At 46.1% G+C, this 224,943-nt stretch overlaps 3 protein-coding genes across 3 annotated transcripts; 2 read left to right on the forward strand and 1 right to left on the reverse strand.

Annotated features, from left to right (window-relative positions):
- Positions 1–2,699: 2,699 nt before the first annotated feature.
- Positions 2,700–59,396, forward strand: TESC (tescalcin). Its single transcript, XM_041728528.1, has 10 exons — positions 2,700–2,799; positions 10,325–10,428; positions 10,543–10,723; positions 34,721–34,790; positions 46,072–46,152; positions 51,348–51,487; positions 53,448–53,509; positions 53,612–53,719; positions 57,101–57,148; positions 59,140–59,396. The coding sequence occupies exons 1-10, from the start codon at positions 2,700–2,702 to the stop codon at positions 59,215–59,217; spliced, it is 972 nt and encodes a 323-aa protein (XP_041584462.1). The 3' UTR covers positions 59,218–59,396.
- Positions 59,397–64,879: 5,483 nt separating this feature from the next.
- FBXW8 (F-box and WD repeat domain containing 8) lies at positions 64,880–185,690 on the reverse strand. Its single transcript, XM_041728897.1, has 11 exons — positions 185,350–185,690; positions 168,214–168,318; positions 150,650–150,814; positions 147,906–147,994; positions 134,908–135,065; positions 108,926–109,122; positions 105,735–105,941; positions 85,641–85,768; positions 69,732–69,905; positions 67,324–67,434; positions 64,880–66,792 (listed from the first exon to the last, which is right to left on the reverse strand). Exons 1-11 carry the CDS (start codon positions 185,629–185,631, stop codon positions 66,660–66,662), a joined length of 1,749 nt encoding a protein of 582 aa, XP_041584831.1. The 5' UTR covers positions 185,632–185,690; the 3' UTR covers positions 64,880–66,659.
- Positions 185,691–205,505: 19,815 nt separating this feature from the next.
- HRK (harakiri, BCL2 interacting protein) lies at positions 205,506–222,310 on the forward strand. The gene is made up of 2 exons (XM_041729140.1): positions 205,506–205,909; positions 220,665–222,310. Exon 1 carries the CDS (start codon positions 205,578–205,580, stop codon positions 205,851–205,853), a length of 276 nt encoding a protein of 91 aa, XP_041585074.1. The 5' UTR covers positions 205,506–205,577; the 3' UTR covers positions 205,854–205,909; positions 220,665–222,310.
- Positions 222,311–224,943: the final 2,633 nt, after the last annotated feature.

Genomic DNA, 224,943 nt, shown 5'->3' on the forward strand with positions numbered 1-224,943 from the left:
TACTTGCCCAAGGTCACACTGACATTCTCCCCAGATCCCTAGTGCTCCCTTTATCAGGACTGTCCCTACAGTACAAGCCCCACGTGTTCCCTGAGTGGAAAGATGGGAGGCCACCTGTGAGCCATCCTGGGTGCTCTGGTCACACAGCCCTCACAGCTGATGTGCCACTGGCGTCTCTGGGATATGGGGTTAATGAGCCACATCTCTCAACACAGCTGCCAAGCGGCTGGTCCAAGGTCATACTACCAGAACTTGCCAAGAAAATACTAGCACATGTGCGCCCATGTGCCTGTGATACCCCTGTGGCAGAGGAATCCCACCACCATGGAGACATGATTTGTGATTCTCCACCCTAGTGGCATCTTATCCAAAACAACAACACCGGGACTCCCTCCCACCCGCATTTCTAGGTCCGTGCACCTGGGATGGAGCCTGCCCACATTTGCTTTAAGAGTTCCCCAGTGGGTGGGGTGGGGAGTCTAATTTGCAGCTAGCACGGAGACAGGGGTTCTCAAACTCACTTGTGTACTGGAATCATCTGGGGGATTAAAATACTGCACAGCTACACCCAGCCTGTTTTAATTGGGGTCTGCCTTTTGGACTGGGCATTGGGATCTTTAAATGCTCCCCCAGGTGATTCAAAAGTGTGGCCAAATTTGAGAAAGTTGCTCTGGTTCATTCCATACCTGGACTCTTAGCCCTGCCCCTGCCCCCAAAAGACAGGATTGCCCCGCCCTTCCCAAGTCCTCCCAAAAGAGATTTTAGTCTTTTAGTCTTTTTGCTGCTTATATCTAGATAAGCGCCTCCAGAAAATTCTGTTCTTGACTTCTCATGTCAAGAAGCCAATCTAAAGCAGTAGGCCTTTTGGCTGCAACTTCCTGAATAGGAAATAAATGCTCAGCTTGAGTGGCATGAAAGCACGCCTGATTCTGTGATGCTTTGTGGACAGAGACAGAGGGAAGGGGGCCTTTGCTGTAACCCAACCCCCAGGCCTTACCACTCAATGCTGGGGGGCCCTGGTTCCTCAGCCGCCAAGTACACACTACAGGATCTGAGCCCAGCAAGTCCCTCTGGGTGTTTCAGGGCAGTCCCAGGGCTGTCTCCTTTGTGCCCTCTGACTGGCCCGGCTGAGGTCCCCTGGGAGGAACGCCTCCTTCTGGAAGTCCCTGCTCCTGGGACCCTTCCCAACATGCACAAGGGCCCTGCAATGCTGGGTTCAGCCCCATCTGCACCTGCCTCCTTCTCTTCAGAAACCCACAGGCCCTCTCTTCACCCTGGGACATTGGGTGTCTGTTTGGGCTTGGGGGCCCAGATTTCACAAAATCCAGGAGGCATGGCCTCTGTGGCAACCAATCCTCCCTCCCTTCCTCAATGGGACTCAGATCTGCCCCAGGGGATGGGCACCAACGTGTCCTCCTTATCACAGGGGGAGAGTGCAGCTTCCCTCTGTAGACGCTCCCAAATGCACATGCATCAGCTGGCACAGGGAGACTGCCCTCCACCCAACCCCCACCAAGACGCAGCCAGGACCAGCAACTAATTGGCCCTGAGCTAGCCCAGTGGCCTGCCCATCGCTGAGCACTCTCCATGCACCAGCACGGGGTGAACACTTTGCTTAAAGTCTCGTGTACCCATTTCACAGATGAGAACCAAGGATTCCAGGGGCAAGTCATCACCTAAGGCCAAAGACAGGACTTGAAGCCACATCTCCAACTCCATCCCCAACCGCTGCAACAGAGGCTCCCAGGTTTGAGAGTACATAAAAATCAGCCAGTAGGTCCCAGGAGCTTGCATCTCTATGCAAGAATACAGGAGACCCTGACATATATGGCCCAAGGACCAGCCCTCCCCTGACCCTGCTCTGAGTCTCAGGGCCTCTTCTAGGCCCAGCCAGGATCGTCTTTGTGGCCATCCATGGCTTTGACCTCTCTGAGCTTCCTTCCAGGTGAAAATGAGAGAGTTGAGCTAGCCAGTTTCAGGGAGCTCCTCAGTTCTGCCTTGAGCCCTCTAACTTGGCTCCTATCCAAGGTGACCTGGGAGGGCGAGGGGCCTCTCTTTCAGGGTTTCTCCCAGCAGACCCCTCTGCCAGGTCAAAACTCTGAACCCTGCCTGGGATTTGCTCCTGCCTCCACACACAGGCCCTGGGAAGCCCCCAGAGCATCTGTCCTCCCCTGGAGTCTCTGGCACAGGGGAAGTCCACCCTGCGTAAAGGGCCTCCTGCCTGGCCTTCATACTCACTCATATCCTTCTTTTTCATGAAGCAGGAAAGCCTGATCTGTTCGCATCTCTGCTCTCTGCAGCCTGCCCCAGGAGAGGTTTAAGAGACAGCCCAGAGTGGACATACGGGAAGGGTGCCCGGTCAGCAGGAGCCCGCCCTGAGCTGCGCTGAGTCAGCACAGGAGCGGCGAGGCTCTGGACCCACCTCCTACCCGCGCCCCCCAGCCTGCCTGTGCCCTCCGCCGCCAGCTGCCCAAATGGTAGGTGCCTGCCGCGTCCTCTCCCAAGTAAGCCCCAAATTATTGACTGCGCCAACTCTGAACCCCAACGTGTATTTATCATCCTGCCTTCCAGGCACTCAGCTGGGGTCTTGCTTGAACACGCAGCTGTCCCGGAGGGGAGGGAGGGAAGGAGGGAGGGAAGGAGGGAGGAGAAGGCTGTATGTGCTCCCCACCCCCACCCCCTGGCTGGGGGGCACTAAGATGAAGCAGGTGGCAGGATCCTCCCCGGTGGTACTGCCCTGCCAGTCAGTTCGTGGGCCCCGAGATGACTGGCTCAGTATCCAGTCCCTGCCACCTTCCGGTGCGCTGAAGGTGGGGACCTTCTTGAACCAGGCAGCCAAGGGGACAGTTAGTAATAGTGGAGAACATGCCAGAAGCTAGTTTTCCTCGTGGTCTGGTGGTACAGGGCTTCTTCATGTGTGGACCTCAGATGATCTGCCTCAGAAACAAGTGGGGCCCTTGTTAATGCAAATTCCTCGGCTGGACCCTTTATACGAGGAGCCCTGAGGCACAAAACCATGTAACAACCACCCGTGTGGCAACCAACAGCTTGGCTTCCCCGAGCCCCAGTGCCTTGTGCTTTATAATGGGGAAGGAGGGGAATGAAGAATGCACATCCTGCGGTGTTGTCTGAGGATTCAGGGAGGTAATATGATACAGAAAGTACTTAGCACTTGGTAAAGGGTATCCCTGGGTCATTACTCAGCAGCAGAGGGAAATTATGGCAGACTGATTCAGCAATTGGAAGAAATAGATTTTCCATTCTTTCCCTTTTTTGCCAGCTCTGTAACTTTCAGTGGAGACACCTGCAAGAGGTGTCTCTGGTTCAGAGGCCAGGGAATCGGACCCACCAGGGCTCTGTCGCTTCCAAACCATGTGAACTTGAGCATGTGATTTGATCCCTATGAGCCTCAGTTTCCACATCTACAAAATGGGAATGCCAGATTGCCAAATCCCCTATCGTTTGGCCGTGGTGGCTAAACGAGACGTTTTAAGGAAAACCACACAGGTACTCGAATGTCCCTCAACGGATGAATGAATAAATAAAACATGGTATGTCCATACAATGTTATAGTGTCTGGCGATTAAAAGGAATGCAGCACTGACTCATGCTACAACACAGATGAACCTTGAAGCCTGCTAAGTGGGGATCCCTGGGTGGCTCAGCGGTTTGGCGCCTGCCTTTGGCCCAGGGCATGATCCTGGAGTCCCTGGATCGAGTCCCGGGATCGAGTCCCACGTCGGGCTCCCGGCATGGGGCCTGTTTCTCCCTCCTCCTGTGTCTCTGCCTCTCTCTCTCTCTCTCTGCCTATCATAAATAAATAAATAAATCTTAAAAAAAAAAAAAAAAGCCTGCTAAGTGAAAGAAGCCAGACACAAAAGGTCACATATTAGAGACTCCCACTTATATGGAATGTCCAGAAAAGACAAATCCATAGAGACAGGAAAGTGATTAGTGATTACCAGGGGCCGGAGGATAGGTGATTGAGGGGTGATAGGTAGAGGGTGTGAGGTTTCTTTTGGGGATGATGCAAATGTTCTAAAATTGATTATAGCAGTGGTTGCACAACTCTGTGAAGATGGGGAAAGCCACTGAATCGTGTGCTCAAGATGGGGAGTTGCCTGGTATGTGAATTATTTCTCAATATAGCCATTATGGAAAATAAAAGACCATCTACCTCAGGAACACCTGGAATTCTCATTTCAGAGGCATTCCTGGGCCTCCTGAGCCTGAACCTGTGGAGGGGGCCCAGGAATCTGAATTTAAGTAAGACTGCCTGGTGATTTGCATGCACACAGAATTTATTTATTTATTTATTTATTTAAAGATTTATTTATTTATTCATGAGAAACACACAGAGCGATGCAGAGACATTGGCAGAGGGAAAAGCAGGCTCCCCACTGGGAATCTGATGCAGGAGTCGATCCTGGATTCCATCCTGGATCCTGGGATCACGCCCTGAACTGAAGGCAGCCGCTCAACTGCTGAGCCACCCAGGTGTTCCGCATACAGAATTTAAAGAACCATCAATCCCGGTAAGACAGTCCGGTGGACGCTGGTTTCCGTGGCACTGGGGCCTTGCAGGTGCAAACCCACTCTCCATCAATTTCCTAATGCTGCTCTAAGAAACCCCAAACCTGATGGCTGGAAACAACACAAATGTATCATCTCACACTTCTGGAGGTCAGAAGTCTGAAATTATGGAACCTCTGGTGGCTCAGCCATTTAGCACCACCTTTGGCCCAGGGCATGACGATCCTGCAGACCTGGGATCGAGTCCCGCATTGGGCTCCCTGCATGGAGCCTGCTTCTCCCTCTGCCTGTATCTCTGTCTCTCACTGTGTCTCTCATGAATAAATATATAAAATCTTAAAAAAAAAAAAAAAGTCTGAAACGGGTCTCCCTGGGCTAAAATCAAGGTGTCATCCGGGCTGTGTTCCTTTCTGCAGGCTGTAGGGAAGAACCTGTTTTCTTGCATTTTACAGCTTCCAGAGCTACCTGCACCCCTCGGCTGGTGGACATGGACCGTTCCTCCAACGCAAACGCAAAGCTAGCAGTGCCCAGTGGAGTCTTTCTCACATCCAATCGCTCTTGGCTCTGATCGCCCTGCCTTCCTCTTTCACATACAAAGACCCTTGTGAGTACGTGGGGCCCCGCAGTCGTAGGTAGTTCAGGGTAATCTCCCCATCTCAAGGTCAGCAGTGTGTCACAGGTTCCAGGGATCAGACATCATTATTCTGGCTTTCCTATAGTCCTGCTGTTTGAGGGTGTACGACACCTCTCCCCACATCGCAGACACTGAGTAAATAAAGGCAGTGCCCCTTGGAGACCCCTGGGGGGGCTATGTTTGTGTCTGAGAAGCCCTCCCCGCAGACCCTCCCGCACACTGGTTTTCCATGTGTCCTCCCGCAGCCCCCAGCTCCCTGCAGAGCCTGCCCCGCTGCTCCATGTGGAACCATGGCAAAGTTAAAATAGATTTTGGGCCCCTGCCACCTCTCTCTGTTTCTCTGGTGAGCTTGTTTCTCGGACAACAATGCAGAGTTTGAAGCCCATCCAGGGACAAGCTTCCATCTGCCCCCTGCAAATTCCAGTAATAGGTCACTATTTATAATTATATAAATAAGAGAAAAACATGCTCAAGCTGCCCTCCCCGAAGAGCCCCCATCTCCATTTTTAGGCAGCTAGCCCTCCCACTCGCCCGTGGAGCTGCGTCCCTCTGCGGTCTGGGTGGCAGCCTCCAGCCGCCGGTTAGGATGGCTGGAGATGCTAGTGCAGCCCAGGAGGGCGGGGGCACCTCACTGGGAGCTGAGGGATCCGGGGAACTTGGCCACCCATAAAATGATTAAATAAGTGGACGGAGATTGGAGTGCAAGTTCCATTTGTTGGTCTCACCAGGTATGGTGGGGGAGGGGAGTGACAGAGAGAAGGGGGTCAGCCTGGCCATAAAGTCCCAGATCTTGTCCCCTAACAAAGGGAGCGGACAGTTGTGGAGGGCATACTCTCTGCCAGCCGTTTCACCCTTGCTGAATCCACTCTAGCAAAAGATGGGGCTGTGGACCCCTCCAAAGCTGACAACATCAAGGTCCAGAGGGCAAAGCAAGCAACCCACGGGGCACACAGCCAGTTATGGCAGAGCCTTTGCACGAGATGCAATGCAGAGTTGAGTGTATCTGCTATAATACTGCCACCCCAGGTTTGCCTAAAAGATCAGGGTGCCTCAGGCAAGAAAAGATTATTGAAAAGACAACCAAGAGGACAGCTCTAATTCAAAAGGCAGATTGGAGATGATTCCTCTCTGATCCCATTCACGAGACCAACATTAGGAAGCTTTAAAGAGCTTAAGAGAAAAACTGCCCAAGTCGGGCAGAAACAGAGAGAGGTGGCAGGGGCCCAAAAACAGGGGCCCCAAAACTACCCAACCTCACACTTGGGTGTGAGTCACCTGCAGGGTTTCCATCCCTGGATAGATTTTATGGGAGCATCACTAATCCTGACTTGTTTGAGGCGGTTTAGGTGTGGTCTTCCCTAAGTCAGAGGCTAAGCAAGGTGGCATTTGCATTCCCTGTACATTTCTTAGAGTCAGGAGCCTGAGATGAAGGATAAAGAGGCTTGTTGCTCCCAGAACATTGCTGAACCTTGGGAGGACCCGGAAGTGATTAGAGGGTTAGGGAGTCAGAGACAGATGTATCATAGTAACTGCTATTTATCCAACTTCATATCTGTACTGTGATTCTGGTTTACGACATGTTCTGAATACCTTGGTCTTCCCATCAATTCAATGGGCATGTGTTGGGTGCCTCTCTTCCAGACCCTATAAGTGTGCAGTGATGGTCTGTTTATATCTCTTTTCTTCTTGGAGTCTGGGATCCTTGAGGTCAAGGACTGGCTCCTTTACTGTATTATTTAAATTCCTGGCACTCAACAGTGAGCAAATGGGGGCGCCTGGCTGGCTTAGTCAGAAGAGCGTGCAACTCTTGATCTCAGGGTTATGGGTTCAAGGCCCATGTTGGGGGTAGAGATCACTAAATAAATAAACTTTAAAAGAATTGTGAGTGCATGAACATAAGAATAATAAGTCTACTATGTAGTGGTGTGCTATGGTTGGCTCTGACTAGCTTGCAAGATTGAACTGTCAGACATTCAGGAACTTTGCAAACCCCTTTTCAGTTGGTTAGTAGCTTGAATTTGACACGATGGGAATATTTACACCCCAATGCTACAAAGCCGGGCTTCCTCTGCTTTACCTACACACCATCAGACAGTCCTTACCTGTCAGGCACCGTTTTAAGCACTTTACAAATATCACATTTAATCCTCACAGGAAGACGCCAGTTTTATAGCCATTTTACAGATGGGGAAACTGAGGCCCAGGTAGATGAAGTCACTTGCCCACCTATGGTTTGGGAGGCTTGCCTAAAAGGAATGCCGGAGAGCTGCAGGAAGACCATCCTTGAAGTCTCTGGGTGCCACTGCCCTTCGCGGACTCAGGTACAAGCCATTCTAATGTCGGCCACCAGTTTTAATCAGCTCCTCTGAGAGAAGAGAGGCAGTTGCCTGGTGACTAAAGTGTTTTCCAGCCGTCGGAAGGTCACGCTGTGTGATGGGAACCTAAAGATCCCCCCGCGGGGTGCCCCTGTTGTAGGGCTCCAGACAGCAGATGCAATCAGCCCAGCCAGAACCCACGCCAAGCTCCAGACCTCCTTCCTGCTCTGACGCCCGACAGAGCCATTGCTAGGATTGAATTAAAGCCATGACGTCCTGGAACAGGCAGCGGCAGGCATTGTGTGGGGAGAGCCCTTGCTGCGTATGTGCAGCACGGCCAGAGCAGGGGGGCAAAGTCCAGGGCCCCCGAACCTCATGGATACAGCCATCCACCCAGCATGTACCTATGGCCTGTCCATTTGGGTCCACAGTTGGGGCTAGTAATGGTCTCCCTGAAGCTCTCAGTTTAGGGATAATAGTCTTTTCAGGAACCATTCTGGCTTGAACATTCCAGGTCTTTCTGGGCCTAAGTCAGCCCTTCTCTGACCCCTCTGCATTGTCACTTCTGGTGTTTCTGTCTGCCCATTTCTCCTTAGGAGCAGAAGTATGTCTGATTATTCCTGGTTGGGGCTCTAGGCCCCAGCCAGGTCCCTGCATACAGCAGGATCTCAATAAATGTGTAGTGAATGAATGAAGTAATGAACCCACGGATTGTGTCTTGTCCTCTCCACCTTCTGCTGCCACACAGGGCTCCTGATGATTTCTCCAAAACTTGCCGTCAGGAATAAATTCCTCTTGGTCATTACACCCCAGTCTCCCCTTCTTCCAGCTCCCTGCTGGCTGGGGAAGGTGGCTTGTTTGACAGCAGACCCAGGAAGGTGGAGGGAAGCCCTGAGCAGGCCTCTCAGAGGAGGTGATATTTACCCAGAGATCTGAAGAGGAAGCCCCCAGCCATAGGAAGAGGGAGGCCAGGGGAGTTCCAGGCACAAGGGACAGGTGCCAGTGCTCATCTAGGAGCTGACAGTGGGCTTGAGATAAAGGTGTCAGGGTAGACAGGTTACAGAGTGAGGGCAGGGTCCCTTCACCCCACACACTGGGGGCCTCTTTGTGATCCCCAAGCGGCAGAGCAGAGTCCGGTGGCTCCCCCACCGCCCTCCACTGCCCCAGAGCATGGTCCCAGGGCTTTCATCCCCACCCACCTGCACTGTTTCTAGCTCTGGGAGCAGCTATGCCAAGGGGGAGGAGGTGCCATCCTGAAAATGCTGTTTATTATCCCTTCAGCAGAAAGCCCCATCATTTAATCCTTGGATAATTGAATATAATAAAATTCCAGGAACTGGTATTTTACACGAGAATAAAATTGTGTCCAGCAGTGGTGGGTAATTCCCAAGGCACCAGAACCTCCTTCGTGACCCTGAGGCCAATCTGGGTTTCTAGATTCCTTCTGCCTTGAAATGCAAGGTTTGGGTACAGTTAACTCAGACCAGCTGATGCCCCACAGCCAGCACTTCCCCAGCTTGGCTACATCAGCACTGCCCAAGAGTGCTTTTGAGATGCAGATTTCAGGGACACCTGGGGGGCTCAGTGGGTGAGTGGCTGCCTTTGGCTCAGGTCATGATTCCAGGGTCCCAGATGGAGTCCCACATCAGGCTCCCCGCAGGGAGCCTTCTTCTCCCTCTGCCTAAGTCTCTTCTTCTCTCTGTCTCTCATGAATAAATAAATAAAATCTTAAAAAAAAAAAAAAAAAAGCAGACTCCAGGTGGCTCCAGCTCTTTGAAAGAATGGGCAGCTGGACTTTTAACCAGGATGGGTGTCCATTCTACAACTCTGGGGGGCTTCAGGATTCCCCTGGAGGGCTGCGACCCTCAGTTTGGGCCTGTAGTCTATAGGTATGGGCAACCGGTTCTCAGCACCCTTTCCCCAGTGCCCTGTGAAACTAATGTAGGTGGGCCCACCCAGGTCTTTGTGAGCACCAAGTGACCCATGCCCCCACCCTGGCAATGTCACGGAGCCTGGCACCCAGGACGTACACTGAATACATGCTGAACGTTGATAGCCTCATCACCAGGCACCGTGGAGCACGGTAGTCTGGCCTTGAGAACCAGAGAATGTTGACTTTGAATTTCTGCCCTGGCTGTGTGACCTTTCTGAGAATCAGTTCCTCCCTTGTGAAGTGGACGTGATTCCACAGCAACTGCTTTGTGCCATGTCCTGTGGCAGGCCCTTCTGATGGACATCTCACTATTACTGTCCCCTTGTTGAGTAGAAGGAATCACCGTCACACAGGTGGCAGGACTGGCCCTGGTCATCCAGCCTGACCACAGAATCCAATTCCTTAAGCCAATTTAAGGCAAAACTCGCAGGCGTGTTGGAGGCCACCTGTATTACGTTCCCCGGATAGGATAGTTTGAGACCCAGCCTCCTGGGACCTGCCTGAGCCAGAATGGGGGTGTTGGGTGGGAGTGGGGGCGGGGTGGGGCAGGGCCAGGAAGCTGCCTGCTCCTCAAGTTTGAAAGCTCCCCCACCCCAAGCTCCGGGGCTGTGCCACTGGGATGGGCCGCTCTGCTCCGGCCCGTGGTGTGTCCACTTCATCAAGGTGCTGGGGAGGGGCCTGGGGCTTTCCGGGATAAGACCAGCAAAGCCCCTTGTGCGCATTCCGGGTGGATCCCTATTATTACATTACTTTTATTGCTGTTCACCAGAGAGCTAATTAATGTTGGCTGCGTTTCTTCACCGGCCCAGGCGAGTTCCCCTCCTGAGGTCTGGGAAGCTGCGTGATGGAGCCGGCTGCAGGTGGCCGCGGAAGCTCGCCGGGATTTGATTGCGCCCACCTCCGCCCCAGCTGTGCGGACACCTGCCTCCTTCCAGAGCCGGGAGCGGGGCGCGGGCGAGCAGGGCGGCGGCCCTGGGGGCGGGGGCGGGGGCGCCCGCGCGGTGGGCCCCGAGGTCCGGCCCCGCGCAGCGCTGCCCGCCGCGGGGCAGGGCGCTCCCGGATCCCCGCAGTGCGCGAAGCCGGCGCGCGCTAGGACCGCGGGGCGCCGCCCTTGGCCGCTATAAGAGGCCGCGCTCGCGCCCCACGCGGAACCCGCGGCTCGGCCGTCCCCGCGTCCCGACCCGCGCCCGCCCGAGGCGGCCCCCCCTGCGCAGCCGCCGCCAGCCCGGGGCCCCGCCGCCGCGGGCACCATGGGCGCGGCCCACTCCGCGTCCGAGGAGGTTCGGGAGCTCGTGGGCAAGACCGGCTGTGAGTACCGCGCGGGGACCCCCGGCCCCGGCCCCGCCCCGCCCGCCCCGCGCCGTGTCACCTTGGCCGGCAGCCGGCCCCGTCCGCGCCTCAGTCTCCCTCTCCTGCAAATGGGTCCCCGCCGGCCCCTTGGCGGGCTGCGGCGATGCTGAGTAAGTGCGGCGGCCGCGCGCCCCCGGGGCTGTCGGGGACCGGCGGGGCTGGGGACTGCGGCCCGGAGGGAGCCCCCCCCCCCGGCAGGCGGCCGGCGTCCGCGGGGGGGCGCGCCCCGCACCGGGCTGGAGCCGCCGCCGCTCTGCGGCCGCAAAGTTTCCAAGTCGGCGGGACCCGGGCGGCCGCCGGTGCTGGGTGAGCCGGTCCGCGCCCGCCGGGCAGCTGCGGCGTCGGTGCAGGCGGTGGCCGAGCCCCGCGACCTTGGCGGGCCCGCCCCGACCCCCGGCCCCCGGCCCCCCGGCCCCCCGCCCCCGCCGCCCCCCACCGCGGGGGTGCGGGGCCGCGGGCTGCACCTGGGCCCGCGCTGCGGGGGGCGGTGAGGGGGCGGGGCGGGCCCGGGGGGACTGGGCGGCCGCAGGGGAGCCCCGCCCGCACGGCGTCGGGCGGTGTGACCTTGGGCCAGTCACTGCATCTCGGTGTTTCCGTCTCCAGAACGGAGGTTCTGCAAGTACGACTGGATGCGCCCGCAGTGCGAGCTGCAGACGGTGCTCCCAGGGAGGAGCTCAGCGCAGCCCACCGGGTCCACGACTGATCCCCGGGGTGGGGGTGGGGGTGGGGGACCGGGACCCAGCCGCGCGTGACCCCCGCCGACCCCGACTCTAAACGCCTCTGCCCGGGGGAATCGGTGAAAATGACAGAAAGCCCCTCATAACGGGTCCGGGTGGGCGGCTGGTCCCTGGGCATCACATGGGGCCGTGTCCCATCTTCTCGTGGACGGGCACAGAGCTATGCGGGACTGGAGGAAAAAGTGTGCAGTGCATACGGTGTGTAGGGCATATGAACGGGACACTCTTTAAAGATGCTGAGCTTATAGTTGTGATTTGTTTGGCATCAGGAACTCTGAAACGATCCACAAGGAAGTAAGAATAGCAAATACTTGCAGATTCGGTGCAAGGGACGGAGAGGGGGTGAGCTCTTCACAGTAAATTTGTTATATTTTCATCTTGAATCCTGTGTAAATGTTCTGCTTCAGAAAGTCTTAAGTGCACTTCAGCCCCACGGCTAACGTGAGAGAGGCGGGATTCCCCTCTTTCTTTCCTGGGTTTCCCCCCTGGTTTTGTCACCAAGTGACCTCTTGGTGCCTTGTATTTGGACTGGTGGAAGTTGGGGTTCCTTGTAGCTGGGACATCTGCCAGCATGGTGGCAGCCCCCACGCAGGCACTTGGGGGGAATTCCATCTGGTGGGGAGTGTGACAGGTGATGGGACCGCAGAGCATGCTGGAAGTCATGTCTCTTTCCTGGGTCCAGTCTTGTGTGGGCAAGACAGATCTGAGTGCTCCCCCTGTAGCCTTCCTACAAGTGGCTGATGCGGCTTCCCTTCTAGTTGCCTGGGATTCCAGTTTCATACTCCAAAGGGTGAAGGGAGATGGGGGAGAAAGAGGTTGTGAGGTCAGTCTAGAAGGGAGAAGGAACGCCTTCAGTTCTTTGAACTTTAGGTGGAAAGGTCCCCCTAGTCCTCGGAAAGGGGCTGGCACAGTCTAGGCATTTTAACTCGTTCAGCAAGAATCCATTGATCAAGGACTTGGGGACTTAGAGGTGATCCAGAGAGGCTGATGTTCCTGAGGGGGAGACACACAGTGGCATGAGAGTCAGGGGAAGGGTAGGGAAATGTTTCCTTAAGGGAAATGTTTCCTTAGGGGAGACCAGGAGGGCTTCTCTGAGGAGGCCAAAATGGAGCAGAAACTCAAATAAAAAGGAACCGTTTACACAAAGATCAGCAAGAAAGTACAGTTTGGGACAGAGGGAATGGCACATGGAAAGGTCCTATGGCAGGAAGACATTGAGGACAAATGAGAATTGTATGAGATGAGGATGCAGCCATAGTCAGGGGGAAGCCGGATTTAAAGGATCTTGCTAGGTATGTGGCTTTGGGCAGGTGTTTAGTAGCATTGGCTACATTTTTAAACCCGTTTGTATGTCCCCATCACTCCAAACCACGGCTAAGAGTTCAGGCTTGATCCCACTTCTTCCCAGCTGCATGACACTCTGAGTGTCCGCGTCCCCATCTGGATCCTCGGGTGGTTCCGTGGATTCAGTGAGATGATGTATATGTGAAGTGCTTAGCTTGGCATGGGAGTGTCCACTCCCAGGGCCCTGCTCCTACAAGAATCCTTGGGAAGTATTCAGCCCAAGGCCTAGTCAGCCAGGGAACAGGCTGTGCCCACAAGGTTGCTGAGCGGCCCCTGCCTCTTCCAGGACCAGGATGGTCCCTAAATTGAAGAGTCCAGTCTGGTCCCTTTCTGAGGACTCCCTCTGGAAATGGTGAGCAGGGTGAGCACAGGATGGTGATGATGGACATCATTCTTTGAGCACCAGGCTCCGTGCTGAATGCTTTGCCTGCACTCTGGTGGAATCTTCATGATAATCCTCCGTGGAAGATGGCAATATGGCCATTGTACAGATAGGGAAACTGAGGCTCAGAGAGGTAAAGCAACTTGCTTGCAGCCCCACAGATAATAAGTAGAGGAGTAGGGGATCAGAGGATCCCCAAGTCCGTCCCCTGCCAACACCGTGCTTTCTCTGTGTTGGGTTGCCTCTCAGATTTCTAGGAACGCAGAAGAGCTAGAAACAGTCTGCTCGTCTATTTTTCTCACTTCTGGGCCTTTGTACAAGCCATTCCCTCTGCCTGGAGCACTCTTCACTTTACTGTGCATAATTTGGTGTTTACGTAAGGGGATACTTCTGTAAGCACCGGCCAGGTTAAGATCACAAACATTTTCTCTTAACCCTGTCTCCTTATGAAGCCCACGCTCTTCGTCATGCAGGGCTCTGCTTGGCTGTTGCTGCCTTCCAGAAGCCACCCTGGCTACTCCCCCATCCAACCTTTTGAGGGTTAATGTGCATTCTTGAGACTCCCAAAGCCCCTGCATTCCCTCCCGTTTATAGCACACACCACACCACTTTAGAACTGTCAGCTTTGTCACCTGCCACCCCCTCGAAACTTGGAGCTTCCCGAGAGCTGGGAGGTGTCTTGTTCACCTTTATATGTGTGCATCCTACTCAGAACAGAAGAGGTTCATGTTGAAGAGTGGAGACCCCAGGGACTATATAACCCGATGAGTATTGCCTGGGGACATGTGTCCAAGAGAACTGTGAATGCCACCCCACCAGCTGGCGTTGGCCATGCCAGCCCTCCTGGCACCATGAGATGCATCCTGTGGGCTTCAGCGCTGAGCCAGCCCCACCAAAAATAGGCCTGAGCACCAGCTTGCCCACGCAGGGCATCTTTCGAGTTGCACACCCACCTCCCCTTGCCTGTGAGTCTCATTGATTTTTTTTTTTTTTTTTAATGTTTTAAGTCTTCCCAAACATCTTTTCTGAGCCAAGAAAGCTGACTACCTAGATTGTTAAAATTCCCATTAAGCAGCCGGCCTGGCGGGCTGGCCTTTCTGATGCTCCTTCCACAGCAGGAGTGGAGTCGAGCCCGGTGTGTGTCCCGAGGTGTGAAGTGGGCCCCCGCCAGGAAGAAAGGCCCCCTTGGGACTCCCTCTCCAAAATCTGCTCCCTGTCACCACCTTGAGCTGGCCTGGACGTGGCCATTTCCTGCCTCCCCCATCCATGCCTGCTCCTGGGGCTGGAAAGGAAATAATAAGTGGAGGATTCTGGGAAAGGTGGAGGGTCTATTTTTTTTCCTTCAGGCTTCAGAACAGCTCCACAGGCATATCTATATAGATGCCAAGAAGCTGCCAGAAGGAAGAAGCAAAAAAACAATGTCCCAGATCTGGAGTTCAGACCTCTTAACGGTGACAGCGAGTGTTTACCAGGTGCCTGTCATCTGCCAAACGCAGAGCTGAGCCGAGCAGTTTATCCATAGCTGCTCGTGCAAGGCCCCCAGGAACACCACGGGTTCCCATTTCTCAGATGAGGATGTGGAAGCTCCGGAGAGCATGCCACTTTGCCCGAGGCCACAGGCTGCTGAGAAGTAAGAGCTGGGATTCCGCTTCTGGTGTGATCCCCAGACCCCCCTCACTGGGGAGGGAACCAGAGGCCTGTGTGGCCCATGCCAGCTGGTGGGGGTGGCCCCATGTTTTCCCCTGGACTTCCGCCTATAAAGTCCTCAGGTGGCCCCAGACCACAGCCTCAGCCTACTCACCATGTGCCGTATTCCGTCTGGGTACCGGGGTGGACCAGATACCTCCCCAGCCCCCCTGGAGCTCTGGGGCTCAGGGGGGTGGTGGCGGTGCAGGTGCTCAGTTGTGTCTGTGTGGCTCTGGGGAGCGAATCCCCAGGGCTCATCAGGTTCTCAAAACAGTGAAGATGTATTCCATTGTGTGTAAATAATACTTTAACAAAAAAAAATCATACTTTAACAAGAAAATGATTAAAAACAAGTTTTCAAGGAAAAAAATGAAAAACTGCATCTCCTGGGCAGGGAGGAACAAACATGCCTGGGAGGCCTGGGGAGGGTCGGTGCCCCCAGGCTGAGCTCTCCGGGTAAGCTGGAGAGAAATGATCTGCTGGGTGGCCACAGTGGCCCCAGCCCTTTGGGATATCCAGATTTCCTCCCTGCCCCCACTCACCTCCCTGGGTGCTCAAAGTGTGGAAACGTGCAGGCTGCTTTGGGAAGTTTTTTTTTTTTTTTTAAGATTTTATTTATTTATTCATGAGAGACAAAGAGACAAGGCAGAGGGAGAAGCAGGCTCCATGCAGGGAGCCCAAGGTGGGACTTGATCCCGGGACTCCAGGATCATGCCCCGGGCTGAAGGCAGGTGCTAAACCGCTGAGCCACCCAGGGATCCCCCTTTGGGAAGCTTTTATAAGGGCCGAGTGGCAAGTGAACTTCATTGCTGGGCACCCAGAAGCTTCCCTGCTCTGGCCCATGCTGATATTTTGTCCTCTGACCAGGCCGGGTCATCTCACCATCATAGTGTACTGCTGCCAATTTACAGATGAGGCCCAGATGTGTGAAGGGGCTGCTCGAGGACACTGGGATGCTGAGTGTGGAGACCAAATTCAAAACTGCCTCTCCCATGTGACGTAAACCCCACATAAGGTAGACTGAGCCAAAGGGTCTAGATATCTGGGAGAGGCAAAACTGTGTTACCCCACGACCTCATTAATAGGGCCCCCCACACTTGTTTACTGAGTTGGAAGAGGGAGAATTGGACCTCGAAGCAGATAGGCTTGGTATCGTGTTCTGGAAAGTTCTGGAATTGTGGGCTGCCCCCAGGGAGCCAAGCCCAGTGGTGGCCATGAGAGGGAAATTAGGGGTTCCAGGAGGAAGAGCAGGAATGTGCAGCCTTCTCTGTTTCCCGGGGTCTTCCTGGGTGGCTCATGTCTGTTTTGGAGGAAGAATTCGTGCTTTCTCTGCGTGAAAGTCCTTGGTAGTCCGCTCCAAGACTCCGCAAATGAGTAGTAATCAGATCCCTTACGCATCTTTCTCATCCTACCCCCACCCCGGCAGGATATTTTTTTGTGAGTTAATGGTCCCCAGAACGCAGCACAGAATGTAATCAATGTTCAGACGCACCGTAGGCCCCAGTCATACAGACAGAAAACCTCGAGTGTCGATAAGATGCTTTTCCTCCCGCGGAGCATTTCAAGTGTTTGCTATCTGAAGCCAAGGGAGCAAGGTGGTTTTTGGCTCAGAAGCGTCCACTGCTTTGGGAACATAAGGCAGGGCCCCCTGGTGCCCATGCTGGTGGCAGCAGGCAAGGTGATTGGGGCAGGGAGGGGGAGGCGGTGCCCGGGCCTGCAAGCCATCCTGTCTCTGTTCCAACTTTATTATTAATTCATAAAGCCGGAAGGTCGAATGGGTGATTTCCACTGGTCCTTAAATACAAGGACAAAAAGGGCCTTTGTTGTCCTAGTGGTGTGACCTTTGTGGATGGGCAGGCTGTCAGAGGTGGGTCTTCTGCTCTCAGCGCGGCTCCCTAGGAGGTGAGCAGACCCGTTCAGGTCTCGGGGATCCAGTGCCTCTGGGCGGGGTGGGCAGGTGGCCAGCAGGAGGCCTCACTACCCGTGTGGCCGAGTCATGGACCACGCGTGATGGAGGGAGAAGGTGGCTAGGCTGGATGACCTCGCTGTGCGCCGAGCCTAGCAGGGATTCCCTTCCTCCTGAGCGCTCCCTCCAGGGTCCCCGGGGTCAACCCGGAGTGAGCACCCAGCACTCAGCAGGCCTCACCCACCTGGTGTTCCCAGGGGCTCTCTTCTCTGGTCCTCGCTTGCATTCCCCAGGACCGCAGCCGGGGTCCCACATGGGCACACACTGCCCCCACCCCCCAGCCCTGCTGCATGGCCTCTACCAGCAGATAATGAAGACCTGAATCGTGGCACTGCCTTTTACTGTCCGGGCAGTAACTTTGCACCCCTCCGTTTTCTCATCTGTCAAATGGGAATGTGTCACAGCCCTATTGTGAAGAGTAAAGCTCTTGACACATCACACGTGTTCAATTGTTGTTAGCAAGTACTGATACTTTCAATTAGAAACCTTACAGAAGCTGGCTTTCTCCCTTTTAAAGGCATTCTGGGGATCCCTGGGTGGCGCAGCGGTTTGGCGCCTGCCTTTGGCTCAGGGCGCGATCCTGGAGACCCGGGATCGAATCCCACATCGGGCTTCCGGTGCATGAAGCCTGCTTCTCCCTCTGCCTATGTCTCTGCCTCTCTCTCTTTCTCTCTCTGTGACTATCGTAAATAAATAAAAATTAAAAAAAAAAATAAAGGCATTCTGTAACTTCACTAATTCTTTCCTTTTTATTTTTTTTTTAAGATTTTATTTATTTATTCAGGGGGGAGAGAGAGAGAGAGAGAGAGAGAAAGAGAGAGAGAGAGAGAGATGCAGAGACATAGGCAGAGGAAGAGGCAGGCTCCATGCAGGGAGCCTGACGTGGGATTTGATTCCGGGTCTCCAGGATCATGCCCTGGGCTGAAGGCAGGAGCTAAACCACTGAGTCACCCAGGGATCCCGTTTTGTTTTGTTTTGTTTTTTGACACGCTGCCACCTTTGACATGCCTGACATTAATCTTTATCTTTCCCTTGTGCTGATGATCAGGTTCCTTAACATGCTTTAATTTGTGACACTCTCATATTTTTTCTACATTTTTTAAAACCTATGCATTGGGGGATCCCTGGGTGGCACAGCGGTTTAGCGCCTGCCTTTGGCCCAGGGCATGATCCTGGAGACCCGGGATCGAATCCCATGTCAGGCTCCCGGTGCATGGAGCCTGCTTCTCCCTCTGCCTGTGTCTCTGCCTCTCTCTCTCTCTCTGTGTGACTATCAGAAATAAATAAAAATTTTAAAAAAAACCTATGCATTTGTTTTATTACTGTTTTATGCAGACCCTATTAAATCTTGTAAAAGTTTTTCTGTATAGATTTCATTTTCTTACATGATACACCTTTCCATAGATTTTTCAGTGAATCTCCACAAGTTGTCAGCTTTGTCTGAAAATGTCTAGATTTTTGCCAACATACTCAGTCGATCATTCGGCTGAGTATAAAATCCTGCATATCTTCTCTCAGCACTTTGGTTTTGGTCTCTTGCTGCTGTTGAGAAGTCAGCTTTTTTGTCTGATTGATATTTGTTTGGTAGAGCTCTGCTTTTGTATCTCTTCTAGATTTCTGGGATTTTTTTTTTTTTTTACTGCACTGTGTCTAGGTATAGATTTGTTTTATTTATTATTAATGCTGTTTTATTCTAAAGAAGGCTACATCTTACATTATAAATGTATTCTCCACCCCCCCCACCATCTTTATTTTTTACAGTAATTCCTATTAGAAATAGATGGGGCCATGTCATTTGGTCCTGAATGCCTCTTTACTACCTCTGTTTCATATTTTCTATTGTTTTATTGTTCTTTGATTTTCGGAGTTATTTCCATAGGTCTGTCTTCCAATTCACTAATTCTTTTTTTTTAATTTTTTTAATTTTTATTTATTTATGATAGTCACAGAGAGAGAGAGAGAGAGAGAGAGAGGCAGAGACATAGGCAGAGGGAGAAGCAGGCTCCATTCACCGGGAGCCCGATGTGGGATTCGATCCCGGTTCTCCAGGATCGCGCCCTGGGCCAAAGGCAGGCACCAAACCGCTGCGCCACCCAGGGATCCCCAATTCACTAATTCTTTATTTAGCTATTATAATCTTGCTGCCCTTTAGGTTTTTAAATTTCAGTGACTTTTATTTTTTTAAAGATTTATTTATTTTAGAAAGAGCAAGTGAGTGTGGGGAGGGACAGAAGGAGAGGCAGAGAGAGAGAGAGAGAGAGAGTCTTTTTTTTTTAAATTTTTATTTATTTATGATAGTCACAGAGAGAGAGAGAGGCAGAGACACAGGCAGAGGGAGAAGCAGGCTCCATGCACTGGGAGCCCGATGTGGGACTCGATCCCGGGTCTCCAGGATCACGCCCTGGGCCAAAGGCAGGCGCCAAACCGCTGCACCACCCAGGGATCCCGAGAGAGAGTCTTATGCAGACTCCACACTGAGTGCAGAGCCTGACATGGTGTTCGATATCCTGACCTGAACCAAAACCAAGAGTTGGAGACTTAACCAACTGTACCACCCAGGTGCCCTCACCCCCCTGGTAACTTTGAAAAAACACTTTATAAGTTCTATGTGGTTTTTGGATTCACTGCTTTTGTCATATACTATTGTCCTTTCATTATTTGTAATAATTTAACCCTTACTGTATAGTCTCTTCTGTTTCACTCTCTCTATTTTAAAATTAAAAAAAAAAAACTTCAAAAAAATTAAAAAAAAATTTTAAATTCTACCCCCAACATGAAGCTCAAACTCATGACCCCAAGATCAGGAGTCAGATGCTCTACTGACTCAGCCAGCCAAGTGCCCTCCAATTTTTTTATTTAAACAAAATTTATTTAAATAGAGTTGACCTACACTGTTAGTTTCCGATATGCAACATAGTGATTTGCCAATTTGGTATATTACTCAATGCTCATCAGGATAAGTGTTGTCACCATTTTTCACCATCCAGGGTTACTACAGTATTGTCTCTATTCCCCATGCTGTACCTTTCATCTCTGTGACTTTTCTGTAACTGGAAGCTTGTCCCTCTTAGTCCCCTTCACTCATTTCAGCCATCCCTCCTCACACACCTCCTCGCTAGTAACCACCAGTTCTTGGTATTTAAGAGTCTATTTGTTTTATAGATACCATGTATAAGTGAAATCATATGCTATTTATCTGATTACTTTCTCTGGCTTATTTCACTTAGCATAATACCCTCTAGGGTATTGTCACAAATGTGTTGTCACAAATGGCAAGATTTCATTCTTTTTATTGGCTGAGTAATATTGCAGTGTGTGTGTGTGTCTGTGTGTGTGCACATCTTTATCTTTTCATCTATCAGTGGACACTGATATGGTTGCTACCATATCTTGGCCAAGGTATATAATACTACAATGAACATAGAGGTGTGTGTATCTTCAAATTAGTGTTTTCATTTTCTTTGGGTAAAGCAACCAGTAGTGGAATTACTAGATCATGTGGTATCACTCTTTAAAAAAAGTTTTGAGGAACCTCTGTACTGTTTTCCTTGGTGGCTGCACCAGTTTACATTCTCACCAGCAGTACACCAGGGTTCCCTTTTCTCCAAGTCCTCGCCAACACTTGTTGTTTGCCTTTTTGATATTAGCCATTCTGACTGGTGTGAAGTGATATTGTGGTTTTGATTTGGGCTTCCCTGATGATTAGTGATGTTGACCATCTTTTTGTGTGTCTGTCAGCCATCTGTTTTCTTTGAGGAAAAAATGTCTGTTCAGGTACTCTGCCCATTTTTTAATAGGCTTATTTGGAGTTTTTTGGTGGTGTAGGAATTATATATTTTGGATATTAACCCCTTATTGGATATATCTTTTGCAAATACCTTCTCCCATTCAGTAGGTTGACTTTTTGTTCTGTTGATGGTTTCCTTTGCTGTGTGGAAACTTTTTTATTTTTGTGTAGTCCCATTTGTTTATTTTTGCTTTTCTTTCTTTAGCCTGAGAAGACATCCATAAATATGTTGCTAAGCTTGATGTTCAAGAGATGACTGCCTACCTTTTCTTTTAGGAGTTTTTTTTTTAATTTATTATTTATGATGGTCACAGAGAGAGAGAGAGAGAGAGAGAGAGAGAGGCAGAGACACAGGCAGAGGGAGAGGCAGGCTCCATGCACCGGGAGCCCGATGTGGGACTCGATCCCGGGTCTCCAGGATCGCGCCCTGGGCCAAAGGCAAGCGCTAAACCGCTGCGCCACCCAGGGATCCCTCTTTTAGGAGTTTTATGGTTCCAGGTCTCACATTTAGGTCTTTATTTCAAGTTTATTTTTATGTACGGTGTAAGAAAGTGGTCCCGTTTTCTCTTTTTGCATGTAGCTGAGTGTTCCCAACACTTATTAAAAAGACTGTTCCCCATTTTGTATTCTTGCCTCCTTTGTCATAGATAAATTGACCATGAACATGGATTTATTTCTGGGCTCTCTATCCTGTTGCATTGACCTATGTGGTTTTGTGCCAGTATTATACTGTTTTGATTATTATAGCTTTGTAATATATTTTGACATTTGAGACTCTGATACCTCCAGCTTTGTTCATCTTACTCAAGATTGCTTTGACTATTCAGGGTCTTCTGTGGCTCCATACAAATTTTAGGCTGATTTGTTCTGGTTCTGTGAAAAATGCTATTTCCATTTTTATAGGCAGTGCATTGGATCTGTAGGTTGTTTTGGGTAGTATGAACATTTTAACAATAGTTTTCCAATCCATGAGTATGGTATATCTTTCCATTCGTGTCATCTTCAGTTTCTTTCATCAATGTCTTATAGTTTTCAGAGTACAGGTCTTTCACCTTGGTTAAATTTATTCTTTTTGGTGCAATTGTAAATGGGATTGTTTTATTAATTTCTTTATCTGCTGCTTCATTATTAGTGTATAGAAAGGCAACAGATTTCTGAATATATTATATTCTATAACTTTACTGAATTAAATTATTCTAATAGCTTTTTGGTGGACTATTTAGGGTTTTCTATATATAGTGTCATGTCATCTGCAAATAGTGATAACTTTATTTCTTCCTTACCAATTTGGATGCCTTTTATTTCTAGTCTGATTGCTGCAGCTAGGACTTCCAGTACTACATTGAATAAAAGCGATGAGAGAGGATAACCTTGTGGTGTTCTTAGAGGAAAAACTCTTCAGCATTGAATATGTTGTTAGCTATAGGTTTTTCATATATGGACTTTATTATATTCAGGTATATTCCCTCTAAATCTACTTTGTTGAGTGTTTTAATCATGAATGGATATTGTATGTTGTTAGATGCTTTTTCTGCATCTATCGATATTGTCATATGGTTTTTTATCTTTTCTCTTGTTAGTGTGATGTATCACTTTGATTACTTCACGAATATTGAAACAGCCTTGCATCCCTGGAATAAATCCAGTCAATCAGGATGGTGTTAACAAATTCAAAGCAAAGCAGGTATCATTCCTTTTGTTAATTGTGTCTGCTGATACATCCATTATGGTAGTTCATTTGCTAGTATGGTTTGAGTTTTGATTATGAGCTCACATTTGACAAAGCTATCTCCTCTGGTTTTCACATCTTTCTAGAACTATCTTCAACTCCAGATTTATGCCGAGGCCAAACCAAGTGGAGAAAGGCTTACCTAAAGTACCTCTCCCATGAGAGTCCCTGGGTTATAGAAGTACCTCACACAGTACTTTGCAGTTATTATGCTAAGTCCCTTAGAGCTGTCACTGGTCTAGAAGCACTTTTTATATTAATTAATCAATTTGGCTTTTCTGTACCATGGACGTTTGGGTTTTTCACCTGTGCATGGCATAGGCTTGCTGTTTTGATTCATCATAGAGGCTTACCCCTTTCTTCTGTGCCCAGCCACCTCCTTAGCAGAGTCCAGTTCCTTGTTGATTCTTGAGACAGTAGGGAATATTTTTTCTAGCCTATCTTATATGGGGAAGCAGCCTTTTCCGATTCAGCTTTTTTTTTTTTTTCCAAGTAGGCTCCATACCCAGTATGAAGCCCAACACGGGCCTTGAACTCACGACTGTGAGATGGAGAGTCGGACACAACAACTGACTAAGCCACCCAGGCGCCCCTCTGCTTCAGCTTTTGATAGGAGTCTCACTTCTGGCTTACATAGAACCAAGGCCACACCTGTCACTCAGCAGGCTGGAAGCTTCCCACCCTTAGCTGTTAGAGCCTTTGCTAAGTCTGGGTCACCTCAGCAGTGTCTGGCACTCCCAGGTCTGCAGCTTATATCAGCAAATGACCTAACCTCTCTGAGACTCGGGTTTATCTGTAAGGGAATGTGATGAGCACCCTCCAAGGCAGGCCCTGAGATGTGGACAAAATAAGATGATGTGTGCCAAGCCTTGGGCTTAGCTCCTGCCTCTGAGGAAATGCATCCACGTGGCCGGTGGTACTGCTGCTATAAGGCAAATGGCAAAGAACAGAGCAGGGCTGTGGGAAGGGGAGCATAGATGAGCAAAGCACAGACTGTGTGATTTTGAGGGTGCTGCCTACCCACTCTGACAGTGTTCCAAGTTGTCTCATTGCTCATGAGAGGAGGATGTTTTCTAAAGTCGAGTCACTTTGTTCTGCCTCAGCTTCTGCTCCAGTCTTGAGAACTGGAGGATTCATTGCATGTGGAAAAAAACCTGCAGAGATCCTCATGAGCCCCTTGCTACCTGACCGTTTAAAAAATTATTTATTTATTCACGAGAGAGACATAGGCAGAGGGAGAAGCTCCCACAGGGAGCTTGATGAGGGACTCAATCCCAGGACCCTGGGATCACACCCTGAGCCAAAGGCAGATGCTCAACCCAGGCATCCCCATAGTTGACCTTAAAATAAACACCATCCTCATAGTGGCAGGGCCTGGGTGGCTTCTACCAGGAATTTCCTGGCTCTTGCACCTACCGGTGGGGCTAAAGTGTACATGTAAAGGGTTGGAAGGTGCTGGATAAAAAGCATCACTTAACCTTCTTGTTGCTGCTTCTGCTTTGGAGACTAGAATTGCCTTTGATAGTTTCCTTCTCAAGGCCAAGTGTACCCAAGTGTATCTTTGGTTTATTTAAAAATCCTAGCAGCGAGGCGTGGTCTGTGAGGTGTTCACACAGCACGTGGCGCAGGTGCAGGAGGGAAGAAGGGCATCTGTACCACGGAGCATCTTCAGTGATGGGCCAAGGGTGGCACCTGAGGGCCGGTCCCTTCCAGGCCACGGAAGCCAGCCCTCCGTGCTCCCTCCGTGCTCCCTCCGTGCTCCCTCCGTGCTCCCTCCGTGCTCCCTCCGTGCTCCCTCCGTGCTCCCTCCGTGCTCCCTCCCCGCCCCCAGGCCCAGGATTAGTCACTGCTTTGGCTGTAGCTCCGGGCAGCATGCAAGTTGCCTCTTCCCTCCAAAGCCGCCCTGAGCCAGAGCTGGTGGAAGAGAGATGAGTGGGTAGGTACCACAAGCTTATTACTTTAGGGTCATCATGGCAGCTCTTGTGGCAACCCTGGTGCCTCAGCTTCTCCTGCCCAGTGCAAAATGTACGTGATTTTTTTTTTTTATTATTTAATTAGGGAAAAATTCACGTGGCCTATAATTGACCATCTTCACCATTCCCCCCCCCCTTTTTTTTAAGATTTTTTTTAAATTCACTTCACAGAGAACACAGCAAAGGGAGTGGCAGGTAGAGGGAGAGGGAGAAGCAGACTCCCCACTGAGCAGGGAGCCCAACACGGGGCTGGATCCCAGGACCCTGAGATCATGACCTGAGCCGAAGGCAGCTGCTTAACTGACTGAGCCACGCAGGCGCCCCATCTTCACCATTTTCGAGCGTACGGTTCGTTGGCATTAAGTGCATCCACAGTGTTGTGCAGCCCTCACTGGGATCGAGTTCCAGGACATCAACACCCCAGAAAGCAACTTCATGCCCGTCAGCCACTCCTGAACACCCCCTGCCCCGCCAGCTGCTGGCAACTGCAAACCTACTTTCCATCCCTCTGGATGGACTCACATGGTGTAAATGGCAGCACACAGCAGTGGCCTTGCACGTCTGGCTTCTTCCACGTGGCATCACGTTTTCAGGGCCATCCATGTTGTAGCAGGTGTCCATGCGGCCTCCCTGCCTGTGGCAGAGTAACATTCTGTTGTGTAGAGCCACCCTATGTTGTTTATCTGCCCACCGGTTGGTGGACACTTGGGTGTTCCTACCTTTTGGCCATCGTGCATTGTGTGTATGCGATTTTGATTGTTTCCCAGGGTGGGAACAGCCTCACGAAGGTGGTGCTATTATTATCTCCGTGATATGGAGGAGGCGGTGGCAGCAGCAGCCTCACCGAGACAGTTAAGTAGGACGTGAAGCTGGGGACTGAGCCAGCAGCTCTTGGCAGCCAGTGTGTGCCCACCTTTCTGTCTGACCCGGCTCCCCTCTGTATGCTGCGAGTTTGGCTGGGGTCCTGGCCCCGTGCTTGGCTGGGGTCCTGGCCAGCCTGTCAGGACATGGCAAGCAGGAGGGCTTTGGGGGCCCCGGGAGCCACTGAGGTGAGACCTTCCCAGGGATGCCGCTTGGTGTCCTGGGGCAGGGTGGCTCCTGGGGAGCCCCTGGAGAGAGCAGGAGCAGACTTTCAGCAGCCCTTGCTCCTTGCAACTGCATTGGAGCACAACCCCTCCCACCCGGACTGCCCCCCCCCCCCGCCTCCCCCAGCCTCTCAGTCAGTTCCTGCATCCTGGTCCCTTGCACCTACCACTCTGTTCTGTCACCAGGCACATGGGATCTTGCTGTCCTTTGCCTTAGCATCCCACACAAACTCAACTCCAGGTGAAGGCTAAATGCTTTAGCTCAGTGCCTGTGACCGCCGGCCCCCTGCCCCCTGGCTCCCCTGTCCTTCGTCTGCCTTCCTCCTGCGGTGAAGAACCCGAGGCTTCCCGAGCTCTTCCACTCTGCCCCTGCCAGCCCTGCCCGCCCCGGCCTCGCCCTCAGCCTGCAGGATCCCGTAGGGCACTGCCTCCCTCCCGCCCCATCCCTGTGGACTAGCAGCCCCACTCCAACTCTGGTGCCCCTTGGCAAGCTGACGCCACGTTTATTATCCTGGATCCCAGCGGGACGATGCTTGTTTCCAGTAGATGAGGGCTCTGCCTTTTGTGTCGCCCCCCCTCAGCCCCCAGCATCTAGCAGGTGCCAAGCAAAGTGGAGGTGCTCAGTAAATGTCTGTTAATGAGTGATGAGGCCTCTGTCAGAGGGTGGAGTGTGGGGGAGTCGTCCCCTGAGAGCCAGCATGGATTCAGGAGGGGGCAGGTGATATGTTTTGCATCCTTTGCCACCAGACTTGGGCCCCTGGAAATAAAGACTCCAGTAGTCCTGACTACCCCATAATGGATGTGGTGAAGTCTGATGTTGCATTTCTTCTGGAGTCAGATGAGGGAGGCTGGGCCTCGTGGGGGGATTTCATGCCCCTTTCTCTGCTCTCCTGTCTCCTGCCTTCTCCTTGGGGGTTGTCTCTGACCTGCTGGTGTGTGTGACCCTCCTCCTGCCTGGTGACCCCTTAGCACAGCGAGACTATAAGATGGCCCCACCGCCGACCCATGAGACCAGGACCAGGCAGAGACCCCGTACCCATGACATCACTCCTCATCCTTCCTATCCCAAACCCTGGTAACCCCTTCATCTATTTTCTGTGGCGAGATTTGCCTATTCTGGACATTTCCTACACATGGAATCCTATAATGCCGTGACCCTCACCTGGCTCATTTCTTTAGCATTATGTGGGATCCCTGGGTGGCGCAGTGGTTTGGCACCTGCCTTTGGCCCAGGGCACGATCCTGGAGACCCGGGATCAAATCCCACATCGGGCTCCCCGTGCATGGAGCCTGCTTCTCCCTCTGCCTGTGTCTCTGCCTCTCTCTCTCTCTGTGACTATCATAAATAAATTAAAAAAAAAGATTGTCTTTAGCATTATGTGTTCGAGGCTCATCCACCTTGGAGCATGCATCTGCGCCTCATTCTGTTTATGACCGAATCCTATTCCACTGGATGGACAGACCACATTTTGTTTATCCGTTCATCCGTTGGACATTTGGGTTGTTCCCTTTGGGCCCTTGTGAACAGTACTGCTGTGAACATTTGTGTACAGGTTTTTGTGTGGACATATGTTTTCATTTCTGTTGGGTAGGTAACCGAGAGTAGGATTTCTGGGCTGTATGGTGAATCTAGGCTGCATTTATTGAGAAACCACACAACTGTGTCCCCCAGTGGCTATACCCTATTACACTCCCATCAGCAGTGTACGAGGGTTCTGGTTTCTCCACATCGCCGCCAGCACTTCTTAATGTTCTATTTTTCATTTTGGCCATCAAAGTTAAATTTTAAGATTATACAAGTGATCCCTGTTAATTACAGAAAATTTAAGGGACAGATAACCAAAAATAAGAGACAAAGAGGAGAATATCCTATAATTCCACCACCTGGATGAAGCGTACTATTTTGTTTGGTAGCTTTCCCTACTTTCTCCTGTACGTGGCATTATGAGCTGTGTGTGTGTGTGTGTGTGTGTGTGTGTGTGTGTGTGTGTATGAGATCTTGTGGCCTATGATTTTCCCCTGTAGTGATATCCCATGAATTTTTTTTTAATATTTATTTATTCATGAGACACAGAGAGAGAGGCAGAGACACAGGCAGAGGGAGAAGCAGGCTCCATGCAGGGAGCCCAATGTGGGACTTGATCTCAGGACTCCAGGATCATGCCCTGGGCTGAACAGGCACTCAACCACTGAGCCACCCCGGCGTCCCTGTTTTTCTATGCTCCAAATATTTTGTTTTATACATATATATTTTTAAAGTAAACCCAGTGTGGAGCCTAATGCTGGGCTCAAACTCACGACCCTGAGATCAACACCTGAGCTGAGATCGGGAGTCAGATCCTTAACCAACCAAGCCACCCAGGTGCCCCTCTCAATATTTAAAAAAAAATACTTTTTAAGGTTGTGTAGTCTTGTCTTTTAGAAGCACCAGGATTTATTTCAACCAGTTTCCTATGGCTCATTGTTTCCCCAGGTGTTTACTGTTTTTAAAACAGGCAATGATGATTACTCTGGTCTGTTTATCTCTGTACACTTGTCTGAGTTTCTCAGCATTTGGTCCTAGGGGATCAAGTTGCTGGTTGTAAGCACATATACCAGCTCTGTCCAGTTCATATATAATGCTAGGTATAATGGAATTTTTTAAGAAGCTATAAATGAATATAATTCTACACTTTCTAGTGGCCATATTTGAAAAAAGAAACAGATTAAGTTAATTTTACTTAACCTGTTATGTCTAAAATATTTAAGTGTATGACCAATATCAAAATTATTGAGACAGTTTACATTCTTTTTTATTCTAAGTCTTTGGAAGCTCCTGTGTATTTTACACCTCCCTGGACTCACCACCTTGCAAGAGCTTAGCAGCCACATGTGGCTGGTGACTTGCAGGTATATACTTTCTTGTTTAAGGCTTTTGATACGAAGTGACAGGTCACCCCTCTACACACACACACACACACACACACACACACACACACACACACAGATTGGGCCAGTTAAACTCCCACTGGCCCCAGAAGGGTATGAAATCAACCCTCAGGTTGAAATCTAAAACCAAAGATAACGAGGTCAACATGCCGTGTACCCAAGTGGCTCTGTCTTTTGTCTCCATGGCAACTGTGACCTCATAGGGACCCAGAGAAAGTGCTGAGCAAGGAACAGGGACACTAGAAGAGCTTTCATCCTGGGAATCCCCGAGGGGGCCCTTGCACAGGTGTAGCAGGTGCCCACAGGACAGACCCTCTGGGGGGACCCCCGGACCTGAGGATGTGTGAGGTCTTTGAAAGTCAGTTCATGAGGCCTCAGACGTTCTTCCTCCAGTTACTGAAGCTGAGGAGCTGTACCTAAGTTGAGCCCCGAGCTCTTGGCTCCAGGGATTTGGATACTAAAGACCAGGGACCAGAGGTGGGAGGTTTCTTTCCTAATCCCTCAGCTCTCAATCAGGCACAACAGGAAGGGGGGTGTTCTCATGCGTGCGTGCATGCACTTTGGATGCAATTAGCTGGAAACTTCATTAGAGAAACGTAGTTGGTGATGACTTCTGGTTAATACACCTCCTCTTATCTGTGTGATCTCGGGCAAGTCTCAGTGTTCCCATCTCTATAATGGGGATAAAACCCATAGTGACCCAGTAGGATTGATGAAAAGGTTATGTAAGCCAAGGCTTACAGGAGTACGGCTGAGCACAGTGTCCTGGACACAGTAAATGCTCAAGTCACCTGTTGTAGTTCTCATGATTATGAAGTGCAATTCATTTTTTAAATGGCTCTATAGAGCTTTAACTCACGTACCATACATTTCACCCATTTAAAGTGTACTCAGTAGTTTTTAATATAATCACAGAGTTGTGTAACCATCACCACAATCTAACTTTGGAACATTTTCATCCCTTGCCTCCCCAAAAGGAGCTCAGTACCTATTAGCATGGCTCCTCATTCTTCCCCAGCCTCAGGCAAGCACTAGTCTGCTTTGGATTTGCCTATCTGAGCATCTTCTATAAATGGAATCATGTGATGTGTGGCCTTAGTGACTGGCCTCTTTGACTTAGACTCACTTTTAAGGTAACTCATCTGTAATAGAAGTTGTTTAGGAGCGCATGTTTGGCTATAATTTCTGATAGTTATTTTCCATCAGATCAGTATATTCATTTTTTAAATCTGCAGTTGAGAGATGCCTGGGTGGCTCGGTTTGTTAAGCAGCTGCCTTCGGCTCAGGTCATGATGGGGTCCTGGGATGAAGCCCCACGTTGGGCTCCCTGCTGAGGGAGCTTCTTTCTCTCCCTCTGCCTGCTGCTTCCCTTGTTCATGCGCTCTTGCTTTCTCTCTCTCTGTCAAATGGATAAATCTTTAAAAAATATTAATCTGTGATTGAGATCTGGGAGCTGCCTTTGATCACACAAAAAGAGGCAGCGTGGGGCGTAAGTAAACAAATGAACAAACAAAACTGCACACGTTCTGCCAGACAAATTTTTTAAGATTTTATTTATTTATTCATGAGAGACGGGGGGGGGGGGGTGGCGTGCAGAGACACAAGCAGAGGGAGAAGCAGCTCCATCCAGGGAGCCTGATGTGGGACTCGATCCTGGGACTCCAGGATCATGCCCTGAGCAAAAGGAAGGCGCTAAACTGCTGAGCCACCCAAGGATCCCCTCTGCCAGACAAATTGAACCTAAATCCTGGGTCTGCCTTTCAAGTTCAGCGACTTTCAGCAAGTTAACCTATCCCTTCAGATCCTCAGTTTGTTCTTCTGTAAAATGGGAGAGTCTCTCCATTCTAGGATCACGAAAAGGATTAAATAGGAACATGGGCACGCAGAACATGGTACTCTGCCGACAGATGACTCATCAATAGGGTTTTCGAGATCCCTGGGCTGTCTCATTTGGGACCATATTGTGTGCTTAAAATATTTATTATGTGACTAATAAATATGCATTGTGTGTTAGAGAAAATTGGAAAATATAGATGAATCAAAGCAAAACAAACTCTTTAATCCTGCTACCATGAGAGACAATTGCTATTATTTGGGGAAAATAAGTCCAGATTTTCTTTCATTACTTACATGCATTTGTACACATCTACACATTTTCCCCAGCATGAGGTCATGCTGTTTTTATAGCAAGCTGTGGTGGTTTTGTTTTAAATAGGCTCCACACCCAACGTGGGGCTTGAACTTACAACCCCAAGATTAAGAGTCATGTGCTCTGTCAACTAAGCCAGCCAGGGGCTCCTGTAGCAAGCCATTTTTAAACAACATTATAGGTGGAATGTGTATGCATGTCAGATACATAACTATTCATTTTTCAAAAGCAGCAGGCTTTTTTTAATTGGCTGAGCATACCATAAAATATTTGACCAACCTGCTTTTTGGTGAGCACTTAGGTTGCATCTAGTTTTTAAGCTGGTAAGAATATGAAGGTGGGACACCTGACAAGCTTAGTTGGTAGAGTGTGCAACTCTTGATCTCGGGGTTGTAAGTTTAAGCCCCACATCGGGCATAGAGATTACTTAAAGATAAAATCTAAAAGACTATAGGGATCCCTGGGTGGCGCAGCGGTTTGGCGCCTGCCTTTGGCCCAGGGCGCGATCCTGGAGACCCGGGTTCGAATCCCACATCGGGCTCCCGGTGCATGGAGCCTGCTTCTCCCTCTGCCTGTGTCTCTGCCTCTCTCTCTCTCTCTCTCTGTGTGACTATCATAAATAAATAAAAAAAAATAAAATAAAAAACTATAAAGGTGAACATGTTTATATATTCATGTTTTGTTCTCATTGGATTTATTTTTTTATTTTTTATTTTTATTTTTTTATTTTTTTGGATTTACTTTTTTAGAACAAATTTTTGCCAAGTAGAATTTTTTTTAAAGATTTTATTCATTTATTCATGAGAGACAGAGAGAGAGAGAGAGAGAGAGAGGCAGAGACATACGCAGAGGGAGAAGCAGGCTCCATGCAGGGAGCCTGATGTGGGACTCGATCCCCAAACTCCAGGATCATGCCCTGAGCTCAGATGCTCAACTGCTGAGCCACCCAGGTGCCCCTCTTGCCAAGTAGAATTACTGACTTTTTCATGTAAACCTTTTATTGTGATACCATGTACTGAAAAGTACATCATCTACGAGAATATAGTTCATAAACTTGCTTAGAACATGTGTCTATAACCTGCACTAGGATTAGAAATAGAATATTCCTAGTACCCAGAGGCCACCCTCATGCCCCATTCAAATTGCTACTCTCCTCTCAGCGGCAACCACTATTCTGACTTCCTTTTTTAAACATTAAGAGAGGGGCACCTGGGTGGCTCAGTCAGTTAAGCATCCGACTCTTGATTTTGGCTCAGGTCATGATCTCAGGGTCGTGAGATGGAGCCCCACGTCATACTCCCACTGGACAGTGGAGCCTGCTTAAGATTCTCTCTCTCCTCCTTCCTCTGCTCACCTCTTAAAAAAAAAAAAAACTACGATAATATCATTATTATCAGAGAAGTTTTAGGGGAAAATTCAGGGGAAATTATAGTTTTCTCATATATCCACCCCCACACACATGCATGGCCTCTGCCGTTATCAATACCCTCCCCCGAGTGCTATGTTAGATATAGTTGATGAACCTACATGACATGTCATTATTGCCCAAAGTCCATAGTGTACCTTCGGGTTCAATCTTGGTGTTGTGCATTCTGTGGTTTGGGCCTATGTATAGTGATGTGCCTCCATCACGATGGGGCCCTACAGAATCGTTTCACTGCTCTAAGCCCTCCTGCTCTACTTATTCAGCCCTCACCTCCACAACCTCTGACAGAGAGATGCAGAAACTGACCCTTGGAAAGGTTAGATAACCGCTAGGGGTGATGACTACTTTTCATGTCTTTGTAGTTTTGCCTTTTCCAGAATGTCAGAGAACTGGAATTGTCCAGAATGTAGCCTTTCTATCCTGACTTCTAACACTGTAGATGACTTTTGCCTGTTCTTGAACTTTATTTGAATGGAATCTTAAAGTATGTGCTCTTTCATGTCTGACTTCTTTTGCTTGTTTTTATGGTTCTTTGTTTTTTAAGACTTTTAATTTAAGATAATCTCCACCCAGTGTGGAACTCAAACTCAGAACCCCGAGATCAAGAGTTGCACACTCCACAAGCTAAGGCAGCCAGATGCCCATTTTTGTGTTTTTAAAGCTCACCCGAGTTTACAACACATACTGTTGGTTCACATTCAGTGTTGTGTACTATTCCATTGCTTGACTAGACCACACTGGAACACTCTTTTTCTGTCCTGCCATTGCTTGGCATTCGGATAGCTTCCAGTTTAGGGGCTGTTGAAACTGTACTGCCATGAACCTCCTTCTGCACATTTTCTCATAAGCACGAGCATGCATTTCTGTTGGATATGTACCCAAGAGTGGAATTGCTAGGTCATTGAGTCCACAAATGTCTTTGCTGATATACATGTGATATAAATGGCTGTATCCTCCTCCAGAAAAGTAGTCATCACCCCTAGTGGTTATCCAACCTTTCCAAAGGTCAGTTTCTGCATTTATAATGGGGATACAGACCTGTCCCGGGTGTCATAGGGAAGAGATGAGCCTGTGTGTGGAGCCGTGCATCTGGCACTCCAAGCCCTCTGGACCAGTTGGCAGTCATGAGTATTTTCTCACCAATAATGGCTTTGAGGGAGGCTGGAGAATCTGAGCTGCAGATTCTTGAAGAGATGTGACCTGGCCCTGAGACCAAAAAAAAAAAAGGTGGTGGTGGGAGGTGCTGGGTGGCTCAGTTGGTAGGGCATGTGACTCTTGACTTTGGGGTTATAAGTTGGAGTCCCAGGTTGGGGATAGAGATGACTTTTAAACATTCTGAAAAAAAAAAAAAAAAACAATAGGAAATGAGATGATCAGTTGGTTCCAGAAATTAGCTGCCTCTGCAACAGGAGGAGAAAAGATGTTTAATGCATGGGAACTGCTGGGAGGAGGCAGGCGGGGAGCTGGCTTGGTAGCCCAGAGCCTGTTTGGCAAGTTCTGCCTAAACTATATGTAGTACCCAGGGACCAGGTGTGAAGACCTTGCACACCAGGATATATGGTCAGACAGGAGATCCTGAGTAGCGGTTGAGGGCAGGCTTGGGAGATGGATCCAAGCTCCGCCAATTACTGGTTGTGTTGTTGAAAGTGGTCTGACCTGCATTTTTCAAGTTATGAGACAGAAGAGTATCTACTCCCCTACAGGGTTGTATTGAGGATGAAGTGAGAAGACATAGGTCAGTGTTTCATACTGTGCATTTCATAAACTAAACCCTGGTGTGGTGAGAACCATTATGAATATGGGAACTCACAAGGACCAGTTTCCTCTGTGGAAAAAACCTGGCCCACCGGCCCTGAAATGGTAATTAAGAAAAACTCTCATACCAAAACTATTTTTTAGTTTTATTTATTTTATTTTATTTTTTTATTTTATATTTTTATTTATTTTATTTTATTTTATTTTTTAATTTTTTTATTTATTTATGATAGTCACAGAGAGAGAGAGAGAGGCAGAGACACAGGCGGAGGGAGAAGCAGGCTCCATGCACCGGGAGCCCGACGTGGGATTCGATCCCGGGTCTCCAGGATCGCGCCCTGGGCCAAAGGCAGGCGCCAAACCGCTGCGCCACCCAGGGATCCCTTATTTTATATTTTTAATTTTTAGTTTCTAAAACTATTGGGGAGATCTACATATATCATCCATAGCACGATGATCAAAAAATCCCATTTCTTTTCCTTCCAGTCTCCTTGCTGTACCAGATTCTCCTTCTGTGTCTCACCACGTGTCTCCCAAAAATCCCTTCCAGCCTGAACCACTTTTCCCTCCCATACTCCTCTGTTTCGCAATATGTGACTAGGCATATGAAGTCCCTTGCTCAGCTAGGAGAACACCTGTCTTCAGAAGTGGGAGGGGAGGAAGTCGGGCTGGGGAAGGGGAAGATGACCTGGCTCATGTCTATGCCATCCTGGGAGCTGCCGTTAGTAGTACAAGTTGTATTGTCAAGGGGACAGACTTAATAACCCCAGAGGTGCATCGTCAGGAAGGATGGGAAACGCTTGTTGGAGTCTTCATCCAGTGGTGCTCAGGTGGGGGATGCAGGAGAATGATGGAATGGGAGGGTGGGGATGAGGAGGGGAAGGTCACCAGCCTCCTGCTGGTAGCTCCTGAGTTGGTTCAGTGGTCACTAATGTCTTCTGTCTCTCTCTCCCCATTCCCTCCTCTCCTCTCTCCTCCTTCCCATCTCCTCCCTCCCCTGCTTCTCAGTCTCGTCAGACCAGATCGAGCAGCTCCACCGGAGGTTTAAGCAGCTGAGTGGAGACCAGCCCACCATTCGGTAAGGTCTGCAGTTGGGTTTGGCCGTTGGGCAGGCCAATGGAGGATTTCTCTTGCCATCTCTCTCTCTCTTTCCCTGAATGCAGGAGGACTCTGGAAGAGTCCCTGGGTCGCCCCACTTCTGCAGCAAACCTATAGTTGTTGTAATTCTTTCAGTCCCTTCTAGACAAGATGTTTTAGAGCCAATCTAGAGCCACACCTGTTTCTCTTGGGATCAGGAATGTCTAACTGGAGTGAAGACAGTGGGCTAGTCAGCTACGCCTACCCTACCCCGACTTCCTCAAATGCTTTGGGCCTCCGTGCTTGAATCCCAGGTAGACATTGAGCGTGTGTTGAATGTCTCTTGACTCTGCTTCCTCACGGTAGGTAGTTCCGGCCTCAGGCAAGATGGCAGGCAGCAGACTCTGATCCCTGTCAAGGGAACTGGCCACCCTACATTGCATTTTTAATGTTAATCTTTTAGAAGCTATGGAGGTTACTTTTTTAATGAAGAGGAATGCCTTCAACTGTCCTCCTTATCCTAGGAGAGCGTGTTTAGTCATAGACGTGGGTTGAGTCCTACAGAACAAGGCTAGTGAGAGGTCCTCGTTAGCATGCTTGGTCGTCACAGAGTTGGCCAGGAAGCTTCGACAGTTGAACCGTGGCAAGCGAGAGTTTCCAACGCACGGTGAACAGCGCACTACCACAAGCTTTCTAACAGATGTAGTTTCCTAAAATAAATATTCAAGGTCTGAAGGTTACAATCTTCGAACTTCAAAATAAACATTCAAATAATCCAGGAAAACTTCCTTTGTCTTAATAAACAGGCTTATATTTCACCCAAGTGTTATGGAAACACACAGATAAAATATCCACTTCCCTTGTCTGTCTAAACAAAAGCATGTTGGTAATCCCATGCACTGTTCTCTCAGAGCTTCCATTCCCAGAGCTCAGCTTCTGGTGGTCCCATGGTTCCTGTGGCTTCCTGTCTCAATGTGATTGTATCCAAGGCAGGATTTGAGCCAGGTAGGGCTGGGATCTTTAATTCTGTCTGAGACACCTGCTAAGCCCAGGAAAGGAGAGGGAATGAGCCCAGCAGAAAGTCACCTGGCTGCTCATTGGCCCTGACAGTGTTACAGGTCTGAGTCTGAGCCCATCACCAGGGCCGGGGCTGGGGGTGCAGCTGGGTCATCAGCCAGGATCAGGGATGGAGGGTGGAGTGGTTTCCCAAGGGTGGGTGCAGGGGGCGATCCCCTCAGCCGGGCACCTGGGAGGCTAAGGCCAGGTACCCGTGCACCTGGATATTAGAACATGGACGTTTGAAGGCCCCCCTCCACCTCCCCCGTTTACGGGCACGTGCTCTATGCCAGGTGCTTGGTACCTGAGCTGATGGACGCAGTTCACAGCACGTGACGTGTGAAGGAGAGGCCCCCTTTCTCAGAGTAATTTCCCAGCAAGCTGTGCTCCCCAGCCCTGGAACAGGCTTCTGTGCTTAGGGGTCCATGGGTCTCGACTCTTGATAGGTTTTCAGTTCAACTTCAGCATGTGTTTAATTTTCAGACTTGGGGAAAACAGAGGCAAACACCCTGGCATGGGAAGCAAATTACCCCAGAATCCTCTTGTGTCGGGGTCTGTGTGAGTTGGCGTTAGTTGCTTTGTGTCTCTGAACCTGTCTCCATATCCACCAAGTGAGCCTGGTCCTGCAGGGTTTGATCTGGACACTGACAGTGAGCAGATATGTGCAGGATGATTCCGCTCTGAGCTGGATTTGTGGGCACTTGGCTGTGATGCCCAGGGGCCCCTCCCAGCTTGGGATCCTAGCATCCGAGCCCTGTGTTGCCCAGGGGCTCCTCCTGGGCCTTCGCAAGGACAGACTGAACCACTGTGCTCTACACACATTCTTTCCCAGCTGGAGTGTGCAGATCACTCGGGCACCTTCCTCAGGTGGGCTTGGCTTGGGCAGGTGTGTGGGGCCTGAGACTCTGTGTTTCTAACCAGCACCTGCACCACACATCCCTGGGGCATACCAGGTGCTCCTGCATCCATCCCCCACCAACCAGCCTGAGGGCCACCCAGCTCTCCTGCCCCACCAACCAGGCCTCAGGTGCCCATCTGGGCAGCCTTTCCATCCTCCTCCACCCCCCTCAAGCCTGTGGCCTCCCCGCTCTGTCTCACATCCCTCTGACTAAATCCAACACGCCTGTTAGGTTTTAGCAGAAGCAGGGTTTCTTCCAGGAAGTCTGCCTTGATGACGCTGTCAGCACCGTGCCAGGCTCCCAGGGCCCCTTACATCCCCCCCGCAGCCATAGGAGGTAGCTTCAGCATCTGGCTCTGCCTCCTGGTGCAATGGCCAGTGGGAATGTGTGTGTGATCCCCTGGGAACCATGTTACCACACAGGTTTTGACTCATAGGTCAAGAGAGGGGCCCCAGACTCTGCATTTCCAACAAGCATGGAGGGTCACGGACAGGTTGGCCTCCCCAGCACAGAGGACAATGCCCAGTCATTCCTCTGGGTCGGGTGAGTGGAGGCTGCACCCCCGCAGGCACTCCGGGACCCACGTTGCAGGCTCCTGCCTCCCACCTGTAGGCTAGGTCAGGTCAGGGGAACACGAGCTTGAGCTCTGCCCACCCATCCTGGCCTGTCTGCGTCTCCTGCACACCCACCCCCAGGACCTTCATACGCCTCATGCCTTTCCCACCTGCCCTCATGCAAGTCCTGCGTGTGTTTGCCTGGACTCAGCAGCCCCAGCTCGCAGGCCCCAAGGCGTCCCTGTGCCCTTGAGGTCACGTCTGTACTCTGTCTCTCTCTCTCTTTTTTTTTTTTTTTAAAGATTTTATTTGTTCATGAGAGATACTCAAAGAGAGGCAGAGACCTAGGCAGAGGGAGAAGCAGGCTCTTCCAAGGGATCCTCATGTGGGACTCAATCCCAGGACCCGGGATCACACCTTGAGCTGAAGGCAGAGGCTCAATGGCTGAGCCACCCAGGCATCCCCATGTCCATACTCTAGCTGGGGTCCACCAAGGGCTTCGAATGCTGGTTTTTCCTCTGCTGAGAGCTACTTGTGGACATCACCTCCTCCAAGATAACACTCTCCCCTGCACTTCCATGGTCTTCTCCTGGGGGACCCATCCCACCATTTACAGAATCGCAGCTGTGCCCCTAACAGACTGCTGGCCCCAATAAGGGCCAGGAACTGGGTCTTTTTCCCTGATCCTAGTGCATCCAGGGCTGGAAATATACTAGATGCTCTGGGAGTGCCACTACTGGATAGTTGAATGAATAGGAAAAAGCAAAGTAATGAGGAGGAAGGGAGTATAAGGACCGCCAAAGTTCTTTATGAGCCACGATGCATGGAATACGTCCGTGCTGTATCCCCCCTTGGGTATGCGTATCCCTGGGGAAGAATTTATCTGAGGCCGGGCTCATAGGAACTATTCATGGATGCAAGCTGTTATTAATTGAGCATGTTTTGTGTGCTGTGTAGCTGGAGCACGTAACTTCAATCTTATAAAACCCCACAGGGGTTGCCTGAGTGGCTCAGCAGTTGGATATCTGCCCTTGGCTCAGGTCGTGATCCTGGGGTCCTGGGATTGAGTCCCCTATCTGGCTCCCTGCAGGGAGCCTGCTTTTCCCTCTGCCTGTGTCTCTGCCTCTCTCTGTGTGTCTCTCATGAATAAATAAATCTTAAAAAAAACCAAACCCTACAGGAAGTAGTGGTAGGAACAGCTGTACTCCATTTTATAGATGGGAAAGTTGGCCTCAGAGAGGTCAGGTGCCTGTTCCCAAGTCACACAGCTCATAAGTGGAGAAGCTGGGATTTGAGCCCTGCTGAAATCCCTCTGCAAGGAACCTGTGGGCATTGCCTTCATTTGGGCAGTGGCCTCTAGGGACCTCAGTCTTCCTGTTCTGCCACCTGAAGATCCTCCAGCCTTATCATCCCAGGGTGGGCGTGTATAATCTCCATCATCGAAGCCCTGTTCCAGTGTCTCGCAGTCTCTACTGGGAGGTAAGTGTCAGCTGCATAGAGACAGGAGGTGAGCACTGGGTGTTATGCTATATGTTGGCAAATTGAACTTCAATAAAAAAAAAAAAAAGGAGGTGATAGACCACAGCATTTTATGCAAATAGGCCTGCCTGCAGGGTCCCCTCGCAGAACCCCAGCTGTTCCTGCCCATTCTCCCAGGGCAGAAGGGATGAACAGCTCTGGGCTGTGATTGGGTCCTCAGCACCTTCCCCACATTGCCAAGGGTTTCCTATGGGACCCTAGGCTGGGCCTTCCACCTCTCTGATACCTGGGTACATCCAGGAAGCTGTGGGCTGTGCTGGAGCTTCATTCGTTAATGTTGACCTTTGAACGTTGTGAAAGGCATTGCCCAGCGTCCCCAGGATGAGGCCCCCATCGCTGTCTGGGAGGGGTATGGGAGGTGACACTCTGCCCTGCCTTCTCAGAGAATGAGGTGCTCCAGAGCTTCTTAGAGTCCAGTGGAATGGGGGTTGAGCCATGATGCCTCAAGTGCAAAGAGCCCCTTAAAAGTGATCATTTAAACCTGCAGGCTTTAAACATAGACTAGTAAGTTTTGTAAATTGCATTAGAAAGTTAATGAAGAATTGAGTTTCTGAATTTGGCTTTGACAAATTGCATATAGTTAAAAAAGAAAATTCCCACAACGTAAAAACTGCCAGAAGGGATTTTTTTTTTTTTTGCCAGAAGGGATTTAATTTTAATCCATTTCCTACCCGTGTTTGGTGAGTCCCTTCTCCTGAAAATTCTCTAAGGATGTCCAGGGATGGCCTCCCCCTGAGGCCTCAGAGCTGTTGTATCAGAGCCCCACTCCATGTGTGCTCCGAACAAGGGCCAGCAACCATTTTTTTTTTTAAAATAAATGAGATAGAATTTTATTTATTTTTTCAAAGATTTTATTTATTTATTAGAGAGCACAAGTTAGGGGGAGGGGGAGAAGGAGAGGGAGAAACAGACTCTCCACTGAGCCGGAGCCTGACTCTGGGCTTGATCCCAGGACCCTGGGATCATGACCTGAGCCAAAGGCAGCAGCTCAAGAGTCTCAGAACCCACTGAGCCACCCAGGTGCCCCTGTTTTGTTTTTTTTTTTTTTAAATCGTAATGCTGCATTCTTTTTGTTTAAGGGCTCCTTAAATTATATGTTTCAGGACCCCAAAACCTTAGTCCACTCTGACCACAAAGCACAGAGCTCAGAGTCTTCTTGGAGAAATGCTTGAAGAGAAAACAATCATCTAACACACTGATTGAGTCCCTATGCTGTGCAGACTTGTCTCCAGTCCTCAAGAGCTTCTGTTCTAGCCGGGAAGCCCCCTCCCTAAGTAAACCCATGAATAGATATGAATTTTAGATCATGAGGGAAATACAGTAATTGCTTCTGGCACTTTTTCTTTCTTTAGTGGGGCCACTTCACCGGTGAACGTCTTAAACAGCATACTTTACTTCTTGAGAGCGCTGCGACGGGCTCAGCACCCCCAGAAATAGACACTGTGGAATACTTCAGACAGAGTGATGCAGGCCAGCGGGAGGTCTGATTAGATAGAGCCACATTACAAAAATATTTTTAGATCCATCAGACCGCTGAATGTGGAGTGAGTAAATGGAACCACGGACATACAAGGCAAAGAGAAAGGGAGCCGTGTTCACTGCTGGGCGCCACCAAAGTGTAGAGCAGCGTTCATTTGTTTTTTTTTAATGATTTTTATTTATCATTTGAGAGAGAGCACGAGTGGGGAGCGGCAGGGACAGAGGGGGAGGGAGAAGCAGGCTGCCCGCTGAGCAGGGAGTCTGATGGAGGGCTGGATACCAGGACCCCTGGATCATGACCTGAGCTGAAGGCAGACGCTTCACCTATTGAGCCACCCAGGTGCCCCGAGCATAGTTTTTATAGAGACTCTTTCCTGGGAAGGTTTAACACCGGCTCAGCTCTTATGCAAAAGCACAAGGATGGGACAGACGGCCTGGTGCATTTAGGGAATTCCTAGTGTTTCTAGGAATGTGCATTAACCTTCACACAAGTTCCCTGGGGATCATGTTAAAAATGAGGGTTCTGATTGCACATGAGCAGCAGCTCTGTGTTTCTCACAAACTCCAAATGATGCTGATCCTGCTGGTCTACGCTTTGGGTAGTTTGAGTGTTGTTGGGGAGACTCCGGGTGAGTGAGTCCCCGTGGGGGTCAGTTTCCCCAGTGTATACTATCTCGTGGCCCCCATGCGAGAGATGTCAACTGCCAAACTGTGTGCAGTGGAGGGGTGGGGGCGCCAGGAGCATCGGGCAGGCAGGCCCCAGAGTAAAGACCCCTCTCAGATGGGCCAGTGTGAGAGGGAAGGCCTGGGGTTCCAGTCTGGGAACTTTGGGGGCCTTGCTGTGTCCTCGGCTCCCAGGGGTGCTCTGCCCTGGTGGAGGCTGAGGCCAACCCCAAGCCTGCAGAGAGCTTTGCCGTTGAGCTGGCCCTCCGAGCTGCCGGAAACCAGCCCACACCACGAGCCTTGCGGAAGAGCCCCTCCTTGGTGGTTTCTCAGTCTTTCCTTCCCTTGCGGGGGCTGGGTGCTTGTCTTGCCTTCTTTTCTGGGTCCCGGATGGGGCCTCTAGGGGCTGGGGTGGGGGACAGATCCCCAACCAAAATTTCAGTTGTTCTTTCTCTTTGAGGTAAAAACATACAACCCAGAGGAAGTATATGGGGTGGTTAGGGCTGAATTCAAAACTCCCCTCCTAGCTGTGGGACCGTGGCTTCATCACTTCGCCTCCCCGGGTCTCCATCTCTCTCCTGTAAAATGGGGATTATGGGTGTGTGGGGGCTGATGAGCTGATTAAACACAGCAGTGTTTGCAGAGCCCTTAGCACAGCCTGGCATAGGGAAAGCCCTCGGGATGCTGTTGGCGGGGAGACGGGATCTTTAACGCCCTGGGCTCAACCCCTGGGAGGAGGTATGCAAGTGGTGTGCCCCTGGGGCCTCTGTGGGGGACCCCTCCCTGCTGGTCACTGCGGCAGCATCACCAGACCTGGAGCTCAGGCCCCGGAGCCCTGGGCTCACAGGGAGGACAGCCCTTTCCCACGCTGTGGCCTGCGCCCGGACACCTGCTGCCGAGCCGGTCCTACCAGCCCAGTGGGCACCTGGGGGCGGGTGGGGAGGAAGGAGGACAGGCCCGAAACTGGCATTTACGGGGCATTAAACTGCGGTCAGCCTCTCCCAGGCTCTGGGCTCCTGGCCTGCAGTCGACTTGTTGAAAAGAGGAAGTTGGCAAATATCCGGGAGTGTCTGCAAGGGCCCGACAGCCAGACCTGAGTCTTCTAGCGTTGTTTCCAGGGGATCCTGCGTGCCGCCAGTCCGTCGGTATCCTCCTCAGCAGTCTGAAATTTCTTTACTTCTCTGCCTCAGTCTCCCCATCTTTAACATGGGGATAAGCGTCTGCCTTATAGGAGAATGATGTAAAGCTCTTAGAGCAATACCTGTCACCTTGGAGGACACAGAAGGTTAGCTGCTATTATTATGGTCCTAATTTTATTCATTTATTTTTTAAAACATTTATTTCAGGGAATGAGAGTCTGCATGCACAGGTGTGCACTGGAGCAGGGGAAGGGGCAGAGGGAGAGAGGGAGAAAGAATCCTCCAGCAGACTCTCTGCTGAGTGTGGAGCCCCGATGAGGGGCTCGATCCCGGGACCCTGAGATTGTGACCTGAGCCGAACCCAAGAGTCGGCCACCTAACCGACTGAGCCACCCAGGCACGCCTCTTATCCTAATGTTAAAATGAAGAGCTCACTGTATGTCAGGCAGCCTGCTAAGCACCATATGTGTATTTATCAGACTTATTCATTAACCCAATGACGCTACCCAGACATTCCCGTGATCCCCAATTTACAGATGATAAACCTGAGGCTCTGAGACGTGGAGAGGCTTACCCAAGATCATGTGCCTGGTCAGGAGCAGATCCTGAGCCAGATCCTGGTGTGTTGGATTTCACTGCCCCTTTGCTGTGGGTGGTGCTGGGTCTGCACCCAATTCACAGATGAGGAAACTGAGGCATGGAACATCTGTCAGGTGCCTGTGAGAGAGAGCCAGGGTTTGAGTTTGGGTCTTGCAGGTGCTGTGCAGAGGAGCAGGGGGGGCAGCTGGGCTTCAAGGACACCAGCACAGACCCACCAGAGGCCAGGGCCAGGCTGCTGTGCCCCCAGCCTGGTTCCTAGCATCTGCCTCATCTTTTCCCGTCAGGAGGGGAGCCCGGGCCTCGCTCAGCCCCTGAGAACCTGCAGCTTCCCCACTGTTGACCTCTGGTCCCTTCTGGGGAATTAACCAGACCCACTTTCACTTCCCAGGTGTGTCTGCAACCATGATGCTGCCAGCAGCTCTGGGGGGCAGCTCCTCTGAATGCCCGTTCCCAGGCAGGAAGTTGATGCTCTGCAGGATTCCAACGGGGAAGTCCCCGGAGCATCTGAGCGGCCTGGACCCCTCGGTGGGGGGACCCAGCCTGGCCCTAGCTGGGTGCTCAGGACAGAACAGACCAGGGGTCGAGCGCTGCCCATACTCCCATCCCTTTCACTCAGCTGTTTGCATATGGCTTACAGAGCACTGACACTGCCCCTGGCCGTGCAAGCCATTGAGGACGTGGTGCTCTAGAAATGACTGCCCCTTCTGCATGTGCTCTGGTGCGCGGGTGCTGCTGTCTGCGGCATCTGCATGCCCACTTTACAGATAGCAAACTGAGGCCGAGGCAGGATTGGTAGAAGTTCTGACCCCTTGGCCAATGAAAGCCAGAGGGGGCCTGGGGTCTCAGCCACAGAGCTGCTGGTTGCCTCTTTTCTCCTCCCAGAATTCTCTCTCAAGCTCCCCGTGGCTCCTTTGGCCTGACTTCTCCTGGCTGAGGGGAGTATGATGTGGGGAAAAGTGTCGGCTCACAGAGAGGGGAACTTTTACGGACTGAACATACCCATGACCCCACATCCAGTCAAAGGCAGAACATTCTCAGCCCCAAAGCCACCTCATGTTCCTGGTTACCCTCCTCGAAGGCAGTTGACCTTTCATCCTGACTTTGGGCTGCATGGGATAGTGCTGGTACCTTTTGTTCTTTATATAAATGGGATCATAGTGCAGTGGTTCTTTGCTTTTTGGTTTTAAAACACATTTTAGGGAACATTTTTTAAATGCCTTATTGAGATATAATGCACATATCATACAGTCGACCCACTTAATGTAGGCAGTCGGGGTGCCTGGGCGGCTCAGTCAGGTAAGCACCTGCCTTCAGCTCAGGTCATGATCTCAGGGTCCTGGGATCAAGCCCCACTTTGGGCTCCTTGCTCAGCGGGGAGCCTGCTTCTCCCTCTGCCTCTGCCCCGCCCCACTGCTTGTGCTCTTTCTCAAATCTTTAAAAAATTTTATTGGAGTTCAACTTGCCAACATTTAGCATAACACCCAGTGCTCATCCCATCAAGTGCCCCCCTCAGTGCCCATCACCCAGTCACCCCCACCCCCCTGCCCACCTCCCTTTCCACTACCCTGTGTTCATTTCCTAGAGTTAGGAGTCTCTCATGTTTTGTCACCCTCACTGATATTTTCACTCATTTTCTCGCCTTTCCTTTTATTCCCTTTCACTATTTTTTATATTCCCTAAATGAATGAGACCATATAATGTTTGTCCTTCTCCGATTGGCTTATTTCACTCAGCATAATACCCTCCAAGTCCATCCACATCGAAGCAAATGGTGGGTATTTGTCATTTCTAATGGCTGAGGAATATTCCATTGTATACATAGACCACAGCTTCTCTATCCATTCATCTCTCGATGGACACCGAGGCTCCTTCCACAGTTTGGCTATTGTGGACATTGCTGCTAGAAACATCAACAAGAAAAGTATACAGTTAATTTGAGGACATTTTCGTCACCATCCCCTTTTCCCCCCGCAAGAAAACCCTGTGCTGATTAGCCATCAACTCCGTTATCACCTTGCCCCCAGCAACCAACCAACAGCCTGTTTTCTGTCTCTGGATATGCCTATTCTGGTCATTGTGGAAAAACAGATCCTATATGTGGCCATGTCGTCTGGCCTCTCAGCACCGTGACTGTCCTCGTCTATATGGTAGCATGTATCAGTACTGTGTTCCTTTTTCTGGCTGAGTAGTGTTCCATCACCCCGGGCAACTATTCTGAGTGTGCTGCCGCCTTTAGGCCTGGGATTTTAGGAATCTAGAGTGTGGCACCAACAGACACTGGCTCTTGAGTTTGGGCGGGCACCCTGCGAGCCAGGCCTGCCAGCGCCACCCGTCACACCTGTGCCCAGTGATTCGCTTCTGCCCCCAAGCCGGCATCTTTTTTTTTTTTTTAAAACAGCTTTACTGACCTGTGGTTCACCTACCATACAACTTGCCCATTAAATTGCACAATTCTGCAGGGTTTTTAGTATACTGAAAGGTGTGCATCCAGCCGCACGGCCAATTTCTGAATCTTTTGATTGTCCTGTTCAGAAACCTGGTACCCTTAGCTGTCACACCTGTCATTCCCCTCCCCCGGCCCCTGGCTGCCCCTGGTCTCCCTTCTATCTCTCCGAATCCACCTGTTCGAGACATTTCATGTGAGTGAAATCATACACAGTGTAGGTTAGTGCCTGGCTTCTTTCTCTCAGCATGTGTAATGTTTTCAAGGCTTGGCTATGTTGGCGCAGGGACCCCTACTTCCTTCCTTCCTTTGTGGCCCAATAATACTCCATCGTCTGGATGGACCACAAGTTATTGATGTGCTTCTCAGGTGACAGACACTTGAGAGGTTTCCACTTTGTGGCTGTTACGAGTAATGCTGCCTTGCCATTCACGGACAAGTTCTTACATGGATGTGTTTGTAGGAGCAGAAGTGCTGGGTCACGTGTTTATTCCCCATTCACCTGTCAAGGACTTGCCAGACTGTCTTCTAGCCTCCCGGCAAGAATTCTGCTACCCCAATTCCAGATTGACCAAAGCAGGGTCTCCTCACTGGGCCTGTGATGGACCTCAGGTGGTCCCTGACCCCTCAGAACAGGTTGCAAATCTTGTGTGTCTGCATTTTTCTGGGTGTGAATTCCAGGACACAGAGCATCTCAAAGCCTTCAAATCCTCCCCGCTCCTACAGGGCAAAGGTTCGAGCAGGTGGCAGATCAGTGCAGCGTATTCCAGTCTTGTCTCTGGACTCTTCTCACAGGATCTGCTCAGGATTGATAAAGACAGCCTGATGAGTGGTGAACTTGCCATCTGACATTGGATGTTTTCCCTGTCTCTCTCTCTTTCCGGTGTTTCTCCTCCTAACTGCGACTCAGCAAGGAGAACTTCAATAACGTCCCTGACCTGGAGCTCAACCCAATCCGATCCAAAATCGTCCGTGCCTTCTTCGACAACAGGTGGGCCCTCATCCCTGAACCAGCCTAATGGCAGGTGACTTTGGCCTCAAGGGGGCATTTTACCCCTGTACCTACGTACAGTGCTCGTGTGCTCAGAGTCGCCCCTTAAACCAATGCAGAGAAGAGGGGGCTGTGTAGGAGTCAGAGGCACAGCTTGGGGGCAGACAGCTCAAGCTCTGGAGTCCTAGCTGGTTGACTTTGGGCAGCTCACCCAATCTTGCTGGGCCTGTGTGTTAGTTAGCTGTGGCTGCATAACAGATAATCCCAATTCTTTTTTTTTTTTATTAATTTATTTATGATAGTCACACAGAGAGAGAGAGAGAGAAGCAGAGACACAGGCAGAGGGAGAAGCAGGCTCCATGCACCGGGAGCCTGACGTGGGATTCGATCCCAGGTCTCCAGGATCGTGCCCTGGGCCAAAGGCAGGCGCCAAACCGCTGCGCCACCCAGGGATCCCCGATAATCCCAATTCTTAGCAGTTTAAAACAAATACTTATTTTTTTTAATGTTTTATTTATTAGAGAGAGAGTGAGCAAGCAAGAGCGTGCAGGCAGGGGTAGTGGCAGAGGCAGATGGGGAAGCAGGCTCCACACTGAGCAGGGAGCCTGATGTGGGATTTGATTCTAGGACCGCAGGATCATGACCTGAGCTGAAGGCACATGCTTTGTTGACTGAGCCACCCAGGTGCCCCCAAAACACATACTATTTCACTGTTTGTGTCCATTGTCAGGGACCCAGGTGTGGACTAGCTGGCTTCTCAGGTCCAGTGATAGCTGTGACCTCAGTCATCTGAAGGCCCGACTGGGGCAGGCTCTGTTTCCAAGCTCACACACGTGGCTGGCAGCAGGCAGCACCGCAGGGACCCCTCCCCAGGGCTGCTCACTCACGGCAGCTCTTGGCCTCCTGCAGAGCGACATCCACATGAGGGAGGAGGCTAGGTTGAGCCCCTGAGATGGAAGACCCCATTATATGCAAACTAATCTTGTCGGGGGCATCCATTGTTTTTGCTGTGCTCTCTTCATCAGAAGTGAGCTGCTAGGTCAGCTCATGTGAAGAGAGGGGACAACACTCCTGAGTGCCAGGAGGTGGGAATCACTGGGAGCCACCTTGGAGGCTACCTCAGTTTCTGTACCTGTACAATGGAGGTCACAGTAGCATCTGCCTCATGGGGTTGCTGAGGGTCCACTGAAATGATGTTGTCTATCTTTCTGCTCATTGCCATGAATTACAGAGAAACTGAAGCACAGGGTGGTGATGCAGTGTCCTAGGGCTGAGGTTCCAGCCAGAGCTCATGGCCTCAAATGTCCAGTGTCGTTGGAGTTGACTTGCATGACTGCATGAGACTCAGTATGTTTGAGTCTCTATCAAGAGTTGGGTTGCACACGCCCTCCCTAGGCAGTCGGGGCCTGTGGGCAAACACACCAGAGCCCCAGGCCTGACCCCTGTGTCTATAGAGGCGGCTGAGAAACTGGGAGAACCGGCAGAAAGAGGAAGGAAGGGAATAGGTGTGTTGTGGCCAGAAGATGGGTGGTGACTTCTTGGACAGGTTTCAAGTTTGTGAACCTCAGCCACTCTGCTCTGGTTCTGCCAGGGCCATGCAGCCCTAAGCAAGATGCTGAGTCTCCCTGAGCCTCCCCTGTTCCTGGGTATGGGTTGGTGTCCTCAGATGCCTTGGAAGTTGCAGAGTCTTGGCTGAGGGGCAAGGCCTGAGAGAGTGACCAAGAGTTAATGAGACAAAGCAGAGAGAGGTGTTTGGGGAGGAAAGAACTGCATGTGCAAAAGCCCTGTGGCATCAGAAAGTATGGTGACTGTGTGTGGCAGAAAGGAGGTCTGGCCAGAGCACAGAGAGACCGTGCAGGATGGGAGGTGTGGGGAGGGCAGAGCTGCATGCTGCAGCCCTTTCACCAGCAAGAGGTGTCTTGGGAGCAGCAGTGGGGAGGCACTGATGGGTTTAAGGTGGGGTACGGATCACAGCCCCTGGCTGCTGGTGGGCTGTAGGGGACGGAGGCCCAGGAGCAGGTGTATCACGGTCCCCCAGCTGGAGGCCAGGGTGCTGAGTGAAGGTGAGAGCAGCGAGCAGCTTTGTGGCACTGGGGAGGGAAGAACAGAGGACAGAGGGGAAGGTTAGATCTGGGGTTGGAGGTGAGCAGAGGACTCGTCACAGACGGTTGTCACATTTGCCAGAGGGACGCCACATAGTCCGTGCTGGAGATGGGGTTGGAATCTCCTTTCTTAAAAGTTTTTATTGATTTATTAGAGAGAGACAGATAGATGAGAGCACAAGTAGGCAGAGGGAGCCCAGTGTGGGACTCGATCCCAGGACCCTGAGATCATGACCTGAGCCAAAAGCAGATGCTTCACTGAGCCTCCATGAGCCATGGAATCTCCTTTTTAATCCCAGTTCTGCCCGAAGTATCTGGGAAGGAGGCCTTGGTGGACAGCGAGGCAGAGCAGGAGGTGGGGGTGCTGGCAGGTGGTGGGAGGGGGGGCCAGGCCGGGAGAGGCACCCCTTGACATGGAGTTGACCTGCGTGGTGGGGGTCTAGTGTGGAAGGTCTCACAGGGTGCCCAGAGCCTGGTGGTGCCGTATGAGATGGGTGTGTGCGTGAGGATGTGGGCACACGCCTCCCTGTGTGTCCGTGAGGCTTGTTTCCGAAAGGCTCCATGCAGACTTGGCCACTTGGGAGGCCGGCCAGGCCGCAGGGACCCAGACTTCTATGGGGTGGAGCTGGAGGGACCAGGGTTCCCATGACATGAGGTGACCTAGGGAGGGGCAAGGGTGCCTCTCCAGCAAACCGTGCTTCCTGGGGCCTGCGGGACCGGCTGGGACCAGGGCCTAGCAGGCTGGTCCTCTGGACACACTGCGAGGGCAGCAGGGAGGACTGGGAGTGTGTCCAGACTGGAGAGAAGGCACTCCTGGCATACGTGAGAATATTCTGGGTCCTGATTGGGGCGTGGGTGTCCTAGGTGCATACTGTTCAAATGCAAAATCTGTGTGTTAAACCGTATGCAGTTATTCTTTAAAACAAACCTGACTCCACATACACAGCTTGGCTTTCGTCTGTCACCTGGGGGAACCAGAACGGCTCCAGGACCTGTGTTTCCAGCACAGACATTCAGGTGTCTGCTGGGCTGCCGTCCGTGAGCGGTGGCCTCTGCCGAGGGGATGGGGCCTGGACCTGGGACTGGGGCTGAAGCCTCTGTCTGGCAAGGGGACAGGAAGGCAGGGCCCAAGCATTTGCCACTGGACTTTGGGGTGGTCAGTCGGGGGCAGGAAAGACTCCCTGCTTCCCTCGGGGGTCCGAAGTCAGGACAGCTGTGGTGCTGTCTGTGGGACGGAAGGGGAAAGGGATGTCAGGCAGTCAGGGAATGTGGAGTGTCCAGAGGTGGACATGGAAACAAACCTGTGGGGGCCCCTGAGAAGCTGAGAGTGGCAGGAGGGGGTGTGCAGGGCTGGGTCAAGGTGGATGGTGAGACCAACACGCACGCCCTGGGTCCTGGGGGAGCAGGCCGAGGGATTGAGGCTTACCCTGAAATTTGAAGCTTCAAGGGCTTTAAGCAGGAGCAATAGGGTCGAGTGCATTTTGCAGAGCTCACATGGCTGTGCATAGAGCATGGGTGGGAGGGTCCTGCTGGGGATGGTGGAGGCTGGGTCAGGCCCTGGTGGGTGACGGGCAAGCAGCCTGGAAGTCTCTGAGGAGGGCAAGGTTAAGGATGGGCTCCCCAGGCCTGGGCCCAGAACAGCCTGGGGCCTGCAGCTGAGAGCCTGTACACCCTCACCCATCCCTTGCTTTTTGTCCTGGAAGTTCCGAGGGGGGTGAGGGAGGACTTTGAAGTGGGGGCCAGAGACAGGATTTTCTTCTTAAGGAAGACCAGAGCCAGCCTTGCTTTCCTGAGACCCTTCAAGAACAGGACTGTGAGCAGAGAAGCTGTCTTGGGGGGCGGTGTGGACGCGGCCCTTACCCACCTCCAAGGGCTCTGTTGTTTACAGGGTCACCAGACAGTTAAGGATGAAACTACTGCTCTAAACCGGGCACTTGGGGTGCCTGGGAGGCTCGGTCAGCGAAGCATCTGCCTTCGGGTCTGGTCACAATCTCAGGGTCCTGGGATCGAGCTCCAAGTTGGGCTCCCTGCTCAGTGGGGAGCCTGCTTCTTCCTCTTCCTCCTGTTCCCCCTGCTTGTGCTCGTTCACTCCCTCACTCTCTGTCATATAAATAAAATCTTAAAAAAAACCACCAACAACAAAACCCAAACACGGGCATCTTTGTAAGAAGAATGGAAGCCGCCCACGTGCTGAGCACCGTGCGGCCACAAGGTGGACCCCGTGGAGCCCCGGCTGGGACGCGGGCCCTTCCCTGCCCCTCCACGGCCAAGGGGACGACCTCGAGCCCGCCTTGACTTACTAAAAAAAATCTGGTTATTAGTAAACTTTGCACTTCGGTAGTGAACCGCTTACTCAGCCCGACCACGCCGGCCGCTACTAGTTTCAGGCAGCTGCTGAGGAGCGGTCGCAGCCTGTCCCTGCCGGAGGCCACAGAGTAGATCTTTTTGGCTTTGTTGGGCCTGCAAGGGCTGTCACCACCGCTCCTCTCGGCCCTGGTGGCGACAAAACAGCCCCGTTAGGAAATGAATGGGCGTGGCTGTGTGCCAATACGACTTTATCGATAGGCAAGGAACTCCGAATTTCATGGGATTCTTATTATTACTTTGGGTTTTTTACTCCCGCAAATGTTTTTTTCAACCATTTAAAAACCTAAAGCCCTTCCTTGGCTCATGGAGTGTACAGAAGTAGGCGGCAGGTGGGGCTGGCTCGTGGACTGCAGTTTGCCAGCCTCGGATCCGACGGGTGGGGTCAGCAGAAGTAGCCTGGGGAGTTGCGGAATTGCTCGCTGCCTCGGTTTCCCCTCTCTGGAGAGCCCACCCCTGTGCACTGCAGCCCCCCAGCCCTCCCCGCTGCGTGGCTGTGGTCTTGCCCCGGGCCTCCAGGGCTGTGAGCTGTGGGGGGCAGTGCGGGCCTTGGGCTAAGCCTCTGGGGACCCCCAGCGCCCCGCGAGCAGGCCACTGGGCAGCGGAAGCCAAGGCCGAGTTGGCCGCAGGGAACCGTGGGCCCAGGAAGGCCGCGCTCTGCGGCGTCGGTGGTGAGAGGACGGGCTGCAGGGCTCAGGCGCCGCCCCGTTTGCCCCCCTGCTCCCCCAGGAACCTGCGCAAGGGGTCCAGCGGCCTGGCCGACGAGATCAACTTCGAGGATTTCCTGACCATCATGTCCTACTTCCGGCCCATCGACACCACCATGGACGAGGAGCAGGTGCAGCTGTGCCGGAAGGAGAAGCTGCGATGTGCGTGCGTCTCTGCAGGTCCCTCCGCACCCCTGCAGCCGGCGGGTGGGCCTGTGTGGAGGGGGAGGGGGGCCGCCGAGCGGCATCTCTGGGAGGCCGGTCCCAGGGCTCAGCGCCCGCCGCCAGGGCCCCAGGATCCCCCCCGCGGGTGGTGCTCTTGGGCCGCTGGCTTCTCAGCCAAGGTGAAAAGGGGGGGCCTCTGGTTGGGACGGGCTGGGCTGCAGCAGGGCCCCTCCACTAAGTGGCCGCATGGCCTTGGTCCTTGGTCCTTGGACGGGGCTCTGTGAATATACACTGGTTCGGAGCTCGGTGAGGTTGCACGGGCACCCGGGGAGGTCCTGGGACGTTTGCCCCCCCCCCACGTGCCCCCCAGCGCCAAGTTGGCCAGATGGGCCTCTGATGGGCCTGGTCTGGAGGACACCCCCCCCGCCCCCAGGCCCTGGGCTCCAGAGCCACTTGTTCGTGATCTGGGCTGGCCAGCTGCACGGGGGCCCAGGGTGGCCTGTGTCACATGTCCCTTCCCCGTGTGGACTTTCCCATGACTCCTGACATCCTGCTGCCTCCGCCCGAGGAGGCTCAGCCTCGTTAGCAGGAACAAGTAAACACGGGGACCGGGCTGGATTTAGCTCTGGAATGTGCACGTGAGGCCTGGTGGGAACTGGCCGGGCCCTTCCTTCCTCCCTTGGTGCTCCAGGCCAGCGGGGAGCCGGGTGTCAGTGTCCCACCTGCTCCAAGGGCCGGGTCGGAGGTCATGGGGGCCCCTGGTGCCCCGTCCCTTCACAGGGCAGCCGTGGGTGAACACGCTAACTTCTCTGAGCTTCCGCAGTGCAGCCTGTGAAATGGGTTCAGGGCAGGCTCACCTCACAGGGGTCACGTGCGGATGAGAAGCGAAGACGTTTGCCGCACGTTGCCCGGCCTGGGGTGTCTGGTCTGTGCTGGATCGACGCCAGCACAGGGGACTTAGCTTGAGGCTGAGCTGGGGGGCGGGGGCTGCCTCCCCTTCAGCTCCTGGCCTCCCTTGGGCTGCTGGATGCTGAGTGATGTCAGTCCAGGAACAAAGTGAATGACACAAAGTGGAATAACCAGAGGGGAGGAGGTGCTGGGTCCCTTGTGCCCTCGGGGGGCCGGCTCAGACCAGCCAGGGGCCTGAATACAGGGGGCCCATGACCTGCCGATAAGGGTCTTTGAGGAGTGATGCTTTCTTTTTTTTTTTTTTTTTTTTTTTAAGATTTTATTTATTCACGAGAGACAGAGAGAGGGAGGCAGAGACACAGGCAGAGGGAGAAGCAGGCTCCATGCAGGGAGCCTGACGTGGGACTCGATCCTGGGTTCCCAGGGTCAGGGCCTGGACTGAAGGCAGCGCTAAACCGTTGAGTCACTCAGGGATTCCCTGGGGTTTTTTTGTGTGTGTGTGTGAAGATTTTATTTTATTTTTTATTTTTATTTTGTTTGAAGATTTTATTTTTAAGTAATCTCTGCAGAATGTGGGGCTCAAAGTTACAACCCCAGGTCAAGAGTTGCACGCTTGTCCTGCTGAGCCAGCCGGGCACCCCAAGGAATACTTTGAAATAACGTTGATTTGTCTTCACATCAACGCGAGTGTCACGTCTGTGCTCGCGGCGTGTGGGGACCGCGGGTCCCGATCCGCCAGCTTTGTGGCTCACTGAGCCTGTGCCACGCCCTGAAGCACACGCTGTTGCTGTTACTCCCGTTGTACAGATGGGAGAGCCGAGGCTCAGAGAAGTTAGGTCACTTGCCCAGGGTCACCCACCAGGAGGGAGGCAGTTTGGCCCCGTGGCCTTGGCCCTTGACCCCTGCGGTTGCCCCGGGAGGGGGGGTCATTACGGGTGTCTTTGGCTCGTTTTGAGGAGGCCTTCGGAGCAGGACGGCTGGGGAAGCGGGGGCACGCGGGCTCCCCTCCAGCTCGCCTGACGGAGCCCCCTCTCTCCGCCGCCCCCAGTTCTGTTCCACATGTATGACTCCGACAGCGACGGCCGCATCACCCTGGAAGAATATCGAAATGTAAAGTATGCTCCCGCCCGCCCGCCGGCCAGGGCTCCTGGCGCCTCCCGCCCCGCGGCCCCGACGGAGGCCCCAGGTCACCCTGTCTGCCTCGCCCGGCAGGTGGTGGAGGAGCTGCTCTCGGGAAACCCGCACATCGAGAAGGAGTCGGCCCGCTCCATCGCCGACGGGGCCATGATGGAGGCGGCCAGCGTGTGTGTGGGGCAGATGGTGAGCCGGGACCCCGCGGGGGGACCCCGATCCCGGCCGCCACCTGCCACGGCTCGCCCGGCTGGCAGTCTGTTCCTGGAGGGCCTGGGGGGGCCCGCGCTGCCCCTCTTACCCTGCTCCTTTCCCGCCCCAGGGAGCCCCCCGCGGCGTCCCCTGCCCACGGCCTGCAGCCACCAGCTTGCCACGCTGCTGTCAATTTACCACGAGGGGCTGGGGACGCGGTCCCGGGGCTCCCTCCCGGCCGCTTAGTCCGGGCCCCAGTGTGGAGCTGGGAGCGGGGACCCATGTAGATGAGCAAGAGGAGGGGGCTGGCGCCTGCAGAGGGGAGCCCCTGCCGGCCCCGGGAGGGAGGCGCGGGCCAGAGGCAGGTGGCCGTGGAGGGCACCAAGTTGCTGCCTCGGGCCCTAGCAGAGCTGCAGCAGGGAGAGACAGGCCCGAGAGCTGGACCCCCCTGGAGGCCTGTGGGGGTCGTGCTGGTGGAGAAACGCCTGGGTCATTTCTCAGGCCGGTGCTGGGCAGGCCGGTGATGAGCTCGGGCCGGTTAGAGCAGGGCTTCTCCACCTGGCACTGGTGACACGCGGGGCGGGACAGCTGTCAGTGGCGGGGACCATCCTGGGCATCGTAGGGCATTCGGCAGCGTTTCTGGCCTCCTCCCAGTTATGAGGGAGGGAGTCTCCAGACATGGCCAGATGTCCCTGATGGGACAGGACTTGTCCCCAGCAGAGCGGTCGCTGCGCGGTGACCGAGTGAGCAGTGGCCCCCAGCGTGCGTGTACTGGATCGTGGGGATGGGATGCACCTGCAGACACGCCCCTGGCCCTGAGGGTGGCTGCACGGCATGTGCAGACATCACCCTCGTACATCCCATGCGTCGTCTCCTGTTACTGGTGGGGAAACCGAGTATGGGGACACAGAGAACTTTCTGGAATTTGGAGGCAGCGATCTTTACTCTGCCTGGTGGCCTCAGTCTTGTAGGGCTGGGTCTAGCCTGGCTAGCCCCTGACGCGGTGGCTTTGAGCCCCGGGCACCTCGATGACAGGCACCTGAGGGTGTTGGTAGGTCCCACCTGGGCCATCACCTCTTCACACCTGTGTATTTAAAGTGGCCGCAGCTCCCACTTCCTCTGGGGCTTTGGGTTCACCACGGCCTGAGTGGGGCGGTGTCCTCCTGCTGGAACCCACTGTTCGTGCCCAAGCCTGCCATTGAGGGTCCTGGCTGGCCTGGGCCTGCTCGCGGGTAGGGGCGCGGGCCGGGGTCATGCCGTTAGCCTGGATTTTACCCGTCTGCCTCCTGGCCCCAGGGGGAGGCTTCTGGCCGCAGTGAGAGCACCCCACTCAGCAAATTAGCTGTGGCAGGAAGGGCTGGTGACCTCAGCGGGGAGCGCAGGGCTCCCCTGCCATCGTGTCGAGCCAGATTCCCATTTGATTTAATTACACTCCCCTTCTTTAAATTGTTCCCGTCCCACTCCAGTTTCAATTGGTGACAGTTTTCTTAATTTGCTGTAGTAAAATTGTTGGCAGCTGGCAGCTGCTGATCTGCATAAAAACCACACAACCTCAGAAGCGGAGGTATTCTAGAGCCGACGCCTGCATCCCGGGTGTGCGGGGTGTGCGGCCCGAGCGTCCTTCTTTCCTTATGGGTCCTCTGTGTGCTCGTGAAATATTTTCTCAGGCAAGCGCCGGCCAGATAAACAGATCACACACACGCACGCACACACGCACACACACTCGCACGCGGGGCGAGGGCCGCATTGCTCAATACCATCTGGCCTCCCAGGACGCTTAGCATTTGTGCGGCGCTGCCCCGCGGCCTGCAACGGACCCGCCCAGCCGGTTATTGAGCGCAGCGGCGCCCCCACTGCCGAGGCTTTCTCGGGAGGTCCTGTGGCCTGAGGCCGGGGGTGCGGTCAGGGAGGGGCCCCTGGGCGAGACGGGCAGCGAGCCCCAGGACAGGCCCTGGGCGTTTGAGAACTGGTTGCACTTATGAGGTTTACAGGTTTACAGAGATGAGTTTCTATGTTAGGAACAAGCGTTAAGACATCAGGGAGGGTGAAGACTCCGGGGGGACGCGTGGAGCCGCCTGGCTGTCCCCCTGGCCAGGTGGCCTGCCCTCGGCACCTCGGCGGCCTGTCCCTAACATGACGAAGTCGCGGAGTGCCTGCCGGTTTCCTAAAGACCCGGGGCGACAACGGCCAGGAGGTTGAGGAAGGGAGAGGGTCTGTGCTCCCCTTCCCGGCATCCACTCCTTCTCCTAAAGGGAATCGAGTTTGGGGGGGTAGTTTCCGACATATGCCAACATCTATACTTGTGTCTTTTATTTATTTATTTAATTTTATTTCTTTAAAGATTTTATTTATTTGAGACAGACACAGGCAGAGGGAGAAGCAGGCTCCATGCAGGGAGCCTGACGTGGGACTCGATCCTGGGTCTCCAGGATCACAACCTGGGCCGAAGGTGGTGCTAAACCACTGAGCCACCTTTTATTTTTGATTCACACAAAATGGCTGGACTGCTCTTCCCCTTCTCCGTACTGACCCCCTTCACATCCTGGGGGCTGGTGGTGGCAGTCCGGGTAGCAGTGAAGGAGACTGACACACGTTGATGGTTGTGCTGCCCCCCCCCCCACCCCGTATCTTGGGGCCTCCTCCATACCCGCATGTAGAGATCGACCCCTTCCTAATGGCTGCTTAGGAATAGCACAGATGACCAGGATCTACTTAGAGCCAGTCCTCTGTTGATGCTCACGGACTTCGGCCCGGCTGTCACTGTCACCAGGGCTGCTGCAGGCAGGGCCGAGGTCTGGGGAGACTTGGCTGTGCCAGAGCCCGAGAGAGTGCCAGAAGGGGCAGGAGCCGCACCCCTGATCCCTGAGCTCCGTGTGTGCCCAGGGCCGGGAAGGCACAGAGGGGGACTGGCACTGCCTGTGACTGGCTGGGGGAGGTGGACGTTATCACAGTGACTCACTGGGTGTGACGGGTGGGCCGGGAGGCCAGCCCTTCCCCGTCCCTGTCGTCCGCCCCCCCCAGTCCCAGGGGTATGTGAGCTCCCGAAGGGTCAGTGCAGGGAAATGGCAGGAGGTGTGTGGTGGTGGTGGAGGGGAAGGGGAGCCCGTGCCTCTACACCCCCTTCCTCTATTCCTCTACAGCCTCATCCACCAGGTCCCCATGGGGGGCTCAGGTGGGGCCCTGGTTAGCCTGCACCCTCCTTCTCTCCTGCCGTCCAGCCAACCGAGGAGACGTTGGGAGTTCAGGGTGACTGGCCTGGAGGTGGCAGTCCAGAGGGACCCCCTCTTCTCATGACTACAGGGGCCCAACCATCGTTGTCCTGCGGGGGTGGGGGCCTCCTGGCGGCAGCCACTCACTCTGCATGTGCTCTGTCCCCAGGAGCCTGACCAGGTGTATGAGGGGATCACCTTCGACGACTTCCTGAAGGTGGGTGTCTAGGAGGGGAGTGGGGCTGGAGGGGGTGCCCGCTGGTCAGGAGGAGACCCGCATCTCTGGGGAAAGGGGTCCTGCCCGGGCGTGGTCTTTAAAATGCAGGTTTTACTTACTTTGGGAGAGTAGGGTTCACCCGTGGCTAGAGCAGTTGAAGCACGAGGAAAGGGCTCGACAGCTCTGTCTCTCCCCCCCACAAGTCCCTGGTGCCCTGGTCAGAAGCACTGCCAGTGACCGTTGGAAGCAGATTCTGGAGTGTTCTTTGCCTCTCTGAGCATCAGCTTTTCCCAGAAGCACACAGTGGAGCCAACTGTGTGGGGATCTGCCCATGGCTTTCCTGTGCATTCTTGCAGCCCCCATGGGTGGACGCCAGCCCTCTGCCGTCACAAATGTGCGCTGAGGTTGGGAACTAGGATCCCGCACTGCTCTGATAGGGACGCACCCAGCCGAGGGAGATGAGCTCACTCTGCCCGCTGCCTGGCGCCCACTACTCTGTCCGTGGGACTCTGGGCTTGTCCTAGAATTAGAGGAAGGACAGGAAGTCAGGGGAACAGGACCCACAGGCTCTGGCCCAGCGCACTGTGCCAGCCTGAGGGAGCAGAGCGGCCTGGAGCCAGAGCTGGGCCAGGACCCGGGTGCTCACGGCCCCGTGGAGCCCAGGAGCAGCTCAGACGGGGCCCCCTCCCTGGCCCGTCAGCGGCAAGCTCTGCAGGAGAGGAGGCAGGCGGCACCAGCTTCTGGGCCGAGGTGTGCAGCCGCCTCGCCCGCACACACCAGGGCCAGGCAGGTAAAGGAGCCTAAGAGACCTGGCCTCTTCCCCAGGAGGCTCCCCCGAGCCCCCACCCCTGTGCCTCAAGTGCTCCCCAACCTGTCCACGTGCCAGGGAGGGCCTTTCCTGACCAGCGGGCCCCTCCCCGTCCCTCCCGAGCCTTTCCCCGGGACCCTGTTGCCACCTGGTGTTTAGCAGAAAGCACCTGGGTGCCAGGCAGCTTCCCTGGGAACAGGGGTTGGAGCTGCTCCCCAGGAACCGGGTCTGATTTCTCTGCACCCACACCAGACCCCAGCACACTCAGAACAGGTGCAGGAGACCAGGAAGCCGCTGGGGAACTGTGGGTGTGGGACAGTGGCAAGAAATGCACCAAGGGCTCCCTGCAGCTTGGGGACCTGTGGGGCTGTCCCTGGAGATGCTGCAGGTGATGGCTTGGGAGTGTGAGTTCTCACACAGGCGTGGAGGCAGCAGTCACACCAGTGCGTCCAGCCATTTCTCCATCAGTGGCCCTGTTGGGCCCCCAGGGGCCAAGGAGCTGGCAAGCGCAGCCCTAGGAGTGGGGGGGCCTTTGTAGTGTGGCAGACGGGGTCGGGTGGCCTGGGTGTCCCCTGAGGCCCTGGCCACGATGGACTCTAATGGCAGAACCAGTACCAGGTATGTGGCAGTGGACATCTGGGCATAGAAATTATTCTTCCCGGGCATAAGCTTGTCTACACCGGACAGGGGTGACCTCCTGTCCCCCGCGGGGAGGCTATAGAGACCAAACTGTTGTGACCTTTTAATCAGTGAAGCTGGCTTAATAAAATCTTGCAGTTGCACAGCGCTGCACAGCGTATGGAACGTCTCTGTGGATGATTCCATTTGAGCCTCCAGCACTGCGTGACTTCCGTGGGCAGTGCAGGTGGTGGTCTCGGCACTGTGCTGATGGAGAGGAGGTGGAACGGGGTTAAGGAATTTGCATGAAAACCATGGAGTGTGGTGGGTGGGATTGAAATGGCTCCGGGCTCCGAGCTTGGATTCGGTGCTTAATGATAACTTGCTGTGACAGTATCAGAAAAGGTCCAAATGTCAGATCCCAGTGAACCCGCAGAAAGGCCTCGCTTAGCTCACAGTCTTGGCACCACCTGTGCTGGCGGCGGGGAGGGCGGCCGGGGACACGGGCAAGGACCCGGGCTGGCGGCGGCGGGGGCACGGCGTCATGCTGCTCTGTCCCTTCCAGATCTGGCAGGGGATAGACATCGAGACCAAGATGCATGTCCGCTTCCTTAACATGGAGACCATCGCCCTCTGCCACTGACCCGGCCGCCCCGAAGCCGCCCTGCGCCGCGCAGCGTCCCGCCGGGCCCGCGCCGTGGCTGTCCTGCTGCGGCTCCTGTAAATAGCCCCACGCCGCCGCTGTCTGGTCTGCCCTGGGGTGAGGTACGTGGGACTTTGCTGTTTTTATCTCTAATAAAAAAGAAACGGTTTGGTAATGAACACGGCTCCTGTGTGCTCCGCACGTCCGCCCGGTGGCCCAAGGCTGAACGAGAGCCAGCAGCAGCTCGTTTTCAAAGGCTGATTCTGAGGTTTCTCCCCCCCCCCCCCGGGTCTTCTGGTTTAATTTGGGTGAAGCCGTTTGCTCTTTTTGCCGCACGAGTGCTGGGCAGTAACGGGAGCCCAGCAGCTCCTTGCTCCGTGGTGGCCGGGACCCCGGCGGTGGGGCTTCCTCGGCGGCGTGACGGAGCGTGTGGGCAGGGGGATGATGAGGGGGACCCACCGTGATGCACCCGAGCCCACCAAGGGTCCCCAGGGTGCTGGACTCGAGGCCTGGGAGCTGGGAGCGGGGTGGGCCCTGCCCTTCTGGGCCCAGCGTGTGTGGCCTCCCAAGTGGCGGTGGCGGGGACTGCCCCAGGTGAGTGGCTCCCTGGAGCTCCAGAGTCCCCTTCCGACTCAGGGATATGTGATCTATGCGGGGGGCCGGGAAACGAAGGTGGTCTCTCCAGTTGGTGTCTGTGGCCGGGGGCTCCCCAGAGGCTGGCTTAGGCTGCACGCTCAGAGTCGGCGCTCGGCGGGGCCAGCATGGCCATCGTCGCTGTGGTCGGTCACTGCTGGTGGCGTTCCAGGCCTCCTCGCTTGGTTCCTTGCAGCTACACTCACTGGGAAGTTCCTTTCCAGCCTCCCAAGGAAGTTCTGGCAACTGATAGCTGCTGTTACTGGCCTTCTCGCATTTCCATGGTTTTGTAATCGAACGCCTGTGCGTTGGGTTCAGAACATAAAAGGTGCGAGCAGGCGCACCACCGCCTCCCACCCTGTGCCCTGCAGGCCCTGGCTTGCCTCCCGGAGGCGTCGCGCCCCCCGTTTCTGCAGCCTCTCTCTGGGGCTGCTCGTGCGGATGCAAGCAGCTACCGGGCTGAGGATGAGCTTTCCGTCGCCGTGTACGTGAGCAGTTGAAACGGAGCAGCGAGGCGGGTTGAAGCGTGGCTGTGGGGACAGGGGACTGTGTGTGGGCCGGAGGTCCCGAGGCTGGTGCACCTTGGTGGTGGTGGTTTGGGGGACACTGAACATTAGGGAGCTTGGTGGCGAGCGCAGACACTGGCTGGTCTCCTGTTGGGGGTCAGCATGTAGCAGGACAGCCTGGGCCCCTGGGGCCTGAGGTCACGGGGGGTGGCCGTCAGGCAGTGCGGCCCCATCTGTGCAGAGAGAGGCAGAGAGCACACTGAAGTCATTTCCAGAACTCTGCTGCTTAGACTGGCACTTACTCAACAAGTGTTTTGACATTTCCAAAGCAGTAGGTCGGGGGCGAAGGCGGAGGCCTCTGCTTCCTACCCTGCAGGTGCCAGCCATCTGGAGGGCCCCTGAACGGTGAAGCAGCCAGCCAGGCAGTTTCCTGGAGCAGAGTGGGACGTGACCTGCCTCCCTGTGGCCCCCTGCCGTCCCCTGCTGCTCGGGGAGGGTCCCGCTCACGCCCTTGGGTGTCCTGGCTGCCAGGGGAGAGAGTCTAGTCTCCGGGAGGGCCTGGTGCGTGGGAATCTGGCCATCTCCCAGCAGTATCCCCCTCAGTGAGCCCCCTGCAGCCTCGCAGATGCGGGCAGTCGTCCCCCCCCCCCCCGCACCCCACAAGCGTGCCGGACTCACGGTGCCTCTGAGCAGCAGGATGGCTGGCATGGCCACCGCAGGCCTGGATTTTCTGAGACTCTCCCAATTTGCTTCAGTTTTGTGCTTCTCAACAAAGGCAGTTCATTAATGTAAAGTGTTTTTATAAATAATGAATCTTCCATCAGCCCCTATGCCCTGAGTTTTAGTTTGGGAGATGTGGCCACTGTGGGCGTACTTCAAATGTTTTCATTTGCTCAGACCACTGAGGGCCAGCCTAATGTCTTTGAAGCCATGGGCCACAGCTTACCTAACCAGCTAATTAAAATGAGATTTATTCACCATGAACCCAGTCCACGCTGCTCCAAAGAAAGCTTATTTGTTCCCAGTCACCGAGGGTGTCATCTGATTGGCAAGGTTCGGGCTGATTTCCACCCGAGTGTGGCCTGCGGGGGTTTACCTGGAGCTCTCCCACCGGCTCCCAGGGTGCTAAGCATGTGAGGTGGTGTTTCTGTTCATTTGGCCATTGGGGGAATGATCAGGGTTGCTGATGAGTTGGTAAAAACCTGCTTCTAGAAAGGGCAGGCTAATTCCCCACAGTCTAGCAGGGCTGCTGGCCTCTGGTTAATGAAGGCTGAGAGTCACTGCTCCTGGCACAGCGGACAGGTCTCAGGACGGCCACCAGAGAAAGGAGGCAGGTGTGTGCCGGAGGTCCCAAGGCTGGCACACCTTGGCACACCCAGGAAGGGCTTTCTGGCTACCCAGCCCCTGAGCAAGTGCAGCCATCCCCCCGAGGTGCCTGATGGGGTACCTCATCGGAAGCAAGTGATGTTTGTTTTGAAATGTGTTCTACAATAGGCAATACAACAGATATGCTGTGTTTACCAGCCTGGCCTCTATCAGGAATACCACCAGCAACTAAAAGGAAATGGGCAGGCATCAACGGTAGGTCAAATATTTGAAGGAAGTGTGGTTGTGCTTGGAGGGCCTCATGCCGTGGGTGGAGACCGAGCAGGGGGGTGGGCACGTGTCTCTGTTCGGTCGCCCAGTGCCAGCAGTCAGCTTGAAAGTGGGGTCCAGACCCCTGCCGCTGCACATCACCAAGGGGAGAAGTTACCGGAACTCAGCTTCTGGATGTTAAAAGACCCTGGCATTTTGACACAAATGCATCGGTTTGGTAGGTTTGCAAAAGGGCCGTGTAATGGAAATCTAATAGGAGAGGCTGGCGGGACACGTCCTGCAGCCACGTTAAAACATGAATTATGGATAAGGGAATGGCGTAAGAATAGCTGTTGTGACAGCTTCCACTTTTGGCCGGGCACCCTCTTGCTGGACTTGGACAAAACAACTCTGCTCCGAGGGGACGAGAAAGTTCTCTCTGTGCTCTGCTCACGCAGGGAGGGCACCTATGCACCTGCCCCTGCCCCACCTGCCTGCCGAGGTGAAGCTGCAGCACTGGGAATGGCAGTGACTTCCGTGGGCTGACAGGGAGTTAAAAATACAAGTTGCCTTGGCAAGGGTTTTGCAAACACCTGCTTTGCAAGCTGTCCGCCCACACAGTGACCTTGGGAAGGCCTTGGGGAGGGGAGCCCGAGGAGCCAGGTTTTTTACCACGACTTCCTAGGGTATCAGCACTGCCTTTGTCCCTGGGCTCTTCGTGAATCAGGAGGCAAGTGTACCAGGACGGGTTCAGTTGTGTGTGCTCCTCCTCCTCATCCGACCCGGTCAGGACGGGACCAAGCTCCTGTCTTCGGCCCCCCAACAGCAATGAGGGCGAGGCGGCGCTGAGCAGCAGCTTGTGCACCCCCGACCTAGAGTGGGGACAGGGCGGCGTGTGTCCTGGCAGTGGGCGGGGGGAGAAAAGCCGGGCCAGGCCCAGCGCTCGGGCTGCAGGGAGCGGGCGTGTTCCCTCCCTCCACGGGGAAGAAAAGGCCCTTGGTGCTGAGCTGCGTGGCGAGTCCGCGGCGGGGAGCCCACGGGGAGCCCACGGGGAGCAGCCGAGGCTGAAAGCCTGCCCTGCCTGGCGCCCGCTGGAGCCCACAGGGCGACGGCCAGGTAAGCGTCTGGCCTGGCGAGGGCGAGGCGGGCGGCCCGCGGGCTCCGGGTCCAGGCCCCGGCCGCCGCCGTAAGCTCCTGGCCGCCACAGCTGCTGCCCGGAGCAAAGGCCCGGAGTCGAGGCGAGACAGCACCTGCCTAAGCCCATTGTCACGGACCGGCCCCTAATGGCAGGCCACCAGACGGTCTTAATGAGAAGGCTGTGCCCTCACAGGGGGAAGCCATCTCCCTCCGTGCGGGGCAGAGTCCGTCTGCAGTAAGCTGGTGTTCGTCGTTTCAATGCAGAGGGTTAAGCACCAGCCGCCTAAATGTGGGGCCTCTGATTCCGAGGTGGGGTGCCGGGGTAGAGCACTTCACCGCGGGGGCTACCAAAATTCCCTTTCAGAACAGACCAAAATTCTACTCTCGGGGGTGCCATCAGCCAGGTGCGATTTCTCCCTCCAGGGGACGGTGATGCCATCCCGAGTATCGCTTAAACACATTGTCGGCTGGGCAGCGGCAGCACCAAGGCAGACCCATGGCTTGGCTTGAAAGGCACGATCGGTGGCAGAGCTGAGATTCTCGGGGGGAGGGGTTGGGGGCTGCAGTCCCCTTCGAGAATCTGATGAAAGCTAGCCTGACTTCTTCCAGAAAATGCTCTTATGTACAATTTCTCATCCAATTTTGTGGGTTTCTTGGATCCTGGGCTAGGAACCCCTGGAACCGGTGGTTCTACTCAACGATGGCCTGTAAAACAAGGTTGCCCTGCCAGCTGAGCGCTCCAGGGGTGGGCACAGGTACCATGGTAGGCAGCGGGGGGAGGGCTGGGGAGAGGGAGGGGACAGGGGACTATCACAGGACACTTGGCCAGGGCGGCAAGTAATTGAGCAAGAAACAGATTTAAAAAATTTATTATTTGAACTGACATTTTATAAAGTATAAGCAAAAGGCAGACGACGTTTTAAGATACAAGAGCTCTGGTGTTGGGCCCTCTGGCTCCCCCAGTGGCAAAGGAGTTTCTTATCCCTCTGGGGGAGCTGGAGGGGGAAGAGTCTGGGCAACGGAAGAGCTGCAGAAAGAAAAGGAAATGATACATCTGCTCACAACTCCAAACTTGCAAAGAGGCTCCCTCAAACTAGCCAGCAGGGATTAAGGTAAGGTGGGATGAACGGAAGGGGTGGCCGTGGGCTAAAGGTGTTTTCTAAACTGCTGGGTAAATGTTGATTTATAGAGGAAGAACCCTGCGCTCCTTTCCCCATCTTCCAGGACGCAGACTTTGCAGCAGAAAACACTGCCTGAGATTTCAATCTGGATCTGATAAGCCCTCCTTCACAAAACCAGGCGATTTTCCTTAATGGGAGACGGTCTAAACAGTTTGGGGAGGTAAGAAAACCTCTATAATCGTGACATTTTACACTGGGCTAGTTGCTGGCAGCGAATGACAATCGTTTAAAACTATTTTTAGTTTGGTAAAATTTTCTGGGTCTTCAATTACCTTTAATGGCCGGAAAGCGTGAATGTGTCTGTAAAATGAGCAGTGAAATCAAACTGGAAGGGCCTGCTTCATAAAAGAAAAATGTTTTACTTAGTGGTCTGGTTGCATTAAGGCTGCGAGAGATGAAAACCTTACAGAGCGAGGTCACGAGGAGGTCAGAGTCCCACATGACAACAGGAGTAAATAAAATACTTCATCTGTTAACTGCAGACGAGCTTCATCTGTTAAGTAATTTGGTTGAAAGGAAGCAGAAGACTGGTCCTGACAAAGCTGCCTGCCAGGGAAGGGGGCGCTGCTCGGGGGCTTCAGGGATGAACCCCAGTTGCAGCCCTTTCTCTGGTTCCACTGTCCTGTTGAGTTGCATGTGGGTTTTTAATGAACATCTTGAGCGATCTGAAGACTTCTGCGGACTTCACACCATCTCCTACTTCCACATACTCGTGTACAGCAGGAAAGCTTCGTTTCTCTCAGATTAGTGTAAGCACCCTGAAAATCTCATGTCCATAATTACTCCTTTTTCTGTTTCTCACAGCCCCTTGTGCCTTTTTTATTATTTATTTAGCATCAAGAGTTGTGTATTTTAGGGGCACCTGGGTGACTCAGTGGGGTGGGCATCCTGCTCTTGATCTTGGGGTTGTGGGATCGAGTCCTGTGTTGGGCCCTGTGCTCAGGGGGAAGTTTGCTAGGACTCTCCCCCTCCCTTCCCCACACTGTCCAAAAAATGGTCTATTTTGGCTTTTCGAAAAAAGCTGGTCCAGTGTAAAATGGGTCAAGTGTGGGGTTTTGGCATTATGATTAACTTTACGATTTGTTGGTTTTCTGTTCCATCAAGTTTTTAGCTCTCTAATTCCTTCCTCTGGAGTCACCGTGTGAGGTGACAGCTATCCATTTATCTTCAGCCTGTTTTTCAAGCCATCCTTCTCTCTGTCCACTCTGGCCTCACCCTGGGATTTTGATATTCAGTGCTTTCATGGTCACCCTGATCCGGGGGGTGGGAGTGGCATTCACATTTTCCATTTTTGTTTTTCACTTTATCTAATTTTATTGTATTAGGGGGGTCACTGAACTTGGCTGGATGTACCCTTGTGCAATCTGAGATTGTCCTTGTGGTCTTCAGACAGCCATTTACTGTGCATGGTCTATGGATATTTAAAATTGATCTGTTGGATCATGCTTGTAAATTCTATTAAGTAAATGCTCTGAATCCTTCCTTTTTTAATTTATTTTTTAATGATTATATCTGTTGATCACCCACTAGGAACATGGACTTTATCTTTGTAGTTCTATCAATTTGGGCTTTAATATTTTGAAGGAATATTAGGTGGCCACTGCTCAGAAGAGTCTAAATCAAGAGGAATGCAATGAATCCTTTGGAAATAGAAGCTACTTCTCACACTGAAGAGCTCCTTGATGCTGCCCTGCTTTAGCACAGTGGTTCAGGATAAGGGTTTCTCCCCCAGCTCTTGCTCTTCTGTCCTATGTGGAGGAGGGCTGTTTATGCAACAAATAGGTAGAAAAAATCTACTTTGTATCACATGTTGTGGACACAACAGTAAAAAGTGTACAAATATATAATTACAGATTATGGTAAAAACTATGAGGAGACAGTGCTGCTATCCTAGGTTTCCACTGGGTGGTGGTATCAAAGACCACCCAGAATGAACAGGTGATCTCTGATCTGGGGGAGGTTGGGGCCCTGTAAGCTCAGAGACCACAGCCCCAGGCCCCCTGAAGACTGGAGCAGGACGAGCAGGGCCCTGCACTGTAGTGTACTGACAGTGTGGGGAGGAGAGAGGGTCCCAGCTGGGGCAGGCAGCAGGTGCAGGGTGGAGGTGGAAGGAGGGATAGTGGGAGGTGCCAGTGGGTGGTACTCAGAGCTACAGCGAGGAGGAGTACAGTACCCAGGGAGAGAAAACAGAGTAAGAGGACACAAGCCCTGACAAACTCTAGCTCTCCACAGGTAGTAATAGCAGAAAGTTCAAGAACCAGTGGGGTCAGACAAGTGCACCCTGGGATTGCTTTCTTCCCCAGGTGTTAAAAACCTGGTGCAGAACTCCTTGGTCGTGGTAAAATCCATCAGCTCTGGTTCCACCCACTCTTCTCCGTGCTCCCAAGGAGGCTGTCCCCTAACGGTGGCCCTAGGGAAAGGCGAGCGCGAGGTCATAGTTGTAGCCTGCCACGGAGTCACAGGACGCTCGGCAGACGGGCAGCGCACTCTGGAAGGCCAGCCGGTCCACTGCAAACTCGTAGGCGTGGATCAGCCCTCGGTGTCTAGGGGAAGCACAGGGACAGCAAGGGGGTCAGTCTGGTGCTGCTGGCCTGCACCCCAGTGCGGGTCTGTGCATTCACCTGAGATATGATGCGCTTCCTATATCACACAGGTCCCTCGGGCCCCTACAGGGGTCAGACACTCAGAATCTCTGGAATCGACATGAGTCTGATGAGGCCAGCTGGGGTGGGGGGCCCATGTCAGGGAAGGCCAGGCCAGCAGACTATAAGACATATTTGCATGGGGTCTCTGCGAGGGGAGGAAACCGAGTCACCCTGCAGACTGAGCATAAGGACTGGGCTTATGCCACTGTTGCTGGGCATCTAGCCACAGCAGTTTGGGTGCTTAGCCCCCCTGGGCATCCCCACCCCACGCACTTCTACCCACACAGCCACATAAGCTCACAATCTCTATGAAAATGGCTGTGCCTGAGAAGACCCTGTGGAGACAAGGTGGCTTGGAGGGATTCCAGAATGAAATCAAACTAAGATGACCTGCTCTGTACTCCTGCAGCCCCAGCCCAGCCCGCTGACCTCCGGTGAGTGGTGAAGTTGTCCAGGTCAGTGTTGCGCACCACCCTCTCATAGGGCACGTTGGCCGTGATGAGGCTGTGGCTGTTGAAGGACAGGTGACGAACGGGGTGCCTGGAACATGACAAGAGAGAGGTATAGGAATGGGAAACCCCCCAAATGGGGCACATCCTCCTAGAGGTTTAGAGTAGAAGGGACTCTAGAACCCTCTGCCAAGCTTCTCATTAACAGAGGACAAACCAGGGCCTGCAGAGGGGCAGGGTCTTGCCTGAGGTCTACACTCTGGGCCGTCCTGTCAACAAATCTAGGTGCCCCCTGCTTGACTACCCTGCACCATGATACGTTCTGGACGTAGAGGAGGTTAGCCATGTGTGGTAGAGAACAGCCCCACTGCTGGCCAGCCTTGGACAAGTTCTGCAAGCTGGGCCACCCGGCTACGGGGAATGGGGCTGATCCGTAAAGGCTCTTCCTCCTAAGGAGGTACAGGCTGTCTGCATGTGCTTTTGTGCTGCCAGATTTTGCAACAATGGCTTGAAATCCATGTAACAAAGCCTTTGCTTCATTCTGAAAACTTTCATCCGGTGCCTCATATGGTCCTAGCATCAGCCAGGAGACATAGGATATAAAAGATGTCCTCATGCAAGCAGGAGCCTCCATTAGAGGATTCTTAACTAGCTCAGATGCATTCCCACAAAGGGGAAACAATGTTTCTAGAGTATGAGAAAGATCACAAGCCCCCAGGATGGGACAGAGGATTCCACACTGGGCCACAGGCCTCTGAGGAAGGCAGAGACAAGAGAAAAATCTGTGCTGGTGGAGCAGGGGCTGCTCCTGAGAGCCCCCACAAAGCAGGGGGAGGCTTCATGGCTGAAACAGAACATTCTCTTGAAAGTATCGAAGGTTCAGGGGCATCAGAGGCTGGCCTGGTCAGTCCAGGATTCAGGACACCAGCTAGAAGAGAGTATGGCTGGAAGATTTTGCTAGGGGCCGAGTAAGGTGGGAGGACCGGGGGTGGGGGGTGGGGTGGGGGCTAAAGATGGTGGGAGGAACGGGGGATTTTGACGGAAGAGGCTCTCAGGTGTATAGCAAGGCTTGATCAGAAGCTCAAGAGAACCCAGACCAGCTGTGTGCACTGGCAGGTGAGGACCTGGTGAGCACAGAAGCTCTGGGTGGGAGACTGAAGTGAGGCCCACTCCTATCCTGGTGGAAATGGGGATCTTGCCAGGGACAAGCAAGTAACCAGAGTTGAGGACCAGTGGTATGTCTACAAATGAGCTAGGAAGACAAGTGCTGGGACGGTAAAATTCTGGGGAAGACCCTATTGACCCAGGCTTCATCCAAATGATGCACTGGAGGGACCTGCTGGAGTGCCAGCCTAGTGAAGTAGATGGAGCTACTGCTGGCAAGAGGGAGAAGGGATGGTGGCCCTGGAGGCTGGAGCCGCCTAGAAGGGGAGATTGATCAGCTCCTTAAGCCAATCAAAGGGGGCTCTTGAAAGCAATAAAAGGGCCTCTCTACTGGCAGGTATATCTGGGATGCCACCATGGAGGAGTTTTGGTTGCCTTTTGGCACCACCTGGTGGCAAGTCCATGCATCACCACAGAAAGCAGAAAACGGGATTACATACCTGTTTGCTGAGTAAGGCAGGGCTGGACAGTCAGGCAGTGTAGACAGGACCCAGGGCTCAAGTCTGGTAAAAGCTGCTGAAGGGAATGAGCACTAGCTCCCACTGCTCTCTAAGCAGCAGCCAATTCCTCTTTTAAAACCTTGCCTCCTTTTGTACCTGACCTGGACTGCACTGCCTTCACCATGACTTGCAATTTGTATTTGCAGGTCTTGGCATCTATGTATTTCTTCTTCTTATGCTCAGATTCCACTTCCCAGGATCAGTCTCTGGGAAAGAAGGCTTTCCTCCTCACCTTCCCCAGGAGCAGAGGCTCCCACGGGAGGCATGGAGGGTGGGGTGAGGTAGAGACAGAGCCCTTGCCCCAGGCAAGATGGCCTCAAGTCAGTTCCAGGCGACAGGCCTCCTTAATATGATGGGCCTACGTCTGTGAGGCCGCCCGCCCAAAGCATGGGATCATGAAGTTGAAACAAAGCCTGAATACTTTCAGCCCTATGGTGCCCTTCTAAAAAGAGGAAAACAAGCAGATGTCAGGGTCACGCCCGTTGGGGGCTCTGATGTGGGGCACGTAGCCGGGGCATCCCTATAGGTCTTGTCTACCTGAGCTGGGTAGGAGTCATGGTAGCACGAACACCGAGAGGAGCTGCCTCTCCAGTAACCAGGGTTCCTGGCCTGAGAATCGGAACCACCGCAACCTGCCCCGGGGCTGCGTGGAGGGGACAGGGTGGCCATGCATGTGGGCGCGGAGAGCTGGCTCAGGTGGCCGGTACCATTAGCGCTCGGTTACCTGGAGTGCACTTCCCACAGCTTCTGGCTCATGCGATAATCCCACACCGAGACCAGGCCTTCCTCGCCTCCGCTGACTATCTTCCAGTCGTCCATCTGCACCGCAGACACTCCCAGTTGGTGGGCAGAGAGTGACAGGGCGATTTTGTCAGTGCGGAGGTCATGGATCCTCACCCTAGAAGGCCCAAAATGAGCACAGAGTGGAATGGGATGCGAGTTAAAGCCCAAAATGATACATTAGTTTTCAATGGTGTGGATCTATGTACAATGATCTTGTCAAAACAGAACCTAAGAAAACCCCTTGGGTCGCAAACATCTAAATACTACAGAGAAGTTTTACCCCCTTCTACACCTTTGCAGGAGACTAAGCTGCACGAGGCCTGAGCAAGCTGACCGTGCCTGCGGTCAGGTCAGAATGATTTAAAAGCCCCTGGAACGAGAGACTTAAGACGAATCCATTAGCTGACGTGTCATACTCTTTCTCTGCTCGACAGGACACATGCCTGTCCCGAGTACAAGTCCACCCAGAGGGATAAGAGTCGGGGCTGGTGTTGGCCTGTGCAGGCTGGCCCAGGGGCCTGGGGTGAGTTCAGCAGGCAGCATAGTTGTGGGCAGCATCAGATTCGATTAGGGGCAAGAGGTAAACCAGCCACACTTGTCTGCAACCCAGACCCTAATTTTCCGGTTGGGAAATTAGCTCTTTTCTGCTATTTAACTCGAGACTTGGTAAGTTCATCACTCTCTTGTTGAAGTTTGGAAAGGAATGTGTCCCTACTTGATGACGGAGAAGAGAATCATGATAAAAATATGTGGACACTTGGCTGTCACTCATCTGAAGTCTCAAAATAATTTCTTGCCTTGTCATAATCTGAATTTAAGAACCCCTTTAAAAACTACTTTTATCTAAGTATATGCTGATTTTCCACATATGGACAAATTAGATAATGAGAGAAATTTCTCATCCAGCAGAAACACCAACATAGTTCTGGAAATAAGCCATAAGAGCAAAAATGTGGCAAAATTTCAGTACAGATGAATTCAACAGCCTCTGTACTGCAAGTCAAACAGGACAAGACCCTAGCACTTAGCAAGGGGAGCTGGACAAACCTAATGCTAACGTGTTCAATCTGGTCCAGACACGTGAGAAAAGACCATCTGAAACACATTCTGTGTCCTAAACTCCTAGTTTCCGAGCTTGCATGCACAGATTTTTTTCTGTTTTCTGAGGAGCACTTATTTGAAACAAAAATTCTATACCCAGTGCACCTATCAAGTTTAAATACATAATTAAGATTTTTTTGTTTTTGTTTGTTTTTAACAGAAAATGACCCCAAATCAGCTACCTGTGGATACTTTCTAAAAGAAAGGGATGTAGCAAAATACTGGCAGAACACACAGGCCACGGGAAGACGTAGAAAACACTCAAAGGTCGCACCAGACCGACCGCTCAGGACCTGACATGCTTGCTGAGTCACAAATGCACCCAGGACAAACCCTCTTACTAACAGTGCTGTGAATGGATCACAAAGTAAAACTCAATGTAGGTTACACAGGGAGGGGAACTTCGGAACAAAAAGCTTTATAATGACAAAGGGGACAGTTTAGTAAATGTTTGGTAAAACTACCTGGGGAAAAAAATGGACCTAAATTTTTTTGGTAGTTTTTTTTTTTTAAAGTAATTCAGCTTCTTTCTTTCTTTCTTTCTTTCTTTCTTTCTTTCTTTCTTTCTTTCTTTCTTTCTTTCTTTCTTTCTTTCTTTTTTAAAGATTTTATTTGTTTATTCATGAGAGACATAGAGGCAGAGACACAGAGGGAGAAGCAGGCTCCATGCAGGGAGCCCGATGCGGGACTCGATCGCGGGACCCCAGGATCACGCCCTGGGCCGAAGGCAGACGCCCAACCGCTGAGCCACCCAGGCGTCCCAGTAATTCAGTTTCTTAAGTCCTATGGTTCCTTTTTTTTTTTTTTTTTTAAGATTTTATTTATTCATGAAAGAGAGAGAGGCAGAGACACAGGCAGAGGGAGAAGCAGGCTCCCTGTGGGGAACCCGAGCGGGACTTGATCCCAGGTCTCCAGGATCACACCCTGGGCCAAAAGCAGGAACCAAATCGCTGAGCCACCCAGGGATCCCCCAGTTTCCTGAGTCCTAATCTACTTGGGTTTAAGCTGATTTTCTTAAGTCTGCAAATTTGAAAACCTAGATGAAATAACTTTCTAGAAAAATAAGAATTACCCAAACTGACCCCCAAGGATAGAAAAAGTAACAATGAGCAGGCAGGGAAAGCTGTGGAGGGAGCAACAGTCCCCACAAACAAGCTAAATGGGCCCACCCTGGAGGGAGGAGCCCCTGGGGCTTTGCAAACCCCTCCACAGCCCAGCAGGGAAGGAGGACAGCTCCCTAGTTCTATATGTGAAGCCAGCATGCTGCCATCCCCCAAACTGACAAGGAGGGCAGAGTATCAAGATCGGTATCAATGCTTAGTCCTGAATAAAATACAGCAGAATCCATTCAGGATGTCTATTAATATAGTTCCCCAAGTTATGGCAACAAATAAGGAGAACCAAACAGTCCTTTCCATGGATGCTGAAAAGAAATTCGATGAGATATAACATTTATTTCTAATGAAGACTTTAAAAGATAGTGATCTACTTTTTTTTTTTTAAAGATTTATTTATTTATTTATGATAGAGGCAGAGACACAGGCAGAGGGAGAAGCTGGCTCCATGCTGGGAGCCCGATGCGGGGACTCAATCCCGGAACTCCAGGATCACACCCTGGGCCTAAGGCAGGTGCCAAACAGCTGAGCCACCCAGGGATCCCCTACTAATACTTCACATTGTCTTTAAAAACAGATACAATTAGATAAAAAAAAAGAAGTGGACAAATTTATTAGAGAGGACAGTTGAAGATAATTCAGTATTAAATGAATACGTCAAAATCAATAGCTATCTATCTTAGATACAAACAACCAAGAGTTTTAAAAAATGTACTCAAAGATGGGCAGCCCGGGTGGCTCAGCAGTTTAGCGCTGCCTTCAGCCCAGGGCCTGATCCTGGAGACCCGGGATTGAGTCCCACATTGGGCTCCCTGCCTAGAGCTTGCTTTTCCCTCTGCCTCTCTCTCTGTGTCTCTCATTAATAAATAAATAAAACCCTAACAAAAAAAAAATTAAAAAAAATGTACTCAAAGAAAAGATCCCAGGATCCCTGGGTGGCGCAGCGGTTTGGCCCCTGCCTTTGGCCCAGGGCGCCATCCTGGAGTCCTGGGATCGAGTCCCGCATCAGGCTCCCGGCATGGAGCCTGCTTCTCCCTCTGTCTGTGTCTCTGCCTCTCTCTCTCTCTCTCTGTGGCTATCATAAATAAATAAAAATTTTTAAAAATTATTTTAAAAAAAGAAAAGATCCCACTTATAAAAGCAATTAAAGACAAAATACCTTATAACAACTTTTCCATCTTGGAGCTCTACCAGCCACATTGCATCAAAATTAATTCTAGATGGCTCAAAGAGTTAAATAGAATCAACTACAAGAATATTCAGAATAGGGAAGCCCTTCTAAACAAAAAATCCAGAAGTCAAAAAGGAAAATATTGATAACTACATATAAGTGTCTAAATTCTTCTCACATGGAGGAAAAAAATCAAAGGCAAGTGAAAAACTGGGGATAATGTTTGCAACAGAGGTAACTGGCTAATTTCTTGTAAAAAAAAAAAATTCCTTCAAATTGAAAGTAAAGTTTGATAACCTAATATTAAGAGAAAAGCTAAGGAAAAAAGTTCACAGGAAAATACTAATGGCTTTTAAACATTTGTGAGTTATGTTCACTGGTAATGAGAGAAATTATGAACTAAAACTATAGTTCGATACCACCTGTCACCTATCTACCTGGCAAAGGTCAAGTCTGGTGGTAAACTCCATAAGACCCTCCACACTAGGGAGCCTTGGACAGACAGGTACATCCATAACACTTGATAGGAGCACAATCCCCTCTTTGGAGCATGATCTGGCAATTTCCAACAAACAACAGACTTTACTTTTGATCTAGCAATTCCGCTTCTAGGAATTTAGACCATATATATATATATATATATATATATATATACACACACACACACACACACACACACATACATACGTATACACACACACACACACACACACACATACACAGACATGCAGGGGCATTAGCCACAGCACTGTTTTCAGTGGCAAAAGATGGGGTTTCTGTCTCAAACTTTAGACTGTCCCACTGAAAATAAATTACTACCATTGGATAAATAACACCATTTAAAGTGCACTCTTGGATTCACAAAGCAAGTGACTGCCCCAGGTCCCAAACTGGAAAGTAGCCTGGAGAGCCTAGGGTGAGGGAGGGTGAGCTAAAGTGAGGCTGTGAGCAGGTGCCAAACTCAGGAATCAATAGGGTTAGATCTCCCCAAAACATGGCAGCAAGATGGTAAGACCCGGGCCCACCCAAAGCGGGGTGGGGAGTGGGAATAGGAGACGACTCCTTTAAAAACAACCAAAAACAGCCACATAAAACTTCTGTAAATGAAGACATGGCTCCTGAAATTAAATTCAGACTAATATGTGATTAAATGGCAAATCTGAGAGATGACCTAGAATGGAGCACAGATAAACAGAGGAAAAATGTGACCAAAGGGTTAAGACATGCAAATGATAAAGGGACAGTTCACCATGTGTCCAAAAGAAGTTCCAGAAGGAGAAAACAGTGTATGGCAAGGAAGCAATATTCAAAGAGAGTTAATGGCTGGTATTTTTTTAGAATTAATGAAAGGCATTGCATACTCACACTGTATGAGCATTAATGCAAAATAAGGATTACATATTTAAGAGCATCATACTGAAGTGAGAAAATGCAAAAGACAAAAGAGGTCTTAAAAAGAGGTGTTAAAAGCAACCTGAGGGAAAAAGGGCATTACCTATTGAGGAATGGTTATCAGAGGGGCCGGAAATACTAGAAACAACATGTACCATACAGTGCTCCTGTGGAGTCTTTACAGGAGGCAGAGCTGTGCATGGCTGTAGGAGGCTGTCACCAAGCCACTGCTGCACATGAGGAGCACGGGCCCAGTGGTGTGACAGGTGTGGGGGGTGAAGAATAAATGTGTCTGTGCTGTGTGTGTATAGGCACCCTCTGGAGAACACTAATAGGCAGTTTCGGCTGAGGAGGATGATTAGGCTGCTCAGGAAGAGAAGTGCCCAGAAGCCTGGCTTCTCTCCATTGTGCTTTTGAATTGTCTTGAATGTGTAGGTTACCTGTTTAAGTAAAGTTGAAAATTTTTAAGATTTTGCAGGCACCTGCGTGGCACAGTTGGTTGAGCATGTGACTCTTGGTTTCGGCTCAGGTCACGATCTCAGAGTTGTGAGATCCGGCCCTGGGTCAGGCTCTGCACTGGGTGTGGAGCCTGCCTGAGATTCTCTCTTTCCCTCCCTTGTTCCCACCCTTTCTCTGAAAGAAAAAAAAAAAGAAAATAAAAAATTTAAGACTGGGGAAGGACACATTTGAATTGGTAACAGCAGTTACCCTGAGTAAGAGTGGCAGTAGAGGGGATCCCTGGGTGGCGCAGCGGTTTAGCGCCTGCCTTTGGCCCAGGGTGCGATCCTGGAGACCCAGGATCAAATCCCACGTCGGGCTCCTGGTGCATGGAGCCTGCTTCTCCCTCTGCCTATGTCTCTGCCTCTCTCTCTCTCTCTCTCTCTCTCTCTCTCTCTCTCTCTCTGTGACTATCATAAATAAATTAATTAATTAAAAAAAAAAAAAGAGTGGCAGTAGAGGAATTAAGTGTAGACACTGCCATGTTGTTTCAGAAACAGGAACTCATTCATGATGGGGAAGGGGGGGCACCCAGAGGTCTCCAGAGGTACTGGTCACGCTCTCTTTCTTAAGCTGGGCAGGGGGGTGGGTGGTAGATGCAGGCATTCTGTGATTGTTCAAACTGTACATATAGCTTACATACACTCCTAGCTGTATGCTGTGTTTCAAATAAAACTGGATTTTAGAAATATGTAGTCCTAGAACACAGAGGAGAGACTCATTCATTCTTTCTGGCTAGCTCAGGGCACCACCTGGGCGATGCAGCACAATGATGAGCTCTGTTACTATGGCCGGGCACGCGATCCTCCCTCCCTGGGGAGGGGTCTGGGACTACAGATGCAGAGAGAGCAGGGACCAGACTTGGAAAACAAAGGTCTCCCTCTCAGCACTTACAGCCACTTGAGGCATTCTGCATAAGAGAAGTGAGAAAAGGTATACATGCTGTAAAAGAAGCGCTGCCCATAGGCAACAGCTGCACTGCTCGCAAAGAGCAATGTGCAAAGGGGTGTTGTGGGGAGGAGGAAGGTTCTAGCCCAAGCACTTTTCAGCACATATTTGGTTAATAAGGGTCTATTTTGCTGTGGTGATTTTCATAAAGAGCTCCTCTGTTGAATATTTATACTCCATAATTTACAGTTTGGCTGTTAGGGAGACAAAGACAAACACAAATTTGGTCCAGAAGTTCAAAGTTTGCCATCTGTTTTCCTATTGTATTTAGATACCAGCATGGGTGGCTCCAAACAAAATAAACAAATACACCAAAAGATACAGCATTTGTGTATTTTACGTCACTAAGAAAATGAAAATGGGCCAAAAGAGATGTGAACTTCTCCCCAAAGGAAAAAGGGAAAAGTATTTCTAGAATATCTCCTTAGAGAGCCATCACTCTGCTTTCTTGTCAACACAAAGAAATAGCACACCCCACAGTGTGCAAAGTCCACACGAGCCATTCCAATCCACATTAAGAACCCGGTGTCAGCCTTGCACATCTGACAGTGTGCGGCATCAACCTGAACCGTGTTCCTTGGCAGAGCTGTAGCCTCAGCGCTCCAGTTAAAGACTCGGTGCTGGGAAACAGGTAGCACAGCAAATGGGCACAAAATCATGCCAGGACAATGAATTCCAGGGACAGAAAGAAGCCAGTAGATATTGTGACTTCCTATCTAGCGACTATTTCGTCAACTTTGCCCACTGAAAAGAAATATAATTGGTCCAAAAGCTGTAATTGTATTATGTTTAATATTCATGGTTGGGTTTGGAGGGCTGTTCCAACACTCCCTCTCTCCAGCCCCTCTCTAATGAAAATCACACCATAGGAGTCGGCTCTAGCCCGCCAATTAAAATAAAAGACACCAGAACCTTCCAAAGACTCCAGCAGAGGAGCATCCATCTGATGGGCAGGAAAACGTGCTGGAACTGAGAGGGAGGCACGCTCTGGTTGGTCCTATGCTAAGAGCTTTGAATAACTTATTATAACACTTGCAGATGGAGCAAACACAACATTTACGCCCCACTCACTCTCTCTCTGACAGCAGGCAGCAGCACACCACAACTTCGCATTCGTCAGGGCCAGAAGTAAGCTCTGAGACTCTTTAACTGGGGGTCACCACCCAGGGCCTGCCTCCCATTGGCTTGGATTAAATAGTTCTGTATGATAATAAGGCAAACTGTATTTGATGGCAAAGATGAAGCCTATTCAGACTGGTTTGGCAGTTTCATTTAGAAGAACCTGACCTAAAGCTGTATTTCTATCCAGAAAATAGAGGGAACAAATAAGGAAGCATTAAAATGGAGTCCCCCGCCCCCCCTTTTAAAGACCAAATTAATCAAGGAAGCTAGTATTTTTTTTTCTTTAAAGAAATCAATACATGATTCTGTTTGTCCCACTGATCCTGGGCTATTAGAGAATCTTAAATAGAACCTTATATGCCAAAATCAATAGCTCTCTCTAGAGCACTGATGATGGCCTCTGGTGAAGGATTCATTTTAAACAGCAACTAGAAGAATGTGCAGTTTTAAGCAGAATGACCCAGTTTAATTATCCAACTCTAGGATCTGCTCAGAGCTCTGCATTTTAAAGCTGTATCTCTGAGGCTTGGGGTTCTTCTATTGCCCACAACGAGCAGTAGAACCCTCAGACCCATCACTCGATCTTTCTGGCCCTGTTTCCTCAGCTGGGCCAGTGCCGGGTGGTCTTCAAGAGCTCTGTGAACATCCTGCGATCCACCTCTAGCAAACCTGCCTGTGATGCCACCTGTGGGCAATAATGGTGATGTATATAACCCCTGACCACCACCACCACCAAAAAAATAAGGCACATGATGCCAAACTGGAAACATGGAAATATTTAGCTTACTTTAACATCCTTTTAGATTTCAAATTTTAATCATATGAATGTACCTAGACTAACCCCTCTATTTTATGGTCAATTGATTTTCAACAATGGTGCTGAACAGTTCAGTGGGGCACAGAATAGTCTTTTCAACAGACAGCACTGGGACAGCTGGACATCCATGCAAAAGAATGAAGTTGCACTCCTGCCCCACAACATACACAAAAATTAACTCTAACTGCATTGGGACCTCAATGTAACAGCCAAAACTAGAAAAATTCTTGGAAGAAAACATAAGAGTAAATCTTTGTGACCCTGGGCTAGGAGAGGACTTCTTTAGTGTGACACCAACAGCACTAGTGACAGAAAAAAACAGATAAACTAACTTCATCAAAATTAAAAACTTTTGTGCTTTGGGGGACCCCTGGGTGCTCAGTGGTTTAGCACCTGCCTTTGGCCCAGGGCGCAATCCTGGAGTCCCGGGATCGAGTCCCACATCAGGCTCCCCGCATGGAGCCTGCCTCTCCCTCTCTCTCTCTATGTCTATCACGAATAAATAAATAAAATCTTTAGAAAAAAAAAAACAACTTTTGTGCTTCAAAAGACACCACCAAGAAAATGAAGGGACAACCCACAGATTGGGAAAAAATACTTACAAATCATATCTGATAAAGGATTGGTATCTGGAATCTATGAAAGACTTACAACTCAATAAATAAAAAGACAAAGAACCTAGCCAAAAAACAGGCCAAGGATCTGAATGGACATTTATCTGACAAGGCCAAAAAGCACATGAAAGGATGTTCAACATCATTAGCCACCAGGAGAATGAAAATCAAAACCACAATGAGCTGCCACTTCATACCCGTTACGCTGTAATTAGAGACAAGAGTGAGGACTGGCGAGGACTGGCGAGGACGTAGAGAAATCAGAACCATCGTCCGCTGCCAGTGGCAACATCATATGGCACAACCACTTTCGAAAAGAGTCTGGAAGTTCCTGAAAAGGTTCAATGTTGAGTTACCATATAAGCCAGCAATTCCACTCCTCAGTATATAGCCAAGAAAACTGAAAACCTATGTCTACACAGAAATTTGTACTTGAATGATACAGTATTCCTAATAGTCAAAAAGTGGAAACAACCTAAATGTTCCATAACGGATGAATGAATAAATATGGTATATTCATACAGCGGCATCCTATTTGGCCAGGGAAGGAATGAAGTAGTGATTCATGCTACAATGCAAGTTGCTCTTGGAAACATCATCCCAAGCGGAAGAAGCCAGTCATTAAAGATCCTATTTTATATGATTCCATTTATATAAAATGTCCCAAACAGGTTCCTGAGACAGAAGATAGAACAGTGGTTGTCTAGAGCTGGAGAGGAATGGGGAGTGGCTGCTAGTGGGTACAGGTTTCCGTTGGGAATGATGGTGATGGCTGCACAACCTTGTGAATGTTACCCTGGATTGTACTATTTCAACTGGCAAATTGTAGGCATGTGAATTTTATCTCAATAAAGCTGCTAAAAATTTAAAAGCTAATCTTGAGATTACAGGGTGAAAAGGCAGTGAGAACTGTTGGTGCAGTGGCTGTTGCCTTGGCAACCCACTCTAACCCTGACAGAGGCCCTTACCACCAGCTCCTACTTTGATTCTCCCTGCAGAACACTGATGAGCTGCTCTGTTCCAGACCCCTGACTTCATGATGGGAATGAGCAGGCCACTGCTGAGGAGCTGGAGAACAGAAAGAATGGGAAGAGGCCTCACCTAACACAGCCCCCAACTGCCAACTACTCATTTATTGAAGAGAAAGTGGGAGTTTTGGTTCTGGCCAAGAAGAATTAAGCCCGTTGCTGCCTGCCTCCTGCTGACCACAGCCAAAACCTCTGGATGAGACACAAAAAGCAAATATCTGAGGATTCTGGAGAGTCAACTCAAAATGGTGGGCTGTGGAGGAAGTAGCCACATGGAGAAAGGGGAGCCTCTTCTCTCTTAGCCATGCCCCAAGTATGAGCTCCAAGAGCAGAGCAGTGTGGTGGTGTAGGAGCTCAAACTCTAAAAGAAATACCACCTTCTGAAGACCAAGGAAAAGGGCTCTTGCAGTCCAAAGAATGTGTGTGTGTGTGTGTGGGGGGTGGCTTATGGGGATTTTTCTCCCTCTTTTCTCTGTTGTTTTGCCCCTGATGCAGTCTCTAGTCATAGCACTGCATGGTGGTAGTGAAGCAGGCAGGTAAAACTGAGAGAACCCCCCTGGAAGCTGGAAAGTATAGGGATGAAGAGAGGAACAAACTGAAGGAGAGCCTGTTATTATTTGTACAAGATCCCACACTATCTCAGGCTCATCTCTGAGCTATGCAGGACAGCTCCAACCCAGTTATAGCAAAGGTTCTGAGATCTCAACTAAGATTTAAAATATTGCCATCTCTAGAGGACCTGAATAGACATTTTTTCTGAAGACACAGAGATGGCCAAAAGACACATGAAAGATGCTCAACACCACTAATCAACAGTGAAATGCAAATCAAAACCACAATAAGATAGGACCTCTTACCAGTCAGAATGGCTAGTATCAAAAAGAAGTAAGTCTTGGTGAGGATACGGAGAAAGCAGGATCCTGTACTGTTAGTGGGAACATAAACTGGTACAGCCACTATGGAAAACAGTATGGGGGGGGGGGGTGTTCCTAAAAAAATTAAAAATTCCACTGGTTATTTACTCAAAGAAAAGAAAAACACTAACTTGAAAAGATACACGCACTCCTCTGTTAATGGTGGCATTATTTACAAGAGCAAGATATGGAAGCAATTTAGGTGTCCATTGATAGATGGATGGATAAAGATGTGGTATAAATATACAACGGGATATTCTCAACCATAAAAAATGAAATCTTCCTATTTACAACACGGATGGACCTAGAATGTATTATACTGAGAAAAGTAAATAAAAAAGACAAATATCATATGATTTCACAGATGTGGAATCTAAAAAACAAGTGAACAAACAAAAAACAGGAACACCCTATTAATACAGAGAACAAACTGGTGGTTGTCAAAGGAATGGGGGATGGGAGGATGAGCAAAATTGTGAAGGAGAGTAAGAGAGTACGAAATTCTAGGTGTAAAATAAAATAAGTCCCAGAAATGAAAAGTACAGCACAGGGAATACAGTTAAGAATGTTGTGATAATTATATGGTAATAGATGGTAACTATACTTATTCTGGTGATAATGGATAATGGATTATTGGGATCACTATGTTGTATACCTGAACTAATATAATATTGCATGTCAACTATATTTCAATTTAAAAAATAAAAAACCACTACTATCTCAGACTAACTATTGAGTAACATATGTGCGGGATAGAGCCAGAGAAGCATAACAAAACCTTTGAAAATCAAGCCGACACCAGAATCACCACCCATAGAAGGCAAGACAGACCTGCAGTCCGAACCTAACCAGGGTGACTGCCTATTTACGATAAACTTTTTTTTTTTTTTTAAGTAGGCTCCATGCTGGAGCCCACTTGGGCTTGAACTCATGACCCTGAGATCAAGACCTGAACTGAGGTCAAAAGTCAGGCACTTAACCGACTGAGCCACCCAGGTCCCCCTAAAACAAAAAACATTCTCCACAAGATTGTACAACAGGATCCAAAGTGGACACAGCATAACATTCCAAATGTCCAGGATACAATCTAAAATTACTCGACATACACACCTCACCCCCCACCTCACAAAAACAAAAAACACCCCCCCAAAAAAAAAACCCTGAGGAAAATGTGACCCTCTCAAGAGAAAAAAAACCCAGATTTGGGGAATCATCAATGACTTTAAAAGTAGCTATTGTAACTATATTCCAAGAGGTAAAGGTAAAATAGTAAGAAAGAATGATGTTCTGAGCAGAGAACAGATCTATGTGGAAATTTTGAACTCAAAAAATCTGAAATAAAAAATCCACTAGATGGGCTCAGTAGGGGAATGGAGATGACAAAAGAGCCGGTGAACCTGAAGTTAAATTGAAGAGTTATTATGCAATCTGAAGGACAAAAAGTTTAGGGAAGAAAATGAACAGACGGAAAGCATCAATGGCCTGTGGGATTATATGAGAAGGTCTGACTTTGACATCACTGAGTCCCAGAAGGACAGGAGAAAGATTAATGCCAAAAAACAAAACAAAACAAAAAACTGAAGAAATAATGGCCACAAAGTCATTGTGGCCATTAATGTACATAATGTACAGATTTAAATGGTCATTGAACCCCACAGAGCTCACTAAAACAACGAAGTGGCCTATTTCCTGTAGTCTTTCTCTCGGTAACCTATTCAGGCTTCTCGTAAAAATTATCATTCCTAAGCCATTAATTCATTTTGCGTTCATTGAGCAAATGCATTCTTTCATTTAATTGAAAACCCCATTGATAGTAAGAAGCACCATTATTTTGGGTAACATTTAATAATGCTGCCAATGGGGGTCCCTCGGTGGCTCAGTTGGTTGAGCGTCTGCCTTCAGCTCAGTTCATAGTCCCAGAGTCCCAGGATCCAGCACCGCATCAGGCTCTCTGAACAGGAGGGAGTCTGCTTCTCTCTCTGCTCCTCACTGCACTCATGCTCTCTTCTCTTGCTCTTTCAAATAAATACATAGAATCTTAAAAAAAAAAAAAAAAGTAAAGATGCTGGCAGTTAATTTGAAGATGTCCTTATAGAGGACATGTCTTGATTGCACAGATGTGAAAACACAGAAAAGGGCATCTTAGAATAAATACAAAACTTCATGTTGAGCACTCACTGAGCACTAGACAGTGTAGTGAGGAGAACAGATATAAGCATCCAGTCCTAACGCTGGATACGCACCACTCCTCTGACGTTATTCCTCACTCTTGTTGTTTCAGCAGGAAAGGGCAAAGTGTGCATTCCGAAGAAGTCCGTGATCTACTATGTTAAGACTTGTGCAGAGCCACACCTCTTTTCCTCCCCACTTTACAGCCTTCTCTCCCAGCAAGGGAGACACACAATCCGACAGCGACTATTTCCACCCTCATCATTCTCTTCATCTTTATCAGACTGTCCTGTTTTTTCTGGAAAGGGTGACAGGTTAGGTGAGCTATTCTTTTCCTTTTTAATTTAATTTAATTTAATTTTTTAAATTTTATTCTATGATAGTCACAGAGAGAGAGAGAGAGGCAGAGACATAGGCAGAGGGAGAAGCAGGCTCCATGCACCGGGAGCCCGATGTGGGACTCGATCCCAGGGCTCCAGGATCGCGCCCTGGGCCAAAGGCAGGCGCAAAACCGCTGCGCCACCCAGGGATCCCTCCTTTTTAATTTTAACTTCTCAGACCCCTCCCCCAAAACTTAAAAAATTCCACCCATGTTTGCTGATTTCCTTACATTCATGAAAAATTATATTTGTCTTAACCTGGGACAGTTTTATGTGTCTTTAGAGTCCACTTCATTCTCAAGTTATTGACAGAGTACTAAGAGCACTGTAGAAATTAAGTTTAAACAAAAAAAAGAAGGAGGGTCCAGGTTTTTAAAACTGCATTGGCTATGAAGTGACAACCAAGTACACAGTTCTCTTCATAGTATTTGACCCCTTATTCCCACTTTTGAAATAAAACATAAGCTGTAAGAGCCGGGGTGTGCATCTCTAATGAGATCTTACTACTCGCTATGAAGCCTTTGGGGAAAACACACACACACACACACACCTCTACCCTCTAATATATTTGAAAGTCTAGATTCTTTATTCTTTCCTTTTTCCAGACATATAATTCTTAACCCCTGTGTTTCAAATTCATTTTGCTTACTCTACTATTCTGATTCATGAGGAACGACCTCCTATATAATGGTGAGCCCCCTGGCATCCCTGCAGTGGTCAAACAGCTAGCACAGACCTAGGACTGCCCTGATGAAATGCCACTTTGAATACCCCCTTCTCAACTCCAAGCCACTGGTCTTTTCTGTACATCCACAGACACACAGGTTTAAAAAAACAATAGCAACAACCCATACCACCACCATAACATTGGTTTCCTAATGAAAGAGACTTCACACAGTCAAATCTGCACTTGAACATGACCAGAGAGGCATTTTACGCAGAGCCTTTAGCTCCTCTTCTAGCAGTCCTGCTCCAGAGGACAAAGTCAGCTTTATGGAATCTGTAGGTCTCCTAATTGACAGGATGCTGTTCAGCTGACAAGGGTCAGGACACTCTGGCTTCCAATGTCCTCCCTAGAGCTGACTGGGCTAACTTATGCAGAAAGCAGAGGCCTCTTCTCTGGAACAACATGGTGGTTTCCTGGGAACCTCGCTGCAGTTGAACACCTAAATGCTCATGCTGTAAACAAACTCTGAAGCATAACCTATAATCCTCAACCCTTCCATTTGGATGCCCTCAAAAGTCCTCTGCATTTGCTCTCCTGGAAAGAGAGTAGTACCAGCTCGGTCCCTGAGGGGAGAGCCTATCAGATAAACTCAAGCCTTTGCACAGCTCATGCTGGAAACTAAAACGGGGTGCGGGGGGGTGGGTGGGTAAACTACAAACTGAACTGGTTTCATTTGCTGTGCCACATGTGGGGCCACTTATCAGGCCTAGTTTTGGTTTTTTGGTTTGTTTTTTTTTTAAAGGAAAACTGGACATCCCTGAGGAGTTCAATTCTTGAGCTCAGAGATTACCAGCCATTTTAGGAAGCCTGGAGAAAAATTTTCTTTCAGTAGAGCACACTCATATTATCTTTCTGCTCTAAGGGAAGGGGGTAGCGGAGGGGTGAAGGTCAGGAGTTGAAAATATTATTGGACACGATAATTATTTGTGCAAGCTGCTGCACTGGGCGGCAGAGGTCTGAGGCTTGGCACACAGGAGGGCCCGCTTCGCGATCTGATCCCCCCACCGAGCAGCCTGCCACCTGCAGCCCGGGGCCGGGCCCGGGGGTGGGGGTGCGGGCGGACCCTGGCCTCCAGCCATGCTACCTCTCTTCGGGGGCACTGCATCAGACATGGCAGATGACCAGCCAAAAAAAAAAATAGACAAGGAAAAGAAAAGACAAGGGCGAGAGGGGATGGGGAGGGGGAAAAGACCTAAAATTTGGACTCGAAGGGTCTTTTCAAACACTTTAATCCTTTCGTGCTGATGGTTCCTGGAGCGTCCGTGGCTGGCACCAGACCCTGTACCAGGAAAATCCGACTCCCTAAGCCAAAGCGTTAAAGAGAAGACTGCTAATCAGCTAAATAGAAACTGGAACCTGTTCCCACCAAGTCCCTTTTCCCCCCATCACCAGAGGGACACCATAGTGTTCTGAAATACACTCTTGACATCATTTGGCAGGCAACCCTATTCTGTTGAACATGATTCAGCCCTTAGGTTATTGTTTTTAATATTAGAAAGTGAGCTTTTAAATGCCAAACAAATTTTGCAGCAGGGGGACAAAAGATATTCCAAGTGGTCTCACTGGACCTTCTACCAACTGTGTCCACCAAATGGCTTAAAAGACCACCTTCCTGTGGTGTTTCAGATATGAGGCAGAGACATAGCTCTGTCCAACTATTACCTAATGCAAGACTTTGTTCTCCAAGTTCACAGAGACAGTATTTAAGGATCAGGGCTGAACGAAGGCAGGCAAGGCTGTGGAGTGAGAACATGGCACTGTGAGCAGCAGAGGGAATGAGTGAGCGCGGTAGAGGGGCAAAGCCCCAGCAGAAGCGGCCATGGCTACAAAATGTGGCTTTTCACTCACACCTACCTCCTGTCCATGTTGCCACTGACCATGAGGCTGGGAGGGCTATTCCTGAGGTTGACGCACGTGAAATCACCAAGTGCATTACCAAGCTTTGAGAGGCAGCGTTCTGCTTCCAGGCTGTACACCAGGATCTGGAGAGGAAGGAAGATACATAGGCATGGGGTTGCACACAGCAGGCCTGCATCCAACATTTATTTCAGCACTGGTACTCAGCTCCCCTTAAGGAACATGTTCCACCGCTTCATTTCCTGACATTTTCCAGGTCAAGACCAGATACGGATGCAGCTCTTAGAATGACAAAATGAAACGCAAAAGAAAATAAAAGAACATCCAAAGATTTCCTCATGCCAAGGTGCACAATCCTAGGACACAAAGATTTTTTTTAAAGATTTCATTTATTTATTCATGAGAGACACAGAGAGAAAGAAAGAGAGGAAGAGACACAGGCAGAGGGAGAAGCAGGCCCCATGCAGGGAGCCTGACATGGAATTCGATCCCTGGTCTCCAGGATCACGCCCTGGGCTGAAGGTGGCACTAAACCGCCGTGCCACCTGGGCTGCCCGAAAAAAATCTTTTTAATTGAGGTATAGTGAACATTTCCAAACATTTCTCTCTTCAGCCACTCTCCACTTGCTAATTTTAGGAGGTTCTGTACAATAAGATGTGGAAGCAAACAAAGTAGGCTTGATCTCTAGACAATGTATGCATTATGTTTGGACATTTCTGTGCTTTCTCTCCAGCAAAAAGAAAAAAACATGATTCATAAGAAATCTTTCTAAAGATTACTTAAGCCTTTTATTTAAAAAATCTTAGTAATTCAATAAATTAACATTAAATGCTTACTATGGCACACCTAAGTGGCTCCGTGGTTGAGCATCTGCCTTCGGCTCAGGGCATGATCCCGATGGGATTGAGTACCGCATCAGGCTCCCCGCAGGAAGCCTGCTTCTTCCTCTGCCTATGCCTCTGCCTCTTTCTGTCTCTCATGAATACATAAATAAAATCTTTAAAAAAAAAATAAACGCTTGCTATAGATTAGTCACTGTTGTAAATATACATTTATCAATTATCAGGATACAGATTCTTATTTCAGTATGGAGAGGTTGATGGTCTCCACCTTGAAAACCATGATCACATTTCTAACAAGTGAATCTTTGGAAATGCTTCACAGTTAAAACAGACTATCATATTAATTAACTATTGCCAGCAGCACCTGAAAGAAAAAGAGGCAATTAAAAATTTTTAAATGCCTTCCTAATCCATTAAGATTATAGAGAACACGCTGAATTTTATTTTTATTTTCATGCAGTTGAAAATAAATTTGAGGGGCACCTGGGTGGCTCAGTGGTTGAGTGTCTGCCTTTGGCTCAGGTCGTGATCCCAGGGTCCTGGGATCAAGTCCTGCAAAAGTCTTCCCACAGGGAGCCTGCTTCTCCCTCTCCCTATGTCTCTGCCTCTTTCTCTGTGTCTCTCATGAATAAATAAATAATCTTTAGGGGGAAAAAGGAAATAAGTTTGAAAAAACTCCAACAACTCTAAAATATCTGGAAAAAAAGTTATTCTTCCAAGTAAGAACACAGAAATAATCAAATCTTCTATCTACAGTGAATAACCTAGAAGCTGCATATAATCAGCTCCTGGAGGGAGGAAAAAAAATTAACAGCAACCTCACAGTCTCTCATAAGGATAATTTTCCATGCTTCTGTATCATAATAGAGTTTTCAGTGGTGTTCCTGGACTCAATTTCATTTTGTTTTCAACCTCCATAGTAGTAAGGTAGGCCTCTAACTTGCAAATGTCGAGGGTAAACTTCAGAATTAAAATCTGATACTGAGTCCATCTTTACTTATTCTTTTTTTGACAAGTGGATGGGTCATCTCTGAGTGGCACAGGGAAATCTGATCCCTCTCCAGAAAGACTGCAAATTCCTCATAAAGGCATCAAAGTTCGTAGTCAAGAGTCAAGTATTTTCTAAAATGTTTAATAATTCAACGAATCAGAATATCCGAAGAGTACCTTTACCATTAGGGTTAGTTAAAGACCACAGAGATTAGAAAACACATTACCCATCTCAGAGGCGGTTCTTTCCATGTTAAAAGTCCCTTAACGACCTTTACCATTTCTCCCTCCCTCCCTCCCTCCCTCTCTCTCTTTTAATAAGGTTGAGCAAATGGGACTTCATTTTATCTGATTGCCACAGACTAGTGAGATTAATTATTCATGCTCACACTCCCCCTCTTGTTAAGACCATGCATTAGACTAATTTTTCTCTTTATTGCCCTAGTTGGGTGAGTCTCAACCCATGGCCACTTGACTCCCTCTCAGAGGTGTATGGATATGCTGGAAAGAAGGAAAATACTACTCAGAGCTAAAATCTCAGAGAAAATGTTCTACACTAATGTGACCACCAAATCAATAGATATTGGTGGGGATTTTTCCTTTTAAGTACCAAGTGTATGTTACAAAAGAGCCTAAATAAGTGATTATAGAGAAGATCTTTATTTTAAGTATGGTTTCAAATGACGAGGTTAAGACTAGTATAAATTTTGCAGAGGTAACTAAGGAGATGTGGTGTGTAGTCAGAGGACACTGGGTAATTTTCCTTGCTCTTTGGGTTCCATGTAGATAACTAGAGGGCATCTGATGGAAATGAGCATTGTTTAAAAAGAACTTCAGCAGAAGGTTCTTTCCTTTTTTTCTTCTTAGAAAATACTTAGTATTTTCATAAATCTTAGTCTTAGAATCCAAAGTTTCAATTTTGTCAGCTATTCAGATTTCTCTAAAATCTTTCTTAATCTATTTTTTCAAATAGATTTCAAATGTAATAGATCTTGTAACAAATTTTTTTAAAAATTTTATTTATTTATTCATGAGAGACACACACAGAGTGGCAGAGACACAGGCAGAGGGAGAAGCGTGGGACTCGATCCCGAATCCCAGGATCACGCGCTGAGCCAAAGGCAGATGCTCAACTGCTGAGCCACCCAGGTGTCCTGATCTTGTAACAAATTCTAACAGAATTACATAACAAGAAGTGGTAACCTTCCATAGATGTCTCTCAGAAAAAAACTACACTTTAGCAGTTCAGTGTATATCCTGCTAGACTTTTTTTCTGACATATGTCTGCCTTGTCTGTTTCTGTGTGTATAAAACTTTTTTTTTCTGAATGAGATTACTGTTTTACAACTTGTTTTTCCTAAACAACATGAGTGAGAGTCCTTTCTTCATTAGTATCATAGATAAATCTTGTTCTTTTTAATGGCTGCATAGAATTTCTCTATGGATATATAAGATACTGGTGGCTACTTGGATTGTTTCCAATTTTTTAGACCAATAATGTAATTCATTCAACAGCTAAGTCAACAAATATTTATTAATCATCTTTGCAGTAGGTACTGGAATGAACAGGGATGGCGGATGACATGCAGAAGCCTCAGCCTGCTGCCAGCTGAAACAATCTACCTCTTCACCAGCTGGTGCACAGCCACCAGCTGTCCTGCTCCTCCATACATGGGACTTGCCTCTCTAAGGAGATCCACCTTACAGCCATGTCCTTGCATCTGGTGTTGTTAATGGCAGGGTAGAATCAGGAAGGAAGTAGCAGCCACAGGGTTAACATCTGAGATACCCTGGTACAGGTGTGACCGTACCTTCCAGGTATGACTTGGAATATTTAATGTGCCCAGGACTGGCTTTCCAACCAAAGCATGAAGGAAAGAGCTGAGAAAAAGCTATTGACCCTGCAGTGGGTAGGTGAGGTCCTTCACCTACCCAATAAGAACTGAGGATTGCACTGCAAATGTTTCCTAAGTGTGGGACTGCTACTACCTTCATAATGAGACAGGACACAGTTGCGTTAAGAAATCACTATGAAGAGATTATAGAGCTTACAGTCCCAGACTTTTGGTCATATACTGATAAATAAGAAAGGAAATCGATTTCTGTTTTGATTTTAAACTTACCCAAACAGTAAATCCTCCTCATACTCCTCTATCTGCCAAAGGCATCACAAAAACCTAAGCAGCTGGCTCACCTCCTTAGGTGAGGCACTGCCTTTCCAGAGGAGTGAGGAATGGTCAGAAGGCTTCCTTACAAGATGATAGTGGCATTTAAAAGAGCATGGTGATTTAAAGATCACTTGTCTGCCACCATTTAAAAAAGAAAGCAACAAAGGGAGCTACAGGTTGGGAGACGCCAGGCTGAGAGAGTCAAAGATAAAATGCATGGTTTGGGGGAGGATATCTGAAGTCCAAGGGGAGATGACAAAGTCTACCTCTTTCCGGATTCCCTAAGAAACCACCCCTATTACTACACCACACACTTTGTTCTTATGAGGGGGAATAGTCATGGTAAGAAGCCAAATTCTAGAGAGTAAAGCAAAGAATCCTCATGTTCTTCCTCTTCTGTCCCGATTAAGCTTATCTTGTGCCCTCTCTATACCCTTGGCAGAGTTCAACTTGACAAGTTCCCCTCTTGTAGTACTAAAGCTACTGATTATCTACACACTTCAGCTGGTGTTCCCAAGGACCCATCTTGAACTGCATATCAGCTGCTTTCCCCAGAATGGTGGTTCTCAAATACTGGAGGCTGCTTTGGGCAGGCCAGCTGAGGAGGCTCTGTTACCAAGCACCACATGCTGTAAAACACTGCTCAGACTTAGACTCTAAGTTCCTTGGAGCAGAAATCCTATCATTCATTCCTGCAGCAGTGATCAAAGACCCAGCATGTGCTAGGAGATTAACTGATTGGTACATGGTATCTGGCAAACCCAGAGCTTACCACAGTCTGGTTCATAATAAATATCCAGATACACTTTTTTTTGCTTGACACGTTCTTTCCCATTTCTGGATGCCTAATCTTACTACTGGCATATTCAAAGTATCAATTCATCTCACTCAAAATATAAGGAGGTTCCACAGATATCTCCCCAGAATATCCAGATTCTAAAACACCCAAACTGTATCCAGGCTAAGGTTTTACCCTGACAACACAGCAGACTAGAATATGTGGAAAACCCTCCTGTTTACAAACACTGAAAGTGCTGGGTAAGTTTTAGTCTATTAAACATTCTTCAAACATTCTGTTTAACTCCTAAGAAATCAGAGAAATTCTCAGGAGCCAAAAATGAAGAGGGCGCTAAAACCAGAAAAGGACGTGGCACTCATGTCAGGGGCTGCTCTGAGGACATCTGCCAATGTCAGGAGCCTAGAACTAGGGAAAGAGGAGGCAAAGTTTTTACCCAGCACCAAATGGAACACCAGAACCAAGATGTCTGTCTACCACTGGGGCCATTGTATGGATAGCACACTCAATAAAAAGCAAAATAGGGAGATAGCCAATCCACTGGCAAAGAGAGCCTATCTGAAAACTTGTCTGCCTCAGGTTCAGCTCAGGATGAAAAATGTGGACCCTGGGTTTGAATTTATACTACCTGCAAGGCCCCAAATCCCTATGCCTAGTAATTATTTTCAGGTTGGTAACAGGTCTCCTGGTACCTGGCAGTCTTCTCAGGAGGAAGACCCTCTCAACCCAGACGCCTTAGGAAACCTACAAATCAAGATCAGCCAAATATGAGTTCATAATTAAAAAAATCCCAGGGCAGCCCCAGTGGCCCAGCAGTTTAGCACTGCCTTCAGCCCGGGGTGTGATCCTGGAGACCCAGGATCGAGTCCCACGTCGGGCTACCTACATGGGGCCTGCTTCTCCCTCTGCCTGTGTCTCTGCCTCTCTCTCTCTCTCTCTCTCTCTCTCTCTCTCTCTGTGTGTGTGTGTGTGTATCTGTCATGAATAAAGTCTTTGAAAAAAAATCCTAAATACAGAAAGAAAAAACTCATCATAAATGAGAGAGAAAACAAACAGAATAGACTTCCAAGAATATCATATCATATACTTACTAGGTAAAACAAAAATGTTTGCTGAAAACGTTTATAGAAATAAAAGAGGGTGAGGGTTCAAAACCAGCAGAGCAGCCTTGAGATAAACAAAATAAATAGAATTTCTAGAAATTATAAAGGCAACGGATGAGTTCAACAAGTAATTAGAGTTCAACAGAATTCCGTAAACCAAAGACAGATTTGAAGACATCTTTCAGAACGCAACACAGAGAGGCAGTGATGAAAAGTGTGAGCAAGCAGTGAATAGCACAGAGGACAACAGGCTGGTCCAATATACATCTACCCTGAGGTTCCAGACAGGAACAACAGATAGGATGAGGGAGAGGAAGATTTTGACAAAGGCTCAGAATGTTCTACAACTGAAAGGGAAAAAGCACAAGAAATCCCAAATGGGAAAAATAAAAGTCCATGCACACCTACAGACACATCAGAGAGAAACCACAGAAAAGTAAGGAACAGATCTTCAAAGCAGACAAAAGAAGAGAAAGAGTCCTGAGAGCAATGGCCCTTAGACTGACAGCCAAGTTCTCAGTGACACCAATGGAGTCAAAACCAGTAATCTCTTCAAAGGGCTAAGAGAAAGCTGTCAGCCTACCATTATAAAGAACAAGCAAAACTACCTTAGACTGAGGTGAAATAAAGCGGTTTTGGGGATAAAAACACAGAGAACTCCTGTGCCTAAGAGACTCTCACTAAAGGAACTTCTAAAGAATATACTTTTGGAAGGTGGAAAATCATTCCAGAAAAAAGGCCTGGGACACTGGAACAGTGAGTAAAAATTCAGGTAAATGTGCTTAAGAATATGCAAATACTATCCACAACAACAATGCTGATTGGGGGTTAAATACACAGAACAGACAGTCTCATCCTTCTTATTCCAAACAGACAAATGCCACGGATCAGGGCAATTCACCAGGACCACAAAGATTCCAGATGCCCAGGGGACCCTCCAGCACTACAGCCTGCAGTGCAGTGGCAGTGCCTGTGTGGCACATAGGAGGGACTCAATATGTATTTGACGAAAGAATGAATAAGTGCTACACATCTCTGCCTGTATCTATCGATTACAGGCCAACAGCACACTGGCCTACAGTAGAGATTTGCTCCACGCATACAAATGAACACATTAAGTCGATTTGCTTTTGCACTCACAGCAGCATATTTAGCCGTTTCAGAAGTGGGAGGTACAGTTTCATTCAGTACAGATCCTAAAGTACAAGATTAGTAATGCTCATTAAAAAAAAAAAAAAAGATACAAAAGAAAAAGACTTCTCGATCTTTGGAATATAATTTAGTCACGTACATGACCCACTTTGCTATTCTGACCCAATCTAAGTATGACCCGCAAAAATGTGGTTAAAAATTTCACTATAAAAAAAATGCAGGGTCTGCATATTCATGTTCACATACAAAGCTAAGTGAACAGCCTCTATAAATTCACAGATGAGCTAAGATTTAAAAAAACGATGAGAAAGACAGACAACTGGGGTGGGAGGGGGGATCTAGTGAGAAAAGAGTAAATCATACACAAAACAGCCAATAAAAAAATAAAAAAGCAGTTAATATACATGAATAATGGATGTCTGATTTAAAAGCAGTTTACTCCGATATGATGTAATTTTTGACAATCAGCCAGAGAGACTATTTTGTAAGTCCTTGCCAGAGAGAAGTCAGAGTGTGAGGCTTGGTAACACGGCGTATCTGTGAACATGTGCACAATGACTCTCGCCGCCATCCCAAAGGTGACTTTCTGTTGGCAAACAGAAACTTGCCTCCCAGGTGCACTTAGCAGCAGCAACCAGCAAGATGCGAAGCTTGAAGAAATGGACCCCCGACACAAGTGCAAATCCCTGAAGTGTAGCACCCCCTCAACAGTTTCCATGACATGCTCCTGGCACAAGCCACAGTCAAATGCAGCACAAAGGGAGCAGCAGCCTGGGCTGCTTTCATGTTTAAGTTTTAATTGGAGTGACAAGCCCACAAGGCCAAGATATTTCAGGGATGGGACGGTGTTGCTGAGTGTCGCCAGGCGCTGGGTAGGCAAGGCCCGTGTGCGCTCTCCACCACCACGTGCCAATGCACCTGCAACCCCCGCTGTTCCAGGACTGGACTCTGCCTGGGAAGGCACTGCCAATCACTGCAGGCTGTGCCAACGTGGGGGCTTTGTGGTGTGGGCAGATGTCTACAAAGGACCAGAGCGAGGCCAAACCAACACCTATTGTGACCTAAACCTGAAAAGAACCCAGAGAGCAAGAGTACGCTCGGGTGAAAATGCAGGCAGACATAATCCAAATCTCTCTCCCTCTCTCTCAACCCTACGTCCATAAATGCTGGAAATAATAAAGGCAAGGCAGGTCTGCTCTGTGGGGGTGAGCAGAATATGGCTCTCTGCTTTGCTTCAGGGCTCTCTCTAGACAATCTCTGTCCTAGTGCTAGAATAAGGAACAGAGATGTGACCACAAAGAACTGGTTGAGGGGTACGTAAAACAGGAACTGTTCCTCATCAGAGCATTCAGCCCAATGAAGATATTATGCAAACGTATAACCAAAAGCTGACAATCCGCACATCCTCCTGTTAGGGTCCCAACATGCCTCATGGTAAACAGAGTGCGCAGCCAGCTTCAAAGCACTTCAGCAGTAACCACAGGTAACTGCTCACAGCCCTCATGAGAAAGCTTTTCCACCTCTTTCATACCTGGAAGAAAATGAAGGCTGCTGCTGCTGAAATGAATTCTTGAAAATCACAGGCAACCTGGACATCATTTCTTTAATAGAAAGATTGCAAGCAAGATGATCCCCATGGGACAGTGTCAGTAAGCCTACAGACTTAACATCGGACTTGACGTGCAGGCTGTCACACTGGCCTGGCTCTCCGTTCCCATTTGACTAGGCCAGTGACTTCTAGCTTGGCCCCAGGTTAGACAGGACAAAGGCTTAGAAGAGGGCAGAGTGTGGACACATAGGACAGCTGATGGGCAAGAGTGAACAAATGCACTGAATAGTCAGGGCCTTTGGTGTCAGGCAGACGGTCCACCCTACAGCTGTGGTTCATGACTGTACACCCACACAAACACGAGCTTAGAAGCGCTTCGCACATAAATAATACTATAAATTGTAGCTGTTCATAATAATCCTGATATTCCTTTCACATAAATCCTTTCAGAATATTCCATGTGATTCTCACAACCACCAAGTGGAAGACAAATACTACTACCTACATTTTATACATGGAGACGCAGAGGCCTAAATCATTTTGAATAGCTTGCCCCAATTACGTAGGTGACAATAGTAGCCAAGGACACAGCAGGCAGAGCCCAGCCAGTCCCATCCCAACGTCAGTGTCTGCCACTGTATCACAATACCTTTCTGGTTTCCAAGAAAAATGGTTATTAATGATGACTAATGTTTATAGTGTTCTCTTAGGTGTAAAAGACTACCATGATGCAGTCTCTCACCTGCTCCCCACAATCACATATGGGGTGGGTCACACAATTTCACTTGCTGTACACATGAAGAAATGGGGGTGTGAAAAGGTCAAAGCATTTACAGAGTTAAGAGGTTTTGGAGCCAAGATTCAAACATGGGTGGTAGGCCTCCAAGCCCATGGTCTTTAAACCTCTATCCCACGGGGCACAGTGTGTCACCCCAGGACAAGAAGCATCACAGTAACTCTTGACATGCAGATTCTCAGGCCCCACCCCAGACCTCCTGACTCAGAAACCTTGGGGGTAGGGTCCAGAGATCCATATGTTTCTATACCCCCTTGGCATTTGAGACCCCTCGTTGCACCTATACTGCCTCCCAAGCCAAAAATGAGTCTCCATCATGACATATTACTCAGCTGTAAATGCTTACTTCCTGCCTCCCAGCTAATGCTAATCTAGTTAAGGATAGCGCTGGGCAGTAACTACCAAAAGGTGAGATTTAGACCAGGTACCGCATAAGTCAGAAAAGAAGGGTGCTCACTGAGAGCCAGGCTATCAGTAAGGCTCCTTCTGAGAAGTGAGACTCTGGACGGACCTTTCCTGCAAGGACATGGAGAGACAGGAGGGAAAGAGGGAATGCTACCACTAATCAGTAACAAACGTGTCATATCATGGATTGAGTCTTACTGAAGCAAAGGACACATTCTGGAGGTGTGGGATGGAGGGCAGGAACTTGACTCCCATAAGTCTTGAGGGCCAGGCTGAAGGCCAGCACCAGGGCTTTACCCACAGTCCTCAGCACATAGCCACTGCTCTGATAAAGCCTGACAGAAGCTATGAGGAGGTACACCAACAGGTGGTATAAGAGTTCAGTGGTGCAGAAAGAGCAGGGACAAGTGAGGGAAGGTGGACTGGGGAGCAATTATTTTCATGTCATTTTTGTGAACATGAGACAAGAGTTCAAGACAATACCCCAAGGAAACACTGCAGTATAATGAGGCCACCTAGGAGAGCAGATGGAGCCTGACCAGAGGTCCTAGCCTAGAAAGATCCAAAGGATCTGGGGATTGAATTTGGTCCACGTCCAGTCAGTGGGTCCCATATCAATGGACCTTTCTGGAGCAGGAGAGGAGCAGAGGCTGGGGCCCAGGTCCCAGTAGTGCTTTCTGCACGCCCCAGTTCAGATGGTTCCTGGCCTCGTTTATTCTAATAGTTTTTGTTTTGAAACAACCAGTTATGGGATCCCTGGGTGGCGCAGCGGTTTGGCGCCTGCCTTTGGCCCAGGGCGCGATCCTGGAGACCCGGGATCGAATCCCACGTCAGGCTCCCGGTGCATGGAGCCTGCTTCGCCCTCTGCCTATGTCTCTGCCTCTCTCTCTTTCTCTCTCTGTGACTATCATAAAAAAAAAAAAAAAAAAAATTAAAAAAAAAAAATGAAACAACCAGTTATCATCTTACAATCCGGTAGATTGGAAACCTACTGTGGGTCTCATTGGCTAACACCTAGGTGTCAGCAATGTTCCCTGCTGCAGCATAGGGAAGAATTTGTTTCTTTGCTTTTTCCAGCTTCTAGAAGCTGCCCACATTATTCCCTGGCTCTTAGATCCCTTCCCTCCATCTCCAAGCCGTCAACAGAGAGTCAGGACCTTCTCACAGGGTACCACCCTGGCCTCCTCTCCTGCCTCTCTCTTCTACTTCTAAGAACCTTTGCAGGATGCCTGGGTGGCTCAGAGGTTGAGCATCTGCCTTTGGCCCAGGGCATGATCCTGGGGTCCAGGGATTGAGTCCTACGTCAGTCTCCCTGTGGGGAGCCTGCTTCTCCCTCTGCCTATGTCTCTGCCTGTGTCTCTCGTGAATAAATAAATAAAATCTTTTTTTTAAAAAAAAGAAAAAAACCTTTGCGATTATAAGAGGCTTACCCAGATAAGCCGGAAAAATCTCCCTATTTTAAGGTCAGGGGATTGGCAACCTTACTTCCATCTACAACCTTCATTCCCTTTTGTCCTGTAACCTAACCTATTCACAGGTTCTAGCAATGTGGCCATGTGGTGAAGGGGCACTCTGTTGGATTTCTGGCCTCATCGTGATACACTGTAAACCTCATTACTCATCTCAAATTCCTTAATTTGGAATATGATCGCTCAAACTTGGACTGAGCTGAGTTTTCCTTTACTCTGCAAATTAACACACAGAGAGAATGCTTAAAAGAGTAACTTTCTGTCCATTAGGACTCATCTGCAGCTCAATAATTTATAATTATTAACCTACTCTAACGTGATGCCTCACTGAAACTGGAGTGCTGAGTAGATGAATAAATCATATTCCATCTATATGCTGAATAAAAAGCAAAGTTCTCTAACTTTTAGTATTTGTTAGTCTAAGCTGCTACGTGTATTTGAAAACAGTGAAATGTCTTCAATAATCTGACATCCCACTCACACAGGTCATTTTCTGTGTGCCTGTCTGGACATAACCACATCAAAAGCATGTAGCGTATTCTATAGTGTTACTGACAAACATTTCCCATAGCCCTCCCCGCCCCCGCCCCTTGATCTTTATTAACTGAAAAACAAGCTAATTTTTTAAAAAGAATTTTATTTATTTATTCATGAGAGACACAGTGAGAGGCAGAGACACAGGCAGAGGGAGAAGCAGGCTCCCCGTAGGTAGCCCAATACAAGACTTGATCCCAGAACCCCAGGATCACGACCTGAGCTAAAGGCAGACACGCAACCACTGAGCCACAGGTGTCCCAACAAGCTAATTTTTAACCCTCACAAAACCTAGTTGAGTCTTGGCACAAATATGGCCCAAGCAGCATCTGGTCAAAGAAACCAAAATCATACTTATCTGTGAGGTGAAACAAACACAAAGGTCAACTCCAAGTTCACACTCTTCCATGGGTGTGGATTGGTAAACCAGGATGGAAATTACACATAAATAATCAAGAAAGCCATTAGAAAAATTAGGCCCTATTAACACACCATCTGTAGATCTTCTTTGGATAGGTGAAGGGAATTACAAGACACAAACTTCCAGTTATAAATAAATTATGGGAATGAAAAGTACAGCACAGAGAATATAGTCAGTAATATTGTAATAACATTGTATGGTGACAGATGGTAACTACACTGTGGTAAGCATAGCACAATGTATAGAATAGTCAAATCACTGTTATACACCTGAAACTAATATAACATTGTATGTCAGCTATACTTCAATTAAAAAGAGAGAAGAGGGGATCCCTAGGTGGCTCAGTGGTTTAGCACCTGCCTTTGGCCCAGGGCGCGATCCTGGAGTCCCGGGATCGAGTCCCGCATCAGGCTCCCCGTGTGGAGCCTGCTTCTCCCTCCGCCTGTGTCTCTGCCTCTCTCTCTCTTATCATAAAATAAATAAATAAATCTTTTTAAAAAAAAGAGAGAGAGAGAAGAGGGGCACCTGTTGGCTCAGATGGTTGAGTGTCTGCCTTCAGCTCAGGTCATGATCCCAGGATCCTAGGATTGAGCCCAGCATCAGGCTCCCTGCTCAGCAGGGAGTCTGCTTCTCCCTTTTCCTCTGCCCCTTCCCACTGCTCGTGCTTGCTCTCTCTCTTTCTCTCTCTCAAATGAATAAATTAAAAAAAAAAAAAAAAGAAAGAGGAAAAAAATTAGGCCCTAAATAAAATTCTAAGCTAATTCAAGAGGCAAAGGAGAAGAATGATCATCATATACTTCAGGATAATCATCTTGTAATCTTGTACAAGCTTCAATGTTTATAAAATGTTTTTTTTTTATTTTTAAAATTTTTATTTATTTATGATAGTCACAGAGAGAGAAAGAGAGAGAGGCAGAGACATAGACAGAGGGAGAAGCAGGCTCCATGCACCGGAAGCCCGATGTGGGATTCCATCCCAGGTCTCCAGGATCGCGCCCTGGGCCAAAGGCAGGCGCCAAACCGCTGCGCCACCCAGGGATCCCTATAAAATGTTTATAAACATTAGGAAATGATACAAATGTCACTGGTATACAAAAATCATGCAAATGTAAGTGAAGACAAAAGATGTTTAAGACACAGTGCCAGCCCTCTCCAATAAGGCTTCTTGTGTCAGAGGCTCTGATACAAAGTGACTCAGCATTCATATTAACTTAATCCATTAGTTCTGCAAGAAGCTAAATTAATCCATCCCTTATCTATTCTAAATGTATTCTTCCAAAAACAATTCTTGGGAAAATGAATCTTGCAAAGCATCACAGACTGTTATCCCTACAAGCATGGCTTTAGCCTGATTATCCTTGCACTAGTCCCCATGTTCCAGCCAGCCTGTATCACCCAAATGCTGCTCCCCTGCCTCGCCTCAAACTTCTCCCCTCCAGGTCTGTGGCCTGTGCCTGGGCTTGCCCCCTTCCCAGTCTTTCCATGATGAACTCTAACTTGACCTAAAGCTAGGGGGTAGGAAGGTGAAGGAGGAACCTGACAGGCACTGAGCACCAGCCCCATACAAAGAACATTACCCGCCTTTCCCAGGTCTTCTCCCTTTCCAAATGGGGATCTTAAGGCATGCACATAACCCACCTAAGGTTTATCTGACTCCAGAACCTTGCCAAGTCCCCAGTGGCTATTCCACTACTTGACTGGAGCTGAAAATACTTTCTCCTGTATTTCCATCCTCTGAACTGTCATTCCCTCTCAAGAGTGGTTCAGGACTGCTAGAGTCACTAAAGCCCTCTTAGCTTCCTAAACAGCAGCAATATTCCAAGAAATGCTTTTTGTGGAGTCACTTGTCATTGGTTGCATAGGCTATCAGAGGTGGTGGTGTCCCAAAAGGTCTCTAAAGTCAGAGCTTCCAAGCTCTGCCCTGAGAAACCCTAGAGCCATGGAGGTGCTTTGGGGTTTCTACAGCATGTGAGAATTTATTATTATTCATTAACAACACAGAACGATTGTCTCACCTCCTGGTACCATTTTAGTGCTAAAACACATATGAAATGCATTTTAATGTTCAATCATCAATGGTTTATCTGTATAACTTTTCATTGCTCTGAAATTCAGCAACTTCAATAAGAAGGCCTCCACAAGCCTCAGGTCCATCTTTATGGGGAGAAAACCACCTTTCTGTTGCTAAGTTACTGGTAAGGCCCATGAGGCAGTAAGCCCCACACAAAGGTTGTTTTGATTCATCTCGGTTTCCAGCACGATCAGAAATCTAGCACAGGGCACCTGGGTGGCTCAGTTGGTTAAGCATCTGACTCTTGATTTCAGCTCAGGTCATGATCTCAGAGTTGTGATCTCAGGGTGGTAGCATCAAGCCCTGCATCGGGCTCCCCACTCAATGGGGAGTTTGCTTGAGGCTCTCTCCCTTTCCTTCTCTTCCTCCCTCCACTTGCACACACACTCTCTCTTTTATTTATTTATTTTACAGATTTTATTTATTTATGAGAGACATAGAGGCAGAGACACAGGCAGAGGGAGAAGCAGGCTTCTTGCAGGGAGCCCAAGATGGGACTCGATCCCAGGTCTCCAGGATCACTCCTTGGGCCGAAGGCCACCGCCAAACCGCTGCACCACCCAGGGATCCCCTCTCTCTCTCTCTTTTAAAAAAAGAAAAAGAGAAATCTAGCATACAGCATGGGTGCAATAAGCAGTCACTAACAATGGCAGCAACCTCAACAGCAAAAATGGACCTTTTTGGTAGTCCACATCACTTAGTAACCCAGAAAACGGGTCTCCAAGAGTTGTTTTCCTAAATTTCTCCAAGAACAAAGTATATACAAAAAATTTTAAAGCTTTTAAGGTGAGAGTGAAAAGGAAATTAGCCATTTACTTTGTGAACTTTCAATTTTAAATTAGTCATCCTGTTTGTAAAATATGAAGGTTTTGTTCTCTGGAATAGAACCTTGAGCAAAAGATGGATTTCCTATTCTGGTGTAGGTATGGGAGAGAGGAGCCCGAACCCATGGGCACTGTGTTTCTGATTCCAAGGGCTTTCTCGGATATATGTTTCAACTCATGATGAGCACAAACCACCAATCCAGAGTCCTTTCACGTCCATGAACAGGGAATGATTATCATAGGAGACGTTAGCAATTATTTTCCAGCGTGATGTAAGCTGAGGCAGCAGCGCCAAGCAAGCGTCCTTGTCAAACACATTCCAGCCTTCTGGATTACTTCACTCACATCTCCCTGGTTAGGATGCATGCCGCATGCTGCTTAATACAATCTGCCATCCAATGCCAAGTACTTCAGAACTAAATTAGGAAATATGTCCAAATACATAGAATGATGCTAGGAGCCCTAAATGGGTCTCTTTCCTTTATGAGGCATGAGACTCTTCATCAACATAATGCTCTTAAATGAGGCAATTCTAGCTTCTAACCCTCTACCTCTAAGAGCAAAATTTAATTCAAACAGCATAAGAATTAATAAAGATAATACGGTATCATAAATAGCATTTTCATGGATGAAGTGTTTTTGACAGATTCAGGAAATGTGAGACATAAAAACAAATCTTAGAGCAATGGTAACAGAGTTGACACTGATTTTCGCACTGTAGCACAATGGAGGCTAGAATAATTGCAATTACATTTGCTTTCCCTCATGATCACATGCCACTTAGCAATGGCTATCTTTCAAGTTATTTATGCCACTGAAGTCAAGAGCCCAAGAAGGCAATACCAAAACTCTGGAACTTGGGCAGCCCGGGTGGCTCAGTGGTTTAGTGCCAACTTCAGCCCAGGACGTGATTCTGGGGTCCCGGGATCAAGTCCCATGTCAGGCTCCTTGCATGGAGCTTGTTTCTCCCTCTGCCTGTGTCTCTGCCTCTGTGTGTCTCTCATGAGTAAATTAAAAAAAAAAAAAAAAAAACTCTCAAAACTCTGGAACTTGTAAGTCTGGGGATCCCTGCACACAGGCAAACCAAGATGTACCAGAGCACTAACTCTCTCTCTCTCTGATCCTTCCTACCTGAGCTGGAAACAGCTGAACAACCAGCTGTATTTACAAGCCTTTTCTTAAGACTAAATACATTTTTCTTTCTTTCTTCCTTTCTTTCTTTCTTTCTTTCTTTCTTTCTTTCTTTCTTTCAGAGAGAGGGAGAGAGAGAGAGAGAAAGCATGTGCGCACATGTGAGGAAGGAAGGGCCAGAGGGAAAGAGAGAATCTTTTTTTTATTTTTTATTTTTTTTATTGGAGTTAGATCTGCCAACATACCCAGTGCTCATTCCGTCAAGTGCCCCCCTCAGTGGGAAAGAGACAATCTTAAGCAGATTCTATGGAGCCTGATGCTGGACTTGGTCTCACGACCCTGAGTTCATGACCTGAGCTGAAATCAAGAATTGGGCGCTTAACCAACTGAGCCACTCAGATGCCCCAAGACTAACTACATTTGTGCTACATTCCTTGGTTTCATTTCCTTAGGAGACTATGTATATTAACAGAGCTAGGCTCCACCAAGAGCCAATTTGCTGAAGTCTGTGTAGAATGCCATTTGAATGCTCTAATGCCAGGAACACAACTGGTGTTCTCTACCTCTGTATTGAACACATGTCCAGCTGGCTAGCTAGATGTATGAACGGATGGATTTGAATCATTATTACTTGATGCTCAGACAGCTGTGGTGCCTATAAAATGCTAACGTGATCAATATATGGTACAAGGATATTCTCCAACTAAACAAAAATAACACCTCTGGAATACTTCTACAGGTTAGGAAGATTCTGGTTGCTGACTCAAATTCTGTATCAACATTTGGACTTCACTGTCTGCTTTGATCACACTTAAGCAACAACGGATTATAACTAAACCCCAGTTCTGTATCAATACAAACGAAGATAAACCAAACTCTCTGTTCTCATAAAGCCTTCATCTGAATCCTAAATATACAAGCCAGAGGCACAGACACAAACCTCTATGTGTATATAGTTCTAGGCAAACTCTACCGCTAATAGTCTCACACCAGCCTAATAAAATGTGCTGCGCCACATGCTGCCAGGCCCAAGCAGATAAAACCAAAACATGGCATTCACAAGCACAGGGACACTGGGCACTGCACATGAGACTGTTTGGGAATTATGATATTACATTATAGGATAGCAGGATGATACTAAAATCTTATTTAGTCACCCATAACATGGCTTAATTCACTCAGAAATGTTACAAGACAATTACATTTCCTAAAAATGCAAGTTTTTCTCAGGAAGCAGAGAATCCATTGAACACAATACACAATCAGATGGAAAGTACTGCCTCCTGAAAAATGAGGAAAGTTTCATAGATATAGCTTGGCTTCCCTCATGTTCCAGTGGGTGGCATTCATGTTGGAGAAACATCTCAATGCAAAGTTATTACTGCACTACTAACAACAACCAGCCATCCACCCACATAAGTGTTGGAAGGTTTGGAGCTACACTCACAAAATATTTGGATGACTAATGTTACTGTTAGATTCAAAGAGATCATGAAATACATTCTCGTAGCAAATTTACTACTCTCTTCATTTTAAAACATCAATGAGGGCAGTCCCGGTGGCGCAGCGGTTTAGCGCTGCCTGCAGCCTGGGGTGTGATCCTGGAGACTCGGGATCAAGTCCCACGTCGGGCTTCCTGTATGGAGCCTGCTTCTCCCTCTGCCTGTGTCTCTGCCCCTCTCTCTCTGTCTCTATGAATAAATAAAATCTTTAAAAAAAAAACAAAATAAAACATCAGTGAAAAATACCAGGTAATAACGACTTGAGGAACTATAAACTTTTCAAAGTGAATTTTCATAAAATCAGTGGATTAATCAGTTGATGCTTATAATTACTGCTTGTAATCGGGTGGGAAAACCCAAGAGACAGCCAAAAACTTCCTTACGTTAATATCTAAAGGATGTGCCTAGGCTAATTTTGTGCTGAACTATCCCCTTTACTGGTTTCTCAAATACATCCACTTAGGTAAGTAAAAGAGAGAGGACTTGCCTATGAAAAACTTATTAAAATAGGACAAATTTAAACCAGACTAGCGCTAAATATAACTATCACCTAACTACACTGAGAACTTGAGAAATAAAGGAGATAACCAAAACTTGAAAGTATGATGGACAAAAACTAAGAAAGCAAACAGTCTCTCTTCTCTCAACAAATGAGCTCACTGGTGACCAGAAAATAAGGTTTTCTCAACGCCTTACGAAACCAAGAGCTCTCCCCTCCTGCACCCACTCCCCCAGGAAGGCATGGCACAGGAGTTAGATTATGCTAAGGCCATCTTTCCAGCTAAATTGTGCTGAATGTCCTCCCACAAAACAAGCCAACTAGAAGCACAGAGGGAGTCCGTTGTCACAGTGAGGTTGCAAAGAGCCACATGTATTTTTGACTGCTTTATGCACTTTCCTTAACGAAGATTAGGTCATTGCAATCCAGGATGCTTCAATTCTTTAAGCATTTACTAAGTTACAAAACCAGTGAACACCTTGATGAATGAGATTTTATCTTGGAGGGGACTATACATAGGGGAAACAAGATGTAAAAATCACAACCAGAGGCCAAACTTAAAACTATGAGTGGAGGAAACAAGCAGGAAGTGTCATGATGGTAATGCTCACATGCCAGGCACTATGCTTAAAGCTTTACAGACAAGTTTTTATCTGACCCTACAACTTTATGAAGTAGCTACTATTCTGACATCCCTTTTTACCAATGAGAAAACTGAGGCATAATGAGACTTAAGTAACCCCCTTAAGGTCACACAGGGCATAGATTACTACTGTGTTGGGACTGAAGGTCAGGCTGTGTGCCTCCGGAGCCTGCTCTTCTCCAGGCCATAATACTGCTCCATGGAAGAGGGTCTCCTTGCAGAAGGAGAGGAGCCGTTGGCTCAGGAAGTTCCTTCCCAAAGATAGCACCCACTGCCAGCGGGGTCAAGAGCAGGCAAATTGGAGAAAAACAAAACAAAAGTTGATCCCTTTCTCCCCTGATTCCACTGGAAGAAACAGAGATAAATCAGCTTTAAGACTAAGTACTTGGCTTATAGTCAGGATAGTAAAATGTTAGGTAGTGATAAAATTTAGTCATCATGGAAACAATTTCAATTAAAAACCTGTCTCCTTAATTGTGACTCAAAGATTATCAGAAGGCACTTTTATACACTATTAGTGAGAAAATAAATTTTGGTGCAACCCTTTTAGAGGGCGATTTGGCAATGTCCATCACCATCTTAAGTGCACAGACCCTCTGACCAAGCAACATAACTGCTAGAATTTCTCCTAGAGGTATACTACACAAGGACTTCCAAAGGTTGCAGTACACACTGCAGCATGGTCTTTAATAGCCCAAACAGTGAAAGCGACCTAACTGCCTACCAGCAAGGGGGCTGAATAAACAGACTATGGGTCGTAAGCATACACTGGAATCCCAGTGAGAAGGAGCATGGTATGTGTTGACAGGGAATGCTCCCCAAGGTAGATTACTGAATAAAAATGTTGAGTACAGGACAATATGTATACTATGATCTCATTTCTACAAAGATAAGTTTTTAGTGTATAAATGTACCTATTAATGCGTTAAATTTTTCTAGATGGACACCTAAAAAATGTTTAATAGTTTCTTCTGTGGAAGGAGGCTGGGGGAAGGCAGGAGAAAGGAAACAGTTACTTTTCATTTTATATCCTTTAGAAGTGCTTGAGATTCCTCTTTTTTCACCATGCTGAATATATAGTGCCTGAATACACCTTAAAAAATATAAACAGAGAGATTTAATTTTTTAATTGCCTTATAAAAAATAAAAATCAATGTTCTTTTTTTGTTACTTATACATCTTACTATTTTTGTACCTTGTTTCCTTCGTATACCCATCCTAGACTCTTCACACCAAAAGCAGCCTGGTTGGCTGAGACATCCAGACATGTGACTGGCTGGCCGTACACATAATGGAGGGTTCTGGCAGAGTCTTCAGCCTTTAGCAGATATACCAGATCTCCAGCCGTGGCCACTGCCACAGGGTACCTTCCAGTATCTGGTACTATTTCAAGGTAGTCAACCTGTGAAAGGATAAGAGTTATGTAGCCCATCAGATCTCACCTACAGTTCCTCCTGACTTGTTAAAAAAATACAAATTTCTCCTACATATCAATAAGGCCAGCAACCCTAACAGAAAAAGACAGGCAAAGGGACACAGTTCACAGGAAATGAGAACATAGTTCTCACACTAACAAAAAAGTTGCTCTTTGTAAAAGAAACATGATATATTCCTAAAAAGAGGAATGTGAAATAAAAATTCAGCAATACCATTTTCACCAGTCATATCAGCAAAGATCAATTAGCCTGCTAGGACACTGATCTAGAACTAGAGGAAGGGACAACCACATTTGTGGATCCCACTTATGGTTGGTGGGATGTAAACTGGTCCAGCCTCTCTAGAGAGACACTGGCAAAACTTACCACAATGTCAAAGGCATATGTGCTCTGAACCAGCAAGTCAGCCCTAGGAATTTATTTACAGATAAATTCACACATATGCAAAACAACTGTGTACATGGTTACTTACTGTGGCACTATGTTGTCTTAACTAAAAACTGGGAAAGCCTAAACATGCCTTATTAAGAGACTAATTAACAGTATATCTATTGGAATACTATGCAGCCACAGAAAACAAGCATGAAGCATTCTTTATAAACTGATACAAATGGAATCATCTCCAAGATAAATTTGGGGGTGCGGGAGGCAAGGAAGCAAAGTGATATGATTCACAGTGTGCTAATGTGCGTGAAGGGGGGCCAGGGGGACCAGAGGTACCATGAGACATATATGTGGCTTATGCAACTATAAATCTGCTAACAATGGCTGCCTTTGAAAAGGGCACAGAGTTTTTTGATGGAGTGGAAGACAGATTTCTCCCTGTAAACCTTTCTATATCTTTTAAATTCTGAACCATGAGGGTATAATAACTATTCAAAAATTTTTAAGTTTTTTTTTTTACAAGAAATTGAATGAAATCCACTCAGTTCCAAATTAGCACACTTCACATTTTAACATTTGTGCAAATACCAAAAATGATATTTGTGTTGCTAAAAGGCTAAAAGTACCTGAGTTACATGTCCTCTGCTGGCTTCAATGTCATCAAGGGTAGAAAGGCTGCCACCAGTACTTTTATGCCACTACAGTACTCCTGACTGCATTATTGCAACACTTTCTCTAATCTGCAGGGGAATGAGGCGTTCCCTTCAGGAATAATTTGCTTGTCTATGTCCCGAAGTGGCACATTTTTCCTGAGCACAGTTTACACCAGGTTTTCACCTCGAGTAAAATCTGAGAGCACAAAAGCAGAAGGTGTGCCATGCTGTGTAATTATGAAAACCACTGTGTAAAAGGACAGCACTACCCTGACAATAAGCCAAATGAGTTCAAAAGCCTGAATCCTGAGGACTGTCCAAAGGAGCTTGGGAGAGCGTAAACATCCGGGTGACTATGCTAATCCTCCGGCCCAAGAGTGAGCATGGCCCCACATCCCCAGCCAAGAACTCATCACAAAGGACAGACGTTCTCAGCCAGTAGTACAAACTGGGGAACACTGCCACTGTGATTCAGGGAGCCTATCTGGGGAAGACAAAAATGGCCCAGCACTAATGGGCCAAGAGGTGCCTTTTTCAGTGACAGCATATTCTATGGCAACCCCTAACCCAGGAGGAGAAATAACACATAAGAAGTATAGTAACACATGCTCCAGCAGTATCTGCTTCCTTCCTCTCTCTCGTAGTCTAAAACTCATTTCTTATTTTCCTAAAATCAACATCCTCAGTCTAGCCATTTAATTTCACTTTACTGTTGGAGTATTGACAGACCAAGAGGCTCATATCGGCTGTGGTTGTGCCATTCGCCAAGAGCTATAAACTACTTCAAAAAGCTTCTAGTCTATGCCAGAACACCACCTTATTGCCAAGGCAGGATTTACCCTGTATAGAGGAACTCACATCTTAAATAATTGTCTGAATTCATATAATTATTGCTAGTGTAGAATGTTCTTTAGGCAGAGACCAAATAATAAACACTATGGTAGTTTTAAGAACAAACAGAAAGATAGTACTTCCACATTTTTCTAATAAAACTCCAAAAGGAGCATCAGGCTGTTTGGGGAAACCACCACCCAAACTGTAGAAATTGGTCTTTAAGGGACGAGAAGCTTATGGGGGTGAAGTGGTGACACCATGGCTTTTTAGGTACTCAAGCCTAACAAGATTTCTAGCAGGGTGAGAAAGGGAGGAGAACAAGATCTGTTCCGGGTTAGACCACCAATTCATCATTCAATACCGGCTTTTCTGTTCACTCCTCCAGTACTGCCAAAATCAAGTGTTTAAATTAAATCTAAATTTAGCACAGACTTGAGCTCTTTCTTCTTACCACATAATCATCTCCTGTCATATAAACATGGAGGCTCAGGTACAACTATACTTGGGAGATAGGATCTATGTGAAGAGGTCTTAAGGTTGGCTGAGTCTCACACAGGGCACCCTGGAACGCGGCTATCCAATTAACACTGACTTAAATTTATTTTCACTCAGGAGTTACTTTTAATTCCAGGTGAGAAAATCTTAGGCGGAAGAAAGTGCAGGATGGAAATCTTCCTTTCCATATGGACTGGGATGATACCACTGAATTCATTTTCACTTCTATAATAGGCCAGAAACCAAGCTCAGATTTCCAGGGGTGAATGTGAAGAAAGCTGAGGACCACAGCTTCAGACCCAGATGAGAAACCTTAGCCTTAAAGTCAGCCCTGAGGCTTGAAGCACAACTTCCTAGCTTTGAGATCTGGGCAAAGCCTCAGATTGGCTCTAAGCTTCAATTGGCTTTTTGGTAACTGGGGAAAAGAATACTATCTATTTTGCAAAGCTACAGTGAGATTTAAAAATGTTAAGGCCCACAGGAAGCCATGAGTGAACAGGAACTGCCACCGTCATTACCATCTGTCTCTATGAGACCTGGAGATTCCAGAATGGTGAATACGGTGACTGGACTAAAAAGCTTACCAGTTTCTGAACTTCAAATTCAGCAGTGATTTGCCAATACCCCTCCTCATTGGGGCGTAACATCACAACATCAAAAGCAGAAGCTGTGGCAACAGTTGCATCTTCCTGGCTGAGGGCTAGTGCCTGTATTCTTGCGTCATGCTCAAAACGATGGACAGGATACTTTCCAGTCCTTAGATCCCAAATATTAAGAAATCCTATATAGAGAAAAACAATGCAGGTAACCATTTTTTTTGCAGGTAACCATTTTAAATTCACTTAGAATGCACAATTATAAAAACAGTTGTGCAATATAAAGAAAACTAAAAGGTAAATGATCAGTTTGCATCACATATAACAAAGGACTAATTTCCTTAATAAAGAGTTCCTAAAGTTCAAGGAAAAAAGCAATTAAGAATTGAGCAAAGGACGTGAGCATCTTGGCCACTGAAAAAGAAATACAATTGACATATAAAAATAAAAAAACTCACAATTAGAAAACTCACAATTAGAAAAATATAAATAAAAACGGGAATAGAATATTATTTTTCATCAATCAAATTGACAAAGGTGAAAATTTTCATAAAACATTTTGTTGAGGATATGGGAAAATAAATTCTATCCTCTATCTTAATAAATTCTATCTATATTTAAATATCTTAAATTGTTGCTGGGGATGTAAACTAATTCACCCAACTTTGAAGGCAATTTGATAATATTTACCAAATTACAAATGTATGTAGGATAGTCACTGTAATGTTTTTAATTATGTCAAAAATATTAATGATTAATTTAAAAATTAATGTAAATGTTCACTGCACTTTGGAATTTAAATAAAAAATGACCAAACAAGACTGAGTCACCCTTATGTATAAGAAAATGAAATGATCAACAAAATATATTACTAAATGAAAAGAATAAAGGACAGAATAGTGGTATATGTTTTAACAAATTTACACACAAACACACATATACATAGACTATCCTTGTGTATGGAAGGAGACCCAAGAAACTTTACTAATGATTGGTCTTGAAGGAAAGAAACAGAAGAGATAAGAGTAGGAAGGCATTTTACTATATATCCTCTTATATATTCTGAAGATTTTCCCCAAAATTATTTCTACCAAAAAGATAAATTCTAGAAAATGTTTTTATAAGAGAGACTTAAAAAGAATGGGAGAACATGTATCAATTGAATTTTTTAAAAAAGATTTTATTTATTTTAGAGAGGAGAGAGAGCTCTCCTGCAAATGAGCATGTGAGCAGGGAGGGGCAGAGGGAAAGGAAGAGAGAATCTCAAGCAGACTCCCTGCTGAGTGTGGAGCCCATATGGGGCTTGATCCCATGAACCTAAGACCATGACCTGAGCCGAAATCAACAGTTGGATGGCTAACCAACTGAGCCACCCAGGCACTCCTTGAATATTTCTAACATATGGAATTCTTAATTCATTCTCCTAATTGTTCATTCATTCAACAATTATTTCCCAGTTTTATTGATACAACTGACATATAACATTGTATAAGTTTAAGTTGTGCAACATAATGATTTGATATATGCATATGTTGTGAAATGATCACCAAAGTTTAGTTAACATCCATCACCTCACATAATTAACAAATTTTTCCTTATAATGAGAAATTTTGAGATCTACTCTCTTAGCAACTTTCAAATATACAATACAGTATTAACGATATCATCATGTTGTATATTAGATCCCCAGAGCTTATTTATCTTATAACTGGAAGTTTATATACCTTCTGACCACCTTCATCCATTTCCCCTACACCTCCAGCCCTCAGGAATCACAGATCTGTTCTGAGTTTGTTGTTTTATTAAATTCCACATGAGATCATACATTATTTGTTTTTCCTTTGGTTTATTTCACTTAGCATACTGCCCTCAGGGTTCGCGCATATTGTTGCAAATAGCAGGCTTTCCTTCTTTTTATGGTTGAATAGTACTCCATTTTATAGTAATACCACATTTTCTTTTTTTTTATATTTATTTATTTATTTATTTATTTATTTATTTATTTATTTATTTATTTATGAGAGAGAGAGAGAGAGAGACAGACAGACACACACACAGACAGAGACAGAGACACAGGAGGAAGGAGCAGCAGGCTCCATGCCAGGAGCCTGACGTGGGACTCGATCCTGGGACTCTAGGATGGTGCTCTGGGCCAAAGGCAGGCACCAAACTGCTGAGCCACCCACGGATCCCTCAAATTTTCTTTATCCATCGATCCATCAATAGACATTTATGTTGTTCCCATATCTCTGCTATTGTGAATAATGCTGCCATGAACATGGGATGGGGGTACAGAAATCTCTTTGGGACAGTGATTTCATTTCCTTTTGGATACAAGCCCAGAAGTGGGATCGCTAGCTCATATGGTAGTTCTATATTTAGTTTTTTGAGGAACCTCCACACTGTTTTCCAGAGTGGCTGCACCAATTTCCATTCCCACCAGCAGTGCATAAAGGATCCTTTCTCTCCACATTCTCATCAGCATTTGTCATCACTTATCTTGATGACAGCCATTCTAACAGGTGTGAGACATCATGCAAACAATTACTGAGCATGTTATAGACAGGGCACTGCTCTAGATGCTAGCCAGATAATGAAGACAGCCATTAACCTATACTCTACAAGGTTCTTGTATTTTACATCCTTCCCTCACATCACACTCTTCCAGCCACAGTGAGCAGTGGTGCTTTCTTTTGCATTGTTCTAAATATGAGCTTGACTATCCCACACTTGTTAAAAACCTTGATTTCTATACCAATACACCCTTCTCTCCTGCCCCCTGAATGCCGTTACCCAGATGAATTCCTCTTACACTGGACACATCTCCACCTTTCTCCAATGGTCTGCAGCAGTGAAACACAAGTGTGGTCCCCAGGCCAGCAGTAGTAGCAGCGGCAGAGTCACCTGGGGGCTTGTTAGACATGCAGATTTGAGGGCAACAGAAACTCTAGGGATATGTACATATATATATATATACACACACACACATATATATATACTCAACCTGAGCACCAGTCGTCTGCAGGAACTTATACTTTTCTATCAGAAATATAAACTTTTGGGGGCACCTGGGTGGCTCAGTCAGTTAAGCGTCTCTTGGTTTCAGCTCAGGTCATGATCTCAGGGTTGTGAGATTGAGCCCTGTGTGGGGCTCTGTGCTCGGCAGGGAGTCTGCTTGAGTTTCTCTCTTTTTTTCTTTCTCTCTCTCTGCCCTTCTCTCCCTGCTCACACTCTAAAATAAATAAATCTTAAAAACATACATAAACAAACTTCCCTGTATTTGGGGTGCCACTTCATCTTTTCCTGCCAAAAAATAACTTTTTATCATTTCTACCTACTTCTTTCACCTCAAAAGATTTACCCAAGAAAATAATTACTGTCTGTATCATGCTCGATAATGTCCTGTTCAATTACTACTGATTTTTCAAAATTCACTGAGAAATAATAGTACAGAAATAACAGTCTGTGATGGATCCCTGGGTGGCGCAGTGGTTTAGCACCTGCCTTTGGCCCAGGGCGCAATCCTAGAGACCCGGGATCGAATCCCACATCGGGCTCCCAGTGCATGGAGCCTGCTTCTGTCTCTGCCTCTCTCTCTCTCTCTCTGTGACTATCATAAATAAATAAAAATTTTTTAAAAACTTAAAAAAAAATAACAGTCTGTGCTTATCTGAATTCAAATCCAGCTCTACCACTTGCTAACTGAAGACCCTGAGCAAGTTACTTGAAGCTGTGAGCCTGTCTCATCATCTGTACAACTGAAGATAAACTACCTACCACATAGGTCTGTCACACAGATGAAAGGACAAAAACTATGCAAAAGGCTAACCATTCCTACCTTTTTCTGTGTTCTGTAGGGCCTGCCATGTTGTAAAGTATATTTAATTAATAATGCAAATTTCTTCTGTTGCTCATCTAAAAATCCAGTCTTTATTCCTGTAACTTCCTATTACCTAAAGCAGATAAAGCTTTTTCACTTTTCTTCTCTTTGCAATCCATCTTCCCATCCTTGTTCCTTGACTTGTTCTGTCTATAAATAGCACATGCTTTGAACTTAGGATCTTACTATAAAGCACCATTCAGCACTACAGAAATGCAGACAGAAGAAAATAATACGTGTGGGCTGCTTTGCAAGACTTCTGAACTGCTAGTAGGCAAAGTAGGTGATTACAAACAAAAGCCGAGCTTTCTTCATGTCAAATGTTGCTTCAGACATAAGACAGTGTTCCTTTCTAAGAATTGTGATAAACTCAGGGGATAAGCAGATCACAAAAGGCTCCACAACACTTTCCCCTGGCAAATATTTTGGCTAATTCTTTCCACTCTGACTCAGAAGAAATAGGCTGCAGAAAATGCCAATGGCTCTACTCATTAAAGAGGAGATAGGCATATTCCAAGATGTGGCTCCTCCAAACACTTCTGCATTACCTTTGTTTGGACACATCACAATAATCAGTGATGAGAAATAAAAACTGTAATTTGCATAGAGCTTTCGAGTATTCAGACACTTTCATTTGTCTACTTTTATTGAGTGCTCACTTCCATTTTGGAAGGAACATCATTTTCGTCATTTTACAAAAGGGAGCAAAAGCTCTGAGTGGTTAAACAACTGGTCCAAAGCCACTTGGTATGTGATGAGGCTGGGCTGGGATTTAGCTGGGAAAGTGCTGGATGTGCGGTTACATCTACAGTGCATAAAATAACTATGAGCTCCACGAGTAAATGACCTAGGCTTGCCTGGATTCTGCCAAATGTGGAAGTTCTTCAACCACAGCTCACTCTAAGCACACATGGAGTTTATCTATAAACACATTTTTCATTATTAATCAACTACTTGGTTTTGTTGGCATCATTATTTCAATAGAATCATATGCAATAAAATGGCCTTTGCTGGAAGGTTGAGTTTCACAGAACTATCCTAAGAAGGGTCTTTCTGGAAAACATATTCTAGGGTTCCCTCAATTCAGTGGCTACATTCTTTTTTTCTGAATGCTTATGACATCATCATCATCTGTGTCGATTCTACTTCCTACAACCACAAAGTATAAAACTCAGACTTTCCCTTGTCAATGGCACAGTCCTCAGAGACCACTGTTAGACACATAAACATTTAAGGATGTTATGCCATCTGGATGAATTGACCTTTGTTGTATGAAATGCCCCTTTTTATCTATGGTTCTATTTTTTGCTCTGAGATCTACTTTGTCTACTTTGGCGCTCCAGCTTTCTTCTGATCAGTGTTAGCACAGTATATATTTTTCTGTTCTTTCTCTTTGCCATGTGTCTTCAAACTGAAATGAGTTTCTCCTAGACAGCATGTAATTGGTCTTGCTTTTAACTGGAGTGTTTAGACTACTTACCTTTAGTGTAGTTATAGGCAAGAATGAGTTTAACCTACCATTTGGCTGTTTGTCCCCCCTTATTCTCAGCTCTCATTTTTCTCTTTTTTCTGCCTTCTTTTAGACTATTTGGATTACCTGAATATGTGTTTATTCCCTTTTAATTCTCTTGTTGGCTCATTAGCCAAATCTCTTTGTTATTTTAGTGGCCACTTTAGGATTTTAGCATTCATCTTTAACTTACTGGTCTGCCTCCCAAAGATACTGGCCCACTTCACAGGAAGCATGAGAGCTTCACCGCAATGCACTTTCACTTCCTGCCCTCCAGCCTCTGTGCTATTGTTGTCATATTTTTTATCTCTACGTATGTTATGAAACCCAGGTACATTGTTATCACTTTTGCAAAAGGTGACGATTCTCTTTCAAAGAGACTTAAATAGTAAGAAAAAAAGGCCATGTGTATTTACCCATGTAATACCGCTTCTAATGCTCTTCCAATATCACTTTTAACATTAAATCCTGCCGTTTTTGCAAGATTTGCAATTTAACTTTCCAGCCGTGTTGCTGGATACTTGACCCAAAAGCACATGGGCAAGGTGGGCAGGAACAGATACAGCAGCAAATAGGGAGAAACGGTTGAGTGGAAATTAATTGTATAAATGATCGATCTATCAGTTAATAGTTACATCATGGCTACTTTTACAATCCCAACACTGCAGGGACTTGAACAATACTGGAATTATAAGAATGTCTTAGAATATTGTAGCTGATTTCCCCCCAACCCAATAACTCCTTGTTAACCAATATTTAACCAAAAGGGAATTGATGCAGCAATACATTCAATAAGTGTTTGCTAAGCCTCTGCTTCAGGTCATCCACTATTCTAGGCACCAAGGAAACTACAGCAAACAAGACAAAATGAAGTAAGGAAGTCACTGACTGCATGGGGCGAACATTCTTGGGGCAGCTATCAAGCATCTTGTCTGGGGGGCAGAGAGGATATGACCCCTCTTTTCATAAAACCCACATTTGAGAGAAACAAACACATAATAGAAAATACAAAGTGCAATAGGAAAATGAATAAGCTTAATGTTTTGTCATTTTGTCACATTATTTTAATATCCCCAAAGAAGGGGCAGCTAATTTTTCCAGACATTTCAAGTTGACCTGGATGCACAACCATTACAAGACATTAAGGAAGGAGTAAGTTAGTCAATGCCTGTCAGAGCCAAATATATTCAGTTGTCAAATAAGTGGTAATTTTTAAAATCTGATATAAATTCATTTGAAAGGCCATGTTTTATTTCACAGAAACAGCAATAATAGGGATTCTTTGGCTCTTGATATTGTGTAGACTTCTGAAGTGGCAGGATTGTGTCCTTTTTCTCCCATATTCCCTATGTCAGTGAATTCAGAACATCACTGGCAATGTGGCTGATGAAAGTGGCTGACTGTCAATAACGGTTTGCTGAAAGTTTATCTCAGGTTTTAGCAAGGGACCTTTGGTTCTAAGAAACAGAAATTCATTGAAACTTGCTTAAATACCAAAGGGAAACCAATTGGAAAGGAATGGGGCTATTTCACGGAACCCAAGGGCAAGAAGTAGAGCTGGAGGAGATTCAGCTTGTAAGGAATTGTAAGGAATTCAGATTGTAAGGAATCTGAATCAGAGAATAGAAAGACATTCAGAATACCAGGGCAGTGTATGTCTTCTGTATACACCACAGATCTTGCCTCTGCAACTGTTTAATTCTTTTCTTTCTCCCCACAAGCCAGCTTTCAATCCTCCCCATTCTGTGCAGTTTTCTACTCCAAGGACACAACCAAGACTAAAAGTGTGAGGCCCGAATGGCACATCTCAGTCGATGAATAAGCTGCCCACAAGGCCTCCAGTCCCCATCCTTGTCCAACCGAGGCCAGAGACTAAGTCAAATACTATGAATGTGCCCCTCTCCAGGGGCTAAGGAGGTTCGCTGGAGTGAGGAGACACTCTGAAAAGTTCCTACTACATTTATCCTGCAAATCCAGTCAATATAAAACAAAAGGTCTTAGCAAATGTAAGGGGGAGGTTCTGTGTAGTTCCTCAGTAGTGATTTGAAAAGCAGGTTGTTGCTATAATTTCCTGAACAAGGCATAATCTCTAAGAGCCAGAGCTTACAGCCCCCATTTGCCCCACCCCAGGGAAACTAAAAGGAGAGCAGGTGTCTTTCTCTCTTCCCGACGAAACCTCAATAGCTGGATAAAAAATGTTTAACTCCGAGCTAGCACTGGGCTTACAACAATATGGCTTCATTCATGAGAAATATGAAAAGGATGTAGACAAAAGAAGAAAAAGGGTCTCTCAAAAAATCTGGAAGAGCACAATGAGTGAAGGCGACCAGCCCAATCAAGGAGACAGGAGTGGGGCTTGGTGGTCCCACCTGCTCGATGGGCTCAGCACTCTCCACCTTGACAGGCAGCAGCAGGGCTGAAGGAACTCTGAGTTCACTCTCGACTAGGAACAGTCGTTAACAATGACATGAGTAACGATGGCCAGTCTTTTGAGGAGACATAAAGCCTGCTCAGCAGCTGTGAATGGGCACCCATGCCAGTTTGCAACATGCCCCTCCCACCTCCCTGAGGAGGCCAGCCAGAGTGTGGTAATGAAACTGCACATAGTGGAAATGGGATCTAAATGAGTTTAAACTGATTTATGTTAGCTTTTGTAAAGATTACTCGATATCAGGAAAGTGCTACCACTGTGAAATAATGTCAACAATCCTTAAGACCTCTGCCTAATGGTACTTGCACAGAATATTTATATTCCTCGTCCTGGGAACAAGGACCATAATGGATACCATTTTTGTTTTATTAGGGATGCATATTTAAATTAATCTGCTATTTGCCTAAACAATTAGCTGCTTCTGTTTGTGTGCACAAAGCCAAAATTGCAATTAGGCTTCCATCAAAAAGATAAGTCCCAACTAAAACTGTCCCGGTGGAGTCGTAAGAGCTCAGGGCAGAACTTTCCAAAATTACTTTTTAGCATAATGGTAATTATGTTAATTGCTTGAAAGGTAAATAACTGCTGAACTGGTTTTGGGGGGGAAAAACACCACATCAATTGGCACTGTCCCTCCCCTTTGATCTTTTTCACACACCATAAAATTTAAAACAGGTTAACAGTTTAGAAAGTCACAGACTGGTCACCTCCTGAACCCGTAGAGTGTCTTGTGGTCTTTAGCACTATTTTAGCTATGTGCTCCCCTCCACTTGAGCTTGCAGAATAAATGCCTGAGGCTTGGGTCAGTATCTTACCACAGCAGCTTCCCCACCTTATCTGTGGGGGATACGTTCCCAAGACGCCCAGGAGATGTCTGATGGTGGATAGTTCCAAATGTGCTGTGTACTCTGTTTTTTTCCTTTACGTATATACCTATGATAAAATTTTACTTACAAAAAAAGCTCAGGAAGACATCAATAATACTAAAATAGAACAATTATGATGATATATTGTGACAAGTTATGTGAATGTGTCTCTTTCTCAACACACATTACTATACTGAACTTACTCTTCTTCTTGTGAAGGTGTGAGAGGGTAACAGGCCTGTGTGAGGACATGCAGTGAGGTTAGGGTGTTGTGATGGTAGTGCTAGGCCACTCCTAACCTGCTGACACGTCAGAAGGAGGATCACCTGCTTCCAGACTGCTGTGGACCAGGGGTAACTAAAGCTGCAGAAGATGAAATAATACAGATAAGGGGGCACTGCTGTAGGCAAGTAGCAGGATCATTTAACTGCCATTCAGAGACAGTGAATGAAACTATTTGTAAAAACAGCTGGTAACTTCCATTTCCATCACATACATTTTCTTGACTTGCCTATAAGTAAGTAAACAGGAGTCAAGAAAAATTCCTCAACAAGAAAAAAAGCATTTTAACAAAAATTTAAGATCTACCCACTGTACTCATTAAATGTGTACTTCCTTATTCATTAAGTCCATACAACATCACTATAAAATGTGCGCTAGAGATGTAAAGGTAGCATAAAGTCTGAAAGGACAAAACAACTTTTGATTTTATGGAAGAGGCAGCTGGGGGGTGGAGATTAATATCAGTGCAAACAAGAGTCATGAGGGGCTAAATTCTTAAGAAAGAGAAAGCAAGGACACCTGGGTGGTTCAGTGGTTAAACATCTGCCTTTGGCTCAGGTCATGATCCCAGGGTCCTGGGATCGAGTCCCACATTGGGCTCCCCAGGAGGAGTCTGCTTCTCTCTCTACCTATGTCTCTGCCTCTCTGTGTCTCTCATGAATAAACAAAATCTTAAAAAAAAAAAAATCTACCGTGCATGTCCACCGTCAATACTGCAGCTGAACACAACCATGAAGCTGAACTCTGCTGCTTACGGAGAAAAACAATAAATGTGAAACCATCTTGGAAGCTATACTTTAGACTGACAAGAGCATCCGAATGGGCTCTTGATCCAATAAAGCAACTGGTTAGGCAGAAGCAAATCGGTGACCAGATAGGAGATCGCCAAAGCAGACACTGAGTCAAGAAGCAAGCAAGCTGAGTATATTTAGCAGTCTGAAGTTCAAAGCAGAAGAAAAACGTTTGAAAAATAAACAAAAAGAGACAGGAAATTGAAAAGGAGTCAAACAACATATTGTAAGACTAGGACAATGTGACTAAGTAGAAGAATTTACAGTTAACAAACTCAAAGGAAAAACAGATTCATGGGGAAGCATCTGGACCAGCTCTTCTACAAGGGGAAGTGCCAAGAAGGCAGAGAATGTAAAAGAGACATCACTGTGCATGCACCCACTAACCGAAGCCAATTTTTTCCTACAATATAACTGAGCAACATAAACATAACACAGAATATATCTTGGAAGAGTCTATCAGACACTGGTAGTAGGTGATACCTCTAGAGAAAAGATTGTGGTAGTGGGGGACTCAGAGGGCAGGTGGTGGTAGGTAGAGAAAGAACACTTACTCTCTACTATACATCCTTTGGTACAATTTGAATTTTTTCTGCATGTAATACCATATCAAAAATTTTATTATAAATTATATATACATCTTTATAAATAATATGATTAGTGATAAGATTTCTTTTTTATTTTTTCTGATCACAATCCGCATAATTTTATAATCCATATTTAACTCTGATATACAAATTCTACTGCTAGGGGTGCCTGGGTGGCTCAGTCAGTTAAGTGTCTACCTTTGGCTCAGGTCATGAGCATGGGGTCCTAGGATCAAGTCCTCCATCAGGCTCCTTGCTCAGCAGGGAACCTGCTTCTTCCTCTCCCTCTGCCTGCCATTCCCCTGCTTGTGTTGCCAAATATATAAAATCTTTCAAAAACAACAACAAATTCTGCTGACTCAATGATGGGTTATGGTGAATTAAACTCCATCAGAGTCTGTAACACTGCCACCACTTCTGACCAGACTAGTGCATGAGAGCCCAGCACGGGGCTTAGGTCAAGAGTGGTATTCGGTAAGTCTTAGTCTCCTTGTTCTTTCTCTTTTTTATTTTTTAAAGATTTTATTTATTTAAGACAGAGAGAGAAAGAGCATGAACAGGGGGGAGGGGCATAGGGAGAGGGAGAAGCAGACTCCCCACTGAGCAGAGAACCCAACTCAAATTTTGATCTTAGGACCCTGAGATCATGATCCAAGAGGAAGGCAGATGCTTAACTGACTGAGCCACCCAGGCACCCCCTCAGTTTGTTTCCTACGATTAAGAGTCTCTTATGGTTTGTCTTACTTTCTGATTTCATTTTGTTTTATTTTTCCCTCACTTCCCCTTGCTCCTTTGTTTCTTAAATTCCACATGAGTGAAATCATGTGTCCTTTGACATCTTATATATAAAACTGACAAAACTAATTTATCATAAGTTTTAAGTAGTGGCCAAAAAAACCTGAATTTCTGGCATATTACTAAATATTGACATTTAAAATAAAATGGTTATATCATGCTTTGAAAAGTATACTTTAGAAATGGAATACCATTTCATACCATCATGCATTAAATGAAAGGGGGAAGGAAGAACCAAAGAATAAATAGAAAGATACAGAAAGTATGCTGAGAATTCCTAATTGTATAACCACCACTAGGCTAGAGTCATCTAATTCAGTCTCCCAATTCAACCAAACAGTAAAGGAAAAGGCATTTTTCCCCTAGTAATTATTTAACAGAAAAAACATGGCATTAAATCACTATGAGAAAACGAATCTAATCTTGTTTAATGATCTTTTTTTAAATTTTGAAATATTTCACACTTCTTTAAAAAAAGCCCTAGATATTATCCAAAAAGAAGAGTTAAAGTAAACCCTTCACCCAGCTTCCCCAAGTATTAACATATTATACAACCACAGTAACATGATGAAAGTCAGGAAATTAACATTGATACAAGATGTTTAATTTACAGACCTTACTCCCATCTCACCAAATGGTCCACCAACAACTTCTTCCTGGTCCAGGATCTAATCCAGAATTCCATGTTGCATTTAATGGTCTCCTTCCTATAATCTGAGACAATTGCTCAGTCTATCTTTGTCCTTCCTGCTCCTGCCCCTTGAAAAGTACTAACCAGGTATCTTATAGATCTCTTAGTTGTCTGATGTTCAGTCATGTTTAAAATCAGGTGATGCATTTTTGGTAAAAATAGAACAGAAGTTAATGTTGTACCTTTTCAGTGTACCAGGAGGCACATGATGTCAATTTCTCATTGCTGGTAATGGTAACTTTCACCACTTGGTTTAGGTGGTTAAAGCCAGATTTCTCCAGTATAAAGTTACAATTTTTTGCTTATGGAGGCATAATTTGAAACTATGCAAATATCCTGTTTCTCATAACACTACTTTTAGCATCCATGGATGATTCTGCCTGCAACAATTATTGTGGTGCTTTCCAAATGAATTTTCTATTTTCATCACCCTTCTCCATATTCAAAGTCATTAATTGAAATGCTGCTGTAAGGAAGAGCTGTCTCTTCTCCCTTGCTTATTCATTCAATTATTTATATTTGCATGAGCTTGCAGATACTTACTTTTTTTATTCTATAGGTTATAATCCATTACTATTATATTTTGTTGCTCAAATTGTCCCCAATATTGCTGTTGGGAAGGAATTCTAGTTTGGTTCCACAGTCCTATAAAAAGAACCTCCCCATTCTCTCTGTTTTTTTGTTTTTTTGTTTTTTTTAACATCCTTAATTTCTGGCCCCACAAGACATTTCAGACTCATCCTGAAATTTGCCTCCTCTAGCACAGGTTCCTTTTTACTGAAGAATTAGTAATATTTAGAAACCAAGATCTAAAAAAACAAACAAAAAAACCCACAAAGAAATAAACCAAGATCTAGGCATTAGCTATATTCAGTATTACTAAAATAGCACAATATCTGCTTCCAACTCTTAGGAATTAGAATAAACTAGTCCAGGTATTTATATCAAAGGTCATACAGTCTTAAAAATATGCAGAAAAGTCTGCCATGGCCTTGGAATAAAGGCTTGGGGAGAGATGTTTATCCAGGAATTTCTTTTTGTAATACTGAACCATTCTGGGTTTTAAGTCCTATTTGAGAGTAGAGTTAAAAGCAAGAAAGAAGGCACAATTCAGAGCCCATATAGCTGCTATTTTTGGCCATGCCTACTACCACTATGATCCCATATATACAATATCCACTATTTTGGATCTCTTTGAAAATAGGTCCAGATTTCATCACAAAGGATTACTTTAGAATTTAAAATAAGAAAAAAAAACCTTCAATTGCTAAATGTGTTCCAGTGACCACAGAGCCACCAGAGGAATTCTCCGTCTTGATCACCAACTCAAATATAGAGCTGAGCAGGAAAGCACTCTTCTTTCTACTCTAATACATCTCAGAGACCCTGTTCTTTCCTGATGAGCAAAAGGCAACAAAACAGAACTTTGCAAGAGTAGCACCAACTATATTGTAAAAAGTATTAAAATAGTACTTTTTGGTCTTTTTAAAAATGTTTTATTGAGCTATAACCTACATAAAAAAAAAAAAAAACCTCATCGACTTTAAGTGCACAATATGATGGGAACAGACAAATACAGTCCTGTAACGACCACCACCAGTCATAACCGAATATTTCCATCAAAGCTTTACAGGCAGTCATCCTCCCTTGGCCCCAGCCCCTGGCAAATACTCACTTGTTTTTTTGTCCTAGTTTTGCTTTCTCTAGAATCCTACATAAATGGAATTATACAGTATATGCTTTTTAGTGTCTGGCTTCTTTTACTTAGCATTAATGCTATTGAGATTTGCCTATACTGTTGCATATACCTGTAGTTTGTTATTGACATGTCATGTACCATGGTATGTATTACAATTGTATTCATTTACTGATCAATACATATCTAGGTTGTTTCCAGTTTGGAGTGATCATGAATAAAATCCTATAAATATTTAAGTTTTTGTGTGAACACAAGTTTTCCTTCTCCTGGATGATATATGAGTGGGAGTTCCTTATAAGAAACTGCCAACGTGTTTTCCAATGTGGCTATCATTTTGCATTTCCACGAGCAAGGAATGAAAGTGCTGACTGCTCCATAGTCTAATCAACACTTAGCATTATCAGACTTTTTAAGTCAGGTGTACTGTGTGTAACAGTATATTTCATAACGGTTTTAATTTACATTTCTCTAATGACTAATGATGAATATCCTTTCATGTGTTTACTCAACATTTATAGGTCTTCTCTGGTGAACAAAGGGTCTAGTCAAACCTTTTGCCACTTTTAATTGGTTGTCTTCTTATATTTGAATTATAAAAGTTCTTTATATGTTCTAGATGCAGGTCAAATATCAGACATGTGTTTTGCAAATATTTTCTGCTAGTCTATGGCTTGCCTTTTCATTTTCTTAGTATCTTCAACATCAAAGGTTTTTAATTTTGATGAAGTCTAACATTTTTCTTTTATAATTTGTGCTCTGTGTCCTAAGAAATCTTTGCCCAACCTAAGGTCAGAAAGATTTTCTTTTTATCTAGAAATTTTATGTTCAAGTCTATAATCCATTTAATTTATAGATGGTATGAAGTAAGAGTAGAGGAATGAAAAGGCATATAGACATCTGCTTGTTTCAACATCATTTGTTGAAAAGATGATCATTTCTTCATTGAATCACCTTGGCACTTTTATTTTTTTTAAAAAAACAGTGTTTTTCTGGCCTTTATTCTGTTCCATTGGTCTATCTTCAGGCCAGTATCACCCTATCTTAATGACTACAATTTCACAGTAAATCATGAAATTGGGTAGGGTAACTACCAACTTTGTACTTCTTTTTCAAAATCATTCTTCACAAAAAAAAAAAAAATCATTCTTCACTATTCTTGGTCTTATGCATTTTCTTTTGGATTTTAGATTCTAAATTATTTTAAATTTTAGAATCAGCTTATCAATTTCAACTAAAAGAAAAAAAGCCCTTAGGGATTCTGACTGGATTTGGATTGAATCTCTAGGTCAATTAGGGGACAGTTGACATCTCAACAGCATTCAATCTTTCAACCCATGATATAACTATGTATTTTGCTTTATTTAATTTTGCTCAGTATTTTATAGTTTTCAGCACATAGGTCTTACACCTATTTTGCTGAGTACTTGCTGAATTAATCCCTAATTAATCTTATATTTTCAACTGTTGCCAACTTGAAATAAAATTGGGTTTTGCATATGGACCTCATACTCAGTGACACAGCTAAAAATACTTATTAGTTCTAGTAATATTTGGTTGATGGTTTAGGATTTGGGGCATAGACAACTTATCCAAATACAATTATACTTTTTCCTTTCCTATCTATATGCCTTTTCTTTCTCTTGCATTAATGAACTAAGAAGGACTTCCAGTACAATGTTTAACAGTAGTAAAAGTGGACATCCTTGCCTTGTTTTCAATTTAGAGAAAGCATGGTCTTTTACCATTACATATGAAGTTATCTGTAAGTGTTTCATAGAAAGGTTCCTTTCTTTATCAGTCAGCTAAGAGTCTTTAATCATCAGTACAAAATGGTTTTTGGCAAATGTTTTTTCTATTGAGTTGATCATCAGGTTTTTCTTTTATAGTCTGTTAATATGACGAATTGATTTTCATATATTTATTCATAGAGACACAGAAAGAGAGAGAGAGGCAGAGACACAGGCAGAGGGAGAAGCAGGCTCCATGCAGAGAGCCCGACGTGGGACTAGATCCAGGGTCTTCAGGATCACGCCCTGGGCTGCAGGCGGCGCTAAACCGCTGCGCCACCAGGGCTGCCCGGAATTGATTTTCTTTTTTTTTTTTTCTTTTTCTTTTTTAATTTATTTATGATAGAGAGAGAGAGAGAGAGAGGCAGAGACACAAGCAGGCTCCATGCACTGGGAGCCTGATGTGGGATTCGATCCCGAGTCTCCAGGATCGCGCCCTGGGCCAAAGGCAGGCGCCAAACCACTGCGCCACCCAGGGATCCCCCGGAATTGATTTTCAAATGTTAAACTAACCTTGAATTTCTTGAGTGAATCCTAAGTGGCCATGATTTCTTATACTCTTAATGTATTGCAGAATTGAGTTTAACAGTATTTTGTTTGGTATTTTTACATCTACGTTCATGTGGAATATTGATCTAGAGTTTGTTAACATAAACTAGTTATTTTTTCTTCTTTACCTGGTTTTGGTATGAGGGTAATGCTGGTCTCGATAGTGGAGTTGAGAAGTGTTCCCTTCTAGCCTATTTTATGGAAGTATACAGAATTAGTATTATTTCCTTAAATGCTTGGTAGAATTCACCAGTGAAGGTACTGGGCTTGTACTTTTCCTCATGAGAAAATTTTACATCACAAATTCCATTTCTTTAATGGAAATAGAGCCATTCTAATTTTCTAGTTCTTAAGTGAATTTTGGTAATGTGTGGCTTTCAAAAAAAAAATCAATTTATCCACTTCATCTAAGAGGCTGAATTTACTGGTATAAACTTTTTAAAAAATTTATTTATTTATTTATTCATAGAGACACAGCTAGAGAGAGAGAGGCAGGGACACAGGCAGAGGGAGAAGCAGGCTCCATGCTGGGAGCCCGACATGGGACTCGATCCCAGGTCTCCAGGATCATGCCCTGGGCCGCAAGCAGCACTAAACCGCTGAGCCACCGGGGCTGCCCTTACTGGTATAAACTTGTTCATAATTTTTCACTATAGTTTTCACATCTCTAGGATCTATAAACATTTTCCCTCTGTTGCATTTTTCCCCCTAATCACTTTATCTAGTGCCTGTCACCTTGATTTTTTTTTTAAAGGAGCTAGTCTTGATTTTTCTGTGTTTTTTTCTCAATTTCAGTGATTCCTGTCCTTTATTACTACATTTCTCCTGGTTATTTTGTTCTTTTTCTAGCTAAGGTAAAAAGTTATATCATTGATTTGAGACTTTATCTCTTTTATAATATAAGCACTTACTGCTTTAAATTTCCCTCTAAACACTGCTTCAGCTACATTCTATACATTTTGATATATGCTTTTTCATTCTCATTCAGTTCAAAATATTTCCTGATTTCTTCTTTAACTCATGAATTATTTATAAGTGATTTTACAGAGCTGTTATTTTTACTTAAATTTCATAGTTGTTGGAAAATGTACTTTGAGAATATTTTGCAGGATTTCAACCCTCTCAAATTAAAAACTATGTTTTACCTGCGAGAGAGTGAAAGAGAGCATGAGCAGAGAGCCCAACCTCGGGCTCAATCCCAGGACCCTGTGATCACAACCTGAGCCAAAGGCAAATAAATGCTTGACCGACTGAGCCACCCAGGCACCCCTCAATCCTCTTAAATTCATTGAAACAAATTTTATGGCCCAGAACATACTCCATTTTGGTCAACATTCTGATTCTGCTTGAAAAGAATGTGTATTTTGTAGTTTGTTGCATGGAAAGTTCTATAAATGTCAAGTAAAGTTGGCTGATAATGTTGTTCAATTGTATATGACCTTACGAGTTACTTATATCAATTACTGAAATAAAAGTGCCTGAAATTTCCACTATAATTATGAATTTCTTTATTTCCCTTTTCACTTATCAGCTTTTCATTTTAAGATTTTATTTTAGAGAGGGACACAGCATGAGCTGGGGGAGGGGCAGAGAGAAAGTCAAATCTCAAGCCAACTCTTCACTGAGCATGGAGTGCCAATGTGAGGCTTGATCTCATGACTTTGGGGTCATGCCTAAGCCAAAAATCAAGAGTCAGACACTTAACTGACTAAGGCTGCCCAGGCACCCCTGAGGTTATTAGATGCATATTTAGGATTACTAAGTCTATTTGATAAATTGACCCCTTTATTATGAAAGTTCTGTTTTATTCCTAATATTCATTGTCCTAAAGTTATTTGGCCTGAAAGTAATATAGCCACTCCAGCTTTCTTATATGTTTGCATTGTATAACTTCCTATTCTTTTATTTTTAACCCTATTTGTATCTTAATATTTAAAATGGCTTCCAGGTGCCTGGGTGGCTCAGTCTGTTAAGTGCCCGATTCTTGGTTTTGGCTCAGGTCATCATCTCAGGGGTGTGGGATAGCCTCATGTAAGGCTCTGTACTCAACATGGAGTCTTCTGGAGAGTCAGTCTCTCTCTCCACACACCCCCCCCCCCCAATAAAATCTTTAAAAAGAAATAAAATGGCTTTCTTATAAACAGCAGACAATGTTATGGACTGAATGTGTCTCCCTCTTCTCACACATGGGCACATCAGTACTTAGAGATGGAGGGGTCCCTTTAGATCTGTAGAGTTCTGTCAGGCTCCCTCTTCCTTGATACTCTGGCCCACAAATTCTTTCCACTTTGGCTTCCTTAACCTCTTGGTGTCTCAACAATGTGAGGTCCAGGCTCTGTTCAGGTTCCTTTACTTGTATTGGGTTGTTTCCAGTTGGTAAACTGGTGTAATCATAGGATTCATCTTGTTTGAAAAACAGATAGCCCAAGACTTGGATCACAGAGAGTAATGTTTGAAAGCCATTATTTTGTCCAGTTTTCCAGTTGTTTAACACAAAAGGACAAATCTAGTCCCTATTACTGCATCTTAATCAGAAGCAATGAGTTTTAACTTAGGGGATCCTTGGGTGGCTCAGTGGTTGAGCGTTTGCCTTCAGCCCAGGGCATGATCCTGGGGTCCCAGGATCAAGTCCCACATTGGGCTCCCTGCATGGAGCCTGCTTCTCCCTCTTCCTGTGTCTCTGTCTCTTTCATGAATAAATAAATAAAATCTGGGGTGGCCCTGGTGGCGCAGCGGTTTGGCACCGCCTGCAGCCCGGGGTGTGATCCTGGAGACCCGGGATCAAGTCCCACATCGGGCTCCTTGCATGGAGCCTGCTTCTCCCTCAGCCTGTGTCTCTGCCTCTCTCTCACTCTCTGTGTGTCTCTCATGAATAAATAAATGAAATCTTAAAAAAAATAAATAAATAAAATCTCAAAAAAAAGTTTTAACTTATTTGAAACAATTTGAAAATTACAGCAAAGCCACAAGAACTTCTATATACCCGTTATTCAGATCCCACTGCCAATTGTCCCAGTAATGTCCTTTATAACAAAAGGATCCAATCAGGATCCAATGACACATGGCATTCAGCTGTCTTGTGTCCTTCAAACTGGAATAGGTTTTTGTTTTTGGTTTTCATCTTCATGAATTTGACAGCTTTAAAGAGGTCAGGCTAGTCTTTTTGCAGAATGTCCTTCAATTTGGGTTTTCTAATATTTCCTTGTGATTCAACTGTGTTATGCATTTTTGGCTGGGCTATCCCAGAAGTGATCCTGTGTTCATCTCAGTGCATTCTATTACGTAGCACAGGATGTCAATTTGTCCCGTTACTGATGTTAAATTTGACCACCTTATTAATTTGGCATCTGCCAGGTTTCTTGACTACAAAGTTACTTTTTTCTCCCTCACTCTGTAATTAATTAGGGTTCAGCAAGGAGATTCTTTGAGATATAAAATCCCATCCCCTATCTTCTTCTCATCTTCTAATTTTAGCATCAGTTGATTTTTTTTGTGTCAATTATTACCATTATAACTGCCAATTAGTGATTTCCTAATTCCATCATTCCTTCTATATTTGTTAGGTGACATTCTAGTATTCATGTGTACCTCTGTTACTATCATTATTTTGATACTCAAATTGTCCCAGATCTGGCCAGTGAGAATACCTTCAAGGTAGCATCTGTATTCTTTTGATATATGTCACCATCATTCCTTGAGTGCTTCCATATTTCCTGGTACAATAAGATGTCCCAGGCTTATTTGCTCTTTCCCCACCCCAGCCCTGGAGTCAGCCTCTTTGCCAAGCAGCCTGATTCCTTTTACCGGAGACTAGTATCTTTAAGATCTGAACACTCCATATGCTCATTGCTACTTCTTTACCTTCACAGCAAACAAAGCTAGGACATACATGAACATATTTGCATACAAACACATATATCTCAACCCATCTACCTAAATCGAAAATCAGGAACTCCATGCCAACACTTATTCCAATCCAGCCCACAGGGTTCATTTGGATAGCCCTTTTCCATGCCTGTAATTCTTCTCCAAAAGCAAGAAAACTGGCTTCCATTATCCTTAATATACTTACCTGCTCAGTCTCCCTGGATATTGCCAACCTCCCACACCCGCCAGGCCACTGTTCCAGACTCCCTCCTCCACCTGTCCCTGGCCCCACGGGGCTGCCTTCCTACTCCACTGTAGCTTGCCTAATGACTTTTTACTGAAATGGCAGACAGGCAGGCACATCTTGTTTTTAAGACAAAAATACATTCCACAAATATACTTACATCTGCTTTAACAGAGCCTTAAGGTTTAGTATAGAATAAATGCTACAATCAAAATTGCAAGTAGTAAAAGAGAAATTAAATTCTTGTACATAAAATTTGATTTATCAGCCTCCAAAAAAAAAAATTCATGTGTGCATTTCATTAGGTACATTTAAGAAGCTCAACAATTTACTTCTCTAAACTATCTCCCCCATAAAAATACCCTGTGCTATCTATCGTTCCTTCCCATTTTTAACCTCAACTCTAATAACACGGGACAGATATTTTGAATTTATGCATCATATTGTGTATTATTAAAAATCAGTTTTCAGTAAAACTACCCCAGTAAACCAGAAGATAAACACCAAATCTCCTCATACCATAAATTTAATGTGCCACTTTCTGCATAAGAAAAATCATTTCAAGTTATTTTCACTAGTAACTTCAAAAAATTGTAGTTATCCTAGAAATTGATCAACAAGAACTTCTTTCCCCAGTGTTTCTTAAATCTGAGAGCTTGCAGACCTCTAAAAGTCATCTCTGGACCCCTTAGCATGAAAGACAACCCCAAGGCATGTATGATCACTTGATGCCAACAGCCCAAATGCAAATTCAAATACTGAAATCATGCAGCATGGTTCCAGTTACAAGGTCAAAAGATCTAGATTTTTTTAAAGATTACTATAAAAATATAGAATTAAAAAAAATACTTTTCTAGAGCTCTCATAGCTCCTGTTCAAGATTTTCTCTCTAGACTCCCGTTTGAGGAACACTGCCCTAGCACTTATAACATTCAGTCCAAAGCATACACACAAGCAAGTGTGAAATATAATTTTAAACTCTTCTCATTGAAAAATGGAAAAACTTTTAAAAGTTTTACTCAAAAATTTCCTTCATCCCATAAGCATGGGATCATAGACCATAACAAATGGCAGTCAATTTTAAAATCCAATTCCTCAAGAAATACTTCAATACCAAAAGAATCATCTCTAGTCAGAACTCTGCATTTTGGTGTTAATTCCACTCTCAGCATCTTTAAAACATGAGCATTCCTACTGTTTATTGTTCATGTTTATAAAGGTATCCTATCCTTTAAAAGGACTACACCTGGTACTTGGGGGTTGTCAGAAAGTTGTTTCATTTCATTTTGTCAAATACCTGAGTAAGTCCCCTAGAACAAAGGGTAGGCAAAGGTTTCAAGTAAAAAATGGTTGTTGAAACTTTTGAGAGAAAAATGACCAGAAAACGCAGGACTTGAAAAAAAAATCTCTACAATCCACAAGCAGTTGTCTTAGCCATCTCCCAAGCAATGCTTTAGCATGTTAATGCCCTACTTCTAAAATTTCTATCTTGATGGGGGGTGGGGGGGGGGGAATACTGTTTATTGTATAGTATTACAACCAAAGGTTAGGTCATTACATTTTTTGTGTCACATCATACAAACGAGACATAAGCAGAAATATCAGAGAACTGAGTTTTTTTTATTAAACACAAAATTATAAAGTTTTAAAAGCAACTACTCTTCATCATAGCTGTCTAACTAAAACATGGTCCTACTGTTCTCTACTAAAAAGAAGCCTGGAGAGACCCACTCCCATCTATTGTTACTACGCCAGTAAATGAGAAATCACATGCACTCCGGCCCAGGGCGGGTACAGCCGTGGACAATGGAGCATGTGTGTGTTCAGACAATTGCACTGGGAGTGCTGCAGAAGTGGATAAGCCACTTTGCCTTGCTTGATGGCAACACATAAAGATGATTGTTGGCTATCCCGTCGCGGCTTCCACATGCTAATATGCACTGGGTCTTGTCTCTCTTCTCCATGTGGGGCGACAAATGAGAACTTCTTTGCACCTAGGAAGTGTGTAATATCGTTTCTTACCAAACAGTGAATTTTCAAGACAAACTCTGAATGAGGAGTGGGTTTTGAGTACACCGCCTTTCCTAATGCTGTGGCTCGGGGCCAGAGGCAGGCAAGCATGGAGCAGATGGAGTCCTGGCAAGGTCTCCTCTGTCCCTGCATTAGCAGCATCTGCTCATTACTCAGAACCTTCGCCTGCTTTATCTAATGCTCCAGGAAAAGCATTTTGATTTGATTCATTTCGGTACGGTAACGTGCAACACAATTAGTGGTAAAATCAAACTGGAGGACAGCCAGTGCTGACAATCGGAAACAAGGCAGAAGAAATATGAGGCCAGTGGGTTGGAATTCAAAAAATCACAACTGTGGATCACCTTGCCAAATCTCAACACCCCAGGTGGGTGTACAGTGTTCCTACAGGGCAAGGAGGCTAAAAAGGATGAAGGGACGACTTACTTTCTCCCAAAGAGTCTTCCATCTTCCCTCTGAATAGGACTCCTTGTGTGGAGAATATATGTGTAGACCATCAACAGGGCCTCAGTGACTACAGAGCTTCCCTTTGGCACAGCCAGGGAGCTGAAGTTCATTAACTCATTTTATCATCTTATTCTTCTTTTCTGTAGGGCACAGTCACAAATTTTATACAGTAGACCCCACAAGGTACATTTCTTTTTTGTCATGTTTTGGCTAAGAAGTGCCTATTCGCTGCTCCTGAAAAGGAGCAATATAAAAATGAGCATTTGATCATTTCAATCTGTCTTTGCCTCAGAAGTAGCTACTCATGAATATGTTGGTGTAAATACCACAGTGTCAATCTGTTAAAATTAAGTGAGACCAAAGACAATGCCACCTGAATTCTGGAAGAAAAAAGGAAAAGTTGTGGTATATCCTGGAAATAGTAAAGCCCCAAACAGATTCAGAGGGAGAAAAGAAAAATGCAAGAGTTCTCACCAAAGACAATCTTAATACCAAAATGAATTTGAGACCAAAGATTTCAACACAAATGACGTAAATATTATACATTTTAATCTGATCTTAGAGTAGGGGAGATCCCCCTGAGCATGCCGTGGAACCTAGAAAGACAACACAACTTCCATTCCTGTACTCACATGAAAGGTCTTATAGGTAAGATTTTTAGCTACACTGTAATAGCAGAAGGTCTGGAACAACACAATTGTTCCTCAGTAAGGAGCTATGTAAGTGAACCAAGGACCAAGGTCTTTGTACACATAGAATATTGTGCAGGATGAAAAAAAAGGGGCGGGGGAGCTGTTTTTCTATATACAGACATGGACAAGCTTTCAAGACAGGTCATTAGGTGAAAAAAGCCAAAGTGCAGAATATTAAGTAATATGCTATCTTTCATTTAAGAAAAAGAGAGAGGAGGGAAATGAATGCTTATATTTGTAATACAGAAATACCCGAAGGATAGACAAAAAATGAATATATGGTTGCTTTAGGATGGAGTGGACAAAAATGGGTAAAACCAAGACTTCTCAATGTGTAACCTTTTACATTAGTGTGGTCTTACAACCCTAAAAATACAGTACTTAGTCAAAAACACTAAATTGCAAAAAAAAACCTCACACAATTATGGATTAAAAAATTAAAATTAAACACACATACAACTACCATTTAGAAAAATAAACCATAAACTAAGTCCACTGAATAATAACTGACAAACTGAAAAAGCCTATATGAAATAGGTATGGCAAGGACTATTTCCCTTCCCAAGCAGAAAGGATAATCCAGAGAAAAATGAGAACAGACAAGAACAAGCAATTTGTAGAGAAATAAATAGAAAAAAAATAAGACAATGAAAATGTGTTCGTGTATGCACATGAAGAAAGACAAACAAGAACAATAGTTAAATGCCATTTCCACCTATCAGACCAGAGTGAGGAAGCCACTACTCTATGTTGGTAGAACCATTAACTGGTAGAACCTTCTTAGAGAGCAATTTGGTAATATTTATCAAAACAAAGCATATGTAGCCTCCAATCCAGTAATTACTAGTAATTTACCCCATGGCCATACTTGCACAAGTCCATCATGGTATTTCAGGATATTGCTCACAGCACTGTTTTTAATAACAAAAATAAACAATCCAAGTGTATGTCGTTACGGGCTTTAATAAATTATAAATACAGCCACACCATGCCGTAGAACACAGGCTGAAAAAGAATAAGGTTTGCCTGTAAAGTCAATATGAAAAGATACCAAGTTGTGTCATTGTGTTAAAAAAACAAAACAAAACAAAAGGGCAAGGTGCAGAAAAGTACATTGCATAGTATCTGTATGTAAAATATATGAAGGACAGAGGTAGGGATGCAAGGGAGCACTACTTCGTTTCTTTTTGGATAGGTTTTCTTTTACATATTATACTTTTTTTTCTTTGTTTGAATGTTAACTGTAATTTTTTAAAATCAAGTTTTAAAATACATTTTGACCATTATTAACCAAGTATTTGCCAAAAAACGTAGTTCATCTTATCTACGTGGTTTCCCAATGTTTCTGTGCAGCAAGAGGGATGAGGAGGACAAATGATTCTGACCAATGTTGTGAAACCAGCAGCACACCAGCCCATCTCCTCAAGCTGTATTTTCAAGCTCCCAAGACAGGAGACGTGGGGGTGCCAGTCAATCAGGTGCACGTCTCTCTGGGCGTCCCTGTGTTCAGTGTCACATACACCGTGCACTACAACCCCGGCATGGCCTGGGAAACCCAGTCACTCTTCTGGACTCACAATTCAACCTCAAGCCAATTACCTAGCTGGTCTCTTTGGGCCCCGGTTTCCCCAGCTGAAGGAAGATGTGTGTGCACATGTGCGGCCAGGGGATGCTAAGAGAGGACACTACAGCTGTAGGATTCTTAACTACCACCTTTGCATATTCGCTTTTTAGAGAAACTCACTGGTAATCTGGAAAGTAGCAAACACTCTGAAGCCGATCTTATGTTATCTGTCAAGGAGCTCAGCAAACGCACAGGAAATGCTACCTTCCACAGAAAGAGCTCAGCTGAATTTCTAAAGGCTGAAGGAAAAATCTACCAGAGGTGTCTACTAATGTCTAAGTGAAAGAACAGTTCATGTTAAAAAAACAAAAATCATTTTCAAGATTTCAGCCTTATTTTTTTAGTGACACATAGATATAAACTTGCCCCTTAGCTACTTTACTACAGTTCTGAACCTCTGACCCAACCACAGACTCTGTGGTTGTTCTACTGCCTCTGAAGATCTGCAATATTGCCATGACATGAAGACTAACATTCCAAAATATTTTGCAGTCCAAACTTAGGCAAGTGGGGAAACAAAGCCTGTGGAGATTCCAACATCACAACCTAATGGAAGTTAGGAGTATAGAGTAACATAGCCATCAAAATTAGCATTCCTATTAGCTACAGACAGGTATTTCATGACTTAGTAAATATAATTTTGGACTTTTCTTACCTAGTTATCTAAATCCATGGTTGCTCATTCACAAAAAGAATTTTATAAATCTCAGAGAGCCAACATATCACCATAATTTTGTATGGTATAGAAGCACTAGGAAAAGATAGGCACTGACTTTTTTCTATTTCCATATTTGTCAATAGATTATCTGTCTATCCCTTCTTTTTCCTGTTCCCTTTGGACTGAACAGAGACTAAAGGAAAAGTAGGCCAAGTATATTTAATATTTTATACCAAACAAGCTATTTGCTTAAGATCGCTTGGCCAGCCTTGTGTCTGGCACTAAAACCCAGCCTGCCAGTTCCAGTAGGAATTAAACACCAGTCTTACTGGGTGCTGTGCTCCAGTGCCTACTAATGCATGGAGGGGTTATTGGCCAACTTCTTCACATAAAGGCAAGAGTGAGTGTATGTGTGTGAACATGTGTGTGTGCACCCACGTGTATGTATACAGGGATTACAGGGGGAGCCGGCCACAGCTGCTTAATTTTTGTAAAGCTTTTTTTTTTTCTTAATAGGGAGGAGGGTTGCGGTTACTTACCATCCTCATAAGCTGCTACCGCCAGCGAGCTGTTTATCCTCACAAAGGAGACATATGGCTGCATTCCAGGCTCATCCTCCTCATACTCTGATTCCAGGAAAGGGGCTGTGTAGTCCCAGGTGCGGGTGTCCCACACCCTCACGTCCCCTGATGTATATCTGGAAAAGAAGGGCACACTTGGTTCCAAATGGGGCCTGGAAAGCAGGGCCATGGTGGAGAAAATGGGGAGAGCCTCAAAACAACAGAGGAATAAGACCTAGTTGGTGTGGAACCACTCCTGCAATACTGTTTAGGTGAGTAATTCTAACAGGAGAAAATGTCACCTAGATGACAGAAGGCTATGAACATGGTTCATGTTCTCACACAGCACAGTGGCGACAGTTCAAATGAGAATGCTATACTATGACACTGATAGCAAGATCTCCTTTACACTATCATAACCAACTTGCTACCTCGCATTCTCCCAGCAAAGGGATCATTAGCAGAAATTTGTAGAAGCCACAGTATTTACACACATACGCTAAAGACAGACTGAGAGAGAAATGCTAAGGACTAATGGTCTTACAGGCACAAGCTTCTAATGCCTCATCCATGCATCAGATTTGACTGATTAAAGTCCCTAAAGACTAATTGATTTGCTGAAACAATTAAATCTTGCCTTTAGCAGCCAGACAATGCTGCCTTCTCATGAAAAGCTCTTGCTGAAATGCATGACACACTCCCCAGTTTTGCCCACTTAGAAAAGCGGAGCACTCACTCTCTCCTATTACTACTGCCACTCCAACAAATGACTCTCTCCATCAAAGCTATGGCAGGGCCAGAGCCTGCTCAGACACAAGGGTAATGGAATGGCCAGATGACGAGGTGGTGTGCTGCCTGCCATTGAGGTATTTATGCTAAGTTCCTTACATCTGCTACAGAGGATTTTGTTCAACATGTAAATCAACTAACTGTCAGGAAGCATGTTAGAAATGCTTTAAGAGTCTAATGATGTACCCCACAAACACAAAGATAGGTACGCAATTTTAAGTAGTTCACAGTCTTCTTGAGGCCCTAGCCATAGTTTCTTCAGGGTTTCTTGGATCCCACATTAAAACTATGAAGACCCAAACAAGATAATTTGCTTAGCTACTGAAATCTAGCACATCTGTAGTAGTTACAGATCCAATTTCTCACATGAAATATCTTAATAAGGAAACTAAGAACATTCTGATAGACGAGTGCTTCATTTACTGAATAGAACAGCAATTCCCTCAAATTATTGACAGTAAATATATACATTATGTGATTCAAAGGTAATTCCATCACACAAATTCCCTCAGTTGGAGAATTCAGCTGCCCCCCTGCAGGACAGTGCCTGAGGAGTGCACGTGTGGCGTAAAGAGCCAATAGGAGAGACATGCTTTCTAAAATTGGACTGAAGGAACTCTGCATGACCACTGATCCCCCAGTAAACAGGAATGCTCACTCTGAGTGTTGTTAAGCCTGGCAATGCTGGAGCAAGGGTGGGTATTGATATCACCATGGCCAAAGCACGGCCACTGGCTCCCAAGTCCTCCTGGCAGCATTCCAGATCCCCCTTCTTAATGAGGAACGCTGTGTGAGAACATACACCACTATACCAAATCTATCAGGCTCACCTTGGCACCCCTGAAAACAACTCAGGCGTTCCCTGGAGTAAGGCCACTTGCTTAGCTATAGAGACACCAAACAGAGATAACATGTTTGAATGTCTAGACTGTGCATGATTAGATTCTTAAATTCTATGAGAAACCAAGGAGCCATTTCAGAAAAGAAAGGTGAAGAGGGATGGCAACACCATCAGAAATACAGAGACAGGGAGTGAAAGGAAGACACAGAAAGTGAATGTCAGGGGTCAGAGAGCTCCAGGACTTGGAGGGAAAGCACACTGGCTGGGAAACATATTTCCTTCCCTTGATCACTTACATCGGCCCACACCCACGGCCTCGCAGGGCCACTTGTGCGCCCTATCAGGGGCTCTAGAGGCCAGCAGAGTAGTACGGAGGAAAGCATTTCAGAGGCCTGAGCTCCAGCCCCAAAGCCCCCTTACATAGCAAGTTCTGAGGCAAAACAACAAAACCAAAATTTGCCAAACTGCTGGCCCATACAGGGCACTGGGAACTGTGACCTACACCAGGCTGCTCCCTCTCCTCCCCGGGCAAGGCTCTCACACAGAAGAGCACTCTATGAGTGTCTAAAGGGCCCTGACAGGGCTTCTCCCTCCACAAAAAAAGTTGTCCGCTCACTCCAAGACACCACAGGTCTAGAATTAAACCCCTATTCTGTTCAAAAGGCTTCAGTTCACCACAAACTAGCCTTTTGCTGAATTCCTCCCTTCCTCGGTGACCACATTAGTCCAAGTCCCTGATGCAAAACTGAGCGGCTCCTCCATATCCCTTCAGCCCTCCCCACACTGCCTCAGGGTCCTTAGTCCCAAGCCTCCCTGGCCCCATCAGCCCTGCACAAGCCAAGCCCTCAAAAGTACTTGATGACATGAATAATCTTTCTCCCTTCCTCCCTTCCCTTTCAAACTGGACCATGTCCCCCTGCAATCTAGCCTGGATAACAGCAGCCTCGACTTGACTCTCACAGCAACTGTGTGTGTGTGTGTGTGTGTGTGTGTGTGTGTGTGTGTGTGTGTGTCTGTCTGACTGCTCACCTCCCCAAGAACCTATAAGCCTCTAAGGTCAGGGTCTGGGCCTTGCTCCCAGCTAGGAGCCCATCAACTAGAAGAGTCAGACTAGAATAGCACTTGACACTTAGCCCTCTAGCTACTCAGGCCTTAACATCTTATTGATGACATTTTAATCACTGGGCCTAGCACAGAGATCCATCCACAAACTTCTGCCCTTCTCCCCAGTCTCATTTTCTGCTCTTCTTTAGCATGGACCAGCCTCCAGACAAGTCTGCCATTTCTGGCTTCCATATGATCTTGCCTTGGCATCTTTGCTCCCATTATCCACCTTTCTGGAATGCTTTCCCTCCTGACAACTCAGCTCAAGGCATCCCGACGTTGGCTGTACATAAGAATCACCTGGGTTGCTTTCCAAACTCCTGATACCCAGAGCAAACCCAAACCACTGAAATATGACTCTCTGGGAGTGGAACCGGCATCAGTTTTTCCAATGTTTAAGCAAGACTGAGAACCACTGATCTAGCCCAAGCCTACCAACTGCTCAATGTCTAGCATAGGCCCTCTTCCTCTACGAAGCCTTCTCTGACTCTACTACTACTGTATCAACTTGCTCTGTATCTGAAGAAATGGCATTCATCGTTACATTCTACATCTCGACTGTCAAGTCCCTGAGGCAGCCATATCTCAATGCCATATCTCCATCACAGTGCCTTACACATAGCTAATAATATGCAGTGACTGGAAGGTAGTGTCCACAAGTAACAACCTGACTGGTCTGAGTGGCATCCCCTTTTACTTCTACTGGCCCCATTCCACTGCTGATGATCAGTGAAATACTCAGAACACTTATCAAGAGGTGTTAAACTCTTCGCATTTACTTCCAAGTGGATTAAAATATCTATAAAAACACAAGATAAGCTAAATTATTTTGGTAAAGAAGAACATTTTCAAAGATATCCATTTAAATTAGCTCCATTCTTCACGGCCAAAGAACATGATAATAACATAATGCAAATGATTCAGGAGGCAAAACATAAAAGACTCCATGTCTCCTTTTTGAGGGGAACAGAATAAATACCCTGTTTCAGCAGGTACCATGTGAGGACTCAGCGCCAGGCTCTAGAATCTAATGCAAGTGAAAGCAGCCATAGCAATGGAGATCAGACTCAGTGCTAATGGATCTGTGCTAAAGAAGCAGACATTTTCATAAGGGTAAAACATTGGTTGGAGCAGAGGGAACCGGACCAAACCCTAAATGTGATCTAAAAGTGCTTAACAACATTGGCCAGGAGAAACAAGAACAGATAATCGAAGGGAGGTAGGAAAAAAAGCTGATTTTTCTCCAGAGCTCCAGATGTCTTTATCGCTGCCTAATGACAATTACACTCCACCAATTAAGACGCCACTATGACAGTTGCATTGTCAGTAAGCCTTTGGACCTCAATGTTGATGGCTCTCTAATTAGGGTCTGTGCAAAGTACAACTGCAACTCATATATTAGCTGATGTAAGAGCACTAAAGAAAAACTGAAGGAGAAAGAAGCCTTTTCCAAATGAGTGAGGATGTCCCACTCCAGGGCACGGACCAGTGAAACTGTATGCTTTCCCAATCTTTTTTACGCTTGGCAAGGTTACCTCCAAATAAATAGGTCAGAGACCACAGCTGATTTTTTTGTTGAGAGGATGGGAATAGAGCCCCTCTCAAGCTCTGCACGCCAGAGCAATTGCCAATTTACAATGATTTACCACCAAAGAGCTTCCATTAACTAGTAAGTTTCCACTGAACAGACTACTTACTCATTTTGACTAAGAGACTTGAAGGAAGAAATGCTGTACAGCTAATAACAAAGAACCAAACAAATCCACCTTCAAATTTTCTTCTTATATAAATATCCCAGATGGGGCAGGGGAGATGAAAGTAGGTGTTTATATTTTTCTTTCAGGTGCCTCTACTTATTTGCTAAAAATATATTTTTTTCTGAAGCTCTTCATGACAACCTCAGGGGTTGTTTTAAGAATGCTGTAAGTAAGGTTAAGTGACTTACCCAAGGTCACAAAAAGCATTTTAGTGGCACAGCTGGGATCAAACAGGTTCCCAGGCTTTCCTCAAACTGCTGCTTAGCCAACAAGGCAGACTGCCTCCTCAGATGACAGGGTCTTTAAACAAATACGGCTTCTAAGGACCATCCCCATTTAAGTGAAATATATTGTTTTCAATACGGTGACTCAGGCTTGCAGGACAGCCCGTGAACCTAACCCATCAATTCTACCACTATCTCTAACTAGAAGGCAAGGAGCCAAAAAAAAAGGCTCAGTGTACTGGCAAAACTCTACCTAGCTAACCCCTAGTTATCCTTCCAGACCCAGCTGAGAAGTAATTTTCCAGGAGAACCCTGGCCTGACTCTGAGCCTGTACTAGGTGACTTTCTCTAATGTATTACGGTGGGTACCTTGCTCTTCCCCACCCTAACATTTCCCAAGTTCTGTCACCACCTGGTCTTGTAACCTCTAGCCAGCCTGGGAGCAAGGGAAGTATCTGCAGCATTTGTCTGTGCTTAGTAAAAATGTTCAATGAATGAATCTACCAGCTTAAACCCAGAGGACAGAACTGGTTTAACGCTTACAAAGCAATTAGGCAAAGGTCCCTAAAAATGCAGCACCCACATTTCGAGAAACATTTTGGCCCTTACCACACAGAGGCTTTAAGAACTATTCGCAAGCTCCATATTTTATTTAGTAAAAACCAAAGAATACAAATCAATGAAATCAAGAGTATTTACTGTTTTCTATGAAACTTGACTGTGTTGTATTATGCAATTAACAAAATGAACTCAATCCCACAGTGCAGTCTTTCTGCGGAAAAGCACTACTACAGACATCAAGTGCAGCTTAAGACGCATCAATTGAAAAATAATGAACATCTTAATGGACTTTACGAGATACAAGCACTACACACTTAAAACTGTTTTCCATACATCTTGGTTAATCACAATCAATAGAGTCAGAGTCAATGATGGTTATGCAGAGTTATTGTAGCTGTGGCCCTTCCCATTATTCCTTGGAGAACCAGAGATGGATAAATGCAGTCATGAGTTCACCAGTATTTATTAAGGATATTCTGGAGCTCCTTCATTAAGGATATAATAAATGTAATGCTCTCCTCCAGTCTCTTATCAATACCTTACCTCAGACTTATTTACCAGAAGAGCACATATACCTCACAGCAGAAAATAAATAAATTTAGAAGTATTTTTTAAAAGAGGTCCCTAACGGGTAATGATCGAATTCCTTATGGGAAACAGTCCAATGTCATAATGAGCAGCAGCACAAAATCTATATAAGCCAAGGTTTAAAGAAAAACTATCAAGAGAAAAAGTTCTTTAAGAAGGAGGAAAATAGAAATCATGTCCTTACTAAGTAAGCGGACATTTGTCTAACACAACTTTATCACCTGTATTTACAAAGCAAGCTATCTCAAGAGTTTCAAAGCAATCCATGGGGAATCCCTGGGTGACTCAGTTGTTAAGTGCCTGCCTTCGGCCCAGGGCATGATCCTGGAGTCCTGGGATCAAGTCCTGCATCGGGCTTCCTGCATGGAGGCTGCTTCTCCCTCTGCCTGTCTCTATCTCTGTGTCTCTCATGAATAAATAAATAAAAATCTTTTAAAAATAAAAAAAAATTTAAAGCAATCTACAGGTATTATCCTTTTTTAAAAATTATTATCCATTTTTTATACATTCACCTGAAACTGGCCAAGTATTGAACCCCATCCTTACCATTTTTAGCTCCTGGGTAGAATAAATTTTAAAATTTGGGGCAAATATACATTTCAGAGCAAAGCCATATTGTGGCATGGTACATGGTCAACTAAAACACACATTTTTAATTACTAGGGGAAAGGAAGAGAAAAAATGTAAGTGGAGTATTTTAAGCTACCTTAGGTGCAGACTGTGTTTGAACCATTATTTTCCTGCAGTTATTAGAAATGAGAGAATTCCACTGGAAGAGCAAACTGAATCAGAGATTCAGACATTAGAATTTAAACTCAAAGCTTTGCTTCCAGCCTACAGAAGACTGGAAACCCTGATGTCCAGGTTAGTGTGGACAGACAGAGCTAAAAAAAATAAAAGCCAGAACAACAGCCAGAAGTCACTTGGCTGCTAGAGAGAGGTGTTGGCACTTTGGTCTTGTGTCTACTTAGGCACACTTGCCTTAAAGGGAACTGAGGTGGATGAAAATGCATGAGATCAAATGGGACAATGATATTTTTAGGGAAAGAAAAGAACTAATATTTTGAGACATTAAATTATAATTTTCCCCAGCTATTCCTGGTAGAGAAGAAACACTAATGCATGGTCACTGTTCCTTCTAGTAAAGATGGAAAGTGCACCCTAAAAAGGCAGATCACATCAGCAGAAAATGAGGGAAAAACACATTGAGGAGTGTTGAGAAAAAAACCTTGATACAAAGAGGGTGCTTGATATTTTTTAAACCAAAAGGGGAGGGAAAGGTCCTCTAATGTGAATAGAGAAGTGTGCTCTCTTATGCACACTGAAATGCTTCAGACTTATGAGTCTTCAGTAACAGTAAGGAGGGAGTCTATTGCAAAACACCACCATACTCCTGGGCATCTGATAAAAGCTTCTGGTGAGCTAATAGCTTAATGGTTAGCAGAGCTGGCACAAGGCCTCCAGTGAGCCCCAGCTTGATTTTCTCCTGCAGGATGTACCTGAGACACTCTTCTTCACTAGGTGGCAGTAAAGCAAATACACTTCTGGAGGATTATACCTAGACCTATGTCTCAGGTTTATAATGTGGCCTTTCTGAACCTATGATGTCATCTGTTTTCAATGCTCTTAACTTCCAGAGTGCAACTGGGGACACGAAGAACAGTCTTGGCATCACAAAACAGGACAGGGAGGTTTTCATATGCTCATCTCTTCTGTTCTTTTTCTTTAATGATAAACATAATTTGGGAAACATTTTAAGATTCTCAGAGCTGTCATCACTAAAACAAACAAAACCACACTTCCTAATCACTTATTATCAACACACTTTCCAGATAATCTCTCTTCTAAATACTAGAAAAAGCACACACTAACCCTCATTGCAATCAGGACGGCTACCCCCATCACAGAAAAAATGCTGCCAGAAGTTGAATTCTGAAAGAGACTGGTGGATTACAGTATGAAAATTGGTGGCTTCTGAACACAAATTTTTCTCAGGTTAAAGAAATGAGAAATTCTAGCTGAAAGAACAAAGGAAAGGTTGTGTCTGAATTACACAGTCACAGTTGAAGGAACTTCTTATCTAACCAGCAAAGACAACAACTGCTTCAGGTGTTTTTTGAGACACTGTATATCATTGCTAAGTGGTCAAATGAGACCACAGAAAGGCAAGAAGGCCAAATGAGACCACAGGAGGAGCCTGGGCAGGTCAAAGACATGGTAAAGAGGCTCAGAAAGTGTAGGGCCTCAGAAGTATGAGGCATTTTCATTCTGTACACACTTTCTTCAAAGTTTCTTGAGTTCTGGGTCCACTATTAGGTTCCAAGGGTGCTCAATACACCACCTTCACCATTTTAAGAGGGATACAGTTAATAAGACCCAACACTGCCAAGACACAGAAGAGGGTGGGCCAGGGAAAAAAGGGTCACTGGTTCGTGAGCAATGGTGACCTCTGAGAGAGCGTGGCTTGGTGGAGGGGCTAGGATGGAATCCAGACTGCAGGAGGTTAAGTCATGAATGTATCCTCTCTTGTTATTAATGGCACTGACAGAAAGAAGAGAGGCAGATTCAGGAGAGCAGTTTGAGGGATGGTTTGGAGACTTCTAGCCAAAAAGTTAGACTGGAGGAAGTTGAGGATTATAAGGGCTTTTTAAAAGTACTTTCTTCATCTGGAAAATATGAAAATTCATTCCCCTAAATCCAGTAATTCCACTAATGGGACTCTAGTCTAGGAAAATAGGCTAGGGGATAAAGGAAGACATGGGGCTCTTTATTCTACACATTTATATGTAATTTAAAATTTCTAGAATTAGCATGTGCTTTCTAATTTTTTAAAAAGACTGGCAAAAGGGGATCCCTGAGTGGCTCAGCAGTTTAGCGCCTGCCTTTGGCCCAGGGCACGGTCCTGGAGTCCCGGGATCGAGTTCCGCATTGGCTCCGGCATGGAGCCTGCTTCTCCCTCTGCCTGTTTCTCTGCCTCTCTCTCTGTCTATGTGTATCATAAATAAATAAAAATACATATTTAAAAAAAAAAGACTGAAGACTGGCAAAATATGCAAACCTCTACGTAAAATATTCACAACATTATATATTAACAAAACACAGGAAGTGACTGTAATGTCCAATGCTAGGGGAATGAATTTTAAAAAATTAGGATATTATTATATCAGGAGGTTTTTTTTTTTAGTTTTTTTTTTAAATAACAAATCAAATAATGAAAAGCATGTAATAACACAAATAAATCTCAGTTTAGTGAGGAACAAAGGCCAAAATAGAATGTAGATTAGAATTATGTGAAAATATGCATTAAAAAAAATAACTCATGCACATCAAAAACCGGAACAAGAGTTGTGTTAGCATGCTGTGATTTAGATGGCTTTTTTTCTTCTCTGCTTTCTAATGGTTTTGCAAAAACATGGTTTTACTACCATTTTTCATTTTTAACAGGAAAGAATGGTGTGTGCTGCAAAAGAAAACCCAAAATGAAGCTGTCATAGCTGCGCCATCAGAATAGCAAATGAGGGCTCAGGAAGTAGCCCTACCACCCGGCTCTCCTTGTGGACACTGCAGAACAGCAGAGTGGTGCAGTGCATGTGTGCCACTCTCTGCTCGCCAGGCCTCTGAGCCTTAGCCAGCCACATAAAAGGAGTGTTTTGGAAGAGTTAATCTCTACAGCTCCTTCCAGATTTAAAATTACATGGTTCGAAGTTGAAAAGACTAAGAAATCAAGGACCAGACAAATTAGGGATTTCTCCAGTCTTCCATGTAACATGCGATACCTAGGTGGGAGAGGGTATGTTAAACTGTAATGCTTCCTTCAGACAAAATAAGGAATAAGCACTGTGGGGCAGTTTACATCACATACCACCTCTAGTTTTTTAAAAAAGATGCTTATAAATTAACTGCACAGAAAATACATGGCTGTGAAGTTAATTATTTCCAAGTACAGAAAACAAAAACGTTAACTGAGGCGAAGCTACATGATAAGCTGCAGTCACTTCTCCAGGAGTTAGGAGATGGGCAGACGTAGGGGTTAATAGGCCAGGGGGCTACAGACACCTCTGGGAGGAGACAAGACTGGAGTTGGATCTTGCAGAAGGATGAGGGGGTTTGGGGTGATGAAAATGTTCTGGGGTTAGACAGTGGTAAGATGGTTATACAGCCTTGTGAAGATACTAGTAAATACAGACTTTTACAATTTAAAAGGGTACATTTTATGGTATATGAATTACATCTTAATTAAAAAAAAAAAAAAGATGTGGCAGAGGCAATTAGCAACTGTTGGAAAAGCCAAAGGTACCTTAAAGAGAATAATCAGGAGAAAGGGTGGAAACAAATTTCAAGGGCTCGGCACATAAGGAAAAGGTAACTGGAAATTGCCATCTAGAAGATATGAAGGGAAGCAAAGACTCATGGAAAAAAGAGCAAAAGATCAAAAAGCTCTGAGAACAACATCTGCTTCCTCTGCTGGAAGCCAAGCCTGGGGTAAGAGGTGTCATCCAGGTCCTGCTCATTTGATGAGCACTAGGTCTTGGGTGAGCTTGAGTGAATGAGTATTTGAAGGTTACTCTGGTTTGAGTGAAAGGAAAAGTAAGGCAGACCCAAGACAGTCAATGGTGAGGCTAATTATAATAAAAATTGCTCGAGGCCTAAGCAATGTGACCCCAAACCAGGAACTTCTACACAAAGGCCTGAAAAGATAGGAAGAAGCAAGAGGATTTGCAAAAACTTTGCTGTCAATTATATGAAATAAACCTGATAGGTTTCAATGCAAAGATGTTACACAGTTTAGTTCTATGCATAAAACTTAAGCCCCTGAACAAATTCTGCCTGAGTTCAAAGGGAGAAAAAGGAAATGAAGAAGGAAAATCACAGAAACACAGGCTAAGTAGATGGGAGAGAGATGGTAAAGTGGCCAATGTCTCTGTAAGCAGCTCCTTGGAGATACATAGCTGCAGAAAGCTGGGTGAATACAACATTGATTGGAAATGAGGTAACCACAAACACCGCTGTCTCAAATGAAAAGGGATTCAAGATCTGACCCAGAAAACAAGCATCGTAACCACCAGATAAAATTTTAATGATAAACACAAGATGCTCTACACACAAGCAAGATTGAAGTACCCAACGCTAGGTCATAAACATAAGGTCCTCTTAGAAAGAGGAGCCGGGAGCCTCTCTGACCCACAGATCACGTTTCATCTTATTGATCCACAAAACTGTGCCATCACTTTGCATTGTGCTGGCATAATCTGTAATGTTGAGCAGACCTCAGGGGAACAGAGAGGCAGGAAAAGAAGGGCTGGCATCTGGACGTGGGGCCAGCCTGCCTTTGTGAGGTCCATGTCCAGATAAATTCATACTTGGCTTTTGAGATTAAAGTCTCCTTTATCTCTAATTTCCTTTATGACTCACAGTCCCTTATCAACATTCTGTCCTTAGAGGCCTCCTGACACACCAGGAGATCCCTATAAACTAGGACAGAAGTCCTTTCTGAGTTACCACAGAATCTTAGAATTTGTAGACAGACCTTATGTAGCATGAGTTCTTAGACCCACATTTTAGCACTTAGAGACAGAAGCCGAAAGCCACACTGATAACTGAATGAACAGAATTCCAGATTTCAGGTCCATTCATCTTTCTAAAAACAGTGGTTCTACAGCACTCCCATTAACCTTTCAGTTGTGGCCAGCAAAAAAAGGTGTTCTTCCTAGGCATATCTAGTTTAAAGCAAAAATACTTTTTCTAGGCATAGACCACAAAACATTAAGATAATGTGTTTGGAGTTTTAACCCAAATGGTGCCCTTTACAGAATGCTTTTTTTTTTTTTTTTAAGATTTTTAAATGTATTTATTCATGACACAGAGAGAGAGAGAGAAAGAGAGAGGCAGAGACAGGCAGAGGGAGAAGCAGGCACCATGCAGGGAGCCTGACGCCGGACTCGATCCCGGGTCTCCAGGATCACACCCCAAGCTGAAGGTGGCGCTAAGCCGCTGGGCCACCGGGGCTGCCCTATAGAATGCTTCTTAAGCAAAGAGTCTTCTTTTTTTTTTTTTTTTTTTTTTTTTAATTTTTTATTTATTTATCCATGATAGTCATACAGAGAGAAAGAGAGAGAGGCAGAGACACAGGCAGAGGGAGAAGCAGGCTCCATGCACCGGGAGCCTGACGTGGGATTCGATCCCGGGTCTCCAGGATCGCGCCCTGGGCCAAAGGCAGGCGCCAAACCGCTGCGCCACCCAGGGATCCCGCAAAGAGTCTTCTTTAAAGAAAAAGACTCACCTGCTACCAAGCTGTTCAGGCAAAAATTTGTTTTTGGTTTCCTCCAGGTAGGAATCTCTCCTGGGGGGCTCACCCCAAAGCCAATCCAGACTCAGGGTTTTAAGTGTCCTGGTCTCTACTTAGGGCATTAAGTATACAATTTGAGATTGTATGTTCAAGACCACTTCTCAACCCAAAGATGAAACTGGTCTTCTCGTTGCACATTAAAGAAATACAAAAACTGAAATACACAAACTGTTTTTACATCTCTGTTAGTAAAATAGGAAGAATTCATGAAAGAGGTTTTTGGAACAGAAGCCACAGGAATTTACAGAAGCTAAAATTAAATTTCTTGGTGATGAAGACAACCAAAAAGCCTATTTCAGGACAAATTAAGCAGCAAATACATAGTGTGTGGTGGAGAGGGAAGATTGTGTGTGGCCCCGGCCCTTTCTCATAATAACAGCTTCAGAACAGAGAATAAGAACAGACTCTGCGCCAACACGTATTATTCTTGCTTGACTTTTTTATGTCTTCATAAAATACAGACTGTTTGCCTTAATGAAAATACAACCTAACATGCCACAAGAGTGATTTAAAAGCTAAGAAAGACATATTGAGACAAATGGATTACAGCTCTACATTCTACACCATTCACTTCTCACCACTAACTTCAAACTCTCAAATACTGGACTACAGAACCAGAGATTTTCCATCTGAAACATGGGCTATAATGGGAAGATATGTGCTCTCAAGGGAAGATAATGTCACTGGTACACAGAGGGCGGCACATGAAAAATGAAAGACTTTAAGGTGAAGAGTTAATTATTAAGTGAAAAATTGTTTTTGCTTACCCAGCAATGACAACGCCGTCATGGGAATGCACATCACACAAAACTGCATCAGGAATGTGTTCCAGTTCACTCACCGCGCCTTTGCGATTCTGTGTAAGGAAAAGGGGCACAAAAGTTTCTACTATTTTTGGGAATCCCTGGAAGATAGTATTTCACTTCCTGCTATGTTCCACAGCAATTTCTAACCAAGTGTATTGTGCTCAAAGTTATCAGGGTATTCCAAAGGACAAAGATGACAGCTAATAGGATAAGTTATTAGCATTTACAAGTTACTGCATGCATGAAAAGCGCTGAACCAGGAGGCATGGGACATGTGAGTCACTGCTCCTGTGCTCCTGGGGGATTACAGGATATAAAGGCAACGTGTGAGCAGACAACTACAATCCATAGTAGGCTGGCAGTAGCAAGTATCTGAAGAAATGCATAAAGTGTCTTTAGAAAGCTCAGTTTAGAGAAAGAAGGTATGTAATGATATTTTACCTGTCAACAACCCTTATGAACACTCACAGGATAAAATAATCAAATACATACAAAGAGATAAAAAATAAGGACTGGGAAACAAAGACTGAAAGGTCAGAGGCTCATGGAAATGGTATTTTTGAAGGGAACCCTAAAATCCATGACAAGTATAACTCCTAAGGGGACTAGGTGGCAGGTGGAAAGACACAAGAGGCAGATGTGTTTTCCACCATATGGCCCTTGTGATTTTTTAAATCATTTGTACAAAGCTCTTTACAGTGGACATGGGCCATGCTGTGTGGGAGGAGTGTTAATAACCCTCACCACCACCCAATGAGTGGGCTACTGTTAGCCATGCTTAGGAGGAAGTAGGGGCATCCAAAGGGAAAGTTGCGGGCTCTAACACTGCTTTTCATGTTTTACTAAGGGTTTCTTTCTAGAATCACAGTAAGAATTCCATCATTACAGATAGTGCATGATTTGTCATTTCACATTTCACTTATATAGTCCTCACTGTTAACAGGGCCAAGAAATGGGCCGAGACGCTCCAGAGAACATGACTCCAGTTCACTGAATTGACAAACATTTATTGAGTGCTTACAAACAAATGACTCTATGCTTGCTAGAGAAAAAAACAAGATGTTTCATATGATGTAACCTGCAACAGTTATGAAGGGCCAGATGCTTGCAGGTGGGTCTCTGAACACCTCCACTGCTGCCACTTCCAGTCGGATGAGGAGGACATATGTGCCTCCCTCCGTGGCTTCCTCTATCACCAAAGAGGAAGCAGAAACTTAGCTGCTGTGCTCTCTCAGGGTGTGACATCTCTGAATTCAAGCCAGTGACACTCTAGGTCCCATGCACACATATCAAAAGTGTCCCTCCTTTCCAGACACAAAGGCCCCAGTTAATGCCCAGCTTGCCAACTCTCCCTGAATTCCAGCCTCCCCTGCCAGGGTGGGACCCAGCTTGTCTACACAGCACTGTCAACCCTTCATGGGTGCCTCTCACTGACATCCCACATCCAGGCCCAACCAGGCACATGGGCAAGAGGGCCAGGGGCCTCCACATGAGTTTGTTACCTAGTGAGCACATAGCTGTGGGGCCAGGGTGTTTTTTATTTAGTCGTGGTGCTTTAATGGTCTATGAAAGGATGGCTATGCTAGTTCTTCTTGGAAAGGTAGTTCTCAACCAGTGACGATTTTGCCCCCCCCCCACCCTCGGGCGACATTTGACGTGTCTGAAGACATTTGTGGTTGTCACGACCAGGAGTAGGTAGAGAATGCTACTGGCATCTACTAGGTAGAGGTGAGGGAAGCTACTCAACCTCCTGCCACACACAGAACAGTCCCCACCAAAGAATTATCTGGTCCCAAATATCACTGGTGCTGGGGTTGAGAAACCATGAATTCAAGAAACTCTGCTCTTACTAACTTTGCTAGAGACTGTGTGAGTTTGCCCAGATCTAGAGTATCTATCACCAATCAGGTTATGAGGTGACAGGGGATGGACATGCACATAGGCAATACATTACCATTAGTAATGAGCAAAAGCTTGTTGCTCTCAAAGTCTATTAGGATTGACCTTTACTGGAGTGGAGAGAGTATGTATGGTTCTACCCTTTCCATACAGGGGACTATCCAGTTATCAGGTAGGAAGAAGAATCACTGCACCATTTTCTTGCCATGCCTCAAAACAGCTTTATGTAATGCTGTTCTTGACAGTTATTTCCTATAGAAACACTCCACTGTGTGAATTCTTAGCTGTGATCTAATATTTCTGTAGAGATTTTGAAGTGATAAATGCTATGGAAGCAAGCCAGTGGGTTATGTGAGGGGAGAGAAGACAGTAGTCAGAGACATTTAAAATCTCCCTCTTACAGTTACTGGAAATAGCATTTTCAGCTCCTCTTTTGTATTCAGTTGGTGTTTTTGATTTCTTGGTCCATCAGTGTTGGCCAAAATGAAAGGAGGCTGTGCTGAGCACTACTCCAAAGACCTCAACTATCAGAGAGGAGGTTACTGGCACTCCAATCTCACCCCTCCTCTCCTAGAGAGCAGGATGCTCCCAAATTGTGGTTGAAAACAGGGGCAGATACTCTAATGGTGAACAAAACGGGCAACAAATCACCAGCAGCCAACAGGACTCTCACCACACTCCTCTCTTTGCTTTTGGCAGTTAACCTCAGGCTGTAATTGGAGGGACTCCAGATTTAATCCAGGGCCTGGATTCCTGTGTCCTTGTAGGCTATTCTTCTACAGGTAATGATATTGGCCATGGCCTACCTTCCAGTTGGTTCTTAACATGTGTTCCTTGGCTCGGCACTCTTGAAAGATGAGCTTCCAGCAAGAATAATCAGAGATGCTGCTCTCGGGAAGGTGCCCTTCCTGCTGGCACAGCCGGTACCAGAGCACTTCATCTTCTGCAATCACCTTCCACGTCTTGCTCACCTAAAACAGAAGTGACACAAATGTTAAATTCTGCAATTAGAGAAGCCCCTTGTCATCCAAAAATCAATCAACACCTTTATTATTGCCCTGAGTTTATGGCAGTATAAAATATCTCATTAACAAAACACTCTGAGGTGAAAAAAAATACAAGCAAATGTTTCCAGTTTTATTTTTCAAGATTTCAAAACTGTTGTTCTACCATTTCATACCACATTTTAGATGACTTGGTTAAACTATTATATAACATGTAATAAAAATACACAAATACATAAAAGGCAAAAAATGCAAACTGCAACATAGCTATACAATCATACTTAGCTTTTCAGACTACAATGTCTTTACTTTTTACCAATAGGCACTTGACTCTCCTCTTAAACAACTGACGACTGATGGCCTCTGAAATAAAAGGCTGTAATAAAATAAATATCCATAACTCAACACTTCTGGTCATATAATTCAAATTTATATTATGTACAAAAACTTAAAATTTAAAAAATCTATACACTTACAGTCTAACAGAAAACTCAAGCTGTTCACCAGGACTATAAGATCTGATATAGAGATATTAATGTTGTGTCTGGACAGAATTTCAAATCCCAAAAGTATGTAGAAGAAATGGCCATTTCCACTATTAATATTTTGTCCTCCAAGCCTAACTTAGAGGGAAGATGGATTTACTTCCTCATAGGACAATGAACAAAGTTGGCTAGAGTGCAAAAGATGGACTCTCTTGGCAAGAGAAGAAAATGATCCACCAGATCAACATGATCCTGGGTCTGTAGCACATTCTGGTAATATGGGATTAAGTGCTCAACACTTGCTGCCCATCTAAAGGTTAAGACTCATTTCTAATAAAGTGAAAGTCGTAACCACTGACTTATAGTAACCTGTGCTCCTTAACACTCCCTTGGGGCCACCTCAAGACATTGAATACAAATAAGGAAAGGGAACATGAGACAAAGTAGGTGAAAGAGCATGTAGCATGTGTATAGCAGACTCTCATTACACCAGGGTTCCTCATTTGATGAAGTACTGATAGGTAGTTAACTTTCAGGGTGGCAGAGTAAAGATCTCCAAAAATCTGCTCCTACAAACAAGCAATAAGAATAATACCAAAAATTGTCAAAAATCCACTTTTTCAGAACTCTGGCAATTAACTTAAGGCCTTCAACATTCCGAAGAATATTTATTCAAGAAAAACGGCCGAATCTTGGTAAGAACAACCACCTTCATGTTGTTTTAATGTGCACTAATCCCATCTTCCTCTGCTTCCAGCACAATAGGTGGCTCCAAGGTAGCCTTAAACACCTACAGCCTCACAACTATGGTACCTGTAAAAAGCAGTAGCCTAACAGTCACCAGAAGGGCAAGATGGCTTTACAGGTTCCCACATGTGCCATCTCCAGAGAACAGTCACCATTTGACTTGACAGCTTTCTAGAAAGCTCTATCCTAGGGGCTTGTCTTTATTTGACCTGACTCAAAGCTTCCTCTGTCTTATCTTCAGTGAGTTTGTCAGAAACAATAAAGGAGAACTGTTTAACATTGTGGCTGCCTGAGGTAACATTACCAACTGGAGCTAAGAAGAGCTGACCAAAAGCTTAAAATGAAAACCTGGGGAATGAGATGTCCATAAGGAGCTTTTGAAAGGCCCCAATATATTTCTGGGACTCAATAATGCCATGCACATGTGTAGGACTATGTGTGTGCCAAGACCTAAGAAGGCCTGATCTCTCATTCTGGCTAATCCTGAAGCTTTACACAAGCACAAAGTGAAGGCTAAAACGGTTGTGAGCTGTTGGCATTGAAAACACCCCAACATACAGACAGCAGCTTAGTAAAAACTGAGAGATTTATTGCTTCAACATATTTAAGGAAATCTCTGTCCAATCACTAGCTAACCATTAAGCTAAATGAACAGAGATTTCAGTGGTCACACATACAAAAATTACAAACCAGAGAATCAGTCCAGAAAAATCACTACAAAACAAACAGAGGCAACAAAAATAACAACCACCTAACCCTCCCAAAGGCAGAGAATCTGATTTCCAGAGTTGCTCATTATTTTAAAAGTCCATTTTTTAACAAAAAAAAAAAATGTTGAAACATGCAAGGGAACAGCAAAATATGAATCATATACAGGAAGAAAAAGTGGCCAACAGAAATCATTCCTGAAGAAGTCCAGACTTTGGACCTATTATAAGTAGGTCCGGAATATCAAAGGAAAGTATGTTTAGGAAAATAAAGTTATGAGCACAATGTTTCACTAAGTACAAGATATTGATAGAAAAAAATTTTAAATAGAAGTTTTAAAGTTGAAAAGTATAGCAATAAACAAAAAATTCAGATTTGAGCTAGAAGAATCAGCAAACTTAAAATTAATTAAGATTGGGATGCCTGGGTGGCTCAGTGATTGAGCATCTGCCTTCAGCTCAAGGCATGATTCCAGGATCCAGGATTGAGTCCCACATCAGGCTCCCTGAGAAGAGCCTGTTTCTCCCTCTACCTATGTCTCTGTCTCTGTCTCTCTCATGAATAAATAAATAAACCTTTAAAAAGTAAATAAAATAGGGATCCCTGGGTGGCGCAGCGGTTTGGCGCCTGCCTTTGGCCCAGGGCGCGATCCTGGAGACCTGGGATCGAATCCCACATCGGGCTCCCGGTGCATGGAGCCTGCTTCTCCCTCCGCCTGTGTCTCTGCCTCTCTCTCTCTCTCTCTCTGTGACTATCATAAATAAATAAAAAATTAAAAAAAATTAAAAAAAAGTAAATAAAATAAAATTAATTAAGATTATCCAGTCTAATAACAATGACAGAAAGTCCCTCCCCAAAATGAGCAAAATAACAGAGCCTCAGATACCTATGGAATACATCCATTTGGACCAACATAGGTATTATGGGAGTCCCATAAAAGAAAGAGAGGAAGGGGTAGAAGGAATATCTAAAGAAATAATGGCTGGAAACTTCCCAGATAGGATGAAAAACACTAATCTATCACTAAAGCAGTTCATCAAATTCCATAAAGGACGAACTCAAAGAAATTCACATCTAGACACATCATAAACTGTTGAAAACCAAAGACAGAATCATGAAAACAGCAAGAGAAAAAGACTCATTGTGTGTACTTCTCATAAGAAACCGGGAGGTCAGAAAGCAGTAGGCCGGCATATTCAAATTACTAAAGGAAGAGATTGCCAACCAGTAACTCTATATCTAGCACAACTATCTTTCAAAAATAAGAGAAATTAAGTTACTCCAAGATAAACAAAATTAAGATAATTCATCACTAGTAGACTTGTCCTACAATAAATACTAAAGGGAGTCCTTTGGCCTGAAATACAAGGACTCTAACAGTAACTCAATCCACATAAAGAAATGAAATAAATTAGTAAAGGTCATTATAAGGGTAAATATAAATGACAGTATAAATATATTTTTGCTTGCAATATTTTTATTCTAATTGAAAGACAACTGCTTAAGTATAAAATTGTATTGATAGGCTTATAACAATAAAGACATAATTTGTATGAAAGAATAGTACAAAGATGGGAAAGGCAAGTTATATTGTAGCAGTTTTGGTATACTATTAATTTGGCATTAATATAGATTGTTTTAAGATGTCAGTAGTAATCTCTGGGCAGTTATTAAGAACTTTAAAAGGTGTACTAAAAGAAACAAAGGAATTAAAGTAGCTAGAAAGAGGTCTATTTAAACACAAAAGGAGGGGGATCCCTGGGTGGCGCAGCGTTTTGGCGCCTGCCTTTGGCCCAGGGCGCGATCCTGGAGACCCGGGATCGAGTCCCACATCGGGCTCCCAGAGCATGGAGCCTGCTTCTCCCTCTGCCTGTGTCTCTGCCTCTCTCTCTCTCTCTGTGTGACTATCATAAATTAAAAAAAAAAAAATTAAACACAAAAGTAGGCAATAATGAAGAACAAAAAAGACATAAGACATATAGAAAATACCAAAATGGCAGATATAAATGCTTCCTTATCAGTAATTATATTAAATGTAAATGGACTAAGCACTCCAATCAAAAGACAGATTGGCAGTATAAATAAACATGACCTAATGATAACCAGTCTACAAGAGATATACTTTTTTTTTTTAAGTACACTCTACACCCAAAATGGGGCTCAAACTCATGACCTTGAGATCAAGAGTTGCATGCTGACTGAACCAGTCAGATGCCCTGAGACATACATACTTTGTTTTTAAATTTTTTAAAGGTTCATTTACTTTATTTGAGAGAGAGTGAAAGAGCCAAGGCAAGGGGCAGAGAGAGTCTTAAGCAGACTCCATGCTGAGCCTAGAGCCCGACAGGGAGCTCAATCTCATGACCCCAAGATCATAACCCCAGCCAAAACCAAGAATCAGATGCTCAGCTGACTGTGCCATTCATATGCCCCACAAGACACACAACTTTAGATTTACATGCACAAATAAGAATAAAAAGGATGGAAAAAGATATACCATGGAAATAACTGAAAAAGAGCTGGAGTATATATACTAATACCACTTAAATTTTAAGAAAAAAATGGTTACCAGAGACAAAGGATATTTTTATAATGAGGGCCAATCCATCACAAAGACCTAATAACTGTAGACATATATACCTAAAAACAGAGCCCCTAATACAAAAAGCAAAAAGTGATAAAACTGAAGGAAGAAACCTAAGTAAGTTCAAAAGAACCAAAAAAATCATACAAAGTATATTCTCTGACCACAATGAGTGAAATCAGAAACTGATAACAGAAGGAAATTAGAGAAATTTACAAATGTGTGGAAATCAAAGAACACGTTAGCATGCTAAACCACCAATGGGTCAAAGAAGTTAAGGAAGACTAGAAAATACTCTGCAATGAGTGAAAATGAAAATGGAACATACAAAATCTAGGAGGCCCAGTGAAAGCAGTGCTTAGAGGGAAGTATATAGCTATAAACTCCTATAATTTAAAAAAAAATCCAAAATCATAATCTAGCCTTCCAACTTAAACTAGAAAAACTAGACCAAAGCAAACAGAAAGAAAAAGAAAAAACTACAACAGAAGTAAGTGAAATAAAAAGAGAAAAACGAAACAAATAAAAGCTGGTTATTTGAAAAGATGACCAAAATTGGCAAACCTTCAGCTAGACCGACTAAAGAGGGAGGCAGGGTGAAGGGAAAAGACTCAAATTACTAAAATCAAGAAGGAGAGGGGCCATCACTAAAAGAATTATATAGGACCACTACGAACAATTATATGCCAACAAATTAGATAAACTAGATGAAATGGACAAGTGCTTAGAAAGAAGACACAAAGTAAGAAATAAAGCCAGTTACACTTGTGAAAAAAACAACCCAAAACCTCAGATTCTAATGTCTGGTCTTTCACTAGTTAGCTGAGGTATTATGACAAAGCCATAAGCTTCTCTGTACCTCTTCCCTCTTCAGCAGTGGGGAGGAATCAGACATCCTGAAACGTCCCTTACAATACCAAATTCTGGGACTTAGGGGACGTTGTTTTCTCATTCTTAAAAAGTGAATCATCATACGCCACCACCAACAGAGCTGTTGTGTATCTATCTCAAAGAGCTCAAGAAAAGTACTCTGCAAATGTAATTCTTTACACATATGCCACACACTACTACAGATCACTACGGACAACACTACTGGAAGCACAAATTCATTATAAAATTACCCTACTCCAGGGGCACTTGGGTGGCTCAGTTGTTTAGGCAGCCAACCCTGGATTTCAGCTCAGGTCCTGATCTGAGGGCTGTGAGACTGAGCCCAGCATCAGGCTCCCCACTCAGTGGAGAGGCGCCTTGTATTCTCTCTGCTCCCCCCGACTCATTTCCAAGTGCTTGGTCTCTCTCTGAAATAAATAAATCTTAAAAATATATATATATATGCTGCTCCAATTGTTACTTCGAGGAAGTCATCAGCCGCCTTGTATTTTTAAAATGACTTTTATTAAATCTATGATGAGTTTCTACTTGCCCCATGGCAGCAGAAAGAGGCTAGCATTTATGAAGTAAAACTCAGAATCCAAGAATTCAGATTCGATGTCTAAATTTCTGATTTCCCATTTCAAGCAAATTATACTAAGAGCAATTATTATCTCAATACTTTATTTAACCAAAAGTATGTCAAAGCAATACTGACTCACAGAACATTCTAATGGCACATGAAAATTCTGGCTGCCTTAACTACATTTTTGCTGTATATGTGGGCATGCAAGCTCTAGTGCAACAAGTAATCACAAAGTCATCTTCCCTGTAGGCACTGACACTTTGCATGGAAGCCACAATATAAGAAGTCATATCAGGTAGCATAAGGAAGTGCAAGGCTTTAATCACTTTTCTAAACCAAAGTGCCATCCTATAATGCTAAAGGTGTCACACTGGCTGAAGTCTTAAATGGTTTAGAAACTGAAGAAATAAGAGGTTTTGGAGATCAACCAGGAGCAACTCCCCGTCATACGAGGAGGGCTCCTCCTAGCAGCCCTGGGTGGTGAGAGGCTTCTACAGAGAGCTAAACTTCCAAATCAGTCTGATCCACTGCAAAACAGTTTGGCTGTTAGTTAGAATGTGCTTCCTCTCATGGCCCTAATTTTGCTTTCTGAAAAATCTCTATGCCTTCTTCCAACTGACAGCTTCTCAAGGGGCCAAAGACACCATCATAATTCCTCCCATAGTCATTTCATTGGCCTAAATATCACCCATTTCCCTCAACTGTCATAGGACTAGACTAGTTCCTGCACCCCTTGTCTCTGAATGCACCCATGTATTTGTGCACATATGGTGTCCCTCTTCAAATGCGGTACTCAGGACAAAACACCCCAAATGGGAGCTGTCAAGTGCCATGAAGAGAAAAATTTTATCAGACAGTAATTTGCTGCTTCAATCATTGTAAATATTCCAACATGGCTACTAAACTAACAGTCCACCAAAGCTTCTGGAGTCTGTTTATTAAACATTTAAGGCAAACGAAAAATATTACAAACGCACATGGACTTGTCACCCATTTTTTAAAAAGATTTTATTTATTTATTCATGAGAGACAGAGAGAGAGAGAAACAGAGACAAAGACACAGCTAGAGGGAGAAGCAGACTCCATGCAGGGAGCCCGATGTGGGACTCGATCCTATGTCTCCAGGATCACGCCCCAGGCGGAAGCCGATGCTAAACTGCTGAGCCACCCGGGCTGCCCCATTGTCACCCATTTAATAAGATATTACTAATAAGCTTGAACTCCTGTGCATCTGTCTGCACCTTCTCCACTGCTGTAAGGGTAAACTGAATTTGGTGTCCATCGTTTTTCATAGTGGTTTTGTTTTAAGAGAGGGGGAGAAGGGGAGCAGGGCAAAGAAGAGGGGAGGGGCAAAGAGAGAATCTTAGGCAGGCTCCAGGCTCAGCATGGAGTCTGACACAGGGCTTGATTTCAGGACCATAAGTTCATGACCTGAGTCAAAAAAATGCTGAGCCACCCAGGTGCCCTTATTCTTCAGAGTTTTGTTGTTTTAAAATTTTATTTATTTATTTGAGAGAGTGAGCACAAGCAGGGGCAACAGCAGAGGGAGCGGGAGAAGTAGGCTCTCTGCTGAGCAGGGAGCCTGATATAGGGCTCAATTCCAGAACCCATCAGAGTTTTTTAAAACACAAACTTCAATTAAATAAAGTCCCCTGTTCGTACTTCCACTGTATTCATTTTTTAAATCTAATTTTACATCCCATTTTAAACCCCAGCTCAGGGATGCCTGGGTGGCTCAGTGGTTGAGCATCTGTCTTGAGTTCAGTTTGTGAATCTGGGGCTCTGGGATCAAGTCCCACATCAGGCTCCCTGCATGGAGCCTGCTTCTCCCTCTGCTTGTATCTCTGCCTCTCTCTTTCTCTGTGTGTGTATGTTTCTCATGAATAAATAAAATATTTAAAATAAGTAAATAAACCTCAGCTCATTGCACTCACGCCCAGCACTTTAGAACATCTGGGAACCCCAACTCTGTCATCTGTTGCTTTAGCTACTTCTCCCATACATAAGTCAACTGATAGTCTGCGGGCCTTTGTGTCTTAATTATTTAAAAAAAAAAAAAGTTACCCAGGATGAGGCTGAGGACAGAGCCCATGGCAAACCACTAGAGCTCACCCCTCCACCACCTTCCACTCCCCCGGCTGACATGGATCCATCAAGCAGCCCACCCTGGGCCTGGCCACAGCATCAGTTACAAATCCACTTAACCACACTGTCATCCCACACTTCTCCATCTTAGCCATGAGGGCATCAGGGAAACAAACCCTCATCTGATCACAAGTGGACAGGCGGTAAAGAATAAGAGAATGGCTCAGAACACCAGGGCTCCAGTTCTGACTAGACCGAGCACCACGGCTTTATTTTTGGCGTGTTCCAGCCACAGGTGAGCCTGCCCCAGAGATGAGTGGTATCTGTCCATCTGTCTGTGCCAGAGTGATTCTGAGAACTAGGCAATCACAACATCAACATCAACTGTGATGGGGCCAGGCCACAACTCAAATAGTTCCAAAGCAGAGAGCCTCCCTATCAGGCCTCTGGGATTCAGGATTACATAAAGCAAGAGATAAAGGCTAACAGATGGAGACCCTAAGGGGTCCTCAAAGGCAGAAAGTGCTAGTTAAACACAGGGCAGCTTACTCTGATCTTTGGATACCATGAACCTTTGTTGGTAAAAATTATGAAATGTAAAATTTCATCAAAACTCTGAAATAACTGGATAAAAGACTCAAGGTAGCCTAGAAGTCATATAACTTGGTAGGCATTATTACACAGACCAGCACTTCCCAAAGCATGCCCAGTGGAACAGCAGCTCCTCAAGGAGTTAGTAAGTTAGTAACCTTACAGGGTTCCACGGTCAAAGGAGTTTGGGGAACGCTGGCTTAACCAAAACCAAGCAGAGTTATTTGCTGAAGAACTCCTGAGAGCTTTCCTGGCCTGATTCATGCTGTAGAGCTCTCATAAGGACAGGAGAGCTGCATTCTCCAGATGTGTTTGGCTCCTGACCTCTTCTTATGAGGATGGTCTCAAAAGCCTCAGTGCTCTGCAAAAGAAACTTGAGAGGACACCAACACAGCCTTCAGGTGAACTGGTTAAGATCTACCTGCCAGACAGACACCTTGCACATGACACCCCTCCTTCTCCCACAGTGGAGAAGGTACAGGGAAAAGTTCAGGTCTCTGCCCTTACAGTCAGTTGGATCCCAAGCCTCACCCCAAGTACAGGGCAACTTCTTTAATTCTAGAGTCCAAAAATTAGCTACAAGGCTGCTTATTAGATGGAGCCTCTCCATCAGCAGCAGCATTTTAGGAAAACCCAAATGCTCAGTGATTACAAACTAGAAGACCCCAATTAAATGAAACATTCTGGAGGAGTTTTCATGATATCTACTGTACCATACAGTTCTCAGCTACTTTAAAACAGAGGAACTTTTCCGGAAGCCTTTCAAGAAGTCACAAATATATCAGATCTTGAAAACACTGGAAGTGGAAGATAGATTTTTCTATCAGTTGCAAAGAAAATGCTAAGTCACCTTACACATCACGATCTGAAGTTTGTATAACAGGGTTATGGGATGAAAAATGGAGGACAAAAAGTTGATGTCTCAGTGCATCATTCCCACTGCTAACCCCTAGATCACAGGTTTATTCTGTGGAAAGGAATATTCAGGATAAAGTTTAAACCCTGGATAACAAACAATAATCTCTTTGAGGGATTTATAAAAGCTAGAGGTGAGAATTACTTCCAAAAAGGGATCAGGACTGTACCTACAATTAGGTATTAAACACAGAAAGGTGCCAACAATTTCTTTGGCAAACTGTAAAGGGAGGGTGCCTTTTCTCTACCCTTCTTTTAAAGGAGCACAAAAATGACAGGCTCTAAGAATGTCTTTTAATCCTGGGGGGGAAAAAAACAAGTAAGACCTATACAAACTTACACAATTTTAAAGATTCTCACCAAAAGGAAAGCTAACAGTTTTGATTTCTTACATTTTATTAAATCTAGCAAGTTTACAAGCCTGAATTTTCCAAAGGCCTAATGGTCTTTCTTCAATACACAAGGACTAGAATGGCCCTGCCCAGTAAAAGCCCCACTGAGTGAGCCTCAGCTGCGAGAATTTGCTAATAAAAGTGTCTCCAGCATTTTGCTTTATAGCACCACTGTGAATTGCAGCATTAAAAAAAAAAGAAGAAGAAGAAGAAGAAAAAAACAGCCTTTGGCTCAAAAACTAGCTTTATTAACTCTGCCTGGATTAGGGTTACCAATGAGGCCCACAACAGGGGGAAACACATCATTGTTCTAGTCACATGTTCACAAATCAAGTCTATTTGGAAAGAACATACCATGTACAGACAGTTCCACATACACCGATTATCTCAATTTCCTTATTGCCTCTCTCCCCATTCACTCTTGAACCCACTCACTTTCGCCCCCCCCCCGACTGTGCCATGGATTCTGGTCAACATTACCAGTGACCTTCAAGTTGCTAACCCCAACGGTCATTTCTCAGTCCTTTTTGACAAACAGTGACACTCAGCACCTCTGATCCCTTTATCCTCCTTGAAAAGGTTATCCCTTGGTTCCAGGGGACTAGGTTTTTGGGTTTCTTCCCACATCACAGGGAATGCATCTTCTCTAACTCATCTTGGCCTCTAACCACTGTGATGTGATGGGGCCCAATCCCTAAAACCCCTCCATATATATTCCCTTCCCTAATGACCTTGTCCAGTTGCCTGGCTTTAAATACCAATGATGTGGGGCATCTGTGTAACTCAGCTAGTTAAGTGTCCAGTTCTCTGCTCTTGATTTCAGCTCAGGTCATGAGGTTAAGCCCTATGTCAAGCTCTGCATGCTCAGAGAGGAGTCTACTTGAAATTCTCTCTCCCTCTATTCCTCCATCTCCCTTACCTCAGAAATAAATCTTTAAAAATACATACATACTGATGATATGCTCCCAGCTCCCAAATTCATCTCTAGCCTCACATCCCACTACGGATCTTCCCCCAAAACTTTCTCATCTCACCTTCTCTCTCTTGTCAGTAACAACTATCCCGTCCACCCAGTCGTTCAGGCCCAATACTCCCGAATCACTGCTCCATGTGGACCAACATAGGTATTATGTCTTTCTCTGCCTACACCCAGTCCATCAGCAGTCCCGACTCCACCCACCTCTAGGTCAATGCACTCCAAGCCACCATCTCCTCTCATTTGGGTTAGTTCAGTAGCTTTCTCCTGGTCTCCCAGCTGCATCCTTGTCCCCCTCTGGTCCAGTCCCCACATGACAGCCAAAATGATCCCTCTCAAAAGGGAAGTCAGACCTTGTCACTTCTCTGCTCAAAACACTTGAATGGTTTCCCACCTCTTTCAGAAGGGAAGTTCAAGATTTTTTAATGGACTTAAGTGCCTTTTCACATTTTAACTATTTCTTTTTCCTTTTGTCCTCATCTGCTCATTATACCCTTGCCAGTATTGGCTTCCTACTGATGTTCTAACAAATTACCAGAAACTTAGTGGCTAAAAACAATACACATTTATTCTCTAATGGTTCCAGAGACCAAAAATCTAAAATCAAAGTAGAGGTGGCAGGGCTGCACTCCTTCTAGAGGCTTTGGGGGAAAAAATCTGTTTCTTCCTCTTTTCCAGCTTCTAGAGGCCACCTTATATTCCTCGGCTTTGCGGCCCCTTCCTCCATGTTCAAAGTCAGCAATACAGCACCTTATCTTTGACCTCCAGTACCTCCCTCTCGTAAAGAGCTCTGTAATGACACTGAGCCCACCTGGATCATGCAAGAGACCCATCACATCTCAAGATCCTGAACTTCCTCGTATCTGCAAAGGTCCATAGTCATAGGTTCTGAGGATTAGGATATCTGGGGGAAGGAGCATTATTCCGCCTATTATATCCTAGGCACTCTGACTTTGCTGCTGTTTCTTAAGCAGAGCAGGTGCGCTCCACCTCTAGGCCTTTGCCAAAAACCTGCACAGCTTCTTTCTTTGCTCTTTCAGGTCTTTGCCTCAAGGTTACCCTTTCTGTGAAGTCTTCCCTGGCCACTTCACCTCTGGGGGTTTATGTTTTCTTCATAGCACTTTCTACCATCTGGAGCATACTCTACTTAACTAGGTGCTTCCTGCATAGAAAGTAAGCTCTGAGAGGTGAGTTCTATGTTCTGTTCTCTGCTGTACTGCCTAGAGTAGTGTATGACACATAGTAGGCCCTGAAAGTAACTGAAGGGAATGAAAAAGTCCAACTTTTAAAAATTCAACACTTAAAAAGAGCTGCATTGCTTTTACTTTCACTGGTTGGCTTCTTCCATGTACTGCCCTCAAGAGGCTCAGACTTTCTTATTAAATTCTATCTCTTGATTTCTGGTTTGTTTTGCTTTCTTCTTGTAAACTTTTTAATTATAAACAACTTCAAACACACAAACACTGAAGTGAGCAGTGTGAAGAACCTCACGTCCCCAGGACTCTGTTCAAATAATTACCAATGCTCCACCATTCTTCTTTCACCTAGCTGCCCATCTTTCCTCCCAGCATGGTTGCTTTCCTGACACCCCATGGTTTTTAAGGTTTTTAAAAAAGATTATTTATTTGAGAGAGAGAGAAAGGGAGAGAGCACATGTGTGCAAGAGCAGTAGGGGCAGAGAGAGAGAGAGAGAGAATCTCAAGCAGACTCCCCACCAAGTGCAGAGCCCAGTGCAGGGCTCTGTTTCATAATCCTGAGATCACGACCTGAGCCGAAACCAAGAGTTGGATGCTTAATCGACTGTTCCCCCAGGCACGACCGCCCCCACCTGTGACCGCCTGTTAAAGGGGGCAGCATTACAACATAGCAAATTAAAAGGAAATCCCTAAGAGCACCTGGGTCCCAGGCAGGCACATGTCTCCCTTGGAGGCAGTCAGGTGGCAAAGGCAAAAGTGAAGAACTAAAGGAACACTGTGAGCAGTTACAGATTTTCAGAGTTATGTCTGCTATGAAAAAAAAAAAATCAATCCAGCAGTACTTGGCTGGGGATTCCCAACTTTAAAGACTTTGTGAGAATCTTCAGCTATAGAAAACCTCAGATTTTAGTTGCTCCTATTTGGATATCTGGGAAGTTCATAAGATCACATTTTCCTTAAAATCTGAAATACCAGGGGTGCCTGGCTGGTTCAGCGGGTAGAGTGTGCAATTTGATCTCAGGGTTGTGAGTTCGTACTCCACATTGGATCTACAGCCTACTTAACAACTTGAAATATTGGGGCGCCTGGGTGGCTCAGTCAGTTAAGCCTCTGACTCTTGACATCAGCGCAGGTATTGAGCTCAGGGTTGTGAAACAAAACAAAACAAAACAAAAACAAAAAAATCTTAAAATAATGGAATATAATTTAGTGGGGTTTACTTCCAGATTTATTTATATTGGTAACACCTATTTCTTGCTTGCCAATTTTACTAATACATCATAAGTTCTTAACCTTCATCTCTACCCACTTTTTCTTTATTGCTTCCCTTCTGCACAATTTCCTACTTTTTATTTGAAAAATGTGACATTGTTGGGACATCTGGATGGCTCAGTGAGTTAAGCATCTGCCTTGGGCTCAGGTCATGACCCCATGTCTGGCTCCCTGCTCAGTGGGGAGCCTGCTTCTCCCTCTCCCTCTGTCATTCCCCTTGCCTGTGCTCTAGCTCTCAAAATCCTTTAAGAATAATTTTTTTTAAAAAAAGTGACATTGTTACCTATGCAGCTAGATTTCTAAAATTATACTTCAGGAAATACACAATAAATAAAATAACAATTTTAAAACTTTTTAAAAGACAAAATTGGGCAGCCCCGGTGGCGCAGCGGTTTGGCACCGCCTGCAGCCTGGGGTGTAATCCTGGAGACCCAGGATCGAGTCCCACATCAGGCTCCCTGTGTGAAGCCTGCTTCTCCCTCTGTCTGTGTCTCTGCCCCTCTCTCTGTCTATGAATAAATAAATAAAATCTTAAAAAAAAAAAAAGACAAAATTATAGAGATAAGAACAGATTGGTGGTTGCAAGGGGCCAGGGATGGGGAGGGGGCAGAGGTGGCTGGGCCTTAAGAGATAGTACAAAAGATTCTTTGATACATGTTGTGTACCTTTACTGTGTGGTCACACAAATACATACCTATAATAAAACTAGGTAGAACTAAATATACTCACAAATAAGTGTATGTAAAACTGATGAAATCTGAGTAAGCTCTGTGGACTGTACTAATGTCAGTGTCCTGGCTTTGATTTTACTTCTGTAGGTATGCAAGATATTGCCAATGAAGGAAACTAAGGGAAAAGAACACAGGACCTCTTCATACTATCTTTTGCAACCACTCGTGAATTTATAATATTTTAGAAGTTTTAAAAATGAGTGTTAGTAAATCCTAAAACAATTACTTGTCAGAATTATGTCTATTTCATATAACAGATTTATTCTTCTCATAAAAAATTTGTAATTTTGAACTGAACAATTTTTTAATTGTTATCTATTTGAAAACATGATCTTTTAGAGTGCCAGGAATCCTGTGGGTGCACACATACACGAAACCATAAAATTATAAGTAGCAAAATGATAAAGCTGTTCAATGAATCATCCAATGCATAACTTTGCTTACTAAAAGCCACACTGTTTTCAAGACCTCTCAACCTGAAACACTCCCATAGGGACACTAAATCCCTTAAGAGACAACTATTGATAGCAAGGAGCTAGAGAGGTCAGCATCAGAAATACACAAGGATCACAAACTAATGTAGTAAGACTTTAGTTCTGAAAGCTTAAAGCCTACAAAGCAGAAAAATAGGGGACGCAGAAGGGAGACACAAAGTCAGAGCAAAATCACTTCTCCAGCATAGTTTGTGGCATAATTAAATCTCAAAAAGTTCCTCCCAATCCGGGTTCCTTACTGTTAGTCAGTTACCAATTTGGCATAAAGATCTAAGCAAACAGGTTTTCTCCAAGGGCACACATATAGTTCATGGTGCCAACTCCAGTATAACTGGCCCAATTTCACTAAAATCCCAAGGCGGCTTGATTAAAAGAGAAAAAGAGAGAGAGACAGACAGAGCAAGCCCCCTCTAAAATCAAATCATAAAGCAGCAGGATATTCCACTCAACAGAAGGACTTTTTCCTGGTTTCAAAAATAAAAACACAAGAAACAAATGAGAATGCTACTCTATTACTTTGTGGCTGTATTTTAATTCTTGAAAAAACAAAGCCAATTCTAAAAATTACCAGCCATCCATTGTCATCTTCATGCAAAGGCACTATTAAAAATAAATAAATCCTGGCTTCACAGACCAGAGCCACTTGGGGGTTCTGTTTAAGAATATTTTCTATGCTTATACGTGTGCTCTAAAAATTAGGTTGAAATGAAAAACAATAAACAAATCCAACTGGCCGAAAAGAGAAGAATTCTGGTGGACAATTGGACCACTGTGTTGCAAATTAAACTGTTCACACCTGCAGAATAATCTCACCAGCATAACCAATCTATCCTGAAACGTAGCCCCCTTGTACCAAAAGGGGGATCTCTTCTTCCACTAGATCCTATCTTTTACTGATAAACTCTTTGGATGAGAAAACCAGCAGCAGATGTGAAAGCCACATGGCCCTCTACAAAGCAGGAGAGCAAAAAGCAATGTTAAAAGAAATGTTCCTTAAACAGCAGCTCCCTATCAAGAATGAAGATTTTATCATCTAATGCTGACTTTGTGGAAAGCAGCTAGCTATCAGACCCTGTTCCAAGACTTCAGCTAACAGCATCAGGCTGAAATCCAGGAGTTGGACTCATTTAGCTACACCCTTGTTTTCGACTCTTGGGAACAGGGCCAAAGTGTAAAGTTAGAATAGAACAAATCCAATTTCCAAGGGAAAGAAGAAGACAATATAGGTACTCTTGCTTAATGCAGTTGATAGGCTCTGAGCACGGTTTACATTTCAGTACATTTTTACTTAGTAAATTTTAGCCCTGGAATAATTTCTTCCATCATTTCCTAAAGATTCCAGACTCTGCATCAAAAAATATTTGCCAACACCCCCATACTTAAAATTGCGGCAATCAAGAACACTGAAAGATTTTTCAAATTCATATATAGGTAGAAAGATTTGATTAAGCAAAACTGCTGCTTCATATGGTGTAAAACCAAAAACGTTTTAAATTGTCCTATATTGTGTGTGACTTCATTGAATTGCCAGAGGTAGCAAGCTCTAAAGTCTAAATTTAGCTACAGTATGCACTTCTCAAACTGCCTTTATGTTTTTAACTTCACTTCTTGGGGGTGGTTTGGATTTTTTTTTTTATTAAGTTTATTTTTTAAGTAATCTCTACACTCAACATGGGGCTCAAACTCACAACCCCGAGATCAAGAATTGCATGCTCCTGTGACTAGCCAGGCAGGCATCCCTGGATTTTTAGTATATAGTTCTGGTACCACTCCATTTGCCTGATCCCTTTAAGGATGTAGACAGCTGTGTAAAATGTAATCTAGAATCCAGGTGCAAAATGGCAGCCAGTAGACAAATTATTTCTTTAGGAGTTATAGACAACAAACACTCTAGTGTCTTCTGGGGAATACAGTTGTTCATGAGAGTCAAATGGTTAGCAATCATATATTCAACGTAGGAGAAATTGTACACTTCACCAATTATACTCTTCACCAAAAAGAAGTGAATAAGAGACCTAATTTAATGGCATAAACTCTTGCCTCTGCAAGTGTGGTCCAAGCCACACGGAAATTACCTGGTTAGAAATGCAGAATATCAGGCCCTACCCAGACCTCTGAGTCCGAATTTGCATTTTATCAAGATTTCCTGTGACTCGTGTACACAATAAAGTGTGGCCTGGATGGTATGTGCCACCATGCTGCCCCATGGGCATATGCCCTAGCACAAGCAGGAGACGGGGGACACAGATCTGCAATTCCCTCCGGGGGTGTCTGTTCTCACATGACTCGCACCTCACATTCTAGTGTTTTAAAGGATCATTTGGCCTACACGCCTAACACATGACTTCACTGTTTTGTCCCCAGGCTGACCCCTCAACTCCCCACCTAACAACTGGCTTGATTTAACCAACGGCTGGCATCCTTGCATTAATGGTAAGGATATTAACAGCTCAGGCTAGCTCTATAAAGGCCAAGCACAGAGTTGTCAGCCCACAGGTCAACCATAACTCAGACTGCAGGGAGAACAGAGCTCTTGAACAGATGGCCACAAAAAGATAAACACCAAGTGGTAATGTGGAACAAAATCCTTCCAGTTCAGAGAAAGGTGCTATCCACTTCACTCGTTCTTTAAAGTTTGCAATTCTGATAAGTCAATCTCTGTCACCCAAGAGCTGCCCATCCTCGCATTACAAGTGGAAGTAAATCTTGAACCATCAGCCCAATGACTGCTTACCTGTGCACACCTTCCAAGTTCTTTCCTGTCCAGATACTGAAATATGTTGATTGCCAGCTCATAAGGTAGCTGGATATCAAAGAAGGGCACGTCATCCATTTCATTCTGAGGAGAAAAAGAAAAGGGAAAGAAGTTTACAATTCGGAAGTATGAAAACACTCCTTTAATGGGCAAGAGATATTCTTGGTGGGAGTGAGGGAAGTGCTATTGTCCCAGGGGGAGCCTCGCATTCTCACTACTACTCCATGGAGCACTCACAGAACAGATTCCAAACCTGAGGACCCTTCTGGATTCTCACTGCCACAAGCCCACCCTTCTCACATTCCCTGCCTTCGGCCCAAGGGCATGATCCTGGAGTCCCGGGATTGAGTCCCACATCGGGCATCCTGAATGGAGCCTGCTTCTCCCTCTGCCTAGGTCTCTGCCTCTCTCTCTCACTCTGTGTGTGTGTCTCATGAGTAAATAAATAAATAAAATCTAGGAAAAAAAAAAAAAAGGAGAAGCAAGAGTGCCAGCTCACAATCTGGGGTATGCCACAGGAATCAGTGCAAAGGTTGTGGAAAGGCCTCTGAGCAAAGTTGAGTGGGGCAGCCAACAAAGTGAGCCTTGAAATCAGAGGGGCCACCAGTCCCCCAAGGACAACTCCTATTATACCCAACTTGGAGGGCAGTGAGCACCCACAGTCCGAGAAATGCTGACCTAGGTCACTAAAGTGTTTTCATCAGGGAATGAAGAGGACTATGAACGTGAGCAAGAAGTAAATAAACGAAATGGTGCTCTTGAATGAGGTGAGCACCACCTCCCCTTGGCCACTGGAGAAACATACGGTTTCCTAATGCACTCGGGGGCCTACGCTGGTTAACCTGAGTGAGCCAGTGCAAACAAAGCAGTTCTTCTTCGATGTCATTTATTAATGTGGAGAAATTAGAGCTCGCCTGCCTTTGGATAAGCAATTAGGGATGAGGTAACAGGCTTTATTTGAGAGATAAGGCTGTCATGACGATCCTGGTTGCACAAAGAAATAGGAGTGTGAAACAGAAAGAAAGCCAAGTGTGTCTATGTGCCCCTCTGGCTGTTCCAAAATCCACCTGCTAAAGCTCACTTTTGTATGTATTTCTGCAAAGCTAGGGACAGCAGGCTGTTTGTCTCAATGGAACTTACTTAATAAAATTTATTTCTAATAAGTTTTTGCTGACATTAGTGACTTACAGGTTGCAAGCAGATTATTAATTCACCACTCAAATATGACAGTCCTATACCTCAAGGCTGCAGTCTGAAAACTGAAAATAGTCCAGCATTTCCAAGGGAGTGGGAGCACTGATTTAGCCCCAACCAAGATCCAGGGTAAAGATTTTTCTGGAATCACGTTTCATTCATTTAGGAGTCTCAGAGCTAAAAGATAATGCAAGGCATAAGAAGGAAATGTATTCAACTTTGCAAAAACAGCACAAGGCTAAGTATGAGAGCCAAAAAGGATCTCTGGAGGGAAAAAGAGCAAGAGTTGACAGTTCTCTGTGGGCAAAGACAGTACAGAATGTTAAATCGGCAGAGAAATGTTGGCCATACGGGGGGGGGGGGGGGGGGGGGGTGCAGGGAAAAAAATCAGAAGAAAATCTGCAAGTGTAATCGAAGACAAAGGAGTCCCTGCCTAAAAAAATAATGGAAAGTCATTAGTCTAATGTCAGGCTAGGTCCCCTCTTACAACTAATCGGCTTCACTCACAGGGGGAAAAGAGGCAGCACTTTCTCACTTGGCCCAGATATAACCTGAGACTCCGTAACACAACCACACAACCGGGATGGTGGGGGTAAGAGAGGGGTTGCGGGGTGGGGGTGGGGGTCACACACCACCAGCTGAGGAAAGCCATACACAGGACCAGACTATCGTTTGTGACCTTGAACTTCCTTCTGCTTTTTCTTTTGCATTATTTGATTATGGTGAGGTGAAGAAGCTTACTTTACCTGCTTGGTAGAGAAACAAGAGAAAAATGTTCCTTATCCTCATACAAGCAGAATGAAGGCAAAGAAAAGCATGCCCTCATACAAAATGAACTCATATTTAGCTTTTCACTGTTAGAGACACCAGACATGCTTTCTCCAATCACTCCCTGCTTCAGGACTATCAACTGGTATGGGCACCTGGATGGCTCAGTAGTTGAACCCAGGTGGTAATCCTGGGGTCCTTATGGAGCCCCACATTGGGCTCCCCATGGGGAGCCTGCTTCTCCCTCTGCCTAGGTCTCTGCCTCTCTTTCTGTAACTCTAATGAATAAATAAATTTTAAAAATCTTTTTTATTTTTATTTTTTTTTAAATTTTTATTTATTTATGATAGTCACAGAGAGAGAGAGAGAGAGAGGCAGAGACACAGGCAGAGGGAGAAGCAGGCTCCATGCACCGGGAGCCCGATGTGGGATTCGATCCCGGGTCTCCAGGATCACGCCCTGGGCCAAAGGCAGGCGCCAAACCGCTGCGCCACCCAGGGATCCCTAAAAATCTTTTTTAAAAAAAGGACTATTAACTGGTTTCTGGACGTGACACTACTGCAACAAAGCAGGAGAATCACCTTTATTTTTATTATTCTGGTTCAGAAAAGTCACACTTGTGATGGCAGGAGCCTTCCTTCTTTTGCCCAATTCAGATGGCTAATACTCTCTTCTCATTCTGGAAAACAGTGCCTCTACTCTTGCAGAAACACAACCCTGGGATCCCTGGGTGGCGCAGCGGTTTAGCGCCTGCCTTTGGCCCAGGGCGCGGTCCTGGAGACCCGGGATCGAATCCCACGTCGGGCTCCCGGTGCATGGAGCCTGCTTCTCCCTCTGCCTGTGTCTCTGCCCCCCTCTCTCTCTCTCTCTCTCTGACTATCATAAATAAATAAAAAAAAATAAATAAAAAAAATAAAAAAAAAAAAAAAGAAACACAACCCTATCGCCATCCTCTTTAATTCCAACCACCAGACCTCTGGGATGGAGGTTCAGAACAAAGATTCAAACTGATAATCCTGGTTCTGCCTCCTGACTAGCCATGTGACCAGGCTAAATACATCTGTGTCTCTGATTCCTCATCTGTTAAAGAAAGAACATACCTACCTACTCACAGGGTAGTTAGAAGAATAAAATGAACTAATACATGGAAAGTGCATGGGGCAAGTACCACGGCAAAGCATGTAACTAAATACTGTTATAATATTTCCTAGAATGACACTTCAGCTCCCTTTTTCCCCCTTCAACAGAAATTTGATTAGGTCCACATTCCATGTAACTCTTCTTACCAGCTTGTTTACAGAGAAAGTTTTGTCTCCCCCTGTCACACCCTAAGCAGAGGATAGTTGGCGACAGTGGATGAAAAGTTACTCATGGGAGTGTCCACACAATAGGTCTTTTTTCCAGAGAACTTTTCAAAGAGAATCAGCAATTTTAAGAGGTTATACTGCAATAATAACTAAAGAAGGATTTACTCTAATGCACAGTGAAGGTAAAGGATGCAGCCTCCAGGGTGCAAATGACCAGTCAGGGTTGTTATAGCCCCCCATACCAACAAAGGATCTGAAATGCTGTGCTGTTCTCACTGTCCACATAACAGTGTGAGTGTTGAGAATTTGTAACCATGGGGGAGCCTGCTTCTCCCTCTGCCTAGGTCTCTGCCTCTCTTTCTGTAACTCTAATGCATAAATAAATTTTAAAAATCTTTTTTATTTTTATTTTTTTTTAAATTTTTATTTATTATGATAGTCACAGAGAGAGAGAGAGAGAGAGAGGCAGAGACACAGGCAGAGGGAGAAGCAGGCTCCATGCACCGGGGAGCCCGATGTGGGATTCGATCCCGGGTCTCCAGGATCACGCCCTGGGCCAAAGGCAGGCGCCAAACCGCTGCGCACCCAGGGATCCCTAAAAATCTTTTTTAAAAAAAGGACTATTAACTGGTTTCTGGACGTGACACTACTGCAACAAAGCAGGAGAATCACCTTTATTTTTATTATTCTGGTTCAGAAAAGTCACACTTGTGATGGCAGGAGCCTTCCTTCTTTTGCCCAATTCAGATGGCTAATACTCTCTTCTCATTCTGGAAAACAGTGCCTCTACTCTTGCAGAAACACAACCCTGGGATCCCTGGGTGGCGCAGCGGTTTAGCGCCTGCCTTTGGCCCAGGGCGCGGTCCTGGAGACCCGGGATCGAATCCCACGTCGGGCTCCCGGTGCATGGAGCCTGCTTCTCCCTCTGCCTGTGTCTCTGCCCCCCTCTCTCTCTCTCTCTCTCTGACTATCATAAATAAATAAAAAAAAAAAATAAAAAAAATAAAAAAAAAAAAAAGAAACACAACCCTATCGCCATCCTCTTTAATTCCAACCACCAGACCTCTGGGATGGAGGTTCAGAACAAAGATTCAAACTGATAATCCTGGTTCTGCCTCCTGACTAGCCATGTGACCAGGCTAAATACATCTGTGTCTCTGATTCCTCATCTGTTAAAGAAAGAACATACCTACCTACTCACAGGGTAGTTAGAAGAATAAAATGAACTAATACATGGAAAGTGCATGGGGCAAGTACCACGGCAAAGCATGTAACTAAATACTGTTATAATATTTCCTAGAATGACACTTCAGCTCCCTTTTTCCCCCTTCAACAGAAATTTGATTAGGTCCACATTCCATGTGACTCTTCTACCAGCTTGTTTACAGAGAAAGTTTTGTCTCCCCCTGTCACACCCTAAGCAGAGGATAGTTGGCGACAGTGGATGAAAAGTTACTCATGGGAGTGTCCACACAATAGGTCTTTTTCCAGAGAACTTTTCAAAGAGAATCAGCAATTTTAAGAGGTTATACTGCAATAATAACTAAAGAAGGATTTACTCTAATGCACAGTGAAGGTAAAGGATGCAGCCTCCAGGGTGCAAATGACCAGTCAGGGTTGTTATAGCCCCCCATACCAACAAAGGATCTGAAATGCTGTGCTGTTCTCACTGTCCACATAACAGTGTGAGTGTTGAGAATTTGTAAGTTCTGGGGAACAACAACGGTTTCAAAGCACTGAATTATAATTACGTGAACACCAACATTATAAAGCCAAACTTTTAAAAAATAATTATGCCCCTAGAATGACAACTAAACTCCAAAATGATTGTCAATCCCTAACAGATCAAGTTCCAGACTCATGTAAATGATCCTCCCTGTTGCTACCACTGGTTGGGGAATGGCAGGGTAAAAAAGAAACCAATGTGATAAAGGAAGGTCCACCTCTTAAGACCTATGTAGACCCACAAGGTCAGGAAGCCAAAGGCTCAAGTTTCATGCTGCACACTTGGAATCTCTTTGGCAAGACATTTTATCACTGGTTCTTATAGTGGATGACCGGTGGGTCATCAGATTCTCCCTCTGGGTCCATGACACTCATTGCCCAAAACACTCAGAATGCTGCCTATTCTTGATTCACTGGCTCAGCTTGACGCTGAGCCCCTTCCTAGCCACTACTCTTGGTCAAATAAGCTGCCTCGGGGATCCCTCGGTGGCTCAGCGGTTTAGAGCCTGCCTTTGTCCCAGGGCGTGATCCTGGAGTCCCGGGATCGAGTCCCGTGTCAGGCTCCCGGCATGGAGCCTGCTTCTCCCTCCTCCTGTGTCTCTGCCCCCCCCCCCATAAATCAATCAATCAATCAATCAATCAATCTTTAAAAAAAAAAAAAAAGCTGCCTCGTCCAAGGTTACATGACATTCTGGAGGGCAGCCTGCATCCAGTGACTAGTACAAAGGCTTGTCACTCTTGTCTCAAGTCAAGACTTCTCGGGAAGGTCAACCTGCTAAACCACCTGCAGGCAAATCTCCTCCCAGAATCTATTTTACAAAAACCTTAACCTGATCTCCCAAAGCAATAGAAATGATACATGACAGTCCCGTATTTAACATGTTCCCAAAGGTTCTGATGCACAACTCTGGAGACATAGTTTAGCTAACATATTTCTCTTTCCTCCACTCAAGGAGGTAGAGTGATATTAGAGTGACATTATTATACCAAGAGAGAACTAGAGTAGATTCAAAGTTGAATAAGTAATTTATAAACTTCACTGTTATTAGTAACTTATCACTTGAGAAACACCTTATAAAAGATTGAGAGTTATGAGCATGTTTGACCCTGTGGTTGAAAATGTAGTTCTTTTATAGATACCCAGGATTTGACAAGGATATGGAGACACATCCTGGACAGAGGTGCTAGCCCAATAACCACACACATGCTAAAAGCAGCAACAGCAAGGGTTGAGCACTACCATTTGGCCCTTCCCACAGCTCAAAGAGGTAAACAATACTACCTGCTACAAGTGTGCAGAGAAATACCTTATAATCTAAAGAGTGCTATCAGACTTCCACCTAGGCTATTCTGAAGCACACAGCCATCTGAAAAGTTACAGGCCACATGAACCAATTCTGTAGTTATATGGACTTACAAACACAGAAATGGACAAGTTGACATTTTATAAACAAAGATATTCCAAGAGTGAAGGAAAGAGATTAAAAACACTGGAAATATTAACATAGGGAAACCTAGTCACACTATGAATATATCAGTAGGACCATAATGTTTAGAGAGAACCACGTTCCATTAATTTTATAACCTAAGCAATGTAATACTAGCTAATAATACTATAGAAAACCAATAAATTAAAGTATTAACACAGCTTCAAATTTGGGGAAAAACACCATTTTGATAAAATGCAACCAACCTGGCTTTCAAGTCTTTAATGGCCCAAATATTGATTCCTTATCACTATGGTGACTCTTGTCCTGTATTACACATCAAGACCATCTATGAAGTTAAAAATGTCCCAAATTGAATATAAATAATAGTGAAAGGGAATATAAGGGAAGGGAGAAGAAATGTGTGGGAAATATCAGAAAGGGAGACAGAACATAAAGACTCCTAACTCTGGGAAACGAACTAGGGGTGGTGGAGGGGGAGGAGGGCGAGGGGGTGGGGGTGAATGGGTGACGGGCACTGAGGGAGGCACTTGATGGGACGAGCACTGGGTGTTATTCTGTATGTTGGTAAATTGAACACCAATAAAAAATAAATTTATTTTAAAAAGTCCCAAATTGCCTGTTACCCCAAATTTCCAGGGGTGAGGCTCAAGCATCTCTTCCTCAGGGATCCTCATGCACACTAGAAATTGAGTATCACAACTGTAAATCATAGGTGGATTAAAAAAAAATACAAAAACCCCACACAAACCCCACAAAGGGGTCATGTTACTTTGTTAATTCAAAGTCAGTGAAGACTAGATTTTCCCAAAGTCTGCTGGACTTACTCCAAAAATGCTAAAAGAAATTGCAAATAGATCCATCCCCAGGGAGGCTGATTTGTACTCCTATGTGCTAATGTAAGACTAATTCTGTAAATGGATTGGTTTTGTGCCTTACTGTTAGAAATTTAATCTGTCTTCTCTTGTTTAGTAGAAGAAGGAATAATTACTATGAGCCAAATCAGTGAAAAGTGAAGAAACGGATTCAAGGTTTGTTCCCAATGTACATCTCCAGGGCAAACGGAACATGAAAGCTCTCTCGAGGTGGTGTTTTAAGAAACTGAGAAAAGTATCTCAAAGATACAATAGGTGTGCAATAGTATTTCTGCTAAATCTGTGGCTGAAAGGAGACTGTTTTCTAAAGGAATTTATCTTGATTCTCTACATACTGCAAAAGCGGAGTAGAGCAGACCTACACAATCTCAAACAGAAAGAATTCCAGTTTCACCTGGGTCTTGAGAAAAAGAAAAAAACTGGTTGATGGGGGCAGGAGGGGAGAGGATGTCTGAAACACTCAGGATAAATAGGTATTTATTCACAATCCCACACTGGCCTCAAAATATGTATTATTCTTAAAAAAATGACAGAACACCACCAAAATTCAAGTCATAGCCTCTGAACATGGCATTACAAGATTTTTCTTCTTCTGAATTCCCTAAGTATTCTTACAGTAAATAATCATGATGATATTTTCAGACATAGAAAAGTAAAACATTCTTGAAATAAAGTGTTTTATGTTCAAAACACTGTCTGAAATCAGAGCCATCCCAGGTGTTGGGGGGAGAAGATGTGCTGTTGGCAAATGTATAAGATGTCTACACTCGAAGAACTAAAATCTTTTCTAGAGATAAATCATCATCATATAAAACAGCACAAAAATGAGAGACAACAAAATGCAACATACACAGTCCCCTCAGGCTCAGGCATTCCAAAGTTCCTAAGTAAGTCAGCTATTTAGAACTTAGAAATCATTTCTACACAGAAGCAATGCTATGAAGAGTGGTTATGCTCCAAAAGTTCACAAAAAGCCAAGTTAGCTCTTCACATTTAACCTAATCCCTGTGCCTTGTGATGAGATAGAGCAAAAAGTATTTAGTAAGTTTCTGTTGTTTGCATGCATGGATGGGAGAACTATAGCACTACACAATCCAACCAGTACAGTGCCTTGCACACAGCAGACACACAATAAACGCCCATAGGATTTTTTTGGTCTTTTTCTAAAAAGGCTTTCCAACTTCGAGAATCATTCTCACTAACCACCTACTGGTAGGACTGCACTGGGCACTTTGGCAAGGAATGGACACAGCAAACGCCAATCTAAAGGACTGGAGGTGAGTACTGGGTGTGGCAGTGAAAGAAGCTGGTACGAAGCAGAAGAGGCTGGCCCTCTGCCTTCAAGTCCCTTTTAGTTTAAACTGAGATCAGAGCTTAAGGACCCAGAAAGGAGGTAAGTCAGGTGAGGGGGTACTCTGAGTCAAAAACTTGGACCAGTGTGGGTATGGATTTATTTGTGGAAAGAGTAGTTTCACATCAAGGGTCCTAAATACTCCAAGCACATTCTTACCATCAGGATCAGCTACATAATTTGTGGAATCCCCTGTAGAACAAGGGGTGGTAGGGGCTTGTTTAAAAAGGATTAAGAGGGCAGCCTGGGTGGCTCAGCGGTTTAGTGCCACCTTCAGCCCAGGGCCTGATCCTGAAGATCCGGGATCGAGTCCCTGCATGGAGCCTGCTTTTCCCTCTGCCTATGTCTCTGCCTCCGTGTGTGTGTGTGTGTGTGTGTGTGTGTCTCATGAATGGATAAAATCTTTTTTTAAATAATTAAAATTAAATAAAAAGGATTAAGAATTTTATTTGTTCTTTAAAGATTTTATTTATTTATTCATGAGAGACACAGAGAGAGGCAGAGACATAGGCAGGCAGAGAAGCAGCTCCATGCAGGGAGCCCAATGTGGGACTTGATCCCATGACTCTGGGATCACACCCTGAGCCAAAGGCAGATGCTCAACCACTGAACCACCCAGGTGCCCAGGATTAAGAATTTTAAATCACATAGGTCACACAGGCCCTGGGAAGCACAGAACCAGCACGTTTGCTATTCTCTGCCTATAATCCCCTCCCACAAATCTCTGCATGTTTGCTCCCTCATCTCCTTCCTTCCATGAAGGCCTTCTTGAACAGCACTGTTTAAAATTATAGCCTCTACCCCTTCTACCCGCTGTATCTTTCTCTAGACCATTATCTGACAATTTGGTTCATTGTCTACTTCTCTCCAGAACTAAGTTCTGTAAGGGCATGGAAGTTTCCTGTCTTATTCACTGCTGTATCCTCAGTGACCAGAACAGTGCCTGGTACTTAGAAGCCATTTAATAAATACTTGTGGAATGAATGAATGAATGAATGAATGAAGCCCAAGCTGCTTTAATCAGCAGAATCTTCCAAAGACGAGATGGTGACCTAAGTTACAGGTTGTTCTGGTATACACAAAGAGCATTTCAAAAGGTGCCTAAGTAGAGACTTGCTGATTTATAACAAGAAAAAATGAACTGCACTGATAAAGTAAGAACTCTTCCACTGAGGTAAAGGAAGAAGGAAGAGAACCCTGAGCTGGAGGGATGGGGGTCAGGGGAAGGGCAATTAACAGAATAGAGAGAATTCAAGTTGAGCATCAAAGAGAAGGCAGAGGACGGCAAAGAGGGAGGGAAGTGTGCCCAGCTAAGCCAGTTCATGAGTTCACATTTTATGCTGTTTGCTGGAGTTCATATTAGCAAGTTTCCTCACTCGTTTCTAACTTAAAAACAGAAGAAAAAACACGCCATCAAATTGAACTTGTTGACAGCACAGATGTAGGTTCTGACAAATACTGACATAATGGACAATACATATTAGTCAGCACTAATAAAACTTTATCAGGCCTGAAAACCCAAATCCTACGTTGAAGAATGTTTGAATGTTCCCAGGGGTTCTAACAACCAAGGAGCTGCTTTGTAACACTGCTGTTGGAAGCAGTAATTCTGCCAGTAATTCTACATCAACAACTCTAGATGGGGCCCCTACTGCAGGGAGTGCTACAGGAAAGAGTACAAGGAAAAGACAGGACACCCTGCCCTCCAGGGACTCCCTAGCTAAGGAGTAGGACAGTGATAAGTCTTAGCAAAGAGCAAGTGAGGATGGTGAATGCTCTGCAGTACTAATAAGAAAAGGGCCAGCTTTAATTCACTGGCTGCTTACTGAATGCCAGGTTTTATTTCATGGTCTCTTCACAAGACAGGCATTAGCATCATCCTCACTTGATAAGGAAGGCAGGATAAGTTAACTCCTCAAGGTCAAACAGCTAGTATAGCAGGGTCTCAATTTGAATTTGAGTCTGTTGGACTTCAGAGCCTAGACTTCTAACCAGGGCTAATGTGTTTTATCTTTTCAAGATTTTATTTATTCATGAGAGACACACAGAGAGAGGCAGAGACATACACAGAGGGAGAAGCAGGCTCCACATGGGGAGCCCAATGGGGGATCCAGGGTCACCACCTGAACCAAAGGCGGATTTTCAACCACTGAGCTACCCAGGTGCTTCAGCTAATGTGTTTCCATTAATGTCAGCCTTTTAGTTAAAAGAAGCAGGACTCTAGGCTTCTGAGGTCAGGAACTATGTCCATTCAGTTTACTATGGATTCCCCAGCATCCAGCTGATCAATAAACATGGTTGATGATTAGAAAACACATTAATTCCCATAGTTAGGGCTGCTTCAAATACCCACCTAAGGCGGACATCTGTTGTTTCCGTCCTTTCCTGCCCAACACCTATTCCCTCTTCATTTAAGAAACCACCCTACTCCCACTCTTGGTCACCTTGGTTTAATGAGGCTGACCCCTCCCTCCTTAACATCTGGAGTGGGAGTGGATACAAGCCTGGCCAACCTGAGTTAGTGATTGGCCCGAGATGAACACATGACCCAGGCTGGACCAATGGGAATTTAAGTTCATAATTTCTACTGCAGATAACAGATGCTCTCTTTCTCCTGGTTGGAAGTGGATAGAAGATAAGACTGGAGTTGCTGGTAGCCCTTTTTATCCCCAAAAAGGAAGAGCCTGCCTGTGAATAAAGACAACAAAAGGAAAGCAGGACCAGGCCACAGAGATTTCTAGTTGCATGATCTAAGCACCCACACCCGGAAGCCCCGGTGGCTCAGCGGTTTAGCGCCGCCTTCAGTCCAGGACGTGATCCTGGAGACTCCGGATCGAGTCCCGCGTCAGGCTCCTTGCATGGCGCCTGCTTCTCCCTCTGCCTGTGTCTCTGCCTCTCTCTCTCTCTGTCTCTCGAGTCAATAGATTCGTTCTGGTTTAAGCCAGTTTGAGTTTGCTGCTGATTGCTCGCACTCTGAGTTTTGACACATCACCTAAATAAAATGGGACCAAGCAACTGGACATCACATATACCAAACAAAGAAAGAAGCATCCTTGCAATTATGCTCAAGTGTCCCCACCACCTCTGAGAAGTTGTAATTTATGGAGAGGGGTAAATGTAGGAAGCAAGTGCCTATTGCCTCTAAAAATCTGTCCAAGGGCGTAGCATTTCTTTCACTAGTTAAAACCATACATATTAAAAAGACCGTTTGGGTAATCCCCATTCAACACCTAAAAACAAATGGCTTCTCAGTACTATTACTTAGAGCTTCACAAGATGAGACCCAAGAGGAGTCACTTCCAAGTTTTCATCTCAGCTGTGCTTGTCCTTGGAAGGTCCAGCCTGCACCCAGCCAGATGACACTCCAAGGCAGTACTGTTCACCTACTCCTTGATTGGCAAGTTAACTTTTGATTGCCAACTTACTAGTTGTTTCTCACTCTAGCAAGGATACTGAAGACTCTACAGTGAAGGAGGCTGCAAATACTACACAATAGGCCACACTGGCCCAAGAGAACACACCAGAGACTGGGGGGAAATCACCCAAGACAAGGGATGTTAAGAGATTTTTATTTCTCCTTCATGTCAAGTGGATCAGACTGTCAGTTTCTGTGGAGTCTCTAATGGAATTAAATCTTCCTTCTCAGGAGTCAGCCATAGATCAAATAAGGATTCTTGGAAAAATAAATGCAAAGATCACAAACTTGTGACCCAAGGCAGACCAGGCCCACGGAAGGTTTCATTTAACCCAGTGTTAACACTTAAAAACACATTTTTTTTTTGGGGGGGGGGGGGGGGGTCTTAGTTACCAGCAATTAAAAATGGGAAGAATTTGAGTGATAGATGGTATTAAGGGCCACTACTTTGTTCATTCCTTCCTGTATCCAGGCACCGGGTGACTCCCCCTAACTCTAGACTTGGCCATCTGGCTTGCTCTGCTGGATGTGACCATAACCAACACAACCTGGGCAGATTTCAGAAGCACTTGGGCATTAGAGCTTGCCCTCCTGCTGCTCTTGTAACTCTGAGAAAGTCCATCCAGGGCTCATTTCTTGGATGATGAGACAGACCACCACCACCACCACACACACACACACACACACACACACACACACACACACTCACTCACACACACAGAAGCAGAGTTGCCTAGCTAATCAGGAGCTAACCGTAGACATCTGGGCAAACCCACCCATACCCAGCCCAAACTCCAAACCTGCAAAATTATGAACTAAAGTGGTGTTTGTTTTTAAAATATTTTATTTATATATTTGAGAGACAGAGAGCAAGCACGAACACATGAGCAGGAGGAGGGGCAGAGGGAGAGGAGAAGCAGACTCCCCACTGAGCAGGGAGCTAACCCCGGGGATCATGACCTGAGCCAAAGGCAGACGCTTAACTGAGCCACCCAGGCACCCCTAAACTGGGGGTGTTTTAAGCCAAAGTCTTGGGTGTTTTCTGTGTGGCACAAACTGATGGGAGTCCACATAAAAATAAACATTCCTGATTACAAAACAAAAATCTGAAGACTCTGCCAGACTGGGTCCACATTCCTGCAAGGCAACAACTAGCTGACATGGGCAGTGGCTCCCACCTTTAGCCCAGCTACAGCTTGGATTCCCCCAATTTATCACCTTCTCATCTTGCCCATGCTGAGGTGGAATTCAGTTCCCATATGTCATCTCAGTTAGATGTTGTTATATTTATGGCAAGAAGAAAGTGAAATACTGTATCATGTAGGAAAGCCATTATAACCACCTTGGAGAATTGTTTGTTGGTATTTACTAAAGCTGAACATCTGCAGACCTATGACCCAGCAATTTCACAATTAGCTATATACCCAAGAAAAATGAGTACAAAGGTTCCAAAAGACATATAAAGCATTCACTGCACTACTCCCAATGGTCTCAAATCAGCTGTTAAACTAGTTATCAAGAATGTCCATCAACAGAATAAAACGTGACATATTCATAAGGATGAATTTCACACATAATGCTATGTGCTAGAACCCAGACACAAGCAAGCACATGCTGAATGATTCTACTTATAGTTCAAAAACAGAAAATGAAAATAAGGTGTTAGAAGTCAGGTGAGAACACATGGGGGTTCTGACAAGCTAATAATGCTGTTCTGATAACTGGATACTATTTACATGGATTTGTACACTTGTGAAAATTCACCATATTTGGACATTTATGATCAAACAGGGCTTGATTTAAAGAAACTTTTAGAAGTATAAAAACAAGACCAAGAGGGCTAGTTTTCAAAAAAAAAAAAAAAAGTTAAGTATTTTTTTAAGGATATCATGAAGGCAATGTCTACACTCTCTGTCATATTTAATATTTAACATGACAAAAAAGAATAGCAGGTATCATGGGGAGCCCAGTTGGCTCAGTCAGTAGAGCATGCAACTCAATCTCCGGGTTGTGAGTTCAAGCCCCAAACTGGGTGAAGAGTACTTTAAAAAAAATTTTTTAAAGGATAGCCATGAGGGGATCCTTGGGTGGCTCAGTGGTTTAGCACCTGCCTTTGGCCCAGGGTGTGATCCTGGAGTCCTGGGATCGAATCCCACATCGGGCTCCCTGTGTGGAGTCTGCTTCTCCCTCTGCCTGTGTCTCTGCCTCTCTCTCTCTCCTCTGTGTCTCTCATAAATAAATAAAATCTTTAAAAAAAAAATAAAAAATAAAGAAAATAAAGGATAACCATGAGTTGAAGCATTACAGATGTATGGCTGGAATCTGGAAAGATATACAACAAAACACGTGATGAACTGGGAAAAAGGACAGAATGAGCCACTCCTAGGCTACCTCACTCATTTGCAGGATCTGCCTGACCTCCGGGCTCTGGGGCTTACAACCTCGGACATGGGGATCCAAGTCTTTTCTCTAAAGGTTACCATCATTTCTCACATTTAGGATACTAGGTTGGTTGACTGCCCCTAAAAATCAATTACTTTTCTTACTGCTCATCTGTCAAATGGGCCTAATAGCCACTGGAGAGAGTTGTTGGGAGAACAGAAGATAAGGTCTTTAAACCCTTACGGCGGTACCAAGGAGATGGAGAGGAATTTTATTTATAGCCATGTTGATGATGGTGAAGTACTTTAAAAAAAAAAAAAAAAGTGTCCTTAAGGTTGATGCTGTTAGGATGCAGAGCCCAGCAGTACCTACTGTGGTAGGCATGGGCATGCAGAGGAGGTTTTCTCTAATTCCAATGTGCCCCTTGGATCCTACAGTAGGCAGGCCCTTTCCTTTTTTAGAATACTTCATTTAGGGCTCTGCTATTTTTAGTCTCAATGCCTATCCCTCAGGAGTATTAGGGCCAGAAAGCCTCGAAGAATCAAGGCAGTAATCCAAAGGAAGCTGTACAGCAAAGAACAAGGTCTCAAATTTGCTGGACATCCCAACCAGCACATTTTTAGGAGCTTCCTTGAGATTTTGATTAAGCAGACAGAGACACACCAGAACCTTTTATTAAGGCCTAAGGGGATTTTTACACCAAGTCAAGTTTGTCAAATTACTACCTGGTGAAATTTACAGTCTAGCAGACCTGGATCCAAATTCAACCCCCCCCCTCCCCGAACTTTTCAGCTAGGCATCCCTGGGGTGGTTACAGAAAACCTTTCTGAATATCCTTATTCATAAAAGGGGATTTACAATATGGATTCCCCAGGATTGCTGTGAAGCCTGAAGACACTGCCACATTCAGCAGGTTGGATTTTAGCTATGAGGCCCCAAGTGTGCCTTTGTCCTAACAATCCACTTTCCTGTTTCTCTCTACTGCCATGAGCTGTTCTTGCCTTAGCCTACAAATCTACTTCCATGGGAGTAACTTCTGCATAGATCTGGACTGGCCTGACCAACTTATCCGTGCTAAACCACCTTCCCAAGGCATTGAAAGATTTTTTACATCTGCCAGATGTAAAAGTCTTTACATCTGGCAGATGTAAATAAAGTCTTTAAAAAAACAAAACCAAACTGCCTCAGCGATGACCCACGTTTTACAGAAGCAGACAGGAAGCCACCATGAATTTTCATACATATAAAAATTATCACATTAAATGAGTTTATAATATACACAACACAAAAAGTTTCTAGCCCTAGAGAGATAGAGGAGCACAGGACCAGAACTTGGTGGAAACTCCTATCATTGTTAATATCACTTGAGGAAAACTACACCTTAAGTCAGTCATTACTTCTAGAAGCAACTTGCCAATTACAGAATTACTCTGAACTGGGAAGCCATAGAAGCCTTTTCTATAAGCCTAATTTAAATCGACCCAGGGGCTCCTCCGTGGCTCAGCCATTAAGGCAGCTGACTCTGGACTTCTGACTTTGGCTCAGATCATGATCTCAGGGTCATGAACTCTAGCTCAGCACCTGCATCCAAGCTTAGCAGGGAGTGTGCTTAAGGATGCACTCTCCCTCTGCTCCCTCCATCTCTAAAATACATTGAACCGTTAAAACCTGCTGTACTGGGAAGCCTGGGTGGCTCAGTGGTTGAGCATCTGCCTTTGGCTCAGGTCGTGGTCCTGGGATCGAGTCCCGCATCGGGCTTCCCGCAAGGAGCCTGCTTCTCCCTCCGCCTGTGTCTCTGCCTGTGTTTCATGAATGAATAAAGTCTTTAAAAAACAAAAGAAAACCTGCTGTATCGTCCGAACCCTTAACCATGGACGTGTTCTGATGATCCTGACTGTGCCAACTTTGCTAAGGGGGTGGGTTTTGGGGGGAGGGCGCGCCTCCAAATTCTCAAGAACCTCCATGCTAATGATAGTGCCCAAAGAACTTCGCCTTCCCTGCTTTGTTCCTGAATGCATGTGCAGTTGGGGGGGGGGGGGAACGACTGAGTGGTACAAACTTTATGCAAATGAAGTTAAAATCGCTTCTAGGGGATCCCTGGGTGGCGCAACGGTTTGGCGCCTGCCTTTGGCCCACGGATCAGGGATCCTGGAGACCCGGGATCGAATCCCGCGTCGGGCTCCCGGTGCATGGAGCCTGCCTCTCTCTCTCTGTGACTATCATAAATAAATTTTTAAAAAAATTTTAAAGAATCGCTTTCTATCCTGGTCCGGAGATCTCCTCCCTAAAGGCAACCCTTGTTAAAAGAGCCCAAGAGCGGGATTTCTCAAACGGAAACGGACATGTGGGGTTGGATAACTGTTCCTGGGCGCCGTCGGACGTTCGGGAGCATCCTCAACTTGTACCCGCCGGGCTCCAGCAGCAGCTCCCCGAACCCAGTTGTGGCATCCTAAGAACGTCTACGGACGCTGCCCACGACGGGGCAGCAAGGTCACCCCGGGCTGGGGACCGCCACGGGACCGCCACTTGCAGGGATGCTCCGTGCCTGGCCGGAGACACAGGGCGGCACACGGTTACTTGCCGACTCGCTGCGCAGGGATCCGAGCCGGGCGGGGGCGGGGGCGGGCGGGGGCGGCAGCCACTCACTCACCAGGTCGCGGATGAGCTGGTCCACCAGCTGCTCCTCGCGGGCCGGCGGGGAGCGGGAGCGGCTCGCCGCGTCCTGCTTCTCGGCCCGGGTCGCCCGCGGCGCGGGGGGCCGCCCCGCCCCCTCCAGGAGGCCCTGGGCCAGCGCCAGGTACCCCGAGGCCTGCTCGCCACGCCCCGCGGCCACCTCGGGCCGCCGCGGCCGCCGCCGCTTCCGGAGCGCCTGGGCCTGCGCCAGCTCCTCCTGCCAGCGCCGGCGGAACTCGTCCAGGCTGTGGTCGTCCATCGCCGCCGCTCCCGGCCCGGCTGCCACGGGACAGTCCCTCCGCGGGAAGTGTCCGCCGCGGCCGGAAACGCGCGGCGCCGACGCACTCGGGTTCCGGGTGGGCGGCCCCGCCCCCGGCGCGCCCCTCGGGCGGTCCCCCCGGCGCAGGTGGCTCGGGGCGCCCGGGGCCGCGTGACCCCCCCTCCCCCACCCCCCCGCTTTCCCGCCGCCGGCTCTCGTCCCGCACGCCCCTGGCGCCGAGCACCGTTTCTTGGGTCGAACGCGTCGAGCACCTACTAGATGGGCCCCCGCCCCTCGCCCCCACACTATCCCTCCCCTCTTGGGGTTTCCATTCACGCGGGGCGGGGGGGGGATGGGGGAGACGTTCCACGGAATGAACCCGAAGGCGCGAATCATTGGGAGCCGTTGGTAAGGGCAGAGAAGCGGTGGGGAGGAGGGCCCGGGAACTCCTGAGATGATGGCACGTGGGCTGAGCGAGGAGAAAACCAACCGTGGGAAGATCCGAGAAGACCTTTCCAGACGGAGCTACAAGGGGGATGGGAAGAGCGGCATGCAGTCTAGTCCATCTTCCAGAGGCTTTGCACCTGCCGGTCCCTCCTCTGGGGATCCCCGCCCCCCCTTGACCTCGCGAACTCCGCATCTTTCCTGGCTCAGCTCATACCTCGGTTCATCTCCCTCCAGTGAGGCCACCTGGTTGTTTATTCCTGCAGCACCCCATACTTCTCTTGCACAGAACGCAGTTTGTAGATTTAGACTCATGTAATTGCTTGTTAATCTCTCCCCTTTCCTACCGGGTTATCCATTCTTAACTTGGAGTCTGGAGATGAGTAGGCCTTCAACAAGTATTTACCAGCAACCCCTTCAGATCCTACGTTTTGTCCCCACTTTACAGATAAAGAAACTGAGCCCCCCCCAAAAAAAGCACACAGCTGGTAATATGCAGACCCAGGATTTTTTTTTTCCCCCCACTCCAGGCCTGATCTTATATAATCATACAGCCTATATGCCTAAGCCAGCTAGGAACCACTTGGTTACCTTAGTTACCATGATTTTTCAGCACGGGGATATTAACAGCATGGTTATCAACAGCCTGGGCTGTATCAGACAGACAAATCTAGTTGGGGATCCCAGCAACACCCTCATGTGCCCTCCTCTTTTCTTCCAGCAATTCCAGCTCTAGGAAGTTACCCTAAGAGAAGAAACGAGAGGATGAATTCAAGGAATACCACCAAAACTTTGTTTTATAATACTGAACATCAGAAGCAATCTAAATAACTGACAGTAGGCCAGTGCTTTAAAAAAAAGTTTGCCCCGTTAGAATATAAGAAAGATCCTAACTAGAACACCAGCTCCAGGAGAGCAGAGACCCGATCTGTTTGTCCATTTGCTAGGTCTTTAGTGCTCAAGACAGTGCCTGGGACATAGTAACTGCTCTATAATAATTTTTTAAAGAGAATCCGTGAAATATTGTGTAGCTATTAAATATTACATGGAAAAAAATTTAATCACAGCATCACATGACTTAGCAAGAGAAAGCCAGGATACATCAATGTACAGTATGAGGTCAGCAATTTTTTTTAAAGTGCATATGCAGGGGATCCCTGGGTGGCGCAGCGGTTTAGCGCCTGCCTTTGGCCCAGGGCGCGATCCTGGAGACCCGGGATCAAGTCCCACGTCGCGCTCCCGGTGCATGGAGCCTGCTTCTCCCTCTGCCTGTGTCTCTGCCTCTCTCTCTCTCTCTCTCTCTCTCTCTCTCTCTCTGTGTGTGACTATCATAAATAAATACAAAAAAATAAAAAAAATAAAGTGCATATGCAGAGAAGCTCTCTAGAGGGGGCCAGATTATGGGTTAGAATATACAGATATAAAACAAAAAGACTACTGATTTTCTACAGTGAATGTTAACCTAGCCCAGATTCCTCCAGAAAGCAGAGACTGAGACCTGGGCTGGCAGGTAGCTAGTTACTTGTACTCGTTTTTTGGAGAATAGAAGTGGGGTGCCAAGAGAAGAGCAAACAGGGGTAGGAGGGACAGCTAATCCAAAGACCATCTTGAGTTGGTCCTGCTGTGAGCAAGTTACACTCCATCCAACAGAGACCTTCCAGGCAGCCTTGAAGTCACCACCAGATTGTCCTCCCAAGGGATCAGAAATGAATGACAGACTTTATTCACTTACCCATCCTCCATTAGAGAAAGCTTAAAAGTTTGTCATAATCTCCTACTTCCAAACTGAGTTTAACTGAGTTGTTACTTATGTCCCACACCAGGGAAGCAGAGATGCCCTGAGGCAAAAAGCAAGAACTACTCTATGCAGCTAACAGGAGGGACTGTCTGATTGCCCATGCATAAAGCCAATTACCACAGCAATGACAAAGTAAGAGGTGAGTCAAGAGTCAAGAGGATGTGATGTGGGGCTTAACAGGAGTCCAATAAGTATTCCTTTCATAATAAAAATAATGAGTTTTCCTCAGAACCTTTAGCTTACATTCCACTTCATACTAGATATTTTCCAAATGGAATTCCAAAGGTTAGATTTGTTTTGATTATCTATTTGTGAGTCTAAGTCCAAATATGGCTTTTCTGATAGCTCTGGAGTTTACAGAACACCTAATATTTAAGACAAAACAATTTTTAACACACCTGATTAGGATGTTCAAAAAATAAATCCTTGTTTCCTCTGGTCCTTTTAAGAGAATTTTTACAAGGGTAATGGATGCAGGCTAATGGGGCCATTCATCACCCAGAGAAAGTAGGGGTTAAAAAAGGGAGGGGGGAATATACCAAGAAGAAGGAAGATATTGTTCTCTATTCAATATTGAGTACCATTATGTTGATTTTATCTTTCTAATAGTAAATTCCTGGGCCTCCATTTCCTCAAGTGAAAAAAAAAATTTAAAGATCTTTCCTTCAGAAGGGTTGTAAGGCTGATAGAGGTTTATAAAACTCCTAGCACCTGAAGGGCACACAGTAGGCATTCAGTAAATGCTGGCTAGGATCCATATTAGTAAGTCAGCTGATAGAGATTACATTCAAAATATGCTCTAAGTCTGATGTTCCACAAGACCCACCTTTTTTCTGTGTCACATGTTCCTTGCAAGTTCCATCCATTAAAATTCTTTGGTTGCAAGTCTTGCTAGTTTAAGTAAGAATCAATTGAACCAGAATGGCTCACAAAGTTTAAAAGAAAAATAACCAGATCCTCAGAATGCCCAGAATCAGATCAGATTCAGGGATTTCATGATAGGAAGTCACGAACCGTCTGTTTCGGATGATGTCACCATCTGTTTTGGATGATGTCACCACCTGTCTTCGATCTTCTAGGACTCAGATTCCCAGGCAGGGCTTCTCAGTGTGACCCTTTGACCAACATCACCTGGGCATTTGTTAGGAACACAGATTCTCAGCCCATGCTACAGGGTCAGACTTTGGGGGTGTAACCCCAACAACATGTGTTTTAATAACCCCTAACGGTGCTCCTGATGCACAGTCCAGTTTGAGAACCAATACCCCAGAGAATCATCAAGATTGCCTGATTCCTGGGCAGCCCTGGTGGCTCAGCGGTTTAGCGCCGCCTACAGCCCAGGGCGTGATCCTGGAGACCCGGGATCGAGTCCCACGTCAGGCTCCCTGCATGGAGCCTGCTTCTCCCTCTGCCTGTGTCTCTGCCTCTCTCTCTCTCTCTCTCTCTCTCTCTCTCTCTCTCGATTAAATAAATAAAACCTTAAAAAAAAAAAAAAGATGGCCTGATTCCTTGAAGAGTGGTTGGGATAGAGGGATTGTAGTAGGCTCACTTTCCAGGACTACATGAAATGGGGAGGCAAAGTTCCCCAAAACAGAAGAGGCAGGGTGGGATACTGGGACAAACTGAAACATTTACAAGGCTATCACAGGAAAGAGATGCTGGAAATTCATGTGTCCATACCATCAGTCTTCTGTTGCCCGTTGCTGACGTATTGTGTATCCCCCACAAAACCCAAGCTCAGGTCTACCAGAGCCCCAGAAGGATGTCTGAAAAGTGGCCGCCGTCTTTCTCCCAAGTACCTCCTGTCTCGTTCACCCTCCTCAGGCCAGTCACTGGACCACCAAGGTGCAAGGACTTCTTTACCTCTGGGTCAGGGTAAGTCTTAGAAAAGTAGAGAGGGCGAGAGACAAGAGCAGATGTTATTAATTTGTTTGTTCTAAGGTACAAGAAGGTGGATCAAGTTCCTACTGCTGCAGTGACATGTTAAGGGGTTTAAAATAACACACAATTATTCTCTTACAGCTCTAGAGGCCAGAAGTCCAAAAGCAGTTTCACCATGCTGAAAACAAGGTGTTGGCAGGATCACACTTCCTCCAGAAGAGACTCCTGAAGCAAGTTTCCTGCTTGCTCCAGCTTCTAGAGCTATGTTCCTAGGCTTGTGGGTCCTAGTATTTTACTCCAGTCACTGCCTACCTTCTATCCCTGGGTTCAAGTCCCCCTCTGCCTCTCTTTTATAAGGATACCTTTAGGTTATCCTAAGGCACATCTGGATAACCCAGGATCCCCCTCCTCCTCAAGAGCCTTAATTTAGACACATCTGCAAAAGCTTTCTTTTTCTTTTTCTTTTCTTTTTTTTTTTTTTTCCATCTAAGGTAACACAGGTTCCAGGGATTAGGATCTGGATATCTTTGGGGGCCATTATTCAGCCTACTGCACAAAGCCTTCAGTGATCACAGACTCAAATGTCTATAGATAACTCCAGGAAACAAAAATGAGACACATGAGCCAGGTGTATACTGTCCCGAGCTGCAGTGTGGATGCCCATCTAGACAATACTCTGCTCCACCCACCTGTCGGATCTTAATCCAGATCATCTGAAAATAAATATCTTGATTTTTTAATTATTAGCAACAAATTCTTTTTTAAAGAATAAAAGTTTTTGTTAAAAGTGTAAGTTGCATTCAGTAGACTACAAACCCAACAGTTGTTCATTCTTGAACAATCCATGAAGTAGGACAAAACTTCCTTCAACTTACATTAAGATACCTCCTTAGCTCTTATGAATGGGATGGCAGACTTAACACCTCATTTGGGATCATTAACGTGTGAGGAACACCAGGAGATGAATATGAAAAGTAATACAAGGAAATGATGATGATTTCAAAGTATATTGTTTAGACACATCAACAAAAACATCAGAATGATATATAGTCATTTTGAATATCAACATGACCCTGATGTATCACTATGGGTGTTTTTGCTCTTTATTGCTATTTTATGCCTTCATAATCAACAAGATATAAAATTCTCTGAGGGAAAAAAAATAAAACTTTGGTCTTTAAAAAAAGAAAAGCTATCTGTAGCAAGAAACAATTTGCTCGTTCTTGAGAATTCCCCCATCAATAATTCCTTTAAAAAAAAATGCTGCAACAGACGGGATTCAGTGTCAGCTGCCAGCTACAGACTTAGTCATTCAAAAGGAAGTTGTCCCATATGGACACCACTCTCCATATCTCTCTCTCTCTCATCTCAATCTCCTCCTGCTTTTATTGAAGCCCCCTCCAACCTATCCCTTTAATCTCCCAGCCTGGTCCCAAAACCCATCCCTCTGAAATTTTACCTTTTCTCAGAGAAGAAGCAAGTTCTGTCCTCGGGTCCCTTTCATTTCCCTTGAAAATTCAGCTCCAGCCCAATGCTCATCAGAGATGCTTTGCTCAGCCATCTCAGGCACACAAGGAGGAGGTGATGACGTTAGTCCACAAGATGGGTGTTCTCACTCCAGCTTAGACTCTGAGACTCCAAGAGCTAGTTTCTTTGCCTGCTCGCTTAAAAAGCAACATGGTATGACAAGCCTGAGTATTTCTGGAGTGGTGCACCACACTCTGGGTGCACATGAAGATATTGTTTTTTTTTTTTTTAAAAAAAGATTTTATTTGTAAGTAATCTCTATACCCAACATGGGGCTCAAACCCACAACCTGAGATCAAGAGCTGCATGCTTCACCTACTGAGGCAGTGAGGTGCCCCAAAATACTCTTGTTCTTAGCTTGACTTTGACCCCGACTCGTCCAATGAAAGAAGTTCCCCAACATTATTTTTTAAAGTTTTATTTATTTAAGTAATCCCAGAGAATTGAAAACATGTCTACACAAAAACCTGTAATGAATGTTCACAGCAGCATATTCACAATCACCAAAGGGTGGAAACAGCCTAAATGTCCATCAATGGGTGAGTGGATAAACGAAATGCAATCTATATATACAATGAAATATTATTCCACCATAAAAAGGAACAGAGTGCTAATAAATGCTACAACACGGATGAACCTCCAAAACATGCTGAGTGAAAGAAGCCAGTCACAATTCCAATTCCATAGAAAATGGAATTACAAGGGAATTGACCCTTACCTTAATGGGTAAATTGTCTTATTATTTGTTTGTGTATCTCTCCCATGAGAATGTAGGCTCCCTGACAGTGGCAACCACGTCTACCTTGTTCATCCTTGTGTTCTCAGCCCCTAGCACAGAGCCTGATTCCTAAAATGTGCTCGATAATTGTTGGTTCCGTGGCTGAATGAATGGATAAACAACTGGATCCATGAATGATGGAGCTAAGAGAGGAGTCCCACGTCACGCTCCCTGCATGGAGCCTCCTTCTCCCTCTGCCTGTGTTTCTGCCTCTCTCTGTCTCTCTCATGAATAAAATAAAGTCTTTTAATAAATAAATATTTGTGTTACTGACGAGGCTACAAGTAAAGATATTTACAACCACACACACACACAGAGTAGCAGAGAGAAAGATAAATTCACTCCTATAAGAAGGAAATGAGAGATGTCATTGTAAGTCTCATAAATCTCAACCCAAGTGCTCATATAGGAGATAGAAGAAGTTGCCTGGTCTATTCTACTTTCCAATCTGCTAAAGAGTCTCCTCTCCTTTTCATTTTAATAGAAAAATCACTCTGAGCACTTTGGAACTCTAATTACAGGTGACACACAAATGGAAAGAAAAATAGGAAATCAAACATTTGAGCCAATAAGTTACAATTTATATGAGCACTTAATAGCAGCAAAGTGCCCTAAGCCACTCAGGATTTCCTCAAAGCACTTTGCAGATGGACATCTCAGGAGCTGTCGTGGGGATGAAGTCAGAAACATCTATAATGTGCCTGAGTTCTTTGGAGACGCGTCATTGTTGTGAATTCTAATGACTGTCTTCCCGAGATTTCTCCAAGGTCGATGCCATGTAAGACCTTCAGACTGCAATCTGGCTCTAGCTCACCTCTGCAGCCTGGTCTCTGAACACTTTCCTCCTTCAATCTCTAATCATCTCAAACCCTTCCAGCTTTCCCCTCCATCAAGCTCTCTCATCCCCTAAAACTCTCACCCCGCTCTTGCCTACACCTGCCTAACCCCTGCCAAGTTTTGTTTTAGAGGACACTTTCTCGAAGAAACCTTCTTTTCCTTCTTCCTTCTTCAGACTGAGTTAGGTTCTGTATTACTTAGGACTTTTAGGTTGACTTTCACTTCTGCGTGTAGGGAGCTTGGAAGGCTCCACTCTGTCCTAACAAGTTAAAAACTGAATGAAGAATCATCAACTCTTCTTGGATCTGTAACACAAGTAAAGACAGAGAAAACCACTGCCCCTAAGAGTGGAAACAGGTGAATACAGGGAGTCCTAGCTTACCAAAGCGGACTCAGGTGGAAACCAAGGCCATGGTAGGAAAGCCTGAGCTATAATTGACAAATTGCTGGAGACTCCGGTGGACGAGTCTGAGAGTTAAAAGCTCCCTCTGGACCTAGTCACAGACAGAAGGGGCCCACACTTTTTGGAGCTTTTCCCCTAGGAACTTGATCAAGGTCTCACAATAAATATAGGGGGAAGAAGTCTTCTCTTGTTTCTAGCAAAGAAAGGAGAAAATAATCATTCTGAAATACACCAGAATACTCTGTTCTTCTTAATAAGACCTGCACTCAAGAGAAACTATTAACCAGAGCTTAACCTGCTAGAGTATTATCAGAGCCTAACTCATCTGGGGGAAGGGAAATGCCCAAATCCCATTAGTTCCAGCCTTCCACATGGAGAAAGGAATTCCAGCCCATTCTGGCCATCCTGTTCCCCCTAGGGGAGAGAAAAAACTGAGAAACGTGAAATTCACATTATAGAGGTATAGGCTTACTTAAACACAGACCTAATCATGGGACTATGGAATGCTTCTGCCTCCCCACACCTCACACCATATTACTAAAGCTCTATTTATAACAGTTCCTTTAACCTAATATGGTATGTCAAGCTATCAAGAAGAAATTGAAAAGCATTCTAAATGGAAAACACACACACATACAATTTGAAGAGATGGAGCGAGCACCAAAACCAGAAACAGCAGAGATGTTGGAATTATCTGACCAGACATTTAAAACAACAATGATTAATATGCTGAAAGCTCTCATGGGTAAAGTAGACAGCATGCAAGGACAGATGGGCAATGTAAGCAGAGAGATGGAACTCTTAAGAAAGAACCAAAAAGAAATGCTAGAGATAAAAAACTGTAACAGAGAGGCACCTGGGTGGCTCAGTGGTTAAGTGTTTGCCTTCACCTCAGGTCATGATCCTGGGGTTTTAGGAAGGAGTCCTTCATCGGGCTCCCCCCGGGGAGCCTGCTTCTCCCTCTGCCTATGTCTCTGCCTCTTTCTCTGTGTCTCTCATGAATAAATAAACAAAATCTTTAAAAAAAATCCAACTAAAAAAAAAAAAAAGAAAAAAAAAAGAAAAAAAATCCAACTATATCAATAATCGCTTTGAATATCAATGGTCCAAATGCACCAATTAAAAGACAAATTGTCTGAATGGATTAAAAAACAATACCTAACTCTACGTTGTCTATAAGAAACCCACGTTAAAATAGAGACACATGTAGATTAAAAGTAAATCTTCCTCTCCAAGAGTAAATGGAGAAAAATATACCATGTTAGTACCACAATATAGCAGGAGTAGCTATATTAATTTCAGACAGAGCAGACTTCAGAGCAAAAAAAGGTATCAGGGATACAGAGGGCATTACATAATGATAAAGAGGTCAATTCTCCAATTCTCCAATCCTTAACTTGTATATGCCTTGTATTTGAAAGCCTAAAACTATGTGGCAAAAAAAAAAAATGTAGAATTGCAAGAAGACATAGATGAATCCACTACCATAGTTGGAGACTTCAACACCCCTCTATTAGAAATGGACAGATCAGCAGGCATAAAATCAGTAAGGACATAGTCAAACTCAACAACACTGTCAATCAGCTGGATGTAAATGACATTTGTAGACTTCATCCAACAACAGCAGAATACACATCCTTCTTAACCTCACCTGGAAGATCCACCAAGATAGATGATATTTTGGGTCATAACATACACCTTCAAAGTTTTAAAAAGTAGAAATCATACAATGTCTGTTTTCAGGCCACAGTGGAATTAAAATTAAGGGGAATTACTATGAAATCAATAACAGAAAGATAATCAGAAAATCCCCAAATACATGAAGATTAAATACACTTCTAAACAATGCATGAAGAAGAAATCTCAAGAGAAAATCTTAAAATATTTTGAACTAAATAAAAAACACAACCTATCAAAGTTTGTGGGATGCAGGGAAAACAGTGTTTAGAGGAAAATTAATAGCATCAAATGCATATGTTAGAAAGGAAGAGGGTGCCTGGATGCCTAAGTGGTTGAGCATCTGCCTTCGGCTCAGGTCATGATCCTGGGGTCCTGGGATCAAGTATAAGGCTTGATACTTATAGGGCTCCCCACAGGGAGCCTGCTTCTCCTTCTACTGATGTCTCTGCCTCTCTCTGTGTCTATTATGAATAAATAAATAAAATCTTAAAAAAAAGAAAGGAAGAAAGATAAAATCATAATCTAAGTTTCTACGTTAGGAAACTAGAAAAAGAAGAGCAAATTAAATTCAGAGTAAGCAGAAGAAAGACATAATAAGAGAGCAGAAATCAGTGAAATTGAAAACAGAATCAGGACGCCTGGGTGGCTCAGCGGTTGGGTGCCTGCCTTTGGCTCAGGGTGTGATCTCACCATCCCAGGATCGAGTCCCACGTCAGGCTCCCTGCATGGAGCCTGCTTCTCCCTCTGCTTACGTCTCTGCCTCTCTCTCTGTGTCTCTCATGAATAAATAAATAAAATCTTAAAAAAAAAGAAAACAGAGAATTGATAGGCAAACATCAATGATAACAAACGCTGATGCTTTGAAAAGATTGGTAAGTTAATAAACCTCTAGCCAAACTAAGAAAAAGGAATATAAATTACTAATACTAAACATAAAAGAGGGGATATTGTTATAGATCTCACAGACATTTTTTTTAAGGAGAAATTCTTTAAAAAATTTTGTTTTATTTATTTAAGAGAGAAAGACAGAGCACCAGCAAGGGGGAGAAGGAGAAGCAAGCTTCCTGCTGAGCAGGGAGCCTGATGTGGGGCTCAATCCCAGGACCCTGGGATCATGACCTGAGCTGAAGGCAGATACTTAATGGACTGAACCACCCAGGTGCCCAGGTCTCATGGACATCTAAAGGACTATTATGAACAACTTCATGACCACAAATTTAATAAATGAGATGGGCCAATTCCTTGAAAGGTACCATCTGGCAAAACTCACACAGGAAGAAATAGATTATCTGAATAGGTTTGTGTCTATTAAAGAAATTGAATCAATTATTAATAGCCTTCCAGGACAGAAAGCACCAAGCCCAGATGGGTTCTCTGGTGAATTCTACTATACCTTTGAGGAATAAATCATACCAATCCTCTCCAATCTATTTCAGAGGATAGAAGCAGAGGGAACATTTTTTAACTCTTTCTATGAGGACAGCATTGCCCTAATAACAAAACCAAAGTCATTACCAGAAAAAAACCATAGACTAATGTCTCTCATGAACACAGAGAAAAAAGTCCTCAACAAAATGTTAGCAACCAAATCCAACAATGTATAAAAAGAATTACAACACAATGACTCTGATATTGTGATTTATAAGAATAATATGTATTTGGTCATTCAGATTATCAAAATATATTTCTAATATATATTTAGTCTTCCTCCATGGTTCCTACCTCACAGCTCCCAAAAATCCTTGGAATTTCCTAAGTGTTGAGAGTGATACTGGACATAATGTTTCTAAAATAATGCATATAAGTATTCTATAGTATGAATATATCACATTTCATTTATCCACTTTCCTTTTGGAGTTATTTTTGTTGCTTCTAAATTTTGCTTATTTTGAACAATGCTGCAACGAACATCTTTGAGCACTAATGGGAGATTTTCTCTAGTGCAGCAGATACTATCATTTCCTCCTCCTTCCTTGCCAATAAAGTCCTGTTTTTTAAAAGATTTTATTTATTTATTCAGAGAGAGAGGCAGAAACATAGGCAGAGGGAGAAGCAGGCTCCCTGTGGGGAGCCTGATGCAGGACTCGATCCCAGGACCCCGGGATCATGCCCTGAGCCAAAGGCAGATGCTCAACACTGAGCCACCCAGGTGGCCTCCTAAAGTCCTGATTTTGCTTGAATATTTTGTACCCAACCACAAGGAATAAATCATAATTTGTCTAAGACAGAGATTGGCAAAAATTTTTTATAAAAGGCAAATTAGTAAATATTCTAGGTTCACAGGTCATACAGCTTCTGTCACACATGCTCAATTCTGCTGTTAAAATGAGACACAGATGATGGATACACAGATGAGTGTGTTTCAATAAAACTTTATTTACAGGGACCCCTGGGTGGCGCAGCGGTTTGGCGCCTGCCTTTGGTCCAGGGCGCGATCCTGGAGACCCGGGATCGAATCCCACATCGGGCTCCCGTTGCATGGAGCCTGCTTCTCCCTCTGCCTGCTTCTCCCTCTGCCTGTGTCTCTGCCTCTCTCTCTCTCTCTCTCTCTTTCTCTCTGTGACTATCATAAATAAATAAAAATTAAAAAAAAAACTTTATTTACAAAAATAAATCGATTCACCAATGAAGACATACAAATAGCAAATAAGCATATGTAAAAATGGGAAACATCATTCTCTATTACACAAAAGCAAATTTTTTTTTCACAAAAGCAAATTAAAACCACAACTACATATCTATTAGAATGGCTGTAATTTAAAAAAAATAGTGATAACACCAAATGCTGGAGAAGATGCAGAGAAGCTGAGATCACTCATCTACTGCTTGTGGGAATGCAAAATGGTATAGCCACTCCGGAAACAGTTTGGTAGATTCTTAAAAAACTAGATCTACAACTATCAGATGACCCAATAATTGCATTCTTGGGCATTTATCCCAGAAAAATGAAAACTTATGCTCACACAAAGGCCTGGACATGAATGCTTATAGCAGTTTTATTTTCCCCGGCCCCAAACTGGAAATGACCCAGATGTTCTTTGATGAGTGAATGATTTAACAAATTATGGTCTATCCATACCACGTAATCAGTATCTTTACAGTGGTGATGGATACATGAACCTACACAGATGATTAAATTGTACAGAAGTTAACATATGCACACATATACAAACTCCAAGCACAAGTAAAACTGGGGAAATCTGAATAACAGCAGTGGATTATATCAATGTCAATATACTGGCTATGGTATGATATTAGAGTTTTGCCGTCTATTACCATTGGGGAACACTGGGCAAAGTGTAGAAGGGATCTTTATATTATTTCAGTAATTGCATGAGAGTCTATAATTACTCAATACAAATTTGTTTTTAAAATATCAGATGGCTCAGTCAGTTAAGTGGCTGACTCTTGATTTCAGCTTAGGTCATGATCTCAGGGTCCTGGGATCCAGCACAGGCTCCTTGCTCAGCAGGGAGTCAGCTTCAGGATTCTTACTCTGTCTGCCCCTCGGGCTTGTGCATGCTTTCTCTTTAAAATAAATAAATAGGGTGCCTGGGTAGCTCAGTCAGTAAATTGGCTGCCTTTGGCTCAGCTCATGATCTCAGGGTCCTGGGGTGGAGCCCCACATGAGGCTCCCTGCTTAGCAGGAAGCCTGCTTCTCCCTCTTCTGCTCCTCCTGCTTGTGCACACACACTCTCTCTCTGTCAAATAAATAAATAAATAAAATCTTTTTTTTTTTAAAGATTTTATTTATTTATTCATGAGAGACACAGAGAGAAAGAGAGGCAGAGACACTGGCAGAGGGAGAAGCAGGCTCCATGCAGGAAGCCTGACGTGGGACTTGATGCCAGGTCCCCAGGATCAGGCCCCGGGCTGAAGGCAGCGCCAAACCGCTGAGCCACCCGGGCTGCCCAAATAAATAAAATCTTAAATAAATAAATAAATCTTTGTTAAAAATTACTTAAATAAAAAACACAAAACAAGATGGGAGGTTGAATTTGGCCTGCAGGCCATGGTTTGCCAAACCCTGGTAAAGGCAATAACAGTGAGGCAGAGACTGTCAGCTATGATCTGTCCCTTCTCTCCCTTTTAGTAACAGAGCTCTAACATATATTAGCTAGGGACAGTGCTGCTTAGCTAAAAGACTACATTTCCCAGCATCCCATGTAGGTGTGGCCGTGTGAAATGAAGGTGTTAAATGGTAATTCTGGGAATGTAAGAAGTGTGGTGGGAATTCAAGAGGCTATGTTGGATCATGAGACAGTGTGTTATGCCTCCAAAGGCTCTAGGGATGAATCTTTCCTTGCTTCTCTCCTAGCTTTTGGTGGTTTTCAGCATTCCTTGGTGCTCCTTGGTTTGTGCCATCATGACTCCAGTCTCTGCCTCCCCTCGGTGTCTGTACAAATTTCCGTTGTATAAGGAAACCAGTCATTGGTTTCCTTATACAATGGAATACAGTCCCACCCCCCTAATTCCATATGACCTCATCTTAACTTGTTTACACTTGCAAAGAAAGATCCTATTTTCCATTAAGGTCGAATTCATAGCTTTCAGTTGGGGATGAACTTGTGAGAACTTCTGAAAACACAATTCAGCCCAGTACATGTGTGATATCTGGAGCTGTGGTGGCCAGCTTACTGCCGTGAGATAATCCTGAGGGCTAAAATCAACATAGTAAGGATGGTGGAGCAGAAGCATAGGCATAGTCTGATTCTTAATGAAAATTTGCACTCTAAACCCAATCTTAAATTTCCCTTTCTCTGGATTAGGGATTGACAGACTTTTTCTATACAGGGCCAGAGGGTAATATTTTAGATGTTGCAGGCCATACAATTTCTGTTGCAACTACTTAACTCTGCTGTCACAGCACAAAGGCAGCCAGAAATAATGCCTAAATGAATGAACATAACTGTGTTTCAATAAAATTATTACAGAAACAGGCAGTTGGCCAACTGGTCCACATACCATAGTTTGCCAACGCCTGCTCTGGACTTGTCAAGCAAATAATAAAAATCCTTATGATTTAAGACTCTACCAGTTGGATTTTCTGTTGCTTGTACCAAATACATACCAACTGATACATCCAGGACAGGGTTTCTCACAGGCACTATTGACTTTTTGGGACAGATAATTTATTATCTGATCATCCAAGGATGTTAAGTAGCATCCCAAGCCTGTACCCATTAGATGCTTGCAGCACCCTTCAGTTTTGATAACCAAAAAGTATCTCCAGAAACTGCCAAATGTCTCCTGGGGAGCAAAATTGCTCCTTGTTGAGAAGCACTGATCTGGAAATAGCTAGAAATGGAATCACCTGGTCACAGGGCATGTGTCTGTTCAGCTCTTCCGGGTTTGCCAAACCGCCGTCTAGCATTTACCCTCATTTACCCTTTCAACAGTATAATTTCAAGTCTAGCGATTCACTTGTTTAAACTCAGCTCAGTTGCCTTCAATACAGTGATTATTGCCTGAGCAAAGGACAATATGTCTGAATTTTCACAGCAGGAGTGCAGCTTTAATCAACCCTATGTCTTGTGACTCCAATAATCAAGGCATTAGGTTTTATTTAAGTGAGGTTTACCCTTTACACTTAAAGTATTGATGAGACTATAATTATGGGCTGGTTAATTTTTTTCTCCCCCTGCTGTGGACATTCGTTTGCTGTTTCCTCTTTACTTACAACAAAAAGACCCTTAAGGGAGAGGTATCAAATGAATAATTAGGAGATCCCTGGAGAAAGAGTTACCCCATTTTTTCAGGTATCAGAGGGTGAAAAAGGATAAATGTGAGAGATGAGAGCTATCCTACTCTGGGTCTATTGAATGGAGGGAACTTTCCTGGGAATAACTGTGATGTAATTGAATATTGGATTCAACTGAAAGCTGAGTCCTCTTGTTTTCCCAGTGGGTTTGGGTCAGGGTCCCAGTTCTGTTTCTTAAGTGGATGCTTAATAATCCCAATAGAATAACGAGGACCATAACTAATATTTATTGAGTGCCAAATACTTTGCTCAACACTGATCATTCTCTCTTTTAATCCTCATAGCAAGCCAGTGAGGTAGATACTATGATCACTATTCCTATTTTACAGATGGGAAAGTTGGAGGCTCAGAGAGGTAAAAAAAAATACGCCCAAGGCACCTACCTATTACGTGGTAGGGCTAGGGTTCAAACTCAGATCTTTCTGGCTCAGAGTGTCAAACCACTCTGCTGTAACTCTGACTTCGATTCAAGAACTCTGTTGTTCACCAAGCCGACTCCTGGCATCAAATCTGGCCCTGGCATTAATACATGGCTTCAGGAAACACAGCTGTTTGGAGGAGGCAACAGCTGTTCATTCATTTACCACTTCACCAAGCCACACGAATTAAAACACCATAAGGTAAGGCTCACTCAGTCTCAAACACCAGGATAGGTAATTATTGCTTTAATTAAAGAAAAAATACCCCTCCCCCTCCTGCTCAAAACACTTGAGTATTGATTTCTGTAGGAGGGAAGGGAATGATCGGGGCAGGAAACTTTTGTATGTTCTTGATGATAATTCTATATTGTGTATGTTTGAAAGAGAAAAAGACAAATCAGGATGCTTCCCATTCATTCAGTCCCTCACTCATTCATTGAGTCTGTCTTTCAACGAATATTTACTGAACATCTGTTACGTGCTAAGCCCAGTGTGCAGCACTGGGACACCGTAGGAAACCTTCATGGATGAGAAAAATCTGTCTTATTTCTTTACGAGAGAGAGAGGCTGCACATCCTTGCATCTTGTAGGGAAAGTTTTCTCTGAATAAGGCACTAACTTGTCATGAACTACTTCTCGAATCATCCCCTAAAGCCTATCCTCCCTTAAAAACTTCCAGCAGGACATGGAAGAGGAAGAAGGGAACGTGTAAATGGTCCTAGAACTCAGTCCTTCTCAAGAACCCAGGAAAAGGTGCAAGTGCATACCCGCCAGTCAAAGTGGCCATGGTCTGGCAAGTATCTGCTTCTAACTTCCCATTTAGGACATCCCCTGTCCCTCTATTGCCTCTATATTCATCTGCTAGGGCTGCCATAACAAAGTGCCACAACACTGGGTAGCTTAAACAACAGAAAATTATTTTCTCAGATAATAATAAAACTCTTAAGGAGTTGGCAGGGTTGGTTTCTCCTGAAGCCTCCCTTCTTGGCTTGCAGATGGCCACCTCCTAGCACTCCTGGTGTCTCTCCCTCTTTATATCGGGACACAAGGCTTATTGGATTAGGGCCCACCCTCATGACCTAATTAACCTTAATTACCTCTTTAAAGGCCTTGTCTCCCATTATGGTCACCCTGAGGTCCTGGAGGTTAGGGCTTCCACATAGGAATTTTGGGGGAGACACAATTCATTCCGTTAATAGCCTCTCTCCCTCTTCCCAAGTGCCCAGTGGTGACATAATGCTAATGAGCACACACCCTGGAGCCAGACAGTGATGTGACCTTGGATAAGTTCTTTAAACATTTTGCTTCCATTTGTTCATCCCTAATATCCAACTAATAATAGTACCCATCCAATTACCTAGGATTGTTAGGAAGGTAAATGGAGTTACTATGTCTAAGGCCTTAGACCAGTACCAAGTACTAAATAAGTACTATATAAGAGTTTATTAAATTGAACATTTAAAGGAAAAACTCATTTTTTAAAAGATGTTATTTATTTGACAGCACACAAGCAGGGGGAGTGACAGGCAGAGGGAGAGGAAGAAGCAGGCTCCCCGCTCAAGTAGGGAGTCCAAGGTGGGGCTTGATCCCAGGGTCCTGGGATCATGACCTGAGCAGAAGGCAGATGCCTAACCGGCTGAGCCACCTAGGCGCCCCCAAAACTCATTTTTACTGAAGTATTAGGAGGGTGTAATGTTACTGTCCCAAAGAATTTGCCTTTTCTGATTGATACTAATGTCGGTGATGGAACAGCCAATTCACAATAGGGGAATAACATATAATTGAGGGTGCAGGTCCTGCAACATTCTCCAAAGCAGACTGCTTAGTGACTACATAATCTACTTTAAAATCTTAATAGTAGCCACATTTATTAAATGCTAACAATGCACTGGACACCATGCTGAGAGCTTTACCAGTATGAGCTCTCTTAAAAAAAAAAAAAGATTTTATTTATTTATTCATGAGAGACACATAGAGAGAGGCACAGACATAGGTAGGGGGAGAAGCAGGCTCCCTGTGGGGAGCCTGATGCAGGACTTGATCCCAGGACCCCAGGATCATGACCTGAGCCAAAGGCAGATGCTCAACTACTGAGCCACCCAGGTGTCCCTGAGTATAGGCTTACTTAATTCTCATAAGGTAGGTACTATTTCCACTTTACAGATGAGAACGTGGAGGTTCCAAAAAGTCTCATTTCTAGGCCAACTTCCCCAGTTCGTGAATGGTAGGGATAGGGCCAAAGAACTCCAGTATGAGCAAATCAGGGACTGTCAGATGTAGAGTACGGAGAGGGGGATGTCTTCTCTTTTCTCCAACTTCCCATCACCCTTCACTTTTCCCTCTGCTGAGTGACACATCCCCACGGCCAAGGCTGCACTCTCTTTGCTACAGAAAACATCCAAGCGGCTGGGACCCAACCCAGCGCCACCTTGCGAGCCTAGCATTTCAAGGGGCAGGCTTCCAAACAGGGTAATAATCGTCCCATTAAAATTAATGTCCATGAAGTGAGCCGTTAAAAGCGTGCAGATTAAAAAGGGGGGGAGGGAATTGTTCAATTTAAATCCAAAGGGCTTTTCAAATAGACACTGTATCTTCATTCTTGGAACGCTACACCGGGCAGTGGATCAGGTCCCCTCTGCAAAGACTAGGGGGGATTAAGGAGGTGAGTCCCAGGAGAGTGAGGAAGTGGTGCTGGCCAGAAGCAAAGGGAACCAAGGTTTATTCAGGGCCCGCTGCATGCCAGGTGCTTGGCATACATTTCTCTCATTTAATCTCTGCCCCAATCCTGGGAGGGAGGTATTATTATTCCCAGATTACAGGGGGCAGTATAAAACCATGGTTAAGTGCTTACAGTCTGCAGCATTGCTGCCCTAATTTAGATCCAGGATTACTCTTCACTAACTCTTTGAACTTGGGCAAGAGGCCTTACTTACCTCCCTGTGCCTCAGTTTCTTCATCTGTAAAATAAGATAGTAATAGCACCCACCTCCCCCCTCTCAAGTGTTGGGGGATTTACTTAAGGCAGCCCCGCGGGGACCTGAGCCCCAGAACCTGCACAGAAGGCACTCAGAAGCGGAAGCGTTGATCCTTACTAAAGATAGGAAAAGTCTGTTTGAGGGCAGGGCCCACCAAGATCACACTGCAGAGCTGGGACCTGAGACCTGACCCTGCTGGAGGCCACGGGAAGTCTCTCTTCAGGACAAACGCAAACCCAAACGAGGTTCCTAGTCTTGAGAATGTTTTTCAAGAGACCAAAGGACTGGGTGGGGCCTTGGCAGCCTTCTGCCAGGGGGTAAAGACACCATCGAAGTCTCCTCATCAGGTCCCAGACAGCTGGCCTGCAGCCACCTCTCACTCCTCCAGTTTCTTGAATCCCAAAGTTATCCGAATCCCATTAAATTTAAGATCGGAGAAGGGCTCGTTACCTGCCCCCAAATCCTGAGCGTCCCTGGCCCATCCGCACCTCCGCGAGCAGGGACGACTCCAGCCTTTCCAGGCGAAAGTCCCCTGAGCCCCTCCCCCTCGTCGGCTCCTTAGCGTCTCCAAATGCGTCTCCGACCGTAACCCTGGAAAAGGATATTCACAAGGAAGCACACAAAAATAAGTTTCCTTCCAGAAAGCCCTTCGCGAGGGTCCTTCGGGCGCGCGCCCCTGCGGCTGGGGACGACCTCCCACCCCCCAGCCCGCCCCAGCGAGCTCTCCCGGGGCGCCGGGGTTGCCTTAGGGTCTGGCCGGGAAGCCCAGGGCGGGGTGGGGGCGTGTGTCGGGTGTGTTCAGACGCGAAGCCCGTAGGTGCCGAGTCCGACCTGAGAGTGGGCCAGTCGGGTTGGCTCTGGCTCTCCCAGGAGATTCTTGAGTCAACCCACCTCCCCCAAGCAACACAATAGCCTCGGAGTATTTTTGAATAACGCAGCCGAATTCTCTATCAGCTTCATCCAAAACGGCAAACAAGCCTGCTTCCCTCGCCAGATCGGAAGCAGAGCTGAATTCAGGAAGGAGGGAAGGAGAAGGCCTTCCCCCGCGCTCCCCGCCCCGGCGGGGGTCCCACGCGACCCCCCAAGCCCGGGCCCCCGGCGCGTCCCAGCGCGCCGCGCTCCCCCTCCCCCTCCCCCGCGCGCGCCCTCGCGCTGCCGGCGCCGCTAGGGTTAAAAGTTACCTCTCGGCTTCTTCTGCCTGCAGCCCCCCCCCCGGGGGCCGGATGATGTAACCCCCTCCCCGCGCCCTCCCCGCCCCCCTCCACCATGTGACACTTTAATTAATAATAGCGCCGTCAGCACAACAAACGCACAACACAAGGAGAAACTTGGTGTCCAGGGGAGGCCCCCGGCGGCTGGAGCGCGGCGGAGGCAGGCGCGCAGGCCCGGGGCGGCGGCGGCGAGGGGCGGCCCGAGCGCGCGGAGGGAGCGAGGCGAGCGGTCATGTGCCCGTGCCCCCTGCACCGCGGCCGCGGGCCCCCGGCCGTGTGCGCCTGCAGCGCGGGCCGCCTGGCTCTGCGCTCGTCCGCCGCGCAGCTCACGGCCGCTCGGCTCAAGGCGCTCGGCGACGAGCTGCACCAGCGCACCATGTGGCGGCGCCGCGCGCGGAGCCGGAGGGCGCCGGCGCCCCGCGCGCTCCCCACCTACTGGCCCTGGCTGTGCGCGGCCGCGCAGGTGGCGGCGCTGGCGGCCTGGCTGCTCGGCAGGCGGAACTTGTAGGAACGCGGGGCTTCTTGGTGGGGCCGCAGCCGACACCCAGCCGGAGAGAGCAACAGGTACGCGCGCGGGCCCGGGCGCGCGGGGCCGGACTGGGCGCGCGGGGCGGCCTGGGGCGCGCGGGCGGCGGACGGCTTTGCTCTCCTCTCTGCGCGTCTCCGCGTTCCTCTGCTCCCTCCTCGCGCCCGGATCGCCGGCCCCTTCCCGTCCGGGTCCCATCGCTCCTCCTGAGGGCCAGGTCGCGGGTTCGGGCCTCTTCTCGCCACTCCTTGAGCGCCTCTTGCCACTCTCTGCAGCGGGATGGCTTTAGCCTCCCCGCTAAAGGGGGGAACTTCAGCCTCCATCATCCCCAAGTAAACACGCGCTGCAAGTGAAAAGTGTGTTTGCAGTGAGGACGCAGTTACAAGCCAAGCCAAAGAATTATCATCCATCGCGGATTCGAGGCAAGCCCCCCCCCCGCCCCCCGTCCTCTGGCGAGCCATCTGCAGCTCCTAAGTCGCCACAGGCTCCGAACCCTCTTCTTTAGCGGCACGTCCCGCGTCTCCCCGAGTGCCTCTCTGGAGTTCCAGGTTCCCGCCGGAGCTGTCTTTCCCCCACGGCCCGCGCACTTTTTACAGTTTTCCTCCGCTTTGCCAACTTCTTCACTCCTTCTGCAACGAGGTGTCCCGTTTCTGGAGCTGGGCCTCCTCTCCACCGGAAGGTTGGAACCGAGATGGAGAAGGAGGTGCCCCCAAAGTGGGCTGAGACCTGAGGCTGTTAGGGAAGCCCCAAGGGGAAGGCTTTATAAGAGCATTTATCGAGCTCCTTCTGGGTGCTAGCTAGGCCGTCAGTGTTCAGGGACGGAATGGTTGAAAGCTTGCGGTATGGCTGGGCGCTGCGTGCTGGTGGGCGTGGAGAGTCAGAATTGAGCACCCACTGTGTTTGGTGCCAGTGGGAGAACGGTACTGAGCATCCTCGGAGCACTAGGCCCTTGGGGTTGGGGACTTATTGAGCACCAGCTGTGCGCCTAGGGGAGCAAACGTGTAAGGGATTGTCTTCTCAGATTCTGGAACAGAGCAGAGCGGCAGAGAATGAGAAGGAGAGAAAATCAGCCTGAGCTCACCACAGGTGGGTCTAGGGCTGGAAGGTGGAGGTCGAAGGTGAGAAAGCCACGGCCCCAGGGTGCCCCCACCCACAGATGCCGAGCGCTCGGCCCCGGGGCCGAGCCGCGCCGTGCACCGACACCCTGAGAAGCTGGCGCGGCGCCCGCGGGGAGAGGCGGCAGCCGGAGCGTGGGGGGTGGCAGCGCCCGGGGAGCTGCGGGGGTGCGCGGGGTGTGAGCCGGGAGCGCGGGCGACAGATGTCGCGTGGGCCGGCGCAGCTCGGGCGCTGGCGAAGAGAGGTGCGTGCTTCGGGGCGCTCTCTGCCCGGCTCCCTCCCGGAGGTCCCATCCGCTACTCCCCGTCCGAGGACCCGGCTGGGGCTGGGACAGGATCCCAGGGGCAGGAACAACATTTTGGACGGGGCGTTGGGGGGGGGGGGCGGAGGGAGGAGCAGAAACAGGGAGTCGAGCGGGAGACGCGAAGCCCACAGCCTGGAAATTAAGGGGAGGCGGAAAGAAAGTGGAAGGAGAGGGAAAGAAAGAAAAAGCGGACAGTGAGACCAGGAAAGGAGGATGGAGCACCTGGAGAAGAAGAGACACTGCTAGGAGAACAAGTCGCAAGATAGTGGGGATGTGAATTAGAAGCAAGATGCGAGCGAGAGGCACCCAGGAGGAGGGCGAGGACAAGGCCTGCCGCGGTCTTGGGGTGCACGGAGGCTGGGAGGGCGCTCCCTTCCCAGGGCAGGGCGGTGCACGCGAGGCCGGGCGCCCACCCCGGGGTAGAACAGACCTGTGCGCGTCGGGGCTAGGGGTGCTCCGGGGCCGCGCGCAGGAGGCTGCCGGCCGGGAGGTGGCGGGAGCCCTCCCCTAGGGCGCGCGGGAGGACCGAGGGCGCGGGAGGGGCTGGGAGCCGGGGTCCCACGCGGCAGGGGAGGGCTCCGACCTCCCCTGGAGCAGTGTCGCTCCTGCAGATAATTGGCGCCGAACACTTTATTGCTCCCTCCTCACTTTGCTTCTGCCCCAGAGTTCCCGGCTGCCTCTCGACTCCAGGCCACTCCCGGGTTCTTCTTCCTCCGGCCGGGCCCCGCCTGCGTCCCCTGCAGCCACACCCTCCCGGGTGCTCCCTCCTCGCGTGCCCTAACCCCCGAATGCCCGGCTCAGCTTTTCTGCAGCGCCGCGCCTCCCTCCCCCGGGACACGGGTGGAGTTATGTACCGCGCGATTCCTGCGCTCCCGCCCTGGGCTTCACCAGGCTTGGCCTCCCCGCCTCCCTCCCTGTCCCAGAACCTCAAGTTCTCTGGCCGCCACCTCCTGCCTGCAGCCACCTCCTGCCTGCAGCTTGGGCTTTGCGTTTGACTTAATTGGGGGAAACCCGTCTTTTCCCAGCCTCTCTGCTAAGTTAGGAAGACTGGAAAGAAGGAAAATCCACTGGAGGAAGACCGTGTGTTGAGTTCCGTGTGGGGTCCTCTCCACTTTTCCTACCGTGGGGAAGTGGGAGTGCTCAGAGGATACCTTATGTATTTCAGGGAGGCCTGTGCCAGCCCTATTGGGGAATTGCAGGCAATTCTCTTAGGCGTTTAGGGTGAACTTGGCTATACGCAGGGCAACAGTGCCAACAGACTGGTTTTGAGCCTCCACTGTGAGCCAGCAATACTTCTTTCAGAAGTCATCCTTAAATAAACAAACACATGCGAGACTCAGTTTTCCCCGTATTTAAAATGGGGGCAATAATAGTACTTAATGGCAAAAGTGTTGTTAAGAGGGTGAAATGCATTCACATCTAGAGAGTTCTAGGACAGTGCCAGATGCCTAAGAAGTAGATTTAAATGTGAGCTCCCATGCTTATGATTGTGCACTTAATATATTTCTTTCCCAAAGCAGACAATATTCTGCCTTTGTTAGGAGGCAATTCCCCACCATCCCTATGTGACCTCTTGGGGAATCAAGGCCAGATGGGCCAGGACAGTCCAGTGGTAAAAAGCATGGGTTTAGGGATCAGATGGAACTGGATTTAAGTCCCAGCCCAGGAAGTTGCTGGCAGTGTGACCTTCGGTAAGAACCATAACCTTTCTGAGCCTAAACTGGAGCTGTACCTCTTCTAGGACTGTTGGAAGTCTGATGGGAGAGCATCCATTTAAAGTGCCCAGTGCAGTGCCTGGCACTTAGTTCACTCATCAGAGGCTGTTCTGAAATGGGTAATGCCATTCCTATTATTTCAAAGGGGAAACAGAGGCAGAGAGGTTCCCTGGAGTCCCAAAGGACTGGTGGCAACATCAGAAATGGAATTGGAGTTTCTGTTTTTGAGCACAGGGCCCCCCAGATGACTCGGGGTGGGGGGCAAGGGAGGAAAAGACACCAGGCAGCAAGCAGAGGGGGCTATGAGCTATGAATTCCTGCACTAGAGAGATTCCCTTCCTGCTAGAGCCTCAGGGGAGGCTCCTTGGAGGCTGGGGGAGGCCAAGAGGAAGATGGGTGGGATTTAACCAGTCACTGCGCAGCAAAGATGGGAGAGAGGGAACAAAAGATGCTTTCTGGTGAGCACTGGCTGGCGGAGGCGGGGAGGCAGGGAGAACTGTGCCTTGGGAGGGGGCAGGGAGGGAGAGAGTACAGCCAGGGAATCTGGCTGTGAGAAGGGGCCCACAGTGTGCAGATCTCACCTTGGGACGAAGAAGAAGGGGGAAGAAGAAGGGGAGGAAGAAGACTCTGCAGGCCCAGGAGGCGCGACTGGTCAGCAACAGGGAGATAATAGGCCGGCGCAGCTTGCTTTAATGAATTAATGACGGCCTGGCCTGCCAGCCAGACATGCTAACTGGTTCTTGGCAGGTACTTTGGGGCCTAAGTAGTTAAACCGAGAGGCGCATCCCTCCAGCCTCCCACCCGGCCTACTGCACCCCTGCCAAGATTACTTCTAGAGCTTGAAAGCCTAGGCCAGGGGAGGGAGCAATCCAAAAGGAAGGAGACAGCTGTTGGGGAGGTACCCCCCGGGAAGGGGCCAGATGTGCAGGACCTTGGCAGCCTTCCCACCACATGGTCCCTGTCTGGAGTCACCCGCTTGCCTAGTGAGAGGCCAGGGCACAAGTGACTGAACTGTCAATGTAAAAACAGCTGCACCCGGGGATAATTAAATACACCCCCAGATGTGGGCTGGGCAGATTTGGCAACCTCTGACTTTTCACAGTCCGGTAGGCTCTTCAGACCGCTACTGGGGGAAGGGAGGGTAGAAGGGGGGACTTCTTTTTCCTCTCTGGTCATCACCAGTGTTATGTGTGATAGGATTTCATGGGAACAATGGGATGCCCCACCGTATGTGACTTCCTTGTCACATAGTAGGCCTGTAATAACTATAACTATGTAATTAATCAATTAATCAGAAACCATGAAAGATAGGTATTTCCAAATTCAGCTGCTTCTACTTACTCAGCTATTCATTATTGAGTACCTACTGGATGAAGGACTTTGTGGACACAGGAAGGATCAAGATACATGAGGTCCTCTCCTCATGTACATTTTAGTGGAAAAAGACAGATAATAAAGATTGTTCTGGTTACTGTTGCTCTATAACTACTTCAAAGCTTAGTGGCTTCAAACAATTGTCTGATTATGCTTATATATCCTATGGGTTAGGAAATCAGATATGGCATAGTAGGGGTGACCTGTCTCTGCTCCAGGCTGGTTGGGGGCTGGAGTCGTGGTGGGCATGGGGAGGAGGTAGCAGGGATCTCTATTGCACCCCCTCTGGGGCCTGGGCTTTTCCACCGCATGGCAGCTTCATGGTGCTTAGATTCTGACCTGGTGACTCAGAGCTCCAGGAGCAGCAAGCTTCCAGGGGACCAGGGGGAAGCTGCTTTGCCCTTTCTGATCCAGCTTCAGAAGTCATTTAGGTTAGAAGTAAGTCACAAGCCAGCCCATATTCAGGGGTAGTGGAATTAGATACCACTCCGTGGGGGTGGTGACAAAGTTCTAGAATAGCACGTGGGACAGGAGATAATGTGGCCATTTTTGGATTACACAATCTAACACAGAGGTAATTTCAGAAAGTGCCAAGGACTCTGAAGGCACTACAGGAAGGGAATGTAATAGAGAGCCCAGGGGACTCCTTACCTGCAGTGGTTAGGGATGGCCACTTTCAGGAGGAGTCAGGAGATTGGTGACTTGAATGACAAGGAGCTGGTCACGTGAAGACTTGCAAGAAAGGTGTTGACAGCAAGTCCAGTGCTTGGGAGGTGAGATTTAGCAAGGTGTGTTTGAGGGAGAAAGAAACCTGAGTAGTGCAGCTAAGCCACATGAACTTGGGGAAGAAGAAGTCTGAGAGGCAGGGAGTGGCTAGATGAGGCCATGGTAGGAAGGCTGAGTTTGGTTCCAAGCTCAATAGGAAGAAGAGGGTGAGAAAACCAAGCCCATAGAGACTTTCATCAGTAACGGGATCCATAGTGCAGATGGTGTGTGGGCAGGCACTTCACAAGGGCAGGGGGATTATGTGACGCAGTAAAGAGGACTATTCCATCATCATGCACTTGCGTAATGCATTGCGCACCAGATAGGAGCCAGGTGCCAGGATGCAGGGATATAGGGATGAATGAGTCCCAGGTCCTGGCCTCAGATGCTCCTAGACTTCGGGAGCCGAAAACCCTGGCTCTGACTCTCACCCCAGCCTCTCAGTGGAAATGAACTAGTTCATCTCCTGCCAGGATCTGAGAGGTCCTGATTCCTGTACCAGCTCATGGATACTCAGCCCTCTTCACCCTTAGAATGTTGTAGATACTGGCTGGATTTCCATCACGTAAGGAATGTTACCATTCAACTCAGCATCATCTCCCTGTCTCCTTCCTGCCCTAAACTGGTGCCCCTGCTATTGGGTGAGGGATCTCTGTTTTAACCCACAACAGTGAGATGAATCCTTTTATTATGGCTGGATGCCCAGGGATGGAGAAATGTCCTTTACCCTCCCATGGAGAGAAAATTGGCTGCCCCCACTGAGTGTTGCCATCATTGAACCTTTGCTCCGCAGACCACAGACTTGGGCAAGATGGAATGAAATTACTTTGGGAAATTTTATGTGATATCCTCTCCTTTTTAAAAATAGCCTTTCCTGGATTACAAAAAATATTACAAGTTCCTTATTAAATACTTGGAAAATGCTGAATAAAAGACCATTTTTGTCGATTGTTTTTATCTTACTGCTCACTGTTAACTTTTCTATAGGCTTCTTTCCGTTTTCAAAAAATGCACCGATGGGGACTTCAACAAATGGAATCACTCGCTCTAGATATTTATTATCTGTAACCTGACTTTTCCATTATAGCACAGACATTTCTCTATGCCCTGTAATATTTTCTATGACACACTTAGAGTTGCTTGCTATTTCATGATTTGGCTCTTCCACCATTTACCTTCCCAATCAACTACCATTGGACATTTAGATTGTTTCCAACATGATGGTGAGCATCCTTGCGTATAACTCTTTGGGCACATCGTGGATGATTTTCTTTTCTTTTAAAGATTTTATTTATTTGAGAGAGAAAGAGGGAGAGCACAAGTGGTGCAGATGGAGAAGCAGGCTCCCCACTGAGCAGGGAGCCCAACTTCATGTGGGGCTGGATCCCATGACCCTGGGATCATGACCTGAGCTGAAGGCAAACACTTAGCCGACTGGGTCACCCAGGCATCCCCATGGATGATTTTCTTAAAAATGGCTCCAAGTGGAACTGTATGCTATCAAAGCATATGTCAACATTCTTTCATTGTAACAGTTGTCTAAAGGGCATAAAGCCTTGTGGTACAGGTCCAGAAGGGCTTTCTAGACAAAAATTGCCATTTATTGCCATGTCCCAGTTATGTCACTGGCCTCCTGAGTTGGCTGTCACCATCCTCAGCTGAATCTGTGGATTTTTGTGTGTGGAATGTTCTTTGTGGAACACAACTCCAGCTATTGCTGGAATGCCTGAGAGTGCAGATGACTCCGTGCATGCCCATCCCAATGTTGAGAAGAGCTCTGAGTCAGAGCAATGTTACTAAGGGTTTGGAGAGCTTCCCCTGCCTGCCTGGCTCTGCCTATCACCGTGGTACAGCCAGGTACTGTGTACATCTGATATTCTTGGATCTAGCACATGGTACTTAATAAATACTGAAAACCGCTCATACTGATGATGGGGAAACTTAGCATTGGTCTTCAGAGAGTGGGAATGTGTCAGGGCCAATGGGATGGATTTAAGAAGAGGTACCACTTTCAAAGACAGCCCAGATGTAAAATATTTTCGGTGGCACACCATGGGGCCCAAGTCTTGATTCTGAGAATTTAACCACTATCTGATTCACCCAGATTTTATGCTGAGACAGGAAAGCCTAAAATGTCTGTGGTGGAAAGTGACATGAACTTTGGAGTCAGGCTGACTTTTGGATCAGGCCCAGAGGCTGCCATTTACCAACTGTCCCTTTACCTTCTGAGCAGTATGGGGGCACGTCACTGATGTTCAGAAAAATGTTAGAATATGATAGATGGTAGTATGGGATATGTATTGTTCTTATTTGTGATAAAATTCAGTCTGTGAGTCCATACTCATAGGATGGCGGGAACTCATAGGAGACTTTATAGAGCGTTTTATTTGAAGCAGTTCCCAGTCTTGCATTGTGGCTCATGAGCAGCCTGCTTTAGGCTTCTGTACCAGGGGTGGGGGAACCTCCAGGACAGGATTTCCCAACCTGGGAGACTCTGGCCTCCACATCCCGTGAGGGCACCAATCATGTTGATTTTGCCCATCACTATATCCCAAGCTGGGCATGGTCACTAACACAGAGCAGACATCCAGTAACTACTGAATAAATGAATGAATAAGTGGATATATAAATGAATGAATTCGGGGAGGCCTTAAGGAATTTAGGAACCCCCCAAGATTACACATAACATTGGCCGATTTCATACTTCTGTGTTTTTCCCTACTTGAGAGAGAAACCAAGACTTTGATCCAATCCTCAAACGATCTATGATCCAAAAGGTCACCATTCTAGAAATACAGCCAGAGCTACACAGGACTTTAGAGACCAGCTGATCCAAGTCCCTCACTTTCCAGAGAGGGAAACTGAGGCACAGAGATAGCTGCTGAGGTGGCTTTCAATGCCAGCTGACTCTAAGAGTGTCCCAGTGTCTGGTCAAGGGTTCCAACCTTAGCCAACCTTTAGCTGGGTGGTCTTCCGGCTAAATCAGGCCTGCCAGTTGCGTTTTGTTTGACCCACATGTCCCCCAGCACTGAAACATCAGGCACATTCTGTAGAAGCCCGTATTTCTAGTTTTTCTTAAACAAACGGAAAGATCTGAAAAGACGGGGTCTGTATTCCCATGTGATAGCAAAGGCTTGGATGAGTATCAGAAGCCCCTTTAGATGGGACACAGATTCTCTGCTTACCCTGACCTCTCCTGGGCACACTTCACTGGATCCATGCATATATTTAAATTTGCAACCCCTGCTATTTAGGGGATCACTTGGCCAGACATCCCTTGATGCATACACACACCCACACACATACCCTATTTTAAATAAGTGAGATCATCTGTTCATGTTGTTCTGTAATCTGCTTTTTCTCACTAAAAATAGATTGCCGATCTCTTCCCATGTCAACAAAGAAAGGTTTCATCATCCTTTTTAATGGCTGCATGGTGTTCCATTGTTGGATAAACCATGATTCACTTATTTGGTCACCTCCCCAGGGGCATTTAGGTTGTTTCTCATTTTCTAGGAGTATGAGCCAGGTGTATTCTTGTTTGGACAAGTTTGCAACTAGAAAAAAAAAGTGAAGTTCCTAGCAGTGAAGTTATTGGGTCAAAGAACGAGCATGTTATAATGTGGGAAACATCGGCAAGGCAACTTTAAGAAGGGTCTGCCTGTTTGATTTGGTGTCCATCCTCTGCTGCCTCTCAGATCTCAGTGCTACCCTCTGGAAGTCCAGTTACTGTGCATTCAAGGTCCACCTGCTATAATTTCATAGTGGGCAGAAGCTCTCAGTTCTCTGCTCTCTCCTCACAGACTTTACGTAATCAATAACCATTCACTGAAGCACTGATGACCACTCAGTGATGAGCTTGGTAACCCCTCACTGAGGCACTGATGACCACTCACTGAGGCAACGATAACTATTCACTACTAGCTGGGCACTGGGCACAGGGGAGCCACCATCCCTTCCAGCAGCTGCCAAATGGCCTCTTCCTCTCTCACATGCCTCAGATCCAGCCTTTTGCTTTTTCCTTTCTTTTTATAAAAGATTTATTCATTGGGGTGCCTGCCCCACATCGGGCTCCCTGCTCCTCCCTCTCACTCTGCCCATCCCCCCACTCATGTTAGTGAGTTTGTTTAAAAGATTTTTAAAATTTCAAAATTTATTCATTTGAGAGAAAGAGCAAGTGAGAACATGAGCAGGTGGGGAGGGGCAGAGGGAGAGAGAGAATCTCAAGCAGAATCCCAGCTGAGTGCAGAGCCCCACACAGGGCTCGATCCCAGAACCCTGAGATCATGACCTGAGCTGAAACAAAGAGATGCCCAATGAAGAGTCAGCCATCCAGGAGCCCTAGCCTTCTGCTTTTTCAATCCCCTTATCCTACCTCCTCAGCACCTACCTTCCTAAGTGGGCAGCATGAACTTCCGGGATGGAGACTGGAGACACAGACCAGAGCAGTGATCCCTCTAGGAAGATTCTGCATGGATACCTTTGTCCCCATGATTCTTAGGTGCTAGGATCAACTGCTGGTCCTGTCTAAACTCCACAGTCAAAACCAGCTCCCTGAAACCAAGGACGGAGAGTGGGGGAGTTGCCACCATTATTCTCTTGCTCACATATCCACTCTCACCCAGCAGGTTGAAATGAGCACCTACTCTGGCCAGGGCATTATGATCGGCTCTGGGGACATAAGGATGAGGGGGAGAGACACCGTGTCAGTAAATGCACAGAAAATATTCTGGGAGGCTTAGAGGGTGGAGTGACAGGGGCTTTCCCTTTCTTTCTCTCTCCTCTGCTGTTTGAATTTGTAACTTAACACTTGTGCAAACAGCAAGACCGAAAAAGATTTTTTTTTTTTAATTAAATGTTGAGACCTCTTAGAAGGGGACCCAAGAGTCCTCATCTCAGATACAGGAACAAGGGAGCAAGCCTCTGGCTTGATCTACTGCTGTGGTGGGGCTTGCCTTCACAGCTTCCTACCTTTGCACCCACAACAGGGTAATAGCACGGTGCTCCAGGGAGGTAGGGCCCTGATGTTCCACATTCTCCCCTCTGCCCACCTGCCCCCTCCAAATTGTGGGTGCAAAGTGGAAATAGGGACTTTTTTTTAAAGGCAAAGTTTCATGGCTCTCTTCAGCTGTGAGCTTTGGTTGTGAGTCAGCATTTGAGAAAGTTTTTTATGAGCCAAGTTTGAGGAAAAACAACTCAGGGGCACAACACTGGCTCAGAGGGGGTGGTGGACTTTATTTCTTAAAAATACAGCTGACCCTTGAACAACATGGGCTTGAACTGCACAGGTCCACCTATATGCAGAGTTTTAAAAAAACCAAATATAGGACAGTATTGGCAATGTATTTTCTGCTCCATATGATTTTCTTAATAATGTTCTCTTTTTCCTAGCTTATTTGATTACAAGAATTACAGTATATAATACATAGAACATACAAAATATGTGTTAATTGACTGTTGATGTTATGAACAAGGCTTCTAATCAACAGTAGGCTATTAGTATTTAAGTTTTGGGAGAACCAAAAGTTATGCGGGGGGGTTTTGATTGTGTGAGGGGTCAGTGCCTCTAACCTCCACGTTGTGCAAGGGTCAACCGTAGTTTGTTTGATTTATTTATTTATTTATTTATTTATTTATTTATTATAAAATTTTTTTGAGAGAGAGCAGTAGGGGTAGGGCAGAGGGAGAGTGAGAATCTTAAGCAGGCTTCACACTCAGCACAGAGCCTGACACGGGGCTTGATTGTGCAACCCCGAGATCATGAGCTGAGCCAAAAATCAAGAGTTGGACATTTAATCAATCAAGCCACCCAGGGGCCCCTGGGTTCTTAACCATTACACTATTTTTCATATCTGTACGTCTCTTTATATGGATATGTAGATAGGCACATACACATATACATATTCATTAAAGGAAAAAAGATCTGGGATCATGCTGTTTGGCCATTTGCTCTTTTCAGTTAAGATTCATAGCACCCTTAGGGGCTTTCTCCGTCTCTTGCCCTCTCTCTCTCTCTCTCTCTCTCAAATAAATAAATAAATAAATAAATAATAATAAAATATTAAAAGAACCATAGCACATTTAGATTTGCCTCTTTCTAACACACAGGTAGCTTAATGTGTTAATCCAATCTCCTACCGATGCACTTACAAGATGTTTCCAGACTACTGCTATTACAAATAAAGTTGGAAGGAACACTCTTGTGCATATTTAGGTGACTACTTCCGTGGGCAAGCTTCCTGGCCTACCGTGTCACATTTAAGATCCCCAGAAGTGTATGTGCAGGTGCCCTCCATGTAGGGTGAGGTGACATGGCATCCACTGGCTGCACAGAGGCGTGCTTCTAATGTCCATCTGTCACTACGGACACCAACCTGCCACCAAGACATAAACAGGTGCCAAGTTGGTCCATGTAGCTGCTCTTGGAAGCTCTTAGAAATTTGACTCATTATAGGTTTAATGATTTGCAGGAAGGAAAAGTGAAAATCCTTTACCTACTTTTGCAAGAAAATTCCATTCCTCCCATGGATGGAGCTGATCAGTGCCATAAAAGTAGAGTTCTCTTACCTCTCCTGATACCATCATCATTTTCCCTTCATCACCAACATTCAACTGACACATCTACACAGCCTCACTCTGCACAACTTTGGGATGTAGGTCCCTGCTCATCATGATCCCCTGATTGAGCTGTATGTGTCACTGCCCTTGTGCTTTGCTCTGGCCCCTTCCCCACTTAAATGATCCTTCCTTCTTCCAGTTATTGAAAAAAAAATACGAATGCATCTTTTAAAGACCCAGTTCGAATCTTGGTTCCTCTCGGAAGCTTTCCTGGTGAGCACAGCCACATCCTGACTCCTGGGCTGTCCATACAGCTATGGACAGTGGTCTTCGCCATTCTGGCCTCTGGCATCTCCCCGAGAAAGGCTGGAGGCAAATCGAGGGCAGGCTCTGGGGCCTCATCTAGTGTCCAGAGCAATGCTCAGCACAAAGTCAACACGCTCGGTAGCACATAGGTGTGATTCCTTTCTTTCCCTCCATCCTTCCTTTCTGTGCATGCTCAAGGCAGCGTGATTATCTTAGGCTAGTGCCGCAGGGTTCCACTGACCTTTGAAGATCAGTGTGACTAGGCGCCAACAACGTGAGTTTTTAGGGTTTACAAAAGCGATTTTCATAAACTAAATTGAGTGTGTTTATCACCTGAGTTAGTGGACGACTGCTTCAGTATCCCATGAAAACCCAGGGCGGCAACACAATAATGTAGACGTCCTGCTTTGCTCTCATGGAATAGAAGGAGAATCGGGGCTTAGGTGGTGGTAAAGGTCTTTTTGCCTTCACCTGAGCAGGTCAGAACAAAAGGACTGAGGTCACTGATTCGGATCCTTGTGTCAGCTCATGTCGATTGTGGGGTCCATGGGATTGGAACTCATGTGGTTCACACGGTCATACATACTGATTAAGAGTACAAGTAAGAGGCAGAGAGTCCCTCCCCAAGCTGAGTAATCAGAGAAGAGTTTAGTGAAGTTTCGGTGACCGAATGTAGACAGGGTTTTAGGAAAGCAGGGAGGGGTAATGCAGCACCACCGGGCAGGCCACAGAGGAGAGCCGTCCACCCCTGCCTGGAGGGTTGAGGTGAGGGAGTAGGAACCAGAGCCTGGAGGGGGACTTGGAGTGCAACCAGAGTCTAGCCCAGCAGGCACTGGGGCCCCACAGAATGGGAGCTGGGGGAGTACACACCCTGGACTCCTACCCCATCGGGGCCTTCTGTTGACCAGACCCAGCAGGAAAACCCATTAGTGCTGTTCATACAGGTCGATATCCCGGATTCTCTCCAGTTCAGAAAGTGATCTCTCTCCCACTTTGTCTCCTATACCACTTGGTCTGTCCTGTTCACATGGCAATTCTCATACCCCCTGCTCTGGACCAATGCGCCATCCTCTGCCAGCTTCTTGCCCCTGCTAACTCTCTGGCCTCACCCCTTACCCGCCCCATCGCCCAGGCTTTGCTGGAGTCTCATCAAGCACCTTGACCTAGTGGGGGTATTTCATTGCTCTGTTCTTTCCTCTGTCCTGCTTTTTCCCTTTGTCCCTGCCATTCCCCCATCCCTTTCCTCTGCTCCCTCTTCCTCCTCCTTCTGATGTAACTCGCCTGCCAGAAAATCCATCCTTTTGAAGTACACAACTCAGTAGTTTCTACTGTATTTCCAGAGTTGTGCGGCCATCCCCACAATCGATTTTAGAGCATTTTCATATCCCCAAAAGAAACCCTATCCCCACTAGTGGTGACTCCCTCACTCCTTCCTCCCCACAGCCCTGGACAACCACTAATCTACTTCATGTCCCTAAAGACTTGTCTCTTGGTGACATGTCATATACGTTGGAACCATACAGTATGTGATCTTTTCTGTCTGGCTTCTTTCATTTAGCATAATGACTTCAAGGCTCATCCAGGTTATAGTGTGTCCATACCTCCTTTTCATGGCTGCACAATACTCAATTGAATGGAAATACCCGCTTTGATCAGTCAATGGACTTAGGGGTCGTTTCCACTTTTTGGCTATTGTGGATAATGCTGCTCTAAATACCGATGCGCAAGTTTTTGTACAAATATATGTTTTTCAATTCTCGGGGGTAAGCGCTGTTTTTTCTGCCCTTCCCAGAATGCCTCATCTTATCCTGGCTAATTTCCTAGCATCGCTCAGTACTCTTTCTCTCAAGGGCTCTGACTCCCCCTTTCCCTCCTGGGCTCCCATAGTTCGTGTTTATCCAGACTGCTCTTCCCACGACATGTCCTTGATATCAAGTTCTTCTTATCCCTTTGTTGGTTTCTGAACCCCTTAAAGGGCAAGAGCTATGTCATTGGGTTTGTGACACCTAGCATGATCCTTGGTATGTTTTGGGAATGAATGAATAAATGAGAGAGAGACTAAGCCTGCCTTGAATATGGATCTGTGAAATGAATAGATGAAGGTCCTGTTCCTGATTTGGAGGAGCAAAGGGGCAGAGTGGTTCTACATTCTCTCTCTCTCTTTTAAAGATTTTATTTACTTATTCATGAGAGAGAGAGAGGCAGAGACATAGGCAGAGGGAGAAGTAGGCTCCCTGCAGGGAGCCCCATGTGGGGCTTGATCCCATGACCCTGGGATCACGACCTGAGCCAAAGGCAGACGCTCAACCACTGAGCCACCCAGGGCCCCTACATTCTCTTTTTTAATCACAGAAGATGCCTACATCTGAAAACAGAAATGGGTGTGTGTGTGCACAAACAGATGTTTGTTTAGGGATGGCTGCTGTGTGGACAGGGCTTTGGCCATGGTAGGGATGGGGGCGGGTGCAAAATCTAGCTTCTGGGGAGCCCTTCCTCCAAATCAAAGCTCTGTGTCTAGCAGCTCTCTCCCATCCCCCTCTGTCTCCCTCCCGGACATTTCGGGGCTGGCAGTGCAGAAGCCCAAGGCACTGACGTCATCCCCAGCAGCTGTCTGCACGTGCCTACTGACCGAAATACCAATCTTTATTTCTGCAGGTTGGTGAAAAACCCTGTGTCCTTGGAGAAAGCTGGTTCCCGTTTTCCTGAGGGGGAGCCCAGAGCTTGAAAGGCCGCAGTTGGCACTTCGAGAAGGAAGTGAAGAGGAGCCTGGAGCAATAGTAGCAATGTGTGCGGAAAGGAACTGGGGAAGCCCTTTGCATATCCAGCTGCAGAAACAGACACCCCAATGCTATTTACATACAGCTCTATATATATAAAAAAAGAAAATATGAATATTACTACTCAGTGCATGTGTTGTCAAGGACACAGTCCCCTCCCTTTTCTGCACCTTCCCATGCGAACTTTGATGCTTCTGTGTCTGGGGCACCGGAAGAGAGATGCCTACTGTGTACCTAGGAAATCTGCAAAGACTGGTGGGAGTTAGCCCCAGAGTTGACCCACCACCTGGGGAGGGATGCTGGTGGAGTGAGTGGTGAAATTGCAAAAAAGGCAAAATAGAGAAAAAGCAAGGAGGACAAAGAGGAGCACTGTAGGGGCAGTCTGGGATTCTCCATTTCTAAAGTCTTGACAAGTCCTAGTCTCTCTATACCTATGTAGGTAGATAGACGGTCCTGCTGTCACATCAAGACAATTGAGATTTTTTTTTTTCTCCTACCAGTCTGGTGTCTCTGGTGCTTCACTTAAATTTTGCTGGTGCTGTGTTCTTGCCGGTGCTGCCATGGTGTTCTGTTGCCAGACTGCAAGGCCAGGGGACAAGAGAGATTTCTATTTTGCTGTTTCAAATTCTCTTTTTAAAGGGACGAGTCGCAAAAGTGCCACTTGAGAGTCTCTTCTCTTTCTCTGTGGGGATGAAAATCCAGAGGCGTTTTTTGGAGCAAACCTTGGGATCTGGCGGGGAGGGAGGGAAGGGATGGTATGGAGTGGCTTGCTGGTTACTGAGGCGGAAAGCTGACCTCATATGTGACTTGTTTGCTATGTCCTCTACCCCCGCAAAAGTATCTTGGGAGTTCAGCCCATGGCCTCCCCCACTCCCCAAGGGGATTTCAGGGCTTAGGTTTTTATGGATTAAAGAGCCAAGGAATGGCTACGTTCTGGTCAAGGGTGATTTATAAGGAGGAGGCACTGGGGGAGGGAGCGGGTCATTTAAATGAAATGCACCAGCATCTCACTGACTGACAGAGGGTCTGATTTTTTTCCCCCAGGATAAACTACTATTTTCAGAAGTTTCTAGAAGGGCTTAAAAAAAAAAAAGATGTGTGCTGGACTGAGAGTTGGCTGCAAAGACTCTTCAGGGAGCAATTATTATTTTTTGCTTTTATTTTTAAAAATGCAAAAAAACACCAGGTATTATTCCTCTGTGCTGGGTCTCACACAGTGCCCTGTGCAAAGCTGAGGTGGTGGAGCTCCAGACTGTGAGGGGATCAGACTGTCATTCTGCAAGGCTGGATCTGCAGATCACCACCCAGTCCCTATGGACAGGGGGTTCACTGGGTTGATTTGCAGACACCCTTGCAGTTCTAAGAAGCCAGCAGAGGGATCAGCCGTTGTTAAGGTTGACATAGGATTGAATTATTCCCCACAGGCTTTGTTGAAAATTGCCAGGTCCTTTAGAATGCAGGACCTTTTAGCGCTGTTGCAAGCTGGGAGCTGTCTTTCTTTCTTTCTTTTTTCCATGCCTTATGTTTTCCTAAATAGCTCTTTAAAGACAAATGTAACCCAAAGCACTGAAGGTGAGGGCAGTCTGTCCGCCTCCACCTCCAGAAGGCTTGTGCAAAAGGAAAGCTTGTTGATGGAGAGTTTGCTCCCTTTTGTTGAGGGGGGGCCCTCTCCACATTTATGTTTGCGGATGAGTGTGTGGGCAGGGTCTGCAGAGAGCAGCAGGCGACATCCCCACCAAGCCACGAACTTAGAGAAGGCACATTAATTAGAATGATACGAAACACGGTGTCTGCCTCTGTATCGTCACTTTCCGAGCCAAACACTAGAGTCTTTCCGGCTCAGCCCATTTTCTGGGGAGGGGGTTTTCATTACTATAATGGTACGTGATCACAGCTACTCTGCTGCTTTAAGGCTGTACCCTCAACACTGCAGTAGGGCCACACTGACCATCCAGACACAGGGGAGAGGTGATATGTCAGAGAAGCTCTTTTTTCAGCCCTGACTTACCTACTAGCTTCTGACATTTTCGCAGGAGGATCCAAACTCCAAGTGCTGGGGTTGGTGTTTGGGGCAATTTTGATTTCAATGAAGCCACACTGCTGAGAACTGGACACCCGTGACCTCCTGATGGAGCTTTATAGCCAAGTCCCTTGTACATATTCTCTTGTATTAATAGAAACTGTGTATTTATCTAATCCTGGCTTTTTCTTGCACATCATTAATTTGAGTGCACTTCTCGACTGCCCCGATTTTTGACAAGGGGTTGTTTTTAATGCTTGTTTTTATATGAGATTTGACTTCTTGATGGACATTTGTATTAGGAAATTGAAGCATGATATATATGTATATATTGTCTCCACCGTCTCTGAGGCTGCATTACTTGGATTGCATGAGATAGTGGGGTGGTGTTTTTTTTTTTTTTTAAATATTTCCACAGTGTGCAAAGTGCTGGCACCATCCCTCCCTCTCTCCCCCGCTTTTCTCCGGCTGCCAAGGAGTCATTGATTTTGATTAGCTTCACTGCAGAGCGTCTGTGAAGAGAGGGAGAGGGAGGGAGGCTTTGAAATAAATTTTAAAAAAGACCTCATATCGGGTTTCAGCAGACAGCAGTGTGTGTGTGTGTGTGTGTGTGCGTGTATGTGCGCGCACGCGTGTCCGTGCAAAGCAGAGGGAGGCCTCTGAGATCATTGTTTAGGTAGCTGCTGCATAATGAGGTGAGGAGCAAACAGAAGGGCCTCCTTCCTGATGGTACTGGTTGCTCTCAGAGGGTGGGGGTCCAGAAGCCACAGGGACAGGAGCCTCCTGGGACTTCAACATTCCCATTCCAAATTAGATCTGTTCCCTTCTGGAAGCTTCTTTCCCCATCCCCCATAAGCAAGTAGGATCTCCTTACCCCATTTCAAATTTGGGATTCCATTTCATGTTCCTCCTGGCCTAGATGTAGCTGGAGTAACAGGTTTCTAGGAGGAAGCCCATTTCCCTCTCTGGCTGCTGTCCATGGTCCTAGGCCATGAGCCTCTCCTAGAACCCAATTCCCATTTTGTTTTCCTCTCTTCCATTGAGCTACTGGAGACTTCTTTTCTACTTCTCCCAGTGGTCTCATTTAAGAAACTCTTTTCTATTTTGATGGAAAAAAATGGTGATTTAAACAATATTGTCACAGACTGATGAAACTGTGACTTTGGTTTCACAACTTACGTAGCAGATCTCGTGCTATTATCATGTTTCTGACCTTGATAAAATGTCACTTCCCCTAGTTGGGAAACTGCCAGAGTCCATCTCTGATCCTGCACAAGTCTCTTTTGGGGACACTGGTTTGCCACTGTGGACTTTTTGAGTGTCCACCTGGTATCAGAAGCTGCCGTGATCAGAATGCAGGTTTTCTTTTATGTTGATACCAACTCCTTTGATACCAACTCCTTTTCTGAATCTTTCCTTAAGTCAGCCTGGGCCAGAGTCAGAAGTTGCTTGGAGGGTGAGGGGGCACAGGCTAGACACCCTAGCCTAGTCCCATAGGAGCTGATGGAGGATGTTGGTGTCATTAAGTGTCATTTTAAAGCTTAGACCAAAACTTTCTTTTTAAAATAGCAATTTTTTCCATCCAATACCTATTTATTGAGCACCTACAATGTGCCAGGTTGTAGAATCCCATCTGGGAAGAAACTTATGTATGGAGTGTGGAGGGGCAGCCCTGCCTGGAACCAGATGATGCTAATTGTCCCTTTCCAGTCTGGTTCATGGTCTTTAACAGATTTGTCAGGCCATCCCTATCACCCCAAGCCTTGCTGGCAGATGGTTCTATAGTATTTATATTTACAGAGCACTCCTAGTCATGGAGGAAATTAAAAAGCCTGTGATCTCAACTGACACCCAGCATGAAAAGCCTAGCTCTTTCTTGCTGCTTCATGCAGTAACAAAAGCCACCATCTACAGCGTGCTCACCACTCCTGAGCCCCGTGGAGAGTGCTTTACACGTTTCTGCAGTTATTCCTCATACCCATTCTGGAAGACAGTAGTTATTATTCCCATTTTACAGTTGAGGAAGCCGAGACTCAAAAGGTTTTCAACTTAGCCTAAGGCTGCATACAAAGAATGAAGTGGCCAAGCCAAGATTTGAACTCAGGACTGTATGACCCCCCCCCCCCCAAACCTCCCA

Source organism: Vulpes lagopus, chromosome 14 (assembly GCF_018345385.1).
Source record: "Vulpes lagopus strain Blue_001 chromosome 14, ASM1834538v1, whole genome shotgun sequence".
In the NCBI taxonomy this organism is placed as follows: domain Eukaryota; kingdom Metazoa; phylum Chordata; class Mammalia; order Carnivora; family Canidae; genus Vulpes; species Vulpes lagopus.

Excerpts from the sequence above, each read along its gene's own strand:
- TESC (XM_041728528.1), top strand. The coding sequence starts at position 2,700 with ATGAAGCAGGTGGCAGGATCCTCCCCGGTGGTACTGCCCTGCCAGTCA. Across the intron at positions 10,724-34,720 it reads GCTCGTGGGCAAGACCGGCT|TCTCGTCAGACCAGATCGAG; the intron begins GTGAGTACCGCG and ends CCTGCTTCTCAG. Across the intron at positions 53,510-53,611 it reads CCCTGGAAGAATATCGAAAT|GTGGTGGAGGAGCTGCTCTC; the intron begins GTAAAGTATGCT and ends CTCGCCCGGCAG.
- FBXW8 (XM_041728897.1), bottom strand. The coding sequence starts at position 185,631 with ATGGACGACCACAGCCTGGACGAGTTCCGCCGGCGCTGGCAGGAGGAG. Across the intron at positions 168,319-185,349 it reads ACCAGCTCATCCGCGACCTG|AATGAAATGGATGACGTGCC; the intron begins GTGAGTGAGTGG and ends TTTTCTCCTCAG. Across the intron at positions 109,123-134,907 it reads GGTAGCAGCTTATGAGGATG|GATTTCTTAATATTTGGGAT; the intron begins GTAAGTAACCGC and ends TTCTCTATATAG.
- HRK (XM_041729140.1), top strand. The coding sequence starts at position 205,578 with ATGTGCCCGTGCCCCCTGCACCGCGGCCGCGGGCCCCCGGCCGTGTGC.